At 39.9% G+C, this 266278-nt stretch overlaps 5 protein-coding genes across 5 annotated transcripts; 4 read left to right on the top strand and 1 right to left on the bottom strand.

Moving 5' to 3' along the window:
* The first annotated feature begins 4235 nt into the window (after positions 1-4235).
* LOC131503572 (testis-specific Y-encoded protein 1-like) lies at positions 4236-7033 on the top strand. The gene is made up of 5 exons (XM_058715022.1): positions 4236-4998; positions 6239-6316; positions 6473-6584; positions 6711-6856; positions 6962-7033. The coding sequence occupies exons 1-5, from the start codon at positions 4315-4317 to the stop codon at positions 7031-7033; spliced, it is 1092 nt and encodes a 363-aa protein (XP_058571005.1). The 5' UTR covers positions 4236-4314.
* A 28480-nt stretch (positions 7034-35513) lies between these two features.
* LOC131503562 (cullin-4B-like) lies at positions 35514-177960 on the top strand. The gene is made up of 21 exons (XM_058715011.1): positions 35514-35595; positions 37008-37229; positions 40900-41015; positions 44714-44817; positions 45077-45146; positions 48278-48351; positions 48994-49156; positions 49257-49346; positions 51027-51109; positions 51854-51921; positions 62454-62572; positions 87391-87583; positions 88599-88703; positions 89174-89284; positions 118994-119079; positions 119661-119768; positions 120882-120995; positions 142270-142375; positions 142448-142620; positions 175771-175923; positions 177449-177960. Exons 2-21 carry the CDS (start codon positions 37022-37024, stop codon positions 177542-177544), a joined length of 2340 nt encoding a protein of 779 aa, XP_058570994.1. The 5' UTR covers positions 35514-35595; positions 37008-37021; the 3' UTR covers positions 177545-177960.
* Positions 177961-214222: 36262 nt separating this feature from the next.
* Positions 214223-241700, bottom strand: LOC131503569 (cullin-4B-like). The gene is made up of 9 exons (XM_058715020.1): positions 241619-241700; positions 240041-240262; positions 236296-236411; positions 228448-228521; positions 227643-227805; positions 227453-227542; positions 225689-225771; positions 224877-224944; positions 214223-214355 (listed from the first exon to the last, which is right to left on the bottom strand). Exons 2-9 carry the CDS (start codon positions 240246-240248, stop codon positions 214225-214227), a joined length of 933 nt encoding a protein of 310 aa, XP_058571003.1. The 5' UTR covers positions 240249-240262; positions 241619-241700; the 3' UTR covers positions 214223-214224.
* A 10082-nt stretch (positions 241701-251782) lies between these two features.
* LOC131503581 (testis-specific Y-encoded protein 3-like) lies at positions 251783-256234 on the top strand. The gene is made up of 7 exons (XM_058715037.1): positions 251783-252174; positions 252628-252988; positions 253681-253758; positions 253903-254014; positions 254107-254252; positions 254346-254430; positions 256167-256234. The coding sequence occupies exons 1-7, from the start codon at positions 251783-251785 to the stop codon at positions 256232-256234; spliced, it is 1242 nt and encodes a 413-aa protein (XP_058571020.1).
* A 3551-nt stretch (positions 256235-259785) lies between these two features.
* LOC131503570 (testis-specific Y-encoded protein 1-like) lies at positions 259786-262565 on the top strand. Its single transcript, XM_058715021.1, has 5 exons — positions 259786-260548; positions 261771-261848; positions 262005-262116; positions 262243-262388; positions 262494-262565. The coding sequence occupies exons 1-5, from the start codon at positions 259865-259867 to the stop codon at positions 262563-262565; spliced, it is 1092 nt and encodes a 363-aa protein (XP_058571004.1). The 5' UTR covers positions 259786-259864.
* Positions 262566-266278: the final 3713 nt, after the last annotated feature.

Raw genomic sequence — 266278 nt, 5'->3', positions numbered from 1 at the left:
GGAATTCCCAGGGTTGATTACCCTCTGGTTTTCAGACGTCTCCCAATGCAGACTGTCTTGGGGACAAGGTCAGGATCTCAGGACCAGCCATATATATTTGAGGGATTGTGAACAGGTTGTAAGATTGGTGTCCAGGGGAAGGAACCGAGGGTCCAGAGAGAGAGTGGGTGTGTAAGACCGATGAAGTTCTGCTTCAGGCACGGTTGACAGGGACAACGTACACGCTGCAGAGAAAACAGCCCACTACAGTCTCACGCAACTCCAAAATCACAGCCAACTTTTCTGGTTCCACTTCCTGAAGCTGAGCCTCCCAAACACCGCTTCACTTATTCTCACACACAAACACACACACACACACACACACACACACACACACACACACACACACAAAGACTCCTGAAGGAGTCCTAGTACTGATGCCCTTGTGTGAACTTCGCTGTTTCTGAAATGACCTCAGGTTACAAATGGGTGGCCCAGATTGCAAGCCAACAGAGGGGAGGGTCGTGGGGAGGTGGGGCTCTTACAGGGCACGAACACCTCATCCTCTCCCGTGTGCCCTCTGCCCTCTCATCATCAGCCGTGATGAGTCGGGTGATGCTCTTCCTCTGTGTCCACAGGCTTAAGCCCTGTGTCCAACACGCCATGTGAGACTTGTGAGAAGACTCCCAAGTGCAAACACCAATAGGCGCTCAGGGAGGTCACCTCGTCCCAGGCAGCCTGTGTTCCTTTGCCTGAGTGCCAGGACAAAGGCTGCCGCAGCCACATAGGGAACGATGGAATTGTGAGGCCTTAGCATTCTGTGCAGAGGTGCCGGGCAGGCCTGGAGCTTAGAAAGGACTGGGACGAGCCTCACCTGCAAAGACGTGAGTGCTGGGGTACTCCTTACACAGCAGATGGCTGCTTGCCAGAGATGTCTGTGCTAGGGATGGGGTAAAAGCTCCACCTTGCTAGCAGTGCAGTAGACAGAGTTCAGCCTTGTCCATCTCAGGCTCTTCTGTATCCCCAAGTAACACGGCCCCCAGCCCTGTCAGTCTCAGCGTGCCTGAGACTGACATCCCGACACTAATATTCCTGTCTCCCAAGCTGCCCAAGCCCCCCAGGATCCCCACTGCACAGCTCTGCAGTACAAGAGCCTTCTCTGCAGTGGCTCTATTCCAGAGAAGGTGAGGGCAGTCCCAATGCATGGAGGCCTCTTGTCCCTCTCAGTATGCAGACAACATGGTCAGCAGCGTGTCAGCAGGCTGTGGAGTTGAGGATCTGTGCCACCAAGCCTCACCTCTTCCAGGGCGGAAGCTGTCGCACTCTCTAGAAGGGAAGGCAGGTCTTTCTCTCGCTGCTGTCTGCACACTGCCTGGAGAAGCACGTCTTCTCAGCTGCTTGATGTGTAAATGTCGGGGTACCCTGGAAAAGCTCCCTGTGCTGACCCGAGTCTTTGGGTGTGAACATCCAAAGAAAGTATGGCCCAGGATTCTGCAGTGGGAATACGGCCTCAGTGGTCATGAGGCTGGACCCTTTGGGGCATCTTTCCGCACAAGCAGGCCGTTACTTGATAGGTCTTGCCGAGCAGGAACACTATACGGGACAGGTGAACACAGGGTCCCCCACATGTTAATATCTCCAGCCAATACCTCCTCAGGGGCCAGGGTGATGTTTCCGCCCGGCCTGTCCCAAAGACAAGGTACGGACAAGGTGTGGGTGTGGAATGCACTCACGGCCCCCAGAGCCAAACCCTCAAGTGTGGACACTTGAGGTCCGTGGTTAGAGGCCTGGGTGCTCTGTGTCCGAGGGATTACAGCCCTCATGCTGCACACCCGGCAGCCCCGGGTGTCCTCCCGTATCCGCAGCACTCCCCGGGGAGCCCTAGGGTCCAGGAGCTGCTAAACCCCTGCACAACTGTATCTGCTGCCCAGCGGCCTCTTCCACCCCAACATCAGTGTGTGTGGGCTCCAGAGTGCTGTCCCTCGAGAGAGGACACCCTCAGCAATTCAAGAGCCTTCTGACTTCCATGTCTCTGAACCACACGTGTCTCTCATTGGTCTGTCGGGATCATCATGTTGGTCTCTGTGCACAGGAAATGTCTTGCATTGCCTGTGCTCCTCTGTCTCCCTGAGTGAGCCCTGGCGTGTCTGTGTCTTTTCCTGGCTTTGCCTGTGCTGACAGCTCTCTGGTGATGCCTCCTTGTCTGGCCTAAGTGGGCACAGCTGTACCTGTGTAACCGCCTTCGTGTCTGCACACCTGTGTCTTGTGTCAGCTGTGGCTCTGGTGGCCTGTCTTGTCTTTGGTGTATGCTTCTGCGCTTGAGTGTGTTTCCCTCTGAATTCAACCCCTTTCTTCCACTGACAGATCCAATTGCTGTCCTGCTGTCAGGTGGAGGGGCTTCTGTGCGTTCTGTTATGTGTTCCAGGAGCCAGAAATCCCTCCGTGCCTGAAGGACCTTCGTCAGAGGATTGGCCATGCACTCACCGCCAGCCAGTTAATGTCCCCAAATGCAGCTGCCTTGCTGTGAGCATGCAGTCACACCTCTATTTTCTGTCCCTCTGTTTTCAAACCCTTTGCACCTGAGGGGCTCAAACGTCACTGGCCTGCACATTTCAGATGGAGGCGTAAATTGTGAAAAGCGGTCCAGCAACGTTTTCCCACTTACTCTTTTGCCATGTGGCATGTTCCTGGCTGGAAGAGACTTTCCCCTGCCAGTGTGTGTCTCGCTTCCGTGTGCCTCCTGTGTGTTCTGGTCCCTAATTTGTCCATTACGTCCTACCTGGGAGTCTGATTCATGTTTGCGGGAACGAGGCTGACCCCTGTGACTGCTGGGTTCTGAGCTTATTTAGTCCACCAGGACTAGTGCGTGACTGAGGGACACAACAGGCAGTGACGGATGTGCTCGTATCCTTCACGTGCAAGCGCTCCGTCCAGCCACCTTCACTGGGACATTTCTCAGCGACCCCTCTTTGTTTGTGGTGAGAGCCCTTGCCTCTGAGGAATCTGACGAGGTGGTGAAGCATTGCTTACGGCTGCCCTGTGCAAGTTAGATCTCCAGAACTCATGCACACGGCAGGACTGCATCTTCACACCCGAGGCCCGACACCTCCTCATCGCACCCTCCCCTGATTAACACCACTCTGCTCTCTGTTGGACTGCATGCCTTTAACTCCTTTAGTCTCCTCAGGAATCCATCAGGCAGGGCTCACCATCACTGTGCTTCTGTCAGGGGCTGGCTTCTTTCAGTGAGCCCAGTGCTTTCTGCACGGATGCTCAATGCACCCGCGGAAGGGTGAGCCACACTAAGCCCGGCGGCGAACCCTGTGGCCCTACGTTTCCCACCTATGTGCTTGGTGGCAGAGGTGCACAAGGAGCCCGCCTGCATGCGTGTCCCAGGTCCTCCACAGGGTAGATATCCTCCAAGGTTAGATATCCGGACCGGAGCAAACTGCTAAATCCTTCTACCCATCTCCCTGGCACTCTGTACGGAGACCAGTAGGGCACCAGTGGCAGATGGGGCTCTGGGGGTTGTTCTTTGCTCTGAATTGCAGTGCAGTGAGTTCTACTGAGCTGCATTCTTGCAAGGACATGGCGGTGGGGTGGGTCTAGTGTGGGTGTCACTGGTTCTGGGTGGGCACCCACCTTACCGCTGACCTCATGCTGACGGCCGAGGAGGAGAAACCGTGCAGACGGCCATGTGGCTCCGGTAGGCGTGACACCTAAGGACTTCTCCAGGCTTTGCCCAGCTTCATGAAAAAGGGGCAAGGGACGGAGCATGCAGTGGCTCACGGCTTGGACGTTCCTGTGCTGAATGCTCTGGTGCCCGTAGTGAGGCCTCTGGGGAAAGGGTGTACAAGCGACCACAGACCGTGTGATACCGGGGACCTCGCAAGTCAGGCCTGGAAGTTGACAGCGCTGAAGAGGACATGCGGCAAAACGGGGGTCACGCTGGCGGCTGGGCACTTGCTCCAGAGCCCGGACCGGCCGCTGGCGCGCGCTTGCTGGCGACCAGCACCCTGTCTTGCTGTCTTGCAACTGATTGCTCTGTGAACCTGGCCAGCGGGCCTGACCTGCCCTGGAACCACTGCGCTCCCAGGCCGCATGCGCACACTCTTCACTGCCTCTGTCTCGGCCCCTCCTCCACAGCAGCCACAGCCAATGCGGAGTCCTCAAATCCCACAGCCTGTGCGCCTGCGCCCAACTTGGGCGGGCGGCAGCGAGAGGCAGCAGGGAGCTAACAGCCTTGAGGCCCAGGCTCCCTCCACCTGCTGCCACTTACTTCCCTGTCCTTGTCCTGAGGCTGCCCTAGCTACACTGGGGCCGTGGCCGAGTGTCATGGCCAGCGTGTCGCAGTCCGGAAAAAGCGGAGATTCCCGTCGACCCTGGGCCCTGATCGTCCCGGATGAGAAAGGTCGAGAGTCCCGGACCCGCGGGAATGCAGGGGCGCTGGAGGGCGTGGGCTGGCCGCAGTCCCCAGGTTCAGGGGCGGCAAGCGCCCATCGTGTGCAGGAAGCCCAGGCCGGGTGTGAGATACAAGTGGCAAGCCCAGCGGAGGAATTGGTGCTGATATTGGATGATGGAATGGTGGCCGCTGAGGTGGTGATTGGGGTGGAGGAAGAGGACGGGGAGGCGACTGAGGAAGAGGTGGCTGGAGAGGAGAATTCTGAGGAAGCCAAGCCAGAAGCAGAGGACATGCACGAGGAGGAGGAGGTGGAAGTTGAGAGACAGCAGCAGGAGGAGATTCAGGAGCAAGAGGAGAAGCGCGAGGCAGATGCAGAGGCGGAGGAGGGGCCCCAGCTCTCACAGGAGCTGCAGCAGCGAGAGCCAGCGCTGCGTCCTGCCTCAGCCCAGGACCCGCTGGCAGCACTGGAGCGTCTTCAGCTGGAGATCAGCGCTGGGAATGCCCAGGATTCCAGGGCCTTACGGCGGCTGAAGCGCAGGATTCTTCGGAGGCAGATTTCTCACCTGGATCACAGAAGGGCCGTCATCAAGCACATCCCTGGCTTCTGGGCCCAGGCGGTATCCTTCCTTGTGCTGGTGGGTGATGGCGGGGGCTGTTGTGCAGGAGGGCTGGGCACTGAGAGCAGGGTGCCTCAGGGCGATGGCCCCCAGGGAGGAGAGCTGGGGAATGGTCCCTGGCCCTGGGTTGGTGTGGTCTGGGATCCAGTGTAAGGCCTTGCACAGGGGCGGTTGTTGGGCACGGGGGGACCCGGGGACTTGGAGCTGCTTCCTCTTGGTCTCCGCCAACGTTGGCCTCCAGGCTGCTGTCAAACATTATTTGCGGACGCGAGTCATGTGTCCCCATGCTACCAGAGCTAGGGTAGCACAAAGCAGCCTTCACTCAGAGCAGATAAAGCAAAGCAATATTTCGCTGCAAAATGGGAGAGTTACACAGGCCGCACACCCACCTTCACATTCACAGGCTCTGCACGGTTTCTTAGCAGTTCCGTCGAAAGAGAGCATTTCAGAAACACACTCATGGCCTTTAGTGGAACCACGCCACGCCCCTTTGCCAGACAGTAGGACGACTCAGACCCACTCCGAACGGGGTACAAGCTGTCTCCACAGACCCTGACATACACACACACACACACACACACACACACACACACACACGCATACACACACACACACACACACAGGATTCTCTCCTGGTATCTCCACCCCTGCTTCCCTCTCTGTCCTCAGGCTCCGGCTGGGTCCCACCCATGTCTTTCTCTCTGGACAGGCTGTGTCACTGTGTCTATTTCTTTTCCTTCCTCGGCCCTCCTCGTCCGTGCTTCTCGATCTCTTTCTCCCTCCCACACCCTCTGCTTACATCGTAAGTGTGCAGTCGGGTTCCTGTAAGCCATGTTATTCCATCTGGACTCAGAAGGCTGGTGACAACATAGGTCTTCACGGGAATATGCCAAGAAACCCAGCCGTGAGGAGGGGTCAGAGCACAGGCCGACATCCCAAGCTATGATGGGCTGCTGGCAGCCCACACAGGTCAGATATAGGAAGGAACTGTGAGGAGTGCAGGCAGTGGAGTCTCTCCCTGCTGTGTGCAGACAGCGTGGGAGGTACAGGAAGCCAACGGACTGCCCAGTGTCGATGGGGTCTGATGCATTTGCAGAGGCTGAGGAGTGTGGGGACTAGTGTTTCCTGGTGTTTCTGCACATGCCATGATCCCGTCCCTTGCTCTTAGCCTGGGAGGGTTGGAGGGGGGCTGTGTCTGTTTCCACAGCATCTGAAGGCACAGCTCCTTGACACAGCACAGATTCTGAATCACCCCCAGTTGTCGGCCATGATCGGTGCCCAGGACAAAGACGTGCTCAGCTACGTGGTCGACTTGGAGGTCAGACCGGGGAGGCTGTGGTTGGGGGCCGTCCCGTCGGGTGTGGGATTTGGGCAGGAGAGGGTGAGGCAAAGGTGCTCACCCTCACAGCCAGGCAAGTAGCTCGGGACCCCGAGGGAGGACACTTGCCCCCTCCTGTCCCATTGCTCACGGCAGGTGGAAGAAGTGGGCCATCCCAAGTACCGCTGCAGAGTGATGTTTTTCTTTGGGGACAACCCGTACTTCTGGAACCCAGTGATTATTAAGGAGTATCAGCTTAGCTTTGCTGGTAGAGTGTGGGTCCCATGATGGTGCGGGGCAGGGGGATGATGAGCATGAATCAGGGGCAGGAGGGAGGGGGAGGTGGGTGGGGAGGAGGCCATCAGGTTGCTCCTCAAATCCTCTCTTCCTGCAGGCTACAGGGCATCGCGTTCCACTCCAGTCCAGTGGTTCTGGGATTATGAACGTGGAGCTCCCAGTCGCAGGCATGACCCCACCAGGCTTAACTTGTTGAACTGGCTGTGTGAGCACAGCTGCCCAGGGACGAACAGGATTGCCGAGGTGGGGCCCCTGAGGCCTTCGTCAGCAGTGGGGATGTGGGTGGCCCTGGGCCAGAGAGGTGAGTGGGCTATGCCCAATGTGGCGGCGGCCTGTGTCCCCTACCAGATCATCATCGAGGACCTGTGGCCCAATCCCCTGCAGCACTACCTGAGGGAGGAAGGGACCAGAAGACAGTGATCTGACATGCTCACGTATCGGTGAGAACCCCAGTATGCAGTGTGTTGACACGTGTGTTTCATGGGCAAGGGAACGTGGGCCAGACATTGGCTTGGAAATGGAAGGTCCGCCGAGACAGGGACACAGGTAGCATGGGGAGAGGGTGGGAGGATGACAGGGGACCTGCACAGACTCAGCTGCAAACACACAGAGGGTCGAAGCCTGCAAACCAAATGCAGTTGTGCTGTGGGCTGGGGCTTTGGAGAGCAACTCAGGACGAGCAATGCTTCTCCACCACAAATGCTCCCCGTGGATGTCCGCCCTCTCCCGGACTTCCCCCTGCTCCTTCAGTCTGGATTTGCCTGCCAGTCTTTGGGTCAGGAGCTGACGTGTCCCCAGACGCCACTGTGGTGAGAATCTCGCACTTCCTTCCATGTGCCCCACCACGCCATGTCCTCGCGCAACCTCACAGCCATTCTTAGAACTGGTCCAAGGCCATTGGGGGCTGGAAATGAATCCCTGGGTGAGAAAGCAAGGGAGATCGCAAAAGGGCGAGGCACAAGAGTGACACCAGCTGGGATGTATTTGCAAATATCCTGTGTCACTCTTGGTTTCTGTTGCGTGGCGTTGCGTGTGTGTGCGTGTACGCAAATGTGTCTCTGTGTGCCCACATGTGTCAGGGGCTCTGCATCTGTGTGGGCGTGAATGGCGCAGAGCTCCTATGTTTGCCCATGCAGCAACAGGGAGGACGCGACCAGCGGTGGAAGAGATGGGTGGATGAGTCTCCTGTCTTCTATGAGCCCTGGAGAGAACTAAGGAAGAAATCACATTTGGCAGCCTTGAAGAGTTTCCACGATGTTTATGTGGAGACATATAGGAAGCTAAAAACCCTTCTGTTTTTGTGTATGTGTTTGTGTGTGTTTATGGGGTACGCAAGGAGGCACGACGAGGACGGGACCTGAGTGTGACTGTCCTAGCCACTGCCCGGGTGATCCTGTGCATGCAGGAGAGGTGCAGTACTGGTGTGGGGCAGGTGTTGCCATGTGCACAGAGGCCTGCCTTCTTGGGCAGGCAGAGCCTGGAAGGAGGAGGAGGAAGAGACAGACCTGTTATTTGGAGACTTGTTGTATAGGCCAGAGCCGAAAGGCAGGGAAGGGGATTGCACAGTGGGACCAAATTGGTCCATTGGGTCCTGGTACAGTGTGGCCAGGACTTGGGGGCATTCAGCCAGGACCCTTGCTCCCAGAGGGGTGTCGTGTCCTTGGTGAGATAGAATTCAGTGAGCAAAGCCTCCAGTCAGGATCAGAGCTAAGGCCCCGTGTCCCCGGAGAACTCAGGAGTAGGCAGGCTTCTCACAGTTGATGCCAGTATACCTCACTGCTGCCTCCCACACCCGGGGCCCCTTTGACCCCGAGCCCTGTCCTCAGACAGTGGCTCAGGATGGGAGATGTGTGAGGGGAAGAGGCAGGTGTAGGTTGTGGGCAGCAGCGAGGCTTATGAGTGGGATTTCATGGAGAGAGGACGCGCGAGGGCGGAGATCCAGCATGAGTTCCTGCGAGTGTGTGCGGGTGTCTGTGGCAAACTGGGCCTGAGATCCGTGGTGGTGCCGGCAGTGTGAGCGTGCATATGTTCGTGCGATTGCGTAGCCGTGTGTCTCTGTGTGTGCGGGAGTGGGTGTGTAGGCCGCTGGAGAGACAAGGAGAGACACATGGGTCTCTGTGGATGAGGTGCTTAGGTGGGACAGTCAGGTGCCAGAATACAAGAGTGCAGTCCCTTCCCTCCTGAGTCCTGATGGTAATTGCTGGGATGGGTGCAATCATTGCTGTGCCAGGGGGCTCAAGTCAGGATGCAAAAGGGAAATTGGTGCAAGGTCAAGAGGGGGGCCGAGGGGAGGAAAGCCTGTGCCCGTGACCAGGCCAGTGGACCACTTGTGAGTGAGTGTGCTTGTGTGTGTGTTAGTGTGTGTCTATGTGGGAGTGAGTGTGTGTGTGTGCGTGTCTGTGTCTGTGTGTGTGTGTTGAGTTGCCCTGGTGGGCCTACAGTAGCAAATATGTAGGGGCTACATGGTTGTGCCCAGGCTTTGTGCACAGAGTAGCTAGGGAACCCAACCTGTCAGGCTACGTGGTGTGCAGAGGGCGTAGCTATTTCCCTGGAGGGAGCCGTCCAGCAAGAATGTCTGCTCTTGGCAGACGTGCCATGTTTTGTCACCACTCAGCTCTTCCTCAGGGCTCTCCTCTCTGCTTCCTGTGCACCAGGCCCAGGGAAAGGGAGGAGCTTGGACCCTAGACCTCAGGTGACTTGAGACCCCCAGGGGTGCCATACAGGATGGTGTGTGGGGATCCGTGTGTGGATGGGCAGGTGAGCAGCCTGCCAGCTGCTCTCTGAGGGGCCAGTTCCTTGCCAGCAACACCTCTCCCCGCAGCACAAGATCACCACTGTCGCTGCAGCTGGGCTGGGGACATGTCAAGGTGTGTCCCAGAACTCTGTTCCCCTTGCACGTAAGTGGTGCCGGCATGAGCCTCTCAGTCCCTGTGCGGGCGACCCTGATTAGCCTCAGGTTTGTCATCTCCTGGCCTCATGTAATTGGGGAACTGGGTTCCTTTCTCAGTGTCTCAGCGGTTGCATGTCGACGGAGGATCCTGTGGTCTTTGGGGTCAGGATTTTGACCAGGCTCCACCCGCCCCGCACCAAACCGCAGCGGGCAGCACGTGGCCCACTGTGTGTGCGCTCTGGGGAGTCTAAAGCCTTACAGCCCCTCCCGTATTCTTCTTAGGTGGTAGAGGGTCAAGGGGGCCTGGAACACTGGTCCCAGTCTACTGCCGGCTGTGCCCAAGGTGTGTGTGCCCAGCTCCTTGACGCTGAAGCTGCAAGGCTTCCACACTGCCCCCAAAGCCCCATCCCTAGGATTTGCGTGTGGGCCAGATGGAAGTGAAGTCCCAGTGACCCTGCGGGATCACAGCGGGTGGTCTCGTCTGCCTGGCTACCCGCCTACCTGCCTTCCCTACAGCCCGTTGCCCCCATACAGGGCTTTCGGTAAACACGCGGCCACCATCCAGCATGAGAGGGAAGGCTGGACGGTGTCCCAGTACCGCTGGTCATGTGTTGGCTGCTGCCAGCTGACAGCATGGAGACCCCATGGCCCGGTGGAGGACGTCCGACCTGTCCTACAAGGAATTGGGGACGACTGTAGGGATGCATCAGGTCCCATGCAGTAACCTAGCCCTGACCTTATCTGCCTAGGGGGTGATCGAAGCGCCTTGGGGTCCCAGGCATGGCATGTGTGTCGGTGAGCTTCCTCCTGGATGGCGCTGCCAACACAGGGCTGGCTGGTCAGGGGTCGCATGTGAGGCCCGTTGGGGCCCGGCCTCATGGTCCGATACTGCTGTAGGTGTTGTTGAAAACACAGAGCACGATATGATTGTCCCTTGGGTGTCGCTGCAGCGGGGATCCCGTCGCTGCTCCCAGGTTCCCACTACCGGGTCTCCCGGGAGGCCTGGAAAGTTGCCAGCCTCCTTTTGTGGGGACACAAAGGTTTCTGAGGGCCCATGCCCCAGGGTCCGTTGCTCATTGCGGATGAATTGGGGGCCGTGCGAGAGCTATTGCTCCCGTTCTTAGAAGAGATTGTGGTGGTCTTAAGGGACAAAGCTGTGCCTGGAGAAGAGAAGGATGACCAGAGGAAGCATTGGAGGAGGAGGAGGAGGAGGAGGAGGAGAAGGAGGATGAGGAGGGGTTGGAGGAAGAGGATTGGGAGGAGTTAGAGCAGGAGGAGAAGGAGTGAATGATTGGGTGCAGGAGAGGGAACAAGTGGAGGAGGAGGATGTCCAGGATGAGGAGGAGCACGAGCCAAAGGAGTAGGAGCGGCTGCGGGAGGATGTTGAGGAGGGCGAGATCAGAGGGAAGAGGATGAGGAGAAAAGATAGAGCCAAGGTTGGAAGAGCATGAGCAGAAGTGTAGGAGCAGAAGGAGGAAGAGCCCGAGGAGGAAGAGGTGGAGGGAGTGGAAGAGCGGGAAGAGTTGGAGGAAGAGGATTGGGTGGGGTTAGAAGAAGACGAGGAGGAGGAGAAGGAGTAGTGAATGACTGGGTGCAGGAGAAGGACAAATGGAAGAGGATGATGTCCAGCACCAGGAAGAGGAGGATCAGATGGAGGAAGAGGATTGGGAGGAGTTACAGGAGGAGGTGGAGGAGGAGGAAGAAGAAGAGTGAATGATTGGGTGCAGGCGAGGGACGAAGTGGAGGAGGAGGAAATCCAGGATGAGTAAGAGGAGGAGCATGAGCTGAAGAGCAGGAGAAGCTGGGGGAGGAAATTGAGGAGCACATGAGCAGAGGGAAGAGGAGGAGGAGAACAGGTAGAGCCAGGGCTGGAAGAGCAGTAACAGAAGAGGAGGAGCAGAAGGATGAAGAGGCCGAGGAGGAAGGGTTGGAGGAGGAGGAGGAGGAAGTTCAGGAGGAGGACGAGGAGGTGGAGTTGAAGGAAGAGGAGTAGGTGGAATTAGCAGAGGAGCATTAGGAGCAGGAAGGGGAGGAGTTAGAGGAAGAGGAAAGAAGAGGAGGAGGAGGAAGGGAGAGGAGGTGGAGGGGGGAAGAGGTGGAGGGGAGAGGAAAGGGGAGGAGGAGGAGGGGAGAAGCGGAGAAGAAGGAGTGAATGACTGGGTGTAGGAAAAAGAACTTGTGGAGGAGGAGGAAGTCCAGGACAAGGAGGAAGTGGACAGGAGCCAAAGGAGCAGGAGCATTGGGGGAAGATGTTGAGTAGGACGAGAGCAGAGGGAAGAGGACGAGGAGAAAAGATAGAGTCAGAGCTGGAAGGGCAGTAGCAGGCGAGGACCTGGAGAAGGAGGTAGTGGCCTAGGAGGAAGAGTTGGAGGAGGAGAAGGAAAAGGTGAAGGACGAGGACGAGGAGGATGAGATGGAGGAAGACGATTGGGAGGAGTTACAGGAGGAGGAGGCAGAGGAGGAGGAGGAGGAAGAAGAGTGAATGATTGGGTGCAGGAGAGGGAAGAAGTGGAGGAGGAGGAAGTCCAGGACGAGTCGAAGAGCAGGAGCAGCTGGGGGAGGAAATTGAGCAGAGGGAAGAAGAGGAGGAGGAGGAAAGGTAGAGCCAGGGCTGGAAGAGCAGTAGCTGAAGAGGGCGAGCAGGATGAAGAGGCCGAAGCTGAGACTTCCAATACTATGTTGAATAACAGTGCAGAGGGTGGACATTCCTGTCTCGTTCATGACTTTAGCGGAGAGCTTTTGCTCATTGAAGTGACATTAATGTTGGGTCATTCATACATGGTTTTATGATCACAATATGTGCTCCTATCCCTACTTTCCTGAGGGTTTTTACCAGGAAAGGATGCTGTATTTTGTCCAACACTCTGTCTGCATCGATCGGGAGGATCCTGTGGTTCTCGTCCTTTCTTTTATTGATGTGAGGAATCACGTTAATTGTTTTGTGGATGTTGAACCAGCCCTGCATCCCAGGTACAAATCCCACTGGGTCGTGGTGAATAACATTTTAATGTATTTTTGGATCCGAGTGTCTAGTATCTTGTTGATGAGTTTTGCATCCATGTGCATCAGGGAAATTGGTCTATAGTTCTTCTTTTTAGTGTGGTCTCTTTCTGGTTTTGGAATCAAGGAAACGCTGGCTTCATAGAAAGAGGTTGGAAGTTTTCCTTCCATTTCTATTTTGGGAACAGCTTCAAGAGAATGTGTTAACTCTTCCTTAAATGTTTGCTGGCACTCCCCTGGAAAGCCATCTGGCCCTGCAGCCTTCTTTCTTTGGCAGATTTTTGATTACTAATTCGATTTCTTTACTGGTGATGGGTCTGTTCAAATTTTTCTTTTCTTCCCCTTTCAGCTTTGGTAGTGTATATGTTTCTAGGAATTTGTCCATTTCTTCCAGATTGCCCATTTTATGGGGAAATAATTGCCCCTAATATTCTCTTATTATTGTTTGCCTCTCTGCTGTGTTGGTTGTGATCTCTCCTCTTTCATTCTTGAGTTTATTGATTTGGGCCCTTTCCTTTTTCTTTTTCATCAAACTGATGACTGGCTTATCAATTTTGTTAATTCCTTCAAAGAAGCAGCTTCTGGGTTCATTGATCTGTTCTCCTATTTTGGTTTGTTTGTTTGTTTGTTTGTTTGTTTATTTGAAGTTGTTTTTGTTCTTGTTTTGTTTGGTTTTTGGTTTCAAAATTTCCCACTATGATTTGCTCACATAACCCTTCTACCCCTATTTCTCTCTCTTCCTCTTCGGGACCCCTATAATTCTGAGGTTGTTCCTTCTGCATGAATCACTGATTTCTCCAATTCTTCAATCGTGCTCTTTTCCTTAATCTCCCTCGATTTTCCTGCTTCCATAGTCTCCATAAGTTTGTCCTCTATATCGCTGATTCTCTGTTCTGTCTCATCCATCCTTGACACCACTGGAGCCATCCGTCACTGCAGCTCAGTTATATCATTTTTAATTTCATTCTGGCCAGTTTTTACTTCACTTTTTCTCTGCACAAAGGGACTCTAATCTACATTGGACTGCAGCTAGTATTCTCATAATGGTGTTTCTAAATGCTGCTCAGACATCTTGCTTGTATCTGTGTTGGTTGAATCCCTGACTCTCGTTTCTTCATGCTCTTTCTTTCTAGGTGAATTCCTTCCTTTTGTCATTTTGAAGGGAGAAAAGGAATTCATGAGGTAGAAAATTCAAATGAAATATTCAAAGTATAAAATGCTAAAAGTAAAAAATTAAAAACACACACATAAATGATGGAATGAATGATGCTAGATTCTAGGCATGTTTTGTCTGAGTGTTGAAAGTGGTTTGACACAGGAGAGAAAAAAAGTGGGAGTGGAGAAAAATTTAGAAAATAATAATAAAAAATATTAAAAAGGGAAATGTTGTGAGAATTTGAAAACTCAATGCACTAAAGTAGACTAAAAGGAGAAGATGGGAGTAAAATAGAGTTTGTGAAGTTAGACACCAAAGGAAAGAATAATGTAGAAGAATATTAAAGAAAATTAGTAAAATTAAAAATACATATGAATCTGTTCTCTATCGTGTTCAAGAAAAAGAAATAAATGAAGCAGAGAAAAAGGATGTAAACAAAGGAAGGAAAGGAAATCGTTTGAAAATCTGAAAAAGTGAATACACTGTAATACCTTAAAATCCCATGATGGAAGTAAATAGAATTTGGAAAAAATATTACATAAAAGCAAAACATATACTAAAAAATGAAAGGAAAATATTTTAATAGAAATTGAAATGAAAATGAAGTTTTGCACTTTCTACAATCAAGGAGAAGAAAAAACGAAGAAGAGAAAACAAATGAAAAAGAAAGAGAGATGGAAATAATTTGAACCATTGAAAAAGTGAATAAACTGAAATAGAATAAAAAATTGATGGAGAAAATTAGAATTTGAAACCATTGATACAAAAGTAAAAAAAAAAGATGGTAATATAAATTAAAGAGAAACATTTTTATGATAATTGAAAATAAAAGTAAGTTTTTTTCTCTTCCAGTATTCAAGAAACTGTGTAAGAGAGAACAGAAAAGAAAAGGAAGGGATAGGAAAGGAAAGAAAGAATGACAGAAAGAAAGAAAGAAAGAAAGAAAGAAAGAAAGAAAGAAAGAAAGAAAGAAAGAAAGAAAGAAAGAAAGAAAGAAAGAAAGAAAGAAAGAAGGAAGGAGAGAGAGAGAGAGAGAGAGAGAGAGAGAGAGAGAGAGAGAGAAAGAAAGAAAGAAAGAAAGAAAGAAAGAAAGAAAGAAAGAAAGAAAGAAAGAAAGGGAGAAAGAGAGAGAAAGAGGGAGGGAGGGAGGGGAGGAGGGAGTGAGAGAGGGAGTGAAGGAAGGAAGGAAGGAAGGAAGGAAGGAAGGAAGGAAGGAAGGAAGGAAGGAAGAAGGAAGGAAGGAAGGAAGGAAGGAAGGAAGGAAGGAAGGAAGGAAGGAAGGAAGGGAGGGAGGAAGGGAGGAAGGAAAGGAAGGAGGAGGGAAGGGAGGGAGGAAGGAAGGGAGGGAGAGAGGAAAGATGGGAGGGAGGGAAGAAGGGAGGGAGGGAGGGAGGGAGGGAGGGAGGGAGGAAGGAAGGAAGGAAGGAAGGAAGGAAGGAAGGAAGGAAGGAAGGAAGGAAGGAATAAAGGAAATTGAATAGATGTGGACCTGCTAACTGATTGAAGTAGGACTGAAATTATTTCTCTTTCCCTAGAAGTCAGTCTATGTACCGCTTTATTGTCCATAAACTAAGCTGGCAGTGAGACTTGTGGTGTTGAGAGCAAACTTGGCCCAGTTGGGAGGGAACTAGTGTAACCGCTTTGTTCTCCACTAGATGGCACTGCCAGCCTACTGGGATGGATTGTTGAGGCTCTCCTTGGTGCACCTGCACATGCAAGAGAGTGGTGAAAATGGTGCTACCCAGCTACCTAGTCTGTTCTTCCGGGTCAGCTATCGTGCACTGTCCTGTGTCTTCATCTTCAGTCCACTGCCCGCTTTTGCACTCTCTGTGACCAGGCCCCAGGGAGTACCTCTCTCCTGAGTTTTGTCTCAGATGCGCTTGTTTTCCCTGCCCCTTACTTCTGAAGGACTGTGGCTTTGACCCGTTCCGCCCTGCTGCGGGAGGGTCTCACTGAGCAATGGCCGAATGAGCAATGGCTGAACGTCAGCTGCACCTAGCAACGCTTGCTGGACCCTGCTGCTGTCAGTTCCTGGAGGTTAAGGCCCAATGCCAGCCCACCCCAGAAAATGTTTGCGAGGTAGTGTAGCAGCAGCGTTTAAGGGATTATGGAAAGCCACAACACACAGGCTTCACTCTTAACGACCTGGTTGCAGCACCAGTGAATGTGGCCATTTTCTGGGGTCTGCTGGGTGCAGGTGGCTTCAACCGTCTCTACCAGATGTCCTTCCAGCAGTGGAACCACTTTTCCCTGGGTGGCCAGAGAGCCTCCTACACTGAAGCCTGTCCTGAGAATTTGCCCTTCCCACCACAGCACCGCCAGTTTTCGAACTGTGGATTGGCAGCTACTGCGCTCCCCATGTTGACAGTCTTAATGGAATTCAAACCCTCTCCTTTCTCCTTTCTGCATGTTTAGTTTAGTCACTGCTGCCATTTCGATTTTCCAAGTTCTCTCCACCTGCTTTTGGGACGGGTGGTTTCCCGTATTCTCTGCCCCCTTCCACCTGCCCAGGCTCCTTCACCTCTCTGAGCACAAAAGCACATCCCTTCCTGCACCTGCTCACTCTCCAAGTTCACTTCTCCATGCCATGTACCTGCTGAATTCTGTGGTTCAGGATATGCAGATTGCTGTGTTAATCCTCCAGTCAGTTTCCTGGGTGGGTAGGATGGTTTAGTGTTGGTCTGGCTGTATTTCATGAACGCGAGACACTTAAGAAACTTCCATGCTGTCTGCCATCTTGGCTCCTCCCCAAAGAGGTGAGATCTGTAGCACCGGTTTTCTGATATGAGATATCCCACAGGACAGACTTGCTCGGTGACAAAGCTGAAAAGGTGTGGGGGGCCGGGCCCCAGCGCCAGGCTGAGACCGGGTCGAGCAACGTTCCCTGTTGACTCAAGCCAACCCGGTGGTTCCCCCTCCCACTCCCCCACTCTCAAGGGCATACGAAAGCCTTGTCAAGGCCGAGAAAGTTAATTCCTGAAGCCTGTGGTCTGCAGGTGTTGGCAGTAATGCTACCTCCCATTTTCTACCCCGAGTCAGATAGAAACAAACATGGGAATTGTGTTTTGCTAGCAATCTTATCAACAAGTTCTTGTGACCTGTCTAGAAAATGCACAAGAAACACAGAACTAAATGTTTGGGTGGGCAGCAATTATGTGAAAACTGTTTATTCTTAGAATGACCTAATCCATAAGAGTCTGGTTATAAAAGATTGTGTACAGCAACAATAAAGCCGTCACTTGGGCCATCAGCCCAGGGGACCCTCCTGTTCCCAAACTTTCTCTTCTCTCTTTTTGTCTCGCATTCCCCTACCCTCAGGACTCTGACCTCGGTGTTTGTCGCGCTGGCTGTGACAAAAAGGATACATAGCAAACAGGGAGGCCACCCTGGAGGGGGAGGCAGAGAACTGGCTCCAGACCTGGGAGGGGAGGCAGGGACTCAATTGCTGGAGGCATGCTCACTTCCCTCATGCTGATTGTTCCTGAACAGCAGCCAACTGTCTGGGCCTGGCCCGGAGCTCCTTCACCCCAAGGACTCATGGTCAAAAAGTTCACTGCCTCTGCCGCGTCCACGGCAGCCACAGCCACAGCCATAGCCACTGCAGTGTCCAAAGGGCCACAGGACTGTGCACATGTTTCCCAAATGCTGGTGGGCTCCAGAAGCTGGCAGCAGGCATATAAAAGCCTTGGGCATCGACACTCCATCTGCTGGGCTTAGTCTGGAGCCTCAAGCCTCATGTTCCTACTCCTTGTGCTCTATGGCCCTTGACTGAGGATGGGCTAGGGCCCCAAAGCAAATGAGTCATGTTCTGGAAAACCCTGAGATTCCTGAGAATACCGGGCCTCCATTCTGCTGGAAGAGGGCGTTCGAGAGTCCAGGAATCGTGGCAACATCCCAGTCTCAGTCCCTGACTATTTCACTCAGTCATACACGCACACACACACACACGTGCACACACACGCGTGCACACACACACACACAAGCACAGGAACACACACACACTCCCCCTCTGTGGCTATGTCTAGTTGTGACTTACACTCCTTCCTCGGCCTCCTTCCATGTCCCTCTGGCCTCTGTCTGTCTCTGAGTCCCTGTGATCATTTTCTTCAGGGAACGCTTCCTCCCTCCCGCACCTCCATCTCTCTTTCTCTGTCTCTGTCCTGTCCTTGGACAGTATCAGTGCATCTGCGTTTCCGTGAGCTGTGCATGTCCATATGGACGTAGTAGGCTGCTGATGGCACAGGGCTGCAGGGGAACACACAAAGGAACGCACAAGTACCAGGGGTCAGAGCACATCCAGACCTCCTAAGCCGTGACTGCCTCCAGGCAGCCCACACAAGCTGGGTATGCATGTGAACTGAGAAAGGTCAGTCCCTTGGCCCTTGCCCTGTAGGTTGCAGCCAGCTGGGAGGTACTGAGACCCAAGGGACTCCCCAGTGTTGAGAGGGTCTGAAGAGAGGGCAGGAGCCGAGGAGGCAGGGAACCTAGTCGTAGCTGGTGTTTCTCCACATGCCATGTTCCAGTGCCATTGGTACTGGAAGGTTGGTATCAGGTGTGGCTCTCTTTCCTTGGCATCTCAATGCAAGCTTCCATGACCCAATGGAGGTCCTGAATCTGCCCTAGTTTTCAGCCAGGTTTGGGCCCCAGGACAAATGCATGTGCTGTGTGAGGGGGAAAAGCAAGTGTGAGTCGTGGGGAGGAGCTAGCCTCGTGAGTGGGATGCGGCAGAGGACATGAGTGAGTGCACAGGTCCACTAGAGTGTGTCTGTGAATGTATTGTGGCTGACGCCTGTGAGTACTTTTGCCTGAGACTTAGCGTTTGTGCTGGAAGCGTGCGCATGTCTGTGTCCACGTGCCGCGTGGCCGTGCATCTTTGTGCCTGAGTGAGTGTGCGTAGGCCGTTGGCTAGCGAAGGAAAGAGACTGGGGGCTTTCCTGACTTGGTGAGTAAGGGGGAGGCTCCAGTGCCAAAGTGCAGCGAGTGCAATCCCTTCGCTCCTGGGATCGACACGGAGCTAGCTGATCACCTTTCATGACGGAAGGAAAGCCTGGACTTTGCCTGGATTGGCGGGAGAAACAGGGAGGAGGAGCAAGATAAGAAGAGACAGAGGGGCACCTATTACAAGGAAGACAGGCTGAGAGAGGGGGAGGCATTAGTGATGGAGAGGAGGGAGACGAAGACAAAGAGAGCTGGAAGGAAAGTGGGAGGGAGGGACAGGAAGAAGACAAGGGAGGGGGAGGCAAGGAGAGGGTAGGAGGAAGGAGAGCAGGGGCAGCCGAGGCGGAGACAGGTGGGCTGACTCTGAAGACAGGGCAACTGCAGTGTGCAGTGTGCAGGTGAAATACACCTGTGCAATTTGCACAGAGACAAATGCTGTACAGTGGTCAGCCCTCAGCACAAAAGGCACCATTCCCACCTGGACCTTAAGGTTGCTGGACCGCTTTTCACAATTTACGCCTGCATCTGCAAGGTGCAGGCCAGTGACGTTTGAGCCCCTCGGGCGCAAAGGGTTTGAAAACAGAAGGACAGAAAATAGAGGTGTGACTCAATGCTCACAGTAAGGCAGCTGCATTTGGGGACATTAAGTGGCTGGCACTGAGTGCATGGCCAATCCTCTGACGAAGGTCCTACAGGCACGAAAGGATTTCTGGATCCTGGAACATACACCAGAGCATGCAGAAGCCCCTCCACTTGACAGCAGGACAGCAATTGGATATGTCAGTGGAAGAAAGGGGTTGAATTCAGAGGGAAACACACTCAAGAGCAGAAGCATACACCAAAGGCAAGACAGGCCACCAGAGCCACAGCTGACACAACACACAGGTGTGCAGAGACGAAGGCGGTTACACGCGTACAGCTGTGCCCACTTAGGCCAGACAAGGAGGCATCACCAGAGAGCTGTCAGCACAGGCAAAGCCAGGAAAAGACACAGACACGCCAGGGCTCACTCAGGGAGACAGAGGAGCACAGGCAATGCAAGACATTTCCTGTGCACAGAGAACAACATGACGATCCCGACAGACCAATGAGAGACACGTGTGGTTCAAGACATGGAAGTCAGAAGGCTCCTGAATTGCTGAGGGTGTCCTCTCTCGAGGGACAGCACTCTGGAGCCCACACACACTGATGTTGGGGTGGAAGAGGCCACTGGGCAGCAGATACAGTTGTGCAGGGGGTTTAGCAGCTCCTGGACCCTAGGGCTCCCCGGGGAGTGCTGCGGATACGGGAGGACACCCGGGGCTGCCGGGTGTGCAGCATGAGGGCTGTAATCCCTCGGACACAGAGCACCCAGGCCTCTAACCACGGACCTCAAGTGTCCACACTTGAGGGTTTGGCTCTGGGGGCCGTGAGTGCATTCCACACCCACACCTTGTCCGTACCTTGTCTTTGGGACAGGCCGGGCGGAAACGTCACCCTGGCCCCTGAGGAGGTATTGGCTGGAGATATTAACATGTGGGGGACCCTGTGTTCACCTGTCCCGTAAAGTGTTCCTGCTCGGCAAGACCTATCAAGTAACGGCCTGCTTGTGCGGAAAGATGCCCCAAAGGGTCCAGCCTCATGACCACTGAGGCCGTATTCCCACTGCAGAATCCTGGGCCATACTTTCTTTGGATGTTCACACCCAAAGACTCGGGTCACCACAGGGAGCTTTTCCAGGGTACCCCGACATTTACACATCAAGCAGCTGAGAAGACGTGCTTCTCCAGGCAGTGTGCAGACAGCAGCGAGAGAAAGACCTGCCTTCCCTTCTAGAGAGTGCGACAGCTTCCGCCCTGGAAGAGGTAAGGCTTGGTTGCACAGATCCTCAACTCCACAGCCTGCTGACACGCTGCTGACCATGTTGTCTGCATACTGAGAGGGACAAGAGGCCTCCATGCATTGGGACTGCCCTCGCCTTCTCTGGAATAGAGCCACTGCAGAGAAGGCTCTTGTACTGCAGAGCTGTGCAGTGGGGATCCTGGGGGGCTTGGGCAGCTTGGGAGACAGGAATATTAGTGTCGGGATGTCAGTCTCAGGCACGCTGAGACTGACAGGGCTGGGGGCCGTGTTACTTGGGGATACAGAAGAGCCTGAGATGGACAAGGCTGAACTCTGTCTACTGCACTGCTAGCACGGTGGAGCTTTTGCCCCATCCCTAGCACAGACATCTCTGGCAAGCAGCCATCTGCTGTGTAAGGAGTACCCCAGCACTCACGTCTTTGCAGGTGAGGCTCGTCCCAGTCCTTTCTAAGTTCCAGGCCTGCCTGGCACCTATGCACAGAATGCTAAGGCCTCACAAGTCCATCGTTCCCTATGTGGCTGCGGCAGCCTTTGCCCTGGCACTCAGGCAAAGGAACACAGGCTGCCTGGGACGAGGCGACCACCCTGAGCGCCTGCTGGTGTTTGCACTTGGGAGTCTTCTCACAAGTCTCACATGGCGTGTTGGACACAGGGCTTAAGCCTGTGGACACAGAGGAAGAGCATCACCCGACTCATCACGGCTGATGATGAGAGGGCAGAGGGCACACGGGAGAGGATGATGTGTTCGTGCCCTGTAAGAGCCCCACCTCCCCACGACCCTCCCCTCTGTTGGCTTGCAATCTGGGCCACCCATTTGTAACCTGAGGTCATTTCAGAAACAGCGAAGTTCACACAAGGGCATCAGTACTAGGACTCCTTCAGGAGTCTGTGTGTGTGTGTGTGTGTGTGTGTGTGTGTGTGTGTGTGTGTGAGTGTTTTTGTGTGTGAGAATAAGTGAAGCAGTGTTTGGGAGGCTCAGCTTCAGGAAGTGGAACCAGAAAAGTTGGCTGTGATTTTGGAGTTGTGTGAGACTGTAGTGGGCTGTTTTCTCTGCAGTGTGTACGTTGTCCCTGTCAACCGTGCCTGAAGCAGAACTTCATCAGTCTTACCCACCCACTCTCCCTCTGGTCCCTCAGTTCCCTCCCCTGGACACCAATCCTACAACCTGCTCACAATCCCTCAAATATGTATGGCTGGTCCTGAGATCCTGACCTTGTCCACAAGACAGTCTGCATTGGTAGACGTCTGAAAACCAGAGGGTAATCAACCCTGGGAATTCCTCCCTGTGTGGCGGTTCAGTCAACATGACTGAGGGTGTCCCCGTGCGGGATTCTGGGGGCACCCTCATGGACATGCCCAAACCCTGAATACTGGACCTTCCTGGCCTGTGATGGTGTCTCCATTTCCTTGAATTTCCTCATTTTCACAGGAAAGATATGAACCTGGGCACTGGCCTTTCTCTCAGGTTTGTGCCCTGGCCTTCCTCACTCAAGTCCCCATTGCTTCAATCTTACTGACCTCACATGCAATCCCAATGTGTGACCCATCCCTACGGACAATGTCCTACGTCCCGCCCTTCCTTGGAACTCCAATGTGCAGGCACAGAACACTTACACCTCTGGACAGCCGCATGTATACATGGACACGCCCCAGAGCGTACCTGAGAGGAAGACACACACAAACACTTCATGCTGTTTATCTCCCATTCTATATTTCTTCAAATGTATTGGACCCCCGCCCTGTGCCACGTGTCACCACCACCCTTGTCCTCATTTCGTGGGGAGGAGAATCTTGTGGACCATCGGTGAGCATCGGAAGGTTTTCCACTGGGGTCGATGAAGTACGATGCTCCTTCATACTCTTCTCAAGATCGTGCATATCCCTGGGATATATGGGTACACACACACACACACACACACACACACACACACACACACACACACACGACAGGTGAGAGTCTTATCTTGGCCCTGATTAAGGTTGCTTGAATGTTTCCAAATGGAAAGTAGAATGGGAGGGTGTGATAAGCTGTGCCAAAGCTGACAAGGGGCTCCCGAAGCCAGACAACATGTGGGATGGTGGCATGAGGCCTGACGGTGGGGTTCATGGTCCGGGAATGACAGTTGTCACCATGCTATCTGATGAGCCAGCTTTGGTTGTCCCGCTTTGCTCATTCTTGTTGTCTAGCCCCCTTCCCCCCGTCAGGCTCCCGAAAGGGGCAAAGCCTCTTTGAGACGTTACTTCTTAAGACTCCCTGTCTGAGGCCGATGCCCTTTTGACCTGGTGTCACCTCCTGTGCCACTGTGAGTCTCGGTGCCTCCATGCAGAAGAGAATTGTGCCACGGACCCCACGGCACATATTTCAGTGCCCACACCCTTGGCTGCTCACCTCTTTCCCTCTCAGTTCTCTCTCCTGGGGCCTCCTTCATCTTGAAATACGGCAGGGGATTGGGCCAAAGATCCTCTATGATTATCTGGTAGGGGAGACAGGCCAGGCCTCAGGTAGCTATCCCATGCAGTGCGGGAACCCATGAAAATCGCCTCCCTTCCTTGTTACAGGGCCCCACCTCAGCAATCCTGCTAGAGCCGGCAAAGCTGTGGTCAGAGAACCAGTTGAAGAAGTTGAGGCTGCTGTTGTCATGCCTGCGTCTGTAGGCCTCCTGTCTGTACCTTGGGTACCACTGGATGGGACTGGAATGAGACGCCCTATGCCCTGCAGGAAGACGAGTATGTGAGAAGGCGCCAGAGAACCAATCACATTCAACCCTCCACCCACTGCCGCCCACGCAGTCAGCGGACACTTACCAGCAAGGCCTAGGACATACTCCTTCGTAACGACTTCGTTCTGGAAGTAGGAGTTCTTGCCAAAAAACAGCAGGATCTTCCGGCATTCCCTGGGAAACTTGTGTTCCTCCACCTGCCGTGGTACAGTGGGGCAGAAATGTGAAATCTTGTTCCAGGAGACCCGCCCTCCCCTGAGGAAGGAACACATCACTTCTCCCCACCACCTCCCCTCCCCACACAGCCCGCCCCCCACACCACCTCCCACTCCCAGGCCGACCTTCAAATTGGTCATGTGGCGAAGCATGCTTGCATCGGGCTTACTAATCAGGGCTGACATCTGAGGGTGGTTCACAAACTGCTGCAGGTCAAAGAGCCTTCAGGTGCTGGGCATGAGAGAGCTCGAAGCAGAGAACACGTGTGGACAGCATCCAGGCGTCCTCCCCCCGGGACTGACGTCCTCCCCCAGGGTCTCAAGCCCTCCCCACAGGCTGCGTCCAGGCCCACGGGGTCTCAGGATCGCGCAGGGCTCTGCTAGACACGCACAGGAGGCTGTGCATGCCCAGACGCCCGCAACCACGCCTAGCCTTGTGTGCTCATGAGGACACTGAGGACGCTTACTTCCACACAGCCAGACAGCACACACCCGGTCTCGCGCCGACCAGTGGGCATTCACATCGCCTTCCCCGCAGCAAGATGCTGAGCGGGACCCAGAAACGTGCCCCCACGCGGCTTTGTGTGGGAAGAAGCCCTCGGTCATTTCCCCGTCCTGGCCTGGACCTCCACCGCCACTCCCCACTCTCCCAGCGCTGTTTCCGTGCCAGGTGCGACGTAAAGCACACATGCCTCCCCCACCCCGGCACTGCCCTCCTCCCACACTCATTGCAGAGCCAGGACCGCTGGATGGGATCACGTTTGCACGTTCCCGGCCACTGGAGCGCGGCTTAGCTCCAGTCCCTGTCCTGGGTTCCTCTAAATGTCACCTCCCTTTCCTTCCTCTTGCGCAAGCCCAGCCCCCTCTGGACCCTCCACCAGCAGCAGGAAGGATACAGCCTTGGCCCAGAAACCACGGATGCCCTGGATAAGGGCACTTCTCTGTTGCAGATGACGCTGCCGCCTCTGCCATATGCTGGGTTTGAGTTGAGAGTCCTCCCGGCTGGCATGTGTATTCAAGAGCTGCACCTCCGTCTGAAGAGCCTCGAGCAAGGACAGGAAAGGATGTAGGCTTGCACTCATCTGCGTCTCTTCCTCCTGCTTCACCTGCAGCTCCCGTGCGTTCGCCAGGCACCAGCCACCTTGCTCCTTCCACTTTGGTTCCTCCTTCTCCTGCTCCTCAGCTCCTGCTCTTCGTGCCCCAGCTCCATCTCTTCCTTCTCCTCCTTTCCCAGCTTTGCCTCTTCCTCCTGCAGCTCTTCTTGTAAATCCTGTTGCCCCTGCTCCCCCCCTTCCTGCTCCGCAACTTCCCTGAACTCTTCCCCATCCTCCTCCTAATCTCTCTGCTCCTGATCCTCCCCCTTCTCTTTCTGCTCCTTTTGTAAGGCCTCCTGCTGCTCCTGCTGCTGCTGCTGCTGCCCCTGCTCCTCCTCCCCCTGATCGTCGGCTTTTGACCTTCTTCCCCCTCCTTCTCCTCTTACTCCTAATCCTTCTGTTCCTGTTCCTCCTCCTACTTCTCCTCCTCCTACTTCTCTTATGATCCTGCTCCTCCTCGTCGTCCTCCTCCTCATGAAAATCATCTTCCACATCCTCATCCTCATCCTCATCGTCATCCTCCTCCCACTCCTCCTCCTCTTGAAAATCACCTTCCTCATCCTCATCCTCATCCCCGTCGTCCTCCTCCTCCCATTCCTCCTCGTCCTCCTCCCGCTCCTCCTCCTCCCCCTCTTCTTGGTCCTTATCCTCCACCTCCTCTTCCTCCTCCTGTTCCTCCTCTACATAATTATCCTGCTCCCCCGCCTGTCCCCCGTCTTCCTCATGCTTCCTCTCGTCATCCTTCTCGTCTGCAAGAACGTGTATTTCTGTGGCCGCCGCCTCAACTCCCTCCTCCACCAGGCCCAACAGCTCCGCCACCGATATTATGTTGTCCACCAGCAGCTTCAAATCCTCCCTTCGGCCGGACACCTCTGTCTCACGTCGGACCGGATGTTCTTGTGCACTTCGGGGCATTCTGGCCCCGACAGCGTCGTCGTGTGGCGCCTCAGTCGCGTCCAGGAATACTGTATGCCCTCGAGCCCCGGTCTCTTGACTACCGCCTTCCATGACGAACGCGACCGCAGTTTACGGGGCACTGCCACATTTTCCAGACACTACATCCTTCGCCATGTGGAGCTGGCCCAGGACCGCAGGTGGGGCAGATTCAAACGAAGCGGCAGGAGGTGAAAGCACGGGCCTCTCTCACCACACCCAGTCAGTGGAGCCCTGACGACAATGGCTGACAACGCCCTCCCGCCTTCTGCCGTGGACCAAGGGCCCAGGGGGCGCATGCGCACAGGCGCTGTACCCAGGAAGCCACGGCGGTGGCTGTCGCTGTGGTGATGCTGCTGCAGAGGCCTTTGCGGTGAGAGAAGTGCGCATGCGGCTTTGAAGCTGAGGGCGTTGCAAACCACGCCCAGACTCCCAGCCAGGCTCCAGGACCAATCATGAGGACGGCAGTGGGCGTGGCGTCGGCGGCCACACCTTTCAGGGCGGTGGGAATCTGCTGCGAGCGTGTCACGGCACACAGTGAGCCCCGGGCTTCGGCAGTGCGGCGCCTCCAGGGGCCTGCAACTTAGGCCTCTGTGTGCCCTGTTTGGCCTCTGTCAATGAGAAGGGGACTTTCACATTCCCCCCCTCGGCGTCCCGTACGGCCTGGGCACGAGGCTATCTACACACACGGGAAAAGGGGGACCTCCACGCTTTTCACGTTTACACCCCCACCTTTGGTCATCGTGCCCATAGTCTGGCAAATCCACTGAGCGGGTCAGCGTAGCTGTCCGTGAAACGCATTCCAGCTGTGCGCCCGCTGTCTGCACCCTGGTTTGCATCTGGTCTGCCTCCTTTGCATACGCCCTACGTCCATCCCTACTCCAAGAAGACACGTATGTCATGACAGCAGGCTAGCAGTGCACCCGCTACGGAACACTGTTCCCGCTAGGGAAAACTCTTGTCACTCGGTGACAAGAGGTGTGTGACATGGAGAGGACACCACCCTAGGGGAGGCTGCCTATCATGCGCGATCCCAGGAGCAAAGGGATGGCACTCTCTGAACTTTGGCACTTGAACCACCCCGGTACGCACCAAATCAGGAAAGCCCCCAGTCTCTTTCCTTTGCTCCCCAACGGCCTACACACACTCACTCAGGCACAAAGATGCACGGCCACGCGGCACGTGGACACAGACACGCACACGCTGCCAGCGCAAACGCCAGGTCTCACGCAAAAGTACTCAAAGGCGCCAGCCACGATACACTCACAGACACTCTAGTGGACCTCTGCACTCACACGTGCCCTCTGCCACATCCCGCTCGCGAGGCTAGCTCCTTCCCACGACTCACACTTGCTTTCCCCCCTCACACAGCACATGCCTTTGTCCTGGGGCCCAAAGCTGGCTGAAAACTAGGGCACATTCAGTATCTCCATTGGGTCAAGGAAGCTTGCATTGACATGCCAAGGAAAGAGAGCCACAACTGATACCAACCTTCCAGTACCAACAAAACTGGAACGTGGCAGGTGGAGAAACACCAGCCACGACTAGGTTCCCAGCCTATCGGCCCCTGCGCTCACCTCAGCCCCTCTCAACCCTGGGGAGTGTCTTGGGTTTCAGTATCTCCCAGCTGGCTGCAACCTACAGGGCAAGGGCCAAGGGACTGACCTTTCACGGTTCACATGTATACCCAGCCTGTGTGGGCTGCCTGGAGGCAGTCACGGCTTGGGAGGTCTGGATGTGCTCTGACCCCTGTTACTTGTGTGTTTCTTTGCGTGTTCCCCTGAAGCCCTGTGCCGTCAGCAGCCTACTATGTCCATATGGACATGCACGGCACACGGGAGCCCAGATGAACTCATACGGTACAAGGACTGGACAGAGAAAGAGAAAGAGAGACGGAGGTGGGGTGGGAGGAAGCGTTCCGAAAAGAAAATGATCACAGAGACAAAGAGACAGACAGAGACCAGAGGGATACCGAAGGAGGCAGAGGAAGGAGAGTAAGTCACAACTGGAGATAGCCACAGGGGGAAGTGTGTTTGTACGTGTGGTGTGTGTGTGTGTGTGTGTGTGTGTGTGTGTGTGTTCATTTATGAATGAGTGTCAGTATCTGGGACTGAGAGAAGGGGTGTGGCTGTGATTCCAGGACCCTTGAATGCCCTCTTTCCCCACTGAAGATGATATTAGCTGTGGGATTTTAATAAATGGCTTTTATGATGTTTAAGTATGTTCCTTCTATGCCGACTTTTCTGAGGGCTTTTATTAAGAAAGGATGCTGTATTTTGTCAAATGCTTTTTTCTGCATCGATTGACAGGACCATATGGTTCTTATCTTTTCTTTTATTAATGTGATGTATCACATTGATTGATTTGCGAATGTTGCACCAGCTCTGCAGCCCAGGAATGAACCCCACGTGATCACGGTGAATAATTCTTTTTCGATGCTGTCAAATTTGAGTTGCTAGTATCTTGTTGACAATTTTTGCATCCGTATTCATCGGGGATATTGGCCTGTAGTTCTCTCTTTTTTGCTTGGTCTCTGTCTGGTTTAGGAATCAAAGTAACGCTGGCTTCAGAGAATGAGTCTGGAAGGTTTCCTTCCCTTTCTATTTTTTGGAAAAGCTTGAGAAGGATAGGTATTATCCCTGCTTTCAATGTCTGGTAGAATCCCCCGGGGAAGCCATCTGGTCCTGGACTCTTATTGGTTGGGAGACTTTTGATCACTGATTCCACTTCTTTGCTGGCTATGGGTCCTTTCAATTTCTTCCTGTTTGAGTTTGGCAAGTGTGTGGGTGCTTAGGAAAACGTCCATTTCTTCCAGGTTGTCCAGTTTGTTGGCATAGAATTTTTCATAGTATTCCCTGATAATGGCTTGTATTTCTGAGGGATTGGTTGTAATAATTCCATTTTCATTCATGATTGTATCTATTTGAGTCATCTCCCTTTTCTCTTTGAGAAGCCTGGCTAGAGCCTTATCAATTTGTTTATTTTTTTCAAAAACCAACTCTTGGTTGCATTGATGTGCCCTACAGTTTTTTGAGATTCTATACTGTTTATTTCTGCTCTGGTCTTTATTATTTCTCTTCTCCTGCTGGGTTTGGGGTGTCTTTGCTGTGCTGCTTCTAGTTCCTTTAGGCGTGCTGTTAGCTTTTTGTATTCGGGATTTTGTCTTGTTTCTTCAGATAGGTCTCGGTAGCCATGTTTTTTTCTTCTCAGCACTGCCTTTGTTTGCTGCATCCAAAGGGTTTGGATTGTTGTATTTTCATTTTCATTTATTTCCATATATTTTTTAATTCCTTCTCTAATTGCCTGGTTGACCGATTCATTCTTTAGTTGGGTGTTCTTTAACCTCCATGCTTTGGGCGGTTCTCCAGACCTTTTCCTGTGGTTGATGTCAAGTTTCACAGCCTTGTGGTCTGAAAGTGTGCTTGGTATGATCTCAAGTCTTTTATACTTATTAAGGGCTGTTTTGTGACCCAGTATGGGATCTATCTGGGAGAATGTTCCATGTGCGCTCGAGAAGAGACTATATTCTGTTGCTTTGGAAGGCAGAGTTCTAAATATATCTGTCAAGTCCATCTGATCCAATGTATCATTCAGGGCTCTTGTTTCCTTATTGATCCTGTGTATAGATGATCTATCCATTGTTGTAAGTGGAGTATTAAAGTCCCCTGCAATTACCACATTCTTATCACTAAGATTGCTTAGGTTTGTGATTCATTGTTTTATATCTTTGATGGCTCCGGTATTCGGCACATAGACATTTGTAATTGTTAGCTCTTCCTGATGGATAGACCCTGTAATTATTATAGAACGCCCTTCTTCATCTCTTGGTACAGCCATTGATTTAAAGTCTAGTTTGTCTGATATAAGTGTGGCTACTCCAGCTTTCTTTTGACTTCCAGTAGCATGATAGACAGTTCTCCATACCCTCACTTTCAGTCTGAGGGTGTCCTCAGGCCTCAAATGAGTCTTTTGTAGACAGCAAATAGATGTTTGTTTGTTTGTTTGTTTGTTTGTTTGTTTTTAATCCATTCTGATACTCTATGTCTTTTGGTCAGAGGATTTAGTCCTATTACATTCAGTGTTTATTATAGAAAGATATGGGTTTGGAGTCATTGTGATGTCTGTAGGTTTCATGCCTGTAGTGCTGTGTCTGGTACTTTGTGGTCCTTGCAACATTTCTCTCACAGAATCCCCCTTAGGCTCTCTTGTAGGGCTGGTTTAGTGGTGATGAACTCCTTCAGCTTTTGTTTGTTTGGGAAGTCTTTTATCTCTCCTTCTATTCTGAATGACAGGCTTGCTGGATAAAGGATTCTCAGGGGCAATTTTTTTTCTGTTCATTACATTGAAGATTTCCTGTCATTCCTTCCTGGCCTGCCAAGTTTCAGTACATAAGTCTACCACCAGTTTTATGGGTCTCCCTTTGTAAGTCACAGCCTGTGTAACCCTAGCTGATTTCAGAATTTTCTCTTTATACTCGTATTTTGCCAGTTTCATTATGATACGTCATGCAGAAGATTGATTCAAGTTTCGTCTGAAGGGAGTTCTCTGTGCCTCTTGGATTTCAATGCCTTTTTTCTTCCCCAGATCAGGGAAGTTCTCAGCTATGATTTGCTCAAGTACACCTTCAGCCCCTTTTCTCTCTCTTCGTCTTCTGGAATTCCTATTACACGGATATTGTTCTGTTTGATTGCATCACTTAGTTCTCTAATTCTCCCCTCATACTCCTGGATTTTTTTCTCTCTCTTTTTCAGAGTTTCCTCTTTTTCCATAATTTTATCTTCTACTTCACCTATTCTCTCCTCTGCCCCTTCAATCCGTGCTATGGCCGCCTCCATTTTATTTTACACCTCATTTATCGCATTTTTAGCTCCTCATGACTATTTATTTCTTAGTCCCTTGATCTCTGTAGCAGTAGATTCTCTGCTATCCTCTATGCTTTTTTCAAGCCCCGTGATTAATTGTATGACTATTATTCTAAATTCACTGTCCGATATATTGCTTAAATCGTTTTTGATCAATTCGTTAGCTGTCACTACTTCCTGGAATTTCTTTTGAGGAGAGTTGTTCCATTTTGTCATTTTGGGCAGTCCCTGCGGTGGCTCCCAACTGCAGTGCACTTCCCCTGTGCTGTCGGGAGTAACTTGTGTTGGTGGGCGGGGCCACAGTCAGACCCGCTGTCTATCCCCAGCTCACTTCTGGGGCCACAGTCAGACTGGTGTGTACCTTTTCTTCCCCTCTCCCAGGGGCAGGACTCACTGTGGAGTGGGGTGCCCCTGTCTGGGCTACTTGCACATTGCCAGGCTTCAGGGGGATCTGGCGTCTTAACTGGGGTGGATCCACGAGGTGCACAGGGGCAGGCGGGGCAGGCTTAGCGCACTTTGCTGTCAGTGGTTCCCTGTGGGACGGGCCCTGCAGCACCAGAAGAGAGGCAGGCCAGTCAGAGAGATGGATCCACAGAAGCACAACATTGGGCATTTGTGGGTGCAAGCAAGTTCGGTGATGGAAACTGGTTCCCTTTGGAATTTCGGCTGGGGGATGGGAGAGGGACATGGTGCTTGCCAGTGCCTTTGTTCCCCACTGAGCTGAGCCCTGTCTTCCTGGACTCAGCAACTCTCCTTCCTGGTGCCCTCTCACCCTCCCCGCTCTCTGAGAGCAGAGCTGTTGACTTTTAACCTTCCAGATGTTAAGTCCTCCTGGCTGTCAGAATGCACACAGTCCAGCCCCTCCACTCTTGCAAACCAGACTCAGGGGCTCTGCCTTGCCAGGCAGGCTGCCCTCCACTGCCCGGGCTCCCTCCCACCAGTCCGTGTAGCACACACCGCCTCTCCACCCTTCCTACCTTCTTCCTTGGGCCTCTTGTCCATGCTTGGATCCAGAGAGTCCATTCTGCTAGTCTTCTGGCGGTTTTGTGGGTTATTTAGGCCGATGTGAGTGGAATGTAAGTGATCAGCAGGATGAGGTGAGCCGAGTGTCCTCCTACGCTGCCATCTTCCCTATTCCTCCTAAGGCTGGCTTCTTAAGATTGTATGCCTTTTCTTGATCCTACCACCAACCAGACTTTGGGCTTAAAAAACTTCATTTTTGTTTTCCGAAAGGCATGATGCTTAATTCCACTTAGTGGTTTGGTTCATTGAAGTCTGTAGAATCAGAGCTCTGTTCTGCACATACTCAGTTGTTGTCTGCAACGTATGGTGCTCTTATCGGGAGCATACACAAGAAGCCGGCCACTAGTGGTGGGTGGGTGTGGGTGAGGTATGCAGAGGCTTGGTGGTTCCTTTGGGCCAGTTGAGGATTTGTGGGTGAATCATCACCCATGAGCATTGTTTCTTTTTTTTTTTTTTAATGTTTATTTATTTTTGAGAGAGACAGAGACAGAATGTGAGTGGGTTAGGGGCAGAGAGAGAGGGAGACACAGAAGCAGAAGCAGGCTCCAGGCTCTGGGCTGTCAGCACAGAGCCCGACGCGGGGCTCGAACTCACGAGCTGTGAGATCATGACCTGAGCCGAAGTCGGACGGTCAACCGACTGAGCCACCCAGGCGCCCCGAGCATTGTTTCTTGATAGAGTCTACGGTGTGGTCAATCGAATCCACGTCACTTTAATACCTTCAGTGTTCTGTCATCCTGCCAACGTTTTTCCAAACAGCTCACCAAAAAGCTCGTGAATCAGTACGCTGGATCAGATGAAAGAGAAATGAGGCTCTTTGGCAGTATCCCACAAAGTTGGGGAAACTGAGTATATACTCCCATGGTTTCATTCTTTTCTTGGTCTTACACTGAGTTCGTTGGGGGAGAAGAGATATAATCTGTTCCTCTTACCCTCTCTAATATATCCAAACCTGTGTTTCATTTGTTTAAGTATGTGGTACAACGTTTTCTCTGGCCTTCCATAAATGTTTCTTTCCTGTGATCACTTATCTAAGACAGTGTTTTTCAGGGTCCTGAACTTTAGCTAAAGCAGTTCACGGGACACGGACTATAGCCAGGTCTGAGGTCTGTCTGCATATTGCCTGACACTTGGTTAATTAAGACCCTCCTGGGTCCCTTGATATATGGTGGGGGATCCAATGTCTCTTACAGAAGCACTTTTGTGTATGGATAGATGCCAGTTTTTTTTGTGAATGAGGGAAGAGAACAAAACCAAAAGATGACTTATTCAGCCATGATATTGATGTCAGTCCTAACCATTTTTAAATGTACAATTCTGTAGCATCAAGTACATTTAAAATGTTGAACAACAGTAACCGCTATGCATTCACAGAGTTATTTCATCATTCCAAACAAAGCCTACGTACCCATTCAAAATAATTCTACAAACTGATAAAAAGTAAAATATATATATATATACAATTTGAAGTTACCCTTGATACAGATACCCAATGACCATTCACAAGGGAACATTTATAAAGACTATGAAGTTCACTTATTCTGGAATCTTTTACACGAGGTAAGTGGCTGATAGTCCAAACTATGTCTTTTCCCACCTTGGATAAGTCAAACTGAGAACCAGTATTAGTACTGTTTTGTCAGATTCTTTTGTGGCCAAAGAGTGTAAGACTAGAGTGTGGTGGAAAGATTAATGAATGGGTGTTTGTGTTGGTCTACTAAAAAAGGTTGGATCAAAATATCCTATTACTTAGGTGGCAGATAATTCGATTATAGTAAATCTGACAGAGCATGGAGGTAAGATACTCTGATAATATCAGCAAGCCAAAGAGGTTATGTAATTGTGGCAGTATATAACAGATAAAAGAACCTGATAAGATTCCCAAAGGATTAAAAACTTGGGGGACGCCTGGGTGGCGCAGTCGGTTAAGCGTCCGACTTCAGCCAGGTCACGATCTCGCGGTCCGTGAGTTCGAGCCCCGCGTCGGGCTCTGGGCTGATGGCTCGGAGCCTGGAGCCTGTTTCCGATTCTGTGTCTCCCTCTCTCTCTGCCCCTCTCCCGTTCATGCTCTGCCTCTCTCTGTCCCAAAAATTAAAAAATTAAAAAAACAAAAAAACAAAAAAACAAACTTGGTTGTAGGATTTCTGGAGAGTATGGGCATATATACGATGCATAGAAAGAAAAATCAAGTTTCTACCTAACTATATAATTAGTACAAGGTAGTATAGTTGTTTCTTGCTCAAAATCATGTTGCAGCTTACCAACATCTGTTAAAATTGGAAGCGGAAAATATACATATTTTAGATTTCGTTAAGAGGAAGCGAGAGTTTTACCATTTATTAATTATACAAAGAAGAGGAAGATGGTGGTGTCTTTCTTTTGTTTGGATTCTGAGGAAAGAGACAGTTTAAGTGGCATTTTATTCTCTCTTTGACCTGGTCAGAGAAGAAATGAAGCTCACTATTTAGAGCGATACATTGCTTTACTGAAAGTAAGTTAAGGTAAATTGTTGAAAATATGAGAATAATTGTCCAAGGATAGAAACATGTCTATCCCTGACTGGAGAATACTGTTGACTCACTGTAACCTTTATTTAAATCTTGCAAATTCATCCTTCTGGAGAACACTCATTTACGGAACTCTCCAATATCTACCTCTATCATCTAAACATAAAGAAGATCAACAGGTCATTGTTAAGGGACATTAATATTAATGCTTTAAGATAGTAGCCAAACATTTCTAGTAGATTTAAAGCAAAATCAGTTGTTTTACAATCTGCCCCTTTTTTACTTTTTGTGAATCATGGGGATCAGTATTTCAATCCGTCTTTCTTAAGGCTGAATGATTCACTTCATTTAGCAAATATTGATTGTAGTAAGTAGTATTCTATGGAATGAGTATGTACATGGTAATAGAAGACACAAAAGTGCTTATGAATCTCATATTTCGTACTGCCCTTGCTGTCATAATTTTTCATCACTACATGTAAAAAAATCAAGGTTTTTCTACAGTATTGTAAGAACAGGTAAATGTTCTTCCATCACACTATAAACAAAAGTAACCTATTTAACTTTCTTGCACTTCTCTCAAGTTCTAGTGAAGAACTGAAATAATTAGTGTTTCTACACCTCATAGGATTGGCAACAACATTAAACGAACTAACTTCAAGGAAGCACTTAATGTAGTACTTGGCACTGTGTTATTGTTTATTATACTAATTCCTCTGCAGCTACAAAGGAGAGTGGGCCTGAAGGCATTTAAATAATTGATAGAATTGTTAAGCTTAGTAAAATACACACACACACACACACAAATGAGTTAGGTGAAAAAAGGTAGTCAAAAATATTTTTTTACAAATTTATTTAGATTCCAGTTAGTTAATATAATGTATAATATTAGTCTGGTGTACCTCACAGTAATTGAAATATGTTTGATAAGTAGATGTCCGTAGTGGACATATGTCTAGTTAAGGCTTGTTTAAATGTATTAACTTTCATTAATTTGGAGGATTTAGCAACACAATGTAGCAATATAAAAGGTGAAAGTACCAGTTACCAAAAGCCATTCACAGATGTGCAAGGGGGAATGGAATAACTCAGAATATGAGCTAAGCCTTACAGCAAAATAGAATTAAGAAGAGAAATTCATTTTCATCTATGCATCTACACCAAAATTAATAATGTTCACTTTATGCATTCTACATAGAGGTTAATTTAAAGAAAAGTACCAGGACTTACAGCATAAAAAAAAAAAAAAAAAAAAAACCACCACAAAAAACAACAACAAAAAAACTAATCAGAAAAAAATAATTCCTTCCGTAAGAACTTTATAGCTTTAATAAAGCTGGTTAATGGTTATTTTTCCCTACATCGTCATTGACAGCTTCTGACAGCTTTTATACATTGCTTTAAAGGCCGTGGATGGAACGGCTTGACGACTTGGCCTCCCAAGGAAAGGATATACAAGATTGATACATTTATGCTCCACATTCAGATTATTTAAATAACGGCATACATTTGAGGGCTAAGCGATCTACCGCAATCTCCTAAAAAAAAAAATGTTTTTTTCCACGCAGTGTTAATTGATCTTGTATTTCTCTACAATATCTTTCTCCGGACATGGCTCTAGCTCCTTTTCTCTTTTGCCTGGCAGCGCAGAGGGTAGTTGTGCTACGCAAGCGAACGTCATAATCAGAATTTTGGACTCCGTCATTTCCGGTGGAGACATCTTGAGGTGTCGCATCGCGAGACGGCGAGGCTGTGGGTGACGTCAACCGTCGTTTCTGAGTACTTTCTCCGGTTTCAGAGAGGCAAGTACTTTGCACCAAACAACCAGAAAATGTGTAAATTATTACTGGTTTCTTATGCCTTGATCGTAAGGGTGCCGTGTTGCTGTTTTAGTTCTAGCAGTCAGGAGGCTTGTAGCGTCGACTTTGTAACCGGAATTATGTGTGAATATATGTTGCCTATTTCTACCGTTGCGTCTCTCTCTCTCTCTCTCTCTCTCTCTCTCTCTCTCTCTCTCTCTCTCTCTCTCTGTCTCTCTCTCTCTCTGTCTCTCTCTCTCTCTCTCTCTCTCTCTCTCTCTCTCTCTCTCTGTCTCTCTCTCTCTCCCCCCCCCCCCCTCCCTAAACTTCTCTCATGTTTTTCCGTGATTTCGGAGGGATATCCAAAATATCCATGATTTTTTAAAATCCCTGTTTATTTGTGCCTAATTCATTATGTAGCTAATTTGCCTTGCTTTTTATTTTCTTTTACAGGCTTTCCCCTTCATTTTCTTACATACCTCTTTTTGACTTTCTTCTTACCTTTAATCCTTCATTAAACTTAACTCTTTCCACCCATGTGTGTGTTTTTATTTATTTTATCATTTAGCACCTTGGGTATCATACTTGCTAGATTTTCTGGACCTTTATAGTGAATGTTCCATGAGAGTGCAGAGCTTTGTCTCTTATTTGCTGTATATTACAAACGTCTGTATAGCTAACCGTGATGTAAAGTGGTACAGAGTAAACAAATGTATTATATTCTGGCTTTTCTGACTTTCTGTACTTCACTTCTTGTCTCATTGATTTCTCTCTTAGCTGTTTCTGTGGTTTGTGTTTGTGTTTGTGTTTCTTTTCCCCCCCTCGGGTAAGCTCTGTGTTGCAGGAGGTTGTGAAATATTCTGATACAGGTGCCTTGTACGTTTTTTTTTTCTTTTGCAGTTTGTATTTACATTGTGTTCTCTTTCTGTCTCTCTCTTTTTCATTTTTTCCCCTCTGTTTCCCAGTTTCCTCTTGTTTTCTAATCTCTTGTGTTTCCTTCCCATGTTTGCCCTTGCATATTCCAAAACACTTTTACAACCATTTTGTCATTTGCCACTATGCTGTACTGAAACTCACTTCTTATTTCAGCAGTTGTGCTTGGTTATTTTCCTCTTTTTCTTTTGACGATTATTCATTTTTTCATTCTCTTCATTTTCACAATATTTCATCTCCTCATCTGGTCATTAGTGTTTTGACTATTTCTCAAGAGGTTGTGACTACCTGCTGATGGTCTCCCTGCATCTGCCTCCATGTAGTGTTAAGAAAAACAATGAGTAAAATATAGGAACAAGGGTCAGGAATATTACTAAATGCTCTTCGTGTTTATCTCCTTTTGCTTCTTTTTCCTGTCACCAAAACTTCTTAAGTCTTCTACTAGATAAAATTATAAACTTGAATTTTCTTGGATTTCATAGGACTTAATGTGAAAATGCCTCAGGAAGACTCATCATCATCTGCAGCTGCTGCTGCCTCTCAGAAACAAGAACAACTTAAAAACGGAAAGTTGCTGGTTTTCTCTGTGGCTGCAGACCATCACAACAATGACTTGACTAAAGCCCCAACAACTCTGTCTAGTTTTGCCAGTAACATGCTTGGCACTGGCTCTGTCAAGAAGTTGGCAATCAAAAACTTTAAAGGTAACTTAATGATAATTTTTTTAAGATTTCAGTTTTAGCTTTTCATACCCTGTTGCTGCTTTCTTACTTTAAATTCAGAGAGATACAGTTAATATTTTTCGAGGTAGTTAATTTTTAGAAGATTAGGAACATTGATTTTACACTCTGAAGACCTGAATCCTGGCCCCAGTTTAACCATGGAGTAACTCGAGACCTTGGGAAAATTACTCCACTCTTCAGTACTTTGTTTCTCTCTAAAATACATTTATGCCCTCCCTTACTGTTTGAAATACTCTAGGTTGCCACACCGTTGTAGAATACATTCTCTTCCATCTTTTTAGTGAGTGGATCTATAATATTACTGAGAAAAGCTCTTACATGGGGAGTCCAAAGGCAACAATTTAAATTTTTAGTAAGTTACAGAACAGGTGGTAAAAAATTGTGCATTTGGACATAAACAGTGAAACCATAGTAAGATCCTTTATTAGGAGTAGATTTTACATTTTGAAGAAATATTAATATAAAAATTAAAAACTCATGATAATCATTGGTTTTTCATACCATTTTTATAGAGTTAGCGTAATTTTTCATATAATATTTTCATATAGAATTCATAAAACAGAATCCTCACATGGTATTTTGGCATTTTATAAACCAATGTTTTTGATATCCTGTCAAGATTCTCATTTTTTAGGTTACAGGTTTTAAGGGCATATTCCAACCCTGTTGCCATCTTTAGTTGTCAAGAAAAAAGTTAACTTTTTAAAATTTTAATTAATATTATTTAAAAACTTTTGAATTCAGTTATTTTCTGGTCAAAAAACTAGTTTTGTAAGTAAATATCAAACAATCCAAAATTTATGAATAAGACCTCAAATTTTCTAGAACTTTTCAAAAGTAAATGTTTGTAACATTTTGCCCCTTGGTGGTTTGCTTTTTACCTTTTCGCCTTATCCAGAACCTAGTGCATGCTAGATTTATTATGCAGAAGTTTGACTTTAGATTGTTGAAGTTTCAAAAAGCAATCTTATTTTAGTGGCCAAGTAAGATTTCAAATAGCATGAATTATTTGAATTCATGTTATACTCATGCATTGTTGCATAGATTGAAAAATTTACTTTTTCCAATCTTTTTTGGTATATTTCAGCATTAGGGTGAATTTAAGGAACTGAAATGCTTTGGTCTGTGCATATGTTTTTCATTGTTTTAGTCAATATTACTAATTTGATCTGGGTTCTCATACTCAGGGCAGAGCTATATCAAGTATCTCTTAAAGTTATTTAAATAATTTTGACTGTTTTTTAAGTTTATTTATTTTAAGACAGAGAGCACAAGCAGGGAAAAGGGGCAGAAAGAGAGGGAGAGGGAGAATCCCAAGCAGACTTCCCACTCTCAGCACAGAACCTGACACAGGACTCGAATTCATGAACCATGAAATCCTGACCTGGGCCAAAATCAAGAGTTGGAAGCGTAACCAAGTGGCCCACCCAGGTGCCTCTACAAATTTAATACTCCTACATAAAGGATATCCAACATTTGCTGTTCTGTCTCATGTATTAAAATACTACAAATAAACTTAGAAAATATTCTGTTTTAGTGGGATGGAATATTGAAATAGTTCTGTAGATCATCATCATCCGATATCTGACTTTCAGGTGTTCTTGCTAACTTTTTTATATAAACTGGATTTGAAGCAACACTCATATTCCTTTTTCCGTGACATAATTAATAATGCTTTTCAGATTTTTAAAATAACTCATTTATTTCAGGGTAAAGTTTGTATTAAATTCTGCGTAGAGGAAGGAATGGTTACCATTCTTGGATAATAGTAAATTTTTTTGAGAGTGAGAGAGTGAATGTGGTACAAAGAAAAATAAACTTAATTATATATATATATATATATATATATATATATATATATATATGTAATTATAATTATATAATATATATTATATATAACATAACTTTGTGTATTTTATATATAAACCCTAATATATATGTTAATATATATTATATATAATGATTAATATAATCGTATTAATGATGTTAATTATATTATATTAAATATAGTGTAAATTTAGTTATATATAATTATTAACGGATATTAATAACTAATATATAATATATATTATATATAATGTAATTTTATATATACTATATATTAGCTTATATAGTTTCCCTTCCGAAGGCCCCACATCTTGGTTTTGATTGTTTTCTACCTCAGCTAATTTGTGCTTAATTTTGTATTATTTTTCTTCTTATTTTAGATTCACTTTATCTTTGCCAGCTTCTTAAGTATAACCTTATCATTTATTTGCAAGATTAGTTTTGTTTAGTAATTTAAACATAAAAGTTTCTTGTTTTTTGTTGAGACTTTCTTTTACAAATTTTGTGCTGATATTTTTACTGAGGAGAAATTCACAAAGAATAAATTGGACGTTAACTTTTAAAGTATACAGTTGTACACTTAGCACTTGACGGTATTATGTAACTACCGCCTCAGTTTAATTGTGAAATATTTTAATAGGTAGAAAATGAAAACCTATGTTCACAAGCATTATGATTTCTCTGCCCCATTCCTTTTCCTGTCATTTCTGTCCTCTCTCTACAAGGCAGTCAGCTCTCCGATTTCTGTCTTTATAGATTTGCCTCTTCTGGATGTTTCATTGTATAATCTTTTTTGTGCCTGGCTGAGTTCAGTTAGCATAGTGTTTTTGAAGTTCATTCAGGTTGTGGTATGTGTGAATGCTTCATTTTTATGGCTTAAATAAAATCCTATCATATGGATGTACATAGTGCCATGAACATTTATATACACTATTTTGTATGAATACCTGTTTTTAATTCTTTTGGATATACACTAGGAAGGGAATTGTGGGGTCATATGGTAATTTTATGGTTAATGGAAGAACTGCTAAATTTTCCACATTCTCCGTACAATTTTATGTTCCTACCAGAGAAGTATAAGGGTTCTAGTTTTTCCACATCCTCTAAAAAACTTGTTACATCCTTCCTATTAAGCATAAAGTCGTATGTCATGATTTTGACTTGTATAAATCTATTACTATGTTGGGCAGCCTTTCATGGGTTACTTGGCCGTTTGTATATGTTCTTGAAAGTATCTATTCAAATCCGCTGCCTAGTTATTAATTGGTTGATATTCTTTTTTGTGGATGAATTGCAACAGTTTTTTTATTCTGGATGCGTCATGGTTACCAGTTATTAGAAAATATTTTATTGTATCCTGATGGTTGTGTTTTGCTTTCTTTATTCCTTACCTTTGATCCACAAAAATTTTACATTTTAACTTAATGAACCCCAATACATTATCTTCTGTCACTTATGTTTTGGTGTCATGTGTGAATTTAGTGCAAGGTCCAAGGTCACGAAGATTTATCCCTTTGTTTCCTACTAAAAGTTTTATAGATTTTGCTTTCATATTTAGATTTATGGCTTTGATCCATTTTGAATTATGTTTTGATTATGACACTGACTTCATTCTTTCATATGTGGGTATCTTGTCGTAGTACCATTTGCTGAAGTGACTATTCTTAACCCACTGAATGGCCTCAACAAGCTTTGTTTAAAGTAAATTCATTATATTGTAAGTGTGTGAGGATATGTTACATATTCTAGTATTTTGACATTGTCTCCCAAACAGTTATTCTCTAAACTTTCATTTATTTATTAGATAAACCCCTGCCACTGGAAAACTACACTGAAGAAACATGGCAAAAGTTAAAAGAAGCTGTACGGGCTATCCAGAATAGTATCTCTGTTAAATACAGCTTGGAAGAACTCTATCAGGTGTGTGTCACTTTTGGATACAGGTATTCACTAATCATAATGGAATCAGGGTTTATAGTAATAATTGAATTATAATTCCTTGGATAATTTTTATCATCATGCATCGTAATCATGGGATCCACCAAGATTACAATCATGCAGTACACTTTCTGTATTTATGTTTGATTGATTTACTTAGTTACAATTATGGTGTGTATAATTATGTACTTTTATGTATATATTCTTATTGTTCAGGGTATTTTATTTTATTTTATTAATTTTTAAATTTTAAATATAATTTATGATTAAGTTGGCTAACCCACAGTGGATGCAGTGTGCTCTTGGTTTTGGGGGTAGGTTCCTGTGATTCATTGCTTACGTACAGCACCCAGTGCTCATCCCAAAAAGTGCCCTCCTCAGTGCCCAATAACCCATTTCCCCCTCTCCCCTAGTGCCCCAATAAACCCTAGGTTTGTTCTCTGTATTTAAGAGAGTGTGTAACTATTTTTTCCCCTACCCTTACCCCATGGTCTTCTGTTTACTTTCTCAAGATCCACACATGAGTGAAAACATATATGTCTCTTTCTCTTACTGACTTGCTTCACTTGGCATAATACCCTCCAGTTTGACTTGCTGCACTTTGCATAGTACCCTCCAGCCCCATCCACATTGCTGCAAATGGAAGGATTTCATTCTTTCTCATTGCCAACAAATATATGTGTGTGTGTGTGTGTGCGTGTGTGCGCGCGCGTGCGTGTGTTGTGCATATTATATATGTTATTAATATATTAATAATACTAATTGTATTATTATATTGTATATTATTATATTATTATATTACTATATAATATAATCTTTTATATACAATTTGTATTATATTATATTATCCATTTATCAGTTGATGGACGTTTAGGCCCTTTCCATAGTTTGGCTATTGTTGAAAGTGGTGCTACAAACATTGGGGTACATGGGCCCCTGTGAATCAGCACTCCTGTATCCTTTGAATAAACTCCTAATCATGCTATTGGTGGGTCATAGTGTAGTTGTATTTTTAATTCTTTGAGAAACCACCACATTGTTTTCCAGAGCAGCTGCACCGGTTTGCATTCCCACCAACAGTGCAAGAGGGTTCTTGTTTCTCCACATCCTCGCCAGCATCTGTAGTTTCCTGAGTTGCTGATTTTAGCCTCTGTGACTCGTATGAGGTGGTATCTCACTGTGGTTTTGATTTGTATCTAGCTGATGATGAGTGATGTTGAGCATCTCTTCATGTGTCTGTTGGCCATCTGGATGTCTTCTTTGGAAAAGTGTCTATTCATTCATTCTACTCAATTCTCCAGATTACTTATTTTTCACATGTTGAGTTTGCTAAGTTCTTTATAGGTTTTGGTTACTAACCCTTTATCCAGTATGTCGTTTGCAAATATCTTTTCCCTTTCTGTTGGTTGCCTTTTAGTTTTGTTGTTTCCTTTGCAGTGCAGAAACTTTTTATCTTGATGAGGTCTCGATAGTTCAATTTTGCTTTTAATTCCCTTGCCAAGAGATACAGGAGTCCTGAGACATAGGGGCACTTGTACCCCAATGTTTATAGCAGCACTTTCAACAATAGCCAAATTATGGAAAGAGCCTAAATGTCCATCAATTGATGACCGGATAAAGAAATTGTGGTTTATATACACAATGCAATACTACGTGGCAATGAGAAAGAATGAAATATGGCCTTTTGTAGCAACGTGGATGCAACTGGAGAGTGTTGCTCCTCTTGGCTTGTTGTTCCTCCCTTGGCTTTGGAGACCTGTGGAGCATCTGAGGTCAACGAGGTTGTTGCCTGTTTTCTCCTCTAGGATTTTGATGGTTTCCTGTCTCACAGTTAGGTTTTTCATCCATTCTGAGTAGTTGTTGTTGTTGTTGTTGTTGTTTTTAATGTATGGTGTAAGAAAGTGGTCCAGTTTCATTCTTCTGCATGTTGCTGGCCAGTTCTTCCACCACCATTTGCTAAAGAGACTGTCTTTTTTCCAATGGATACCCTTTCGTGTTTTGTCATAAGTTAGTTGGCTATACATCTGGGTCCAATTCTGGGTTCTCTGTTCTATTCCAGTGGTCTGTGTGTGTGTGTTTTTGTGCCAGTACCATACTGTCTTGATGTAGTAAATGCTGAAGTCTAGGATTGTGATGCCTCCTGCTTTGGTTTTCTTTTTCAACATTACTCTGGCTGTTTGGGGTCTTTTGTGGTTCCATACACATGTTGGGATTGGCTGTCCTAGCTTTGAGAAGAATGCCAGTGCGATTTTGGATGAGATTACATTAAACGTGTAGATTGATTAGGGTAGTGTTGACATTTTGACAGTATTTATTCTTCCAGTCCATAAGCGTGAAATGTTTTTCCACTTCTTTGTGTCTTCTTCGCTTTCCTTCACAAGTCTTCTGTAGTTTTCAGCATACACATCTTTTACATCTTTGGTTAGGTTTATTCCTGGGTATTTTATGATTCTTGGTGCAATTGTACATGGGATTGATTTCTTGATTTCTCTTTCTTTTGCTTCACGATTGGTGTATAGAAATGCAACTGATTTCTGTACATTGATTTTGTGTCCTGCGACTTTGCTGGATTAATGTATCAGTTCAAGCAACTTTTTGGTGGAGACTTCCAGGTTTTCCCTGTTAGAGTATTATGCCATCTGTGAAAAGTGAGTTTGACTTCCTCTTTGACAATTTTTATGCCTTTCGTTTCATTTTGTTGTCTGATTGCTGATGCTAGCACTTTCAGCACAATGTTAAACAACAGTGGTGAGAGTGGACATCCCTGTCATGTTCCTGATCTCAGGGGGAAAGCTATGTTTTTCCCCACTGAGGATGGTACTGGCTGTGAGGTTTTCTTATATGGCTTTTATGATGTTCCATTGTCCAAGTTGTTTTAGTTAAATGTAATTTAGCCTGCTCCTGTACGTGTTTTTTCTTAGTTTAAAAAGAACCGAGGCATACTTATGTAGCTCTGACAATTAAGCCTCCGAAAGGCTCTATTACTGAGATGTAGCATACTTTTTCTTTATTAAATGTGCCTTTGGTCATAAAGTTTCGGTTAGACTCTAGAACTCTTATAATGTTGATTCCGAACATTCTTGCCAGATGAATTCTTTGTTTAATGAGGAGTGAGAGCTTTGCACTATTTTTGGTGACTTCACTGCAGTGCTCAGTAGGGTGTATTTTAATATAAACAAATGGTTTGTTTTATTGTTTGTTATAGGAATTGTAAGTCACACTTAATAAAATTGTGTTTCATTGTATTGTACACATTTTTAAAATGTATTTTCTAATTTTAAAATTTTAAAGAAAGATTGTAATCTTTTAAAAATTCTGAAAATTAAGACGTGGTTTAACGTATGGTTTGAACAGCTAATTTCAGAGAATTATTTTTAAATTAAAGAAAGCTGATTACTATGAATGTCTTGGTGCTTAGAATTACTCATAAAGAATGGGTTTGTACGTACTGATTGAGATGGAAGACTTTAAATTCATTTTCTTAGGGTTCAGATACTGCAAATTTTGAAATAGCTTTTCATCATTTAATAGTCATGAATATATTCATGACATTCCTATTCACTTATTAATTCATATAAAATAAGTTCACAATCAGTGGTCCGTATATAATCAACAGTTGTAGACAAAGTAACTTTGTTTTGCATTTTTTCAACTTAAGCACAAAAATTTCATTTTTTCAGAGTGTTGAAAACCTTTGCTCCTACAATTTATCTGCAAACTTGTATAAACAGTTGAAGCAGCTTTGTGAACAGCACCTCAAAGCACAAATTCATCAATTCAGAGAGTATCCTTTTTTTTCCTCTTTGAGTTGTTTCCTGTCTTTTGTCAAATTTTCCATGTCAGTATCTATCGAGTGGAATAATTGACTTGGTATATGGGATTAATGTTATTTTTGTTCTCTTTGTGTTCTGTTTAAGACAGACATCCTTGGACCTAAGGTTATCATTAGGCAGTTTTAAATACTGTCTTTTAGAAGTCATATCTTCCGTTTGCAGAATGTGTGTTAATGTTAGAATATAAAGTTTTTCTTAACATTACCTCATGGATTCTGTGGATAATGGCCCTTTTCTAAAGAAAATGGATATATGCTGGCAAAATCATAGCAGACAAATGGTAGAGTATAGAAATTATATTTTTAGTTCAGAGAATTATCATGGAATATGTTAAATGGTTCTGTAAATGAAAAACTTCAAACTGTAGTTAGCCCATACTTTATTTAAAAGCTTCTGGAAGTACTTTTATGGTAGACCAAAATTTTCAGTTCTTTAACGTTTTAATTTTAATTTATTTATTCGCTGACAATTAGGTGTTTTTTTCCAAACAGATAATTATACTTTAGATGTAATTGAGTTTAACGTTAATAGGAGCTTAAACAAGAGGCACGAAATATATGTCAGATTTAGTCTTACTAAATAGTGTGTGAAATTAGTAATTTATCATCTGAGTTTTGAATATACGGAGGAATGTATAGTAGAGCTATAACAAAGCTATACTAAATAAGATAGATAAACTTGTAAATACTTCAACACAAAATATGTCTATATTTTTTATTTATTTATTTTTTTTATTTTTGGGACAGAGAGAGACAGAGCATGAACGGGGGAGGGGCAGAGAGAGAGGGAGACACAGAATCGGAAACAGGCTCCAGGCTCCGAGCCATCAGCCCAGAGCCTGACGCGGGGCTCGAACTCACGGACCGTGAGATCGTGACCTGGCTGAAGTCGGACGCTTAACCGACTGCGCCACCCAGGCGCCCCAAAATATGTCTATATTTTGAAAATGAAAATATGTAAATTGTGTTTGCTTTTCTATTTGGCAGAATAAAGCATAAGGTAATATGATATGTTGATACTATTATTAGATTTAAAAGTTTATTTACGGTATAAAAAGAAAACTGCTGTGAGTTTAAATCTTCACTAATGGAAAACATTTCTCTCAGTTTCATATGTAAAGAATAAAAACTAGAATAGACTAAACAGTTCAATAAAATAGTGACACTGAAGAGTTTATATTTTTAAAATATAAAAGGAGGTCCCCACATGAATTATGACATGAAAGTATTTATCTAATTGGTTTTAATGAATTGCCAAGCATATTGGCCGATCTAGTTCTTTGTATTTGGAGTTGTTATTCTCACTCATTAGGACAATAAGATGTGTCCTAAGTCATTGATGGCTCCCACATCCCATCTTTCTAGTTTTCTTTGTTTAAAAAAGTAATTGTGGGTCTTGGTTAAAAATGAGGGCTGTAATCCATACAAATACCCATTTCTTTTAACCTCCCCAAAAGTGTTAACATGGCAAAATTCTCTCAGCAGCATAATAACCCCTTCCCACAACATTTCCAGATGTCCTCTGTAGTGTTAAAAGAGGAACCAGCAAAAGAGGTGCCATAAATGTTTTAAGTTAGAAGCAAAAAAAGTAGACATTTTCTAAAAACAGTGTATTTATGGCTACAGTTGTTGCTGATGTTAATTGTACAAGCATATTTTAAATCCTACACAGTTGATTACATCATTTATAATGATGGTGAACTTGCCACAAAATTAAGTGTGTGTGAAATAATATGCCATGCATGTTGATTATTCCATGCAATATGTAAAAATCATTCTGAAAAATATTTCCTGGAAAATTCTTATTCTTTTAAGATGTAGTTCAAAGGTTATCATTTCTTTCATGCTTTCTAGGCTATTCCACTCTGGTTTTTATTCCACCCTAGTTTTCTTTTGCTTCTCATTTGCTTTCTCCCATCTCTTTGTATTATAGCACTTAAAAGCATGTTTGTAATATAGCACTTAAAAGGTGTGTTTAAAGCATTAATGCTCTATTTCCTTTTGTAGATTATGAATTCTTTACCAAGTTTTTTGCTTTAATAGGGTCATCACATTGTGCAAGTTTAAGATGGACAATGTGATGATTTGGTAACGTTTGTATACTGCAAAATGATTACTATGGTAGGATTAGCTAATACCTCAATTACCACTTTTCATCATTACCATTAACTTTTTGTGGTGATAACAGTTAAGTATCTTTGCTATTAGCAACTGCCAAGTATCTTCCCAGCACATATGGTGATTAACTTCATCACCATGCTTTACATTAGCTCTCCAAAATTTATTCATATTACAAGTGAAAGTTCATGCCCTTTGGTAATTTATTTTAAAATTTAAATGATTAAAACCTTATTTCTTTACAGATTAATTACATTTTCATTACTATATTAGTATAACTTGAATTTAATACCTAAAGTTTTGTCAGTTTAATTTTTTAGTACGGTAAGTATTAGCAGATACTTACACTGGTGATAATTCTTTGGTTTCATCAGTACTTTTTAAAAATATGAAGGGGACTTGAGACAATAATGTGTGAGAACTACTCTTCTTATATATGCTCACATCACAGTTAATTTTTACATAGCCAGTATATTCATAATAAAGAAGTTTGTACATAACCAGTATATTCATTATAAAGAATTCTCTTCCTGCTGTGTGTGTTTTTATTTTTTATTATTTTTTTTAATTTTTTTTAATTTTTTTTAATTTTTAAATTTTTTTTTCAACGTTTTTAATTTATTTTTGGGACAGAGAGAGACAGAGCATGAACGGGGGAGGGGCAGAGAGAGAGGGAGACACAGAATCGGAAACAGGCTCCAGGCTCCGAGCCATCAGCCCAGAGCCTGACGCGGGGCTCGAACTCACGGACCGCGAGATCGTGACCTGGCTGAAGTCGGACGCTTAACCGACTGCGCCACCCAGGCGCCCCCTGCTGTGTGTGTTTTTAAATAAAAGCGGAGAAATGTTATATTTGTACACGGCCTTGGTCTTCTTAAGTATTGCTGTTAATTTTTCATATTTCCTCTTCTTTTGCGGTACAGCTCTGTCTTATATTTTCAGTCTGCTGAAAATATATATGTAGGTGTTTTTCAAAGATTTGTTGAGCAAACTATACTTACCACTAATATTCATATATCGGCAGTTTTTACATAAAATAACCCATTAATAAATTTTCTTTATATATTTCTATTAATCTTTATTATTTAAGAACTAGCAGCGTAGAAAAGAGTGAAAAATTTGAAAGGTTATCTTTACAAGAGAAATAAATACATTATTGCCCATGTTTGATTGATAAGAATGTTATAAATTATGTGCTTTTCTTAAGAGTTAAGTTTTTATTTGATGGGATGATAATTTAACAAAAAAATCTTTGAGACGTAGTGTTTTACCTTTATTTTTTTATTTCTAACAGAGCATGATTAGGAACATTTTTCTGTTCCTAGATAGAACTTATGCGTTTCAAATTTTGATGTTGTCTTCAATTTGGTAAGATACAAATAATTACTTAAAACACTGTTACGTGTGATTTATAATCACCTCCTTTATCTTCTGAGAGAAAACACAATAAGAGAAAAATCATTTTCAAAATGTGTATTTCTTTGTATCATAAAACTTTGACTTTTTAAAAATGATATTTGAGTACATGGTAACACAGTTTTAAGTGTTAATTTATAATTTACCTCAATTTAAAAACCTGTCTTAATTAGGAAACATACTAGTTCTAGAATCTAATCTAGGACACTGAATCCCATTTGAAATACTTCGTTATAAAAAACTAGAAGGTCACTAAGTTGATATTAATGTCGATATTATTCATACCATTGTGCTTATTATGAAGGCTAAAAATCTAAGGCCAGTTTAGAAGCTTTAGCGTCCTAAATTTTGCTTAATTTTTAAGAAATTACTGAATTATACATGTCATCCACTGTGCCTTATTTACACTGAATCTTATTTATTGATTTCAGACCATCAAGAAACAAAATAGAAATATTTATCCAACTGTAGATACAGTGAATTTAACATCAAGTTATATTTTGTTTTGACTAGGAAATGCATTATATACACAGAAGTGTAACTGATGGGGAAAATATAAGCCAAAATTTAGGCAGATTTTTTTGTTTGTTTTAGGGATATGGGCCTTGAATTATTTAAATCATATATAATTTGTGATCAGAATGTTCGTAGCAGGACCATAGATGGAATTCTTGTGTTGATTGCGAAAGAAAGAAATGGCGAAATGGTTGATCGATGTCTGATTCAAAGGCTTGTAACTATGCTTTCTGATTTGCGGGTAAGTAATTTCTTAACTTTCATTAAATTGAAACTGATTTCTAATGTGATATCTTACAGATAACTTTTAACTAAGTTTCTTTTATATATTCCATTATTAGATTTACCAGGAATCTTTTGAGAGTAAATTCTTAGAAGAAACAAGCAGGTTCTATGCAGCAGAGGGAAGGAAGCTAGCGCAAAAAAAAGAGGTATTTGAGATCAAGATGATAATTATAAATTCTTTCAATATCCATAGAAAAGATTATTAAAATGTAAAGAACCATGTTTCTTTATAATTCCTATAAATTTTGACAAACCTTTCTTCTTGACAATTTTTTTTCTTTGTTTGTTTTTTTTTTTTTTTTGGTCAGTTATGCTAAAGATTTGTCTACTTTGTTGATCTTTTCAAAGAAGCAACTCTCGGTATGGTTAATTTTTTTCTATTGTTTTTTTTTCATTTCTCTCTCATTAAATTCTATGCTAAATATTGTTTCTTCATTTGCTTTCGGTTTACTTTGATCTTTTTCCAGTGTCTTTAGGTAGAAAGTAGGTTTTTTTTTTAAAGCTTATTTTGTTTTGAGGTCTTTGTTTTTCTGATGTAATTATTTATAACCATAAATTTTCTTCTAAGGAATGTGTTAGCTGCCATATTAAATTTAGGTATGTTCTAGCCTCGTTTTCACCTATTATAAGGTACTTTGTAGTTTCTCTTTGATTTCTTCATTGACACCTTGATTATTGAGAAATGTGTTGTCTAATTTCCACATATTTGTGACTTTCTCAAATTTTCTTATTTTCCTATGTTTCACTCCATTTTGATGAATGAGCACAGTTTTTATAATTTCATTCATTTAAAATTTATTTGCTTGTTTTGTGACTTGATGAGGTCTGTCTTGCAGAATATTCTGTGTGTACTTTGAGCAGAAGTGTATTCTGTTGTTGAGTGGAGTGTTCTATAAATACTTTTTCGTGTTTAGTGTTGTTAAAGTATTATGTTAACTTGCTGGTTTCTGTCTGAGTACTCTATCCATTATTTTGGATATAATATATGTTCTTTTATATACCATGTACGTTCTGTATGTACTGTACATCATAGATCTGTGTGTAGTCAAGTCATCAGCTTTTGTTGAATTTTCAGTGTTTCTCTTCATTTATAACAGCCCTTTGCTTCATGTATTTTATATTTTTGTTTGGTTATATTAAATTTTCATTTCCCGATTGTGGTTTATATACACAATGGAATACTACTTGGCAATGAGAAAGAATGAAATAGGGCCTTTTGTAGCAACGTGGATGGAACTGGAGAGTGTGAGGCTAAGTGAAATAAGCTACACAGAGAAAGACAGATACCATATGGTTTCCCTCTTATGTGGATCCTGAGAAACTTAACAGAAACCCATGGGGGAGGGGAAGGAATAAAAAAAAAAAAAGAGGATAGAGTGGGAGAGAGCCAAAGCATAAGAGACTGTTAAAAACTGAGAACAAACTGAGGGTTGATGGGGGGTGGGAGGGAGGGGAGGGTGGGTGATGGGTATTGAGGAGGGCACCTTTTGGAATGGGCACTGGGTGTTGTATGGACACCAATTTGACAATAAATATCATATATTAAAAAAATAAATAAAATAAAATAATACAAAAAAATTTCAAAAGCATGGATTCCAGTTACAAGCTGTAACCAGTTTAATAATTCTTGACATTCTGACTTGATAGAAACAAACTGACCATATAGCTGTGCCTTTCAAGGATATGATAGCTGTGTCTTTCAAGGTTATGACACTAAGTTGATTTAAAAGACGAATGTTTTTGTTTGCTTGCTACAAAAACTTTGTAACTTTCATTCTTTAAGTCCCATGATTCTTAAAATAGGAAGGTAAAAATTTTATTTTCAGATTCCTGGGTGTCTTTACCACATCAAGAAGCTCCTAGAAGGAGAAGTAGACAGAGTTAGAACCTACCTATGCCTTAACACACAGTAAGAATTACATATTTTGTATTTGTATATGTAATTTCTATATACCATATTTATATACACTTTGATTTTGCTTTCCTTAGATCAGAAATTATCCGGGACACCTGGGTGGCTTAGTCAGTTAAGCGTCTGACTTCACCTCGCCTCAGGTCATGTCTGTGCTGATAACTCAGAGCATGGAGCCTGCTTTGGATTCTGTGTCTCCCTCTTTCTCTGCCCCTACCCTGATCGTGTGCATGCTTTCTCTCTCTCACTGTATCTCAAAAATAAATGTTAAAAATCTTTTAAATTGTCATATGATAGGATTAAATAATATAGTTCTTCACCTTTTTTGCTTAGTTCCTGCCTTTCTCCTTTCTTCATTTGTATCAAAAAGATGGGAAAGCCTGACAAATAAAACTTTCTTCATAAGTTTATTTTTTAGTTTTTTGGATGAGTGGGAAACTTCAGAAAATTTGTTGTTGGTCTTGTTTAATTAGAGATAAAAACTAGATGTTTATTATTATCACATAATTTCCTGTAGTTATGTAATGATATTTATAACTCTGAAATCAGAAGTTCATGCAATGAAATTCAGTCTCCTGAAGACCAAACTACAAATCTTATGGCACTCATACATGCATAACAATGTAAAACAGAAATCAGGACAGATGACAATAATATATGCAGCAGGGTTTTGGAAAACCATTTTAACTCTCCATTAGGAGAATCTTGCAGTGATTCTAAATTCGTTTTTTTTTTAAACAGGAAACAACTGATCACTCTGCTAGAAAAGCAGCTTCTAGGTGAACACTTATCAGCAGTTCTTCAGAAAGGTAAATGAGAATATGTATGTTTTGAGAAGGCATTATTAAAGAATATAATTTTATTTTTTTACATTTTTAAATAATTGTAATTATTAATGCGTTTTGTGTGTAAGTCTTCCTTTAAAATGATTGATAAAACCAGATACAATTTTTTTCTCATTCTCTCATTTGCCAAAGCAGTTTGTGTCATGTAGTATATTCAGGGTTTTTTTATAAGAATACTAAATGAGAGTTACACATATACCTTGAGATAGTAATGTGCTCAAGCTTTATTTTTGGCTGATGTTTTAAAAATAGTCTGTATTGTTACCTTTTTTTCTGGTGTTTTAAAATTTTAGATTGTAGGTTAGGGCTCTTGAGCACATGTTTTGCTTCTGGTATTTTCCCTTTTCTTCACGTAAGGGCAACATTTGTTCAACAAATTGTGATGAGCTTTTGCTTCTTGATGCAAAATAAATGGATTCAATACAGGACATACTTTTTTAGAAAACCTTATTAAATGAGTGCATGTAAACTAAAACCTGACGTTGAAAAGAAGTACATTATTGAAAGGAGAGTCTGTGTCTAGTGACCTCCCACAAGGAAAAGATTTAGGCATGATCATAAACGGAATCCTGGTGTTGCTGAAGTATACTTAACAAGGCTTCAGGGAATCGTGAATGTTAGTTGAAACTGGAGAGAGTAAGTGTAGTTGATCACATTGGCCTTTTGAAAAATTGGATTATATTCTAGATATGATTAAAAACTTCCTGAGCACAAAGAGCATGTAGGAGAATATTGTAGTAACTGGAGCCTTGATTTTATGGTTGAAGAAGGGAGAATGTCATATTAATTCAGGTAATTTTATTCTTGGGAAAGGACTTTTTCGTATGTTAATCCAGAGTATTCTATAATTTTAAGTTTTATTCCTGTCCACAGTATACATTTGGTTATTATTTTTCCTTATCACGTGAAGTGCCTTGTAAATAAATTAAATACATAAAGGGGCGCCTGGGTGGCGCAGTCGGTTAAGCGTCCGACTTCAGCCAGGTCACGATCTCGCGGTCCGTGAGTTCGAGCCCCGCGTCAGGCTCTGGGCTGATGGCTCGGAGCCTGGAGCCTGTTTCAGATTCTGTGTCTCTCTCTCTCTCTGCCCCTCCCCCGTTCATGCTCTGTCTCTCTCTGTCCCAAAAATAAATAAAAAACGTTGAAAAAAAAATTTAAAAAAAAATTAAATACATAAAATTTAACTATATTTTAATTTATCTTATTTCATCTCTTTCCATCTCATTTCATTCCATGTCATTTAATCTCATTTCATTTCACTTGAAGAGAGAGTGACCCTGATGAGAGGGCCAAAGGGAGAGAGAGAGAATCCTAAGAAGGCTCTACACTTATTGTTGAACCTGACACCGGCTCAGTCTCATGACCCTGGGATCATGACCTGAGCCACTGAAACCCAGAGTTGGATGCTCAGCTGACTGACCCAACCAGGCACCCCTAACTATTTATTTCACAACAGAAATATAGAGTGGGGAGAGCACCAGTACTGTGAATTTTTCTATTAGAAGGAAATTCATATCATCAGAAAGGTATTTCAGATCTTTGAAATTAAAATGAAATAGAGTCAGAAGAACTCATAATTTAAAATTTTTCTATCATATTATTTTTTTTTGGAATATGAATGCAGCTGGGTGAGGTGTCCAGGATCACCCTCAAGTTCAGCAATTTGCTAAAAAGTACTCCCAAGTTTTCAGAAAAGATAATGATGAAAATATAAGTTGAAATCATCAAAGAGAAGAGGATCATAGAACAAACTCCAGGCATGAACTTTCAGTGGTCTTCTCCCACTAGGGTTGTACGGACAGAGCTTAGCTCTCCCAGAAATTGTGATTGACAGCATGCATTTAGTGTTGCCAAGTAGGGAAACTCACATCACATGGATGACTTTCAGCATGACTGATCTTAGTGTCCAGTCCCTTCAGAGATCAGGCTGGTATTTCCTGGCCCAAACCCCCCCACCATGAGTCACATTTTACCATGAACTGTGTAGCATGGCCCATTGCCCCCCAGTAAATAAAATGTTATCCTGTGTGGTATTCAGAGAGTTTACTGATTACCTTCCAGAAGCTGTATAAAGGCCAGACTTTTCTTTAAGCAAGAGATATCCTTTACTGCACAGTAATAGAATGGAATTAGATAAAATTAAAATAATTGTGTTTCTAATCTTGGTCTTAGAATAGAGTGATACTGGAAGCCCCCCATATGACTTACGGACATTTTCACTCTTCTAGGAAACATCTTTGGGATGGGTTTCTACAGGTATAACAGGTGTTTGTCCTTGAAAACCAGTGGGTTTTGTTTGTTTGTTTGTTTGTTTGTTTGACTTACTAAATAGATTATTGTTTCTGTGGTAACAGAAAAATGTGCATATCTACAAGGCTTTCCACATAGTTTGTGAAGCACCAGAATTAAGGAGAGGATTCTCCGTAAGAATGAGGAAATGTTTTAGGTTTTTCACTGCTGAATGGACAGATGGACATATATTGGATTGGAGAAAATTTGTGAACTCTTGCTTATTAGTGGAAAGAAAAATTTTTATTAGGGTTCCAAATAGTAGTAAACTTCATGGATGCCTATTTATGGGTTAACCATCGTGTACATTATCTGTATCCTTTCATACCTACATCTCTTCTGGGCTTGCAGTCCTCGCAATAATTAAGCTGATGGTCAGGGAACAAAGACTGATTCTAACATGGATGTTAGGCAGACATTTCAGAAGACAAATCACCCATTAGAACATTAGGTATCCCCGAGAAGTTATGAACTAGGGGTGATTTCTGGATCATCTTAATACAAATATTCTTACAAATCTTGGCTTATTTATAGGATTTCCTTATTTAAAATTAAATTTCTCCTTAGAAATGTTAAGGGTGCATTGTATCTCAGGGTTTCAGTTGAAGCATTTGTAATTATGTGCAGTCTTATGTAGATCCTCACATTTATATTAAATAAATGCATTTTAGTAACTTTTTCTAGCTAAAATGAAGTCCCATATCTTCCCCTACCTTCAGTATTCACTAAATACTGACTGAAGATATTTAGAGTACAATTTACTGCAAAGTGAAGGTTCAGAGAAATGGTTGGATCCAGAGAAAACAAAACAAAACAAAACCCATCCCGTGAGTTCATCTACACAGAGGTCATAATAATGGCAAAAATTAAAAGATAAAAGTCTTTCAAGATTCTAGGATATATGCTGCTGAAATGAGCACAGTCTTTCAACATTCTGAAGAAAATTGTTTTCCAAACCAGAAAGTCTACAAGATGCAGCCGTGTTTTATTAATCTAAAATTATGTCTGAGAGGTAGAGGAAGTATACATTTATAAGCCAACAGTGAAATACCGTTACTTCTGATTGTAAATTTCCTCTTGTGATAAATATACATAACTTAAACTTCACCGTTTTAACTATTTTTAAGCATACATTTCAGTGGCAGTGATTTCATTCACAATATTTGGAGCCATCAGTACCATCCACCTGCGGAACCTTTTAGGAATAGGAATCCTGTATGAGCTAAACAGTGCACTCTAAATATTTTGATGCTTGCATTTTAACTTAACTATTTTCAATATAAATGTAGTTACAGTGCAGAAGATATGGCAAGCGTCTCTGAAAATGCCTTATTGAGTTATTTGGTGTATTAACTACCTGAACTGCAGGAACAGCCAGCTGCCACTCCAGTGGGCTGCTTGCTGCGTCTTGGAAGCATCTTTATCCCTGCACACTGTGGGAAGTGCTTGCATATGCCTTTTGCAACCTCCTTGGTACTGCGTTATCCTTAGCGGGCAGGCTGCCTAGAGATGGGGCAGCTGGATGTGGCTGGAGTGTTTCTTGGCCTGGGAAAGAGTACACACTGCTTTGCGCCACAGACTTAATCCCACCAAGATCCCAGAAGCTGTGATGTTGGGCAGCTCCATGCCCAGGCCTAGAACCAGAGGGGCTGCTGATAACTGTAGCACATGACAATCCAAGAGGACCAGAAGAACATCAACCAAGAGAAGGTGGTGCCTGCTCAATAAACTTGGGAAGGCGTGGCTGTACTGAAGGCCAGGAACCATGCTTTGCGGTGTCACAGCAAAGGCCCAAGACACAACAGATTGCGCCTCTTAAGGATCTTCCTATGCATGATGAACATGCTGCTGTACCTCCCTGGGAAGCAAACAGTAAGCATCCTCCATTTACCAGGCGGATAAAACACAAGAATAGACTGAAAAAGGCCAGATGAATCTAAAAAAAAAAAAAAAAAATCATGAAAATGTGCTGGCTTTCAATTTAGCTTTTACTTTACCTAGACCAAGAGAACCACTGGTATCTCTTGATTATCCAATGGATAGTAGTTTTGAGTCACCACGCATTACGGACATATCAATTGTACTAGAAGATGGAAACCCAATGAATGTTAAAGAAGTCCTGGATTATCATGAGGATATTGACACATACCTTAGGGGAATGGAGATTAAATGTAAACCTAAAGGGGCACCTGGGTGGCTCTGTCAGTGAAGCGTTAAGTGTCCAATTTGGGCTCAGGTCATAATCTTGCAGTTCATTAGTTCGAGACCCGATTAGGTCTCTGTCCTGACAGAGCAGAGCCTGGAGCCTGCTTCGGAGTCTGTGTCTCCCTCTCTCTCTGCCCCTCCTGCACCTGTGCTCTGTCTCTCTGTATCTCAAAAATGAATTCAGTGTTAACATTTTTTTTAAATGTAGGCCTCAAGTGGGTTACATGGAGAAATCTGTAAGAGCTCACAAACAGTTTGACAGCTGTGCTTGTGGACTGGTTTAAATAGGAGAATAGTACAAAGCACAGAATGAGACCCTGCATTTGGCTGTGAACTATATTGATAGATTTCTTTCGTCAGTGTCTTTGTGCAGGAAATCTTCACCTTCTGGGCACACTTCTATGCTGTTAGCCTCAAAGTTAGAAGAAATCTACCTACTTGCACCAACAGTAAATCAGTTCTCCACCATAACTTGTCCACCAGCAGTCTGCAGACTGCAAAGTTGAAAGTTTAGCAATGTTTCTGTGGGAATTAAGTTTGATAGATGCCATACCTAAAGTATTTGCCATTACTGGAGCAGCCTTTCATTTCACACTCCACACAGCCACAGGACAAAGCTGCCCTGGATAATGAGTTCAAAAGACTGGAACTAATATCCCGGAGTTGGTGATACGTCTGTGGGTCCATGTCTGGGTTCTCTCTTCTGTTCTGTTGATCTGAGTGTCTGTTCTTGTGCCAGTGCCATACTGTCTTGATGATTAGAGCTTTGTAGTATAGCCTGAAGTCTGGGATTGTGAGACCTCCTGCTTTGGTTTTCTTTTTCAAGATTGCTTTGGCCATTCAGGGTATTTTCTGGTTCCATACAAATTTTAGGATTGTTTGTTCTAGCTCCGTGAAGAATGCTGGTGTTATTTTGATAGAGATTGCATTGAATATGTAGATTGCTTTAGGTAGTATTGACATTTTAACAATATTTGTTCTTCCTATGGAGCATGGAATCTTTTTCCATTTTTTTGTGTCTTCTGCAATTTGTCTCATAAGCTTTCTATTGTTTTCAGTGTATAGATTTCCTACGTCTTTGGTTAGATGTATTTCTAGGTATTTTATGGGTTTTTGGTGCAACTGAAGAGGGGATCAATTCCTTGATTTCTATTTCTGTCGCTTCACTGTTGGTGTATAGGAATGCAGTTGATTTCTGTGCGTTGATTTTATATCCTGCAACTTTGTTGAATTCATGAATTAATTCTTGTAGTTTTTGGTGGAATCTTTTGGGTGTTCCATGTAGAGTATCATGTCATCTGTGAAGAGTGAATGTTTGACCTCCTCCTGGCTGATTTGGAAGCCTTTTATTTCTTTGTGTTGTCTGATGGCAGAGGCTAAGACTTCCAATACTATGTCGAGTAACAGTGGCGAGAGAGGACATCCCTGTCTTGTTCCTGACCTTAGGGTCAGGAATTTTTCCCCATTCTCTCAATTTTTCCCCATTGAGGATGATATTAGCATTGGGTCATTCATATATGGCTTTTATGATTTCGAGGTATGCTCCTTCTATCCCTACTTTCTTGAGGGTTTTTATCAAGAAAGGATGCTGTATTTTGTCAAATGCTTTCTCTGCATTTATTGAGAGGATCGTATTATTCTTGTCCTTCCTTTTATTGATATGGTGAATCATGTTGTGTTGCGGATATTGAACCAGCCCTGTAATCCCCAGTATAAACCCCACTTGGTCGTGGTAAATAACTTTCTTAATGTATTGTTGAATCCAGTTGCCTACTATCTTGTTGAGGATTTTGCATCCATGTTCACCATTTTTTAAATGTATTGATTTAGTGTATTTAATGTATTTTTTCATGTATTGTTGGTTAATACCTTGTTGAGGATTTTGACATCCATGTTCATCAGGGAAATTGGTCTATAGTTCTCCTTTTTAGTGGGGTCTCTGGTTTTGGAATCAAGGTAATGCTGACTTCATAGAAAGAGTTTGGAAGTTTTCCTTCCATTTCTATGTTTTGGAACAGCTTCAAGAGAATAGGTGTTCAACTCTTCCTTAAATGTTTGGTAGAATTCCCCTGGAAAGCCATCTGGCCCTGGACTCTAGTGTTTTGGCAGATTTTTGATTACTAATTCGATTTCCTTACTGGTAATGGGTGTGTTCAAATTTTCTATTTCTTCCTGTTTCAGTTTTGGTAGTGTATGTGTTTCTAGGAATTTGTCCACTTCTTCCAGATTGCCCATTTTATTGGCATATAGTTGCTCGTAATGTTTGCTTATTATGGTTTTTATTTCTGCTGTGTTGGTTGTGATCTCTCCTCTTTCATTCTTGATTTTATTTACTTGGGTCCTTTCCTTTTTCTTTTTGATCAAACTGGCTAGTGGTTTATCAATTGTGTTAATTCTTTCAAAGAAGAAGCTTCTGGTTTCATTGTTCTGTTCTACTGTTTGGTTGGTTGGTTGGTTGGTTGGTTGGTTGGTTGTTTTCGATAACATTAATTTCTGCTCTAATCTTTATTATTTCCTGTCTTCTGCTGGTTTTAGGTTTTATTTGCTGTTCTTTTTCCAGCTCCATAAGGTGTAAGGTTAGGTTGTGTCTCTGCGATCTTTCTTCCTTCTTTAGGAAGGCCTGGATTGCTGTGTACTTTCCTCTTATGACCTCCTTTGTTGCATCTCAGAGGTTTTGGGATGTGGTATTATCATTTTCATTGACTTCGATACGCTTTTTAACTTCCTTCTTAACTGCTGGGTTAGCCCATTCATTCTTTAGTAGGATGTTCTTTAGTCTCCAAGTATTTGTTACCTTTCCAATGTTTTTTTTTTCTCGTGGTTGATTTTGAGTTTCATAGTGTTGTGGTCTGAAAATATGCACGGTGTGATCTCTATACTTTTGTACTTACTTAGGGCTGATTTGTGTCCCAGTATATGGTCAATTCTGGAGAACGTTCCATGTGCACCTGTGAAGAATGTATATTCTATTGCTGTAGGATGAAATGTTCTGAATATATCTGTGAGGTCCATCTGGTCCAGTGTGTCATTCAAAGCCATTGTGTCCTTCTTGATATTTTGATTAGGCGATCTGTCCATTGCTGTGATTGGGGTGTTGAAGTCTCCTACTATAACGGTATTACTATCAATGAGTTTCTTTATGTTTGTGATTAATTGAATTAAATATTTGGGTGCTGCCTCATTTGGCCCATCAATGTTTACAATTGTTAGGTCGTCCTGGTGGGTAGACCCCTCGGTTATGACATAATGCCTTTTCTGCATCTCTTGATACATTATTTATTTTAAAGTCTAGATTGCCTGATAGAAGTGTGGCTACTCTGGCTTTCTTTTCTTGACCATTAGCACGATAGATGGTTCCCCATCCCCTTGCTTTCAATCTAAAGGTGTCTTTAGGTCTCAAGTGTGTCTCTTGTAAACAGCATATAGATGGTAATTGTTTTCTTACCCATTCTGTTACCGTATGTCTTTTGATTGGAGCATTGAGTACATTGACATTTAGAGTGAGTACTGACAGATACTAATTTATTGCCATTATAATGCTTGTAGAATTGGAGTTTCTGGTGATCTTCTCTGGTCCTTTCTTTCTTGATTTTGGTATGTATGTATGTACGTACGTACGTATGTATGTATGCATGTGTGTGTGTGTGCATATATATGTGTGTGTGTATGTATATATGTATGTGTGTGTGTATACATACATTTTTTTTTCATCTTTTCTCCCCTCGGAGAGTCCCCCTTAAAATTTTTTGCAGGGCTGGTTTAGTGGACACAAACTCCTTTAATTTTTGTTTGTCTGGGAATGTTTATCTTTCCTTTTATTTTGAATGACCATCTTGCTGGATAAAGAATTCTGGGCTGTCTATTTTTCTGATTCAGCACATTAAAATATCCTGCCACTCCTTTCTGGCCTGCCAAGTTTCTGTGGATAGGTCTGCTGCAAACCTGTTCTGTCTTCCCTTATAGTTTAGGGACTTTTTTCCCTTGCTGCTTTGATGAGTCTCTCCTTGCATGACTGTTTTGTGAATTTGACTATGATATGCCTTGTTGAGGGTCAGTTTTTATTGAATCTAATGGGGGTCCTCTGTGCTTCCTGGATTTTGATGTCTGGGTCTTTCCCCAGGTTAGCAAAGTTTTCTGCTGTGATTTGCTCACTTAACCCTTCTACCCCTATTTCTCTCTCTTCCTCCTCTGGGACCCCTATGATTCTGATGTCGTTACTTTTTAATGAGTCACTGATTTCTCGAATTCTTAAATCGTGCTTTTTTGCCTTAATCTCCCTCTTTTTCTCTGCTTTCTTATTCTCTGTAAATTTGTCGTCTATATCGCTGATTCTCTTTTCTGCCTCATCCATGCTTGCTGCCCCTGCATCCATCCGTGATCACAGCTCAGTTATAGCATTTTTAATTTAACTCTGGGTATTTTTTTACTTCTTTTATCTCTGCACAAAGGGACTGTAGTCTATTTTGGACTCCAGCCCGTATTCATATTATCGTGATTCTAAATTCTGGTTCAGACGTCTTGCTTGTATCTGTGTTGGTTAAATCCCTGGCTGTCGTTTCTTCGTGCTCTTTCTTTTGGGGTGAATTCCTGATGAATTCTGTGGTTCAGGTTGTGCAGAGTCTTGTGTTAATCCTCCAATCAGTTTTGTAGGTGTGTAGGATGGTTCAGTGTTCACCTCAACAATAATATTTTATAATGTAAATTGAAAATAGAGATTTGTAAATAACGAGGCCCCAGATGTAGAAAACTAAGATATTTTTCTATTCAAGTCCTATCTTTGGATTTAAGAAATATTTCACTACCCAAAGTCCTACTTCTCTTTAAAACATTGATATATAATTTACATGTCATAAAATCAGTCTGTTTTAACACACATATTTGATTGGTTTTTGGTATATTAATGACAATGTGCAGTCATTGCCCCTGTGCAGTTTAGAACAACTTTTTAATGATTGACAGTTTTCAGTTTACCGTGACAGTTTTAATGCTTAGAAATGCCAGTAAAAAATCTACATCCGAATATGTCATCTGTTATAGCCTTTTTTCATCTTCTGTTTTTATAACGAATTTAAATTTGAACAGAAAACGATTTATACTTCACATAAACCATAATAATAAATGGCAAACTGGTAGTATGGATTGATTAAAAAGGTAGGAATTTATCAACACAGTTACTGGGAAGTGAGAGGTGAACTAAAATAGCATAGTGTTTAGATCTCCGAAGTTGAGGAATGCTGAAAAGTTATTAATTTATAAATTGGCAGATACTAGTAAATTATGATATTTTATTAACCTTAGTTTTTTTATTTTATATGTTCAGTATGGTATATATATTTCTAGAATAGAGTTGGCAGAAAGTTTCTTTGGACGGTGAGGGTTCTTCAGGTAATGTTGAATAGAGAAAAGCAACATGTCGATAGTGATGTATTCTGATGCTGAACACGTGGCTTTTTAGAAGCAAATATACTGCTATATGTCCTTTGCATTCTGGGGTTTTTATGCTTGTTTATTTATTTATAGAATGATTATATTTGTCCATATATTTGGGTATATTGTATACCTTCCTGTTCTTATGTAAAAATCAGTATCTGGCACTTAATCAGATATTTAATGCGTCTAATTAAAGTTCTATTTAAAATCTGTAATTTTCTAATTCATGCACAGTAATATCTATATTACAAACTTATTTACTATAAATTTATGTGATGTATGTTTTGCGGCAGTAATACGAAATACACAGTGGTTTACAAGACAGCATTTATGACAGTGGAAAAACAAACAGTCCAGAGGAATAAATTACACTCTTTTTTCTGCCATCCATCTAATTATTTCTTAATAAACACTTACTGATACGACACTTACTTGCAAAGTTGAGGACTGTAGCATTTTTAATCCAGAGTAAATGTCTTGAATGTAACAATCTCAAATTAATGTATCATTTAACGTATATCTGAGGTGGGTATTTGTATTGCTAATTTTGCCTTCATGTTTCTAATATTCAGGCTTAAGCTTTCTTCTTGATGAAAATAGAATTGAGGATTTGTCTTTAGTCTACCAAGTATTCAGTAGGATAGAATGTGGCTTTCAAGTTCTTCTCCAGCATTGGATTGAGTATATCAAGGTATTTATTTAAAGAAGATGCTGCATTAAGTAATTTAGATTATTTATGGCTAATTTTTCCCCCTTTAATAATGTATTGTTTTTAATTTAGAACTTTCTATCTTTAAGAAATGTTTAACTTGAAATTGATGAAGAATCTATGCTCTAAGCCTTCTTGAAACTCTTACTTCTCTGTATATGTAAAGTCTTGCTCCCCCAAATAATACTTGCTTTTTGAAGGGGAAGAGTGGGGACATTATGTACTGGTGTAACATTTTCTTTTAGTGCCTCACATTTCTTTTACCACCTTAAATTTCTACTCTTCTGTTTAATAACAAGAATTTGTTATTGAAAAAGTCTGTAAGCATAAATTGTCTCAGAGAAACAGCGGGGAGAGAGTCCTCACCAGCCGAGTGTCCTCGTAAGTTCAATGTTTTTCAGTGAGTAATTAACTAATGTTTTGTGAGTGGTAGACTAACATGAAATTTATTATTTTAACCATTTAGAGATAGGAAATTGGGTGAAATTTAGTTAATTCATAGATACAAACAATAGACGTAGAGACGGACAGAAAGTAGCTTAATAGATGCCAGAGGCTAAGAGGGGAAATGAAAGGAGCAGCTGCGTAAGTGTTGCTGGTTTCCACAAGCATCCTCCCTATTTAGCTCTGGAATATGTTCATGACTTTTTACAGAATCCTAGTACACATTGAGCAGTCACTTTACTTACCTTCTCCCTGGAGGCTTTGGCAATTACTAATCAACTTTCTGTGGATACTGACTTTTCTGTTTTGGTTATTGCCTAGCAATTAAATCGTATGATATGTGGGTTTTTGTTTCTGCATTCCTTTACACAGGATGATCTGTCATCAATGTTATAGGAGTCTTTTATCGTTTTTGGTGTCAAAATAATATTCCACTGTATATCTGTACTATATTTTGTTCATCAGTTTGTAACTGGATGCACACTTGGATTGTTTCCACCTTTTGATTCCCACCTTTACTATGGTGGGGGGGGGGCAGGTATTGGGAATTGTTCTTAATTTAAAGTTTTATATAACTTCCAGTTAGTTAGCATACACTATAATTTTAGTGTCAGGTGTACAGTATAGAGATTCAGTCCTTCTGTACAATACATGTGCTCATCACAAGTACCTTTCTAATGCCCACCACCTATTTAAGCCATAACTGCCTCCCTTACCACCTCTCTTCTATTCTCTAGAGTTAGAAATCCATTTCCAGTCTGTTTCTCTTTCATTTCTGCCTTTGCTCATTTGTTTAGTTTGTTAAGTTCTACATATGGTTGAAATCATATGGTATTTCCCTTTCTCTGACTAACTTATTTTGCTTCTAGCTCCAAACATGTCATCACAAATGGCAAGATTTTATTCTTTTTTATGGCTTATATTCCATTTTGTATGTAGATCACTACATTCTTTTAATTTTTTAAGTTCTTTTTAAATTTAAATTTTAAATTTAAATTTTTTAAAAAATTAAATTCTTTTAATTTTTTAATGTTTATTTTTGAGAGAGAGAACACAAGTGGGGGAGGGGCAGAGAGAGGGGGAGACAGAATCTGAAGCAGGCTCCAGCCTCTGAGCTGTCAGCACAGAGCCTGATGCAGGGCTTGAACTCACAAATTGCGAAATCATGACCTGAGACAAAGTCAGATGTGTAACCGACTGAGCCACCCATGCGTCCCTACATATATAACTACTTTTTCACTCAAAGTTGGTGAACATATGGACAGTTTCCATATTTTGCCTGTTATAAATAATATTAATAATAATAATAATAATAATAAATAGTAATAATAAATGCTGTAAACATTGGGGTGCATGCATCACTTTGAATTAGTGTTTTTGTATTGTTTGGGTAAGTACCCAGTAGTGCAGTTGCCGGATTATATAGTCTTATTTTTACCTTTTTGAGAATCTGCATACTGTTTCCTAGAGTGCCTTCACCAGTTTTTTCTCTTTCTCTCTTTCTCTCTCTTTCTCTCTCTTTTTTTCTCTCTCTTTCTCTCTTTCTCTCTCTCTCTCTTTCCCTCCCTCCCTCCCTCCCTCCCTCCCTCCCTCCCTCCCTCCCTTCCTTTTCTTTATTTCTTTCCTTCTTTTTCTTTCTCTTTCTTTTCTGCTTTTTCTTTCATTTTGATTGCTGAGGGTATGACTTTTACTACTGTGCTGAATGACATTAGTGGAGAGTGGACATCCCTGTCTTGTAAAGGGAAACCTATCAGTTTTTCTTCATTGAGGATGATTCTAGCTATGTGTTTTTCATAATTGTCCTTTTTTATGTTGAAGTATATTCCCTGTAAATATTCTTTATTAAGGATTTTTATCATGAGTGGATGGTTTTTTTTTTTTTTTTTTTGGTTAATGCTTTTCTGTATCTGTTGAGATGATTATATGGTTCTTATCCTTTTCTTTATTAATGTGGAGTGTCATGTAGATTTGTGAATATTGAGCCAACCTTGAAACCCAGGAATAATCTGGTGCATGATTATTTTAATAAATTGTTGGATTATATTTGCTAGTATTTTATTGCGAAGTTTTGCATCCATGTCCATCAGGGATGTGGCCTGTAGTTCTCTTTCTCAGTGTAGTCTTCCTCTTATTTGGAATCAAGATAAAGCTGGTCTCATAGTATGAGTTTGAAGTTATCCTTCCTTTTCTTTGTTTTGGAATAGTTTGAGAAGAATAGGTATTAACTCTTTTATTTTTTTTATTTTTTTAATATGAAATTTGTTGTCAGATTGGTTTCCATACAACACCCAGGACTCATACTCAATACCCATCACCCACCCTTCCCTCCCTCCCACCACCCCCTCCTTCCCATCCCCCATCAACTCTCAGTTTGTTCGCAGTTTTTAAGAGCCTCTCACGTTTTGGCTCCCTCCCTCTCTAACGTCTTTTTTATTTCGTCCCCTCCCCCGTGGTCTTTTGTTAAGTTTCTCAGGATCCACATAAGAGTGAAAACATATGGTATCTGTCTTTCTCTGTATGACTTATTTCACTTAGCATAACACTCTCCACTTCCATCCACGTTGCTACAAAAGGCCATATTTCTTTCTTTCTCATTGCCACGTAGTATTCCATTGTGTATACAAACCACAATTTCTTTATCCATTCGTCAGTTGATGGACATTTGTGCTCTTTCCATAATTTGGCTATTGTTGAAAGTGCTACTATAAACATTGGGGTAAAAGTGCCCCTATGCATCAGCACTCCTGTATCCCTTGGTATTAACTCTTTTAAATGTTTAGTATAATTCATCTGTGAAACCGTCTGTCCCTAGACTTACTTTATTTGGAAAGTTTTTGATGACGGTTTCAGTTTCTTTTTGGTTATTGACCTGCTCAAGTTTTCACTTTGTTTTTGTTTTTCATTTTCGCAGCTTATGTTTCAAGGAATTTATCTATTTCTTCTAGTTTGTCCAATTTTTTGGCCTATAGTTTTTCTAATATTCTTTTTTTTTTAAATAATTTTGTGGTGTTGGTTGTTATTTCTCTACTTTTATTTGTGATTTTATTTATTTGGGTCCATTCTTTTTTCATTTTGATAAGCTTGGCTGGCGGTGTATCTTCTTTTTTTTTTTCAAAGAACTAACGCCTGGTTTCATGGAGTTGTCTGATTTTTTTCTATATCATTTATTTCTGCTCTGGTCTTTGTTATTTGCTTCCTTCTGCTGGCTTTAAAACTGCTTTTGTAGTATCCCAAAGGTTTTGTACTGTTGTGTTTTCATTTTCATTTGTTTCCATGTATTTTTTTTTATTTCTTCCTTAATTTCTTTTTATCGGAGAATTTAGTCAACTTTACATCCAAAGTAATTATTGATAAATATGTACTTAGTAACATTTTGTTGCTTTTTTTGTTTCTGGACGTTGTGTCTCTGTCACTTTTGATATCTCCTTTGCTCTCAAGGAGTCCCCTTTAATATTTCTTTCAGGGCTGGTTTAGTTTTATTTGTCTGGGAAACTAATTTGTCAAATTCCTTTAGTTTTATTTGGGAAGCTCTTTATCTGTCCCTCTCTTCTGAATGATACCTTCCTGGATAGACTATTCTTGCCTGTAGGTTTTTCCCATTCAGTATATTGTATATATCATCATTCCACGGCCTTCTGGCTTGCTAACTTTCTGTTGAGAGATCTGCAGCTAGCCTTCTGGGTCTTTCCTTGTATAGTAGGGACTTTGTTGTCTTGCTGCTTTCAGGATTTTTTGATGCTATATTTTGCCAGTTTAATTGCAGCATACCTTGGCATTGTCCTGATCTTGTTGATTTTGATGGGGATTCTCTGTGTTTCCTGAATCCTGGATTTGCATGTCTGTTTCCTTCCCCACATTAGGGAAGTTTTGAGCTATTATTATTCCTCAAATAAATTTTCTTCCCCCTTTTCTCTCTCTCCTTTTTCTGGAGCTGCTATAATATGGGTGTTATTACGTTTGATGGAGTCACTGAGTTCTTGAAGTCTATTCTCATGTTCCGTAATTATTCTTTCTTTTGTTCAGCTTTATTATTTTCCATTTTTCTTCTCTAGGTCACTAAGTTATTTATCTCCTCATTCCAGTGCACTGTTCATTACATGAAGTGGGTTTTTAATCTCATCTGTTGCATCTTTCATTTTTGATGGATTCATTTTTAACACTTTTATCTCTGTGGTAAGGATGTCCCTGAGGTCTTCTGTTGTTTTGAATCCCAGCTTGTTTCCTTACGGTTGTTCTAAATTCTCCATCAAGTATGTCATTTATATCTGTTTCACTTAGATCTCTACTTGCCTTATCTTGTTCTTTCATTTGGAATAAATTCTTCCATGTTCACATTTTGTCTTCATTTCTGCCTCCTTCTCTGTGTTATAAAACACACTTATGGCTCCCTATCCTGAGAGTCGTGGCTTTATGAAGAAGAGGTCATGTAGTACCCAGGGCCTGCCACTTCAGGGAGTGTCTCCACTGTGCTGTGCGTACTTTGCCATTGTGTAGTACTTCTCTGTCTTTCTGATGTATCTCCAGAGGCTGCTTTTGGTCTTTGGAAAGAATGCGGTGTGTGCTCTGGTATGCTTGTGACATGAGGGCCGACACCACTTTTACCAGAACTGAAGCCTTGCAGGACTCTCTGGTTGGGAGATGTGGTGTGGGCAGGGGTTTATGCTGATTTTCTGTGGGAGGGACCTGGCATGCCACACTGGGACTGAGGCATGCTTGACTGAGAAAGGTGGTCTTGTCAGAGTGTAGGGGTGTGCAACTTGGTGTAGCAAGTTAGGCAGTCATTGTAGGTTCCAGTTGGTTCTGGGTTTATGGTGAGGACTGGAGAAAGGAAATGAGGCTAGCCAGATCCTTTGTTCCTAGAGAGGTATCTGTGTGAATGCTGAATGCTGCCTCTCAGGGATAAACTCCAATAAGAGTGACTGAATAATGCCTGCGCCCCTCCCTCCCCATGCCTCAGGTGACCTTCTAATCATTGTTTCCATGCCATCTACCTGCAAGTTGTTTGCCTGCATTTTCTCCAGGAGCAGTGCATGGGTACCCCTGGGCCCCATCTCAGCCAGCTGCTCCGACCTTTAATGCCCGCGCCCCTCCCTCCCCATGCCTCAGGTGACCTTCTAATCATTGTTTCCATGCCATCTACCTGCAAGTTGTTTGCCTGCATTTTCTCCAGGAGCAGTGCATGGGTACCCCTGGGCCCCATCTCAGCCAGCTGCTCCGACCTTTAATATTTGAGCCCCATTGGTTGGTTGCAAGAACTCAGAAAATTCAGACCCTCATTTTCCCACACAGTGGTTTTGGGAGTCTTCCTCTGTAGCTCCATTCTCTCATTCTTCTCTGGGACCAGGACCTCTGTAGCACCCTCTTTCCATTTCTGCCCTAAACCACATCTCTGCACTTTCCTCCTTACTCAGTGTGGCCTCTTCTCTCCCCCTAGTTGTGGAGTTTGTTCTGTGAGTTTTCAGGTCAATGTCTGGGATATTTAGGATTATTTGATAATTATCTAGTTGTGTTCCTGTGTTGATGGGAGCCTGAGGTCCTCCTGCTCTGCTTCTGTCTTCCTCCAAGATTGGGAATAGGTTCTTAGGAACTTTTGTATTTACATGAGATATACAAATATCTCTTGATAGTGTTTGAATAAATGGTGTTTTCAGTGCATACCTGGAAATGGAATTGTTCTGTCATATTCTAAAAAGTGGAATTGCTATGTTACATTGTAATTGAATAATCATTAGACTGTTTTCCACGGAGGTGTAACATATTTTATAGCCATGGTGCTGTTTTCCCTTTTCTTCCATTTGTTGAAAAGGTTGAAGATGTACTGGAATTCATTTTTTTAATGTCTTTTTTGTATTTGGAGGAAAAAGGCATCTGCATCCTGTGCTTTCCTTTGATTACAGTTTTTTTTTTTTTTAACTGACTAATCTCTTACTTTAGGTCTGTTTAGCTTATTTCTTTTTTCCACTTTGGTAGATTTTGTGCTTCTCAAAATGAGTCCCTGTCCATCTAGGTTATCTAATTTGTTGTTGTGAATTTGTTTACTCTTTGACCAACATCTCTACATTTCCTCCAACTCCAACTTCTGGAAATCACCGTTCTACTCTGTATTTCTTTGAGCTCTGTTTTTTAGTTAGGTTCCACATATACATGATACCGTAAAGTATTTTTCTTTATGTCTCTGTCTTATTTAACTTAGCATATATCTTCCAGGTTCATCCGTTTTTTGCAAATGGCAGGATTTTCTTCTTTTGTTTAAGTTATTTATTCATTTTTAAGTTATTTATTTAATTTATTATTTATATTTAATTATTAAATATATTTATATTTATTTAAATATTTATTTAAATATTTATTTATTTATTTATTTATTTATTTATTTATTTACTTACTTACTTACTTATTTCAGGCTCCCATCAACACAGGAACACAATTAAATAATTATCAAATAATCCTAAATATCCCAGACATTGACCAGAAAACTCCCAGAACAAACCCCTCCCAAACAGAGGGGCCATCTGGATGGCCTCTTGGGGAAAGTGTCTTTTGTCATGTCTTTTGCCCATTTCTTCACTGGATTATTTGTTTTTTTGGTGTTGAGTTTGATGTTGTTTATACATTTTAGATATTACCCTTTATGTCCTTTGCAAATACCTTCTTCCATTCCACTGTGTTCCTTACAAGTTTTGTTGATTGTTTCCTTTGCTGTGGAGAAGATTTTTATCTTTGTGAGGTCCAGTAGTTCGGTTTTGTTTTTGTTTCCCTTGCCTCTGGAAAAATATCTAAGAAGTTGGTGCAGCCAAGGTCAAAATGGTTGTTGCCTGTGTTTCCTTCTAGGATTTGATGGCTTCCTGTCTTACATTTGGGTCTTTCATCCACTTGAGTTCATTTTCATGTATGTTGTAAGAGAGAGGTCCAGGTTCATTCTTCTGAATGTTGCTGCTGTCCAGTTTTCCCAACACCACTTTCTGAAAAGACTGTCTTTTTTCCACTGGATACAATTTCCTGTTTGTAAAAGATTAGTTAGCCATACATTTATGGGTCCGCTTATGGGTTTTCTTTTCTATTCCATTGATCCATGTGTCTGTGTTTGTGCAGTACCATACTGTATTGATGATTACAGCTTGGCAGTATACCTTGAAGTCCAGAGTCGTGATACCTCTAGTTTTGGTTTTCTTTTTTCTTTTAACATTACTTTGATTATTTGGGGTCTTTTCTAGTCCTGTAAACATTTTAGAATTGTCTGTTCTAGCTCTCTGAATGTTTCTGGGGTTAGTTTGATAGGGATTGAATTGACTGTGTGGATTGCTTTGGGTAGAATCGACATTTTAACAATATTTGTTTTCTCAGTTCAGGAGCATGGAATATTTTTCCATTTCTTTGTGTTTTCTATTTCTTTTCATAAACTTCCTCTACTTTTCAGCATATTGGATATTTTACCTATTTGGTTTGGTTTATTCCTAGGTATTTTATGGGTTTTGGTGCAATTGTATACGGGACTGATTCCTTGATTTCTCTTCTGCTTTATTATTGGTGTATAGAAATACAGCCAGTTTCTTTGCATTGACTTATATCTGGCATCTATGCTTAATTCCAGTCAGTTTTAACAGTTTTTGGTGGAGATTTTCAAGAGTCCCACATAGAGTATCATGTAATCTGTGAAAGTGAATTTTGACTTTGTTCTTGCCAGTTTGTATGCCGTCTATTCTTTTTTGTTGTCTAATTGCTGAGGCATGCACTTCCAACACTATATTGAACAACAGTGGTGAGAGCGGACATCCCTGTCATGTTCCTGACTATAGGGGGAATACCCTAAGTTCTTCCCCATTGAGGATGATAATAGGTGTGGATATTTTGTTTATGGCCTTTATATTGTTGAGGAATGTTAATTCTATCTCTACTTTCTTTTGAGTTTTCATTAATAAAAGATGTTGTATTTTGTCAGACGCTTTTTCTGCATCTGTTGAGAGGATCATATAGTTCTTATCCTTTCTCTTTTTGATGGAGTGTATCACATTGAGATAATTGCAGATAGTGAGCCAGTCTTGCAGTCCAGGAATAAATTCCACTTGATCATGGTGAATAATTCTTTTAATATATTATTGCATTTGTTTTTCTAGTGTCTTGTTGAGAGTTTTCGCATCCGTGTTCGTCAGGGAAATTGGTCTGTAGCTTTCCTTTTTAGTGTTTTTTTTTGTTTTTTAGGGTTTTAAAATCTAGGTGATGCTGGATTCATAGAATGAATATGGACGTTTTCCTTATTAACTCTCCTTGAAATGTTGGTAGAATGCCCTTGGGAAGCCATCTGTCTTTGGACTTTTGGTTTTTTGGGAAATTTTTTATTACTTACTCAGTGTCTTTACTGGCTATGATTTTGTTCAAATTTTCTATTGCTCTTTCAGTGTTGTTAGTTTGTGTCTTTATTGGAATTTGTCCATTTTTTTCCACATTGCCCAGTTTGTTGGCATATAATTTCTTATAATAGTCACTAATTATTATTTGTGTGTCTGTGGTGTTGGTTGTGATACCTCCTCTTTCATTTGTGATTTTGATCTCCCCTCTTTTATTTGTGACTTTATGTATTTGGGTCCTTTCTGTTTTCTTTTTGACCAGTCTGGGCTTTATCAATCGTGTTAATTCTTTCAAAGAACCAGTTCCTGGTTTTGTTGATCTGTTGTACTTTTGTTGTTATTTCAGTACCATGGATTTCTGCTCTAATCTTTATTATGTCTCTTCCTCTGCTGGAATTTGAGCATTATTTCTTTTATCCAACTCCTTTAGGTATAAGGTGTTTTTGAGATGTTTCTTCCTTCTTTCGGAATGTTTGAATTGCTATGTGCTTCCTGCATCCCAGAATTTTGAACTGTTGTGTTTTCGTATACTTAGGCTTCCATATACTTCTTAATTTGTTTTTTAATTTGGTCGTTAATTTCTAGGTTAACCCTTTGATTCTCTCCCTCTCTTTCAAGTTATATATATAACTTGAATTCTATTTATAAAAATATAATTTATGAATTCTCTTTATATTTTATGTATTTGTATTTATATGTTTATATATAAAATAAATATATATTTTTACACATTTATATTTATTTATACATACGTATATAATTGTATTTATATACATATACATACATATATATGTATGTACATCATTTATTTATACATATGTATACAATGTATTTTTTTTTTTTTTTCAACGTTTTTTATTTATTTTTGGGACAGAGAGAGACAGAGCATGAACGGGGGAGGGGCAGAGAGAGAGGGAGACACAGAATCGGAAACAGGCTCCAGGCTCCGAGCCATCAGCCCAGAGCCTGACGCGGGGCTCGAACTCACGGACCGCGAGATCGTGACCTGGCTGAAGTCGGACGCTTAACCGACTGCGCCACCCAGGCGCCCCTACAATGTATTTTTAAATGGATATCTGTACAATACCAGTGCTCATCCCAACAGGTGCCCTCGTCAATGCTCATGACCCACTTTCCCCTCTCCCCCACCCCCAATCAACCCTCAGATTGTTCTCAGTATTTAAGAGTCTCATGGTTTACCTACTTCCCTCCCTGTAGCTTTTTCTGCCCCTTCTCATCACCCATGGTCTTCTGTTAAGTTTCTCAGGATCCACATGTGAGTGAAACATAATGGTATTTGTCTTTCTCTGCCTGACTTTATTTCACTTAGCATAATACTCTCCAGCTGCATCCACCTTGCCACAAATGGCCAGATTTCATTCTTTCTCATTGCCAAGTAATATCCCATTGTATATATAAACCACATCTTCTTTATCCATTTGTCAGTTGATGGACACTTAGGCTCTTTCCATAATGCGGCTATTGTTGAAAGTGCTGCTATAAACATTGGGGTCCAAGTGCCCATATGCATCATTACTCCTGCAACGCTTGGGTAAATTCCTAGCAGTGCCATTGTTGGGTCATAGGGTAGTTCTAGTTTTAATTTTTTGAGGAACCTCCACACTGTTTTCCAGAGCAGCTACACCAGTTTGCATTCCCACCGACAGTGCAAGAGATTCCCATTTCTCCACATCCTCTCCAGCATCTGTAGTCTCCTGATTTGCTCATTTTAGCCACTCTGACTGGAGAGAGGTGGTATCTGAGCGTGGTTTTGATTTGTATTTCCCTGATGAGGAGTCATGTGGAGCATCTTTTCATGTGCCTGTTGGCCATATGGATGTCTTCTTTAGAAAAGTGTCTATTCATGTCTTCTGCTCATTTCTTCACTGGATTATTTGTTTTCCAGGTATGGAGTCTGGTGAGTTCATTATAGATTTTGGGTACTAGCCCTTTGTCCCATACGTCATTATAAATATCTTTTCCCATTCCGTTGGTTGCCTTCTATTTTTGTTGATTGTTTCCTTTGAAGTGCAGAAGCTCTTTGTCTACACGAGGTCCCAATAGTTCATTTTTGCTTTTAATTCCCTTCCTTTTGAGATGCGTTGAGTAAGAAATTGTTGCAGCTGAGGGCAGAGAGGTTTTTTTCCTGCTTTCTCCTCTAAGGTTTTGATGGTTTCCTGTCTCACAGTCAGGTCCTCCACCCATTTTGAGTTTATTTTTGTGAATGGTGTAAGAAAATGGTCTAGTTTAATTCTGCATGTTTCTGTCCAGTTCTCCCAGCACGATTTGTTAAAGAGACCGTCTGTTTTTCATTGGATATTCTTTCCTGCTTTGTCAAAGATTAGTTGAGCATGCATTTGTAGGTCCAGTTCTGGGATTTCTATTCTATTTCCTTGGTCTATGTGTCTGTTTTTGTGCCAATACCATACTGTCTTGTTGACTACAGCTTTGTAGAGGCTAAAGTCTGGGATTGTGATGCCTCCCGCTTCAGTCTTCTTCAATATTACTTTGGCTGTTCGGGGTCTTTTATGGTTCCATAGAAATTTTAGGATTCCTTATTCTAGCTTTGAGAAGAATTTTGATTGGGATTGGGATTGCATTGAATGCGTAGATTGCTTTGGGTAGTATTGCTTTGGGTAGTATCGACATTCCAACAATATTTATTCTGCGAATCCATGAGCTCGGAATGGTTTCCATTTCTTTGTATCTTCTTCAGTTTCCTTCATCAGCTTTCAATAGTTTTCAGCATACACGTCTTTTACATCTTTGGTTAGGTTTATTCCTAGATATTTTATGATTCTGGGTGCAATTGTGAATGGGTTCAGTTTCTTTATTTCTCTTTATGTTGGTTAATTATTGGTGTATAAAAATGCACTTGATGTCTGTACATCGATTTTGTGTCCCGCGACTTGGCTGAATTCACGTATCCATTCTAGCTAGCAGCCTTTGGTAGAGTCTCTTGGGTTTTCCATGTAGAGTATCATGTCATCTGCAAAAGTGAAAGCTTGACTTTAACTTTGCCACTTTTGTTGCCTTTGGCTTCCTTTTGTTGTGTGATTGCTGATGCTACAACTTCCAACACTACGTTAAATAGCAGCGGTGAGAGTGAACATCCCTGTCCTGTTTCTGATCTCAGGGGGAAACCTCTCAGTGTTTCCCCATTGAGGATGATATTAGCTGTTGGCTTTTCATAAAAGGCTTTTATGATGTTTAAGTATGTTCCTTCTATCCTGACATTTCCGAGGGTTTTTATTTAGAAAGGATGCTGAATTTTGTCAAATGCTTTTTCTGCATCGATTGACAGGATCATATGGTTCTTTTCTTTTCTTTTGTTAATGTGATGTATCACATTGATTCATATGCGAATGTCAACCAGCCCTGCAGCCCAGAAATGAATTCCACTTGTTCATGGTGAATAATTATTTTTATATACTGTAGAATTTGATTTGCTAGTATCTTGTTGAGAATTTGTGCATCCGTATTCATCAGGGATATTAGCCTGTAGTTTCGTTTTGTTTTGTTTTTGCTGGATCTCTGTCTCATTTGGGAATCAAAGTAATGCTGGCTTCATGGAATGAGTCTGGACGTTTTCCTTCCCTTTCTATTTTTTTGAACAGCTTGAGAAGGGTATGTATTATCTCTGCTTTAAGTGTCTTGTAGATTTCCCCTGGGAAGCCATCTGGTCCTGGACTCTTATTTGCTGGGAGATTTTTGATAACTGATTCAATTTCCTTGCTGGTTATGGGTCTGTTCAAGTTTTCTATTTCTTCCTGTTTCAGTTTTGGAAGTGTGTGGGTGCTTAGGAATATGTCCATTTCTTCCAGGGTATCCAGTTGTTGGCATATCATTTTTCATAGTATTCCCTGATAATTTCGTGTGTTTCTGAGGGACTGGTTTTAATAATTCCATTTTCATTCATGATTTTATCTATTTGGGTCATCTCCCTTTTCTTTTTGAGAAGCCTGGCTAGAGGTTTATCAATTTTGTTTATTTTTCCAAAAAAACCCACAACTCTTGTTTGCATTGATCTGCCCTACAGTTTTTTAGATTCTATATTGTTTATTTCTGCTCTGATATTTATTATGTCTCCTGTTCTGCGGGGTTTGGAGTGCCTTTGCTGTTCTGCTTCTTGTTTCTTTAGGTATGATGTTAGATTTTGTATTTGGGATTTTTCCTGTTTCTTGAGATAGGCCTGGATTGCAATGTATTTTCCTCTCAGGACTGCCTTCACTGCATCCCAAAGCATTTTGATTGTTGTATTTTCATTTTCATTTGTTTCCGTATATTTTTCAGTTCCTTCTCTAATTGCCTGGTTGACCCATTCATTCTTTAGTAGGGTGTTCTTTAACCTCCATGCTTTTGCAGGTTTTCCAGACTTTTTCTTATGGTTGATTTCAAGTTGCCTAGCATTATGATCTGAAAGTGTGCATGGTATGATCTTTATACTTACGAAGGACTGTGTTGTGACCCAGTATGTGACGTATCTTGGAGAAAGTTCCATGTGCACTCGAGAAAAAATTATATTCTGTTGCTTTGGAATGCAGAGTTCTAAATATATCTGTCAAGTCCATCTGATCCAATGTATCATTCAGGGCCCTTTTTTCTTTTTGATCCTGTGTAGATGATCAATCCATTGTTGTATGTGGGGTATTAAACTCTCCCTGCCATTATCACATTCTTATCAATAAGCTTGCTTATGTTTGTGATTCATTGTTTTAGATATTTGGGGGCTCCAGAATTTGGTGCATAGACATTTATAATTGTTAGCTCTTCCTTATGTATAGACCCTGTAATTATTATATAATGCCCTTCTTCATCTCTTCTTGCAGGTTTTAATTTAATGTCTAGTTTTTCTGATATAAGTATGGCTACTCAAGCTTTCTTTTGACTTCCAGTAGCATGATAGTTCTCCATCTTTCAGTGTCACTTCAATCTGAAGGTGTCCTCAGGCCTAAAATGAGTCTCTTGTAGATAGCAAATAGATGGGTCTTGTTGGTTGTTTTTTTTTTTATCCATTCTGATACCCTGTGTTTTTCCATACGTTCAGTGTTATTTTTGAAAGATACGGGTTTAGAGTCATTGTGTTATTGGTAGGTTTCATGCTTGTGGTGGTGTCTCTGGTCCTTTGTGGTCCTTGCCACATTTCACTTACCGACTCCCCCTTAGGATCTCTCGTAGGGCTGGTTTAGTGGTGATGCATTCCTTCATTTTTTGTTTGTTTGTTTGGGAAAACCTTTATATCTCCTTCTATTCTGAGTGACAGACTTCCTGGATAAAGGATTCTTGGCTGCATATTTTTTTTCTGTTCATCACATTGAAGATTTCCTGCCATTCCTTTCTGGCCTGCCAAGTTTCAGTAGACAGATCAGTCACGAGTTTTATCGGTCTCTCTTTATATGTTAGAGCATGTTTATTCCCAGCTGCTTTCAGAATTTTCTCTTTATCCTTGTATTTTGCCAGTTTTACTGTGATATGTTGCGCAAAAGATCAATTTAAGTTATGTCTGAAGTGGGTTCTCTGTGCCTGTTGGATTTCAATGCCTGTTTCCTTCCCCCGATCAAGGAAGTCTCAGCTATGATTTGTTCAAGGACACCTTCAGCCCCTTTCTCTCTCTTCTTCTTCTTCTGGAATTCCTATGGTATGGATATTGTTCCATTTGATTGCATCACTTAGTTCTCTAATTCTCCCCTCATAATCCTGGATTTTTTCTCTCTTTTTCTCAACTTCCTCCTTTTCCATAATTTTATCTTCTTCTTCCCCTTTTCTCCCCTCTGTCTTCAGTCTGCTCTGTGGCTGCCTCCCTTGTGTTTTACACTTCATTTAGAGCATTTTTAATTCCTCATGACTATATTTTAGTCCCTTGATCTCTGTAACAATAGATTCTCTGCTGTCTTCTCTGCTTTTCTCAAGCTAGCGATATTTATGACTATTATTCTAAATTCTTGTTCAGTTATGTTGCTTAAGTCGGTTTTGATCAATTCATTAGCCGTCTCTACCTCCAGGAATATCTTTTTAGGAGAATTCTTCTGCTTCCTCATTTTGGGTATTTTACTGTCCCTTATGCATTTTAAAAGCTTGTTGTGTGCTCTGCACCTGCGAGCACTGCTATATTAAAGGAGGGTCATACACTGTCCAGGGTCTGGCCCTTCAGGAGGTGTTTTCTGGAGATTGTTACTCGCTCTGTGTTGTTGTGACTTTGGTTATTTTATTACCCTACTGATTGTGATATTTTAAACCCTACACCAGGTGTGCTTTGATTTGTTCCTTTGAGTAACCTATAAAGGAAAACAGACAAACAGGAGACAAAACCACTCAAGCACAGAAGAAACAAACAAACAGCACAAAGAAACAAATAAAAACAAAAAACTAAAGACTGAAAAAACAAACTGAAAATGACCCACTAGAATTAAATTAGAGGGTGGAGGCGTTGATGATGGAAGAGCACATACAAGAAGAGAAATGATAGGAGTGTGGGAAGAAGAAAAACTAAACGTTGACTAGTCAGAGAGACTAAAAGGCTTAATCCATAGAGAGAAAGCAAAATAAAGAAGGAGGCAGGGAAACGAAACGAAGATAGTTACCCAGACAGAGAAACTATATGGCTTGATTATTCCAGAGAGAGAGAAAGGAATGTAAAGAAGGAGGTGTAGAACATGTATCAAGACAATGGATTAAATATGTCTGTTTAGACATATTTGTCGGTGGGAGTTTTCCACAGGGTCTGTGCTGCTCTGGTGGTTACCCAGTGCTGAGGAGTGTGGTTTGGTATAATCGGGACCCAGCTCCCTCCACTATGGGCCCCAGGGGTGATCCTTGAGGCCCTGCCTTGATGGTGGTGGTGGTGGTGGTGGTGGTGGTGGCGGTGGCGGTGGCGGTGGCGGTGGCGGTGGCGGTGGCGGCGGCGGGGGGAATGGCAATCCCCCAGTCTCTTCTCCAGGGACCAGACTCAGTGGACTTTGTTTGAGTCCTCCTTACTGTGCCGCTGGCATAGATGGGGCGGTCCTTCTGGCTCCACTAACTCCCCCGACCCTGTGCTTGGCTAGGATTCAAAGTCCTGCTTCCCTGCGCTCTGGCACTGGGGAAGCGCCTCTCAGTGTGGTCCAATATGTGGCTCCAGCTGGCTTTGTGCCGCCACGCTTCAGGGAGGACTGCCTTTTCCTACTGCGGACTGAGCCACCGCCCTTGCAGACTCAGGCAGACACAGGCAGGCTTTATCTTTACCACAGCACTCCAGGGAGACAGCTGCCTTTTCCTACTGCAGACTGTGTCCTCAGCCTAGCCACTGAGCCTGGGGGTGGCAGCTGCAGGCAGGCTTTGTACTATCGCTCAGCCCTCCAGGGAGGGAACCACTTGGTCCCAGCTGGGGACTGAGCCCCTGATTAACCACCACACCCAGGCCTTGGCTGCCCTCCTCCCCCTGTCCGGGAACAGGGAGCCAGCCCCAGTCCGAAGAAAACCCCACATTTAGAGATCAGATCCCTCTCCGTCTCAATCTGAGGTCTTTCTCCTGTCCAGATATGGTCCTACACTTCCCTAGCTGCTCTTTCCTTTCCCTTTGTCTCTCCGCAGAAGGGGGTCCCTCCCCTCCATGCCCACGTGGGCTTTTTTTTTATCTCCCTCAGTTCACAGTCCCCCACCTATGTTTTTCTCCCAACTTTTCCATTTTCTTCCTGGTAGATTCAGCCGCTTTTCCTCCAGGCTTTGGTGTTCAAAGTCCCTCGGCTTGTGCACTTCTTTGTTTGAGAGTCGCAGGAAGTATGGATCTGCCTACTTCTCCACCATGTTGTCCCCTCCTCCCCTAAGCCATTGATTCTTTAGGATGTTCCTTAATCTCCAAGTTTTGTGGTCGCACCAGATTTTCCTTGTGGTGGATTTTGTGTTTCATACTGTTGGGATCTGAAAAATATGCATGGTCTTAACTCGGTATTTGTTTTTTTTTTTTTTGTATCTCATGAAGGCTGATTTGTAACCCATTATGTAATCTGTTCTACAGAATGTTCCATGTGCACTTGAAAAGAATGTGTACTTTGCTCCTTTAGGATGAAACATTCTGAATGCATCTGTTAAGTCCATCTAGCCCAGTGTGTTATTCAAAGCCATTGTTTCCTTCATTTTCTGCTTAGATCATCTGTCCATTGATGTAGGTTGAGTGTTAAAATCCCCTCCAACTAGGGTGCTTTTCTCAACGAGTTTCTTATATTTGTAATTAAAATTTACATATTTGGGTGCTGTCACACTGGTGGCATAAATATTTACAATTGTTAGGTCTTCTTGTGAATGGTACCTTAATTATAATTCACTTCATCTCTTTTTATAGTTTTTGTTTTAAGATCTAGTTTGACATAAGTACACCTACTCCAGCTTTCTTTTAATGACCATTAGCTTGATACATGGTTCTCCAGCCCCCTTCTTTCAGTGTGTAGGTGTCTTCAGGAGCAAAATGAGTCTCTTGTAGGCAGTATACAGATGGGTCTTGTTTTTTTATCCATTCTGATAGCATACGTCTTTTTATTGGAGCATTTTGGTCCATTTACATCTAGAATAATTATTGAAAGGTATCAATTTAGTGTCATTGTGTTCCTCATAGAAGTGGTATTTTTGTGATGATCTCTGTTCCTTTGTAGTCTTTGTTGGTTTGGTCTTTTTATTTTGTTTTGATTTGTTTTTTCTCCATTCAGAGTCCCCCTTAAAATTTCTTGCAGGGCTGATTTAGTGGTTCACAAACTCATTTAAGTTTTTGTTTTTATGGGAAACTCTGTATCTCTCCTATTCTGAATGACAGTTTTGCTGTATAAAGAATATCTGGTATTCAGCACATTTAATGTATCCTTTTACTCGTTTCTCGTCTTCCATGTTTCTGTGACATACCTGCTGGGAACCTGATATGTCTTCCCATGTAGGTTAAACACTTTTCCCCTTGCTGCTTTCAAATTGTTGTCTTATATTTTGTGATTTTGACTATGATAGGCATTTTTAATGGTCAGTTTTCCTTGAATGTAATGGGAGTTCTCGGTGCTTCTTGGATTTTTATGTCTGTCCTCCAGATTAGGGAAGTGTTCAGATACAATTTGCTCCTATAAGCCTTCTGCCCATTTTCCTGTCTCTTCCTCTTCTGGGACTCCTATGATTCAGATGTCATTCCTTTCTTAATAAGTTATTGGTTTCTCCAAGTCTTTGTAGTGATCTTTTGGTTTTGTTTACCTTTTTTCCCTGCTTAATTATTTTCCATAATTTTATCTTCTGTATGCTGTTTTGCTTCAACCATTCTCGGCTGTCACGGCATTCATTTGAGATTGCATCTTGGTTAGCGAATTTTTAGTTTTGGGCTGCCTAGGTTTTAGTTCTTTTATTTCTGCATTAAGGGATTGTCCTGTGTTCTATGCGTTTGTTTTTTTTTTTTTTTTCCACTCAGCTCGTATTCATATAATCATGATTTTAAATTCTAGTTCAGACATTTTACTTATACGTGTATTGATTAAATCCCTGCCACCATTTTTTTCCTGTTCTTTTTTGGGGGTGAATTCCTCCGTCTTGTCATTTTAGAGGAAGAAAAACTTTAATAAAATAAAAAATTTAAATTAAAAATTTAAAAACGAAATAAATAAAGGAATCTAGATCCTAGGTGTGTTTTGGTCTTCTTGTTGAGACAAGCTTAATAGATAGAGTAAAAAAAGAAAGGGAAAAAGTTAAAAAATTTTAAACTAAAAAAAAATTAAATAATAGAGTAGAATAAAAATTTTAAAAATAAAAAATAACTTGTTTCTGATATAGAAATAGAAAAAGAACACAAACAAAACCAGAAGGAAAGAAAATCAACAAATAAACGAAACAGCAAACAGCAAGAAACCTGAATGAAGTTACGTCTAGTTTCCCTGGTGCAGAACACTATAGTCCGTAGTCTAATAAGAAGGTAGAAGGAATTTGTGCTGGTCTTCTTGAGGATGTATATGGAGAGCAGTTAGCAGGGCTTGGTATAACAGCTCTGTTCTCCACTTGATGGCACTGCTTAGCCTCCTGGGCTTGATCTGTGTGTGAGTTTTCACATGCTCTAGAGGAGAAAAATGGCTTTATTCAGTTGCCTAGTCTCTGGAAGGCAAACTTCACGCTCTCACATCCCACAGTCAAGCATCCTTCCTCTGTCTGGTGCTTTTGTCCACTCCCCACCTCTACTCTGGGTCCAAGATACCTGCCTGCCAGGTGGTGTCTCCTTCCAGACTTCTATCTCAGATGGGGCTGTGTTGAAAACCCCACAGTTCAGAGACCCTGGTGGCTTTGGGGTCTGTTTGTACTGATTCTCTGGGGCAGTTCCCTTCGAGCAATGGCCAGTACCCTGGCTCAACGACAAGACATTCATGTGATTGTGCAGCAGTGTATATTTAGAGTTAATGGCATATTCACAACATACAGCTGGTGCCCGTTTTCACCGCACTCTGGTATCTTTGTTCCAATACCAGCAAATGTGGCTGCTCTCCAGGGTCTGCTGGGACTTTTGCTTGTGGGGAGGCTGTATGGCTTCTACCAAATGTCCTCCAAGCAGGGGTGCCACTTTTCCCCGTGTGGCACGTGGACCCATCAGACCCCTCTGTCTACTCATGGACGTTCTCACCAGAGCACTGCCAGGTACTTTCTCACCAGAGCACTGCCAGGTATTAAGCTTCAAACCTCAGACACTGTGCTCCACTCTTTATAGAATCCTGTGGTATTGAAACCCTCTCATTTCTCTCCATCAGTGGTTTTGGGAAACAGAATTTTTGTCCAGTCCTCTCTGAGTTTTTTCACTCATTTTTTTCTCTTCAGCTACTTTCGGGCGGGGGTGGGGGGGGGTGGGGGTGGTTTTCTTGCATGATCCTGATATGCTACACTGTCCCCTTTTCTCTTTTCTCCCTTCCTTCCACATAGGAGACTCTGTGGCATCTCTCTGCTGGTTAATCTCTCCATACAATGTCCCTGCTAAGTTCTCTGTCTCAAATTATGCAGACTATTGCATTAATCCTCAGATCAATGTCGTAGGTGTTCAAAATGGTTTGATGCTCATCTAGCTGCATTTCATGGATGAGACAGGGTGTGTTGGTGTAGGAGCTGCTTTGGAGGAATGCCTGCTACGTGAGGAAGGTTGGATGGAGTGGATCTACAGTGGAACTTGGAAGCAGGGGAACCTGGAGGCAGGGGAACTCTTTCTGATAGAAAGATAGGTGCAGAGTGTTCACACTAGTTCCTATAAACGTCTGTGTATCTCGACCGGGGAATGGGAAAGAAATGGCATCTGTTAACACTTACGTTCCTGGCATAGCGTCCTAAAATTTCTGCTCCACTCCCAGGACGTATTCTGAGGTTGGTAAATAAATCTCCTTCCCATATACCTCAGGCTCTTTCAGAAGTCCTGCTTCTGTGCTATATCTTATCCAGGTTATTGTTTATACTTGCTCTTCAAGATAGAGACTCAGTTTCTTTCCTTCTTAGAGAAAAAGAGAGCATGAGTGAGGTGAGAAGCAGAGGAAGAGAGAGAATTTAAGCAGGCTCCACAGTTAGTGCTGAGCCTGACACAGGACTCACAGGACTCTGACACAGGACCTCAGAGATCATGGCCTGAGCCAAAATCAAGAGTCAGATGCCCAACCAACTGAGTCACAAAGGCACAGCAGGCTCAATCTATTGCTACTTTCTGGCTCTCCTGTAACTGAGACGACTGATTTTTAAAAATACCTGGAGTTAAGCCCATGTACATAGTAGCTAAAAGTTGAGACCCAGTGGTTTTCAAAGCTACAAGTTATAGTGAGTTATCTTCTAGTGCAGGTCTCCTGTGCTGTGGGTGCCTGGTATGTGCCTGCTCTTCTTCCTTCTCCATGCTTATGGTGTTCTTCCATTTTTTGGTTAGTCTCACCAGAGGTTTGGTCCTAATGACGTCTTCATTCTCCTATGTTTTCTGCTTTGGCCTCGTCTGTGATAAACTGTGGAAAATATTTACGCCAGTCTTTGTGTAATTTTCAGATTAGTTCCACTGATGTGGCTGTTTTCTTGGTGTGTCTTTGGGATGAGGTGAGCTGGGGATCCTCCTACTCCACCATCTTCCCAGGACTCTCACAGATTGTTTCTTATGCTTGATTGAATATGTTGTTTAAACTCTCTGCTGAATTTTTCAAAGCAGTAATTGCATTCCTTAGCTCTAGGTGTTCTAGTTTGGTTTTAAAATCATTTCTCTATTTGTGTTGATTCTCCCATTTATGTAATTTTTCCTGTTTTTATTCAACTTCATTAAAAACTTCTGTGGTGTTGTCACATGCCCCTTGTTCCTTGTTCTTCTATTGTCGTGTGTGAGACCTGCATATTTGAAAGTGATGAGCTCATACAAGGTTAACAAGTGAACTTTGGTGGGAAGATTTTTACCAGTCCATCTATATGAGGTTTCTGAACAGGCCAGCGTAGAACATCGATGGGTGGTTAGGGCTACTTCTGGTGTCTCTGCTCAGGCAGGATTACCACCAACACTGAGGACAGGCTGGACTTGCATCAGGGCACATCCATTGACTATTCCGAGGGCTGCTGAGATGCCTCTGTGGTTAGGCGAAAGACAGGATGTGCTCCTTTGCCAGGACTGGATTTACTGTGTGGCTAGATAGCGTTGTATGGGCTTCATGATCAGGAGAGGCCACCAAGTGGGAATCCATTGTCAGGCAAGACCATTGGCTGGGCTCTCTACCTTTGCCACTGGTTGAGTGGGACCACCAGCTCTTTCACCTGGCTGAAGTGGTGTTTCAGATTGTGCACTGCATTAGGTGAGAGGAGTATTAGACCAGAGCCACTGTGTGTTGTTTTTCAGCAGAGTGGCTGACCAGTCTCCCAGATAAGATAGTTAGATTTAGGTTGGTGGCTAGCTTCGTGATTGGGCGGAGTCAAAGCCTGTGCCGCATGGTCAAGTTTCCGGGATGACTGGGGCTTCAAGTTATAGTCTGTGGTTCAGTGGGCAGCTTGCCTAGTTTTCTGCCCAGAAGGGTCACAGACCCAGCTGCAAGCCAAACCAAATCACTGGTTGGTGACCTCAGCTGTACTCCTTAGTCAGTTGCATTTGCTTGTCTGGGTGCTGTCTGGGATGCAATGCCTCTGCCATAATCTGACCTTTGATTACTGTGAGCTCTGTGTCCTTCTTTGGGACTAGCTTACACATGGTCCAGCCTTTACCATAGGTGGTCTGTCAGTGTTCCCTAGGGAATGATAGAGAGTAGTTGTCTTCCTGGGGCCACCCATGAATACTGGCAAACCTAAGTGTCAGCCTTAAACTATCTTTTTACCACTGGAAAAACTAGGTCCAGAGTACATCTCTCAGTGTGGTACTATTCCGGCCTGGGGGAGGACAGTATGTATAGTCAGTGTGAAATTGCTGACATTACTGTTTGATGCAGCTTTTCCCAGTTTTTGTGCAGAAAGGAGCACTTCAGACTCACCCAGGAGGTTCTAGGGTTTTCAAAAGTGTGTTCTTGTGTTGCCAAGTTTTCTTCTCAAATTTCTCTACAGAATAGACTAGACTGTTGCTTGTTAATCCATGTTTTTATGTGGAGAGACTGGGGTCCGGGACCACCTATTCCAGAGTGTTGCTGATTTCATTATCATTTATCAGTTTTGTTTATATTTGCTGTGAAGCATTTGGTTTTATGATCCTGATTTTTCATTTCAGTTTTCATTTCCTTTCATTTTCTTGATTTTATCTTTTGATTTGTTTCTTCTCTACTTCCCATGCTAGTTTTGTTTAGTTTTCTCTCCTTTTTCTGGTTCCTTGAACCATAAAGCTAGTGATTTGATTTGAGGTCTTTCTCATGTAAGCATATATGGATATAAATTTCTCTCTCTTGCATCGTTTTATAAATTTTGGTATATGGTGTTGTAATTTTCATTTGTGTCTGTTTTCTAATTTCCTACGTGACTTGTTTGGCTGTTAAAGAATGTGTTTAATTTGCACATAATGGTAATTTTCCACTTTTTCTTTCTGAAAATCATTTCTGGTTTTGTCCCATTGTGGTGAGATAATATACTTTGTGTGATTTTAGTCTTTTACATTTTATTGCAGATAGTTGTGTGGCCTAAAATCCTGAGAGTGTTCTGGGTGAATTTAAGAAAAATGTACATTCTGATGTTCTGTGGATTATTAATATATGTGTTAGGTCTAGTTTAAATGTTGTTTTGTTGTCTATTTTTTCTTTATGTTTGTCCACTTGTTATATCAGTTTATTAAGGTGGGCCAGTAAAGTATCCCACTATTGTACAACTTCCTCCCCCATTTGTGTGAATTTTTGCTTCAGCAGGTTTAAAGCTCTATCTTAGAAATTGTTCTGTTTCTTGACAAATTGACTCTTTTTTAAAGGTAATCTCTATACTCATTGTGGGGCTTGAACTAAAAGCCTGAGGTCAAGAGTCAGGTATTCTACAGACTAAGCCAGCCAAGCACCTCTAAACCGACCCTTTTTAAAATATAATATTTTTCTTTTTCTACTGTAACAAAGGCAAGTTTGTCTAATAGTGGTATAGCCACTGCAGCTCTCTTTTATTACGACTTGTGTGATGTTACGACTCGTTCCTTCCTTTTTCTTTGAATATTATTTGTGTCTTTGGATCAGAAGGGAGTCCAAGTAGTAGATTAGGTTTTCAAAATTTGTTTTGCCAGTATCTACCTTTCAACTGGGGGGTTTATTCCATGTACACTTAATGATTGACAAGAAAGGCCTTCTGCCATTATAATGTTTGCTTTTCGTGTGTCTTATGTGTATATGTAAGTTCTTTCATTACAGCCTGATTTTACTGCTGACTTTTTCTAGTGCACTCCTTAGATTCATGTCTGATTTAATTGTCTGTGTATTTTAAAATTCTTTTGTTATTGATTGATTTGGGGATTGCAAGGAGAATCTTTTTTATTAAATACAGTTTGAAATAATAACGACTTAGGTTCAGTAGTATGCAAAAACCCTGCTGTATACAGTTCCATTCCTTCACGTTTACGCTTTTGTCTCACATTGAATCTCTGCACATCCATGTTTATGAAAATAGGTTTACGTTTATTGCTTAATACATTTGTCTCCTAAATCATATATAGTAAAAAGGAATTATAATCTATACTTAGAAGAAACTGGCCTTTATATTTATGTGTGCTAATATATTTACAAATGTTTTTGTTCATTTTTAATATGTCTTCAAACTATTACCTGTTGTTCTTTTATTTCAACACTAAGAAATCCCGTTAGTTTTTCTTACAGGGCAGGTCTACTAGCAAAGAACTATCTCAGCATTTGTTTATCTTCTTATTTCCTAATTTTTCTTCACTATTAAAGAATGGTTTTTCTGGATATAGAATTTTTGGTGACAGTTTTTCCGCCCAGCACTTTAAAGAGGTTGTGCTGTTGCCTTTTGACTTTCACACATATAATGGGGTTTATTACTATTGAGGATCCGTTGAATTGCTTCTCTTAACTGCTTCTAAGAACATTTAGATGTTGAAGGTGAGATGTCAAGAAGTTGTGTTATTTCATAGTTTCTTTCTTCATTAAGTGTTTTCCCTAGTTTTAAGTTCCTGATTTTATTCTAGAATTTGGAAAATTTGATACTGACAAGTTTTGATAGCTTTATGATTCTTTTAATGCAATCCATTTTTGGTGATCCCTTTCACTTTCCTTTCTTCCTCTTTCTTTTTCTTGTTTTGTGTATTTTCAGATACTTTTCTTCTGCTATATGTCCCTGTTACTCTATATACTCACCCTCCTTTTTGATTTATTAGGCGCCATAGACTTGCATTTCTGATATGTTTCTAAATAATTCTCCACTCAGATGAACTTTTGATTTACATGTATTTATGTTGGCTTCGTTTCCAGATTATCTTGTCTTTATCTAGGAATGAATTTTTCTTTTGAAATTTACTGCATATTTGCATTTCTGAGATTTCCTTGTAAATGATGTAAAATTTTCTATTAAACTTAAAGGTGTTTTACTTGCTATGTAAATATAATAACCTGACTTACTTTTATTTTCCAGAAATTTGGTAGCAGCATAGTTATTAACCCTACGAAAGATAAGACAATGGTGCAAGAGCTTCTGGATTTTAAAGATAAGATAGATTTTATTATTGAAGCGTCTTTTCTGAAAAATGAGAAAATTATTGTTGCTATGAAAGATGCTTTTGAAACATTTATTAATAAAAGACCTAACAAACCAGCTGAGCTTCTAGGTATGGTTTTCAATTTTACGCAATATGTATTTTATTTTTTATTTTGTTGTTTTAAATTATGTAACAAGAGTTCAGTTTGACCTCCTGATTTGTCATAATATTGCCAGATTGACTACCAATGTTTGTAATAAACTATTTCTCTCAACTTTAGTGTTCACAAGACTTTGTTCCTTTGTTTAATAGTAACCCAGCCCTTTGGAAGCTCATGTGTCTTTAGCGTCCTATAAAATTATCAGTTTCTCTTATCAGTAGATAAGACTCATTTTAAAATAAATGAAAGCTTTCCTTACTCTCATGAAACCTAATGATTTTTTTTTTTTTTTAATTTTTTTTTTCAACGTTTTTTTATTTACTTTTGGGACAGAGAGAGACAGAGCATGAACGGGGGAGGGGCAGAGAGAGAGGGAGACACAGAATCGGAAGCAGGCTCCAGGCTCTGAGCCATCAGCCCAGAGCCTGACGCGGGGCTCGAACTCACGGACCGCGAGATCGTGACCTGGCTGAAGTCGGACGCTTAACCGACTGCGCCACCCAGGCGCCCCGAAACCTAATGATTTTATATTGCAAGGGATATCTTTCTGCTGACATAAAAACTTGAAACACAGTATCAATTTGATTGTTCCAGAAACCTGAAACAAATTATCAATTTGATTTTTCAAGAACAATAAATATTTTAGATGAGTATTGGGATTCATATAATCTCAGTTTCATGCCATATCTCGCAATATTTTGTTTTTAAAAATAGATTAGGGGCATGGTAGTGAGGAAATGACTATATTGTAATATTTGATCATTGAGGTTATAGAAATATAAAAATATCAGTGTAGAACTTACAGGAAGTAATTTATCTTTTTCTGCCACTCATCTGTCCGTTAACTCATTTATTCATTTTTTGTTTCATGAAAATTAATGCACCTCACTCTGGGGTAAAGTATTTGCTTGAATAAATGGTTTTTGTTCATATACCTATTTGAAAATATAGCATTACTTAGAAAATTATTTTTTTACATTTTAGCAAAGTATGTGGATTCAAAGCTCCGTACAGGTAACAAAGAAGCTACGGATGAAGAACTTGAAGATTTATTAGCTAAAGTGGTAATTTTATTTAGGTTTATTCATGGTGAGTAATTTGGTTTAAATGTCTATTTAAAAGTTTTAAAAAATGGTAACCTTGGGGAAGTATAAAGCACTAAGTGCAAATCCCAACCTAAATTGAATTCAAATAATGTTTTCTGGTGGTAAAACTGATAACACTAAAAAGCTAACAATTCAGTGGCAATAAGTACGTTCACATGATTGTGCAGCCATCACAATTACTTAATCTCACAAATTTCAGTATAAACTCCATACACATTACGCAGTCATTTGTCATTTCCTTCTTGCCTTCAGCTTCTGGAAACCAAAAATTTCACTGCTCTCTATATGAACTTAAGCGTTCGGAGATACTTTATATAAGTGCATTCAGATAATACGTAACCATCTATTTCACTTGCTATTTTCAGATGTATTGAATATGGTGTCTCATTTAATTTTCTGCCATTTTGCATTTTCCATCTTTGGCATTAAGGTGTTTTTCCTTAAATGTCACAGAGAAAGATGTTTTTGAAGCCTTCTACAAAAAAGATTTAGCAAAACGTCTCTTACTTGATAAGAGTGCTTCAGTTGATGCAGAAAAGTCATTGCTGTGCAAACTTGAACAAGGTGTGTGTCTTGACAGGTATATTGTTTGTTTCAGTCATATGTTGGGGGCGGGGGGTTGTGCTTCATGAATCTGGGTGGAGAACTATGATTTCATTTCAGTGTTTACCTCTCGTTTGGTCAAGAGCTTGTTCTACACATCATTTTACAAACTACTAATTTAATGTGGTTATCCAAAAGTGTATGCACTCATTTGGCAGCTCTGTCATCATCCTTATGTGTTCCCACAGGCAGGTTATTTTAAGATTTGTATTTATAAATTTAGGATATTGGCTAAACTCTGGATAAGGTGGGATCATCCCACAAACAAAAGTAAAAAGTAAGAGAAGCATGAAGATGTATAAAAAGGCAATTTAACCTAGTCAGAAACTTGAGGACAGTTTCTTTAAGGAAGCATGATTGAAATACAATGTGGAGATACAGAAATGTTGACGATGATAGCAGAAGTTAGTCCGTGCTAGAAAGAGTTTAGCAATTTGAAACGCTGGGGAATCAGAATAATGAGAGAAGAACACACAAGAGCTGTCATAAAGGCTAAACTGAAAAGTTAATAGGTGTAAGATTTTGCGTGACCTTGGAGACCTTGTCTGTGATACTGTTTTGTACCCTGGAAGCAGGATTATTTAAAGAATTTGAAATAAGTTGTAGAAGTACTAATTTCTTTCTTTTTTTCTTTGTGTTTTTTTCAGGTTTTTATTTAAATTTCAGTTACTTCAAATACAGTGTAATAATAGTTTCAGGTGTACAATTTAGTGAGTCATAATTTCCATACAACACCCACGGCTCATCAAAATAAGTGTCCTTTTTAATCCCCATTACCCATTTAAGCCATCTCGCACCCACCTCCCCCTCCGGTAACCATCATTGTGTTCTCTATAGTGAAGAGTCTGATTTGCCATCCATCTTTTTTTTCGTCTTCTATGTTTATCTGTTGTGTTTCTTAAATTCCACACACTAGGGAAATTGTACAGTATTTGTCATTCTCTGACTTCATAATCCACTCTAGCTCCATACATGTTGCTGCAAATGGCAAAATTTCATTCATTTTGATTGCAGACCCCCCCCACACACACACACACACGTGAAGGGGGTGGGGAGAGAGAGAGAGAGAGAGAGAGAGAGAGAGAGAGAGAGAGAGGGAGAGAGAGAGAGATCTTCTTTATCCATTTATCTGTCAGTGGACATTTGGATGCTTTCCATAATTTGGCTATTGTTGATAGTGATGCCATAAATATAGGGGTTCAGGTATCCATTCAAATCAGTAGTTTTGTATCCTTTGGGTAAAACCTATTAGTACACCTGCTGGATCAAGACAGTTCAGTTTTGAAGTTTTTGAGAACTTCTACACTAGTCTCCAGATAGGCTGCACAAGTTTGCATTCCCATGAGCAGTGCGAGAGGGTTCCCTTTTCTCTGCATCCTCACCGATACCTGCTGGGTTTTGTTTTGTTTTTAGTTGTTAGTTTTAGCTATTATGACTGGTGTGAGGTGGTATCTCATTGTGGTCTTGCTTTGTATTTACCTGATGATGAGTGATGTTGAGCACCTTTTCCTGTGTATGTTAGACATAAGGATGTCATCTTTGGAAAAATGGAGATTCCTATCTTTTACCTGTTTTTTAACTGAGCTGTTTTTCTGGTGTTGGGTTGTATAAGTTCTTTATGTATTTTGAATACTGTTTAGCATGCATGTATTTTTGCTAACATTTTTTCCCGTTCCATAGAATGGAAATGGGAAATTCTGATTTCCCATGGGAAATGCTGATTATTCCCTTCACTGCTCAGAATGTTTTTTTCTGTATGAAGGTCCAATAATTTATTTTGCTTTTGTTTCCTTTATTTCTGGAGACATATCTAGTAAGAAGTTGCTATGGCTGAAGTCAAAGGGTTTGATGCTTGTGTTTTTTTTTTCTAGGATTTTGATGGTTTCATGTCTCATGTAGATCTTTCATCCATTTTGAACTTATTTTTGTGCATGGTGTAATAAAGTAGTCCAGTCTCATTCATTTACTTGATGCTGTCCAGTTTTAACAACACTATTTGTGGAAGAGATTGTTTTTTCCCCATTGGATAGTGTTTCCTGCTGTGTCAAAGACAGTTGACCATGTACTTGTGGGGTATATTTCTGGGTTTTCTGTGGTGTTTCATTAATACATGTGTCGGGGTTTTTTTGTTGTTATTGTTGTTTTGTTTTGTTTTGTTTTGTTTTGTTTTGTTTTGTTGCCAGCACCATGCTGTCTTGATTACTGCAGGCTTTGCAATACAATTTGAAGCCAGAATTGTGATGCCTCCAGCTTTGCTTTTCTTTGTCAGGATTTCTTTGGCTTTGGGGATCTTTGTGATTACATATAAATTTTGGTATTGTTTGTTTAGGCTCTGAAAAATGCTGGTGGTATTTTGATTGGGATTGCATTAAATATGTATATTGCTTTGGGTAGTATACACATTATAACAATGTTTGTTCTTCTAATCCATGAGCATGGTATGCCTTTCCATACGTTTGTGTCTTTTTCAATTTCTTCTATCAGAGCTGTATAGTTTTCAGAGTACAGATCTTTTATGTCTTTGGTTACCTGTACTCCTAGGTATGTGGTGCAGTTATAAATGGGATCAATTCCTTTGTCTCTCTTTTTGCAGCTTCGTTATTCGTGTATAGAAACGCAAGAGATTTCTGTACTTTGATTTTGTGTCCTATGACATTACTGAATTCATTTATCAGTTCTAACAATTGTTTTGGTAGATAGAGTCTTTGCGTTTTTCTGCGTAGGGAATCAGGTCATGTGCAAATAGTGAGTGTTTGACTTCTTCCTTGCCAATTAGGATTTATTTTGTTTCTGTGAATTGTCTGACTGCTGACGCTAGGGTTTCCAGTACTATGTTAAATAAATATGGTGACAGTGGACATGCCTCGTTCCTGATTATAGAGGAAAAGCTCTCAGTTTTTCCCCATTGAGATGATATTAGCTGTGGGTCTTTCTGGTATGACCTTTATTATATTGAGGCATGTTCCATGTATCCCTACTTTGTTGAGGGTTTTTAACATGAAAGGTATTGTATTTTGTCAAATGCTTTTTATGCATTTCTGGGAAGCTCATATACTTCTCTTACTTTCTTTTATTAATGTGGTGTATCACATTGATTGATTTGTGAATAATGAGCTTACCGTTGCAGCCCATGAATAAATCCTCCTTGATCAAGGTGAATGGTTTTTTAAATATATTGTGATACTCCATTTGCTAGTATTTTATTGAGATTTTTTGCATTATATTCATCAGGACACTGGCCTATAGGTCTCTTTTTAGTGGAGTTTTTATCTGGTTTTTGAGTAAGGTAACACTGGCTTCATACAATGAGTTTAGGAGTTTTCTTCCATTTCTATTTTTTTTAATAGTTTGAGCAAAATAGTTACTAACTCCTCTTTCTGTGTTTGGTAAAATTCCCTTACAAAGCCATGTGCCTCTGGACTTTTATGTTTTGGAAGTTTTTTTTATTACCCAGTTTCTTCACTGGCTGTTGGTCTCTTCAGGTTTTTTTTTTTTCACTTATGTTTCAGTTTTGATAGTTTTTATGTTTCTAGGACTGTATCCATTTCTTCCAGATTGTCCAACTGGTTGGAATTTAATTTTTCATAATACTCTTTTTTATAATTGCATTTCCGTGTTATTTGTGATCTTTCCTCTCTCACTGATTATTTCGTTTGTTTGTGTCCTTTCTCTTTTCTTTTCTTTTTAAAAAAATTTTTTTTAACGTTTATTTATTTTTGAGACAGAGAGAGACAGAGCATGAACGGGGAAGGGGCAGAGAGAGAGGGAGACACAGAATCGGAAGCAGGCTCCAGGCTCCGAGCCATCAGCCCAGAGCCCGACGCGGAGCTCGAACTCACGGACCGCGAGATCGTGAGCTGAGCTGAAGTCGGACACTTAACCGACTGAGCCACCCAGGCGCCCCTCTCTTTTCTTTTTGAAGTCTGGCTAGGGGTTTATCAATATTGTTTTTTAGAAGAACCAGATCCTGGTTTCATTGATCGGTTTGTTCTACTGTTTTTATTGTTTTTTTTTTTCATTTGCATATAAGTTATTTCTGCTTTAATCTTTGTTATTTCCTTCATTCTTCAACCTTTATTTGCTGTTCCTTTTCTTGCTCCTTTAGGTGTAAACTTAGGTTTTATATTTGAGACTTCTTTTGCTGTTTGACATAGGCCTGTATTGCAGTATTGTTCTGTTAGGACTGCTTTTGCTCCTTTTAAGGTTCTAAACTGTCCTAGTTTCATTTTCATTTGCTTCCATGTATTTTTTTATTCCTTACTTTGCCTATTTAATCCATTCATTCTTTAGTAGGATGTTCTTTAGCCTCCATGTATTTGTTGTCTCTCCAAATATTGTTTTATGTTTGACTTCATGTGTCATAGCATTACGGTCAGAAAATATATATGCATTATATGATGTCATTCTTTTTGTATGTGTTGAGACCTGACTTGTGACCCAGTATGGAATCTTTTCTGGAGAATGGTCCATATGCACTCAAAAGGAACGTGTGTTCTGCTGTTTTAGGATGAAATGTTGTGAATATATCTGTTAAGTTCCTCTGGTTCAGTGTGTCATTTAAAACCATTGTTTCCTTGTTGATTTTCTGGATCGATGATCTGTCCATTGCTGTAAAAGTGGGATGTTAAAGTCCCTTGGTACTATTGTATTTTTGTCAGTGAGTTCCTGTATGTTTGCTGTTAGGTGGAGTATATATTTGGGGGAGCCAGTTTAGGGCGTAAACATTGACAGTTGTTAGATCGTATTGTTGAATAGGCCCGTCTATATGATACTGTGTTTTCATTGCTTGTTAACAATCTTTGGTTTAAAATCTAGTTTTTCAGGGGCACCTGGGTGGCTCAGTTGGTTGTGCGTCCAACTCTTGATTTCAGCTCAGGTCATGATCTCATGCAGAACCTGTTTTGGATCTTCTGTCTCCCTCTCTCTGCCCCTCCCTTGCTTGTTCTCTCTCTCTCTCTCTGTCTCTCTCTCTCTCTCTCTCTCTCTCTCTCAAAAACAAATAAACATGAAAAAATTAAAAAAAAATACCTAGTTTTTCTGACATAAGTATTGCTGCTCCAACTTTCTTTTGATATCCATTTCCATGAGAAACTTTCCTCCATTCCTTCATTTTCAGTCTGCCGGTGTCTTTATGTCTGAAATGAGTGATTCTTTTTCATGAGCGAGTATTATACCATTGTATTTATATACCATTGTGCCTTTATTGATTCATCAGTGAATGGACATTTGGGCTCTTTGTATAACTTGACTACTGTTGACAGTGCTGCTGCAAAGATAGGAGTGCATGTATCCCTTCTATCAGTATTTTTGCTTCCTTTGGGTCAGTACCTAGTACTACGATTGTTGGATCATAGGGTAGTTCTGTTTTTAATTTTTTCGAGGAACCTCTATTTTGGTCTCTGTAGTGGCTGCCCAAGTTTGTATTACCACCAACAATGGGAGAGGGTTTCCCTTTCTCCACATCCTTGCCAATACCTGCTGTATCTTGTATTGTTGATTTTAGCCATTGTGACAGATGTGAGGTGGTATCTCATTGTGGTTTTGATTTTTATTGCTCTGATGATGAGTGATGTTGAGCATCTTTACTTCTGTCTGTTGGCCATTTATATGTCTGCTTTGGGAAAATGTCTTTTCATGTTTTCTGATTTTTTAATTGGTTTGTTAATTTTGGTTTTGAGTTTTATAAATTCTTCGCAGATTTTGAAAATTAACCCTTGAGCAGATATGTCATTTGCAAGTATCTTCTTCTAATCCATAAATTGCCTTTTCATTTTGCTGATTATTCCCTTTGCTGTGCAGAGCCTTTTGTCTTCATGAAGTCCAGATAGTTTCTTTTTCCTTTTGTTTCTCTTGTCTCAGAGATATATTTAGTTAGAAGTTGCTATGGCCAAGGTCAGAGAGGCTACAGTCTGTGTTATCTTCTTGGATTTGCATGGCTTCCAGTCTCATGTTCAGACCTTTCATCCATTTTGAATTTATTTTTATGGATGGTGTAAGAAAGTGGTCTAATTTCATTTTTGACAACACTAGTTATTGAAGAGACAGGTATTTTTCCCCATTGGGTAGTATTTCCTGCCTTGTCAAAGATTAGTTGACCTTATAGTTGTGGGTTCATCTATGAGTTTTCTCTTCCCTTGATCTTAGTGTATGTTTTTGTGCCATCACCATACAGTCTTTATTGCCACACCTTGGTAATATGACTGTAAATCAGGAATTTCAGTTCTTCCAGCTTTGCTTTTCTTTTTCAAGACTGCTTTTACTGTTTGCGGTCTTATGTGGTTCCATACATATTTTGGGATTGTTTAGTGTAGCCCTGTGAATAATGCTGTTGGTATTTTGATAAGAATTGCATTAAGTATAGATTACTGTGGTGGTATAGACATTTTAACAGTATTCGTTTTCCAGTCCGTGGGCATGTAATGTGTCATTTCTTTGTGTCATTTTTAGTTTCTTTCAACAGAGTTTTACAGTTTTCAGGGTACAGGTCTTTCACCCCCTTGGTTCGGTTTATTCCTGGGTATCTTACGACTTTGGATGTAATTGTAATGAGAGTTATTTCTTAATTTCCCTCTGTGTTGCTTTCATTATTGGTGTTTTGAAGAGCAACTGATTTCTGTGTGTTGATTTTGTATCCTGCAGTGTTACTGTATTTGTAAATCAGGTCTGGAGCATTTTGGGTTTATTTATTTTTTCAACTAGTGTATCATGTTATCTGTAAATGGTGAAAGTTTTACTTATTACTTACTTATGGAATAACTTTATTTCTTTTTTTTTTATTTGATTGGTCTCACTAGAACTTTCAGTACTATGCTGAATAAAAATGGATAGAGTAGATATCCTTGTCCTGTTCCTGAAGTTATGGGAAAAGCTGTCATATTTTCCCAGTTGAGATAGATAGCAGCTGTGGGTTTTTCATATTGGTCTTTATTATGTTGGGGTATGTCTCCTCTAAATCTACTTTGTTGAGGGTTTTTATCACTAGTGAATGCTGTAGTTTTTGAAAGGAGTCAGTCATATGGTTCTTATCCATTCTCTTATTGATGTGATGTAGCACATTGTTTTGCAAATATTGAATCACGCTTGCAGTGCCAGGAATAAATCCCCCTTGACTGTGGTAAATGATTTTTTTTAGATGTGTTGTTGTATTTGGTTACCTAGTATTTTAATGAAGATTTTTGCATCTGTGTCCGTAAGGGATATTGGTCTGTAGTTCTCTTTTTCAGTGGCGTCTTTATCTGGTTTTGTTTTCAGGAAAATACTGGCCTCATAGAATGGATTTGGAAGTTTTCCTTTCTTCTATGTTTTTTGGCATAGTTTGAGAATAGGTTTGTACTCTTCATTCAGTTTTTGCTAGAATTTGCCAGTGAAGCCATTTGGTCCTGCACTTTTATTTGTTGGGAGATCTTTTATTGCTGATTCAGTTTCCTTGCAAGTTTTCTATGTCTTACCGTTCAACTTTTCTTACTATAGAAGTGTGGGTAGTTTATGTCTGTAGGAATTTATCCATATTATCTAGGTGGTACAATTTGTTGGCCTTTAGTTTTTCAGAATAATTCTTGCATAATTGCGTGCGATTTCTGTGGTGGTGTTTCTTGTTTCTCGTTTCTAATTTTTTTTATTTTCTTTGTGGGAGTTCTTGCTTTCTCTGTTTGGTAAAGTCTGGCTAAAGGTTTGCTAGTTTTTTCAGAGAACCAACAACTCATTTAATTGATCTGATGTACGTTTTTTTTTCATTTCTGAATACTTTAATCGTCTCATGTTTATTATTTTAGCTGGCTTCAGGCTTTACATTTCCCCCCCTCATCCCTTTAGTTGTAAGGTTAATTTGTGTATTTGAGCTTTTTATTTCTTCTTGAGGTAGATCTGTTGTATAATATAATTCCCTCTTAGGACTGCCTTTTCTACATCCCAGAGGTTTTGAACTGTCATGTTTTCATTTTCATTTGTTCCCATGTATTTTTTAAAATGTCTTCTTTGATTTCATGGCTGACTAATTCATTGTTTAGTAGAGGGCCCTTTAATCTCCATGTATTTGTGGTCTTCCTGGAGTTTTGTTTTGTGGTTGACTTTAAGTTTCATGAAAAGATGCATAGAATCATTTAACCTTTTTGTGTTTATTGAGACTTGATTTGTGTCCTAATATGCAATTTATTCTGGGGAGTGTTTCACGGGCACTTGAAAAGAATGTGCATTGTGCTGTTTTAGATTGAAATGTTCTAAAAATATACATGTTAAGTCCATCTGGTCCAGTGTGTCATTCAAAGCCATTGTTTCTTTGTTAATTATCTGCTTAGATGATCTGTCCATTGATGTGGGCTGCTAAAGTCTCTTACTTTTGTTGTCTTGTTATCAGTGTATTCAGTTATGTTATTATTTTTTCACATTTGGGTTCTCGCAACTTGGCTTTAGTAAACTCCTGGAATGACACTGCTAGCGGATTAGGTGACAAGTATCTGTGGATCCCTGCCTCCTGTCTCTGTGCCTGTGCTGGAGAGCATGGAAGAAAAATGGGGCCTACCAGGTCCTTTGTGTTCAGTATTCCCCAGCATGTTCCAAAATCACTATCAACAGATCTTTCTGCTTCCCTAGTATTGTATAAACTTCCATTTTATGTTACCTCTCCAAGGGCATTGTCCTTAAGGGCATTGACCAGCTATCACTCATCCTCTCAGTTCACCCAGTGCTGAGTCATCTGACCTCTATAGCTCCAGGCTCTAAGTCCCACTTGTATAAATTGACAGAATTCAGCCTGTCTGGTGTTTAAAGCCAAATGTTATGGGGTAAGTCCTCCCCATGTCAGCTCCCTGGTGTGAAGGCCTATTTCTCTACCCTCAGCACATGCAGCACCATCCTACCTGCAGGCAGCCTCCTTCCATCTTTCTGACCTTCCTGTCCTTTCAGATGCAGTTTTGTGTCTATATTTAGCTGTGGAGTTTGTTGTCCAGTCTTCAGGTCACTGTCTGCTTTATCGACTTGGATGTGGATGGCATCTAGTTGTAAATGTGGGATGAAGTGACTTATGAGTCCTCCTATAGGGTCCTCCTACTCTGCCATCTTTAATGCTCCTCCCTAGAACAGTTTTTTGCTGAAGTGTTTGGGATTTTCTGTATGTAAGATCACATCATATACTTAAAATGACAGTTTTGCTTCCTTCTTCCTATTTTGATGCCTTTCTAAAATTTCTCTTAACTAATTGCTCTGGCTAGGTCTTCCAGTACTGTATTGAAAGAGTGCTGAGTGTGGGCACCATTTTCTTGCTCCTGAACACAGAGAAAGAAACTTGGAGGAATTTTAAAGTTGAATGTGAGCTCTGGTTTCTTCTAGATGGCCTTAATGAGATTGAGGCATATTCTTTCTACACTCAATTTGTTGAGGGTTCTTATCACGATAAACTGTGCTTAATACGTCAGATGCTTTCTCCGCATCTGCTGAAATGATCACACATGATTTTAATTTGTCATTCTATTTGTCTGTCACATTTATTGTTTCCTTATTTGGGACTGTCTTCACATTCCAAGGATAAATCTCACTGGTCATGGTGACTGATCCCTTAAATGTGTTGGTGAATTCAATTTGCCAGGATTTTGTTGACAAATTTTGCAATATATGGAAATTGGCTTAAACTTTAATTATTATATACATGTTGGTATACATGTAAATACATATTTTTATATTTTTATTTTACTTACAATTATTTATTATATACATGTAAGTATACATGTAGATGTATATTTTTATATTTTTCTTTTATTTAAAATTATTTCCTTTCTTTGACTTTAGATTCCGTTATGACATACATAAAACTGTTTATGTTATTTATATTAGTATACTGTATAATTAATTGGTTGACATCATTTTGGATTAAAATCATGGGGTTGCGTATCAGCTTCATTAACTGGATATTCAGATGTCTCCGAAAGTTTGGGAAGTTCTCGGCCATTGCTTCTTTATGCTTTGCACCCTCTCTGCGTCTCTTCTTCTTCTGGAACTCCATTGCATTGATGAGCAGATTGTTTCTCTTAATGCTGTTCAATTTGTAAGGTCCAGGCTCTGAGCTGTCAGCACAGAGACTGATGCAGGGCTTGAACTTAACAGACTGCGAGATCCTGACGTGAGCACAGTCAGATGCTTAACCAATGAGCCACCCAGGAATTTTTCAATTCAGTTACGGAATAATTTTAATGGGAGTTTATTCTTAGTTCATTTTTAGCTTTTCTATCTCTGTGGTGATGGTCTTCTTTTCTTCATGCATTCCTTTTTTTTTTTGTTTTTGTTTAGTTTTTACATTTTTAACTCATTGATAATGCTCATCTCACTTATTTTAAATTCTTTGCTAAGTAGGTTTTATTCCTTTCAGTTTTGTTTTGGGGGATTGCTTATTTTTTAGTTTTTTTTTTCAGATGATTACTTCTTTTTTTCCCAAATTATTATTTAAATTCCAGGTAGTTAACATACAGTGCATTATTGGTTTCAGGAATACAATTGAGTGATTCACCACAACATGGTGCTCATCACAGTGAGTGCTCCTCACAGCAAGTGTCCTTCTCAATACCCATCACCCATCTAACCCATTCCCCCCACCACCTCCCTCCATCAAATTGCAGTCTGTACTATTTTTAAGAGTCTTTCATTGTTCTTTCCCTCCTTTTGTTTTCTTTCTTCCGCTTCGGTAGGGTCATCTGTTTTCTTTCTTAAATTTCATATATGAATGCAATTATGTGGTTTTAATATTTCTGTCTTTCATTTAACATAGTATGATCTACCTCCATCCATGTCACTTGCAAATGACAAGACTTAATTATTTTTTATCACTGAGTAGTATTTCATTGTATATATATCCCACATCTTCTATATTCTTCATTCATGGACATAGCTCGAGAGCTATTTCCATTGTTTGGGTCCTGGTGATGCTACTGCTATAAAAATTGTGGTGCATGTACCCCTTTGAATCAGAATTTTTGGATCCTTTGCATTGTTAGATGGTGGTATAGTTCTATTTTTAATTTTTTTAGTGTTTGTTTATTTTTGAGAGAAAGACAGAAGGTGAGTGGGGGAGGGGCAGGGAAAGAGGGAGACACAGAATCCCAGGCAGGCTCCTGGGACAGCTCTGAGCTGTCATCACAGAACCCAGTGTGGGGATTGAACCCATGAGCAGTGAGATCATGACCTGAGCTGAAGCCAGATGTACCAGCTGAGCTACACAGGTGTCCCTAATTTTAATTTTTTGAAGAGCTTCCATATTGCTTCCAGAGTGGCTGCACCAGGTTGCATATCCACCTTCAGTGCAAGAGGGTTCCCCTTTGTCCACATCATCAACAGTATCTGTTTCCCGAATTGTTCATCTTAGCCATTCTGAGAGGTGTTAGAAGGTGTCTCATTTTGGGGTTTGATTTGTATTTCCCTTGTGATGAGTGCCATTGAGCATCTTTTCATGTGTCGGTTAGCCATCTCTATCCAAAAAAGATAACCAGATATCTTCTTCCAAAGAAGACATTTAGTCTTCTTGTCCTCTACCCATTTCTTAATAGATTATATTCTTTTTGGATGTTGAGCTCGATAAGTTCTTTATAGATAACCCTTTATCTGATATGTCGTTTGCAAATATCCTCCCATTCTGTAGGCTGCGTTTTAGTTTTGTTGATTGTTTCCTACACTATGCAGTTTTCTATCTTGATGAAGTCCCGGTGGTTCCGTATTGCTTTTGTCTCCCTTGCCTCCAGAAATGTGCCTAGAAACAAGTTGCTACAGCTGAGGTCAAAGAGGTGGCTGCCTATGTTCTCCTCTAGAATTTTTATGGTTTCATGTTTCACGTTTAGCCTTTTTATCCATTTGAAATTATATTTGTGTACAGTGTAAGAAAGTGGTACACTCTCATTCTTCTGCATCTTGCTTTCCCATTTGCCAACACCGTGTGATAAAGGGACTTTTTCCTTTGGATATCTTTCCTGCTTTGTCAAAAATTAGTTAACCATACTATGGTTGTGGGTCTGTTTCTCGGTTTTCTATCGTGTTTCATTTATCTGTGTGTGTGTTTGTGCCCGGACCTTAACTGTTTTGATGACGAAAGGTTTGTAATACAAGTTGAAGTCTAGTTGTGATGCCTCCACCACTTCTTTTCTTTTCTTTTCTTATTCCGGATCTATGACTGTTTGGGGTCTTCTTTGGTACTGTACACATTTTAGGAATATTTGCTCTAGCTCTTTGAAAAGTCCTGGTTATTTATATCTATAGATATAGATATAGATATAGATATCTATAGATATAAATATATATGTCTATATCTATAGATTTATATATATGTAAATATAGATATATTTGTATATATAAATAAATATATATATTTATTTTAAATATATCTATATTTAACATCTTAACAGTATTTTTGGTTCTCTTTCCTTTTCTTTTTATTTTTTAAATTTTCATCCAAATTCGTTAGTGTATAGTGCAACAATGATTTCAGGAGTAGATTCCTTAGTTCCCCTTACCTATTTAGCCCATCCCTCCTCCCCAAGCCCCTCCCATAACCCTCAGTTTGTTCTCCTTATTTATGAATCCCTTATGTTTACTCCCGCTCCCTGTTTTTATATTATTTTTGTTCCCCTTTCCTTATGTTCATCTGTTTTATGTCTTAACAGCCCTCATACGAGTGAAGGCATATGATTTTTGTCTTTCTCTGACTGCCTAATTTCACTTAGCAGAATATCCTCCAGTTCTAGCCACATGGTTGCAAATGGCAAGATTTCATTCTTTTTGATGGCCGAGTCATACCCCGTTGTATGTATATACCACATCTTCTTTATCCATCCATCCATCGATGGGCATTTGGGCTCTTTCCATACTTTGGCTGTTGCTTACAGTGCGGCTATAATCATGGGGGTGCATGTGTCCCTTCGAAACAGCACACCTGTATCCCTTGGATAAATGCTTATCAGTGCAATTGCTGGGTCATACAGTAGTTCTATTTTTAGTCTTTTGAGGAACCTCCATACTGTTTTCCAAGGTGGCTGCACCAGCTTGCATTCCTACCAACAATGCAAAAGTGATTCTCTTTCTCTGCTACCTCACCAACATCGGTTTTTGCCTGAGTTGGTAACTGACAGGTGTAAGGTGGTATCTCATTGTGGTTTTGATTTGTATTTCCCTGATGATGAGTGAGGTTGAGCATTTTTTCATGTGTTGGTTGGCCATCTGGATGTCTTCTTTGGAGAAGTGTCTACTCATGTCTTTTGCCCATTTCTTCAGTGGATTATTTGATTTTTGGGTGTTGAGTTTGATAAGGTCTTTGTAGATTTTGGATACTAACCCTTTATCTGATATGTCATTTGCAGATATCTTCTCCCATTCTGTGGGTTGCTTTTAGTTTTGCTGATGGTATCCTTCGCTTTGCAGAAGCTTTTTATTTTGATGAGGTGCCCGTGGTTCATTTTTCCTTTTGTTTCCCTTGCCTCTGGAGATACGTTGAGTAAGAAGTTGCTGCGGGCAAGATCAAAGAGGTTTTTTCCTGCTTTCTCCTCGAGGGTTTTGATGGCTTCCTTTCTTCCATTGAGGTCTTTTATCCATTTTGAGTTTATTTTTGTGTATGGGGTAACAAAATGGTCCAGGTTCATTCTGCTGCATGTCGCTGTCCCATCTTCCCAGCACCACTTGCTGAAGAGACGCTCTTTATTCCATTGGATATTCTTTCCTGCTTTGTCAAAGATTAGTTGGCCATTCATTTGTGGGTCCATTTCTGGGTTCTCTTTTCTGTTCCATTGATCTGAGTGTCTGTTCTTGTGCCAGTACCATACTGTCTTTTTTTTTTTTTCAACGTTTTTTTTATTTTTTATTTATTTATTTATTTTGTTTTATTTTTGGGACAGAGAGAGACAGAGCATGAACGGGGGAGGGGCAGAGAGAGAGGGAGACATAGAATCGGAAACAGGCTCCAGGCTCCGAGCCATCAGCCCAGAGCCATCAGCCCAGAGCCATCAGCGCAGAGCCATCAGCCCAGAGCCTGACGCGGGGCTCGAACTCACGGACCGCGAGATCGTGACCTGGCTGAAGTCGGACGCTTAACCGACTGCGCCACCCAGGCGCCCCTGTACCATACTGTCTTGATGATTAGAGCTTTATAGTGTAGCCTGAAGTCTGGGATTGTGAGGCCTCCTGCTTTGGTTTTCTTTTTCAAGATTGCTTTGGCCATTTGGGGTATTTTCTGGTTCCATAAAATTTTTAGGATTGTTTGTTCTGGCTCCGTGAAGAATGTTGGTGTTATTTTGATAGAGATTGCATTGATTATATAGATTGCTTTGGGTAGTCTTGACATTTTAACAATATTTGTTCTTCCTATGGAGCATGGAATCTTTTCCATTTGTGTGTGTGTGTGTGTGTGTGTGTGTGTGTGTGTGTGTCTTTTCAATTTCTTTCATAAGCTTTCTATTGTTTTTCAGTGTATAGATTTTCTACCTCTTTGGTTAGATTTATTCCTAGGTATTTTATGGGTTTTTGCGCAACTGTCAATGGGATCGATTCCTTCATGCCTCTTCCTGTCGCTTCATGCTTGGTGGATAGGAATGCAACCGATTTCTGTACATTGACTTTTTACCCTGAAACTTTGCCGAATTTATGAATCAATTCTAGCAGGTTTTTGGTGGAATCTTCTGGGTTTTCCATATAGAGTAACATGTCGTCTGTGAAGAGTGAATTTTTGACCGCCTCCTGGCTGATTTGGAAGCCTTTTATTTCTTTGTGTTGTCTGATGGCAGAGGCTAAGACTTCCAATACTATGTTGAGTAACAGTGGTGAGAGTGGGCATCCCTGTCTTGTTCCTGACCTTAGGGGGAAAGCTCTCAGTTTTTCCCCATTGAGGATGATATTAGCGCTGGGTCATTTATCCATGTTTTTTTTCGATCTCGACGTATGCTCCTTCTATCCCTACTTTCTTGAGGGTTTCTATCAAGAAAAGATGCTGTATTTTGTCAGATGTTTTTTCTGAGTCTATTGAGAGGATCGTGTGGTTCTTGTCCTTTCTTTTATTGATGTGATGATTCACATTATTTGTTTTGTGGATATTGAACCAGCTCTGCATCCCAGGTATAAATCCCACTTGGTTGTGGTGAATAATTTTTTTAATGTATTGTTGAATCCAGTTGCCTACTAGCTTGTTGAGGATTTTTGCATCCATGTTCATACTTTTAAATGTATTCTTTTAATGTATTTAATGTATTTTTAATGTATGGTTGGCTAATATCTCGGTGAGGTATTTTGCGTCCATGTTCATCAGAGAAATTGGTCTATAGTTCTCCTTTTTAGTGGGGTCTCTGGTGTTGGAATTAAGGTAATGATGACTTCATAGGAAGAGTTTGGAAGTTTTCCTTCCATTTCTATGTTTTGGAACAGCTTCAAGAGAATAGGTGTTCACTCTTCGTTAAATGTTTGGTTGAATTCCCCTGGAAAGCCCTCTGGCCCTGGACTCTTGGTTTTGACAGGTTTTTTATTACTGATTCAATTTCCTTACTGGTAATGGGTGTGTTCAAATTTCTGTTTCTTCCTGTTTCAGTTTTGGTAGTGCATATGTTTCTAGGAATATGTCCACTTCTTCCAGATTGCCCATTTTATCGGCATATAATTGCTCGTAATGTTCGCTTATTATGGTTTTTATTTCTGCTGTGTTTGTTGTGATGACTCTTCTTTCATTCTTGATTTTATTTATTTGGGTCCTTTTCTTTTTCTTCTTGATCAATCACTCTAGTTGTTTATCAATTTTGTTAATTATGTCATAGAAATAGCTTCTGGTTTCATTGATCTGTTCTACCGGGTGTTTTTTTTTTCTGTTTTGTTTTGTTTCTTTTTTGTTTGTTTGTTTGTTTGTATTTTTTGGTTTCGATAGCATTGATTTCTTTTTTTTTATTTCTTTTTTTTTTATTTCTTTTTTTTTTTAATTTTTTTATTTCAACGTTTTTTATTTATTTTTGGGACAGAGAGAGACAGAGCATGAACGGGGGAGGGGCAGAGAGAGAGGGAGACACAGAATCGGAAACAGGCTCCAGGCTCCGAGCCATCAGCCCAGAGCCTGACGCGGGGCTCGAACTCACGGACCGCGAGATCGTGACCTGGCTGAAGTCGGACGCTTAACCGACTGCGCCACCCAGGCGCCCCCGATAGCATTGATTTCTGCTCTGATCTTTATTATTTCCTGTCTTCTGCTGGTTTTGGGTTTTATTTGCTGTTCTTTTTCCAGCTCCTTAAGGCGTAAGGTTAGGTTGTGTCTCTGAGATCTTTCTTCCTTCTTTAGGGAGGCCTGGATTGCTGCATACTTTCTCCTGATGACAGCCTTTGCTGCATCCCAGAGGTTTTGGGTTGTGGTATTATCATTTTCATTGACTTCCATATACTTTTTAATTGCCTCTTTAACCGCTGGGTTAGCCCATTCATTCTTTAGTAGGATGTTCTTCAGTCTCCAAGTATTTGTTACCTTTCCAATTGTTTTCTTGTGGCTGATTTAGAGTTTCATAGCATTGTGGTCTGAAAATATGCATGGCATGATCTCGATCTTTTTGTACTTACTTAGGGTTGATTTTTGTCCCAGTATATGCTCTATCCTGGAGAACGTTCCAAGTGCACTGGAGAAGAATGTATATTCTGTTCTTTAGGATGAAATGTTCTGAAGTCCATCTGGTCCAGTGTGTCATTCAAAGCCATTGTTTCCTCGTTGATGTTTTGATTCGATGATTTGTCCATTCCTCTGATTGCAGTATTGAAGTCTCCTCCTGTTTTGGTATTATTATGATGAGTGTCTTTATGTTTGTGATCAATTAATTTATGTACTTGTGTGTTGCCACATTTGGTGCATAAATGTTTAGAATTGCTAGGCCTTCTTGGTGGATAGGCCCCTTGATTATGCTATAATGCCCTTCTGCATCTCTTGATACAGGATTTATTTTAAAGTCTAGATTGTCTGAGAAGTGTGGCTACTCCGGCTTTCTTTTGTTGAACATTAGCATGATAGATGGTTCTCCATCCCCTTATTTTCATTCTGAAGGTGTCTTTAGGTCTAAAGTGGGTCTCTTGTAAACAGCACATAGATGGATCTTTTTTCTTATCCATTCTTTTACCCCGTGTCTTTTGATTGGAGCATTGAGTGCATTGATGTTCAGAGTGACTACTGAAAGATACGAAATCATTGTCATTGTGTTTCTTGTAGAGTTGGAGTTTCTGGTGGTGTTCTCTGGTCCATTCTAGTCTTTGTTGGTTTTGGTCTTTTTTTTTTTTTTTTCATCTTTTCTCCCCTCAGAGAGTCCCCCTTAAAATTTATTGCAGGGATGTCTTAGTGGTCACAGACTGTAATTTTTGTTTGCCTGGGAAACTTTTTCTCTCTCCTTCTATTTTGAAGGACAGCCTTGCTGGATAAAGAATTCTTGGCTGCATATTTTTCTGATTCAGCACATTGAATATATCCTGCCACTCCTTTCTGGCCTGCCCAGTTTCTGTGGATAGGTTTGCTGCAAACCTGATCTGTCTTCCCTTGTAGTTTAGGGACTTTTTTTTTCCCTTGCTGCTTTCATGAGTCTCTCCTTGCCTGAGAGAGAATGTCCTCCTTTGTCTCTCCTTGTGAATTTGACTATGATATGCCTTGTTGAGGGTCATTTTTTGTTGAATCTAATGGGGGTCCTCTGTGCTTTCTGGATTTTGATGTCTGTGCCTTTCCCCAGGTTAGGAAAGTTTTCTGCTATGATTTGCTCACCTAACCCTTCTACCCCTATTTCTCTGTCTTCCTCTTCTGGGACGCCTGTGGTTCTGTTGTTCCTTTTTAATGAGTCACCAATTTCCCTAATTCTTCAATCGTGCTCTTTTGCCCTGAACCCCCCTTTTTTCTGCTTCATTATTCTCCATAAGTTTGTCATCTATATCCGTGATTCTGTGTTTTGCGTTGTCCATCCTTGACACCACAGCATCCATCTGTGATTGCAGCTCCGTTATAGCATTTTTAATTTCATTCTATTTTTTTGCTTCTTTTATCTCTTCAGAAAGGATTTCTAATCTATTTTTGACTCCAGCCAGTATTCTTATTACCGTGATTCTAAATTCTGGTTCAGGCATCTTGCTTGTATCTGTTGGTTAAATCCCTGGCTGTCGTTTCTTCGTGCTCTTTCTTTTGGGGTGAATTCCTGCTGAATTCTGTGGTTCAGGTTTTTCAGATTGATGTGTTAATCCTCCAATCCGTTTTCTAGGTGTGCAGAATGGTTTAGTGTTGGTCTGATTGTATTTCATGGACTCGAGATACACAAAAAACTTCCATGCTGTCCCCATTCCTGGTTATATTTTAGTAGGGGTTACATTAACTGTATAGATTGCTTTGAAATTTTAACCATGTTTGTTCTCCAGTTCATGAGCATGGAATGTTTTTCAAATTCTTTGTGTCATCCTCAATTTTTTTCACCAGAGCTGTATAGTTTTCAGAGTACTGGTCTTTTACCTCCTTAGGTACAATTATTCTTAGGTGTGTTATGTATGGTTTTGGTGCATTGACATGCGATCCATTCTTGGATTTCTTTTTCAGCTCCTTCATTGATGGTATGGAGGAATGCAACAGACTTCTGCATGTTTATTTTATATCCTGTGACTTTGCTGAATCATATATTAGCTCTGCCATTTGGTAGAGACCTTTGGGTTTTCAACATAAAGTATCATGTTGTCTTCATATAGTGAAAATTTGAATTCTTCCTTGCCAATTTGGATGCCTTTTATTGCCTTCTGTTGTCTTGTTGCCGAAGCTAAGATTTCTGTACTATGTGAAATAGTAATGATGGGAGGGATATCGTTGTCTTTTTCCTAACTATACAGCAAAAGTTGGCCGTTTTTCCCCATTGAGGATGATATTAACTGTGGGTCCTTTGTATACAGCCTTTATGATGTTGAAGTATGTTCCTCCTGTCACTACTTTGTTGAGGGTTTTTGTCACAAAAGAATGCTGTATTTTGTCTAATGGTTTTTCTGCTTCTGTTGACAGGATGATAAGGTTCTTCTCCTTTCTTCTGTTAATGTGGTGTATCACGTTCATTGATTTGCAGATATTGAACCAGCCCAATAATTCGTGTTAAATAACTCTTCTAATGTGCTGTTGGATTTTATTTGCCAACATCCTGTTGAGAATTGTTGCATCCATGTTCATCAGGGGTACTGGCCTGTAATTCTCCTTGATGGTGGGGTCTTTGTCATTTTTGGAACCAAGGGAATGCTGGCTTCAGAGAATGAGTTTAAAAGTTTCCCTTCCATTTCTGTTTTTGCTTTTGGTTTTTGGTTTTCTGGAACAGTTTGAGAAGAGTTGGTATTAACTCTTCTTTAAATGTCTGGTTAGAGTTTCCCTGGGACGGCATTTGGCCCAGGACTCTTGTTTATTGAGAGATTTTTGATCACTAATTCATTTTATTTGTTGATTTTGCGTCTGTTAAAAGTTTCTGTCTCTTCCTGTTTCGGTTTTGATAGTTCATATGTTTCTAGGAATTGTTCCATGTGTTCTAGATTGCCCAGTGCAATGGCATATAATGTTTCATAATATTCTCTTGTAATTGTAGTTTTGTGGTGTTGGTTGCGATTTCTCTCTTTCCATTCATGATTTTATTTATTTGGGTCCTATCTCTTTTCTATTTAAGTGGCTAGGGACTTATGGATTCCGTTAATTCTTTCAGAAAACCAGCTCTTAGTGTCCTTCATCTGTTCTGTGATTCTTTTCGTTTGTTTCTATATTGTTTATATCTGCTCAGATATTTATTATTTCCCACCTTCTGTTGGCTCTAGGCTTTATTTCCTGCTCCTTTTCTAGCAACTTTAGAAAAGGTTACGTTGTATACATGGGACCTTTCTTGCTTCTTGGGATAGACCTGAATGAATTGCAGTGTGCTTCCCTGTTACAACTGCCTTGGCTGCATCCCAAATTTTGGATTGTTTTTTTTTTTTCATTTTCACTTCTGTTTCCTTTTTAATTTCCTCTTCAATTTCCTGGTTAGCCGAGTCATTCCTTAGTAGGAAGATAACTTAAGGTCCAGATAGTTGAGGACTTTTCCAAAGTTTTTATTTTGGTTGATTTTGAGTTTTATAATGTTGTGGTTTGAAAATATGATATTGCATCTAAGATCTTAATGTTTTGGTACTTGTTGGGGGCTGATTTGTGACCCAACATGTGATCCGTTCAGGAGAATGTTCGTATGTGCCTTAAAAAATGTGTGTTTTGATACTTTAGGAAGAAATGTTCTGAATATATTTGTTAAGTCCATTTGGTCCAGTGTGTCATTCAGCGCTGATGTTTCCTAGTTGATTTTCTGCTTGGAAGACTGTGATTTCCTGTTACCCCCAGAGTATGCCTGCAGCATACTAATACATAAGCTGTGGTGTTTGCCTCTTTTTAGTACCTTCCAAACTGTACTTCCACACTGACAGTCTTTTTGGTACTCTAATTCAGATGAAACTTCACCACTCCCTCATGTACCCTCCAGACAGCCACAATACTAGATGTATGGCTTACACTTTTGTTTTTATCCCACAGAAGGAGCTCTGTTCCCACAGAAGTTGCATCATGGTATGCTGGCTAGTAGCAGAGGAATTTGCAAAATGCCATGCGTTTTCCTACCCGTTTTTCTGGTCTGTTTATTCTCCACTAACTCATGTGTTGTATCTTCTGTACTGTATAGGTCTTACAAAGGTATCTTGTTTTGAATGTTGTTATGTCCATGTGTCTAATTGGTGGTCTGAATATCCCTAGTCTGTCATCTTTCTGATGTATCTTTAATATTTCAAGTTGTATTTAGATTTAATTTTTGACCTACTGTGTGCTCTGTGCTGGAAAATATTCCAGTGCCATTGGAAAGAATCTGTCATCTACTCCTTGATGACTCTTCTCTGCATCTTTTGGGTTTGTTGATATATTGCATTCTTTTGTTGTTGTTGTTGTGTATGTGTGTGTGTGTTCTACTTCTTTAGTAGTCTTTTATCTAATTGTTCTATATATTATTGAAAGCAGAATATTGATGGCTTCCTTTGTAATTTTAGGATTATGTATTTTGTGGCTCTTGGTTATGTGTGTATTTTCATTTTTATATAGTTTTAATGGCTTTGCCTGTTATTAATATATAATGTTCTCTGTTGCTGGTTATAATTTTTTATGTAAACGCCGTTCTGTAGGATGTAGTGTAGTCAGTCACCCAAGTTTGCCTATATTATCAGCATGAAATACATTTTTCCATTATTTCCTTCAACCTACACTTCTTTAAAATGGGTGTTTTATATACATCATGGATGGATGATTTCTTAAATGCATCTGTCAGTCTCTGCTGTCTGTTGAAGAGTTTATTATACTTACATATACATTATTTATAGCATGGTTTTGAAAATATATATTGTTGTCAAGTTGGCTAACATACAGTGTGTAGAGTGTGCTCTTGGTTTTGGGGGATAGATTCCCTTGGTTCATCACTTGCATATAACAGCCAGTACTCATCCCAACAAGTGCCCTCCTCAGTGCCCATCACCCATTCCCCCCTGCCCATTAACTCTTAGTTTCTTCTCTGTATTTGCCTCCCTCCCTTTCTGTTTATAACTATTTTTGCTCTTCCCTTCCCCCCTTGCCCGCCTTCCCCCTTTCAAGTTCCACATATGAGTGAAAACATCTGATATCTGTCTTTCTCTGACTGACACATTACACTTAGCATAATACCCTTCAGTTCCATCCTTGTTGCTGCAAAAGGCAGGATTTCATTCTTTGTCATTGCCAAGTAGTGTGCCATTGTATATATAAACCAAATCTTCTTTATCCATTCATCAGTTGATGGACATTTAGGCCCTTTCCATAATTTGGCTATTGTTGAAAGAACTGCTGTAAACATTGGAGTACATGTGCCCCTATGAATCAACACGTCTGTATCCTCTGGATTAATTCCTAGTAGTGCTATTGTTGGGTCGTGTTAGTTCTATTTTTAATTATTTGAGGAACCTCCACGCTGTTTTCCAGAGCAGCTGCACCAATTTGCATTACCACCAACAGTGCAAGAGGGTTCCTGTTTCTCCACATCCTCACCAGCATTTAGAGTTTCCTAATTTGTTCATTTTAGCCACTCTGACCGGCGTGAGGTGGTATCTCTGTGTGGGTTTGATTTGCATTTCCTGATGATGGGGGGACACTAAGCATCTTTTCATGCTTCTGTTGGCCATCTTGGTGTCTTCTTTGAAAAAGTGTCTGTTCATGTCTACTGCCAGCTTCTGCACTGGATTATTTGTTTTTCATGTGTTGAGTTTGGTAAAGTTCTTCATAGATTTTGGATACTAATCATTTATCCTGTACATCATTTGCAAGTATCTTTTCCCATTCCGTTAGTTGCCTTTTGGTTTTGTTAATTGTTTCCTTTTTGGTGCAGAAACTTTTTATCTTGATGATATCCCGGTAGTCCTTTTTGCTTTTAATTCCCTTGCCTTTGGAAATGTATGGAGCAAAAAATGGCTGTCTGTGGCTGAGGTCAAAGAGCTTGTTGTCTCTAAGGCAAACTCTAAGGTTTTGATGGTTTTATTTCTCATATTTAGGTCTTTCAACCATTTTGAGTTTATTTTTGTGTATGATGTAAGAATGTGGTCCAGTTTCATTCTTCTGCATATTGGTGTCTAGTTCTCCGAGCACCGTTTGCTAAAGAACTGTCTTTTTTCCATTGGATACTCTTCCCTGCTTTGTCAAAGGATAGTTGGTCCTACATTTGTAGGTCCAATCCTGGAGTCTCTATTCTACTCCACTGATCGATGTGTCTGTTTTTGTGCCAATACCGTACTATGTTGATGATTACAGCTTTGTAATAGAGGCTAAAGTTTGGGAGTTTTGTGCCTCCCACTTTGGTTTTCTTTTTTAACATTACTTTGGGTATTTGGAGTTTTTGTGGTTCCGTAAAAGTTTTAGGATTGTTTGTCCTAGCTTTGATAAGAATGCCAGTGTAATTTTGATTGAGATTTCATTGAGTGTGTAGATTGCTATGGGCAGTATTAAAATTTTAACAATATTGTTTTCTTCCAATCCACGAGCATGGAATATTTTTCCATCTCTTTGTGTCTTTTTCAGTTTCCTTTATAGGTTTTCAATAGTTTTCAGCATACATATTTTTTACATCTTTGGTTAGGCTTATTTTTATGTGTCTTATGGATCTTGGTACAATTGTAAATGGGATCATTTTTTTAAATTTTTTCTGTCGCTTCATTACTGGCATTGTATAGAAGTGCAAATGATTTCTGTACATTTTGATACCCTGCGATTTTTCTGAATTCATGTATCAGTTCTAGCAGCTTTTTGGTAGTGTCTTCCAGGTTTTCCATGTCGAGTAATCATGTCATCTGCAAAAGTGAAACTTTGACTCCTTTTTCTCCAATTTTGATGCCTTTTATTTCATTTTGTTGTCTGATTGCTGATGCTAGGACTTCCAAAACTATGTTAAACAACAGTAGTGAGAGTGTACATCCATGTACTCCTGAGCTCAGGGGGGAAGCTGTCAGTTTTTCCCCACTGTGAGGATGATACTAGTTATGGGGTTTCATATATGGCTTTTATGATGTTAAGGTATGTTCTTTCTATCCCGACGTTCTTGGGGGGTTTTGTTAAGAAAGTATGCTGCATTTGGTCAAATGCTTTTTTGCATCTATTGATAAGAGCATATGGTTAGTATCGTTTCTTTTATTAATGTCATGTGTCACATTGATTGATTGTCAAATGTTGAACGAGTCCTGTGGCCCAGGAATGAATTCCACTTGATCATGGTAAATGATTCTTTTTATATGCTGTTGAATTTGATTTGCTGGTATCTTGTTGAGAATTTTTGCATCTGTGTTCATCAGGGATATTAGCCTGTAGTTTTCCTTTTTTTGTAGGGTCTCTGTCGGGTTGGGGAATAAGGTAATGCTGGCTTCAGAGAATGAGTCCAGAAATTTTCCTTCTGTTTCTGTTTTTTGGATAGCTTGAGAAGAATACGTGTTAAATGTGCTTTAAATATCTGCTAGATTTCTCCAGGGAAACCATCTGGTCCAGGATTTGTATTTGTTGGGAGATTTTTGATAACTGATTCAATTTCTTCACTGTTCACATTTTCTACTTCTTCCCATTTGAGTTTTTGTAGTATGTGGGTGTCTAGGAATTTGTCCATTTCTTCCAGAGTGTCCAGTTTTTTTGGCATATAATTTTTTATAGTATTCTCTGATAATTGCTTGTATTTCTGACGGGTTGGTTGGGATAAATCCATTTTCTTTCATGATTTTATCTATTTGGATCCTCTCTCTTTTTGAGAGGTCTGGCTAGCGGTTTATCAATTTTGTTTTGTTTTGTTTTTAATCTGCTCTTAATTTGATGAAGAAATTAAGATGATCTGTTTTTTTGTTTTTGTTTTTGTTTTTGAGTTCTGTATTGTTTACTTCTGCTCTGATCTTTATTATTTCTCTTCTTCTGTTGGATTTAGGGTTTCTTTGTTGTTCTGCTTCCAGTTCCTGTATGTGTGCTGTTAGATTTTGTATTTGGGTTTTTATTATTTCTTGAAATAGGTCTGGATTGCAGTGTATTTTCCTCTTAGGACTGCATTGCTACATCCCAAAGCATTTGAACTGTTACTTTTCATTTTCATTTGTTTCCATATTTAAAAATATTTCTTCTTTCAATGTCCATTTGACCCATTCATTCTTTAGTAGGATGTTCTTTCATCTCCATGCATTTGGGGGGTTTTCCAAACTTCATCCTGTGGTTGATTCCACGTTTCATAGCAGTGTGATCTGAAATGTGCTGGTATGATATCAATTCTCTTATATTTATTGTGGGCTGTTTGTGACGCATTATGTGAACTATCTTGGAGAATGTTCCCTGTGCACTTGAGAAGAACGTATATTCTGCTGCTTTGGGATGAAAAGTTCTGACTATATCTGTGAAGTACCTCTGGTCCAGTGAATCCTTCAGGGCCACTGTTTCTTTATTGATTGTCTGCCTAGATGATCTGTCCCTTGTTGTAAGTGGAGGGTTAAAATCCCCTGCAGTTACCACATTGTTACCAATACGATTGCTTAAGTTTGTGATTAGTTGTTTTATATATTCGTGTGCTTCTGAATTCAGTGCTTAAACATTTATAATTGTCAGTTCTCGACCCCTTAATTGTAATATAATGTGTTCCCTCATTTCTTGTTACAATCTTTAGTTAAAATCTAGTTTTTCTGATATAAGTATGATTACTCCAGCTTTCTTTTGACTTCCAGTAGCATGACAGATGGTTCTCCATCCCCCACTTTCAATCTGAAGGTGTCCTCAGGTTTAAAATGGGTCTCTTGTAGACCGCAAATAGATGGGTCTTCTTTTTTTATCCATTCTGATACTTTATGTCTTCTGTTTGGAGCATTTAGTCCATTTACATGAAGTGTTGTTTTTGAAAGATACGGATTTAAAGTCACTGTAATTTGTAGGTGTCATGCTTGTAGTGATGTCTCTATTCCTTTGTGGTCTTTGCACCTTTGCACTCACAGTCCTCTTGTAGGGCTGGTTAATTGGTGATGAACTCCTTCAGTTTTTGTTGTCTGGGAAAACCTTTATATCTCCCTCTATTCTGAAAGACAGGTTTGCTGGATAAAAGATTTTTGGCTGCATAGTTTTCTTGTTCATCACATTGACTGTTTTGTGCCACTCCCTTCTGGGCTAGAAAGTTTTAATAGATAGGTCTGTTGCTACCTTGTGTTTATCCTTGTAGGTTAAGGCCCATTTGTTCCTAGCTGCTTTCAGTTTTCTCTCTTTGTATTGAATTTTGACAGTTTCACTATAATGTGTCATACAGAAAATTGACTCCTATTCTATCCGAGGGGAGTTTTCTGCGCCTCCTGCATTTCAATGTGTGTCTCCTTCCCCGTATTGGGGAGTGTCTCAGTAATGATTTGTTCAAGCACACCTTCTTCGGCCCCTTTCTCTCTCTCTTCTTCTGGAACTCCTGTGATGCGGATATCATTATGTTTCATTGAATCACTTAGTTCTCTTAATTCTTCCCTGGTGGTTGAGAATTTTTTTTTATCTCTGTATTTCTCAGTTTCATCTTTTTCCATAATTTTATCTTCCATTTCACTTATTCTCCCTTTGTCTCTTAGTCACTACCTCTAGATTATTTTGCACCTTGTTTACAGCATTTTTAATTCATTATGTCTATTTTTTAGTGCCTTCATCTCTGCAGCAGTGGATGTCTAATGTCTTCTATGCACTTTTGAAGCCCGTCGATTAACCTTACAATTGTTACTGTAAATTCTTGTTCAGTTATATTGTTTCTATCTGTTTGGATAAAGTGTTTAGCTATCACTTCTTCTTGGAATTTATTTTGAGGAGAATTCTTCCGTTTCATCATTCGGCTAGTTTTCTGTCTCTTATGTGGTTGAAAAACTTGTTACGTGCTCTGCACTTGTGAGCGCTACGATATTATAGAAGGATTATACCGTGTCGAGAGCCTGGCCCTACATGACATGTTTTTGGAGAGTGTTACTTGCTGTCTGTTGTGGTGACTTTAGTTGCTTTGTCTCCCTTCTCATAGTGATGTTTTGGACCTCCCACCAGGTTTTCTTTGATTTGTTCCTTGAAGTAGCCCTGGAAAGGAAAACAAACAAAAAGAAACATAAAGCAATAACAAACAAAGAAAAACAAAAAAGAAACAAAGCAAAAGCATGAAAACAAAACATAAACAAAAACAAAAAACTATAAACACTAGCTACAACGAAATAACACTAGCTAAACTAAATGGGCAGTGTTGATGGCGTAGGCCTTATCCCATACAAAGAGAGAAGTGACAGGGGCGGGAGAAAAGAAAAAAATAAATAAAATTGACCACACAGAGAAATTTAATTATTGCTTGTTAAGGAATCTTGCCAATTTGATGTTTACTTTCTGTGCGTTTTGTGTCTTCTGTTTCACAGTTTCTCCCTTATTGTTTCATTTTGTGTTTAACTGAATTCATTTTGTGCTTTGAATTCTTTCTCACACAACGTTTTATCTACATCTTTTATTTTCCTAAGTGTTCCTTTGGAAATAGAAATGAGTATCTTAGGGGCACCTGGGTGGCTCGGTCAGCTAAGTGTACAAGTCTTTTTTGCGCCTAAAGTCATGAACTCTCAACAGTTCACACATTGAGTCCTGTGTGGCTGTCTGTGGAGCCTGCCAGAGATTCTGTCTCTCCCTTTCTTTCTGTCTGTCCCCTCTCTTGCATGGTCCCTGTCTTAAAATAAATAAATAAACTTTATAAGAAATTAATATCTTAAACTTACAAAGTGCAGTAGTTCAAATTAACAGGAACTGAGATCTGATATTACCCCAAAATTTTAGTCCTGTATTTTAGTCCTGTATTTATGTTATTACAAAAGTTATCTTCATATATTGCGTGGCCAATATCATATATAGAATATGTATGTATATACATAATATATAAATATAAATGTAGTATTTGTAATATGTACTTTTATGATATATTTATATATTTTATGATATATTTATAAGACTCTGTCTAAGTATGTAAATTTAATAAATATATAGTATGAAAATTACTGCAAAAAGCATATATAATGTACCATGTAATATATAATAATATAGAAATGTATATGTAATGTATGTGAAATATGTGTATATGTAATAAATGTAACTCTGTGTGTATGTTATGCATGTGTTTATGCTATATATAGTACATTATGTACAGTTGTGGATATACTTGTAATGTATATTATGATAAATATTGCTTTCTTCAATGAATCATGTAGGAAATAGAGGAGTTCCAAACCAAAAATATAATACTGCTGGGTTTATATTTACCTATGTAGCCTCCTTTATCAGCGTTCCTTATTTCTTCTTAGACCTTTGATATACCATCTGTTAAGCTTGAAAAGTCTTCCTTTATCATTTCTTGTAGGACACAGCTAACTGAATCCAGCCCCTCACCATTTTTGGTCTTACTGTCTCTTTCATTCTTGAATTACTTTTTGTGAATATAGATTTTGTATTTGAGGTTTTTCCCTTTTATTAGTTATATTGTCCCACTGTCCCTGTTTTTTGGAGATACCAGTCCTATTATTGAGTGTTCTTTTATGAACAAATCATGTTTATCTAGGTGTTTTGAAAATTGTCTTCAGACATTTTTATTATAATGTGGTGCAGTGTAGAACTGCTTGAATTTAACCTATTTGGAGTTAATTCAGCTTCTTGCATGTGTAGGTTATTGTCTGCCATTTAATATATCAAGTATTATTTCTTCCCATTTGTCACTATTTTATCTCTGAGCTTCGCTAATTATACATTGGCACACTTAACCCATGTCCGGAGGTATTACAGTTTCTGCTTATTTTTCTTCATTGTTTTTCTTTGTGACTGTCACATTGGATGCTTTTATTTGATTGTTTTTCATGATTATGTATAAGATAGTGGATTTATAGTCATTTTTGTAAGTCTAACGTCTACACTCCCTCCCAAAGAGTTTCTGTTAAGTTCTTTTTCTTATAAATTGCCCTATTTCCGTACTTTCTGTATGTCTTACAGCTTTTGTTAAAAATGGCAATTTTCCATCTAAATAAAAATAGTATTCCTTTTTTGGGATATCTCTGAAGTATCTATTACTGTAGTTTAGACCAGTGCTAGTTATTTTATATTTTACTAATAAATGGTAGCTCTAGAAAGAAGATATTCTCCCTGTCCAGCCTTTGTTGTTGCCTCTTGTGAGCTGAAGTTGTCCACTTGTTTTGTGATTTTCCTACCATTTTTTCAGAGTATATTTTCTCCGGTGTGTGGTAATGAAGGCTCCTTTGAATTATCTCAGTAGGTACTGGTAACTGACAGATTTTCTGAAACCCTTGAAAAGAGAAAAAATACACACACATACAGACACAGATAGTATGATAAGGAAAAAGAAGAAAAGAAGGAAAAAGAAAAGCTTATATTGGTCTTTTAAAATTGGTTCTGTGTTAGGTAATTTTTTTTTTTACTCTCAGTTATGAAAATGTTTTCTTAGTAGCTTTTCTGTTTTGCTTTCACTGAGCCTGAATTTAAAGAGGTAATAATGTAAAGTTTTGACACAATTTTTTCTTAACATGCTTTCTGACTTGGGCTTATGAGTGGCCTTACTAGGCCATACAGGTGAGCCTACTAGATTTCCTTAACTTGCCTGTGCTTTTCATATTTATTATTCCTGAATATTCCACTTTCTGGCTTTACCTCCTAGTCTGTCGGCATGTATAATTTTTGCCCCAACGGTTATTTGTGTTTCAGAGAGGAAAAGTGTACTTATTTGTCTGTGAATGTTTTTGGCAAGCTTTCTTTGTATGGATGCTCACACAGATAAGAGTCGAGTCAGTTACTCTAGGTTACCTAAATCCAGTCCAAACATGATTCCTTGGGAACCAGGAACTCACAGTAGAAGCACAAACAGTCATGTACAGGATTTTTTTTTGAACAGGAAAATGGGGAGAAAATGACTGAGGTAAAATACCACATGTACTATATTCTGGTTACATATTCACTTGGTTGATAAGAACCTTTGGCTATCTCTTAGAACTTTGATGAGGGATATTCTTGACACTTTCCCAAGATTTATCCGTGTTTATTTCAGGGAAAAGGACTCTTGTAGTTCCCTGCTTGGTGCTGTTCTCCAATGCCACCTATAATTGGTTGTTTTAAATATTTTACAGAATGTGGAACTGCTTTCACTAATAAACTTCAAGGAATGTTTAAAGATATGGAGCTTTCCAAAGATATCATGATTCAGTTAAAACAGGTATTCCTAGCCTAAGAGATTTTTTAATGTAGTATAAAGTTCTTGAATGGTTTGGTTCCCTTAAGATTTCTACTTACATTAGAGACATATGAAAGGAAGTTTAAATAAGACTCCACTTTTTGTGTTTTTTGAAAGAAAGTTCATACTTTTATAACCTTCCCACCGCATATTTAAAGAACTATATACAACATATTTTGCGTAACCATTTTTATTTTATTTTTTTTACTCTTACTTGGCTTTCCATTGCTTTGCTATGTACATTTTAGTTTCAGTATTTTTGACTCTGTGTGTATCTTTTTCATAATTTTCTTCAGATCATTTGAGGTAAGATGGATTTTTTAGAAAATACAGTGCAAGCTTAATTCTATGTTTAATTAACTGAGGCAACCAGACAGCACGTTCTTGGTTGTTTTCAAGCATTTTCTTAAAATGAAAATGTCTGTTTCATTTAAATGCAGGTTGTATTTTCAATGAGTAATTTATTACTCAGATTAATTTTAGTAATGCATTTCTAATATAGAGTTATAGCTACGTAAGAGTTTTAAAATTCTTACATTCATTACATCACTACGTTTTTGCAGTATACGAAGAACCAAAATATACCAGGAAACATTGATTTAACTGTGAATATTCTGACGATGAGTTTTTGGCCAACCTATATCCCTAAGGAGATCCAGTTACCCCCAGATGTAAGAAATTCACTGTTTACATTATTATATTATATAGTAGATTAATTTTCAAGTAGCTTTTAATCTTTTTTAATTTTTTTGTAAAAATTTTTAATGTTTATTATTTTTGAGAGAGAGACAGAGACAGAGACAGAGCATGAGTAGGGGAGGGGCAGAGAGAGAGACACAGAATCCGAAGCAGGCTCCAGGCTCTGAGCTGTCAGCACAGAGCCCAATGCTTGGCTCGACCTCACGAACCAAGAGATCAGGACCCTGGCCAAAGTCAACACTTAACTGACTCAGACACCCAGACACCCAGGCACCCCGGCCTTTACTCTTTAATAAGTCTTTAGGCCATACTTTACGTTCATATAAATGTCTCCTTAATGTTCTCTGTTTTGAAATGTAGTCATACAGTTTTTAGGGGGGCACACAGGTAAAATAGTTCAGTGTTAAATAATTCAGTAGTTCATAGTTTAAATAGTCTGTCTTTTTCATGTAGTCAGTTGTAGATTTTGAATCGACCAGCCTGGCTTCCTTTTGCTTTTATGCTTTGCATTTACTGGCATTGACTTCTGTTTCTCTTACTGTGTATCAGTAAAAATATTTACTCATGTACCACATAAACATATGATAGAAAAAGTCATCAACAAATCACTCAGTATCTATTGATTGCTCCACTTAGTAATCATGGAAACCCCTCTCCAACTGCTACCGGTTTTTAGCTTTCTTACCATACAGCTTTGGTTTTAGCTTTCTCTTCTCCATAAATCAGTTACCCATCCTGTTGGTTGTTCCTCTTACCAGGACCTGGTGGCAACTCAGTTGCTATTATCTTTACTTTCTTTCTCCATGGATTTATTTAATTTGTATAATTGTATTGCCATATTGGTGGATTTCCTGTAAGTTACTGAATGCACTACGTTGGACTAGAAGAATCAACAGAGGTTGTTTCCTTGTTTCAGAAGTCTCTTTGGCCCCCACCCAGTCTTTTCTCCACAGAAATGTGTTACATACCCTTGGGGAAACCATGCATGGCCATGACATATGTTTTTAAATATAATATTTTAGGGCTGCAAGTAGGACTTTAATTGGTATACAGTGTATCAATTTTTCTTTATTTCTTTCCTCCAGATGGAAAGACTTCAGAAAAATTTCAAGAGTTTCTACTTAAGCAGACACAGTGGCCGGAAACTTCGGTGGCAGTCAACTCTTGGACGTTGTGTTCTTAGAGCTGAATTTAAAAAGGCAAGCAAATGATCTTTAAGATAGCATTTTACTTAGACTTCTAAGTTATAACAATTTCACCTTGATAAAGAATATTTACTTTAAATTTTATTTATTTTGAGAGAGAGAGACACAGAGAGAGAGACAGAGACAGAGACAGAGAGAGACAGAGAGCACGAATGGGAAGAGGGGCAGAGGATAAGAGGAGGAGAGGGAATCCCAAGCAGGCTCTTTGCTTTCAATGCAGAGCTAGATGTGGGTCTCTGTCCTCAAAACAGTGAGACCAGGAGTCAGATGACACTTAACCAACCGAACCACCCATGGTCCCTGATAAAATATATTTTTAATACATACTTTATGGAGAAAGCTCATTTGTTGAATAATGGTGTGTTTATGTATTATGAGTATGCTGACAGATCAATCATTTGTGTATAAGTGAATTTTTAAAACATAGTACTTGCCATTTTTATCTCTGTGATACCAGTGCACATTGTTTGATCTCTGATGTCTCAGAATCCCAATCAGTCATCATTAGAGCCCTGGGATGTTAACCACCCGGGACTCACATAGCTAATGGAAGCATGCACTGAGTTTGAGGCAATGGTGTGATGTAGTTATGACATAGTTGAGTGAACTGTTTTATTAAAACTATTTCTCAAGATTGAAAAAGAAAAAAAGACCAGTACAAAAGCTCCTGGATTGTGTGGAATAGAGAAACACAGTAACGTTCTGATGCGATGGCATAAATGAAGCACAGAAGAAAAATGTAGACTGATATCCCAGAGATCATTTCTTGATGTCTAGTGTGTAAGGAGCTGTTGGGATATAATAGGCAATGAACTCCCTTTGTGTCTAGTGGCATCCATTGTTGGAACTTCTGAAATAATGACACAGGAATTGGCTGGATGTCTCCTCGTATCCAGCGGCTCTGACTCTTACCCTGTGTTGTAGGTTGAAAATTGGGCCCCAAAGATAAGTCCGTAAACTTGCTATGCTTTGGAACTAACGTTTCTATATTTTGAAGAAGGTTTTTGCAGATGTGATGAAAGACCTTGAGATGAGGAACTCATCCTGGACTATATGATGGGCCCTAAAATCCATATCAACTTTCCTTATGAGAGAGAGGCTTGGCAAGCTTATACACAGAAATCCACATACAGGGTGCCCGCCCCTTTGCCCCCCCACCCCAGAGACAGAGAGACAGAGAAAAGAAAGAGAAAGAGAAGGGTGATGTAAAGATAGAACCTGAGACTAGAAGATATTCTGAACCCTCTGAAGAGACTAAAGTCCTGCTACACCTTGATTCTTACCCAAGGATGCTGATGTGAATTTCTGGCCTTCAGGCTTGGAGAAAATACATATTTGTGTCTTTTTAAACCACGATGTGTGTGGTAAGTTGTTACAGCAGCCACAAGAAGTTATACATCCTCATATGCACTTTACTGTGTGACTCAGTTTTTTCATAGATGGCCCAGGCACTGACAGTCTATACATAAGTATGTCCAACATGTTTTAGTCAGCATTCAAAGAAGAGACTGAACCTGTTCCTTAGTGTCGAACTTCAGTATGGCGCCTCCGTGATCAAAGTATTAATGGATGAGAAAAGAGGTTTTGTTTTTAATTCTGCCTCTGCCAGTTTGGGGGTGGCCTTGCTGAAAGGTAATAACTAAAGTTTGATACAAGCAGAGGGAAAGAAAAACATGTTTATGTTTATGTTCCCGAAGCAATGACAATTAGATGCTTATGGTTCTCTACAATAACGTGAGATTCACTTGATTCCCCCAAGGTAAAGTTGGGCCGAAATGATTTAAATCCTCAGGCTACACCTGAGTATTTAATGTTACTGGAGGAATTGAAGCAAGATAATAACTAATCATAACTAATTTTTCATGTATATGTGTGAATTCTTTATTACTTTTGGCCCTTAACACACGTGGAAAACTCAGTATATGCCAGTAGAACAAGTGAAATAGTACAGAGCTGTAGTTAAAAATAAAAAAAAAAATAATCTCAGTCCTTTCACTTCAGAATCCTGAAATGAATAAACAAGTTTATATACAACCATGTTGTTTTATGTGATGATGCAAACATGTAACACTTAGTTTTGTCTCATTTTACTGATTATTTACTGAGATTACTAGTGTACATGTCACACTGCTACTTCTTTTTATCCCTCTAATGGATTCATCATGAGCATCTATGCTAATTAAACTATGAAGATACCGTTTTTAATTGTTCTCTCTTATAATTCTTCTTAATATTTCAAATGATCTTCAGGGGCCAAAATCCCCAATTAGAGAATGGTAAGCATTGTTTGTAATACAATTGAAAAGGGAATCATGAAAAACTGTATTTTCCTGAGTAGTGAAATGCTGATGATACCACACAGAAACAGTTTTCTTGTGATTAGGCGTGTATGTTTGGCTTTGATTTTTGAGAGTGCATATTTTCTATTTGGTTTTAAGTTGACTTATTTTGAGAGAGATAGAGGAGCGAACAAGCAGGGAACGGGTAGAGGGAGAGGGCGAGGGAGAGGGAGAGGGGGGAAGGGGATCGAAAGTGAAGTGGGTTCTGTGGTGACAGCAGAGAGCCCAGTGCTGGGCTCACACTGATGTGCCACGGTGATGACTTCAGCATAAATCCGATGCCTAACTGTCTGAGCTACCCGGGCCATCCTGAGAAAGCATATTTTCAAAACAGCTCCTCGTTTCATAAGAAAGATTCTTTTTTAGAGAGACAGAGAGAGAGAGAGACAAAGACAGAGACAGAGGCAGAGAGAGAAAGAGCAAGAAGGAGAAGGGCAGACAGAGAAGGAGGGAAAGAATCTTAAGCAGGCTCCATGCCCAGCAAAGAGCCTTATGTGGAGATTCATCTCCTAACCAACCTTGTGATCATGACCTGAGCCAAAATCAATAGTCGGATTCCTAATTGACTAAGCTACCCAGGTGCACCTCACCCCCTATTAAAAAAGATACTAGTGTAGACAACACATACATTCTCTTTAATTGAACAGGGTTAGAATCATAGCAAAATTGAACAGAAGGTACAGGGTCCCTCATTATGAACAACTCCAACCAGAGCAGTACATTTATTACAGTTGTTAGTATTCCATTGATGCATAATTATTTCTGAAATCCCATAGATTATTTTAGTGTTCAAGGTTGGCATTTTATGGGTTTGGACCAGGTCTTGTGACATGTATTATGTAGACTAGTTTCAGGTCCCTAAAATTCCTCAGTGTTCCACTTGAATTCCACATGTATTTTTACTTTATAATTTTGTGAATACATTATTTTTTTCAGAAGAGTTACATTTTCCCAGTAAAAAATGTAAATGATGGTTTTGTTCTCTGTTTGTTTTTGTCTTATATAGAAAATTACACACATTTGACTCTTTACTAGGAAAATACCTTTCATCATTGTAGAGCATTTGACACAATATTCTAACGATGTAAAAGAATCAGCTCTTCTTAATTGCTTTGGAAGTTCATGTAATCTTAACCAAATCTGTGAACTATATTGGTATCAATAAAACCTTAACATTTTTTTTAAGTTCATCTGAAAGAATATGTATGAGTAGTAAACACCGAAATTCTAAGAGCAATAGGAAAGTAGATCTAGAGCCTATTTTTCATTACCATGATATAAATAATGCCCCTTGGAATATAGTAAATAATAACTCATTTTTTCTAGAAATTTCCTATAGAAATATTCATTGCACCATATCACTGTTGGCTCCAAGTACCTTTTTTTTTTTTTTCCAAAAATTTCTGAGGATGCCTTTCTCTAACATTTTGATTTGGGTTCCTAAGATTAAATCAAGTTATGATTGAGCTTTTTTTTTTCTTTTAAAACAATGAGAAATTAGAAGCTCTCAATAGGAAGCCATATTTGATAGGAGAAAAGAAGAATAGAGAAAATGAAGTATTTGAAATAAAGATTAATCAAAGAAGCAGTTGAATAAAAATGTTGAGAATTGAATATGATTTATACATTGCAAAAGATTTACTCTGGTATTTTAATTTAAAAAAAGATAAACTAGACCCCATCAAAGTATATTGTCATGAAATCTTAGATAAGAGACAAAGAAAATTTGTGAAGCCTTGAGAGAGTGAGAAACTAAAACTCATAGAATGTATGACTGGAGGCTACAAGGCATCTGATTGTTCAGTAGCAGGAACTTGAATATGATTACATTGTCTTCAGTCCTCTTAGGAAAATGATGTCCAGGTGCAATTTATGTGCTTAAGAAAATAATTATTCAGATATATGCACGAAATTGTCCTATATCAGGCACAAAAAGTCATAAAAATATAATTTCCATCTATTCTGTCTCTGGGAACTTTAGGAAATGTACTGCATCAAAATGACTGATTATAAGACAGATGTCATAATACGGGAATGGACATCCATCTGTGGAAACACAAAGGGAATCCATAGGGAGCCGGTGTTCAGAGGGTGTTGGAAAGATTGCCTTCTAAAAGATTAAATAAACTCAGTTATGGCACTGTAGATAAAATGTAAATAACTTTCTGCATGGTTAGAGCTTTTTAAACACATTTTGCTTAGACTAGATCAAAGAATAAGTCTTAAGACTTAAATGATGTCTGTATACCTGGAGTATTACCTGTGTGGAATTAGTTACCTTTTATATTTCAGAAGCAAGGATTTAGACTATGATTATGGAGATGTTCCAGAATTTTAAGATTTCTGACTCTTATTGTTCTCCTGGAGACTGTTATCAAGGAGAAATAATTTTCATTGGAAACTATTTGCTTCTCTCCCTGTCTTGGTGTAGGGCAGAGGTTGTTGCATATATAAGTCGTCACATTACCTTCTTCTCTTCCTGTCTTGGTGTAGGGCAGAGGTTGTTGCATATATAAGTCGTCACATTACCTTCTTCAAAGTTTCATCCCAAGATAAGCAAGGGTTGGGACGAAAGGGAACTAGTGCAGTTTTTGATGGAACTCATAATTAGTATATCCATATCTATGGAAATCTGCATTCAGTATAACCTGAATAATACATGATATTATTAATATATAATAATATGAATGTAGGTATTAAAAATTGTTTCTACATTCTGGTTTGTTTGAATACACTTGAAAGGAAATAGTACCTTTCTTGAAAGCTTGATGATGTATTGATATATGGAAAAGAAAAACAATATAAAAAAGTTTAGTCAGTATTTAGCAGTAAATGCAAATTATAGTTATAATCAGCTACAATCATGATCCTGATACATAATCACCATATGTTATTTTTTCAGCCATAAATATAATTTACCTGTTTCAATATATATTTACTTAGCTGTATAACTTTGAAATTTCATCATTTTCTTTGAGAGTGGTTTCTAAATTGTGTAAGATTCACATGCCACAAAAGCTGGATCTATTCCTGTTTTGGACCAAAGTCTGAAGAGCATGGAAAAACATTAGAGCGAAAGACATAACTGGAGAATGGGGGATAAAAGGGAATGGAGAAGACTGGGGTAACAAAAAGTAAAGGCCTTTGGGGCTTCTGGGCGGCTCAGTTGGTTAAACGCCTGACTTTGGCTCAGGTCCTGATCTCACAGTTTGTGAGTTCAAACCCCACGTTGGGCTCTGTGGTGACAGCTCAGAGCCTGGAGCCTGCTTCAGATTCTCTGTCTCTGTCTGTGCCCCTCCCCCTCTTGCGCATGCACTTGCTGTCTCTCAAAAATTATAAAACATAAAAAATTGTTTAACATAGAGGGCTTAAAGTTGGAGGAATGGAAATATCTGAATTTGAAGCAGGAAGAAAAGAAAATTGGTGGGGGAAAATGGAGGGAATCAAGATATAATAAATAAGCTGGCCGTTGAAACCAGTTAAAGTTTATAGTCTGACACCTAACTGTAGAGTTAAATGTTGACTATGGGCTTCTCCTTTGTGGCTTTTATTATGTTGAGGTATGTTACCCCTCAGCCCACTTTGTTAAAAGTTCTATCAGGAATGGATGTTAACTATTTTCAAGTGCTTTTTTTTTTTTTTCCAACTGTTAGAGATGATCATGTGATTTGCATCTTTGATTCTGTTAATGTGATGTGTGACACTGATGGATTTCCATATGTTGCCTCCTCTTTGCAATCCAGGGATGAATCCCATTTTATCATGGTAAATCTTTTTAAGAAGCTGTTAAAAATTCAGTTACCTGGTATGTAGCTGAGACATTTTGCACACATATTCAAGGGCTATTGGCCTGTAACTTTCTTGTTATTATAAAGGTAAGAACGTTGGCCTAGTGAGATGAGTTTGGTAATGTTTCCTCATCTTCAGTTCTTTTGAGAAGATGAGAGTTTGAGTTTGAGAAGTTTGAGAATAATTGGCACTAATTCTTTGGATAGTTTTCCTCTTGTGAAGTCGTTAGGTTTTGGATTTTCTTTGTAGATAGGTTTTTGGTTAGCTATTCAGTGTCCTTACCACTAGTTCGGTCTGTTCAAGTTTTTGTTGCTTTATGTTTCTTTGGTGGTAAGCTGTATATTTCTAGAAATTCAGTTAATTCTTACAGGTCGTCCAATGTCTTGGTGTATGATTGTTCATAGATGTCTCTGTGACTCTTTGTATTTCTGTGGTATCTGTTGCAATGTCTTCTCTATAATTTTGTGTTCTCTCTCTTTCTTTGTTAGTGTATAAGCGGTTTGTCAGTTTTATTTTTTCAAAGGACCAGCTTTTTGTTTTGCTAATGTTACTTAATTTTTTTTCATTCTCTTTCATGTATTTCTGCTCTGATATCCATTATATCCTGCTAACTTGGTCTTAGTTTTGGTTTTTCTGCTTTCTTCCAGTGTAATATTAGGTTAACTCGAGATACTACTTTTTCTTAATGTAGACATTTATTGCCATTAAGTTCCCTCTAACTTCTGTTTTAGGTACAGCCCTTTTAGTTTTGTTACATTTGTTTCCACTATCATTTGTCTGGAGTAATTTAAAAATGTCTCTCTCCTTTTTAGTTTTTAATCCATTAGTTAGTCAGGGTTGTGTCATTCAATTCCCATGTATTTGTGAATTTTTCTTTTGCCACTGATTTCTTATTTGATACCATTGTGGTCAGAAAAGAGACTTGGTATAATTTGTGTCTTTTTGCAGTTTTAGAATTATTTTTATGGCATGCATGATCTGTCCTAGAAAAGATTCTTTGTATGCTTAACTCAGTAGTTTCGTTTGTCTTGTCTTGTTTTGTTTTGTTTTGTTTTGTTTTGTTTTGTTTTTCAAATCTGTCTCCTAATTGATTTTCTGTCTGGATGAACTCTCTGTTTTGAAAACAGTGTATGAAAAGAACGTTCTTAACTATTACTGTGTTGTACTTACTTCTCCTTTTAGTTCTGTCACTGTTTGCTTAATAGACTTAGATGCTCCAATGTTGACTGCATATATATTTTAAACTGTTACGTTCTTGATTGATTGGCCCATCGTTGTATAACATTTTGTCTCTCTGTCCATTTTTGGCCTAAGGTGTATTTTGTCTAAAATAAATAGAGCTACCCTGCTTTCTTTTGGTCACCATTTGCTTGAAATATCTTTTTATGTCTTTTATCTCTCATTCTGTATATGCTGTGAAAGCTAAAGTGTATTTTGGTATCCAGCATATCATTGGATCTTATTTTTTCGCCTCTCTGTTATTATTGATTATACATTATATTGATTAGATTGCTTATATATTGATTATAATTATCGCTTGTTTGGAGACTTGGTTTTTTAAGTAAGTGTAAAGTAATTAGTGATTGATAAGGACTTCGTATTGCCATTTTATTGTTTTCCAAATATTTTACAGATCTTTCATTTTTTTTAAATTTTGTTTAACATTTATTTATTTTGAGACAGAGAGAGAGACAGAGCATGAACAGGGGAGGGGCAGAGAGAGAGGGAGACACAGAATCGGAAGCAGGCTCCAGGCTCTGAGCCATCAGCCCAGAGCCCGACGTGGGGCTCGAACTCATGGACCGCGAGATCGTGACCTGAGCTGAAGTCGGATGCTCAACTGACTGAGCATCCGACTCAGTCAGGCGCCCCCAGATCTTTCATTCTTTACTTTCCTTCTTGCGTGCCCTTTGTGTTTGACAAAGTCTTTTAGTGGTGCTTTCATTCCTTATCCTAATGCCTTATCTATCTGCTACATGTTTTTCCTTGGTGGTCACCATGTGGTGTTTACCATTGTGTATTAAACTGATAACATATTGGTAGCATACAGTAATTTTATACTTTTAGGTCTCTCCCCTCACATTTGGATTATTAATAGTTACAATTTACATGTGTATTCAATAACAAATTAATACATATTGATTATTTTTAATACTCATGTTTGTGAACTTTATTTTAGAATGCTAAATTAAGCACTGTCATTACAATATTAGAGGATTTTCTTTGGTAAAGTATTTTCAGTTACCAGGACATATCATAAATTCGTATGTTTTTCTGATATTAATTGGCATGATTTTATTTGGGATTGAAGAACACCATTTAGAATTTCATATAACGTAGATCCAGTGGTGATGAACCACTTCTGCTTTTGTTCAGGAAGATCTTTATGTCCTCCTTATTAAAAGGAATAACTTTGCTACTAATAGCATTTTGGTTGAAAGTTTATTTCACTACTTTGTGTATATCATGCCACGCTCTCCTGGCTTGCCAAATCTTGGTGAGAATTCTCGTATTCTTTTTTGGGCTCATTTAGATATTATGAGTTATTTTTCTCTTGTTGGTTTCAAAACTCTCTTTATTTTTGAAATTTGATAATGTAACTACAGTGAATCTTACTATAGCCCTTAAAAGGTTCAACCTATTTGGGATTCTTTGGGTCTGGATGTACATATCTCTTGCACAGTGTAGGAAGTTTTCAGCTCATATTACGTAAATATACTTTCTGTCCCAGTGTCTCTCTCCTCTCTTTCTGGGATTCCTATAATCCTGGATCATTGATTCTTTATTCTGTGTGATGAGATGGCTGTTGAAGCTCTAATCTGAATAATTCAATCAGTCATTGTGTTATTCCACTGGAGAATTTGTTTTTTCTCTTTAATGGTTTCTGTATTTTTGTTGAACATATGTGTTTCATGTATTGTTTTCTTAATTTTCTTTTGTTGTCTTTCAGGATGTTTTTGTAGTTCAGTGAACTCCTCTAATAGTTCAGGATTATTCTGAATTCTTTGTCTTAGAGTTCATTTCTTTCACATCAGTTATTGGAGCTTTGTTTAGTAGCTTTTCATGGTGTAATGTTCACTGTATTATTCATAATTCTTGATTCCTTGAATTACTACCTACACATTTGACTAAGCAGTTTCCTCTTACAGACTCCACTGGTTTGTTTTGGCATGGGGAGACCCTCACCAGGCAGCTCAGCTAGGTGTACTGAAAACTTCAGCTGTTAGCATATATGGGCAAAAAGGCTCAGTGTTGGGAAATTAGTAGGACACGGGCCGTGCTCTGAGAATGGTGTGTACCATGGAAAACATTACGAGATCATAGAGTATTTTTTCTTTTTTTAATTAAAAATTTTTAATTATTTTTTTTTTAATTTTTAAATTTTACTTAAATCTAAGTAAGTTAACCTATAATGTAATAATGATTTCAGGAGTAGAATTTAGTGATCCATCGATTAATATTAATGTAAGTGCTCATCCCAACAAGTGTGCTCCTCATTTCCCATCACCCATTTAGATAATTCCCCCAAACAACACCCTTCCAGCAACCGTCAGTTTTGTTCTCTGTATCTGAGAGTCTCTTATGGCTTTCCTCCGTATTTTTATCTTATTTTTCTTTTTCCTTCTCTATGTTTCCTTGTTTTGTTTCACATATAAGTGAAATCATACAATATTTACCTTTCTCTGACTTATTTAGCTTAACATAATACACGCCAGTTGCATCCCAGTTGTGGCAAATGGCAAGACTTCATTCTTTTTTCTGCATCACAGAGGAGTGTTCCATTGTGTGTGTGTGTGCGCGCATGCGTGTGTGTGTGTGCGTATACATATGTATACATATATACAACGTCTGTTTTAATGTTAATGTCACTTGATGGACATTTGGGCTCCTTCCATAATTTGGCTATTGTTGATAGCACTTGTCATAAACATTGTGGCTCACATGCTCCTTGAGATCAGCATTTTTGTATCCTTTGGATAAATACCCAGTAGTGAAGTTGTGGGTTGTAATTCTATTTTTATTTATTTGAGGAACCTTCATACTGTTTTACAGAGTGGCTACATCAGTTTGTATTTCCACCATCAGTGCAAAAAGGTTCCCCTTTCTCTGCATCCTCACCTACATCTGTTGTTTCCTGAGTTGTTCATTTTAGCCATTCTGATAGGTGAGATGGTATCTCAGTGTGGTTTTTATTTGTATTTCCCTGATGATGCGTATTGTGGAATGTTTTTTCATGTGTGTTATCCATCTGGGTGTTTTCTTTAAAAAAGTGTCCATTCATGTCTTTTGTCCATTTCTTTATTGGATTATGTGTTTTTTGGGTGTTGAGTTTGATAATTTCTTTATAGATTTTGGATACTGTCTCTTTATCTGATATGTCATCTGCAACTATCCCCCCATTCTGTTGGTTGCCTGTTTTAAAACTGATTATTTATGTATCTTGAGAGAGGGTGCAGAGAGAAAGAGCAGAGAAGGGGCAGAGAAAGAGAGGAGAGGGTCCCAAGCCGGCTCCATGCTGTCAGCACAGAGCCCAATTTGGAGCTTGATCTCAGAAACCAATTGCAAGGTCATGACCTGTGCTGAAACCAGGAGGAGGATGCTTAACCATCTGAGCTACCCAGATGTTCACCCTGCCATTAGTTGCCTTTTAATTTTGTTGGTTGTTTACTTTGCTGCGCAGAAGGCTTTTATCTTGATGAGGTCCCAGTAGTACATTTTTGCTTTTATTTCCCTTGCCTCTGGCGATGACCAGTAAGAAGTTTCTGCAGCCAAACAAAAAGGGGTTGTTTCCTGTTTTCTCCTCTAGGATTTTGATGGTTTCCTGTCTTACATTTAGGTGTCTCATCCAGGTTGAAATCATTTTTGTGTGTGGTATGAGAACATGGTGTAGGCTCATTGTTCTACATGTCACTGTCCAGTTTTCCAGTCACCATTTGCTTAAGGCACTGTCTTTTTACTTCGGATATTCTCTCCTGCTGTTCCAAGGATCAGTTGGCCCTAACATTTGTAGGTTGATTTATGGGTTCTCTATTTTTTTTTTAAGTATGAAATGTATTGTCAAATTGGTTTCCATACGACACCCAGTGTTCATCCCAACAGGTGTACTCCTCAATACCCATCACCTACCCTTCCCTCCCTCCCACCCCCCATCAACCATCAGTTTGTTCGCAGTTTTGATTTAAGAGTCTCTTATGGTTTGGCTCCCTTCTCTACTTTTTTTTTCCTTCCCTCCCCCATGGTCTTCTGTAAGTTTCTCAGGATCCACATAAGAGTGGAAACATACGGTATCTGTCTTTCTCCGAATGGCGTATTTCACTTACCATGACACTCTTCACTTCCATCCATGTTGGTACAAAAGGCCATATTTCATTCTTTCTCATTGCCATGTAGTATTCCATTGTGTATATAAACCACATCTTCTTTATCCATTCATAAGTTGATGGACGTTTAGGCTCTTTCCATAATTTGACTATTGTTGAAAGTGCTACTATAAACATTGGGGTACAGTTGCCCCTATGCATCAGCACTCCTGTATCCCTTGGGTAAATTCCTAGCAGTGCTATTGCTGGGTCATGGGGTAGGTCTATTTTTCATTTTGTGAGGAACCTCCACACTGTTTTCCAGAGTGGCTGCCACCAGTTTGTAGCCAGCAGCGCAAGAGGGTTCCCGTTTTTCCACATCCTCTCCAGCATCTATAGTATCCTGATGTGTTCATTTTGGCCAGTCTGACTGGCATGAGGTGGTATCTCAGTGTAGTTTTGATTTGTATTTCCTTGATGAGGAGCAACATTGAGCATCTTTTCATGTGCCTGTTGGCCATCTGGATGTCTTCTTTAGAGAGGTGTCTTATTGATGTTTTCTTCCCATTTCTTCGCTGTATTATTTGTTTTTCGGGTGTGGAGTTTGGGGAGTTCTTTATAGATTTTGGATACTGACCCTTTGTCCGATATATCATTTGCCAATAATCTTTTCCCATTCCGTTGGTTGCCTTTTAGTTTTGTTGATTGTTTCCTTTGCTGTGCAGAAGCTTTTTATCTTCATGAGGTCCCAGTAGTTCATTTTTGCTTTTAATTCCCTTGCCTTTGGGGGTGTGTCAAGTAAGAGATTGCTGCGGCTGAGGTCAGAGAGGTTTTTTTTTTTCCTGCTTTCTTCTCCAGGATTTTGATGGTTTCCTGGCTCACATTCAGGTCCTTTATCCATTTTGAGTTTATTTTGGTGAGTGGAGTAAGAAACAGGTCTAGTTTCATTCTTCTGCATGTTGCTGTCCAGTTCTCCCAGCAGCATTTGTTAAAGAGACTGTCTTTTTTCCATTGGATCTTCTTTCCTGCTTCGTCAAAGATTAGTTGGCCATACTTTTGTGAGTCCAATTCTGAAATCTACATCCTATTCCATTAGTCCATGTGTCTGCTTTTGTGCCACTACCATACTGTCTTGATGATTGTAGCCTTGTAGTAGAGGCTAAAGTCTGGGATTGTGATGCCTCCCACTTTGGTCTTCTTATTCAGTATTACTTTGGCTATTTGGGGTCATCTGTGGTTCCATACATTTTTAGGATCCTTTGTTCTAGCTTTGAGAAGAATGCTGGGGCAATTTTGATTGGGATTGCATTGAATGTGTAGATTGCTTTGGGTAGTATTGACATTTTGACAATATTTATTATTCCAATCCATGAGCAGGGAATGTCTTTCCATTTCTTTGTATCTTCTTCAATTTCCTTCATAAGCTTTCTATAGTTTTCAGCATACAGATCTTTTACATCTTTGGTTAGGTTTATTCCTAGGTATTTTATGCTTCTTGGTGCAATTGTGAATGGGATCAGTTTATTTGTCTTTCTGTTGCTTCATTGTTCGTGTATAAGAATGCAACTGATTTCTGTACATTGATTTTCTATCCTGCAACTTTGCTGAATTCATGTATCAGTTCTAGCAGACTTTTGGTGGAGTCTATCGGATTGTCCATGTATAATATCATGTCATTTGCAAAAAGTGAAGCTTGACTTCATCTTTGCCAATTTTGATGCCTTTGATTTCCTTTTGTTGTCTGATTGCTGATGCTACAGCTTCCAACACTATGTTGAACAACAGCGGTGAGAGTGAACATCTGCTGTGTTCCCGTTCCCAGGGGGAGAGCTCTCAGTGTTTCCCCACTGAGAATGATATTAGCTGAGGGCTTTTCATAAATGGCTTTTATGAACTTTATGTATGTTCCTTCTATCCCAATTTTCCGATGGTTTGTATTAAGAAAGGATGCTGAATTTTGTCAAATGCTTTTTCTGCATCGATTGACAGGATCATACGGTTCTCCCCTCCCCTCCCCTCCCCTCGCCTCCCCTCCCCTTCTTTTCTTTTCTTTTCTTTTCTTTTCTTTTCTTTTCTTTTCTTTTCTTTTCTTTTCTTTTCTTTTCTTTTTCTTTTTCTTTTTCTTTTCCTTCCCCCCTCCCCCTTTCCCCTTTCCCCTTTCCCCTTTCCCCATTCCATTCCATTTCATTCCATTTCATTTCATTTCATTTCATTTCATTTCATTTCATTTCATTTCATTTCATTTCATTTCATTTCATTTCATTTCATTTCATTTCATTATTTCATTATTAATGTGATGTCTCACATTGATTGACTTGAGAATGTTGAACCAGCCCTGCAGCCCAGGAATGAATCTCACTTGATCATGGTGAATAATCCTTTTAAATCCTGTTGAATTCGATTTGCTGGTATCTTGTTGAATAATCCCTTTAAGTGCTGTTGAACTCGACAGCATATAAAAAGAATTATTCACTATGATCAAGTGGTATTCATTCCTGGGATGCAGGGCTGGTTCAACATTCGCAAATCAATCAATGTGATACATCACATTAACAACAAAAAAGAGAAGAACCATATGATCCTGTCAATCGATGCAGAAAAGGCCTTGGACAAAATCCAGCACCCTTTCTTAGTAAAAACCATTGAGACAGTTGGGATAGAAGGAACATACTTAAAGATCATAAAGCCATTTATGAAAAGCCCACAGCTAACATCATCCTCAACGGGGAAAAACTAAGAGCTTTTTCCCTGAGATCAGGAACACGACAGGGATGCCCACTCTCACCGCTGTTGTTGAACATAGTGCTGGAAGTTCTAGCATCAGCAATCAGACAACAAAAGGAAATCAAAGGCATCAAAATTGGCAAAGATGAAGTCAAGCTTTCACTTTTTGCAGATGACATGATATTATACATGGACAATCCGATAGACTCCACCAAAAGTCTGCTAGAACTGATACATGAATTCAGCAAAGTTGCAGGATAGAAAATCAATGTACAGAAATCAGTTGCATTCTTATACACGAACAATGAAGCAACAGAAAGACAAATAAACTGATCCCATTCACAATTGCACCAAGAAGCATAAAATACCTAGGAATAAACCTAACCAAAGATGTAAAAGATCTGTATGCTGAAAACTATAGAAAGCTTATGAAGGTAATTGAAGAAGATATAAAGAAATGGAAAGACATTCCCTGCTCATGGATTGGAAGAATAAATAATTGTCAAAATGTCAACACTACCCAAAGCAATCTACACATTCAATGCAATCCCAATCAAAATTGCACCAGCATTCTTCTCAAAACTAGAACACGCAATCCTAAAATTCATATGGAACCACAAAAGGCCCCGAATAGCCAATGTAATTTTGAAGAAGAAGACCAAAGCAGGAGGCATCACAATCCCAGACTTTAGCCTTTACTACAAAGCTGTCACCATCAAGACAGCATGGTATTGGCATAAAAACAGACACATAGACCAATGGAATAGAATAGAAACCCCAGAACTAGACCCACAAACGTATGGCCAACTCATCTTTGACAAAGCAGGAAAGAACATCCAATGGAAAAAAGACAGTCTCTTTAACAAATGGTGCTGGGAGAACTGGACAGCAACATGCAGAAGGTTGAAACTAGACCACTTCCTCACACCATTCACAAAAATAAACTCAAAATGGATAAAGGACCTGAATGTGAGACAGGAAACCATCAAAACCTTAGAGGAGAAAGCAGGAAAAGACCTCTCTGACCTCAGCCGTAGCAATCTCTTACTCGGCACATCCCCAAAGGCAAGGGAATTAAAAGCAAAAGTGAACTACTGGGACCTTATGAAGATAAAAAGCTTCTGCACAGCAAAGGAAACAACCAACAAAACTAAAAGGCAACCAACGGAATGGGAAAAGATATTTGCAAATGACATATCGGACAGAGGGCTAGTATCCAAAATCTATAAAGAGCTCACCAAACTCCACACCCGAAAAACAAATAACCCAGTGAAGAAATGGGCAGAAAACATGAATAGACACTTCTCTAAAGAAGACATCCGGATGGCCAACAGGCACATGAAAAGATGCTCAACGTCGCTCCATATTAAGGAAATACAAATCTAAACCACACTCAGATATCACCTCACGCCAGTCAGAGTGGCCAAAATGAAGAAATCAGGAGACTAGAGATGCTGGAGAGGATGTGGAGAAACAGGAACCCTCTTGCACTGCTGGTGGGAATGCAAATTGGTGCAGCCGCTCTGGAAAGCAGTGTGGAGGTTCCTCAGAAAATTAAAAATAGACCTACCCTATGACCCAGCAATAGCACTGCTAGGAATTTATCCAAGGGATACAGGAGTACTGATGCATAGGGGCACTTGTACCCCAATGTTTATAGCAGCACTCTCAACAATAGCCAAATTATGGAAAGAGCCTAAATGTCCATCAACTGATGAATGGATAAAGAAATTGTGGTTTAGGGGCGCCTGGGTGGCTCAGTCGGTTAAGCGGCCGACTTCGGCTCAGGTCACGATCTCGCGGTCCGTGAGTTCGAGCCCCACGTCAGGCTCTGGGCTGATGGCTCAGAGCCTGGAGCCTGCTTCCGATTCTGTGTCTCCCTCTCTCTCTGACCCTCCCCCGTTCATGCTCTGTCTATGTCTCAAAAATAAACTTACAACAAAAAGAAAAAAAAAAGAAATTGTGGTTTACATACACAATGGAATACTATGTGGCAATGAGAAAAAATGAAATATGGCCTTTTGTAGCAACGTGGATGGAACTGGAGAGTGTGATGCTAAGTGAAACAAGCCATACAGAGAAAGACAGATACCATATGGTTTCACTCTTATGTGGATCCTGAGAAACATAACAGAAACCCATGGGGGAGGGGAAGGAAAAAAAAAAGAAGAGGTTAGAGTGGGAGAGAGCCAAAGCATAAGAGACTCTTAAAAACTGAGAACAAACTGAGAGTTGATGGGGGTGGGAGGGAGGGGAGGGTGGGTGATGGGTATTGAGGAGGGCACCTTTTGGGATGAGCACTGGGTGTTGTATGGAAACCAATTTGACAGTAAATTTCATATATTAAAAAAATAAATTAATTAAAAAATAAAAATAAATAAATAAATAAATGCTGTTGAATTCGAATTGCTGGGTATCCATAGTCATCAGGGATATTGGCCTAGTGTTCTCTTTTTTTGCTTGGTCTCTGTCTGGTTTAGGAAACAAAGTAATGCTGGCTTCCTAGAATAAGTCTGGAAGTTTTCCTTCCCTTTCTATTTTTTGGAAAAGCTTGAGAGGGATAGGTATTTTCTCTGCCTTAAATGTCTGGTAGAGTTCCCCAGGGAAGCCATCTGGTCCAGGACCCTTACGTGTTGGGAGATTTTTGATGACTGATTCAATTTCTTCACTGTTTATGGGTCTGTTTCTGTTTCTTCCTGTTTGAGTTTTGGAAGTGTATGGTTGCTTAGGAATTTGTCCATTTCTTCCAGGTTGTCCAGTTTGTTGGCATATAATTTGTCATAGTATTCCCTGATAATTGCTTGTATTTCTGAGGGATTGGTTGTAATAATTCCATTGTCATGCATGATTTTATCTATTTGGGTCATCTCCCTTTTCTTTTTGAGAAGCCTGGCTAGAGGCTTATCAATTTTATTTTTTCAAAAACCAACTCTTGGTTGCCTTGATCTGCTCTACAGTGTTTTGAGATTCTATATTATTTATTTCTGCTCTGGTCTTTATTATTTCTCTTCTCCTGCTGGGTTTGGGGTGACTTTGCTGTCTGCTTCTAGTTCCTTTAGGTGTGCTGTTAGATTTTGTATTTGGGATTTTCTTGTTTCTTGACCTAGGCCTGGATTGCAATGTATTTTCCTCTCAGGACTGCCTTTGCTGCATCCCAAAGCGCTTGGATTGTTGTATTTTCATTTTCACTTGTTTCCATATATTTTTCAGTTCCTTCTCTAATTGCCTGGTTGACCCATTCATTCTTTACTAGGGTGTTCCTTAACCTCCATGCTTTTGGTGGTTTTCCAGACTTTTTCCTGCGATTGATGTCAAGTTTCATAGCCTGTGGTCTGAAAGTGTGCTTGGTATGATCTCAATTCTTTTATACTTATTAAGAGCTGTTTTGTGACCCAGTATGTGCTCTATCTTGGAGAATGTTCCATGTGCACTCGAGAAGAAAGTATATTCTGTTGGTTTGGAATGCAGAGTTCTAACTATATCTGTCAAGTCCATCTGATCCAGTGTATCATTCAGGACCCTTCTTTCTTTATTGATCCTGTGTCTAGGTGATCTATCCATTGTTGTAAGTGGAGTATTAAAGTCCCCTGCCATTACCGCATTCTTATCAATAAGGTTGCTTATGTTTGTGATTCATTGTTTTAGATATTTGGGGGCTCCAGATTTGGTGCATAGACATTTATAATTGTTAGCTCTTCCTGATGGATAGACCCTATAATTATTATATAATGCCCTTCTTCATCTCTTGTTACAACCTTTCATTTAAAGTCTAGTTTGTCTGATATAAGTGTGGCTACTCCACCTTTCTTTTGACTTCTGGTACTAGGATAGTTCTCCATCTTTCAGTCTCATTTCAATCTGAAGGTGTCCCCAGGCCTAAAATGAGTCGCTTGTAGACAGCAAATAGATGGTTTTTTTTTTTTTTTTTTTTTTTTTTTTTTTTTTTTTTTTTTATCCATTCTGATACCCTATGACTTTTGTTTGGAGCATTTAGGCCATTTACATTCAGTGTTATTATAGAAAGATAGGGGTTTAGAGTCATTGTGATGTCTATAGTCTCATGCTTGTAGTGATGTCTCTGGTACTTTGTGGTCGTTGCAACATTTCACTTACAGAATCCCCTTTAGGCTCTCTTGTAGGGCTGGTTTAGTGGTGATGAATTCGTTCAGTTTTTGTTTGTTTGGGAAAGCCTTTCTCTCTCCTTCTATTCAGAGTGACAGACTTGCTGGATAACAGATTCTCGAGGGCATATTTTGTCTCTGCATCACATTGCAGATTTCCTGTCATTCCTTTCTGACCTTCCAAGTTTCAGTAGCTAAGTCTGCTACTAGTCTTATGGGTCTCCCTTTATATGTTAGAGAGTGTTTATCCCTAGCTGCACTCAGAAATTTCTCTTTACCCTTGCATTTGCCAGTTTCGCTATGGTATGTTGTGCAAAAGATCGATTCAAGCTACATCTGGAGAGAGTTCTCTGTGCCTCTTGGATTTCAGTGCCTTTTTCTTTCCCCAGATAAGGGAAGTTCTCAGCTGTGATTTGTGCAAGTACATCTTCAGCCTCTTTTCTCTCTCTTCCTCTTCTGGATTTCCTATTATATGGATATTGGTACGTTTGATAGCATCACTTAGTTCTCTACGTCTCCCCCTCATACTCCTGGATCTTTTTCTCTCTCTTTTTCTCAGCTTCCTCTTTTTCCATAATTTTATTTCTAATGCACCTATTCTCCCCTCTGCCTCTTCAATCCGAGCTGTGGTCACCTCCATTGTATTTTGCACCTCATTTAGAGCATTTTTTAGCTCCTCCTGACTATTTCTTAGTCCCTTGATCTCTGTAGCAATAGATTCTCTGCTGTCGTCTATGCTGTTTTCAAGCCCAGTGATTAATTTTATGACTATTCCTCTACATTCTTGTTCACTTATATAGCTTAAATTGGTTTTGATAAATTCGTTAGCTGTCGTTACTTCCTGGAGTCCTTTGAAGAGAGTTCTTCCCTTTTGTCATTTTGGATAGTCCTGGGAGTGGCACAGAACTGCAGGGCACTTCCAGAGTGAAGGTTTGAGTTCTTCCTTGCTGATTTTGATGCTTTTTATTTCTTTCTGTTGTCTGATTGATGAGGCTAGGACTTCCAACCCAGTGTTGAACAGCAGTAGTGAGACTGGACATTCTTGTCATGGTCTAGACTGTAGGGGGAAAGGTCTCGTTTTCCCCATTGAGGATATTAGTCTTTTATGATGTTGATATGTGTTCCTTTTATTTTTACTTTCTTAAGGGTTTTTTTTTTGTCAACAAAGGGTGCTGTATTTTGTCAGATGCTTTTTCTGCACCTAAAGGATCATGTTGTTCCTGTCATTCCTTTTATTAGTATGTTTTATCACGTTGCTTGATTTGTGAGCATTGAACCAATCCTGCAGCCCAGGAATAAATCCACTTGCTAGTGGTGAATAATTTTTTAAATCTGTTGTTGGATTTGGTTTTCTAGTATCTTGGGAATTTTTGCATTTATATTTACCAGGGAAATTGGTCTGTAGTCTCCCTTTCCATGGGATGGTGTTTGTTTTTCTGTATCTTATTTCACTTACAGTTATGCTGTCAAGATCCATCTTTGTTGTCAGAAATGGCATAATTCTCTCTTTTTTATTGATAAATAATATTCCATTGTTTCTGTGTTATTATTTTTTTAAACTCTATTTATATCTCTCTATACTGATCTTACCTGTGTGTCTGTCATACCTAACAACTTACCTGTCTGTGTAAGCTAATCTGTCACATTTTCTCTGTACATTTTTCTGTTCATTGACACTTAAGTTGTTTCCATGTCGTGGCTACTGTAAACAGTCCTGCAAAACAGCAGGTGCACGTATTTCTCTGAGGTAGTGATTTTATTTTTTTCTTTCAACTATATCCTTAGAAGTAAAATTGCTGAATTGTATGTTAGTTCCATTTTTAATTTTATGAGGAACTTCGCTTTTGGATTTTCTATTTCCCTAACTAATGATGTTTTATACAGTTTTCATGTAGTTGGTCATTCACATATCTTCTTTGGAAGAATGACTATCCAGGCCCTATGCCTATTTTCATTTGGATTTATTTTGGATTTTTTTTTCCTGTTGAGTAGTTATGAGTACTGTATGTATTTGTATATTACTCCTTATTAGATAGATGGGTTTGCAAGTATTTCCTGCCATTCTATAGGTTACCTTTTATTTTCTTGAAACGAAGAATGAATGAATTTATTTACTTTCCTGCACAAAAACTTCCATTATGATCTGGTCTATGATATGTTTGTTTTTTGTTTATTTATTTCTGAAATTTATTTTAATTCAAGTTAGTTAGAATAGCATGGTATTGGTTTCAGGAGTAGAATTCCGTGAATGATCACTTACGTATAACACCCATAGCTCACCCTGACAGTTGCCACCTTTAATGCCCATCATCTAGTTAGCCCATGCCCCCACCCTACTGCCCCCAACAAACAAACCCTCAGTTTGTTCTCTGTATTTAAGAGAACTGTATTTACGGTTTGTCTCCCTGTCTGTTTTGATCTTATTTTTCCTTCCCTTCCTCTGTGTTCATCCTTTGGGTTCGTAAACGCCAAATCATATATTTTGGTATCATATCCAAAATGTTGTTGTCAAGACCAGTGTCATGGAGTTTTCCCCTTATGCTTGAAACTTCAGATTTCACCTTTAATATTTAATTAATTTAAAGTTAATATTTGGAATGGTCTCAAATAGGAGAACAATTTTGTAATCTTTATTGTTACTATCAGTGAATAGTGACTGAAAGAAGCAGCTGGGAAATTGTTTACCCACTTTTAGTACCTTGATTATGAGTGGTGATAACACAAATATTTTTTTCTGGTTTTTAAATATCTAATGTATTGTTAGTTCTAAAGTGGAAAGTATGTTTATTTATTGTGGAAACAGCCAATGCTGTTTTTTTCTGTTAATGTCTGCCACTTTTAGCTCTATTTTGACCTCAACAGGACTCAAGTTTCAATTACTATTAATATTTTAATATAATAAATAGCGAGGATTTTAAGTAGCTAAAATCATACCTACATCATCATTAAATTGGTATTTTTCTATAAGAAATTAATAGAATGTTGCTTTTAACAGGGCAAAAAAGAACTTCAGGTAACCCTTTTCCAAACATTGGTGCTGTTGATGTTTAATGAAGGAAATCGGTTCAGCTTAGAAGAAATTAAGGTGGCTACTGGAGTAGGTAAGTATTGATTGTAATTGTTTAACTCTGTGCTGTAATAAAAATGCTAAACATTTTTTTTTTCTCATTCAGAGGATAGAGAACTTAGAAGAACTCTACAATCATTAGCTTGTGGCAGAGCTAGAGTTCTTATCAAAAGTCCCAAGGGCAGAGATGTGGAAGATGGTGATGTATTTTTTTGTAATGAGGAATTCAAACACAAACTCTTCAAGATAAAGATCAATGAAATCCAGATGAAAGAAACGGTACTTTTTTCTCACTTTAATGTCACTTTAATTTTCTGATGCCTTTTAAGAAGTCTTTTTTTTTTTCTTTTGGTTCAGTAGTAATTAGAATAATATGTTTTTTGTGTTTTGGTAAAAAACATAAAATTTTACCATCATGAGCATTTTGAAGTGTATGTTTCAGTAATGTTAAATATATCTACACTGTGTGCAACAGATATGCAGAACTTTTTCATTTTAAAAAATAGCAAATTTGTTTTAACAAGACTCTGTTTTCTTCATACCCCAGCCTTGGTAAATAACATTTTTATTTTATTTTAGTTGAATATGACTAATTTTGGTACTTTATATAAGAAGAGCCATAAGTATTTCAAGTATGTGTCTTTTTGTGACTGGCGTTAATTCACTTAGCATAATGTCCTCAAATTTCATTAAATACATAGCTACAGAGCAAGTAAAAGGATTTTTTTTCATTTACAGCTGAATATTCCATTACATGAATATGTCACATTTTGTTTATCCATTCATTCACTGATGATCATTGGGTTGCTTCCACCTCTTGGCTGTTGTGAATAATGATGCTGTGAATATGAGTGTACATGCCTGTACAGAGATACAAGTATCTCTGAGGCTCCGCTCTTAATTGTTTGGACATTTGGCCAGAAGTGGGTGTGCTGGATCATAGAGTCATTTTATTTTAATTTTCTTTTGAGGAACCAGTATACTGTATTCCATAGAATTTTCTAAGTTTTACAGTCCACCACCAGTGCAGAAGAATACCAGTTTCTCCGCGTATTTGGCAAAACTTATTTTCTCTCTTGATATTATTATTATTGTTCGTAGTAGTAGCAGTCGTCGTCTTAGTATTAGTATTAGTATTTATATTTTTATAGTAGATATTCTGCTAGGACAGAAAAGTGATATTATCATTTTGATTTGCATTCTATGAGAATTTATAAGTTTGAACAACTATTTATGTGCATTATGGCCGTTCGTATATCAATACTGAAAAAAATGTGTATTCAAGCACTTTGCCTTTTTTTTAAATTTGAGTTATTTAATATATTTGTTGTTTAATTTTGGGAATTATTTATACCTCTGAGATATTAATGACTTATATGTATATGATTTACAAATATTTTCTCATTCTGTAGCATGCTTTTCAACTCTTGATATTATCCCGTGATGCACAAACAAGTTTAATGTAGTAACATTTGTCTGTTTTGCTCTTACCCGTGCTTTTTGTCAAATCCAGTCTCTTGAAGCTTTTTTCCTGTTTCCTTTGAAGAGTTTTTGTTTGTGTATTTGTCTTCTTTGTTTTGTTTTGTTTTGTATTCTGGTTTTAATTAAATTTAATTTTTGTGTGAGTTAAATGTCCACTTTCATTCTTTTGCATGTGAATATCTATTGAACCATTTTTTATTAAATTTTAACTTTTAATCCCATTATAGCTGACATACGTTAGAATATTTGTTTCACGTAGACGATATAGTAAGTCAGCCCTTCCAGACAACACCCAGTGCTCTTCCAGATGCCCTCCTTAATTCCCAACACCTATATATCCGATTCCCACAGGCACCCACCCGTCCTCTGGAAACCATCAGTGTGTTCTCTAGAGTTAAGGGTCTGTTTCTTGCTTTTTTTCTTTAACTTGTTTGTTTTATTTCTCAAATTTCACAAATGAGTGAAATCATACAGGATTTGTCTAGCTCCATCCATGTTGCAAATGGCAAGATTCTATTCTTTTTTAAGATTTCTGGTTGTGTCGTGTATCACATCTTCTTTATCCTTCCCTGGACACTTGGGTGACTTCCTTAATTTGGCTTTTGCAAATAATGCTTCAAAAAATAGGGATGCATGTATCCCTTTGAGCTAGTGTTTTGGCATTTTGGGGTAAGTACCAAATTGGTGCATTATAGGGTAGTTCTACTTTTGACTTTCTGAGGTATCTCCTTACTGTGTTCCAGAGTAGCTACACCAGTGTAAGAGAATTCCCCTTTCTCTGCATCTTTACCAGCACCTGCTTTTTCTTCTGTTTTTTTTGTTGTTTTTTTTTTTATTTTAGCCATCGACTGTTTTGAGGTGATATATCATTGTAGTTTCGATTTGTATTTCCCTTGATGATCTATGATACTGAGCATCTTTTCACGTGTCTGTTGGCCATATGGATGTCCTCTTAGGAGAAATATCTGTCCAAGGTTTCTGCCTATTTTTAAATTGGATTCTTTTCTGGATGCTGAGTTGTATCAGTTCTTTACATGTTGTGAATACTAACGCATTATCAGTTATGTCATCTGCAGAGATGTTATTGTGCCATTCAGTACATTGTCTTGTAATTTGTTAATTGTTTTCTTTGGTATGCAGAAGGTTTTTATTTTGATGTAGTCCCTATAGTTTGTTTGTTTGTTTGTTTGTTTGTTTGTTTGTTTGTTTGTTTTCCCTTGACCTAGGAGACATCTCTGGAAAGCCCATGCTCTCTCTATGATTTTTATGGTTTCAAGTCTCATTTTTAGATCTTTAATTCATTTTGAATGTATTTTTGTGTCTTGGGTAAGAAAGTGGTTCATTTTAATTCTTTTTCATGTCCCTGGCCAGTTTTTCCATCAGTATGTATTGAAGAGACTTTACATATTCTTGCTTCCTTTGTTGAATATTAATGTATGTATGGTTTTATTTCTGGGTTTTCTGTTCTTTTTGCTGATTCGTGTGTCTACTTTTATGTAATTTCCTTGCTGTATTGATTATTACACCTTTATAATATAACTTAAAATCTGGAATTGTGATACCTCCAACTTCGTTCTTCTTTTTCAAGATTGCTTCACATATTTGGGGTCTTTTGTGCTCCATATAGATTTTAGGATCATTGGTTTCAGTCCTATGAAAAATGCTCTTGGTATTTTGATAAGGGTTGCATTAAATGTAATGCATTTACATTGTTTAGGTTTTGGTTTTGGTTGTTTAGGATTTGAACAATATTTCTTCTTGCAATCTATGAGTATGGGATGTTTTCCCATTTCTTTGTGTCATCTTCCAGTTTCTTTCATAAGTGTTTTGTGTTTTCAGAGTACAGGTCCTTCACCTCTTTGGTCAGGTTCATTCCTAGGGACTTAGTTATTTTTCCTGCAATTGTAAGTGGGAGTATTTTCTTAAATTTCTCTTTCTGTGACTTCGTTTTTAATGTATTTAAATGCAGCCTTTTCTGTAGGTTGATTTTGTATCCTGCAACTTTACTGACTTCATTTATCAGTTTTAGTAGTTTTTTTCATGGAGATTTTAGGGTTTTCTGTATACAGTACCTCATGTCATATGCAAATAGTGAAAGTTTTCCTTCTTTACCAATTTGTATGCCTTTTATTTTTGTTGTTGTTGTTGTCTGACTGATGTGGCTAGGACTTCTAAGTACTAATTTGAATAAAAGTGGTAAGAGTGGGTTATCCCTGTCTTGTTCCTCAACTCTCAGTTTTTCCCCATTGAGTATGAAGTTTGTTACAGGTTTCATAGGTGACCTTTATATGTTCTCTCTAAAGCTATGTTGTTGAGGGTTTCTATCATGAATGAATGTTGTACTTTGAGAATGCTTTTTCTCCATCTGTTGAAATGATCGTATGGTTTTATATTTTCTCTTGTTAGTGTAACATATTCCCTTGATTGATATGGGAATTTCAAACTATCCTTCATCCTGGGAATATATTTAACTTGATCATAGTGAATGATTTGTAATGTATTATTGAATTTTGTTTGCTGTTATTTGGTTGAGAATTGTTGCATCCATGTCCACCAGGGATATTGGCCTGTAGTTCTCTTTGTGTTGTCTTTCTTTGGTTTTGGATTCAGGGTAATGCTGGCCTTAATAGAGTGAATTGGGAAAGTTTCCTTCCATTTCTATTTTATGGAATAGTTTAAGAAGAAGTGGTATTATCCTTCTGTTTTGATAGAAGTCACTTATGAAACCATCTTGTTCTGGAATTTTGTTTGTTGAGAGTTTTTAGATTATTGAGTAATTTCATTGATAGTAATCAGTTTGATCAAATTTTCTATTTCATCCTATTTTCAGTTTTGGCATTTTACGTTTCTCGTAATTAGTTATTTCTACAGTGTCTAATTTGTTGGCATATGATTTTTCATAATATGGTCTTCCAGTTGTTTCTGTGGTGTTGGTTATTATTTCTCCTTTGTTGTTTGTCGTTTTGTTAATTTGAGTGCTTTTTTTATGGGTCTGGTTAGATATTGATCCATTTTGTTTATCTTCTCAGAGAATAAGATCCTGGTTTCACTGAACGGTTTGTTTTTTTTCTTGTTGAACACACTTGTATCCTTTATACATTGAGGGGTGTTCAATATTGTTCAAGATCATTTGACTAATATGCAAGTATGTTTTCTTTCATCTTCTGTTTCTATTTCATTGTCTATATTTCTCTGCCCTTTTACCATACTATTTGTATTACTATAGCTTTTGTAACATTGCGTAAAATCACAATGGGGGTCATCCATTGTTTTCTTCCTTGTTCTTTTCTTCTTTGTTCTTTTTTCATTATTCATTTTACTTTTAAAGTCACATGATTTTAAAATCGTTTCTTATTTCTGCATCTGCAAAAATTTGATTTAGAATTTTGATAGGCATTACAAAGTATCTGGAGATGGATTAGGTATTATTGATACCTTAACAATATTCATCTAGTTGATGAATATGGGATGGATTTCCATTTATGTCTGTCATATGTATTTCTTTTAGCAATATTTTGTAGTTCAGTGGGTGTCTTTTACCAATACTCCACCAGTTTAACTCATAACTGTTGTTTTTAATTTTGATGCTTATGAAAGTGGTACATTTCTTTATTTCTTGTTTGTGGTACATTTCTTTATTTCTTGTTTCTCCATTTTTACTAAGGTACAGTTGACAGTTAAAACTTGTATGATTCGTGCTGTACACTTGATGTTTTGACATAAATAGACATTGTGGAATAATTGCCATAATAAGGCTAATTTGACATATCCTTAAATCTCTCTCAAATGTTAACTTTTTTGTGTGTGTGATTTTAGTGGTAAGAATATTAAATTACACTCTCAGTAAATCTCAAGCATGTCATACAACAGTTGTTAAGTATATTTAACATTGCTCTATATTTAATATGTAGGACTCATTCATCTTGCATAACTAAAACCTTTTTTTTTTTTTTTTACCTTTTGGTCAACACCTCGTTTCTCCCTCTCATCTCGCTATATTCTGTTCTCATCTTCTATGTGATTGAGTCTTATAGATTCCAAATACAAGAGCGGTTACTCAGTATTTGTCTAGCTTCTTTTACTTAGCGTAACGTTTGTTATTTCGTTGTATGCATATACCACATTTTAATCCATTTACTTATCGATGGACATTTAGGTTTTTCTATATCTTGGCTATAATACTGTGATAAAGTAGAAGTTCAGGCATGTCTTTTTGAGGTCCAGATTTCAATTTTCCCTAGTGGCAGTACCAATTTACATCCCCAAAAACTGCTCAGGAGTTCACTTTATCCACATCATCACCAATATTTGTCCTTTGGTTTTTGATTATCCTAACAGGTTGATGTTTTTAGTTTTATTTTCCTGATAGTAATTATTATGAGCACCTTGTTAGACTTTCAACCATTTGTAGCTTTTTCAGAAAAATATCTGTTAAGGTCCTTGTGCCCGTATTTAAATTGGGTAAAATTTTTCTTGAGTTATGAAAATTACTTATATATTTTGTATAGGAACCATTATCAGATCTGTTGCCTACAAATATTTTATATAATCCCATAGGTTACTCTTTGTTTTGTTATTTCCTTTCCGTGCAGAACATTTTTTGTTAATTTTGCTGTTGTCTGTTCTTCAGTATCAGATCCAGAATATCACTGCTCAGTCCACTGTCTACAAGATTCTCCCCTGTGTTTTCTTTTCCTTTTTCTTATTTTGGAGAGAAGTGGGAGAGAGACAGAGAGACAGAGAGAGCACATGTGTCAGGGAGAGAGCAGAGGGAAAGAGATAGAATCTTAAGGAGGCTCCATCCATGTTCAGCATAGAGCCTATTGCAGGACTTGATTCCTTGTCCATGGCAACATGACCTGAGCTGAAGTCGAGTCAGACTTTCAACCAACTGTACTACCCAGGTATCCCCACCCCATCTGTCCTTATCAACATTTTATTGTTTTGTGTGTCACATCTTTAATTTTAGTTCATTTTGTGTGTGACTTGAGCTAAGGGTCCAATTTTATTCTGTTATAGATGGATGTCCCGTATTCCCAACAGTTATGGAAGAGATCCCTTTTCCCCGCTGTGTTTTCTTGGCCTCCTGGCATAGTCTTGTGTTTTAGGGTATTTAATGGTCTGTCAGTTTTATTCCGTTGGCATATATCTGTTTTTATTCCAGTGTTGTAGACTCGTAAGTCTTAAGTTCTCTCTTAGCCAGCAGTAGAGCAGATTCAGGATGAAAAGTAGAGATGGCTAATGTCCAGGAAATGACAAGATCCCCGAATAAGGGTCCTTGCCCCATATTTATTATTATCAGAAAGCTTACAAAAGTGATGGACACGCAGAAAGAGAGAGTGAATCTGTGAACATAAACTCATGGCATGAGGAGAAGGGGTTTTTGAAGATATCGGTGTTTGGGTTTGGGTCAGTATAAAACAAAATCATGGCGCCAGGCACATGGATGTTAATGGCAGGCAGGAGGTACCATGTCTGTTTATCTTAGCTAGCCTAGGGGATAAGACAGATAGAGCATGCAACCTCAGGGTTAACAAGGCACCTTTTCTTTTGCTAACCAGCTCCACTTTGGGCAGCTTAACCAGCATAGCAGGAATCTGTAGCCCCATATACCTGTTTACCCAATTTGGTCCTTCTTTCCTATGAAAGCAGCTCTCTGCTGTAGTACTAAATTGGGGGACACTTTTGCCCTGATGCTTAATCTTGTTTAACTCATATAACTTTGTATTGGGAGCCTTTGCCCCCTCTCTATTCTGGGGGCCTTTACCCACCCCTGCTCTATCCTCAGGTCCTAATCTTGTTTACCCAAGGTTGGGTGTGATCATGTTATGGCTTTGTAATTCTTTATGCCTTGTTAACCCATGATGCAAGCCCAGGGAATTCCTAAGTTTATTCCTCAAATTCCAGTATCATACTATTTTGATTAGAGTAGTTTTTAGTATGTTTTGATCAGGGAGAATCATAGTGTTATCTCGGTGTTCTTTTTATTTTTTAAAATTTTTATGTTTATTCATTTTTGAAAGACAGAGAGAGACAGAGCAGGGGTGGGGCAGAGAGAGAGGGGGACACAGAATCTGAAGCAGGCTTCTGGCTCTGAGCTGTCAGCACAGAGGCCAGTACAGGGCTAGAACCCACAAACTGCAAGATCATGACCTCAGCTGAAGTCCAGCATCCAACCAGCTGAGCCACCCAGGAGCCCCTAGGTGTTCTTAATATTTCTTAAATATTCTGGGTCTTTGTGGTTTCAAATACCTTTTAATAGGCTTTTTTTTCTCTTTCTGTAAAACGTGACATTTTGATTTTGCTAGAGATTGCTTTGAATCTGAAGGTTGCTGTGGGTATTGTGGACATCTTAATAGTAAGTAACTTTTCAGAGACGCAGGATTTCTGTTTTTTATAAATGTCTTTTGTGAGTTTTTCTAGTGCTTAGTATACAAGTCTTTCATCTCCCATTTAATCGTAAGTATTTAATTCTTTAATTACTTTTAAATTTGAATATAATTGACACAGTATTACTTTAGTTTCAGAATTACAACTCAGTAATTCTGCAACTCCGTATATTATGCTGTGTTCACCACAAGTATAGGTGTATTATTTGACATCATACAATGCCATTACAGTGGCTTCGACTGTGTTACTTTTGCTGTGTCTTTTATTCTTATCAATTATTCATTCCACAGCTGGACACCTGTGTGGCCTGCTCCCTTTCACCCAGTTTGCCCATCCTACCCATTCTCCACCCTCTTGCAACCTTGAATTCTCTGCGGAATTTATAGGTTTGATTCTGGATTTTTTGCTTTTTAAATTCATTTGATTTTTAGATTTCACCTGTGAGTAAAATCATGTGACATTTGCCTTTCTCAGTGTGACTTATGATACTTAGCATAATATCCTCTAGTGCCACCCCTGTTGATAATGGCAAGAACTCATCCTTTTATATGGCTGAATATATGTTTATATACATACACACACCACATATTTCTTATTCATTCATCTATCAGTGGACACTTAGGTTACCTCCATATCTTGGCTATTGTAAATCATGCTGCAGTAAACATAGGAATGCACGTATCTTTTTGAATTAGTGTTTTTTTCTCCTCCTTTGGATAAATACCCTGTAGTAGAAATACTAAATCATACGGAATTAATATTTTAACCTGTAAAGGCACATCCATGCTTTTTTTTTACAGTGGCTGTACCAAATCACATTCCAACCAACAGTGTACAGAATTTCCTTTTTCTACATAATCTCACTGATAACTTATTTTTGGTCTTTGTTTCTGTCTTTTCTGATAGGTGTAATGTATTTTATGGTGGTTTTGGCTTGCATTTCCCAGATGATCAGTGATTTGGGCATGTTTTCATGAGTCTTGGGCTTCTGTAGGTCGTCTTTGGAAAAACACCTATTCATTTCCTTTGACCATTTTTTTTTAAAATTTTTTTCAACGTTTTTTATTTATTTTTGGGACAGAGAGAGACAGAGCATGAACGGGGGAGGGGCAGAGAGAGAGGGAGACACAGAATCGGAAACAGGCTCCAGGCTCCGAGCCATCAGCCCAGAGCCTGACGCGGGGCTCGAACTCACGGACCGCGAGATCGTGACCTGGCTGAAGTCGGACGCTTAACCGACTGCGCCACCCAGGCGCCCCCCTTTGACCATTTTTTAATTGCGTTTCTTTTTTACTGTTTTCATCATATATTTTGGATACTAAAACCTTATCAGATATATCATAACTCTTTTCCTGTTCAGTACATTGCCTTTTCATTGTGTTGATGGTTTCCTTCAGTGTGCAAAAATTTTAATTTTTCATGTAGTCCCAATAGTTTGTTTTGCTTTATAACAATATTACTCTTGCTAGAGGAGATAAATCTAGCAAAATGTTGCTTTGGCCAATGTCAAGGGAAGTTACCACCTATGCTCTATCCTAGGATGCTTATGCTTTCAGGTCTCATGTTTAGCTCTTTAATTCATTTTGAGTGTATTTTTGTGTATAGTGTAAGAAAGCGGTCCAGTTTCTTTATTTTACATGCAGTTACCCCGTTTTTTGAGCACGTTTTATTGGAGAGACTTGTCTTTTCCCTATTCGCATGTTCATGCCTCTTTTAGAGGCATATGTTAATTGGCCAAATAATTTTAGGTTTATTTTTGGGGTTTATTGTGTTCTCTTGATCTGTATTTCTGTTTTTGTCCCAGTATGGTACTCTTTTGATTACTACATATTTGTTACATATCTTAAAACCTGGGATTGTGATAGCTTTGTTTTGTTTCCTTTTTTGCTAAAGATTGCTTTAGCTATATGAGGTCTTTTGTGGTTTGAAGACATTTTAGGATATTTTTTTCTACCTCTGTGAAAATATATTTTGATTTCATTATATTTCATTAAATCTGTAGATTGCTTTGGGTAGTGAAGGTATTTTAACCATATTTATTCTTCCAGTCCTATGAGTATGGAATGTTTTTCCATTTCTTTGTCTCCTCTTCAACTTTTTTAGGGTTCTCTGTTTAGTGTTTTTTGTTCTGTGTTTTTCAGAATTCAGGACTTTCAGGCTAACTTTTTTCTTAGGTGTTGTATAGGTTTGGGTTCCAATTGTAAATTGAATTATTTTCATAATTTATCTTCTACTTTGTTATTAGTTACAAACAGTGCAATTTTATGGGTATTGATTTTGTGTCTTGGCACTTACCTAATTCACTAATTACTTCTAATCGTTTTTGGTGAAGGCTTTAGGATTTTCTTTCTTCGTTAGCAATTTGGGTGCTTCTTATTTTCTTTTCTTTCGTGATTGCTGCAGCTAGAATTTCTTTTTTTTTTTAATTTTTTTTAATGTTTACTTATTTTTGAGACAGAGAGAGAGAGAGAGAGAGAGAGAGAGAGAGAGAGAGAGAGAGCATGAACAGGGGAGGGTCAGAGAAAGAGGGAGACACAGAATCCGAAACAGGCTCCAGGCTCTGAGCTGTCAGCAGAGAGCCCAATGCGGGGCTCGAACTCACGAATCTTGAGATCATGACCTGAGCTGAAGTTGGATGCTTAACCAGCTGAGCCACCCAGGCGCCCCTGCAGCTAGTGCTAACTAAAAGTGTTGAGCTCCTAGCTGCCTAGAAGAAAAGCTTTGTTTTTCCCTATTCAGTGTGTTCATAGCTGTGTTTTTTCATAGATGATGTTTTATATTGAAGTATGTTCTCTTTAAACTGACTTTGTTGGGAGTTTTTTTCATAAATACATATTGAATTTTGTCAGAATTTTATGCATCTATTGAGGCAATCATACGATTTTTTTCGATCAATTTTTGATGTGTTGTGTATGACATTGACTGATTGCAAATATTGAACTATACTTGCATCTCTGGAGTTAATCCTTCCTAATTGTAGTAAATGATGTTTTTAAAGTTTTATTGAAGGTAGTTTGCTAATGTTTTGTTGATGGTTTTTGCCTCTGTTTATCAGGTATATTGGCCTATAGTTTTCTCTTTTTGGAGTGTGGAGTGTCTTTGGTTTGCATGTCAGGGTAAACCTGGCCTCATAGGATGAATTTGGAAGCATTTCTTCCTCGTATGTGGTTTTTGTTTTTTTTTCGGGGGGGCATAGTTTGAGAGTAGATATTAACTATTATTTAAATGTCTGGTAGAATTCCCCTGTGAATCCATCTGATCCTGGGATTTTAATTTTTGGTAACTTTTAATTAACAGTTCAATTTCATTACGACTACTTGGGCTGTTAAGATTTTCTGTTTCTTCCTGATTCAGTCTTGGAAGATTATATGTTTTTAGGAATGTATCCATTTGCTCTAGGTTGTTCATTTTGTTGGGATTTTTTCATAACATTCTCTTATGATTCTTTATATTTGTGTCGTATAAGTTCTGTTTTGTTTCTCATGTTATATATTGGGTCCATTTTCTCTCCCCTATGCTCTCTTTCCCTTTTTGGTGAGCCTGGGTAAGGGTTTATCAATTTTGTTTATATTTTGAAGGATCCAGGCGTGGATTTACTTATTTAAACTTTCTGCTGTTTTCATAGTCTTTATTTTACTGATTCTGGTCTGTTTTATTTGTTTATTTGAGCTTTTTCTTATTTATGGAGGTAGTCTTGTGTTCCTATATATTTCCCTCTTAATACAGCTTTTGCTGTGTTCAAAAGATTTTGGATCATTTTGGTTTCATTTTCATTTGTTGTCACATATGTTTGTATATCTTCTTTGATTACTCTGTTGACACATTTAGTATCCTATTGTTTAACTTTTGTGTGTTTGTGCTTGTGCCAGTTTTTTTTCTTGTGATTGCTTTCTGGTTTTATCTTGTGGTTGGAAAAGTGGCATGATGTAATTTCAGTCATTTTAAATTTATCGAGATGTGTTTTGTGGCCTAACATCTGTGTATTCTGGAGAATGTTCAATGTGCCCTTGAAAATAAGGTGTGCTCTGTTATTTGGGGGTGGAATGTGCTTAATATTTCTTTTGAAGTCCATCTGATTCAGTCTGACATTATTTCCTTACTGATTTTCTTCTTGGATGATCTTTCTATTGATGTAAGTGGGTGTTGAAGTCACCTGCTATATTGAATTGCCATCAATTTGTCTTTATGTCTGTTAATATTTGCTTTTTGTATTCAAGTGCTTCATTGTTGCGTGCATAGATATTTTCAATTGTTACGTGCTCTTATTAGGTTGATCCCTTTATCATTATGCGATGCACTTTTTTTTCTTTCGCTGTAGTGTTTGTTTAAAGTCTGTTTGGTCTAGGGCACCCCAGATGGCTCAGTCAGTTAATCTTTCAACCTAGGCTCAGTTCATGATCTCACTGTTCAGGGGTTCAAGACCCGCATTGGGCTCTGTATTGACAGCTCAGAGCCTGCAGCTGGCTTCGGATTCTGTGTCCTGCCCCCGACCCTCTCTGTCTCTGCCCCTCCCCCACTTGTGCTCTGTCTCTCTTTGTCTCTTAAAAATAAATAAACATTAAAAAACTATAAAAACGTTAAAAAAAATAAAGTCTATTTCATCTGATATTAGTATTTCTACCCAGGCTTATTTTTGCTTCTATTTGTATAATTATTTTTTCCCAGCACTTCACTTACAGTCTGTATGTATCTTTAGGATTGAAATGACTCTTTTCTAGACAGCATGTGGACTAACCTCTTTAAATTCATTTTGCTACCCTTTGTCTTTTGATTGGAGTGCTTACACTGTTTACATTTAAAGTAATTATTGACAGAGATACCTGGGTGGCTTAATCATTTAAATATCTGATTCTTGATCTCCTCTCAGGTTTTGGACATAGTCATGAGTTCAAACCCTGCATTGGTCTCTGAGCTTGGCATGAAGCCTATTTTACTTACTAGCTAACTAACTAAGTTACTGATATCTTTGTATCTGTTCCTGTTTTTATTAGTTTCTTGATTTTTTTTTTAGTTTTTCTCTGTTTCTGTTTTCTTGTCTTGTGCTCTTGTGATTGGCGAATTTTTGTAGTGATATATTTGCCTTTCTTTTCTCTTTATTTTTTGTGTATCTCTCATAGGTTTGTAGTTTGTGGTTACAAAGAGGTGTACTATAAGGTCCTATGTAAGTAGAAGTCTGTATTAATTTTATAGTCATTTAAGTTGAAACACATTAATTTTTTTTTATTTTTACCTGTCTCTTACCATTGTCCATTCATTCTCCAACATTGCCATATGTTATGTGTTTTAATTCAGTGTCTACTTATAGCTGTTTTTTTTTTTTCACTGAAAGAAGCCTGCTTAACGTTTCTCTTATGGCTGGCTTTGTGGTGATAAACTCATTTGTTTGGCAAATTCTGTCTCTCCTTCAAATCCAAATTATAATCTTGCTGGGGAAAGTATTCTTGATCGTAGTTGTTTTGTTTTGATTTCCCTTCAGCACTTTGAATATATCATGCCACTACTTTATGGCCTGAAAAACCTATTGAAAAATCTGCTGGTTAGCCTTGTTAGTTTTCCCTATATTATAGGTAACTTTTCATTTCTATATTGCTGCTTTTGACATTTTCGCTTTATCTTTAATTTTTGATATTTCAATTATTATGTGTGTGGTATAGAGCTTCTTTGGCTCGTCTTTGTGTGAGCTTTTTGGATTTGGAACCTGTTTAATTCCTTACGTTAGAAAATGTTTCTGGTATTATTTTGTTCAAGTAAGGATTAATACACCTCTCTCTCACATTCTTCTCTGAAACCCCAATAATGTAAATGTTTGTTCCCTTGATATTGTCCATCCAAGATACATCTTAATCTATACTCATTTTTAAAATCTTCTATCTTTTTGCTGTTCAGCCTGAATGTTTTCCATTACTTTCTTAGATCACTGATACATTCTCCTAACTCCTCTGATCTACTGTTGATTCCCTGTCATGTTTTTGTTTTTTAGTTTCATTTATTGTATTCTTCATTTTTGATTGCCTCTCTTTAATATTTTCTGTCTCCTTACCGAGTCTCACTGAAATCTTTCACTCTTCTTTTGCAGCACCATGAGAATCTTTATGATCATTACTTTAAATTCTTTATCAGGCATATTGCTTTTCTCCATTTCATTTGGTGGTTCTTCTGAAATTTTGTTGTTCATTCTGTTGGATAACGTTTCTCTGTCTTCGCATTCTGCTTGACTTTCTGTGTTTGTTTTTTGTATTTGGTGGAACAACCACTTCTTTTATTTTTTTTTCTTTTGAATAGTTCCTTCTAATCTTGAAGAAATGGTCTTCCGTATAGTTGTCCCTCATGTAGACTGTGTAGTTGTTGACTTTTGCTGGCTGGCTAGAGCTATAATTTGCATGATTTGTAGTGGCACCCCAAAAGAAGTACCATAGCTGATTTGGTCACAGATCCGTGTGGCCTCTAGGCTCTCCACACACTGGGTGTCCTCACAGAACAGCAAAAACTAAAGTGTGTCAAAGCCAGGTGTCCTATGGCTCTACAACCAGAGGGCTCCTTAGCATGATAGCTGAATATGAAGTAGGTGTTATTTGGAATGTAGCAGGACCCTGTGTATTAAATACACCCTCACAAGACAGCTGAATTTGAGATTCGTCCTCGGGAACTCTGTGCAGGGGATGCCTTTGCAGTTCTGCTGTAGCTAAAGCATTGTACGGGCAGGCCATGATGTTCTTGAGCTCTCAGCACAGAGGGTGCCCTAGTTAGATTGCTGAAACTAAATTGGGGTGGGGGATATTCTACACACAGAAAGTACTTTGGCAGGATCACTGAAGTGGATGTAGACTTGAGTATGCCAGGACTTTTCCACACAGACGGTGTACTCTTATGGTGACTGGAACTGATGCTGGCACAGGCTGAGGTTCTGGGGCACTTTGTGCTTAATGGGACAGCTGGACCTGTAGCAGACATTAGCTGAGAGGTCCCAGAGTGCCCCCGCCACCAGTAATTCCCTTGAAATCCACTTGAAGTGTAAGTGGTGCATGTCCTGGAGTATTCAGTGGTGCTTTGCTACAGTTTCACGTTTTCACGAAGTCTAGAAGTGTAGTAAGAATTAACCAGGAATATTCCAATATTCCTTTTGTAGGATGGCTGGGACTGGTATGGGTTGTTTCCTTGGGGCTCACTCAGGCAACAGACTAGTTAGGGTGCCCTGGCAGCACTGTTATGTGCTCTCAAGATGGAGGGGGAGTATAGAGCATATCTGTCAACCTCTCCTACCCGGAGAAAATTCTAGTAGGTCCACTTGCTATTTGGAGGAGTTCTAAGGGTGGTTCTCTAGTGCTAGTTGCTCTTTTAAACCACTGGACTTTAATTTTGTTTCTGTTTTTGTGTTTTAATATACCCAAGTGTGACTATGTCTGGAAATAGACTAGTTTAGACCTGGAGTTTGCTAAAGCAGTAAGCTTGTTATGGCATCCCTACTCATCTCTGGTTTGCACTTTCAAAGTGGGATGTAAACCATGTTTCTGTCCAGTTTCTCTGACCCAGAAGGAGTTTTAGCAAGTCCTCTGCCATTTGGCAGGGTTCTAGGGCTGTCTCTGTTATAAACTAGTTGTTGTTTAAAACTGCAGCTGTGTTCTGTGCCCAAAGAGGTTCTGTTTAATTTTCCCTTTCCCCAACAAGGGATGATGGGGAAGAAACCCCATGCCTCTCTTTGAGAGTCCTTTCTCTGTTTGGTGTTACAAGGCCAAAAAACAATATCAAAGCCTACTATTCAGGAGAACAAGCCTTATTTGTAATGGCCACAGCATGGAAAAGTGAGAACTGAGTTCACAAGTCAACTTCTCTTTTATGGTGAATTTGGGGTAGGATTTTATAGCTGCGTTTCTTGGAAACATTTTTCTAGATGTGTCTTTTGAGGCAGGGGGAACAAAAGCAAAAATAAACTATTGGGACGTCATCAAATTAACAAGATTTTGCAAAGCTACTGAGTGGGAGAAGTAATTTATAAACCTTCATATGTTTATTAATGATATGTACAGTAAGGGGTTAATATCTAAAGTATGTAAAATAGGGGCGCCTGGGTGGCGCAGTCGGTTAAGCGTCTGACTTCAGCCAGGTCACGATCTCGCAGTCCGTGAGTTCGAGCCCCGCGTCAGGCTCTGGGCTGATGGCTCGGAGCCTGGAGCCTGTTTCCGATTCTGTGTCTCCCTCTCTCTCTCTGCCCCTGCCCCGTTCATGCTCTTGTCTCTCTCTGTCCCAAAAATAAATAAAAAACGTTGAAAAAAAAATTTAAGTATGTAAAATAAAAGTATGTAAGGAATTATACAACTCAAACTCTACAACTCAACACCAAAAAAGCAAAGAATACAAATAAAATACGAGCAGAAGAACATTTTTCCAAAGGAGACATACAGATGATTAACAAACACATGAAAAAAGTCTGAACATCAGTCATCATCAGGGAAGTGCAAATCAAAACCAAAAATCAATTAGAGATCACCTCTTACCTGTCAGAATGGGTAAAATCAAACACACAAGAAACAACAAATATTGACAACGATGTGGGAAAAAGAGAACGCTCAGGCAGTGTTGGTAGAAATGCAAACATACATCCATTACGGAATTTCCTCAAAAAATTAAAAATAAAATTACTCAAGGAGGCATGGAAGATGGTGTAGGAGGATGGTGGGCTCACCTCATCTTGCTGATCATTTAGATTCCACCCATTTCTGCCTAAATAACCCAGAAAACCACCAGAAGACCAGCAGAATGGACTCGCCAGAGCCAAGCATAGACCAGAGGCCCACAGAAGAGGGTAGGAAGGGCAGAGAGGCAGTGCGCGTTACAGGGCCTGGCGGGAAAGAGCTGAGGTGGTAGAGGGGCAGCTCGCCCAGCGAGGTAGAGCCCCCGAAGTCTGCCAAGTCTGAAAGCTCAGAGTCTGTGATTTCTGACAGCCAGTGGAGCTTAACATCTGGAATGTTAAAACTCAACAGCTCTGCTCTCGGAGAGCAGGGAGGACAAGAGGACGCTGGGAGGGAGAGTTGTTGAGGCCCAGAAGACAGAGCTGAGCTCGGCCTGAGAACAGAGGTGGTGGCCAGCACCATTTCCCTATTCCCATCCCCCAGATGAAATTCCAGAGGAAACCAGCTCGTGTCACCAAACTTGATTGCACCACGCAAAAAGCCCAACGCTGTGCTTCTGTGGATCCATCCCTCCAGTGAGCCTGCCTCCATTCCAGTGCTGCAGGGCCCCTCCCTCCTGGGACCACCAGTGGCAAAACTAGCTTAGCCTGTCCCTCCTGCTGTTGTGAACCTTGCAGATCCACCCCCGCTAATGCATCCTTGGCCAGATTCCATGGAACCAGCACCACAAGCCTGGCAGTGTGCAAGTAGCTCAGACAGGAGCTGGACAGCTCACTGGACAAGTAGCCCAGACAATAGCAAGACACACCACTGCACACTGAATACTACCCCTGGGACAGAGGAAGATAAAGAACACACCAGTCTGACCGTGGCCCAAGTGGTGGGCTGGGGGCCGACTTCAGGTCTGACTGTGGCCCCACCCACCAAAAGTTACTCCGGACAGCACAGGGTAAGTTCCATGAAACTTTGAAGTACCAGGGGAACTACCCCAAATGACAAAACGGAAGTAGTCTCTTCAAAAGAAACTCAGGAAGTAGCGACAGCGAACAAGTTGATCAGAAACTGATTTAAGCAATATAACTGAACAAGAACTTAGAATAATAGTCATAAAATTAATCACTGGGCTTGAAAAAAGCATAGAGTACATCCGAGAATCTATGGCTACAGAGATCAAGGGACTAAGAAATAGTCGTGAGGAACTAAAAAATGCTATAAATGAGGTGCAAAATAAAATGGAGGCGGCCATAGCATGGATTCAAGCCAGAGAGGAGACAATAGGTGAATTAGAAGATAAAAATATGGAAAAAGAGGAAGCTGAGAAAAAAAAATCCAGGAGTATGAGGGGAGAATTAGAGAACTAAGAGATGCAATCAAGTGGAACCATATCCCTTCGTAGGAATTCCAGAAGAAGAGGTGGGGGGCGGGGCTGAAGGTGTACTTGAACAAATCATAACTGAGAACTTCCCTGATCTGAGGAAGGAAAAAGGCACTGAAATCCAAGAGGCACAGAGAACTCCCTTCAGAGGTAACTTGAATTGATCTTCTGCATGACATATCATAGTGAAACTGGCAAAACACAAGGATAAAGAGAAAATTCTGAGAGCACCTAGGGATAAACGGGCCTTAAACATACAAAGGTAGACACAAAAGAGTAGTAGTAGACCTGTCTACTGAAACTTGGCCGGCCAGAAAGCAATGACAGGAAATCTTCAATGTGGTGAGCAGAAAAAATACGCCCTCAAGAATCCGTTATCCAGCAAGTCTGTCATTCAGAATAGAAGGAGAGAGAAAGGCTTTCTCAAACAAACAAAAACTGAAGGAACTCATCTTCACTAAACCAGCCCTGCAAGAGATCCTAAGGGGGACTCTGTGAATGAAATGTTGCAAAGACCACAAAGTTCCAGAGACATCACTACAAGCATGAAACCTACAGACATAAGAGTGACCCTACACCCGTATCTTTCAAGATTAACACTGAATGTAAATGGACTAAATGCTCCGACAAAAAGACATAGAGTATCAGAATGGATAAAGAAACAAGACTCATCTATTTGCTGTCTACAAGAGACTCATTTTAGACCTGAGGACACCTCCAGATTGAAAGTGAGGGGATGCAGAACTATCTATCATGCTACTGGAAGACAAAATAAAGCTGGAGTAGCCATACGTATATCAGACAAACGAGACTTTAAATTAAAGGCTGTAACAAGAGATGAAGAAGGCCATTATATAACAATTACAGGGTCTACTCATCAGGAAGAGCTAACAATTAGAAGTGTCTACGGACTGAATTTGGAAGCCCCCAAATACATAAAACAGTGAATCACAAACATAAGCAAACTTATTGATAAGAAAGTGGTAATTTCAGGGGACCTTAATACCCCACTTACAACAATGGATAGATCATCTAGACACAGGATCGATAAAGAAACAAGGGTCCTGAATGATACACTGGATCAGATATACTTGACAGAAATATTTAGATCTCTGCATTCCAAACCAACAGAATATACGTTCTTCTCAAGTGCACATGGAACATTCTCCAAGTTAGATCACTTACTGGGTCACAAAACAGCCCTTCATAAGTATAAAAGAATTGGGATCATACCATGCATACTGTCAGACCACAAGGCTATGCAACCTGACATCAACCACAGTTAAAAGTCTGGAAAACTGCCAAAGGCATGGAGGTTAAAGAACACCCTACAAAAGAATGAATGTGTCAACTAGGCAATTGGAGAAGGAATTGAAAAATATATGGAAACAAATGAAATAAAAATACAACAGTCCAACGCTCTGGGATGCAGCGAAGGCAGTCCTGAGAGGAAAATACATTGCAATCCAGGCCTATCTCAAGAAACAAGAAAAATCCGCAATACAAAGTCTAATAGCACACCTAAAGGAAATAGAAGCAGAATAGCAAAGACACCCCAAACCCAGAAGCAGAAGCGAAAGTATAAAGATCAGAGTAGATATAAACAATATAGAATCTCAAAAAACTGTAGAGCAGATCAATGCAAACAAGAGTTGGTTTTTGAAAAAATAAACAAAATTGATAATTCTCTAGCCAGGCTTCTCAAAAAGAAAAGGGAGATGACCCAAATAGATACAATCATGAATGAAAGTGGAATCATTACAACCAACCCTTCAAATACAAGCAGTTATCTGGGAATACTATGAAAAATTATATGGCAACAAACTGGATAACCTGGAAGAAACAGACAAACTCCTAAGCACCCACACACTTCCAAAACTCAAACAGGAAGAAATAGAAAACTTGAACAGACCCATAACCGGTGAAGAAATTCGATCAGTTATCAAAAATCTCCCAACAAAGAAGAATCCAGGACCAGATGGCTTCCCTGGGGAATTAAACCAGACATTTAAAGCAGAGATAATACCTACCCTTCTCAAGCTTTTCCAAAAAATAAGGAAGGAAAACTTCCAGACTCATCCTATAAAGCCAGCAGTACGTTGATTCCCAAACCAGAGACCCAGCAAAAAAAGACAACAACAAACCAGTATCCCTGATGAATATGGATACAAAAATTCTCAATAAGATACCACCAAGTTGAATTCAACAGCATATAAAAAGAATTATTTACCATGATTAAGTGGGATTCATTACTGGGCCGCAGGGCTGGTTCAACATTTGCAAGTCAATCAATGTGATACATCACATTAACAAAAGAAAAAAAAAGAAAAAAGAAAGAAGAGGAGAGGAGAGGAGAGGAGAGGAGAGGAGAGGAGAGGAGAGGAGAGGAGAGGAGAGAAAAGAGAAGAGAAGAGAAGAGAAGAGAAGAGAAGAGAAGAGAAAAGAGAAGAGAAAAGAAAGAGAAGGGAAGGGAAGGGAAGGGAAGGGAAGGGAAGGGAAGGGAAGGGAAGGGAAGGGAAGGGAAGGAAAAAAGAAAAAAGAAAAGAAAAGAAGCATATGATCCTGTCAATCGATGCAGAAAAAGCATTTGACAAAATTCAGCATCCTTTCTTAATACAAACCCTCAAGAATGTCGGGATACAAGGAACATACTTAAACTTCATAAAAGCCACTTATGAAAAGCCCCAAGCTACTGTCATCCTCAGTGGGGAAACACTGAGAACTTTTCCCCCTGAGATCAGGAACACAACACGGATGTTCAGTCTCACCGCTGTTGTTTAACATAATGTTGGAAATGCTAGCATCAGCAATCAGACAACAAAAGGAATTCAAAGGCATCAAAATTGGCAAAGATGAAGTCAAGCTTTCACTTTCCGCAGATGACATATTATACATGGAAAACCTGATAGACTCCACCAAAAGTCTCCTGGAACTGATAAATGAATTCAGCAAAGTCGAAGGAAACAAAATTAATGTACAGAAATCAGTTGCATTTTTATACAGTAATAATGAAGCAACAGAAAGACAAATAAAGAAACTATCCCATTCACGATTGCAGCAAGAAGCATAAAATATCTAGGAATAAACCTAACCAAAGATGTAAAAGATGTGTATGTTGAAAACTGTAGAAAGCTTATGAAGGAAATTGAAGACGATACAAAGAAATGGAAAAACATTCCATGCTCATGGGTTGGAATAATAAATATTATTAAAATGTCAATACTACCCAAAGCGATCTACACATTCAGTGCAGTCCCAATCAAAATTGCACCAGCATTCTTCTCAAAGCTAGAACCAAGTATCCTAAAAATGCATGGAACTGCACATTACCCCAAATATTATAGTAATATTAAAGAAAATAACCAAAGTGGGAGCCATCACAATCCCAGACTTTAGCCTCTATTACAAAGCTGTAATCATCAAGAGAGTATGGTATTGGCACAAAAACATACATAGACCAATGGAATACAATAGAGACTCCAGAATTAGACCCAAAAAAGTATGGCCAACTAATCTTTGACAAAGCAGGAAAGAATATCCAATGGAAAAAAGACAGTTTTTTTAACAAATGTTGCTGGGAGAACTCGACAGCAGCATGCAGAAGTATGAAACTAGGACAGTTTCTTACACCATTCACAAAAATAAACTCAAATTGGAGGAAGGACCTGAATGTGAGAGAGGACACCATCATAACCCTGGAGGAAAAAGCAGGCAACAACTTCTTTGACCTCAGCTGCAGCAATTTCTTACTCTACATGTCTCTAAAGACAAGGGAATTAAAAGCAAAAATGAACTATTGGGACTTCATCAAAGTAACAAGGTTCTGCAATGCAAAGAAAACAATCAACAAAACTAAAAGGCAACCGAGAGAATGGGGAAAATATTTGCAAATGGTGTATTGGATAAAGGGTTAGTATCCAAGTCTGTAAAGAACTTACCAAACTCCACACCCCCCCCCAAAAAAAAATCCAGTGAAGAAATGGGCAGAAAACGTGAATAGACACTTTTCCAATGAAGAAATCCAGATGGCCAACAAGCACATGAAAAGATGCTTAACATCACTCCTCATCAGGGAAATACAAATCCAAACCACACTGAGATATCACCTCACACCAGAGTGGCTAAAATGAACAAATCAAGAGACTATAGATGCTGGACAGGATGTGGAGAAACGGGAACCCACTTGCACTGTGGGTGGGAATGCAAACTGGTGCAGCCACTCTGGAAACAGTGTGGAGGTTCCTCATAAAATCAAACATAGATCTACGCTATGATCCAGCAATAGCACTGCTAGGAATTTACCAAAGGGATATAGGAGTGCTGATGCATAGGGGCACTTGCACCCCAATGTATATAACAGCACTTTCAACAATAGCCAGATTTTTGAAAGAGCCTAAATGTCCATCAACTGATGAATGGATAAAGAATATGTGGCTTATATATACAATGCAATACTACATGGCAATGAGAAGGAATGAAAATATGGCCTTTTGTAGCAGCATAGATAGAACTGGAGAGTGTTATGCTAAGTGAATGCTAAGTCATACAGGAAAGACAGATACTATATGTTTTCACTCTTATGTGGATCCAGAGAAAGTTAGCAGAAGACCATGGGGGAGGGGAAGGAAAAATAAAGTTAGAGAGGGAGGGAGCCAAACCATAAGACACTCTTAAAAACTGAGAATAAACTGAGGGTTGATCGGGGTGAAAGGGAGAGGAATGTGGGTGATGGGCATTGGGGAGGGCACCTGTTGTGATGAACAGTGGGTGTTGTATGGAAATCAATTTGACAATAAATTTCATATTAAAAATAACAAAATAAAATTACTATATGAACTAGGAATTCCAGTGTTGTCTTTACCCTACAAATTCGGAAAGATTTATGCACCTCTGTGTTTATTTATGTTTATTTCTGCATTATTTACAACAGTCAAGATACAGAAGCAACTGGAGGGTCCATCAATAGATGAATGGGTAATGATGTGACACACATAAACACCTACACGTGAATGTTATTCTGCCATAAAAAAGAACGAAATCTTGCCATTGCAACCATATAAACGGAGCTAGAGTGTAAAATGTTAACGTGAAATAAGAGAAACGTGAAATAAGAGAAAGACAAATACCATATGATTTCCACAAGTTATATGAGGAATTTAGGATACAAAGCAAATGAACAAAGAAAAAAAGAGATTCTTCATCAGAGAGAATATTCTGATGGTTACCAGTGAACAGTTCAGTGGAAGAATGGGTGAAATCGGTGAAGGGGATAAAGGAGTACACTTAATGTGATTAGCACTGAATAGTGTATAGAATTGTTGAATCATTATGCAATACACCTGAGACTAATTTAACACTGTGTTAGTTATACTGGAATTTTAAAGAATTACAGATAACATTAAAAAAAAAATTCCCCTTGATTTCTTCTTTAGTCCATAGTTTGTTTGTTTGTTTCCTTGAGGAATGTGTAGCTAATTCCCATCTATTTGTAAGTTTGCAAGCTTTGCAGTTGTTGATATATTGTTAATAATCATTGTGATCAAATAAGTACTTGATATGTCAGTCTTACTAAATTTGCTAAAATGTGTTTGTGGTCTATCATATCGTCCTGAAAAATATTCTATATGTATTTGAAAGAAATGTGTAATATACTACTATGGATGGAATGTATTTTTCAAGGTCAGTGTTTTCCTCTCAGTGTTCTGTTTGTATGATTTATTCACTGCTGGAAGTGGTTTTGAAGTGCACACTATTATTATTTATTGTATCTTATTCTCTGTTTTCCTTTATTATCTATTTTTTCCTTCAGATCTCTATTTACCTAATATATGTAAATGATCTGATCAATCTTGAATGTGTATATTTACCAATGTTGTATCTTCTTAATGACTTGTCTACTTTATCATTATCTGACAGTGATTGGTTTCTTGTTACCATATTGGCTTATTCTGTGTGTGTTGCTTGATATTAATATAGCTACTTTGTCTTTCTTTTGGATTCCTGTGTATGGAATAACTCCACTTAATATTGTATCTAAGTCTTTAAATGGAATGGAATCTCTTGAAGGCAGAAAATAATTGGGTCTTATTTTCAATCTCTTCCACTTTGTAGATTCGAAAATTCAATCCATCTATATGCTGTTTATTGATACATACTAACTAATGCCATCTTGTTAATTGTTTCTGGTAGTGCTATAGTACCATTGGTCCGTTTTTCATCTGTTACTGTCTTACCTTTGAGAATGGGTGATTTTTTACAGTTACATTGTCTGATTTTCTCTCTTTGTGAAACTAGTGTGGGTTTTTGATTAGTAGTTAATGGGCTAATATAAAACGTCTTGTAGATGTAGCAGTAAATAATTCTATTGACAGTAACTTAAATTAGCATAAAACACTACCTGTTTAATCTGTCTTACTTTACTGTCATCGTCTGCCACAGATTACTCATTTGATTGGTAATTATTACAGAATTACAGTCAGTGAAGTTATTTTTTAATTTAAATTTTAGTTAACTTGCAGTGCAATATTGGTTTCAGGAGTAAAATTCAGTGATTTATAAACAACACCCAGTGCTCATCACAACTTCCATTTTAATACCCATCACCCATCTAGCCCATCTCCCACCCACAGCCCTCCATCAACCCTCAGTTTGTTCTCTAGGATTACATTTCTCGTGATTTGTGTGCCTCTCTTCTCTTTCTCCCCACCTTCCCATCTGGTCTTCTTTTCTATCTTAAAATCTACATATGAGTGAAATCATATGGTCTGTCTTTCTCAGAATTATTTCACTTAGCATAATACCTTCTAAGTAATATTCCATTGTATATACATACTACATCTGTTTTTTTTTTTAATTTAAATGTTTATTTTTCAGAGAGAGAGAGAGAGAGAGAGAGAGAGAGGGAGGGAGCACAAGCAGGTGAAGGCCAGAGACAGAACGAGACACAGAATCTTCAGGCTGCAAGCTGTCAGCACAGAGCCTGACATGGGGCTTGAACTCACGAGTTGTGAGATCATGACCTGAGCCAAAGTCTGACGCTTAACCAACTGAGCCATCCAGGCACATCTGTACCACATTTTCTTTATCCTTTCTTTCATCAGTCAGTGAAACTGACTTGGGCTTTCTCCCTAGTTTGGCTTTATAATAAGCTTGGCTATAAACATAAGGTTTCATGGACCCCTTTGAATTTTTATTTTTGTATCCTTTGTATCCTTTGGGTAGTTCTATTTGTAGGTTTCTGAGGAGTTTCCATACTGTTCTCCAGAATGGCTACACAAGTTTGCTCTCCTACCAAGTGCAGGAGGGTAGTCCTTTCTCTACATCTTCACCAACCCCTGTTGTTTCTTGTGTTAATTGTAGCCATTCTGACAGGTGTGAGGTGGTATCTCATTGTGGTTTTGAATTGTACTTCCCTGGTGATGAGAGATGTAGAACACCTTTTCATGAGTCTGTTCACCTTCTGGATGTGATCTTTGAATAGTTTGTATTGATGTCTTCTTCCCTTTTCTTAATTGAGTTGTTTGTTTTTTGGATGTTGAGTTTGATGATTTCCTTATAGAGTTTGGATACTAACCCTCATCAGATACATTGTTTGCAAATATCCTCTCCTATTCCATTGTTGTAGACTCTGGGTCTGGAGCTCTTTCTCGTCTAGCAAGAAAGCGGGATGCAGGATTAAAATATGAGAGATGGCTAATGTCAGGGAGAAGACAAGAGCCCTGATTAAGAGTCCTTGCTCTGTTTTTTTAGGATCTGAAGGCTTACAAACATTGTAATGGGCATACACAAAGAGACAAGGAGACTGTTAACATTAACTCATGGACATGAGGAAAAGGGGGTTTTGAAGATCTGTGGGGTTAGGGGTTTGGGCTAATACAAAACAAAACCCTGGCGCCCAGTGGCCAGGCAGAAGGTTGTTTACAGCAAACATGAGACATGGCCTCTGTTTACCTAAACTGATTGAGGGAACAAGAAAGAGCATGCTACCTCAGGGTCAACAAGGCACCTTTGTTTTGCTAATTAGCTCTGGTCTGGGCAGCTTCACCTCACAGTGATTTATCTCCCTATTTACCTGTTTACCTAGTTTACCTAATGTGGTCCTTCCTTCCTGAGAAAACAACTTTGTGCTATAGTACTAAATTGGGGGGCGTTTCTGCCCTGTATACCTAATCTTGTTTACCTCATATACCTTTGTTCTATATGTGGCCTTTGCCTCACCCTCTCTGTACTGGGGGCTTAGCCCCACCCTCCCTATGCTAATTACCTAATCTTATTTACCCAGACTTGGGTGTCAGCATCCTGTAGCTTTATAGTCCTTTATGCCTTGTTAATTCATCAGTGCAAGCCCAGGGAATTCCTAAGCTTATTCCCCAGGTTCCATAAGCTTCCTTTTAGTTTTGTTGATTGTTCCCTTTTGCTCTGCACAACCTTTTTATCTTGATGAACTCCCATTAATTAGTTCCGGTTTGCTTTTGTTTCCCTTTCCTTTCCTTTCCTTCCCTTCCCTTCCCTTCCCTTCCCTTCCCTTCCCTTCCCTTCCCTTCCCTTCCCTTCCCTTCCCTTCCCTTCCCTTCCCTTCCCTTCCCTTTACTTTCCTGTTGTCCCAACCCCATTTGTTGAAGGGACTGTCTTTTTTCCATTGGATATTCTTTCCTGTTTTGTCAAAGACGAGTTAATCATATAATTGTGGGTCTCTTTCTGGGTTTTCTGTTCGATTTTGTTGATACACATGTCTGTGTTTTGCACCAGTACCATACTCTCTTGATGACAAAAACTTTGTAATCTTGAAATCTGGAATTGTGATACCTCCAGTTTTGTTTTCCTTTTTCAAGATTGCTTTGGCTATCTGGGGACTTTTCTAGTTTCATTTCTGGTGGTTTTGATAATAGCAATTCTGACAGGTGTGAGGAGATACGTCATTGTGGTTCTGATTTTCATTTCCCTGATGATGATTGATGTTGAGCCTTTTTTCCTGTGTCTCTTAACCATCTGAATTTCTTCTTTGAAGAGATATCTGTTCATGCCCTCTACCCTGTTTTTAGTTGGATTGATTGTTTGCACGTTTGTGGATACTGAGTTGTGTGAGTTCTTTATGTATTTTAACTATTAATCCCTTACAGTTGTATCACTTGCAAATATATAAATTCCCTGAATCAGTACAATGTCTTTTTATTTTGTTGGTGGGGTTTTGGTTGTTGTTTGTGTTTTTAGGGTTTTTTTGTCTTTTTTTTTTTTTTGCCATGGAAAAGACTTTTAGTTTGATTTAGTTTCTTTTGTTTATTTTTGCTTTTGTTCACTTTTCTGAGGAGACAGATCAAAGATATGTATATACACACACACTGCTAAGACCGATGTCAGGGATTTCTTCTAGTGGTTTTCTTCTAGTAGTTTCCAGTCTTATACTTAACTCATTAATCCCCTTTTAGTTTATCTTGTATATGATGTAAGCAAGGAGTCCAGTTTCAAGTTTATTTGCAAGTAGCTGTTGAGTTTTCCCAACGACATTTGTTGAAGAGCCGGTCTTTCCCCAGTATTTATTCTTGGGTCCTTTGCCAAAGACTAATTTACCTGTGTTAACATGGGTTTATCTCTGGACTGTGTATTCCATGTATCTGTTTTTGTGCTAGTACCACCCTACTTTGATAACATATCCTTATAGTATAGTTGGAAATAAGAAAGCCTGATATCTCCAGCTTGTACTTCTTTCTCAAGATTTCTTTGATCATTCAAGGTCCTTTGTGGTTCCGTATACATTTTAGGATTTTTCCCCCTAGTTTTCTAGAAGATGCCATTGTTTTCAATAGAGATTGTATTGAATCTTTAGACTGCTTTGGGTGGCCAGGGTATTTTAATAATATTTTTTTTTTGGTCCAAGTGCATGGTGTATCTTTCAGTATATTTGTGTCATCATCAGTTTCATTTACCAATCTTACAGTTCCGTTCCTCTGCTCCCTTTTTAGTTGGATTGCTTTTTTTTAGTGCTTACATTTGTTTTATTTGTGTTTTGTGTGCAATTGTCAGTGGATTGTTTTCTATTTTTTATAGTTAACTAATATTGTATAGAACATAACACATAACCTGCTTGTAAATTGACTGAACTCATAACTTAGTTTTAATCGTATTTTGCTGGAGTCCTTAGGGTTTTCTCCATATAGTATCATGTTGGTTTATGTAAATAGTGATAGTTTACTTCTCTTATAATTTGATTGCCTGTGTTTCTTTTTCTTATCTTATTGCTATGGCTAGGACTTCCAGTACTGTGTTAAGTAATAGTGGTGAGAAGGCGTTCTTGTCTTATTCCTGATCTTACAGGAATAAGTTTCACCATTCAATGTGATGTTAGCTGTGTGTTTGTCATTCATGGTCTTTATTATGTTAAGGTACATTTCTCTCTATCCACCTTGTTGAGAGTTTTGGGCACAAATAAGTTTTGGATTATATCAGATGCTTTTCCAGCCTCTGTTGATATGATCATGATTTTTGCCACTCCTTTTTTTCTTTGTCATCCATTTTAAAAATATTTTTCATCGCATTTATTTGAGAGAGAGAGAGAGAGAGAGAGAGAGAGGAGACGATATAAGAAGAGAGAGAGAATCTTAACCTCAACCAACTGAGACACCCACATGCCCCATCATGCATTTTCAGTGTGTTTTGTTACAGTGATTGATATGCAGATGTTGAACCACCCACCCTGAATCTCTTAAATAAATCACACTTGATCTTTTTCTATGATTCTTTTAATGTATTGTTGCATTTGATTTGATAATGTATTGTTGAGGATTTTTATATCTGTATTCATCAGGAATATTGGCCTATAATCCCTCTAACTTTACAGCACAAAACAAGTGGATAGTCTTCAAAATATAACTTTTATTGAGTTGAGCTAAATCTAAAGAGAGGCAAAACACAAGTACAGACTCACGTTAGCCTAAAAGGAAGTAACCTCTATACCTGTGGGTATGATATTTTAACATACTGCTAAAGGCGTGATAAAATTACTATGAGATATAAAATACATGGAAATGAAGACATAGTGGGAGTTCACATTTATCCTACAGATCTCAATAAGTGAGAACTCAGAGGAAAGGTTACACAGAAACCAGAGAGAGCTCTCCCCTACAGAACAGCCTTAAAGAGACATGCAAATTTCACTGCAAGAAATGCCTGGACTCTTCTTTTACAAATAAAACCCTAAACCACCAGGGGGAAACAGTAAACATTTAACTTTTGACATAGTAAAGGGAAAATGTAAGAGAAAACTTCTCTTAACTATAAAGAAGTAGAAAAGTATTGTACCCTTAAGCCTTTTGAAGACATTTAGCAATTGCAGTGGGATAAAATGGAATAAAAGGGGCCACCTTCAAGACACAGGCACAAAAGGCTAACTTAAGTTTGACGGTGAGTCAGAAAAACAGAATGATCCCTTCCTTCTCCATCGCTGTGCTTTAGCAAGTAAAGAGTAAGACAAATGACAGTGTTACTGCTGGGGGGAAAACAAAAGAATTTTGAGAGAGACCCAGGAATGGAAGAGTGTTGGTAGAAGTCAAGGATTAACAGGAGACATTAATTCCACCTCTATGGTAGAGCAAAACAAAGATAAAGTAAGTTCGGACGCAGTGAAATGGCTAAGACAGGTAGCATTACCTCTTCACTCAAGATGAGAGGCAGAAAAAGCTGAAAAGCTCTACCATGGTAGAAAGGAAGCCAGATGAGACGGTGCCCAGCTTCCCTAGTTGTGCAAGACTTTGGTAAAGAAATCCATCTCTTTTCCTAGTAAAAGTAAGTTTTACCTATTTTGCAAGTATTTTCAAAGAACCAGCTTGTTTCACTGATTGTCTGTTTTATTCTTTATTGTGTTTGCGTCTGATCTTATTATTTCTTTCCTTCCACTGGCTTGAGTTTACTTTTCTTTTTCTGGTTTCTTACGTTACCAATTTGAGATCCCCCTCTCTCTGTTAGGTGTGCATTTATGGCTTTAAATTTCCCTCTGAGCACTGCTATGCAGCATTCCATGGTTTTATTTTTGACTTTCTATTCTTTCTGATTCTTTTCTAAATATCTTCTATTTCCCCTGATGATTTAGTTTTTAGTCTATTGGATATTTAAGCGTCTGCTATTTATATCCTTGTCATTTTCTTGATTGATTGATTGATTGATTGTAGAAAATATTTTTAATGATTTTGCTCTCCTAAAACTTATTTTATGTGACATTTTTTGTCCTAACATATGGTTTGTTCTGGAAAACATCCCAAGTGACCTCACAAAACTGTATTACTGCTTTGTTACCTGGTGTACTTCTTTCCTTTTTTTTTCTAAATTTTTTAACGTTTATTTATTTTTTGAGACCGAGAGAGACAGAGCATGAACGGGGGAGGGTCAGAGAGAGGGAGACACAGAATCTGAAACAGGCTCCAGGCTCTGGGCTGTCAGCAGAGAGCCCAACGCAGGGTTCGAACTCACGGACCGCGAGATCATGACCTGAGCCAAAGTCCGCCACTTAACCGACTGAGCCACCCAGGCGCCCCTCTTTTTTTTTTATTTTAAAGAGAGAGCACAAGCACCAGGAAGGGGCAAGGTAGACAGAAAGAGAAAGAGACAATTTTAAGCAGGTTCCACATCCAGCATGGAACTAAAAGCAAATGTCAGTCTCGGGGTGAAAGGCAAGATCATGACCTGAATTGAAATCAAGTGTCAAGTGGCTAACCAACTGAGCCACCTAGGTGGCCTCAACTTTGTTCCCTTTTTTATACATGAGTAATTTCACAGCAATCCACTGACGGACATTTGTGTTATTTTGTTGCTTAGGGTGTTTTATATATGCCTGTTAAATCTATTTGCTTATAGTGTTGTTTACATCTCCTATATCTATATTAATCTTTTATCTAGATGTTCTGTGTATTATTGAAAGTGTGGTATTAAGTCTCGAATAATTATTTTCAAACATTTTCTCACATAATTCTGTCAGCATTTGTTTCATTTTATTTTGTGGCCCTTTGGTGTGGATAGATAGATAGATAGATAGATAGATATAGATATATATAGATATGTTTAGGATTATTGTATTTTCCTGATGAATTGAGCATTTCATCAATGTAAATATCCTTTGGTGTCTTGTAAGTTTTTTACTTACAATTGAATATATATGTGTGTATGCATATATATGTGTGTATGTACTATATTTGTGTATCTATGTATTTATATATATCTAGACATTATATATGCATATGTATGTGTATGTATATAACTGTATATATATTCCAGCTCACAGACTCTTAACAATATAAAAAAATAAAAAATACAAAAAATAAAAAGTAATCTAGATAACAAATAACTTGATGGGGCGCCTGGGTGGCTCAGTCGGTTAAGCGTCCGACTTCAGCTCAGGTCATGATCTCATGGTCCGTGAGTTCAAGCCCCACCTGGGGCTCTGTGCTGACAGCTCAGAGCCTGGAGCCTGTTTCACATTCTGTGTCTCCCTCTCTCTCTGCCCCTCCCCTGTTCATGCTCTGTCTCTCTCTGTCTCAAAAATAAATAAACGTTAAGAAAAAGAACTTGAGTAGATATTTCTTGAGAGAAGTTATTCAAATGGTCCACAGACACATGAGAGAATGCTCATCATCATTGGTCTTCACATATACCTAAGTCAAAATTACAGTGAGATTCCACATTACTCCCAGATGGCTTGAATCGACAAATCAGATACAAAGAGGTTTTTAAAAGAAATATGAATCCTGTGCATTTCTGGTGTGAATATGTAGTATTGCAGCATCTGTGCAAAATAGTTTGAGATTTCTCAGTTAAACTCAGAGTGACCATTTGACTCAGCTATTCTCATTAACCATTAAAGAGAAAAAAATATATGTCCACTGAAGCTTGTCACAAGAATTTCTTGCAGAATTATCTATAGTAGCCAAAATGGAAATAACCCAGATGTCCATCATTGGATAAATGGATAAGTAAATTGTATTGTACTCATACTAATGAAATATTACTCATATATACAAAAGAAACAAAGTACCAATACATCCTTCAGTAAGAATTACCCTTCGTTATGTATAAAAAGCATTATTTATGTGTATAGAAGTATTTTGTGTATAAAACTTTATGCTAAGTAACAGAAGGCAGGCATAACAGGTCAGTTATAGTATAGTTCTTTCCATTATATTTGAAAAGTCATAAAATCCATATTTAAGAAGAGTAGTGGTAACCACATCATGAGTGAATGGGAAATGATGAAGGATTCCTTAATGTGCACAGGGTGTTTTCTTGAGTGGCAAAAATGTTTTGAAACTAGAGAGAGATAGTTGTTGCACAACATTTTGAGTATGCTTAAATGCTTCCAACTGTATATTTAAAATTTTTAAACCATTTTAAAATTGTTAATTTTGTATTTTGTGATTCCACTTCAATAAAAAATGTATGTCTGAATGGTAGAAGATAAAGTAAGATAGTTTTATTAGACATAGTGTATTTAAAGCTTTACTGGTAAAACAGGAGTTGAGATCATCTTAAAAATGAGAAGTATAAAATGAGCATTTAAGAAAACGTAATGATGAAAGCACACACAGAAAATGAAGTAGTAAAAATGAAGAAAATACTGACAAATTAAAAGTAAGCAACTCTTGCTTTGAGAATTTGGAAGGCTTTATTTGGAATTTGGAACCCAGAAGGCAATTCAAAGGTTCTATATTCCTGGAAACTCAGATGATTTGGAGGATCACTGTTGAAGGTTTAGGATATGAATGAAAAAATATTTGCAGTTAGAAGTTCAAATTTTTTTTTTTTTTTTAGAATATACATATGGGGTGCCTGAGTGGCTCTGTCCGTTAAGTGTCTGACTTCAGCTCAGGTCATGAGCTCATGGTTCCTGAGTTCAAACTCCCCGTAGGGCTCTGTGCTGACAGCTCAGAGCCTGGAGCCTGCTTAAGATTCTGTGTGTCTCCCTCTGTCCACCCCTCCACTGCTTGCATTCTGTCTCTTGCATTGTCTCAAAAATAAATAAGCATTTTAAAAAATTCAAAAAAATAATATACATATGAAAATTAAAAAAAAACTTTGTTACACATATCTTTTTCTAATTTCCAGAAGTTAAAATAAGGAAAGTCTCTGAAATATATGATTTAATGTAAAGTAAAATAGAAAATAAAGCTTTAGCTTGAATAAATAGAATAATTATTAATGGAGTAATTTTATATGTACAAGATAAGTTTTACTTTGTATCTATGACATGACATTTAAATATGGTAGAGTGTTTATTACCACCGAAGTCATACAACTAACTTGTTTCAAAGAACTGCTCAAATCATAGCACGATGCTTTCCTATTAATAGCTTTTCTGGTTAAAAGGACTCTAAAATTGAGGATGACTTAATACAAACTTAAATCCAAAAAGTGTAGTATATAAAAGGTTTCCGATAGAAGCAAAAGTGAATTATATATCGTTTCTGTTACTGTTTGTACAAAAAGTGATCTTTTGAAACCTTTAATTTTCATAACAGTTTAATTATTACTGAAATTTTACGTATTGTCATTTTATCTTTTAATTATTTTCATTAGATAGAGGAACGTACCATCACCACACAGAGAGTTTTCCAAGATCGACGATATCAGATTGATGCTGCAATTGTTCGCATTATGAAGATAAGGAAAACACTTACCCACAGTGTACTTCTCTCAGAATTGTATACCCAGCTAAAATTTACACTACAGGTAAACAAATCTACCAAAAATCCAGTGGCATTGAGTAGTTTTGAATAAAACCATAGGTTTATACGGTAATTTCAAGTAAAAATTTATCTATGATATGGAGTAAAACTTGTGAGTGTGATTATCACAGGACTTAGGTCCCTTTTTGTGTTATGGTTTACTGGATTAGGTTATTAAATTTTATCAGTTTTATAAATAAAAAGTTGTAACATTTTGAAAGGTAACACAAAAAAATAGAAAAAGAAATTAGTGTCATGATCTATTTTAAGTATTTTCACTGTACCTCCATGGTTTAGATTCACTTCCTTGATGTATCTCCTTGATGAAATACAGTTAGAAGTTGCCTTTATTTGCACTGCTTATAAGCAAATACTTCACAATTCCTAGCAGAGTGGCCTTTGGTCTTACTATGATAGTCCTTTGTCTATTTTTACATCTTATAACGGTTGATCTTTGTGACATTATTAAATACTACAACCTAACAAATTGTTAACAATATTTGGCAAATTACCGCCTACTTAACCATTTTCAAAAAGTCTTTTTAAAGACAATATGTAGCTAATTGTCTGATTCTTATAGGTTAGACATTTTAATAACTTTTTTCTGCCATAATTATTAAAAATGTCAAGCTATTGGTTCGTATGTCGTCATAAAATAAAATGAAAATTGTACTTTTGTGTATCCTAAGTAATCAAAATAGAATTGCTACAAACACTTCGATTTCTAGTCTAGTGTTTATGGCTTGGTTCACAAAGCCTGTCAGCTATGATTTTTTTCAATCCTGCTTTGTCTCATATCTTTCTCATTTTCTGACTCTTGCCAACTTTACATAACGTGTGTATCTCCACTTCCTCACGGAGGGTGATAATAACAACTTACTCAAATGTTACTAAGACAAAAGAGTTTCCTGAAGCATATAGTAAGTGCTAAGGAATTATTAGCTGTAGCTGCTACTTTATCAATGTTGTACTCTTGATCTTTAAAATTTAAAAGCTGTTTTTTCCTTTGAGAAAAAAAAAACTCTTCGAGTTCTCTGCAGTGCTCTCTACACATGGCTCAACTGGGGTGCTTATTATTTAGTAAATTATAGAATTACTTTCTTTAATGTGATTTCTGGTGAGTGCAATCCGTACACCAAAACTAACCATGTGCCTAATAGAAACATCAGTGCCTAGGGTATTGGCTGTCTTCTATATTTTAGAGCCCTCCTTATGGGGAATAGTTAATGAGTATAACTTCTTTTTATTAAAGAAATTGAAAGTATGATTTTTTTACCAAAATGCATCCCAGATGCATTTTATACTATTCCTTATGTATTAGTTGTACTTTATTCCTAGTTAGCACCTTTCTAATGTATTTCGGATTTGATTATAGTAATTTTTTAGTTAAGAAATTTATTGTTTCCTGAAAATTATGAATAATAAAAATATGAGATACAAAATGTGATATATTTGAGATGAGAGTAAAATGAAATGAAAATAAAATGCTGTGATTCCATTTTTATTAACATTAATAATTTATTTTGTAGCCTTCTGATCTGAAGACGAGAATAGAATCTTTAATTGACAGAGACTACATGGAAAGAGATAAAGAAAATCCAAACGAGTACAAGTATATTGCATGAACTTCTGGCCTTACTATTTCTGCTTATAGTAGTTGACTCATAGTCCTGTTAATTGATTAAAATATTCCACTGACACATGAATAAAAGCGGTGCATTAAAATACAAATGCAGAATTAAATTTTCATCAGCATTCTCAGAGTATACAGTTTTCTGAATGACATGTATTTTTAATGTTGCTATTAAACTATACATAATGATCTAAAACTCCCTGGAAAATTTCGTAATGTTTACTGTCTGTCCTTCATTTCAGTATATATTGATTAGATGTAGTATGCATTAGCTTAATAAAGAATAAGTTTCATAAAAAGCAACATATATCCATAAATATTTAAGTGTAAAATCGCACTGTGAATTATACATCTGGATGATGTAAACTCTGTTTCAAATTAAGTATTAAAGCCATTTATTTGTCCTTATATTGGTTTTTCTGTGTATTTGTCCTTATATTGGTTTTTCGGTGTGAAATTAATCATATAACAGTTTACTATTAACATATGTAAACCATGTTAAAATTTAACCTATAATAGAACAATCATTTTAGACAGCTCTAAAACATTTAGTTCAGCTTTTATATATATATATATTTTTTTTAATATATATATCATATATATATAAATATATATATTATATATATATAAATATATATATGATATATATATTTTATATATATATGATATATATATTTCATATATATATTTCATATATATATGATATATATATTTCATATATATATTTCATATATATATTTATATATTTATTTAGTTCAGCTTATATATATATTATATCTAAATATATTCAGCTTATATATATGTATGTATGTATATATATATATGTATAAATATAAATTTTTGTAGTGTTTATTTTTGAGAGAGAGAGAGAGAGACAGAAACAGAGCGTGAGTGGGGATGGGCAGAGAGAGGGAGACACAGAATCAGAAGCAAGCTCCAGGCTCTGAGCTATCAGCACAACCATGATGAGGAGCTTAAACCCATGAACCCTGAGATCATGACCTGAGGTGAAGTCTGACACTTAACCACCTGAGCCACTGAGATGCCCCAATGTCAGCTATGTATTTAAACTTGTACTAAATTATATTTGTACTAAATATATATATATACTAAATATATATATATATAGTAAATATATATATATATACTAAATAAATATATACTAAATATATATATATATTTATTTATGTATATATATACACATATACACACACATTATATATATATACATATATATATAATGTGTGTGTATATATATATTTTATATATATATACATGTGTGTGTATTTGTACTAAAATATAATATTAAATTTGTCGTTTTAATGACATTGTCTTTCATTTACAGTTTTTGGCTTGTAGTCTGTTTTGTCTGACAGTGGTATTAGTGTCCCTGCCAGTTTTTAGTACATGTTTGCATGTAATATGTGTTGTATCCTTTTATTTTAGCTTGTGTGTGTCCTAAGGTAAAACATGAGTTTCTTATGGATAATATATAGTTGGAGACTTTTATTTAGGGAAATTTAAGTAATATACATTTAATTAATTAGAGGTGTAAAATTGCTATTGCTATTTTCTTAATTATTTTCTGTCTTGCAGCTTGTTGTCCTTTCGCACCTTTTTTGCCTTCCCTCATGTTTCACGTATATTTTTGTAGTTACGTGATTTCATTCCCTTCTCGTTTCTTTTTCATATCCTTTAGAGGTTTCCTTTTTGGTTAGCGTTGCAATTATATGAAGAATCTTAAAATTAGTTTATTTTAACTGATATAAGTTTACCTTCAAACACATGTAAAATATACTCTTTCACATTTCTGACTTATATACTTTTTATTACTTCTGTATTCACTATGTATTTTACATGGATCCATTAGAGTCACCTGGGTGGCTCCATCAGTTAAGCATCCAACTGTTGATTTTGGCTCAAGTCATAACCTCATGGTTCATGATTTTGAGTCCCCCATCTGGCGCTATGCTGACAGTATGGAGTCTGCTTGGGATTCTGTCTCTTTCCCTCTCTCTCTCTGCACTTCCCCCACTTACTTTCTCTGTCTCTCTCAAAACTAAATTAAAAAAATTATAAATACAGATCCATGAATCTAAATTTTTAATTGCATTATGCTTTTGTTTTTTTAAAGTTCTGTATTACACTAACATGGTTTACCCTTACATTGTAATATTCCAGAGTTCTGTATTTTCTGTAAGTTTAACTTAACCTGGAAGAAATTTGAAGAACTACCATCATCATTTTGTAGTTCATGTCAGGCGGTGAATGATGTCAGCTTTTTATCTGGAAATGTATTAACTTCTCCTGAATTTCAGAGAATTATTTTGCCAGATATAAAGTTCTTAGTTGTTAGCATTTTTCTTTCAACACCATAATATATCATCCCACACCCTCTAAACTACATGGTCTCTGTTGAACATTCTATGAATACTTTAACAGTAGTACACCTGTGGGGCGCCTGGGTGACTCAGTTCATTGAGAATCCAAATTCAGCTCCGGTCATGATTTCCTGATTCTTGAATGCGAGCCTCACGTTGGGCTCTGTGATGACAGTTTGGAGTCTGGATGTGCTTCAGATTCTGTGTTTCCCTCTCTCTGCCCCTTCCCTGCTCATGCTCTGTCTCTCTTCTCTGTACGCATTAAAACAAAAAAAAGGAGTACACTTGTATATGACAAGTTGCCTTTCTCTTCAGCCTTGGAGATACGATCTTTCTTTTTTCTTGTGTCTTTTGACAGTTGACTTATGATAAATATTTGTATAGATAGGTGTTAGGGATTTATCCTGGTTGGAGTTCAGGTGAAATTTTTAATTTTATGTTAATTTTTCTAATGTTTGGGGATTTCTTGGCTTTTCTTCAAACCTTCCAACACCCACATTCTTCTTTGTGACTTTCGTAATACATATTTTGTTCTGTTTGATTGTGTCCCATTAGTCCTTTGGATATACTTCCCTTTTCTTTCTTTTTTTTTAAAGTTTGTTCATTTATTTTGATAGAGGGGGAGCAGAGAGAGCCCAGAGGGGAGAGAAAGTCTCAAGCAGCCTCTGCACTCTCAGCACAGATCCCAGTGCAGGGCTCAAACTCACAAATTGCAAGATCATGATAAGACGCTTAACCATCTGAGCCACCTAGGTGCCCTCACTTTTCTTCATTCCTTTTTTCTTTTTTGTATCTCTGCCTAAGTTATTAGAAAAGTTTTTACTTTGAGCTTATTTTTGTTTCTCAGTATACGTATGTGTTAGAAATCACCACAGTATGTAGGTGACATTCACCATCGAGCACTTTTTATCTTATGGTAAGAACTGTTGGGGCGCCTGGGTGGCGCAGTCGGTTAAGCGTCCGGCTTCAGCCAGGTCACGATCTCGCGGTCCGTGAGTTCGAGCCCCGCGTCAGGCTCTGGGCTGATGGCTCGGAGCCTGGAGCCTGTTTCCGATTCTGTGTCTCCCTCTCTCTCTGCCCCTCCCCCGTTCATGCTCTGTCTCTCTCTGTCCCAAAAATAAATAAAAAACGTTGAAAAAAAAATTAAAAAAAAAAAAAAGAACTGTTAATATTTATTCCATTAGCAACTTTCAAATATACAATATGTTATAATTAACTGTAGTCACCATAGTGTGCATTATATCCAAAGGACTTATTTATGTTATAACTGGAAGTTTTCACCTTTTCACCACCTCCACCTATTTCATCCCCCACCCCAAATACTTTATTTGGCAACCACTAATGTCTTCTGTATGAGTTTGTGGGGGTTTTCCCCCCTTTCTTCATCTTTTTAAGAGTTTAGATATAAAATAAAACAAAAATATTAAAAAAATGGCATTTTGTTTTCACTTAACATGGTTATGTCTACTGATCCATTCTGTCACAGAAAGCAGGATTTCCTTCCTTTTTTATGGCTCAGTAAAATATAATGTACATTTATATGCACATTTATTTTTATACATGCATGTGTTTATGTCTGTACTTATATCAAATTTCCCTGTCTCTTTGTCTGTCGATGGGTTGGTTCTAGGTTGTTTCCATAGTTTGCCTAGTATAAACAATGCTGCAGTGAATATATGGTGCAGATAGAGAATAAAATAAAATACAGCTTTTATTTCCTCAGATACAGAGCCAGAAGGGGAATTGCTGCATCTTGGGGGAGTTAGATTTTTGATTCTGGGAAATTCTGTATTGATTCCCAAAGACTGTAGAGTCCACATTCACAGTGACCGCTCACAGCGTTTACTTTTCTCCACATTCTAACCAACACATGTTACTTTTGACTTTTGGTAGTAGTTTATCTAATAGGCTTGAGGTGTTATCTCCTTGTGGCTTTAATTTGCATTTCCCTCATGATGAGTAACGTTGAGCATCTTTTCATGAACCTCTTGGCCATCCATGTGTCTTCTTGGAAAAAATGTCTACTAAGATCCTATGCTCATTTGTTAATAGTTTTTGTTTTCAGTATTGAGCTGCATGCATATGATGTGTATAATATATCCTAAAATACATATGTAAATTATATGTATATAATTTGGGGGAGATATTAACCCCTCATCTGATACCTGACTTGCAAATATTTTCTGCCATTCACTAATTTGCCTTTTATAGTTGATGGTTTTGTTTCCTGTTAGTTTAGTACCACTTGTTTAGAATTATCTTTTTTTTTTGCCTCTGCTTTGGTTCACATCTAAATATTCATTACCAAGAGTGACATCAAGGTGCGTACTGCCTGTTTTTTTCTAGATGTATGGTTTCAGGTCTTATGCTCAAGTCCTAATCCATTTTGAATTGATATTTATGTGTGATGTTTAGGCAGTGGTCCGGTTTCATCATTTTGCAAGTGACTGTTTCATTTTTTTAGTACCATTTATTGAAGAGATTATTTTGTTCCCATTGCACATTATTGATTCCTTGTTGTAAATCAGTTGATGATAATGTGTGTGGGTATTTTTGCAGACTTTCTATTCTATCATACTTACTTGATTACTGTAACCTTGTCATATTATTTGAAATCAGAAAGGGTGATGCCTCCAACTTTGTTTTCCTCAGTATTGCTTTGGCAACTCAGAAATGTTTATTTTATATATTTTACAATATTTCTAGCTCAGTGAAAAATGACACTGACATTTTAATAGGAATTGAGCTGAATTCATAGATTTCTTTGGGTAGTGTAAACAACTTTACAATACTTATTCCTCCAGGCTACGAGATGGTATACCATTCTGCTTGTAGTGGCTTCAGTTTTATTCATTAGTGTCTTACAGTTTTAAGAGTATATAGGTCTTTGACCTCAGATAAGTTTATTTGTAGGTATTTTTCTGGATGCAGTTGTAAATGGGGTTATTTTCTTAATTTTCCTTCCTGATAGTTTGTTTTTAGTGTATAGAAACAAAGAGGTTTCTGCATATTAATTTTTGCAACTTAACTGAATTCATTTTTTGTCTGTTAGTTTTTTGTTTGACTCTTCAGGGCTTTCTACACATAGTATCATGTCATCTGAAAGTGGTGGTAGTTCACTTCAGTCTGGACATGGTTATTTCTTTCTTTTGTATGTTTGCTGTAGCTAGAATTTCCAAGAAGAAAGATGGTGAAATTGGGCATTCTTGTCTTGTTCCTGTTTTTAAGGAAATATTTTCGGTATTTCATCAGTGAATATGATCTTAGCTGTTGGCTTTGGCATCATTATGGCTCTTTCTTCTGTGCCATTTTTTGAGAGTGTTTATCATGAATCATCACTGAATTTTTTTAAATCATTTTTTTCTGGAACTAGACAACATTATGTAACTTGTATGGTTCATTTTCTTAAGTTGTGTGTCATGTTATGTGATTCACAGATGTTGAACAATTTTTGTATCACTAAAATAAATCCCACATTATGATCTTTTTCATTGCTGTTGAATTTATTTTGTGAATGTTTTGTTCAGGATATTTGCATCCATATTCATTAGGGATGTTGTCCTTCAGTTTTCTTATCTTGTGGAAACCATGTATAGTTCTGGTTTTAGGGCAATGGTGACCTTATAAAATGTTTTAAAAATACTCTCTTCCTTTGTATTTTTTGGAAAAGTTTGAGAAGCAGTCATGTTAATTCTTTCAATGTTTGGTAGACTTGAGCAGTGATACTATTTGGTTCTGGATTTTTCTTTTCAGGGAGTTTTTGATTACTCATCGGTGTTCATATTTTATGCTTTATCATGATACTGTTCATATATTGTATAATTTAGGTATTTATCCTTTCTTTTCTGTCCACAACATTGTTATGTGTAATTGTTCAGAGTAGACTTTTATGATTCTTTGTGTGATGTCAGTTATAGTGTCTCCTTTTTCATTTACGATTTATTTTGTGTTTTTTATTTGTTTGATTTTGTGAATCAAACTTAAGATTTGGCTTTAAAATAGCAGAGCTCAGTTTATTATATTGATTCTTTCTGTGACTAAGAGTGGGATGAGAAAGGAAGGAAGCATTGGTTCTTTTTTTAAAATCTTTTTTTAAACCTTTATTTATTTTGGAGACAGAGGGAGACAGAGTATGAACGGGGGGAGGGTCTGAAAGAGAGGGAGACACAGAATCTGAAACAGGCTCCAGGCTCCAGCCCTGACACAGGGCTGAAACTCACAAACGGTGAGATCATGACCTCAGCCGAAGTTGGACGCTCAACTGACCGAGCCACCCAGGCACCCCAAGAAGCATTGGTTCTTAATTGCTGCCACAGTCGGGAATTATAGGACACCAAAATGCAAGTAAAGCAGAGCAAAGTTTTATTATAATACACTTCAGGGTAGGAGCACACTAGTCAAAAGAGACAGGCCCAGAGAACTCCAGGGTTTGGGCTTATGTCAATTTTGAGGTGGGGGCGGGGTGGTCATAGGTTTGTAACATTTGACTGACAGGCCTGGATTATATAATAATTAGCCAGGTAAGCATGCCCTTTAGGGGGCTGTATTTGAAATGCCTGCATGGGTAGGAAACTGCAAATTTTCTCTAATTTAGAAAAAGTGATACAAGAACAAGTCAAATAAGAACAAGTGGACTGCTTTTGTGCACAAGTACAACAAACATAACAAATTTAACTCTTCCTCTGTGGGGATGTTGGATCCAAAGGCCCACTGCCAGATGGGTGGAATGGGTGACTTCTGGGCTGTCCTTGCTTGGTCCTGTTACCAAAACATCTAAGGTCCATCCTTCTGCCACTCATGTCTGGTTTCCTGCCTGTTGTATGTGAGTATTTATAGCATTCATTTCTATTCTGGTCTCTTATTTCCGGACTTCTAATAACTTGGGACTTATTTTGTCCTTTTTCTAACTATTTGAGCTTTAGGTTGAGTTAGACTGGTTATTTGAGATTTTTCTTGTGCCTTAATGTAGGCCTTTATCACTTTCCTCTTAGAACTGCTTTTGCTTCATCCCATAATTTGTGGTATTTTGTATTTACACTTCCATTTGCCTGAACAAGTTATTGTTTTTTCTTCTTTGACCCACTAGATACTCAGTTGCATAGTGTTCAGTCATCACATTTCAGAATTTTTCAACTTTCTTTTTGTAATTGATTTCTAATTGCATACCACTATTGTCAGGGTATATGCTTGATGTAATGTCAGTATTATTAAATTTGTAAGAATTCTTTAGTGGCCTTACTTCACTTCATCCTGGGAAATGATCTGTTGGACTTGAGAAGAATGCATAATATGTAGAATGCTTTTGGGTGTAGTGTTCCGTATATATCTGTTAAGTCCATTTTGTTAATGTGTTGTTTAATTTTTTTTATTTTATATTTTCTTTTTATTGATTTCCTGTCAGAATGGTTTATGTCTTGATGAAAATAAGGCATTACGTCATATGCTATTAGTGTAGTTCTACCAGTCTATATCTGGTTTTGTGTCAAATCTGCATTTGGTGTCAAATCCAAGAAATCATTGCCAACAATAATTTGTCAGACGCTTTCCCAATTTTCCTCTTATGAATTCCACAGTTGTAAGTGTTACTTCACAATTTAATATACTTGCAGTTTATTTTTATGTTTGATGTATGGCATGGGGCCAAATTTATTATTTTGTAGGCTCACATCCACTTCTCAACACCATGTGTTGAAGAGACTGTCCTTTCACCAATGTGTATTCTTACCTCCTTTGTAGAACCCATTGTTTTGGTGTGTGTGTGGATTCTCAATTGTGTTCTCAACTCTCTTCTATTCCATATTGTTTAGATTATTATAGCTTTGTGATATGTTTTTTGTGCTGACATATGAATTTTAGGGTTTTTCTTTTCTTTAAAAACCGGCCCAGTGATGCCAGCCATGGCAGGTTTCTCAAGCCTGTCTGTGGGGAGGGTGTTGGAGTAACACATATTGTAATTAGCATTTCCTGGTGAATTGCTCTTTCAATTATTTAACCGTGTCCTTTGTCTCTCAAAAAAATTATCTGATGTCTTTTTGTCTATATAAACATAGCTGCTCGTGCCCTCTTTGGCTTATTTTTTTTTTTTTAATATTTTTTCATCTGTTCACACCCAACCCATGTGTCTCCTTAAGTGAAAGTTAGTGCCTTATTTGGCAAAGTTCGCAGACATAAATTCTTCTTGATCATGTTTATGATGTTTTAATATCCTGGGGATTTTTGTGAATAAAGTTGACATATAACACTCTTTAAGGTATATACAATGTGTTTGTTTCACTTCTATATTGCAAAATTATTAACAGTATAGCATTTGCTAAAGCTGCGACTCATCACATAATTCTTTTTTTTTCTTTCTTTTTTTTTCTGGTGAAAATGTACCTACACTTAGCAAACTTTAGATATAATAATATAATATATAATATAATACAATATAATATATACATTATAATACATATAATATAATATGATTATTATCATACATTATTATCAGCTATAATCACAGTACTCTTCTTGTATCACCCATATCTTAGTCATCATATAAACAGGAATTTTGCAAACATTTACCAACACTCTCAATTCCTCAATTCTTGAGCACCCAATAAGTAGCAAAATGGTTTCTACTCTGTGAGTTCTTAGAAGCTATATATAAGTGATATCATACAGTCTTTAAGTTATTCACTTACCAGCACACACTTATGTTTTATCCACATTTTTGTAAATATCAGATTTCCTTCCTTGTCATGGATGAATAATATTCCCATATATGTACCCAATATCTATATAATTAATACATTATATAATTAATAAACTTTCTAAAAATAAATATTTTATTTAATGAATTGGCAGTGCTTAGGTTGTATCAATTTCTTGACTATTGTGAATAATGCATAATTTTTGATATTGATATCACTTAATTTTTTCCCATGTTGGAGGGATACAGACAATTCTTAAAGTTTTTGTTTAAATACCAGTTGGGTAACATACACTATAATATTAGTTTCAGGTGTACAATATAGTGATTCAACACTTCCATACACCTGGTGCTCATTACAAGTGCACTCCTTAATCCCCATCACCTATTTACCCACCCCCTACCCACCTCCCCTCTAACCATCAGTGTGTTCTCTATAGTTAAGAGTCACTTTCTTGGTTTGCCTCAATCTTTTTTTTTTCCTTTTCCTAATTGGTTTCTTTCTTAAATTACACGAATGAGTGAAATCACGTGGTATTTGTCATTCGCTGACTGACTTATTTCACTTAGAATTGTGTCTAGCTCCACCTGTGTCATTGCAAATGACAACATTTATTTTTCATGCCTAAGTAGTATTCCATTGTCTCTATATGTGTTTGTGCATCAGTGTGTGTTTTTTGTGTGTGTGTGTGTGTGTGTGTGTGTGTGTGTGCACGCGTGCATATATCCACTTCAGTCAGTGGATGCTTGGTCTCTTTCTATAATTTAGCTATGTTGATAATGCTGCTATAAACATCCAGAATGTATGTGTCCCTTAAATTGGTATTTCTGTATTCTTCAGGTAAATACATAGGACGTAGTAAATGCGTAGTAAGTTAGTGACATTGCTGAATCATAAGACAGTTCTATTTTTAACTTGAGAAATCTTCATACTATTTTTCCAGAGTGACTACCCCAGTTGCATTTTCACCAACAGTATAGGAATGTTCCTCTCTCCCCACATTCTTTCCAAAACCTGTTGTTTTCTGTGTTGTTAATTTTAGCCATTCTGACAGGTGTAAGGTTGTATACCATTGTCCTTTTGATTTGCATTTCCCTGATGATGAGTGATGTTGAGCATCTTGTCATGTGTCTTTGACCATCTGGATGTCTTTCTGGGAGAAATGTGTGCCCAAACTTATGTCCCTTTTTAAATGGATAATAGGTTTTTCGATGTTTAGTTTTAGAAGTTTTTATACATTTTGGATGCAAATCCCTTACTGGATTTGTCATTTACAAGTATTTTCTCCTATTGTGTACGTTGCCGTTTAGTTTAGTTGATTATTTAATATGCTCTGGAGTTTTTACTTCGATGTAATCCTAAAATTTATTTTTCCTTTGTTTCCGTTCCCCCAAGAGACATACTTAGAAAAAAGTTGCTGTAACCTGCATTAAGTGATTATTGCTTGTGTTCTCCTGTAGGATTTTTATGGTTTTAGGCTTCACATTTGGGCCTTTTAATCCATTTTGAATTTATTTTGTGTGTGTCATAATAAAGTGGTCCAGTTTCATTCTTCTGATGTTGCTGTCCAGTTTTCCAAACACCATTTGTTGAAGAGACTTTTTCCTATTGTATATTCTTCACTGGTTTGTGGAAGATTAATTGGCAATATAGTTCTAGGTTCATTTCTGGGATTTTTGTCCTCTTCCACTGATCTATGTGTCTATTTTTGTGCCAGCATGATTCTGTCTTGATCAAGATACTTCTAACATAACTTCAAGTCTGGAATTATGATGCTTCCAGCCTGCTTTGGCTATTCAGGGTCTTTTAGAGTTCTATACAAATTTTATGGTCGATTGTTCGACTATATACATATATATATATATATACATGTATATATGTATATATGTATATATATATATATGTATATATGTATATATATGTGTATATGTGTGCGTGTGTGTGTGTATATACATATATATATATATATATATATATATATATATATATATATATATATATATATATATATATATGCGTGTGTGTGTGTATGTATATATATATACAATGTATGTATATACAATATATATGTATATATATACAATGCCTTATTTTACAAAATGCTTTTTCTACATCTGTTGACAGGGTCATATGTTTCTTGTCCTTTCTCTTATTAATGGGGTGTATCGCATTGATTGATTTGCAAATATTGAAAGAGCCCTGCTGCCCAGGAATAAATCCCACTTGATCATGATGAATTATTATTTTAATGTATTGTTGAACTTTATTTGCAAGTATCTTGCTGAACATTTTTGCATCCAGTTTCATCAGGGACATTGGTCTGTAATATCTCTTTTTTAATGAGGCCTTTGGTTTAGGAATCGAGTTCTGGAATGAGTTTGGAAGCTTTCCTTCCACTTCTATTTTTTGGAACGCTTTAAGAAGAATACTTATTATTCTTTAAATGTCTAGTAGAATTCCACTTGGAAGCCATCTGACCCAGGACTACTCTTTGTTGGGAGATTTTTGATAACGGATTCATTTCTTTGCTGGTTTTATGGGCCTGTTCAAATTTTCCATTTCTTCCGGTTTCAATTTTGGTAGAGTGTGAGTTTCTAGTAATTTCTACATTTCTTCCAGATTGTCCCGTTTGGTAGCATATAATTTTTCATAGTATTCTTTTATAATTTCTTGTATTTCTGTAGTGTTTTTTGTGATGTGTCTTTCATTTGTGATTTTATCATGTTGGGTCCTCCCTTTTTTCTTTTTGAGAAGTCTGTCAAAGGAGTTATAACTTTTGTTTATTCTTTCAAAAAACCAGCTTTAAATGTCAATGACCTGTTCTACTGACTCTTTGTGTGTTGTATCTGTATCACTTATTTCTTGTCATAGATTGTGGGTCTAAAGTTCTCTTTTGACCAACAAAAGAAATGGATGCAGGATGAAAAATGAGAGATGGCTAATGTCCAGGAAAAAACAGTTGCCCCAAATAAGGGTCCTTGCCCATATTAATTAAGATCAAAATGCTTACAAACATGATGGGAGTGCACAGAAAGACAATGAATCTGTGAACATGAACTCATGGGCTTGAGGGCAAAATGGTGTTTGTGGTTTGGGTCAATAAGAAACAAAATCCTGGCACCAGGCAGATGGGCAGATGGATGTTAACGGCAGACAGGAAGCACAATGTCGTTTATCTTAGCTAGCCTAGGGGGTAACATAGAGGACACAAGCTCAGGGTTAACAAGCCACCTTTTCTTTTGCTAGTCAGCTCCACTCTGGTCAGCTTAACCCACAGTGCAGCAGTCTGTACCCCCATTTACCTGTTTACCTAACTTGGTCCTTCCCTCCTGCGAAATCATCTTTATGCAATAGTATTAATTGGGGGGCCCTTCCACCCTGAATACCCAATCTTGTTTATTTCATATACCTATGCACTGGGTGCCTTTCCACCTCTCTATTCCTTCTGCCTTTGCACCTCCCTATTCTGGGGTCCTAGTTTTGTTTACCCAAACTCCAGTGTGAGCATCCTATGGCTTTGTACTTCTTTATGCCTTGTTAACCCATTGGTGTAAGTCCAGGGGATTCCTAAGCTTTCCCCCTACAATTTCTGCTCTAACCTTTATTATTTTCCTTTTTCTGCTGGCCTTGGTCCTCATTTACTTTGGGTGTAAGGTTATGTGTTTAGTACCTTTCTTGATCTTGATATAGGACTAAATTGCAACATATTTCTCTCTTAGGAGTGATGTCGCCAGATCCAAAGAGTTTGGACTGTTGTGTTTTCATTTTCATTTGCTTTTGTGTGTGTGTGTGTGTGTGTGTGTGTGTGTGTGTGTGTGTCTGTTTAATTTCTTCTTTAATTTCCTGGTAGACCCATTCATTTTTAGTAGAATGTTCTTTAATCTACATGTTTTTGAGGGATTTCCAAAATTTGCCTGTGTTCTCCTATAGGCTTCTTATGGTTTCAAGCCTCACATTTCGGCCTTTTAACCCATTTGAGTTTATTTTTATGTGTGATATAAGAAACTGGTCCAGTTTCATTCTCCTGCATGTTGCTGTGTAGTTTTCCAACACCATTTGTTGAAGAGACTTTTTCCTATTGGATATTCTTTGTGGAAGATTAATTGACAACGACATAGTTGTAGATTCATTTCTGGGATTTTGGTTCTCTTCTACTAATCTGTGTGTCTATTTTTGCACCAGCATCATTCTGTCTTGATCAAGACAGCTTTCTAACATAACTTGAAGTCTGGAAATCTATATGTATAGAGACAGTATATATTCCACATATATATAGACATTTGGGCTCTGTCTATATTTTGGACAGTGTTGCTGTAAACATTGGGGCACAATATATCGATTCAAATCAACATTTTTTTTAAATTTTTTTTTTCAACGTTTATTTTATTTTTTGGGACAGAGAGAGACAGAGCATGAATGGGGGAGGGACAGAGAGAGAGGGAGACACAGAATCGGAAACAGGCTCCAGGCTCTGAGCCATCAGCCCAGAGCCTGACGCGGGGCTCGAACTCACAGACCATGAGATCGTGACCTGGCTGAAGTCGGACGCTTAACCGACTGCGCCACCCAGGCGCCCCTCAAACAACATTTTTGATCCCTCAGATAAATACCTAGAAGTGCAATGGCTGTATTGTAGGGTGGTTATATTTTCAAAATTGTTAACGTTTTATTCATTTTTGAGAGACAGAGCACAAGCAGGGGAGGGGCAGAAGGAGAGGAAGGCATAGATTATAAAGCAGGTTTCAGGGTCTGAGCTGCCAGCACCGAGCCCGACATAGGGTTCAAACTTACAAATTGTGAGCGAGAACATGATCTGAATCAAAAGAGAAGCTCAAACGACTGAGCCACCCAGGTGCCCCTGTTTAAAAATTTTTGAGTAACCTACCTACTTTGTTCTTCACAGTGGATGCACCAGTGTATGTTCATACCAATTTCACATCTTCACCAGCATTTGTTGCGTCCTCAGTTGTTATTTTAGCCATTCTGACTGGTGGGACATTGTATCTCAGTGTGGTTTTGATTTGTATTTCCTTGATGATGAGTGATATTGAGCATCATTGCATGTGTCCGTTAACCATCTGGATGTCTTCTTTGGATAAATATCTATTCATGTTTTCTGCCCATTTATTCATTAGGTTTTTGTTCTTTGAATGTTGAGTTTGATAAGTTCCTTACAGATTTTGGATACTAACCCATTTTCTGATATCTCATTTGCAAATATCGTCTCCCATTCCATCAGTTGCCTTTTAGTTTTGTTGATTGTTTCCTTTGCTGTGCCAAAGCATTTTTATCTGATGAGATCTCACTAGTACATTTTTGCTTCTATTTGCTTTTCCTTTGAAAACACATCTAATAAAAATTTGCTGTGGCCAAGGTAAAAGAGGTCACTTGCTGATTTCTCCTCTAGAATTTTGATAAACGTATAATTTTTCCTGTGGTTGATTTCAAGTTTCATAGCATAGTTTTTATAAATGTGCATGGTATGATATAGATCTTTTTATACTTGTTGAGGGATGATTTATGACCCAGCATGTGATCTATTCTGGAAAATGTTCTATGTGCACTTGAGAAGAATGTGTATTCTGCTACTTTAGGATAAAATATTCTGAATGTGTCAGTCAAGCCCATCCAGTCCAGTTTGTCATTTATATCTGTTATTAATTGATTTATATATTTTTCTGCTTCTACTTTGGGAGTATAGTTACAATGCTTAGCTCTTCTTGATGGATCGATTCCTTTATTATGATGTATTGCCCTTCTTCATCTCTTATTACAGTGTTTGTTTTAAAATCTAGCATGTCTAATATAAGTATGGCTACTCTGGCTTTCTCTTGATCTCCATTGGCATGAAAGATGGTTCTCCATCCTCTCACTTTGAATCTGAACGTTTTAAGATCTAAATAGAGTCTTCTGTAGGTAGCATATAGATGAATATTTTTTAATGCATTCTGATATATTGTGTCTTTTGATTGGAGCATTTAGTCCATTTACATTGAGTGATTTCAAAAGGTAGAATTCAGTGCCATTGCATTACCTGTAGCTGTGGTGTATCGGGTGCTGTTTTCTGTCCTTCGTAGCCTTTGTTCCTTTGGTCTATTTTCTTCATGCAGAGAGCCCCCCTTAAAATTTCTTGCAGGGCTGCTTTAGTGGTCATTAACTTCTTTCGTTTGTCTGGGAAAGTCCTTACCTCTCCTATTCTGAATGACAGCTTTGCTGGATAAAGGATTCTTGGTTTCATATTTTTTTTCCTATTCAGCACATTGAATACTTCCTGCCACTCCCTTCTGGCCTGCCAAGCTTCAGTGGACAGGTCTTCTGTTAACCTTCTTTTGTCCCTAGCTGCTTTCAAATTTTTCTATTTTTGTATTTTGTAAACCTCGCTATATGTCATTGTGCTGACCTGTTTTTATTGATTGTGAAGGGAATTGTCTGTGTCACTGTGCCTCTTTGACTTCAATCCCTTTTCCTTCACAGATTAGTGAAGATCTCAGCTACTATTTCCTCAAAAAAGCCTTCTGCCCCCATTTCTTGCTGCTGCTGCTGCTGCTGCTGCTGCTGCTGCTGCTGCTGCTGCTTCTGGGATTAGTATGGTATGGAAATTGTTTTTTGTCATGGAATCACTAAGTTACCTAAGTCTTCCCTTACATCTAATGGATTTCTTTTTAGCTTCATTACTTTCTATAATTTTATCTTCTAGTTCACCTATTCTCTGCTTCTTCAATCCTCATTGTGACTGATGCAGTTGTTTTTTCATCTCCATCCTACTATTTTTTCATTCATCCTGACTAGTTTTTAGATCGTTGCTCTCTGCAGCAAGGGTTTCTCTGGTGTCTTCTATGCTTTTTCAAGTCCAGCTAGTAGTCTTATGATTGTTGTTGTAAATTCTTGTTCAGATATATTGTTTACATATGTTTGCAGCAAGTCTCTTCTGTGATTTCTTCCTGGCATTTCTTTTGGAGAGAATTCTTCCATGTTGCCATTTTGACTAAATTTCTGTCTTTTGCATGTTTTGAAAGCTTGTTATGTTTCCTTCATCTAAGAGTACTGCTATATTGGAAGGTGACATACACTGTCCAGATCCTGGCACTTCAGGAAGTGTTTCTGGTGTTTGCTGTGTGCACTGTGCTGTAGTGTGTTGTCTGCTCTTTGCCACTTGTCAGTGCTCTGAAGAGCTCCTTGATTGCAGTGGGGAGTATTTCGACATTCAACTAGGTGTGCTTTGATGTGTTCATTGAAGTGAAAATAACCCTGAAAACAAAGGGTGGGGAAGCCTGATTCCATAAAAACAGAAAAGGAAAGGGAACAGAACAAGCAAACAAACATAGAATCAAAAAAACTTTGGGGAAATGCTCTCCCTGTGTGTCCTACTCTTTCACTCTCTTCTCAGTGACCACAACTTCCTCCGTTCCACAGAACCTGGGCCCTGTTTCTCCCCTACACCATGTCTCCACAAGTCCTGCTTTCTGAAGTTTGACTTCTGCTCTCGCTTACACCTGGAATTTTTTCTGTCGTTCTTCAGGATGATTTCTGAAATACTTAGGATGAATTCAATGATCTAGCTGTGTTCATAGAACGAGGTGGGCCTAGGGTGCCATCATCTAACCCCCTAACTAAAGACTGGGGTTTTAAAATCCAGTTTGCTTGGCTGTGGTAGAGCCCCCAAGGAAATTGGGATGCTCTTGGAAAAAGGCAAGGTAATAGCCTGGGAATATACAGCAGGGAAGCAGTGATCTGAAGAGCACATGAAGCACACAGTGGGGAGATTAGGTGCTCGTATTAGAGAGTGCCCCAGAAAAGGGGTGCTCACAGAGTGGCCCACCTGCAAACAAAAGGACTAACAGGTATCATTTCCCTTCACTACCCTTCAGCATAAGCAAAGGGCCACTTGCAGTAACTAGTGCAGCATCAATATATGCTAGCTAACTTCCTTACACTAGCGCCCCCCCCCACCATACTCCAGGGGAACAACACCTTCCCAATCATTCTTCATTGAATCCTAGTGGGTTGAGCCTGATTAAACCTCATTGTGACTGATGTCTCAAACCCCTGCCAACAACTGACTCATGGTGCAAGAGTCTTGTAAGCCCTCATTTTATCATTTATCAGGTATCATTGTATAAGTGGACCAGAGCAGAACTATTTAGAATGTGTCACATTCAGGCCGTGGACCAGATGTTGAAGCAAAGACAGCCTCTAAATATGACTTATATAAAGGATGGACTGGCTAGAGAACAATACAACACATATAGCACACATTGGAGAACCTTCTGAATGTGCTAGGCCCTAGCGAATAGGGAGAACTACACAACAATGCACTATAAGATATGTTCTTCATTTGGTTAAAACCCTCCGGAAATAGAGACATAGCTTACTAACTTTCATCAATATGAACAAAAGAGAAAAAAAAATATGCAGAATTAGAATAGACTTGGGGAACTCAGTGACTCCACAAAATATTATAATATTCATTAATATTCACATTATAGGAGTCCCAGAAGAAGAGATAGACAAGGTGGAACAAAATTTATTTGAAGGAATCAAAAGCTTAAGACTTCCTTATTCTGGGTAAGGAAATATATCCATATCCAACAGGCACAAGAATGCCCAACAAAATTCAGCAAAGCAGACCTGCATCAAGGAATAGTGCAACTAAGTTGGCAAAATATATTGATAAAGAAAAATTTTAAATCAGAAAATCCAAAGAAGTAGAAGTGAATTCCAGCAAGGCTATTGGGGTTTTTCAATAGAAATATGGCAAAACATAAGGGAGTGGCATGTTATATTCTAAATGCTCAATGGAAAAAAATCTACAGTCAACAGCATTCCATCCACAAGGCTAACTTTTAGAATAGGTGAGAGAGAGTTTCACAGACAAAAGTAAAGGAATTTATGACCACTAAGCCAGACCTTCAGGAAATATTAAAGGGGACTCTGAGGAGAACAGGAATGACCAGAAGTGACAGTCTCAAGGTAGGAAACACAGAATTAGAAAAACTGAATATTTCTGTTAAAAAGCCATCAAGGAACTCACAAGATAAAACATGCAAAACATAACATGTATCTAAAATGTAAGGAATGCAGGAATAAAGAATGAATTTAATTTAAATTACCGCCAACTTAGGCAGATGGAAGCCTAAGACAAAGAAAGGGTGATTGAGCGCATATCTGTGAGGGAACAAATTTCCTGTACCAGAAACTATAGAGAGCAGGATGAAGCCATCTTCACATCTAGCACACCCACACTGATTTACCCCAGGGAGCTAAGCGTCACCACCAAGTGAAGAATGGAACTTTTACACCCACCAGCGCCCTCCATGCACATCCCCCAGAAGACAAGCACATTTCTCTTTCACTTACTTAGTATATGGACCATAGAGAGTGTGCTGCAAAGTTTTAGTCCTCAGTACTGGATCTAGCTTCCTATGGATTTAATTGTGTTTGCTTATCCATTTGTTCATTTTATTTACTTCTGTTTTTCTGTATATTTCTTTTTTTTTTATTCCTGGGATACAGAAAGAACAAATATTTTTATTCTATTTGATTTTCTTCATTTTAGATTCCATTGTTTTAATTTTTTAATTTTTATTTTCTAAATTTCTCTTTTCTCTCTTTTCACTCTTTTCTGTCAAGCTTCTCTCAACAAAGTAAGGAGACCAAAACAAATTGAGAATCCAGTATCCTTTGTTTGATTTTTATTATTTATTTGATTGTTTGTTTGTTTGTTTGTTTGTTTGCTTGCTTTTAATGTGTAGAGTTTATTTCTTCCTCCAAAATGATAACATGGAAGAATTCATCCCAAATGAAATAAGAGGAAGAAATGACAGCCAAGGATTTAATCAACACAGATGTAAGTAAGATGTCTGAACTGGAATTTAAAACGACGATTAAAAAATAACTAGCTTGGGTTGAAAAAAAAAACCTAGAACACTAGAGAATCCCTAGGGATAAAAAGTAAAATCTAGTCAGGCCAAAATTAAAAATAATACCAAAATACAATCTGGAATATATGCCATGACAGCGAGGATAGATGAAGCAAGGCAGTGAATCAGTGATAAGAAGATAAAATCATGGGAAACACTGAAGCAAAAAAAAAAAAAAAAAAAAAAAAAAAAGGAGAAAAAAAAGGCAAAATATATGCAAGACTTAGAGCATTCAGTGACATATTAGAGAGGAATAAATTTGTACCAAAGAGGTCTAGAAGATGGAGAGACAAGGGGTCAGATGGTTTGTGTGAGAAAATAATAGCAAATACTTCGGTAATCTGGGGGAAGAAACACACACCAAAATCCAAGAAGCACAGAGAACTCCCATTAAATTTAACAAAAACCAACCATCTCCAAGGCATGCTATAGTCAAAATCCCAAAATACACAGATGGGGAATGAATTATGAAAGCAAGGGTGAGATGTGTGTTTAACCTACAAGGGAAATCAGATCAGGTTACCAGCAGGTCTATCCACAGAAACGTGGCAAGCCAAAAAAGAGTATCAGTAAATATTCAATGTGCTGAATGGAGAAACTCTGCAACCAAGAATTTTTTATCCAACAAGGCTCTCCTTAGGAATACAAGAAGAGATGGGGCGCTTGGGTGGCTCAGTTAGTTAAGCGTCTGAATTGCCTCAGGGCATGATCTCATGTCCTGCATTGGGCTCTGTGCTGACAGGTTGGAGACTAAAGCCAATTTCGGATTATGTGTCTCCCTCTCTCTCTGACCCACCCTGTTCATGTTCTGTCTCTCTCTGTCTCAAAAATAAATAAACGATAAAAATTTTCTTAAAAGGAATACAAGAAAAGATAAATACCCAGACAGAAACTAAAGAGATCCATGACCATTAAACCAATCCTGCAAGAAATATGAAGGGGGATTATTTAGAGAAACAAAGCAAAACAAAATGTACAAAAGCAACAAAGACTAGAAAAGACCAGAGAACATTAAAAAAAAAAAAAAATCAAGTCTACACACAACTCAATGACACTAAATTCATACTGTCCAATAACTGGCCATAGCAAAAATTAGAAATAGCACAAATAATTGGAGAATACAGAACATTGTACTAAAGAACGAATGGGTTAACCAAGGAGTTGAAAAGAAATTAAAAAAAAAAAAAGATGACAATGAATATGAAAACACACCAGTCCAAACCTTTTGTGCTGCAGCAAAGGAAGGCTAAGAGGAAAATATGTTGCGATGCAAGCTTCCCAAGAAGCAAGAAAGTTCCCAAATATATATAACTTAATCTAAAGGAACTAGAAAAGGAACAATAAAGCCCTAAATCAGCAGAAGAAAAGAAATAATAAAGACTAGAGCAAAGATAAATAATTTTGAAATTTAATTTAAAAATCAGTAGAATACATCAATGAAACAAACTGGTTCTTAGATTCACAAAATTGATAACCACTAGCCAGATTTATAAAAAAGAAAAAGGAAAGGACCCAAATTATAACAAAACGATGGAGAGATCACAACCAACACCCCAGAAAGATAAATGATAATAGAATATTATGAGCAATTATGTGCCAACAAAATGAGCAATGTTGAAGAAATAATTCCTAGATGCATATAAACTACCAAAAAGAAAATAGGAAGAAACAGAAATTTTGAACCTACCTATACCAGTAAAGAAATTGAATCAGTAACCAAAAATTTCCCAACAAGGGGCCCCTGGGTGACTCAGTCAGTTGCCTGTCTGACTTCAAATCAGGTTATGAGCTCATAGCTCATGGATTCATGCCCCATGTTGGGCTCTGTGCTGAAAGTTAAGAGCCTGTAGTCTGCTTCAGGTTCTGTGCCTCCCTCTCTCTTTGTGCCTCCTCTATAGCCCTCTCCCTCTCCCTTCCCTCCCTCCCTCTCTCTCCCTCTCTCTCTCTCTCTCTCTGAAAAGTAAACATTAAAAAATGTCCCCAACAAAAAAGTCCAGAGCCAGATGGCTTCCCAGAAAAATTCTACCAAACATCTAAAGAAGACTTAATGCCTATTCTTTTCAAGATGTTCTACAAAAATAAAAATGGAAGTATACCTTCCAAATTCATTCTATGATACCAGCATTACTTACCTTGAATTCAAAATCAAAGTCCCAACCACAAAGTACAATTAAGTCCAATTTCCCTGATGAACCTGGGTGCAAAAATTCCCAACAAGGTACTAGCAAGTCAAATGAAACAATACATTAAAAAGTTATTTACCAAGATCAAGTGGGATTTATTCACGGCCTGCAGCGTGGTCCAACATCTATAAATCAATCAACATAATGCACCACATTAGTAAAAGAAAGGATAAGAAACACATGTTCCTATCAATAAATGCATAAAAAGCATTTGACAAAAACAACATCCTTTCTTGACAAAAACCCTAAAGAGAGTATAGATAGTATGTATCTCAAATTATAAAGACCGTATATGAAAAAAAAAAAAACACAGCTAATATCATCCTCAATGGAGGAAAACTGAGAGATTTCCTCCTAAAATCAGGAACATGAAAGGAATGTCCACTCTCACCACTGGTATTCAACACAGAGCTGGAATCCTGGCCTCAGCAGTCACAAATCAAAAAGAAATAAAAGGCATCCAAATTGGCAAGGAAGAAGTACAGGTTTCAGTCTACAGAGATGAAAAGATACTCTGAATGGAAACCCAAAGGACTCATCCGAAAAACTGGTTAGAACTCATACATTCAGGAAAGTTTCAGGATATAAAATCAACATACAGAATTTGGCTGCATTTCTATATACCAATAATGAAGAAGCAGGAAGAGAAATCAAGGAATGGAACCCATTTAGAGTTACACCAAAAAAACCGTAAGATACCTAGAAATAAACCTACCAAAGAGTCTTGTAAAATATCTGTACGCTGAACATTATAGAAAGCTTATTAAATAAATTGAAAAGGTCAGAGGGGAAGATGGCGGCATAGGGGGACGCTGAGCTCACCTCATCCTGCTGATCGCTTAGATTCCACCCACATCTGCCTAAATAACCCAGAAAACTGCTAGAAGCCTAGCAGAATGGACTCTCCAGAGCTGAGCATACACAAGAAGGTATGAAGGGCGGAGAGGTGCTACACAGACTGGCAGGAGGGAGCCAGTGCGGTGGAAGGGCAGCCAACCTAACAAGGCAGAGCCCCCCGAGTCTGGCTTGCAAAAGCAGAGGGGGTGGACTCTGTGAGTTCTGACAGCCAGCGGGACTTACATCTGGAATGTTAAAAGGCAACAGCTCTGCTCTTGGAGAGCGGGGAGGGCGAGAGGACACTGGGAGGGAGAGTTGTTGAGCCCCAGAAGACAGAGCTCAGCTCGACATGGAAACAAAGGCACTGGCCAGCGCCCTTTCCCTCTCCCATTCCCCAGCCGAAATTCCCATTCCCCAGCTGAAATTCCAAAGGAAACCAGTTCCCATCACTGAACTTTCTTGCACCGTGCAGAGAGCCCAACACTGTGCTTCTGTGGATCCATCTCTCCAACAGGCCTGCCTCCTTCCCAGTGCTTCAGGGCCCCTCCCTCAGGGCACCACCAATGGCAAAGCGATCTAAGGCTACTCCTCCCCCCCTGTGCATCTTGTTGATCCAGCCCCGCTAATACGCCCTTGGCCAGATCCCATGGAACCAGCACCACAAGCCTGGCAGTGTGCAAGTAGGCCATACAGAGGCCACACCACTGCACAGTGAGCATTACCCCTGGCACAGGGGAAGATAAGGAACACAGCAGTCTGGCCATGGCCCAAGCGGTGGGCTGGGGGCAGACTTCGGGTCTGACTGTGGCCCCGCCCACCAAAAGTTACTCCAGACAGCACAGGGTAAGTTTCATGAAGTTTTGAGCTACCGCAGGAACTACACAAAAGGACAAAATGGAAGAACTCTCTTCAAAAGAAACTCCAGGAAGTAGCGACAGCTAAAAATTGATCAAAACTGATTTAGAATTAACTAAACAAGAATTCACTAAACAAATAACTGAACAAGAATTTAGAATAATAGTCATAAAATGAATCACTGGACTAGAAAAAAGTATAGAGGGAAGCAGAGAATCTATTGCTACAGAGATAAAGGGACTAAGAGATAGTCATGTGGAACTAAAAAATGTTATAACTGAGGTGCAAAATAAATTGGATGCGGCCATAGAACGGATTCAAGAGACAGAGGAGAGAAGAGGTGAGTTAGAAGATAAAATTATGGAAAAAGCGGAAGCTGAGAAAAAGAGATAAAAAAAATCCAGGGATATGAGGGCAGAATTAGAGAACTAAGTGATGCAATCAACTGGAACAATATCCCTTTCATAGGAATTTCAGAAGAAGACAGAGAGAAAGGGGCTAAAGGTATACTTGAACAAATCATAACTGAGAACTTCCCTGATCTGGGGAAAGAAAAATGCATTGAAACCCAAGAGGCACAAGAGAACTCCCTTCAGACATGACGAATTGATCTTGTGCATGACATATCATAGTGAAACTGGCAAAACACAAGGATAAAGAGGAAATTCTGAGAGCAGCTAGGGATACACATGCTTTAACATATAATCGAAGACCCATAATAGTAGTGGCAGACCTAGCTACTGAAACTTGGCTGGCCAGAAAGGAATGACAGGAAGTCTTCAATGTGATGAACAGAAAAAAATATGTTCCCGAGAATCCTTTATCCAGCAAGTCTGTCCTTCAGAATAGAAGGGAAGATAAAAGTCTTCCCAAACAAACAAAAACTGAAGGAATTCATCACCACTAAACCAGCCCAACAAGAGTTCATAAGGGGGATTCTGTGAGTGAAATGTTGCAAGGACCACAAAGTACCAGAGACATCACTACAAGCATGAAACCTACAGACTTCACAATGTCTCTAAACCGATATCTTTCAATAATAACACTGAATTTAAATGGACTAAATGCTCCAACCAAAAGTCATAGGGTACCAGAATGGATTAAAAAAAAAAAAAAAAAAAAAGGACCCATCTACTTGCTGTCTACAAGAGACCCATTTTAGGCCTGAGGACACCTTCAGATTGAAAGTGAGGCGATGAAGAACTATGTATCATGCTACTGTATCATTTTTAAGATGAAAAATCGTTTGAGAATTTGAAAAAAAAAATACACTGAAGTAGACTAAAATGAGATGATGGGAGTAAAACAGATTTAGTGAAATATACACAAAATTACAGAATAAAGTAGAAAAAGTTAAAGAAAATTAGTAAAAATTAAAAAAATACGAATCTTTTCTCTTTCTGTATTCAAGAAAAAGAAAAGAAACGAAGTAGAGAAAAAAGATTTACTAAGGTAAAAAAGGAAATAGTTTGAAAATTTGAAAAAGGGAATACACTGTAGTACACTAAAATACATTATGGAAGTAAATAGAATTTGGAAAAAACTATAAGCCAAAACTTATAGCAATAAGTGGGAAAAAAATATTTTAAAGGAAATTGGAAGTGAAAATGAAAATTTTCACCTACTGCAATCAAGAAAAAGAAAAATGAAGAAGAGAAAAAAACAAAAACAAAGAAAAATGGAAATCGTTTGAAACATTGAAAAGGTGAATAAACTGAAGTACACTAAAATACAATATTGGGAGTAAAATAGAATTTGTAAAAAAAGTACACAAAAGTACAAAACAGTAATATAAATTAAAGAAAACATATTTAGTGAGAATTGAAAATAAAAATGAGTTTTCTCTCTTGCTGTATTCAAGAAACAGCGTAAAAGAGAAAAGGAAAAAAGGAATGAAAGAAAGAAAGGAAATTGAATAGATGGACCTGCTAACAGATTGAAGTAGGACTGAAATTATTTCTCTTTCTCCTAGAAGTCAGTCTATGTACCGCTTTATAGTCCATAAACTAAGCCGGGTGTGAGACTTGTGCTGCTGAGAGCAAAGGTGGCCCAGTTAGGCGGGGGTCCGTGTAACCGCTCTGTTGTCCACTAGATGGTACTGCCAGCCCACTGGGGTGGATTGTTGCCACTCTCCTTGGTGCATATGCACATGCCCAAGAGAGGTGAAAATGGCGCCACCCAGCTACCCAGTCTGTTCTCCTGGATCAGCAATCACACACCCGTCCTCTGTCTTCAGCTTCTGTCCACTGCCCGCTTTTGCATTCTCCGTGACCAGGCCCCAGGGAGTACCTCTCTCCTGAGTTGTGTCTCAGATGCGCTTGTTTTCCCTGGCCCCTTACTTCTGAAGGACTGTGGCTTTGACCCGTCCCGTCCCTCTGCAGAAGGGTCTCACCAAGCAATGGCCGAATGAGCAATGGCTGAACGTAGGCTGCACCTAGGAACGCTTGCTGGGCCCTGCTGCTGCCAGTGCTCTGACACTATGGACCAATGCCAGCCCGCCCACAAAAAGTTTGCAAGTCAGTGTAACCGCAGCGTTTCAGGGATTATGGAAAACCACAACACACATCTGGCACCAGACTTCACGACACTTAACGACCTTGTTCCAGCACCAGGTGTGGGTGTGCATGGACCAGGTGGCTTCAACAGTCCCTACCAAATGTCCTTCCAGCAGTGGAACCACCTTTTTCTGGGTGGCCTGAGAACCTCCTACCCCGACCCTGTTCCTGAGAATTAGCCTTTCCCGCCACAGCACTGCCAGGCATAGAACTGCGGATTTGCAGACTTTGCGCACGCTGTTTACAGTCTGAATGGATTTTAAACCCTCCTGTTTCTCCTTTCTCCCATTTTAGTTTAGTCCGTGTGGCCATGTCCAATTTTCCACATTCTCTCCACCTGCTTTGGGGATGGGTGGGTGCCCTGTATTCTCTGCCCCCCCCCTTCCACCTGCCCAGTCTCCTTCGCCTCTCTGCTCTGGACAGAAACATGCAGAATTAAACTAGACCATTTTCTTACACCATTCACAAAAATAAACTCAAAATGGGTGGAGGACCTGACTGTGAGACAGGAAACCATCAAAACCTTAGAGGAGAAAGCAGGAAAAAAACCTCTCTGACCTCAGCTGCAACAATTTCTTACTCAACGCATCTCAAAAGGAAGGGAATTAAAAGCAAAAATGAACTATTGGGACCTCGTGTAGACAAAGAGCTTCTGCACTTCAAAGGAAACAATCAACAAAAATAGAAGGCAACCAACGGAATGGGAAAAGATATTTATAATGACGTATGGGACAAAGGGCTAGTACCCAAAATCTATAATGAACTCACCAGACTCCATACCTGGAAAACAAATAATCCAGTGAAGAAATGAGCAGAAGACATGAATAGACACTTTTCTAAAGAAGACATCCATATGGCCAACAGGCACATGAAAAGATGCTCCACATGACTCCTCATCAGGGAAATACAAATCAAAACCACGCTCAGATACCACCTCTCTCCAGTCAGAGTGGCTAAAATGAGCAAATCAGGAGACTACAGATGCTGGAGAGGATGTGGAGAAATGGGAATCTCTTGCACTGTCGGTGGGAATGCAAACTGGTGTAGCTGCTCTGGAAAACAGTGTGGAGGTTCCTCAAAAAATTAAAACTAGAACTACCCTATGACCCAACAATGGCACTGCTAGGAATTTACCCAAGCGTTGCAGGAGTAATGATGCATATGGGCACTTGGACCCCAATGTTTATAGCAGCACTTTCAACAATAGCCGCATTATGGAAAGAGCCTAAGTGTCCATCAACTGACAAATGGATAAAGAAGATGTGGTTTATATATACAATGGGATATTACTTGGCAATGAGAAAGAATGAAATCTGGCCATTTGTGGCAAGGTGGATGCAGCTGGAGAGTATTATGCTAAGTGAAATAAAGTCAGGCAGAGAAAGACAAATACCATTATGTTTCACTCACATGTGGATCCTGAGAAACTTAACAGAAGACCATGGGTGATGAGAAGGGGCAGAAAAAGCTACAGGGAGGGAAGTAGGTAAACCATGAGACTCTTAAATACTGAGAACAATCTGAGGGTTGATTGGGGGTGGGGGAGAGGGGAAAGTGGGTCATGGGCATTGACGAGGGCACCTGTTGGGATGAGCACTGGTATTGTACAGATATCCATTTAAAAATACATTGTATACATATGTATAAATAAATGATGTACATACATATATATGTATGTATATGTATATAAATACAATTATATACGTATGTATAAATAAATATAAATGTGTAAAAATATATATTTATTTTATATATAAACATATAAATACAAATACATAAAATATAAAGAGAATTCATAAATTATATTTTTATAAATAGAATTCAAGTTATATATATAACTTGAAAGAGAGGGAGAGAATCAAAGGGTTAACCTAGAAATTAACGACCAAATTAAAAAACAAATTAAGAAGTATATGGAAGCCTAAGTATACGAAAACACAACAGTTCAAAATTCTGGGATGCAGGAAGCACATAGCAATTCAAACATTCCGAAAGAAGGAAGAAACATCTCAAAAACACCTTATACCTAAAGGAGTTGGATAAAAGAAATAATGCTCAAATTCCAGCAGAGGAAGAGACATAATAAAGATTAGAGCAGAAATCCATGGTACTGAAATAACAAAAAAAGTACAACAGATCAACAAAACCAGGAACTGGTTCTTTGAAAGAATTAACACGATTGATAAAGCCCAGACTGGTCAAAAAGAAAACAGAAAGGACCCAAATACATAAAGTCACAAATAAAAGAGGGGAGATCAAAATCACAAATGAAAGAGGAGGTATCACAACCAACACCACAGACACACAAATAATAATTAGTGACTATTATAAGAAATTATATGCCAACAAACTGGGCAATGTGGAAAAAAATGGACAAATTCCAATAAAGACACAAACTAACAACACTGAAAGAGCAATAGAAAATTTGAACAAAATCATAGCCAGTAAAGACACTGAGTAAGTAATAAAAAATTTCCCAAAAAACCAAAAGTCCAAAGACAGATGGCTTCCCAAGGGCATTCTACCAACATTTCAAGGAGAGTTAATAAGGAAAACGTCCATATTCATTCTATGAATCCAGCATCACCTAGATTTTAAAACCCTAAAAAACAAAAAAAAACACTAAAAAGGAAAGCTACAGACCAATTTCCCTGACGAACACGGATGCGAAAACTCTCAACAAGACACTAGAAAAACAAATGCAATAATATATTAAAAGAATTATTCACCATGATCAAGTGGAATTTATTCCTGGACTGCAAGACTGGCTCACTATCTGCAATTATCTCAATGTGATACACTCCATCAAAAAGAGAAAGGATAAGAACTATATGATCCTCTCAACAGATGCAGAAAAAGCGTCTGACAAAATACAACATCTTTTATTAATGAAAACTCAAAAGAAAGTAGAGATAGAATTAACATTCCTCAACAATATAAAGGCCATAAACAAAATATCCACACCTATTATCATCCTCAATGGGGAAGAACTTAGGGTATTCCCCCTATAGTCAGGAACATGACAGGGATGTCCGCTCTCACCACTGTTGTTCAATATAGTGTTGGAAGTGCATGCCTCAGCAATTAGACAACAAAAAAGAATAGACGGCATACAAACTGGCAAGAACAAAGTCAAAATTCACTTTCACAGATTACATGATACTCTATGTGGGACTCTTGAAAATCTCCACCAAAAACTGTTAAAACTGACTGGAATTAAGCATAGATGCCAGATATAAGTCAATGCAAAGAAACTGGCTGTATTTCTATACACCAATAATAAAGCAGAAGAGAAATCAAGGAATCAGTCCCGTATACAATTGCACCAAAACCCATAAAATACCTAGGAATAAACCAAACCAAATAGGTAAAATATCCAATATGCTGAAAAGTAGAGGAAGTTTATGAAAAGAAATAGAAAACACAAAGAAATGGAAAAATATTCCATGCTCCTGAACTGAGAAAACAAATATTGTTAAAATGTCGATTCTACCCAAAGCAATCCACACAGTCAATTCAATCCCTATCAAACTAACCCCAGAAACATTCAGAGAGCTAGAACAGACAATTCTAAAATGTTTACAGGACTAGAAAAGACCCCAAATAATCAAAGTAATGTTAAAAGAAAAAAGAAAACCAAAACTAGAGGTATCACGACTCTGGACTTCAAGGTATACTGCCAAGCTGTAATCATCAATACAGTATGGTACTGCACAAACACAGACACATGGATCAATGGAATAGAAAAGAAAACCCATAAGCGGACCCATAAATGTATGGCTAACTAATCTTTTACAAACAGGAAATTGTATCCAGTGGAAAAAAGACAGTCTTTTCAGAAAGTGGTGTTGGGAAAACTGGACAGCAGCAACATTCAGAAGAATGAACCTGGACCTCTCTCTTACAACATACATGAAAATGAACTCAAGTGGATGAAAGACCCAAATGTAAGACAGGAAGCCATCAAATCCTAGAAGGAAACACAGGCAACAACCATTTTGACCTTGGCTGCACCAACTTCTTAGATATTTTTCCAGAGGCAAGGGAAACAAAAACAAAACCGAACTACTGGACCTCACAAAGATAAAAATCTTCTCCACAGCAAAGGAAACAATCAACAAAACTTGTAAGGAACACAGTGGAATGGAAGAAGGTATTTGCAAAGGACATAAAGGGTAATATCTAAAATGTATAAACAACATCAAACTCAACACCAAAAAAACAAATAATCCAGTGAAGAAATGGGCAAAAGACATGACAAAAGACACTTTCCCCAAGAGGCCATCCAGATGGCCCCTCTGTTTGGGAGGGGTTTGTTCTGGGAGTTTTCTGGTCAATGTCTGGGATATTTAGGATTATTTGATAATTATTTAATTGTGTTCCTGTGTTGATGGGAGCCTGAAATAAGTAAGTAAGTAAGTAAGTAAATAAATAAATAAATAAATAAATAAATAAATAAATAAATAAATATTTAAATAAATATAAATATATTTAATAATTAAATATAAATAATAAATTAAATAAATAACTTAAAAATGAATAAATAACTTAAACAAAAGAAGAAAATCCTGCCATTTGCAAAAAACGGATGAACCTGGAAGATATATGCTAAGTTAAATAAGACAGAGACATAAAGAAAAATACTTTACGGTATCATGTATATGTGGAACCTAACTAAAAAACAGAGCTCAAAGAAATACAGAGTAGAACGGTGATTTCCAGAAGTTGGAGTTGGAGGAAATGTAGAGATGTTGGTCAAAGAGTAAACAAATTCACAACAACAAATTAGATAACCTAGATGGACAGGGACTCATTTTGAGAAGCACAAAATCTACCAAAGTGGAAAAAAGAAATAAGCTAAACAGACCTAAAGTAAGAGATTAGTCAGTTAAAAAAAAAAAAACTGTAATCAAAGGAAAGCACAGGATGCAGATGCCTTTTTCCTCCAAATACAAAAAAGACATTAAAAAAATGAATTCCAGTACATCTTCAACCTTTTCAACAAATGGAAGAAAAGGGAAAACAGCACCATGGCTATAAAATATGTTACACCTCCGTGGAAAACAGTCTAATGATTATTCAATTACAATGTAACATAGCAATTCCACTTTTTAGAATATGACAGAACAATTCCATTTCCAGGTATGCACTGAAAACACCATTTATTCAAACACTATCAAGAGATATTTGTATATCTCATGTAAATACAAAAGTTCCTAAGAACCTATTCCCAATCTTGGAGGAAGACAGAAGCAGAGCAGGAGGACCTCAGGCTCCCATCAACACAGGAACACAACTAGATAATTATCAAATAATCCTAAATATCCCAGACATTGACCTGAAAACTCACAGAACAAACTCCACAACTAGGGGGAGAGAAGAGGCCACACTGAGTAAGGAGGAAAGTGCAGAGATGTGGTTTAGGGCAGAAATGGAAAGAGGGTTCTACAGAGGTCCTGGTCCCAGAGAAGAATGAGAGAATGGAGCTACAGAGGAAGACTCCCAAAACCACTGTGTGGGAAAATGAGGGTCTGAATTTTCTGAGTTCTTGCAACCAATGGGGCTCAAATATTAAAGGTCGGAGCAGCTGGCTGAGATGGGGCCCAGGGGTACCCATGCACTGCTCCTGGAGAAAATGCAGGCAAACAACTTGCAGGTAGATGGCATGGAAACAATGATTAGAAGGTCACCTGAGGCATGGGGAGGGAGGGGCGCGGGCATTAAAGGTCGGAGCAGCTGGCTGAGATGGGGCCCAGGGGTACCCATGCACTGCTCCTGGAGAAAATGCAGGCAAACAACTTGCAGGTAGATGGCATGGAAACAATGATTAGAAGGTCACCTGAGGCATGGGGAGGGAGGGGCGCAGGCATTATTCAGTCACTCTTATTGGAGTTTATCCCTGAGAGGCAGCATTCAGCATTCACACAGATACCTCTCTAGGAACAAAGGATCTGGCTAGCCTCATTTCCTTTCTCCAGTCCTCACCATAAACCCAGAACCAACTGGAACCTACAATGACTGCCTAACTTGCTACACCAAGTTGCACACCCCTACACTCTGACAAGACCACCTTTCTCAGTCAAGCATGCCTCAGTCCCAGTGTGGCATGCCAGGTCCCTCCCACAGAAAATCAGCATAAACCCCTGCCCACACCACATCTCCCAACCAGAGAGTCCTGCAAGGCTTCAGTTCTGGTAAAAGTGGTGTCGGCCCTCATGTCACAAGCATACCAGAGCACACACCGCATTCTTTCCAAAGACCAAAAGCAGCCTCTGGAGATACATCAGAAAGACAGAGAAGTACTACACAATGGCAAAGTACGCACAGCACAGTGGAGACACTCCCTGAAGTGGCAGGCCCTGGGTACTACATGACCTCTTCTTCATAAAGCCACGACTCTCAGGATAGGGAGCCATAAGTGTGTTTTATAACACAGAGAAGGAGGCAGAAATGAAGACAAAATGTGAACATGGAAGAATTTATTCCAAATGAAAGAACAAGATAAGGCAAGTAGAGATCTAAGTGAAACAGATATAAATGACATACTTGATGGAGAATTTAGAACAACCGTAAGGAAACAAGCTGGGATTCAAAACAACAGAAGACCTCAGGGACATCCTTACCACAGAGATAAAAGTGTTAAAAATGAATCCATCAAAAATGAAAGATGCAACAGATGAGATTAAAAACCCACTTCATGTAATGAACAGTGCACTGGAATGAGGAGATAAATAACTTAGTGACCTAGAGAAGAAAAATGGAAAATAATAAAGCTGAACAAAAGAAAGAATAATTACGGAACATGAGAATAGACTTCAAGAACTCAGTGACTCCATCAAACGTAATAACACCCATATTATAGCAGCTCCAGAAAAAGGAGAGAGAGAAAAGGGGGAAGAAAATTTATTTGAGGAATAATAATAGCTCAAAACTTCCCTAATGTGGGGAAGGAAACAGACATGCAAATCCAGGATTCAGGAAACACAGAGAATCCCCATCAAAATCAACAAGATCAGGACAATGCCAAGGTATGCTGCAATTAAACTGGCAAAATATAGCATCAAAAAATCCTGAAAGCAGCAAGACAACAAAGTCCCTACTATACAAGGAAAGACCCAGAAGGCTAGCTGCAGATCTCTCAACAGAAAGTTAGCAAGCCAGAAGGCCGTGGAATGATGATATATACAATATACTGAATGGGAAAAACCTACAGGCAAGAATAGTCTATCCAGGAAGGTATCATTCAGAAGAGAGGGACAGATAAAGAGCTTCCCAAATAAAACTAAAGGAATTTGACAAATTAGTTTCCCAGACAAATAAAACTAAACCAGCCCTGAAAGAAATATTAAAGGGGACTCCTTGAGAGCAAAGGAGATATCAAAAGTGACAGAGACACAACGTCCAGAAACAAAAAAAGCAACAAAATGTTACTAAGTACATATTTATCAATAATTACTTTGGATGTAAAGTTGACTAAATTCTCCGATAAAAAGAAATTAAGGAAGAAATAAAAAAAAATACATGGAAACAAATGAAAATGAAAACACAACAGTACAAAACCTTTGGGATACTACAAAAGCAGTTTTAAAGCCAGCAGAAGGAAGCAAATAACAAAGACCAGAGCAGAAATAAATGATATAGAAAAAAATCAGACAACTCCATGAAACCAGGCGTTAGTTCTTTGAAAAAAAAAAAGAAGATACACCGCCAGCCAAGCTTATCAAAATGAAAAAAGAATGGACCCAAATAAATAAAATCACAAATAAAAGTAGAGAAATAACAACCAACACCACAAAATTATTTAAAAAAAAAAGAATATTAGAAAAACTATAGGCCAAAAAATTGGACAAACTAGAAGAAATAGATAAATTCCTTGAAACATAAGCTGCGAAAATGAAAAACAAAAACAAAGTGAAAACTTGAGCAGGTCAATAACCAAAAAGAAACTGAAACCGTCATCAAAAACTTTCCAAATAAAGTAAGTCTAGGGACAGACGGTTTCACAGATGAATTATACTAAACATTTAAAAGAGTTAATACCAAGGGATACAGGAGTGCTGATGCATAGGGGCACTTTTACCCCAATGTTTATAGTAGCACTTTCAACAATAGCCAAATTATGGAAAGAGCACAAATGTCCATCAACTGACGAATGGATAAAGAAATTGTGGTTTGTATACACAATGGAATACTACGTGGCAATGAGAAAGAAAGAAATATGGCCTTTTGTAGCAACGTGGATGGAAGTGGAGAGTGTTATGCTAAGTGAAATAAGTCATACAGAGAAAGACAGATACCATATGTTTTCACTCTTATGTGGATCCTGAGAAACTTAACAAAAGACCACGGGGGAGGGGACGAAATAAAAAAGACGTTAGAGAGGGAGGGAGCCAAAACGTGAGAGGCTCTTAAAAACTGCGAACAAACTGAGAGTTGATGGGGGATGGGAAGGAGGGGGTGGTGGGAGGGAGGGAAGGGTGGGTGATGGGTATTGAGTATGAGTCCTGGGTGTTGTATGGAAACCAATCTGACAACAAATTTCATATTAAAAAAATAAAAAAAATAAAAGAGTTAATACCTATTCTTCTCAAACTATTCCAAAACAAAGAAAAGGAAGGATAACTTCAAACTCATACTATGAGACCAGCTTTATCTTGATTCCAAATAAGAGGAAGACTACACTGAGAAAGAGAACTACAGGCCACATCCCTGATGGACATGGATGCAAAACTTCGCAATAAAATACTAGCAAATATAATCCAACAATTTATTAAAATAATCATGCACCAGATTATTCCTGGGTTTCAAGGTTGGCTCAATATTCACAAATCTACATGACACTCCACATTAATAAAGAAAAGGATAAGAACCATATAATCATCTCAACAGATACAGAAAAGCATTAACCAAAAAAAAAAAAAAAAAACCATCCACTCATGATAAAAATCCTTAATAAAGAATATTTACAGGGAATATACTTCAACATAAAAAAGGACAATTATGAAAAACACATAGCTAGAATCATCCTCAATGAAGAAAAACTGATAGGTTTCCCTTTACAAGACAGGGATGTCCACTCTCCACTAATGTCATTCAGCACAGTAGTAAAAGTCATACCCTCAGCAATCAAAATGAAAGAAAAAGCAGAAAAGAAAGAGAAAGAAAAAGAAGGAAAGAAATAAAGAAAAGGAAGGGAGGGAGGGAGGGAGGGAGGGAGGGAGGGAGGGAGGGAGGGAGGGAGGGAAAGAGAGAGAGAGAGAAAGAGAGAAAGAGAGAGAAAAAAAGAGAGAGAAAGAGAGAGAAAGAGAGAAAGAGAAAAAACTGGTGAAGGCACTCTAGGAAACAGTATGCAGATTCTCAAAAAGGTAAAAATAAGACTATATAATCCGGCAACTGCACTACTGGGTACTTACCCAAACAATACAAAAACACTAATTCAAAGTGATGCATGCACCCCAATGTTTACAGCATTTATTATTACTATTTATTATTATTATTATTATTATTAATATTATTTATAACAGGCAAAATATGGAAACTGTCCATATGTTCACCAACTTTGAGTGAAAAAGTAGTTATATATGTAGGGACGCATGGGTGGCTCAGTCGGTTACACATCTGACTTTGTCTCAGGTCATGATTTCGCAATTTGTGAGTTCAAGCCCTGCATCAGGCTCTGTGCTGACAGCTCAGAGGCTGGAGCCTGCTTCAGATTCTGTCTCCCCCTCTCTCTGCCCCTCCCCCACTTGTGTTCTCTCTCTCAAAAATAAACATTAAAAAATTAAAAGAATTTAATTTTTTAAAAAATTTAAATTTAAAATTTAAATTTAAAAAGAACTTAAAAAATTAAAAGAATGTAGTGATCTACATACAAAATGGAATATAAGCCATAAAAAAGAATAAAATCTTGCCATTTGTGATGACATGTTTGGAGCTAGAAGCAAAATAAGTTAGTCAGAGAAAGGGAAATACCATATGATTTCAACCATATGTAGAACTTAACAAACTAAACAAATGAGCAAAGGCAGAAATGAAAGAGAAACAGACTGGAAATGGATTTCTAACTCTAGAGAATAGAAGAGAGGTGGTAAGGGAGGTAGTTATGGCTTAAATAGGTGGTGGGCATTAGAAAGGTACTTGTGATGAGCACATGTATTGTACAGAAGGACTGAATCTCTATACTGTACACCTGACACTAAAATTATAGTGTATGCTAACTAACTGGAAGTTATATAAAACTTTAAATTAAGAACAATTCCCAATACCTGCCCCCCCCCACCATAGTAAAGGTGGGAATCAAAAGGTGGAAACAATCCAAGTGTGCATCCAGTTACAAACTGATGAACAAAATATAGTACAGATATACAGTGGAATATTATTTTGACACCAAAAACGATAAAAGACTCCTATAACATTGATGACAGATCATCCTGTGTAAAGGAATGCAGAAACAAAAACCCACATATCATACGATTTAATTGCTAGGCAATAACCAAAACAGAAAAGTCAGTATCCACAGAAAGTTGATTAGTAATTGCCAAAGCCTCCAGGGAGAAGGTAAGTAAAGTGACTGCTCAATGTGTACTAGGATTCTGTAAAAAGTCATGAACATATTCCAGAGCTAAATAGGGAGGATGCTTGTGGAAACCAGCAACACTTATGCAGCTGCTCCTTTCATTTCCCCTCTTAGCCTCTGGCATCTATTAAGCTACTTTCTGTCCGTCTCTACGTCTATTGTTTGTATCTATGAATTAACTAAATTTCACCCAATTTCCTATCTCTAAATGGTTAAAATAATAAATTTCATGTTAGTCTACCACTCACAAAACATTAGTTAATTACTCACTGAAAAACATTGAACTTACGAGGACACTCGGCTGGTGAGGACTCTCTCCCCGCTGTTTCTCTGAGACAATTTATGCTTACAGACTTTTTCAATAACAAATTCTTGTTATTAAACAGAAGAGTAGAAATTTAAGGTGGTAAAAGAAATGTGAGGCACTAAAAGAAAATGTTACACCAGTACATAATGTCCCCACTCTTCCCCTTCAAAAAGCAAGTATTATTTGGGGGAGCAAGACTTTACATATACAGAGAAGTAAGAGTTTCAAGAAGGCTTAGAGCATAGATTCTTCATCAATTTCAAGTTAAACATTTCTTAAAGATAGAAAGTTCTAAATTAAAAACAATACATTATTAAAGGGGGAAAAATTACCCATAAATAATCTAAATTACTTAATGCAGCATCTTCTTTAAATAAATACCTTGATATACTCAATCCAATGCTGGAGAAGAACTTGAAAGCCACATTCTATCCTACTGAATACTTGGTAGACTAAAGACAAATCCTCAATTCTATTTTCATCAAGAAGAAAGCTTAAGCCTGAATATTAGAAACATGAAGGCAAAATTAGCAATACAAATACCCACCTCAGATATACGTTAAATGATACATTAATTTGAGATTGTTACATTCAAGACATTTACTCTGGATTAAAAATGCTACAGTCCTCAACTTTGCAAGTAAGTGTCGTATCAGTAAGTGTTTATTAAGAAATAATTAGATGGATGGCAGAAAAAAGAGTGTAATTTATTCCTCTGGACTGTTTGTTTTTCCACTGTCATAAATGCTGTCTTGTAAACCACTGTGTATTTCGTATTACTGCCGCAAAACATACATCACATAAATTTATAGTAAATAAGTTTGTAATATAGATATTACTGTGCATGAATTAGAAAATTACAGATTTTAAATAGAACTTTAATTAGACGCATTAAATATCTGATTAAGTGCCAGATACTGATTTTTACATAAGAACAGGAAGGTATACAATATACCCAAATATATGGACAAATATAATCATTCTATAAATAAATAAACAAGCATAAAAACCCCAGAATGCAAAGGACATATAGCAGTATATTTGCTTCTAAAAAGCCACGTGTTCAGCATCAGAATACATCACTATCGACATGTTGCTTTTCTCTATTCAACATTACCTGAAGAACCCTCACCGTCCAAAGAAACTTTCTGCCAACTCTATTCTAGAAATATATATACCATACTGAACATATAAAATAAAAAAACTAAGGTTAATAAAATATCATAATTTACTAGTATCTGCCAATTTATAAATTAATAACTTTTCAGCATTCCTCAACTTCGGAGATCTAAACACTATGCTATTTTAGTTCACCTCTCACTTCCCAGTAACTGTGTTGATAAATTCCTACCTTTTTAATCAATCCATACTACCAGTTTGCCATTTATTATTATGGTTTATGTGAAGTATAAATCGTTTTCTGTTCAAATTTAAATTCGTTATAAAAACAGAAGATGAAAAAAGGCTATAACAGATGACATATTCGGATGTAGATTTTTTACTGGCATTTCTAAGCATTAAAACTGTCACGGTAAACTGAAAACTGTCAATCATTAAAAAGTTGTTCTAAACTGCACAGGGGCAATGACTGCACATTGTCATTAATATACCAAAAACCAATCAAATATGTGTGTTAAAACAGACTGATTTTATGACATGTAAATTATATATCAATGTTTTAAAGAGAAGTAGGACTTTGGGTAGTGAAATATTTCTTAAATCCAAAGATAGGACTTGAATAGAAAAATATCTTAGTTTTCTACATCTGGGGCCTCGTTATTTACAAATCTCTATTTTCAATTTACATTATAAAATATTATTGTTGAGGTGAACACTGAACCATCCTACACACCTACAAAACTGATTGGAGGATTAACACAAGACTCTGCACAACCTGAACCACAGAATTCATCAGGAATTCACCCCAAAAGAAAGAGCACGAAGAAACGACAGCCAGGGATTTAACCAACACAGATACAAGCAAGACGTCTGAACCAGAATTTAGAATCACGATAATATGAATACGGGCTGGAGTCCAAAATAGACTACAGTCCCTTTGTGCAGAGATAAAAGAAGTAAAAAAATACCCAGAGTTAAATTAAAAATGCTATAACTGAGCTGTGATCACGGATGGATGCAGGGGCAGCAAGCATGGATGAGGCAGAAAAGAGAATCAGCGATATAGACGACAAATTTACAGAGAATAAGAAAGCAGAGAAAAAGAGGGAGATTAAGGCAAAAAAGCACGATTTAAGAATTCGAGAAATCAGTGACTCATTAAAAAGTAACGACATCAGAATCATAGGGGTCCCAGAGGAGGAAGAGAGAGAAATAGGGGTAGAAGGGTTAAGTGAGCAAATCACAGCAGAAAACTTTGCTAACCTGGGGAAAGACCCAGACATCAAAATCCAGGAAGCACAGAGGACCCCCATTAGATTCAATAAAAACTGACCCTCAACAAGGCATATCATAGTCAAATTCACAAAACAGTCATGCAAGGAAGGAGAGACTCATCAAAGCAGCAAGGGAAAAAAGTCCCTAAACTATAAGGGAAGACAGAACAGGTTTGCAGCAGACCTATCCACAGAAACTTGGCAGGCCAGAAAGGAGTGGCAGGATATTTTAATGTGCTGAATCAGAAAAATAGACAGCCCAGAATTCTTTATCCAGCAAGATGGTCATTCAAAATAAAAGGAAAGATAAACATTCCCAGACAAACAAAAATTAAAGGAGTTTGTGTCCACTAAACCAGCCCTGCAAAAAATTTTAAGGGGGACTCTCCGAGGGGAGAAAAGATGAAAAAAAAATGTATGTATACACACACACATACATATATACATACACACACACATATATATGCACACACACACACATGCATACATACATACGTACGTACGTACATACATACATACCAAAATCAAGAAAGAAAGGACCAGAGAAGATCACCAGAAACTCCAATTCTACAAGCATTATAATGGCAATAAATTAGTATCTGTCAGTACTCACTCTAAATGTCAATGTACTCAATGCTCCAATCAAAAGACATACGGTAACAGAATGGGTAAGAAAACAATTACCATCTATATGCTGTTTACAAGAGACACACTTGAGACCTAAAGACACCTTTAGATTGAAAGCAAGGGGATGGGGAACCATCTATCGTGCTAATGGTCAAGAAAAGAAAGCCAGAGTAGCCACACTTCTATCAGGCAATCTAGACTTTAAAATAAATAATGTATCAAGAGATGCAGAAAAGGCATTATGTCATAACCGAGGGGTCTACCCACCAGGACGACCTAACAATTGTAAACATTGATGGGCCAAATGAGGCAGCACCCAAATATTTAATTCAATTAATCACAAACATAAAGAAACTCATTGATAGTAATACCGTTATAGTAGGAGACTTCAACACCCCAATCACAGCAATGGACAGATCGCCTAATCAAAATATCAAGAAGGACACAATGGCTTTGAATGACACACTGGACCAGATGGACCTCACAGATATATTCAGAACATTTCATCCTACAGCAATAGAATATACATTCTTCACAGGTGCACATGGAACGTTCTCCAGAATTGACCATATACTGGGACACAAATCAGCCCTAAGTAAGTACAAAAGTATAGAGATCACACCGTGCATATTTTCAGACCACAACACTATGAAACTCAAAATCAACCACGAGAAAAAAAAAACATTGGAAAGGTAACAAATACTTGGAGACTAAAGAACATCCTACTAAAGAATGAATGGGCTAACCCAGCAGTTAAGAAGGAAGTTAAAAAGCGTATCGAAGTCAATGAAAATGATAATACCACATCCCAAAACCTCTGAGATGCAACAAAGGAGGTCATAAGAGGAAAGTACACAGCAATCCAGGCCTTCCTAAAGAAGGAAGAAAGATCGCAGAGACACAACCTAACCTTACACCTTATGGAGCTGGAAAAAGAACAGCAAATAAAACCTAAAACCAGCAGAAGACAGGAAATAATAAAGATTAGAGCAGAAATTAATGTTATCGAAAACAACCAACCAACCAACCAAGCAACCAAACAGTAGAACAGAACAATGAAACCAGAAGCTTCTTCTTTGAAAGAATTAACACAATTGATAAACCACTAGCCAGTTTGATCAAAAAGAAAAAGGAAAGGACCCAAGTAAATAAAATCAAGAATGAAAGAGGAGAGATCACAACCAACACAGCAGAAATAAAAACCATAATAAGCAAACATTACGAGCAACTATATGCCAATAAAATGGGCAATCTGGAAGAAGTGGACAAATTCCTAGAAACATATACACTACCAAAACTGAAACAGGAAGAAATAGAAAATTTGAACACACCCATTACCAGTAAGGAAATCGAATTAGTAATCAAAAATCTGCCAAAACACTAGAGTCCAGGGCCAGATGGCTTTCCAGGGGAATTCTACCAAACATTTAAGGAAGAGTTGAACACCTATTCTCTTGAAGCTGTTCCAAAACATAGAAATGGAAGGAAAACTTCCAAACTCTTTCTATGAAGTCAGCATTACCTTGATTCCAAAACCAGAGACCCCACTAAAAAGGAGAACTATAGACCAATTTCCCTGATGAACATGGATGTCAAAATCCTCAACAAGGTATTAACCAACAATACATGAAAAAATACATTAAATACACTAAATCAATACATTTAAAAAATGGTGAACATGGATGCAAAATCCTCAACAAGATAGTAGGCAACTGGATTCAACAATACATTAAGAAAGTTATTTACCACGACCAAGTGGGGTTTATACTGGGGATTACAGGGCTGGTTCAATATCCGCAACACAACATGATTCACCATATCAATAAAAGGAAGGACAAGAATAATACGATCCTCTCAATAAATGCAGAGAAAGCATTTGACAAAATACAGCATCCTTTCTTGATAAAAACCCTCAAGAAAGTAGGGATAGAAGGAGCATACCTCGAAATCATAAAAGCCATATATGAATGACCCAATGCTAATATCATCCTCAATGGGGAAAAATTGAGAGAATGGGGAAAAATTCCTGACCCTAAGGTCAGGAACAAGACAGGGATGTCCTCTCTCGCCACTGTTACTCGACATAGTATTGGAAGTCTTAGCCTCTGCCATCAGACAACACAAAGAAATAAAAGGCTTCCAAATCAGCCAGGAGGAGGTCAAACATTCACTCTTCACAGATGACATGATACTCTACATGGAACACCCAAAAGATTCCACCAAAAACTACAAGAATTAATTCATGAATTCAACAAAGTTGCAGGATATAAAATCAACGCACAGAAATCAACTGCATTCCTATACACCAACAGTGAAGCGACAGAAATAGAAATCAAGGAATTGATCCCCTCTTCAGTTGCACCAAAAACCCATAAAATACCTAGAAATACATCTAACCAAAGACGTAGGAAATCTATACACTGAAAACAATAGAAAGCTTATGAGACAAATTGCAGAAGACACAAAAAAATGGAAAAAGATTCCATGCTCCATAGGAAGAACAAATATTGTTAAAATGTCAATACTACCTAAAGCAATCTACATATTCAATGCAATCTCTATCAAAATAACACCAGCATTCTTCACGGAGCTAGAACAAACAATCCTAAAATTTGTATGGAACCAGAAAATACCCTGAATGGCCAAAGCAATCTTGAAAAAGAAAACCAAAGCAGGAGGTCTCACAATCCCAGACTTCAGGCTATACTACAAAGCTCTAATCATCAAGACAGTATGGCACTGGCACAAGAACAGACACTCAGATCAACAGAACAGAAGAGAGAACCCAGACATGGACCCACAGACGTATCACCAACTCCGGGATATTAGTTCCAGTCTTTTGAACTCATTATCCAGGGCAGCTTTGTCCTGTGGCTGTGTGGAGTGTGAAATGAAAGGCTGCTCCAGTAATGGCAAATACTTTAGGTATGGCATCTATCAAACTTAATTCCCACAGAAACATTGCTAAACTTTCAACTTTGCAGTCTGCAGACTGCTGGTGGACAAGTTATGGTGGAGAACTGATTTACTGTTGGTGCAAGTAGGTAGATTTCTTCTAACTTTGAGGCTAACAGCATAGAAGTGTGCCCAGAAGGTGAAGATTTCCTGCACAAAGACACTGACGAAAGAAATCTATCAATATAGTTCACAGCCAAATGCAGGGTCTCATTCTGTGCTTTGTACTATTCTCCTATTTAAACCAGTCCACAAGCACAGCTGTCAAACTGTTTGTGAGCTCTTACAGATTTCTCCATGTAACCCACTTGAGGCCTACATTTAAAAAAAATGTTAACACTGAATTCATTTTTGAGATACAGAGAGACAGAGCACAGGTGCAGGAGGGGCAGAGAGAGAGGGAGACACAGACTCCGAACAAGGCTCCAGGCTCTGCTCTGTCAGGACAGAGACCTAATCGGGTCTCGAACTAATGAACTGCAAGATTATGACCTGAGCCCAAATTGGACACTTAACGCTTCACCGACAGAGCCACCCAGGTGCCCCTTTAGGTTTACATTTAATCTCCATTCCCCTAAGGTATGTGTCAATATCCTCATGATAATCCAGGACTTCTTTAACATTCATTGGGTTTCCATCTTCTAGTACAATTGATATGTCCGTAATGCGTGGTGACTCAAAACTACTATCCATTGGATAATCAAGAGATACCAGTGGTTCTCTTGGTCTAGGTAAAGTAAAAGCTAAATTGAAAGCCAGCACATTTTCATGATTTTTTTTTTTAGATTCATCTGGCCTTTTTCAGTCTATTCTTGTGTTTTATCCGCCTGGTAAATGGAGGATGCTTACTGTTTGCTTCCCAGGGAGGTACAGCAGCATGTTCATCATGCATAGGAAGATCCTTAAGAGGCGCAATCTGTTGTGTCTTGGGCCTTTGCTGTGACACCGCAAAGCATGGTTCCTGGCCTTCAGTACAGCCACGCCTTCCCAAGTTTATTGAGCAGGCACCACCTTCTCTTGGTTGATGTTCTTCTGGTCCTCTTGGATTGTCATGTGCTACAGTTATCAGCAGCCCCTCTGGTTCTAGGCCTGGGCATGGAGCTGCCCAACATCACAGCTTCTGGGATCTTGGTGGGATTAAGTCTGTGGCGCAAAGCAGTGTGTACTCTTTCCCAGGCCAAGAAACACTAGAGCCACATCCAGCTGCCCCATCTCTAGGCAGCCTGCCCGCTAAGGATAACGCAGTACCAAGGAGGTTGCAAAAGGCATATGCAAGCACTTCCCACAGTGTGCAGGGATAAAGATGCTTCCAAGACGCAGCAAGCAGCCCACTGGAGTGGCAGCTGGCTGTTCCTGCAGTTCAGGTAGTTAATACACCAAATAACTCAATAAGGCATTTTCAGAGATGCTTGCCATATCTTCTGCACTGTAACTACATTTATATTGAAAATAGTTAAGTTAAAATGCAAGCATCAAAATATTTAGAGTGCACTGTTTAGCTCATACAGGATTCCTATTCCTAAAAGGTTCCGCAGGTGGATGGTACTGATGGCTCCAAATATTGTGAATGAAATCACTGCCACTGAAATGTATGCTTAAAAATAGTTAAAACGGTGAAGTTTAAGTTATGTATATTTATCACAAGAGGAAATTTACAATCAGAAGTAACGGTATTTCACTGTTGGCTTATAAATGTATACTTCCTCTACCTCTCAGACATAATTTTAGATTAATAAAACACGGCTGCATCTTGTAGACTTTCTGGTTTGGAAAACAATTTTCTTCAGAATGTTGAAAGACTGTGCTCATTTCAGCAGCATATATCCTAGAATCTTGAAAGACTTTTATCTTTTAATTTTTGCCATTATTATGACCTCTGTGTAGATGAACTCACGGGATGGGTTTTGTTTTGTTTTGTTTTCTCTGGATCCAACCATTTCTCTGAACCTTCACTTTGCAGTAAATTGTACTCTAAATATCTTCAGTCAGTATTTAGTGAATACTGAAGGTAGGGGAAGATATGGGACTTCATTTTAGCTAGAAAAAGTTACTAAAATGCATTTATTTAATATAAATGTGAGGATCTACATAAGACTGCACATAATTACAAATGCTTCAACTGAAACCCTGAGATACAATGGACCCTTAACATTTCTAAGGAGAAATTTAATTTTAAATAAGGAAATCCTATAAATAAGCCAAGATTTGTAAGAATATTTGTATTAAGATGATCCAGAAATCACCCCTAGTTCATAACTTCTCGGGGATACCTAATGTTCTAATGGGTGATTTGTCTTCTGAAATGTCTGCCTAACATCCATGTTAGAATCAGTCTTTGTTCCCTGACCATCAGCTTAATTATTGCGAGGACTGCAAGCCCAGAAGAGATGTAGGTATGAAAGGATACAGATAATGTACACGATGGTTAACCCATAAATAGGCATCCATGAAGTTTACTACTATTTGGAACCCTAATAAAAATTTTTCTTTCCACTAATAAGCAAGAGTTCACAAATTTTCTCCAATCCAATATATGTCCATCTGTCCATTCAGCAGTGAAAAACCTAAAACATTTCCTCATTCTTACGGAGAATCCTCTCCTTAATTCTGGTGCTTCACAAACTATGTGGAAAGCCTTGTAGATATGCACATTTTTCTGTTACCACAGAAACAATAATCTATTTAGTAAGTCAAACAAACAAACAAACAAACAAACAAAACCCACTGGTTTTCAAGGACAAACACCTGTTATACCTGTAGAAACCCATCCCAAAGATGTTTCCTAGAAGAGTGAAAATGTCCGTAAGTCATATGGGGGGCTTCCAGTATCACTCTATTCTAAGACCAAGATTAGAAACACAATTATTTTAATTTTATCTAATTCCATTCTATTACTGTGCAGTAAAGGATATCTCTTGCTTAAAGAAAAGTCTGGCCTTTATACAGCTTCTGGAAGGTAATCAGTAAACTCTCTGAATACCACACAGGATAACATTTTATTTACTGGGGGGCAATGGGCCATGCTACACAGTTCATGGTAAAATGTGACTCATGGTGGGGGGGTTTGGGCCAGGAAATACCAGCCTGATCTCTGAAGGGACTGGACACTAAGATCAGTCATGCTGAAAGTCATCCATGTGATGTGAGTTTCCCTACTTGGCAACACTAAATGCATGCTGTCAATCACAATTTCTGGGAGAGCTAAGCTCTGTCCGTACAACCCTAGTGGGAGAAGACCACTGAAAGTTCATGCCTGGAGTTTGTTCTATGATCCTCTTCTCTTTGATGATTTCAACTTATATTTTCATCATTATCTTTTCTGAAAACTTGGGAGTACTTTTTAGCAAATTGCTGAACTTGAGGGTGATCCTGGACACCTCACCCAGCTGCATTCATATTCCAAAAAAAAATAATATGATAGAAAAATTTTAAATTATGAGTTCTTCTGACTCTATTTCATTTTAATTTCAAAGATCTGAAATACCTTTCTGATGATATGAATTTCCTTCTAATAGAAAAATTCACAGTACTGGTGCTCTCCCCACTCTATATTTCTGTTGTGAAATAAATAGTTAGGGGTGCCTGGTTGGGTCAGTCAGCTGAGCATCCAACTCTGGGTTTCAGTGGCTCAGGTCATGATCCCAGGGTCATGAGACTGAGCCGGTGTCAGGTTCAACAATAAGTGTAGAGCCTTCTTAGGATTCTCTCTCTCTCCCTTTGGCCCTCTCATCAGGGTCACTCTCTCTTCAAGTGAAATGAAATGAGATTAAATGACATGGAATGAAATGAGATGGAAAGAGATGAAATAAGATAAATTAAAATATAGTTAAATTTTATGTATTTAATTTTTTTTTAAATTTTTTTTTCAACGTTTTTTATTTATTTTTGGGACAGAGAGAGACAGAGCATGAACGGGGGAGGGGCAGAGAGAGAGAGAGACACAGAATCTGAAACAGGCTCCAGGCTCCGAGCCATCAGCCCAGAGCCTGACGCGGGGCTCGAACTCACGGACCGCGAGATCGTGACCTGGCTGAAGTCGGACGCTTAACCGACTGCGCCACCCAGGCGCCCCTTTATGTATTTAATTTATTTACAAGGCACTTCACGTGATAAGGAAAAATAATAACCAAATGTATACTGTGGACAGGAATAAAACTTAAAATTATAGAATACTCTGGATTAACATACGAAAAAGTCCTTTCCCAAGAATAAAATTACCTGAATTAATATGACATTCTCCCTTCTTCAACCATAAAATCAAGGCTCCAGTTACTACAATATTCTCCTACATGCTCTTTGTGCTCAGGAAGTTTTTAATCATATCTAGAATATAATCCAATTTTTCAAAAGGCCAATGTGATCAACTACACTTACTCTCTCCAGTTTCAACTAACATTCACGATTCCCTGAAGCCTTGTTAAGTATACTTCAGCAACACCAGGATTCTGTTTATGATCATGCCTAAATCTTTTCCTTGTGGGAGGTCACTAGACACAGACTCTCCTTTCAATAATGTACTTCTTTTCAACGTCAGGTTTTAGTTTACATGCACTCATTTAATAAGGTTTTCTAAAAAAGTATGTCCTGTATTGAATCCATTTATTTTGCATCAAGAAGCAAAAGCTCATCACAATTTGTTGAACAAATGTTGCCCTTACGTGAAGAAAAGGGAAAATACCAGAAGCAAAACATGTGCTCAAGAGCCCTAACCTACAATCTAAAATTTTAAAACACCAGAAAAAAAGGTAACAATACGGACTATTTTTAAAACATCAGCCAAAAATAAAGCTTGAGCACATTACTATCTCAAGGTATATGTGTAACTCTCATTTAGTATTCTTATAAAAAAACCCTGAATATACTACATGACACAAACTGCTTTGGCAAATGAGAGAATGAGAAAAAAATTGTATCTGGTTTTATCAATCATTTTAAAGGAAGACTTACACACAGAACGCATTAATAATTACAATTATTTAAAAATGTAAAAAAATAAAATTATTTTCTTTAATAATGCCTTCTCAAAACATACATATTCTCATTTACCTTTCTGAAGAACTGCTGATAAGTGTTCACCTAGAAGCTGCTTTTCTAGCAGAGTGATCAGTTGTTTCCTGTTTAAAAAAAAAACGAATTTAGAATCACTGCAAGATTCTCCTAATGGAGAGTTAAAATGGTTTTCCAAAACCCTGCTGCATATATTATTGTCATCTGTCCTGATTTCTGTTTTACATTGTTATGCATGTATGAGTGCCATAAGATTTGTAGTTTGGTCTTCAGGAGACTGAATTTCATTGCATGAACTTCTGATTTCAGAGTTATAAATATCATTACATAACTACAGGAAATTATGTGATAATAATAAACATCTAGTTTTTATCTCTAATTAAACAAGACCAACAACAAATTTTCTGAAGTTTCCCACTCATCCAAAAAACTAAAAAATAAACTTATGAAGAAAGTTTTATTTGTCAGGCTTTCCCATCTTTTTGATACAAATGAAGAAAGGAGAAAGGCAGGAACTAAGCAAAAAAGGTGAAGAACTATATTATTTAATCCTATCATATGACAATTTAAAAGATTTTTAACATTTATTTTTGAGATACAGTGAGAGAGAGAAAGCATGCACACGATCAGGGTAGGGGCAGAGAAAGAGGGAGACACAGAATCCAAAGCAGGCTCCATGCTCTGAGTTATCAGCACAGACATGACCTGAGGCGAGGTGAAGTCAGACGCTTAACTGACTAAGCCACCCAGGTGTCCCGGATAATTTCTGATCTAAGGAAAGCAAAATCAAAGTGTATATAAATATGGTATATAGAAATTACATATACAAATACAAAATATGTAATTCTTACTGTGTGTTAAGGCATAGGTAGGTTCTAACTCTGTCTACTTCTCCTTCTAGGAGCTTCTTGATGTGGTAAAGACACCCAGGAATCTGAAAATAAAATTTTTACCTTCCTATTTTAAGAATCATGGGACTTAAAGAACGAAAGTTACAAAGTTTTTGTAGCAAGCAAACAAAAACATTCGTCTTTTAAATCAACTTAGTGTCATAACCTTGAAAGACACAGCTATCATATCCTTGAAAGGCACAGCTATATGGTCAGTTTGTTTCTATCAAGTCAGAATGTCAAGAATTATTAAACTGGTTACAGCTTGTAACTGGAATCCATGCTTTTGAAATTTTTTTGTATTATTTTATTTTATTTATTTTTTTAATATATGATATTTATTGTCAAATTGGTGTCCATACAACACCCAGTGCCCATTCCAAAAGGTGCCCTCCTCAATACCCATCACCCACCCTCCCCTCCCTCCCACCCCCCATCAACCCTCAGTTTGTTCTCAGTTTTTAACAGTCTCTTATGCTTTGGCTCTCTCCCACTCTATCCTCTTTTTTTTTTTTTATTCCTTCCCCTCCCCCATGGGTTTCTGTTAAGTTTCTCAGGATCCACATAAGAGGGAAACCATATGGTATCTGTCTTTCTCTGTGTAGCTTATTTCACTTAGCCTCACACTCTCCAGTTCCATCCACATTGCTACAAAAGGCCCTATTTCATTCTTTCTCATTGCCAAGTAGTATTCCATTGTGTATATAAACCACAATCGGGAAATGAAAATTTAATATAACCAAACAAAAATATAAAATACATGAAGCAAAGGGCTGTTATAAATGAAGAGAAACACTGAAAATTCAACAAAAGCTGATGACTTGACTACACACAGATCTATGATGTACAGTACATACAGAACGTACATGGTATATAAAAGAACATATATTATATCCAAAATAATGGATAGAGTACTCAGACAGAAACCAGCAAGTTAACATAATACTTTAACAACACTAAACACGAAAAAGTATTTATAGAACACTCCACTCAACAACAGAATACACTTCTGCTCAAAGTACACACAGAATATTCTGCAAGACAGACCTCATCAAGTCACAAAACAAGCAAATAAATTTTAAATGAATGAAATTATAAAAACTGTGCTCATTCATCAAAATGGAGTGAAACATAGGAAAATAAGAAAATTTGAGAAAGTCACAAATATGTGGAAATTAGACAACACATTTCTCAATAATCAAGGTGTCAATGAAGAAATCAAAGAGAAACTACAAAGTACCTTATAATAGGTGAAAACGAGGCTAGAACATACCTAAATTTAATATGGCAGCTAACGCATTCCTTAGAAGAAAATTTATGGTTATAAATAATTACATCAGAAAAACAAAGACCTCAAAACAAAATAAGCTTTAAAAAAAAAAACCTACTTTCTACCTAAAAACACTGGAAAAAGATCAAAGTAAACCGAAAGCAAATGAAGAAACAATATTTAGCACAGAATTTAATGAGAGAGAAATGAAAAAAAAAACAATAGAAAAAAATTAACCATACCGAGAGTTGCTTCTTTGAAAAGATCAACAAAGTAGACAAATCTTTAGCATAACTGACCAAAAAAAAAAAAAAAGAAACAAAGAAAAAAAATTGTCAAGAAGAAAGGTTTGTCAAAATTTATAGGAATTATAAAGAAACATGGTTCTTTACATTTTAATAATCTTTTCTATGGATATTGAAATAATTTATAATTATCATCTTGATCTCAAATACCTCTTTTTTTTGCGCTAGCTTCCTTCCCTCTGCTGCATAGAACCTGCTTGTTTCTTCTAAGAATTTACTCTCAAAAGATTCTTGGTAAATCTAATAATGGAATATATAAAAGAAACTTAGTTAAAAGTTATCTGTAAGATATCACATTAGAAATCAGTTTCAATTTAATGAAAGTTAAGAAATTACTTACCCGCAAATCAGAAAGCATAGTTACAAGCCTTTGAATCAGACATCGATCAACCATTTCGCCATTTCTTTCTTTCGCAATCAACACAAGAATTCCATCTATGGTCCTGCTACGAACATTCTGATCACAAATTATATATGATTTAAATAATTCAAGGCCCATATCCCTAAAACAAACAAAAAAATCTGCCTAAATTTTGGCTTATATTTTCCCCATCAGTTACACTTCTGTGTATATAATGCATTTCCTAGTCAAAACAAAATATAACTTGATGTTAAATTCACTGTATCTACAGTTGGATAAATATTTCTATTTTGTTTCTTGATGGTCTGAAATCAATAAATAAGATTCAGTGTAAATAAGGCACAGTGGATGACATGTATAATTCAGTAATTTCTTAAAAATTAAGCAAAATTTAGGACGCTAAAGCTTCTAAACTGGCCTTAGATTTTTAGCCTTCATAATAAGCACAATGGTATGAATAATATCGACATTAATATCAACTTAGTGACCTTCTAGTTTTTTATAACGAAGTATTTCAAATGGGATTCAGTGTCCTAGATTAGATTCTAGAACTAGTATGTTTCCTAATTAAGACAGGTTTTTAAATTGAGGTAAATTATAAATTAACACTTAAAACTGTGTTACCATGTACTCAAATATCATTTTAAAAAAGTCAAAGTTTTATGATACAAAGAAATACACATTTTGAAAATGATTTTTCTCTTATTGTGTTTTCTCTCAGAAGATAAAGGAGGTGATTATAAATCACACGTAACAGTGTTTTAAGTAATTATTTGTATCTTACCAAATTGAAGACAACATCAAAATTTGAAACGCATAAGTTCTATCTAGGAACAGAAAAATGTTCCTAATCATGCTCTGTTAGAAATAAAAAAATAAAGGTAAAACACTACGTCTCAAAGATTTTTTTGTTAAATTATCATCCCATCAAATAAAAACTTAACTCTTAAGAAAAGCACATAATTTATAACATTCTTATCAATCAAACATGGGCAATAATGTATTTATTTCTCTTGTAAAGATAACCTTTCAAATTTTTCACTCTTTTCTACGCTGCTAGTTCTTAAATAATAAAGATTAATAGAAATATATAAAGAAAATTTATTAATGGGTTATTTTATGTAAAAACTGCCGATATATGAATATTAGTGGTAAGTATAGTTTGCTCAACAAATCTTTGAAAAACACCTACATATATATTTTCAGCAGACTGAAAATATAAGACAGAGCTGTACCGCAAAAGAAGAGGAAATATGAAAAATTAACAGCAATACTTAAGAAGACCAAGGCCGTGTACAAATATAACATTTCTCCGCTTTTATTTAAAAACACACACAGCAGGGGGCGCCTGGGTGGCGCAGTCGGTTAAGCGTCCGACTTCAGCCAGGTCACGATCTCGCGGTCCGTGAGTTCGAGCCCCGCGTCAGGCTCTGGGCTGATGGCTCGGAGCCTGGAGCCTGTTTCCGATTCTGTGTCTCCCTCTCTCTCTGCCCCTCCCCCGTTCATGCTCTGTCTCTCTCTGTCCCAAAAATAAATTAAAAACGTTGAAAAAAAAATTTAAAAATTAAAAAAAATTAAAAAAAATTAAAAAAAATAATAAAAAATAAAAACACACACAGCAGGAAGAGAATTCTTTATAATGAATATACTGGTTATGTACAAACTTCTTTATTATGAATATACTGGCTATGTAAAAATTAACTGTGATGTGAGCATATATAAGAAGAGTAGTTCTCACACATTATTGTCTCAAGTCCCCTTCATATTTTTAAAAAGTACTGATGAAACCAAAGAATTATCACCAGTGTAAGTATCTGCTAATACTTACCGTACTAAAAAATTAAACTGACAAAACTTTAGGTATTAAATTCAAGTTATACTAATATAGTAATGAAAATGTAATTAATCTGTAAAGAAATAAGGTTTTAATCATTTAAATTTTAAAATAAATTACCAAAGGGCATGAACTTTCACTTGTAATATGAATAAATTTTGGAGAGCTAATGTAAAGCATGGTGATGAAGTTAATCACCATATGTGCTGGGAAGATACTTGGCAGTTGCTAATAGCAAAGATACTTAACTGTTATCACCACAAAAAGTTAATGGTAATGATGAAAAGTGGTAATTGAGGTATTAGCTAATCCTACCATAGTAATCATTTTGCAGTATACAAACGTTACCAAATCATCACATTGTCCATCTTAAACTTGCACAATGTGATGACCCTATTAAAGCAAAAAACTTGGTAAAGAATTCATAATCTACAAAAGGAAATAGAGCATTAATGCTTTAAACACACCTTTTAAGTGCTATATTACAAACATGCTTTTAAGTGCTATAATACAAAGAGATGGGAGAAAGCAAATGAGAAGCAAAAGAAAACTAGGGTGGAATAAAAACCAGAGTGGAATAGCCTAGAAAGCATGAAAGAAATGATAACCTTTGAACTACATCTTAAAAGAATAAGAATTTTCCAGGAAATATTTTTCAGAATGATTTTTACATATTGCATGGAATAATCAACATGCATGGCATATTATTTCACACACACTTAATTTTGTGGCAAGTTCACCATCATTATAAATGATGTAATCAACTGTGTAGGATTTAAAATATGCTTGTACAGGGGCGCCTGGATGGCGCAGTCGGTTAAGCGTCCGACTTCAGCCAGGTCACGATCTCGCAGTCCATGAGTTCGAGCCCCGCGTCAGGCTCTGGGCTGATGGCTCGGAGCCTGGAGCCTGTTTCCGATGCTGTGTCTCCCTCTCTCTCTGCCCCTCCCCCGTTCATGCTCTGTCTCTCTCTGTCCCAAAAATAAATTAAAAACGTTGAAAAAAAAAATTAAAAAAAAAATAAAAAATAAAAAAAAAAAATAAATAAAATATGCTTGTACAATTAACATCAGCAACAACTGTAGCCATAAATACACTGTTTTTAGAAAATGTCTACTTTTTTTGCTTCTAACTTAAAACATTTATGGCACCTCTTTTGCTGGTTCCTCTTTTAACACTACAGAGGACATCTGGAAATGTTGTGGGAAGGGGTTATTATGCTGCTGAGAGAATTTTGCCATGTTAACACTTTTGGGGAGGTTAAAAGAAATGGGTATTTGTATGGATTACAGCCCTCATTTTTAACCAAGACCCACAATTACTTTTTTAAACAAAGAAAACTAGAAAGATGGGATGTGGGAGCCATCAATGACTTAGGACACATCTTATTGTCCTAATGAGTGAGAATAACAACTCCAAATACAAAGAACTAGATCGGCCAATATGCTTGGCAATTCATTAAAACCAATTAGATAAATACTTTCATGTCATAATTCATGTGGGGACCTCCTTTTATATTTTAAAAATATAAACTCTTCAGTGTCACTATTTTATTGAACTGTTTAGTCTATTCTAGTTTTTATTCTTTACATATGAAACTGAGAGAAATGTTTTCCATTAGTGAAGATTTAAACTCACAGCAGTTTTCTTTTTATACCGTAAATAAACTTTTAAATCTAATAATAGTATCAACATATCATATTACCTTATGCTTTATTCTGCCAAATAGAAAAGCAAACACAATTTACATATTTTCATTTTCAAAATATAGACATATTTTGGGGCGCCTGGGTGGCGCAGTCGGTTAAGCGTCCGACTTCAGCCAGGTCACGATCTCACGGTCCGTGAGTTCGAGCCCCGCGTCAGGCTCTGGGCTGATGGCTCGGAGCCTGGAGCCTGTTTCCGATTCTGTGTCTCCCTCTCTCTCTGCCCCTCCCCCGTTCATGCTCTGTCTCTCTCTGTCCCAAAAATAAAAAAAATAAATAAATAAAAAATATAGACATATTTTGTGTTGAAGTATTTACAAGTTTATCTATCTTATTTAGTATAGCTTTGTTATAGCTCTACTATACATTCCTCCGTATATTCAAAACTCAGATGATAAATTACTAATTTCACACACTATTTAGTAAGACTAAATCTGACATATATTTCGTGCCTCTTGTTTAAGCTCCTATTAACGTTAAACTCAATTACATCTAAAGTATAATTATCTGTTTGGAAAAAAACACCTAATTGTCAGCGAATAAATAAATTAAAATTAAAACGTTAAAGAACTGAAAATTTTGGTCTACCATAAAAGTACTTCCAGAAGCTTTTAAATAAAGTATGGGCTAACTACAGTTTGAAGTTTTTCATTTACAGAACCATTTAACATATTCCATGATAATTCTCTGAACTAAAAATATAATTTCTATACTCTACCATTTGTCTGCTATGATTTTGCCAGCATATATCCATTTTCTTTAGAAAAGGGCCATAGGGGCGCCTGGGTGGCGCAGTCGGTTAAGCGGCCGACTTCAGCCAGGTCACGATCTCGCGGTCCGTGAGTTTGAGCCCCGCGTCGGGCTCTGGGCTGATGGCTCGGAGCCTGGAGCCTGTTTCCGATTCTGTGTCTCCCTCTCTCTCTGCCCCTCCCCCGTTCATGCTCTGTCTCTCTCTGTCCCAAAAATAAATAAAAAACGTTGAAAAAAAAAAAAAAAAAAAAAAAAAAAGAAAAGGGCCATTATCCACAGAATCCATGAGGTAATGTTAAGAAAAACTTTATATTCTAACATTAACACACATTCTGCAAACGGAAGATATGACTTCTAAAAGACAGTATTTAAAACTGCTTAATGATAACCTTAGGTCCAAGGATGTCTGTCTTAAACAGAACACAAAGAGAACAAAAATAACATTAATCCCATATACCAAGTCAATTATTCCACTCGATAGATACTGACATGGAAAATTTGACAAAAGACAGGAAACAACTCAAAGAGGAAAAAAAAGGATACTCTCTGAATTGATGAATTTGTGCTTTGAGGTGCTGTTCACAAAGCTGCTTCAACTGTTTATACAAGTTTGCAGATAAATTGTAGGAGCAAAGGTTTTCAACACTCTGAAAAAATGAAATTTTTGTGCTTAAGTTGAAAAAATGCAAAACAAAGTTACTTTGTCTACAACTGTTGATTATATACGGACCACTGATTGTGAACTTATTTTATATGAATTAATAAGTGAATAGGAATGTCATGAATATATTCATGACTATTAAATGATGAAAAGCTATTTCAAAATTTGCAGTATCTGAACCCTAAGAAAATGAATTTAAAGTCTTCCATCTCAATCAGTACGTACAAACCCATTCTTTATGAGTAATTCTAAGCACCAAGATATTCATAGTAATCAGCTTTCTTTAATTTAAAAATAATTCTCTGAAATTAGCTGTTCAAACCATACGTTAAACCACGTCTTAATTTTCAGAATTTTTAAAAGATTACAATCTTTCTTTAAAATTTTAAAATTAGAAAATACATTTTAAAAATGTGTACAATACAATGAAACACAATTTTATTAAGTGTGACTTACAATTCCTATAACAAACAATAAAACAAACCATTTGTTTATATTAAAATACACCCTACTGAGCACTGCAGTGAAGTCACCAAAAATAGTGCAAAGCTCTCACTCCTCATTAAACAAAGAATTCATCTGGCAAGAATGTTCGGAATCAACATTATAAGAGTTCTAGAGTCTAACCGAAACTTTATGACCAAAGGCACATTTAATAAAGAAAAAGTATGCTACATCTCAGTAATAGAGCCTTTCGGAGGCTTAATTGTCAGAGCTACATAAGTATGCCTCGGTTCTTTTTAAACTAAGAAAAAACACGTACAGGAGCAGGCTAAATTACATTTAACTAAAACAACTTGGACAATGGAACATCATAAAAGCCATATAAGAAAACCTCACAGCCAGTACCATCCTCAGTGGGGAAAAACATAGCTTTCCCCCTGAGATCAGGAACATGACAGGGATGTCCACTCTCACCACTGTTGTTTAACATTGTGCTGAAAGTGCTAGCATCAGCAATCAGACAACAAAATGAAACGAAAGGCATAAAAATTGTCAAAGAGGAAGTCAAACTCACTTTTCACAGATGGCATAATACTCTAACAGGGAAAACCTGGAAGTCTCCACCAAAAAGTTGCTTGAACTGATACATTAATCCAGCAAAGTCGCAGGACACAAAATCAATGTACAGAAATCAGTTGCATTTCTATACACCAATCGTGAAGCAAAAGAAAGAGAAATCAAGAAATCAATCCCATGTACAATTGCACCAAGAATCATAAAATACCCAGGAATAAACCTAACCAAAGATGTAAAAGATGTGTATGCTGAAAACTACAGAAGACTTGTGAAGGAAAGCGAAGAAGACACAAAGAAGTGGAAAAACATTTCACGCTTATGGACTGGAAGAATAAATACTGTCAAAATGTCAACACTACCCTAATCAATCTACACATTTAATGTAATCTCATCCAAAATCGCACTGGCATTCTTCTCAAAGCTAGGACAGCCAATCCCAACATGTGTATGGAACCACAAAAGACCCCAAACAGCCAGAGTAATGTTGAAAAAGAAAACCAAAGCAGGAGGCATCACAATCCTAGACTTCAGCATTTACTACATCAAGACAGTATGGTACTGGCACAAAAACACACACACACAGACCACTGGAATAGAACAGAGAACCCAGAATTGGACCCAGATGTATAGCCAACTAACTTATGACAAAACACGAAAGGGTATCCATTGGAAAAAAGACAGTCTCTTTAGCAAATGGTGGTGGAAGAACTGGCCAGCAACATGCAGAAGAATGAAACTGGACCACTTTCTTACACCATACATTAAAAACAACAACAACAACAACAACTACTCAGAATGGATGAAAAACCTAACTGTGAGACAGGAAACCATCAAAATCCTAGAGGAGAAAACAGGCAACAACCTCGTTGACCTCAGATGCTCCACAGGTCTCCAAAGCCAAGGGAGGAACAACAAGCCAAGAGGAGCAACACTCTCCAGTTGCATCCACGTTGCTACAAAAGGCCATATTTCATTCTTTCTCATTGCCACGTAGTATTGCATTGTGTATATAAACCACAATTTCTTTATCCGGTCATCAATTGATGGACATTTAGGCTCTTTCCATAATTTGGCTATTGTTGAAAGTGCTGCTATAAACATTGGGGTACAAGTGCCCCTATGTCTCAGGACTCCTGTATCTCTTGGCAAGGGAATTAAAAGCAAAATTGAACTATCGAGACCTCATCAAGATAAAAAGTTTCTGCACTGCAAAGGAAACAACAAAACTAAAAGGCAACCAACAGAAAGGGAAAAGATATTTGCAAACGACATACTGGATAAAGGGTTAGTAACCAAAACCTATAAAGAACTTAGCAAACTCAACATGTGAAAAATAAGTAATCTGGAGAATTGAGTAGAATGAATGAATAGACACTTTTCCAAAGAAGACATCCAGATGGCCAACAGACACATGAAGAGATGCTCAACATCACTCATCATCAGCTAGATACAAATCAAAACCACAGTGAGATACCACCTCATACGAGTCACAGAGGCTAAAATCAGCAACTCAGGAAACTACAGATGCTGGCGAGGATGTGGAGAAACAAGAACCCTCTTGCACTGTTGGTGGGAATGCAAACCGGTGCAGCTGCTCTGGAAAACAATGTGGTGGTTTCTCAAAGAATTAAAAATACAACTACACTATGACCCACCAATAGCATGATTAGGAGTTTATTCAAAGGATACAGGAGTGCTGATTCACAGGGGCCCATGTACCCCAATGTTTGTAGCACCACTTTCAACAATAGCCAAACTATGGAAAGGGCCTAAACGTCCATCAACTGATAAATGGATAATATAATATAATACAAATTGTATATAAAAGATTATATTATATAGTAATATAATAATATAATAATATACAATATAATAATACAATTAGTATTATTAATATATTAATAACATATATAATATGCACAACACACGCACGCGCACGCACACACGCACACACACACACACACATATATTTGTTGGCAATGAGAAAGAATGAAATCCTTCCATTTGCAGCAATGTGGATGGGGCTGGAGGGTACTATGCAAAGTGCAGCAAGTCAAACTGGAGGGTATTATGCCAAGTGAAGCAAGTCAGTAAGAGAAAGAGACATATATGTTTTCACTCATGTGTGGATCTTGAGAAAGTAAACAGAAGACCATGGGGTAAGGGTAGGGGAAAAAATAGTTACACACTCTCTTAAATACAGAGAACAAACCTAGGGTTTATTGGGGCACTAGGGGAGAGGGGGAAATGGGTTATTGGGCACTGAGGAGGGCACTTTTTGGGATGAGCACTGGGTGCTGTACGTAAGCAATGAATCACAGGAACCTACCCCCAAAACCAAGAGCACACTGCATCCACTGTGGGTTAGCCAACTTAATCATAAATTATATTTAAAATTTAAAAATTAATAAAATAAAATAAAATACCCTGAACAATAAGAATATATACATAAAAGTACATAATTATACACACCATAATTGTAACTAAGTAAATCAATCAAACATAAATACAGAAAGTGTACTGCATGATTGTAATCTTGGTGGATCCCATGATTACGATGCATGATGATAAAAATTATCCAAGGAATTATAATTCAATTATTACTATAAACCCTGATTCCATTATGATTAGTGAATACCTGTATCCAAAAGTGACACACACCTGATAGAGTTCTTCCAAGCTGTATTTAACAGAGATACTATTCTGGATAGCCTGTACAGCTTCTTTTAACTTTTGCCATGTTTCTTCAGTGTAGTTTTCCAGTGGCAGGGGTTTATCTAATAAATAAATGAAAGTTTAGAGAATAACTGTTTGGGAGACAATGTCAAAATACTAGAATATGTAACATATCCTCACACACTTACAATATAATGAATTTACTTTAAACAAAGCTTGTTGAGGCCATTCAGTGGGTTAAGAATAGTCACTTCAGCAAATGGTACTACGACAAGATACCCACATATGAAAGAATGAAGTCAGTGTCATAATCAAAACATAATTCAAAATGGATCAAAGCCATAAATCTAAATATGAAAGCAAAATCTATAAAACTTTTAGTAGGAAACAAAGGGATAAATCTTCGTGACCTTGGACCTTGCACTAAATTCACACATGACACCAAAACATAAGTGACAGAAGATAATGTATTGGGGTTCATTAAGTTAAAATGTAAAATTTTTGTGGATCAAAGGTAAGGAATAAAGAAAGCAAAACACAACCATCAGGATACAATAAAATATTTTCTAATAACTGGTAACCATGACGCATCCAGAATAAAAAAACTGTTGCAATTCATCCACAAAAAAGAATATCAACCAATTAATAACTAGGCAGCGGATTTGAATAGATACTTTCAAGAACATATACAAACGGCCAAGTAACCCATGAAAGGCTGCCCAACATAGTAATAGATTTATACAAGTCAAAATCATGACATACGACTTTATGCTTAATAGGAAGGATGTAACAAGTTTTTTAGAGGATGTGGAAAAACTAGAACCCTTATACTTCTCTGGTAGGAACATAAAATTGTACGGAGAATGTGGAAAATTTAGCAGTTCTTCCATTAACCATAAAATTACCATATGACCCCACAATTCCCTTCCTAGTGTATATCCAAAAGAATTAAAAACAGGTATTCATACAAAATAGTGTATATAAATGTTCATGGCACTATGTACATCCATATGATAGGATTTTATTTAAGCCATAAAAATGAAGCATTCACACATACCACAACCTGAATGAACTTCAAAAACACTATGCTAACTGAACTCAGCCAGGCACAAAAAAGATTATACAATGAAACATCCAGAAGAGGCAAATCTATAAAGACAGAAATCGGAGAGCTGACTGCCTTGTAGAGAGAGGACAGAAATGACAGGAAAAGGAATGGGGCAGAGAAATCATAATGCTTGTGAACATAGGTTTTCATTTTCTACCTATTAAAATATTTCACAATTAAACTGAGGCGGTAGTTACATAATACCGTCAAGTGCTAAGTGTACAACTGTATACTTTAAAAGTTAACGTCCAATTTATTCTTTGTGAATTTCTCCTCAGTAAAAATATCAGCACAAAATTTGTAAAAGAAAGTCTCAACAAAAAACAAGAAACTTTTATGTTTAAATTACTAAACAAAACTAATCTTGCAAATAAATGATAAGGTTATACTTAAGAAGCTGGCAAAGATAAAGTGAATCTAAAATAAGAAGAAAAATAATACAAAATTAAGCACAAATTAGCTGAGGTAGAAAACAATCAAAACCAAGATGTGGGGCCTTCGGAAGGGAAACTATATAAGCTAATATATAGTATATATAAAATTACATTATATATAATATATATTATATATTAGTTATTAATATCCGTTAATAATTATATATAACTAAATTTACACTATATTTAATATAATATAATTAACATCATTAATACGATTATATTAATCATTATATATAATATATATTAACATATATATTAGGGTTTATATATAAAATACACAAAGTTATGTTATATATAATATATATTATATAATTATAATTACATAAGTTTATTTTTCTTTGTACCACATTCACTCTCTCACTCTCAAAAAAATTTACTATTATCCAAGAATGGTAACCATTCCTTCCTCTACGCAGAATTTAATACAAACTTTACCCTGAAATAAATGAGTTATTTTAAAAATCTGAAAAGCATTATTAATTATGTCACGGAAAAAGGAATATGAGTGTTGCTTCAAATCCAGTTTATATAAAAAAGTTAGCAAGAACACCTGAAAGTCAGATATCGGATGATGATGATCTACAGAACTATTTCAATATTCCATCCCACTAAAACAGAATATTTTCTAAGTTTATTTGTAGTATTTTAATACATGAGACAGAACAGCAAATGTTGGATATCCTTTATGTAGGAGTATTAAATTTGTAGAGGCACCTGGGTGGGCCACTTGGTTACGCTTCCAACTCTTGATTTTGGCCCAGGTCAGGATTTCATGGTTCATGAATTCGAGTCCTGTGTCAGGTTCTGTGCTGAGAGTGGGAAGTCTGCTTGGGATTCTCCCTCTCCCTCTCTTTCTGCCCCTTTTCCCTGCTTGTGCTCTCTGTCTTAAAATAAATAAACTTAAAAAACAGTCAAAATTATTTAAATAACTTTAAGAGATACTTGATATAGCTCTGCCCTGAGTATGAGAACCCAGATCAAATTAGTAATATTGACTAAAACAATGAAAAACATATGCACAGACCAAAGCATTTCAGTTCCTTAAATTCACCCTAATGCTGAAATATACCAAAAAAGATTGGAAAAAGTAAATTTTTCAATCTATGCAACAATGCATGAGTATAACATGAATTCAAATAATTCATGCTATTTGAAATCTTACTTGGCCACTAAAATAAGATTGCTTTTTGAAACTTCAACAATCTAAAGTCAAACTTCTGCATAATAAATCTAGCATGCACTAGGTTCTGGATAAGGCGAAAAGGTAAAAAGCAAACCACCAAGGGGCAAAATGTTACAAACATTTACTTTTGAAAAGTTCTAGAAAATTTGAGGTCTTATTCATAAATTTTGGATTGTTTGATATTTACTTACAAAACTAGTTTTTTGACCAGAAAATAACTGAATTCAAAAGTTTTTAAATAATATTAATTAAAATTTTAAAAAGTTAACTTTTTTCTTGACAACTAAAGATGGCAACAGGGTTGGAATATGCCCTTTAAAACCTGTAACCTAAAAAATGAGAATCTTGACAGGATATCAAAAACATTGGTTTATAAAATGCCAAAATACCATGTGAGGATTCTGTTTTATGAATTCTATATGAAAATATTATATGAAAAATTACGCTAACTCTATAAAAATGGTATGAAAAACCAATGATTATCATGAGTTTTTAATTTTTATATTAATATTTCTTCAAAATGTAAAATCTACTCCTAATAAAGGATCTTACTATGGTTTCACTGTTTATGTCCAAATGCACAATTTTTTACCACCTGTTCTGTAACTTATTAAAAATTTAAATTGTTGCCTTTGGACTCCCCATGTAAGAGCTTTTCTCAGTAATATTATAGATCCACTCACTAAAAAGATGGAAGAGAATGTATTCTACAACGGTGTGGCAACCTAGAGTATTTCAAACAGTAAGGGAGGGCATAAATGTATTTTAGAGAGAAACAAAGTACTGAAGAGTGGAGTAATTTTCCCAAGGTCTCGAGTTACTCCATGGTTAAACTGGGGCCAGGATTCAGGTCTTCAGAGTGTAAAATCAATGTTCCTAATCTTCTAAAAATTAACTACCTCGAAAAATATTAACTGTATCTCTCTGAATTTAAAGTAAGAAAGCAGCAACAGGGTATGAAAAGCTAAAACTGAAATCTTAAAAAAATTATCATTAAGTTACCTTTAAAGTTTTTGATTGCCAACTTCTTGACAGAGCCAGTGCCAAGCATGTTACTGGCAAAACTAGACAGAGTTGTTGGGGCTTTAGTCAAGTCATTGTTGTGATGGTCTGCAGCCACAGAGAAAACCAGCAACTTTCCGTTTTTAAGTTGTTCTTGTTTCTGAGAGGCAGCAGCAGCTGCAGATGATGATGAGTCTTCCTGAGGCATTTTCACATTAAGTCCTATGAAATCCAAGAAAATTCAAGTTTATAATTTTATCTAGTAGAAGACTTAAGAAGTTTTGGTGACAGGAAAAAGAAGCAAAAGGAGATAAACACGAAGAGCATTTAGTAATATTCCTGACCCTTGTTCCTATATTTTACTCATTGTTTTTCTTAACACTACATGGAGGCAGATGCAGGGAGACCATCAGCAGGTAGTCACAACCTCTTGAGAAATAGTCAAAACACTAATGACCAGATGAGGAGATGAAATATTGTGAAAATGAAGAGAATGAAAAAATGAATAATCGTCAAAAGAAAAAGAGGAAAATAACCAAGCACAACTGCTGAAATAAGAAGTGAGTTTCAGTACAGCATAGTGGCAAATGACAAAATGGTTGTAAAAGTGTTTTGGAATATGCAAGGGCAAACATGGGAAGGAAACACAAGAGATTAGAAAACAAGAGGAAACTGGGAAACAGAGGGGAAAAAATGAAAAAGAGAGAGACAGAAAGAGAACACAATGTAAATACAAACTGCAAAAGAAAAAAAAAAACGTACAAGGCACCTGTATCAGAATATTTCACAACCTCCTGCAACACAGAGCTTACCCGAGGGGGGGAAAAGAAACACAAACACAAACACAAACCACAGAAACAGCTAAGAGAGAAATCAATGAGACAAGAAGTGAAGTACAGAAAGTCAGAAAAGCCAGAATATAATACATTTGTTTACTCTGTACCACTTTACATCACGGTTAGCTATACAGACGTTTGTAATATACAGCAAATAAGAGACAAAGCTCTGCACTCTCATGGAACATTCACTATAAAGGTCCAGAAAATCTAGCAAGTATGATACCCAAGGTGCTAAATGATAAAATAAATAAAAACACACACATGGGTGGAAAGAGTTAAGTTTAATGAAGGATTAAAGGTAAGAAGAAAGTCAAAAAGAGGTATGTAAGAAAATGAAGGGGAAAGCCTGTAAAAGAAAATAAAAAGCAAGGCAAATTAGCTACATAATGAATTAGGCACAAATAAACAGGGATTTTAAAAAATCATGGATATTTTGGATATCCCTCCGAAATCACGGAAAAACATGAGAGAAGTTTAGGGAGAGAGGCGGGGGAGAGAGAGAGAGAGAGAGAGAGAGAGAGAGAGAGAGAGAGAGAGAGAGAGAGAGAGAGAGAGAGAGAGAGAGACGCAACGGTAGAAATAGGCAACATATATTCACACATAATTCCGGTTACAAAGTCGACGCTAGAAGCCTCCTGACTGCTAGAACTAAAACAGCAACACGGCACCCTTACGATCAAGGCATAAGAAACCAGTAATAATTTACACATTTTCTGGTTGTTTGGTGCAAAGTACTTGCCTCTCTGAAACCGGAGAAAGTACTCAGAAACGACGGTTGACGTCACCCACAGCCTCGCCGTCTCGCGATGCGACACCTCAAGATGTCTCCACCGGAAATGACGGAGTCCAAAATTCTGATTATGACGTTCGCTTGCGTAGCACAACTACCCTCTGCGCTGCCAGGCAAAAGAGAAAAGGAGCTAGAGCCATGTCCGGAGAAAGATATTGTAGAGAAATACAAGATCAATTAACACTGCGTGGAAAAAAACATTTTTTTTTTTAGGAGATTGCGGTAGATCGCTTAGCCCTCAAATGTATGCCGTTATTTAAATAATCTGAATGTGGAGCATAAATGTATCAATCTTGTATATCCTTTCCTTGGGAGGCCAAGTCGTCAAGCCGTTCCATCCACGGCCTTTAAAGCAATGTATAAAAGCTGTCAGAAGCTGTCAATGACGATGTAGGGAAAAATAACCATTAACCAGCTTTATTAAAGCTATAAAGTTCTTACGGAAGGAATTATTTTTTTCTGATTAGTTTTTTTGTTGTTGTTTTGTGTGTGTGTGTGTGTGTGTGTGTGTGTGTGTGTGTGTGTGTGTGTGTTTTTTTGTTTTTTTTTTTATGCTGTAAGTCCTGGTACTTTTCTTTAAATTAACCTCTATGTAGAATGCATAAAGTGAACATTATTAATTTTGGTGTAGATGCATAGATGAAAATGAATTTCTCTTCTTAATTCTATTTTGCTGTAAGGCTTAGCTCATATTCTGAGTTATTCCATTCCCCCTTGCACATCTGTGAATGGCTTTTGGTAACTGGTACTTTCACCTTTTATATTGCTACATTGTGTTGCTAAATCCTCCAAATTAATGAAAGTTAATACATTTAAACAAGCCTTAACTAGACATATGTCCACTACGGACATCTACTTATCAAACATATTTCAATTACTGTGAGGTACACCAGACTAATATTATACATTATATTAACTAACTGGAATCTAAATAAATTTGTAAAAAAATATTTTTGACTACCTTTTTTCACCTAACTCATTTGTGTGTGTGTGTGTGTGTGTATTTTACTAAGCTTAACAATTCTATCAATTATTTAAATGCCTTCAGGCCCACTCTCCTTTGTAGCTGCAGAGGAATTAGTATAATAAACAATAACACAGTGCCAAGTACTACATTAAGTGCTTCCTTGAAGTTAGTTCGTTTAATGTTGTTGCCAATCCTATGAGGTGTAGAAACACTAATTATTTCAGTTCTTCACTAGAACTTGAGAGAAGTGCAAGAAAGTTAAATAGGTTACTTTTGTTTATAGTGTGATGGAAGAAAATTTACCTGTTCTTACAATACTGTAGAAAAACCTTGATTTTTTTACATGTAGTGATGAAAAATTATGACAGCAAGGGCAGTACGAAATATGAGATTCATAAGCACTTTTGTGTCTTCTATTACCATGTACATACTCATTCCATAGAATACTACTTACTACAATCAATATTTGCTAAATGAAGTGAATCATTCAGCCTTAAGAAAGACGGATTGAAATACTGATCCCCATGATTCACAAAAAGTAAAAAAGGGGCAGATTGTAAAACAACTGATTTTGCTTTAAATCTACTAGAAATGTTTGGCTACTATCTTAAAGCATTAATATTAATGTCCCTTAACAATGACCTGTTGATCTTCTTTATGTTTAGATGATAGAGGTAGATATTGGAGAGTTCCGTAAATGAGTGTTCTCCAGAAGGATGAATTTGCAAGATTTAAATAAAGGTTACAGTGAGTCAACAGTATTCTCCAGTCAGGGATAGACATGTTTCTATCCTTGGACAATTATTCTCATATTTTCAACAATTTACCTTAACTTACTTTCAGTAAAGCAATGTATCGCTCTAAATAGTGAGCTTCATTTCTTCTCTGACCAGGTCAAAGAGAGAATAAAATGCCACTTAAACTGTCTCTTTCCTCAGAATCCAAACAAAAGAAAGACACCACCATCTTCCTCTTCTTTGTATAATTAATAAATGGTAAAACTCTCGCTTCCTCTTAACGAAATCTAAAATATGTATATTTTCCGCTTCCAATTTTAACAGATGTTGGTAAGCTGCAACATGATTTTGAGCAAGAAACAACTATACTACCTTGTACTAATTATATAGTTAGGTAGAAACTTGATTTTTCTTTCTATGCATCGTATATATGCCCATACTCTCCAGAAATCCTACAACCAAGTTTGTTTTTTTGTTTTTTTGTTTTTTTAATTTTTTAATTTTTGGGACAGAGAGAGGCAGAGCATGAACGGGAGAGGGGCAGAGAGAGAGGGAGACACAGAATCGGAAACAGGCTCCAGGCTCCGAGCCATCAGCCCAGAGCCCGACGCGGGGCTCGAACTCACGGACCGCGAGATCGTGACCTGGCTGAAGTCGGACGCTTAACCGACTGCGCCACCCAGGCGTCCCCCAAGTTTTTAATCCTTTGGGAATCTTATCAGGTTCTTTTATCTGTTATATACTGCCACAATTACATAACCTCTTTGGCTTGCTGATATTATCAGAGTATCTTACCTCCATGCTCTGTCAGATTTACTATAATCGAATTATCTGCCACCTAAGTAATAGGATATTTTGATCCAACCTTTTTTAGTAGACCAACACAAACACCCATTCATTAATCTTTCCACCACACTCTAGTCTTACACTCGTTGGCCACAAAAGAATCTGACAAAACAGTACTAATACTGGTTCTCAGTTTGACTTATCCAAGGTGGGAAAAGACATAGTTTGGACTATCAGCCACTTACCTCGTGTAAAAGATTCCAGAATAAGTGAACTTCATAGTCTTTATAAATGTTCCCTTGTGAATGGTCATTGGGTATCTGTATCAAGGGTAACTTCAAATTATATATATATATATATATATATTTTACTTTTTATCAGTTTGTAGAATTATTTTGAATGGGTACGTAGGCTTTGTTTGGAATGATGAAATAACTCTGTGAATGCATAGCGGTTACTGTTGTTCAACATTTTAAATGTACTTGATGCTACAGAATTGTACATTTAAAAATGGTTAGGACTGACATCAATATCATGGCTGAATAAGTCATCTTTTGGTTTTGTTCTCTTCCCTCATTCACAAAAAAAACTGGCATCTATCCATACACAAAAGTGCTTCTGTAAGAGACATTGGATCCCCCACCATATATCAAGGGACCCAGGAGGGTCTTAATTAACCAAGTGTCAGGCAATATGCAGACAGACCTCAGACCTGGCTATAGTCCGTGTCCTGTGAACTGCTTTAGCTAAAGTTCAGGACCCTGAAAAACACTGTCTTAGATAAGTGATCACAGGAAAGAAACATTTATGGAAGGCCAGAGAAAACGTTGTACCACATACTTAAACAAATGAAACACAGGTTTGGATATATTAGAGAGGGTAAGAGGAACAGATTATATCTCTTCTCCCCCAACGAACTCAGTGTAAGACCAAGAAAAGAATGAAACCATGGGAGTATATACTCAGTTTCCCCAACTTTGTGGGATACTGCCAAAGAGCCTCATTTCTCTTTCATCTGATCCAGCGTACTGATTCACGAGCTGTTTGGTGAGCTGTTTGGAAAAACGTTGGCAGGATGACAGAACACTGAAGGTATTAAAGTGACGTGGATTCGATTGACCACACCGTAGACTCTATCAAGAAACAATGCTCGGGGCGCCTGGGTGGCTCAGTCGGTTGACCGTCCGACTTCGGCTCAGGTCATGATCTCACAGCTCGTGAGTTCGAGCCCCGCGTCGGGCTCTGTGCTGACAGCCCAGAGCCTGGAGCCTGCTTCTGCTTCTGTGTCTCCCTCTCTCTCTGCCCCTAACCCACTCACATTCTGTCTCTGTCTCTCTCAAAAATAAATAAACATTAAAAAAAAAAAAAGAAACAATGCTCATGGGTGATGATTCACCCACAAATCCTCAACTGGCCCAAAGGAACCACCAAGCCTCTGCATACCTCACCCACACCCACCCACCACTAGTGGCCGGCTTCTTGTGTATGCTCCCGATAAGAGCACCATACGTTGCAGACAACAATTGAGTATGTGCAGAACAGAGCTCTGATTCTACAGACTTCAATGAACCAAACCACTAAGTGGAATTAAGCATCATGCCTTTCGGAAAACAAAAATGAAGTTTTTTAAGCCCAAAGTCTGGTTGGTGGTAGGATCAAGAAAAGGCATACAATCTTAAGAAGCCAGCCTTAGGAGGAATAGGGAAGATGGCAGCGTAGGAGGACACTCGGCTCACCTCATCCTGCTGATCACTTACATTCCACTCACATCGGCCTAAATAACCCACAAAACCGCCAGAAGACTAGCAGAATGGACTCTCTGGATCCAAGCATGGACAAGAGGCCCAAGGAAGAAGGTAGGAAGGGTGGAGAGGCGGTGTGTGCTACACGGACTGGTGGGAGGGAGCCCGGGCAGTGGAGGGCAGCCTGCCTGGCAAGGCAGAGCCCCTGAGTCTGGTTTGCAAGAGTGGAGGGGCTGGACTGTGTGCATTCTGACAGCCAGGAGGACTTAACATCTGGAAGGTTAAAAGTCAACAGCTCTGCTCTCAGAGAGCGGGGAGGGTGAGAGGGCACCAGGAAGGAGAGTTGCTGAGTCCAGGAAGACAGGGCTCAGCTCAGTGGGGAACAAAGGCACTGGCAAGCACCATGTCCCTCTCCCATCCCCCAGCCGAAATTCCAAAGGGAACCAGTTTCCATCACCGAACTTGCTTGCACCCACAAATGCCCAATGTTGTGCTTCTGTGGATCCATCTCTCTGACTGGCCTGCCTCTCTTCTGGTGCTGCAGGGCCCGTCCCACAGGGAACCACTGACAGCAAAGTGCGCTAAGCCTGCCCCGCCTGCCCCTGTGCACCTCGTGGATCCACCCCAGTTAAGACGCCAGATCCCCCTGAAGCCTGGCAATGTGCAAGTAGCCCAGACAGGGGCACCCCACTCCACAGTGAGTCCTGCCCCTGGGAGAGGGGAAGAAAAGGTACACACCAGTCTGACTGTGGCCCCAGAAGTGAGCTGGGGATAGACAGCGGGTCTGACTGTGGCCCCGCCCACCAACACAAGTTACTCCCGACAGCACAGGGGAAGTGCACTGCAGTTGGGAGCCACCGCAGGGACTGCCCAAAATGACAAAATGGAACAACTCTCCTCAAAAGAAATTCCAGGAAGTAGTGACAGCTAACGAATTGATCAAAAACGATTTAAGCAATATATCGGACAGTGAATTTAGAATAATAGTCATACAATTAATCACGGGGCTTGAAAAAAGCATAGAGGATAGCAGAGAATCTACTGCTACAGAGATCAAGGGACTAAGAAATAAATAGTCATGAGGAGCTAAAAATGCGATAAATGAGGTGTAAAATAAAATGGAGGCGGCCATAGCATGGATTGAAGGGGCAGAGGAGAGAATAGGTGAAGTAGAAGATAAAATTATGGAAAAAGAGGAAACTGTGAAAAAGAGAGAGAAAAAAATCCAGGAGTATGAGGGGAGAATTAGAGAACTAAGTGATGCAATCAAACAGAACAATATCCGTATAATAGGAATTCCAGAAGACGAAGAGAGAGAAAAGGGGCTGAAGGTGTACTTGAGCAAATCATAGCTGAGAACTTCCCTGATCTGGGGAAGAAAAAAGGCATTGAAATCCAAGAGGCACAGAGAACTCCCTTCAGACGTAACTTGAATCAATCTTCTGCATGACGTATCATAATGAAACTGGCAAAATACGAGTATAAAGAGAAAATTCTGAAATCAGCTAGGGTTACACAGGCTGTGACTTACAAAGGGAGACCCATAAAACTGGTGGTAGACTTATGTACTGAAACTTGGCAGGCCAGGAAGGAATGACAGGAAATCTTCAATGTAATGAACAGAAAAAAAATTGCCCCTGAGAATCCTTTATCCAGCAAGCCTGTCATTCAGAATAGAAGGAGAGATAAAAGACTTCCCAAACAAACAAAAGCTGAAGGAGTTCATCACCACTAAACCAGCCCTACAAGAGAGCCTAAGGGGGATTCTGTGAGAGAAATGTTGCAAGGACCACAAAGTACCAGACACAGCACTACAGGCATGAAACCTACAGACATCACAATGACTCCAAACCCATATCTTTCTATAATAAACACTGAATGTAATAGGACTAAATCCTCTGACCAAAAGACATAGAGTATCAGAATGGATTAAAAACAAACAAACAAACAAACAAACAAACAAACAAACAAACATCTATTTGCTGTCTACAAAAGACTCATTTGAGGCCTGAGGACACCCTCAGACTGAAAGTGAGGGTATGGAGAACTGTCTATCATGCTACTGGAAGTCAAAAGAAAGCTGGAGTAGCCACACTTATATCAGACAAACTAGACTTTAAATCAATGGCTGTACCAAGAGATGAAGAAGGGCATTATATAATAATTACAGCGTGTATCCATCAGGAAGAGCTAACAATTACAAATGTCTATGTGCCGAATACCGGAGCCATCAAAGATATAAAACAATGAATCACAAACATAAGCAATCTTAGTGATAAGAATGTGGTAATTGCAGGGGACTTTAATACTCCACTTACAACAATGGATAGATCATCTAGACACAGGATCAATAAGGAAACAAGGGCCCTGAATGATACATTGGATCAGATGGACTTGACAGATATATTTAGAACTCTGCCTTCCAAAGCAACAGAATATAGTCTCTTCTCGAGCGCACATGGAACATTCTCCCAGATAGATCCCATACTGGGTCACAAAACAGCCCTTAATAAGTATAAAAGACTTGAGATCATACCAAGCACACTTTCAGACCACAAGGCTATGAAACTTGACATCAACCACAGGAAAAAGTCTGGAAAACCGCCCAAAGCATGGAGGTTAAAGAACACCCAACTAAAGAATGAATCGGTCAACCAGGCAATTAGAGAAGGAATTAAAAAATATATGGAAATAAATGAAAATGAAAAACAACAATCCAAACCCTTTGGATGCAGCAAACAAAGGCAGTCCTGAGAAGAAAAAAACATGGCTACCGAGGCCTATCTGAAGAAACAAGACAAAATCCCGAATACAAAAAGCTAACAGCACGCCTAAAGGAACTAGAAGCAGCACAGCAAAGACACCCCAAACCCAGCAGGAGAAGAGAAATAATAAAGACCAGAGCAGAAATAAACAGTATAGAATCTCAAAAAACTGTAGGGCACATCAATGCAACCAAGAGTTGGTTTTTGAAAAAAATAAACAAATTGATAAGGCTCTAGCCAGGCTTCTCAAAGAGAAAAGGGAGATGACTCAAATAGATACAATCATGAATGAAAATGGAATTATTACAACCAATCCCTCAGAAATACAAGCCATTATCAGGGAATACTATGAAAAATTCTATGCCAACAAACTGGACAACCTGGAAGAAATGGACGTTTTCCTAAGCACCCACACACTTGCCAAACTCAAACAGGAAGAAATTGAAAGGACCCATAGCCAGCAAAGAAGTGGAATCAGTGATCAAAAGTCTCCCAACCAATAAGAGTCCAGGACCAGATGGCTTCCCCGGGGGATTCTACCAGACATTGAAAGCAGGGATAATACCTATCCTTCTCAAGCTTTTCCAAAAAATAGAAAGGGAAGGAAACCTTCCAGACTCATTCTCTGAAGCCAGCGTTACTTTGATTCCTAAACCAGACAGAGACCAAGCAAAAAAGAGAGAACTACAGGCCAATATCCCCGATGAATACGGATGCAAAAATTGTCAACAAGATACTAGCAACTCAAATTTGACAGCATCGAAAAAGAATTATTCACCGTGATCACGTGGGGTTCATTCCTGGGCTGCAGAGCTGGTGCAACATTCGCAAATCAATCAATGTGATACATCACATTAATAAAAGAAAAGATAAGAACCATATGGTCCTGTCAATCGATGCAGAAAAAAGCATTTGACAAAATACAGCATCCTTTCTTAATAAAAGCCCTCAGAAAAGTCGGCATAGAAGGAACATACTTAAACATCATAAAAGCCATTTATTAAAATCCCACAGCTAATATCATCTTCAGTGGGGAAAGAGGGCATTCAAGGGTCCTGGAATCACAGCCACACCCCTTCTCTCAGTCCCAGATACTGACACTCATTCATAAATGAACACACACACACACACACACACACACACACACCACACGTACAAACACACTTCCCCCTGTGGCTATCTCCAGTTGTGACTTACTCTCCTTCCTCTGCCTCCTTCGGTATCCCTCTGGTCTCTGTCTGTCTCTTTGTCTCTGTGATCATTTTCTTTTCGGAACGCTTCCTCCCACCCCACCTCCGTCTCTCTTTCTCTTTCTCTGTCCAGTCCTTGTACCGTATGAGTTCATCTGGGCTCCCGTGTGCCGTGCATGTCCATATGGACATAGTAGGCTGCTGACGGCACAGGGCTTCAGGGGAACACGCAAAGAAACACACAAGTAACAGGGGTCAGAGCACATCCAGACCTCCCAAGCCGTGACTGCCTCCAGGCAGCCCACACAAGCTGGGTATACATGTGAACCGTGAAAGGTCAGTCCCTTGGCCCTTGCCCTGTAGGTTGCAGCCAGCTGGGAGATACTGAAACCCAAGACACTCCCCAGGGTTGAGAGGGGCTGAGGTGAGCGCAGGGGCCGATAGGCTGGGAACCTAGTCGTGGCTGGTGTTTCTCCACCTGCCACGTTCCAGTTTTGTTGGTACTGGAAGGTTGGTATCAGTTGTGGCTCTCTTTCCTTGGCATGTCAATGCAAGCTTCCTTGACCCAATGGAGATACTGAATGTGCCCTAGTTTTCAGCCAGCTTTGGGCCCCAGGACAAAGGCATGTGCTGTGTGAGGGGGGAAAGCAAGTGTGAGTCGTGGGAAGGAGCTAGCCTCGCGAGCGGGATGTGGCAGAGGGCACGTGTGAGTGCAGAGGTCCACTAGAGTGTCTGTGAGTGTATCGTGGCTGGCGCCTTTGAGTACTTTTGCGTGAGACCTGGCGTTTGCGCTGGCAGCGTGTGCGTGTCTGTGTCCACGTGCCGCGTGGCCGTGCATCTTTGTGCCTGAGTGAGTGTGTGTAGGCCGTTGGGGAGCAAAGGAAAGAGACTGGGGGCTTTCCTGATTTGGTGCGTACCGGGGTGGTTCAAGTGCCAAAGTTCAGAGAGTGCCATCCCTTTGCTCCTGGGATCGCGCATGATAGGCAGCCTCCCCTAGGGTGGTGTCCTCTCCATGTCACACACCTCTTGTCACCGAGTGACAAGAGTTTTCCCTAGCGGGAACAGTGTTCCCTAGCGGGTGCACTGCTAGCCTGCTGTCATGACATACGTGTCTTCTTGGAGTAGGGATGGACGTAGGGCGTATGCAAAGGAGGCAGACCAGATGCAAACCAGGGTGCAGACAGCGGGCGCACAGCTGGAATGCGTTTCACGGACAGCTACGCTGACCCGCTCAGTGGATTTGCCAGACTATGGGCACGATGACCAAAGGTGGGGGTGTAAACGTGAAAAGCGTGGAGGTCCCCCTTTTCCCGTGTGTGTAGATAGCCTCGTGCCCAGGCCGTACGGGACGCCGAGGGGGGGAACGTGAAAGTCCCCTTCTCATTGACAGAGGCCAAACAGGGCACACAGAGGCCTAAGTTGCAGGCCCCTGGAGGCGCCGCACTGCCGAAGCCCGGGGCTCACTGTGTGCCGTGACACGCTGGCAGCAGATTCCCACCGCCCTGAAAGGTGGGGCCGCCGACGCCACGCCCACTGCCGTCCTCATGATTGGTCCTGGAGCCTGGCTGGGAGTCTGGGCGTGGTTTGCAACGCCCTCAGCTTCAAAGCCGCATGCGCACTTCTCTCACCGCAAAGGCCTCTGCAGCAGCATCACCACAGCGACAGCCACCGCCGTGGCTTCCTGGGTACAGCGCCTGTGCGCATGCGCCCCCTGGGCCCTTGGTCCACGGCAGAAGGCGGGAGGGCGTTGTCAGCCGTTGTCGTCAGGGCTCCACTGACTGGGTGTGGTGAGAGAGGCCCGTGCTTTCACCTCCTGCCGCTTCGTTTGAATCTGCCCCACCTGCGGTCCTGGGCCAGCTCCACATGGCGAAGGATGTAGTGTCTGGAAAATGTGGCAGTGCCCCGTAAACTGCGGTCGCGTTCGTCATGGAAGGCGGTAGTCAAGAGACCGGGGCTCGAGGGCATACAGTATTCCTGGACGCGACTGAGGCGCCACACGACGACGCTGTCGGGGCCAGAATGCCCCGAAGTGCACAAGAACATCCGGTCCGACGTGAGACAGAGGTGTCCGGCCGAAGGGAGGATTTGAAGCTGCTGGTGGACAACATAATATCGGTGGCGGAGCTGTTGGGCCTGGTGGAGGAGGGAGTTGAGGCGGCGGCCACAGAAATACACGTTCTTGCAGACGAGAAGGATGACGAGAGGAAGCATGAGGAAGACGGGGGACAGGCGGGGGAGCAGGATAATTATGTAGAGGAGGAACAGGAGGAGGAAGAGGAGGTGGAGGATAAGGACCAAGAAGAGGGGGAGGAGGAGGAGCGGGAGGAGGACGAGGAGGAATGGGAGGAGGAGGACGACGGGGATGAGGATGAGGATGAGGAAGGTGATTTTCAAGAGGAGGAGGAGTGGGAGGAGGATGACGATGAGGATGAGGATGAGGATGTGGAAGATGATTTTCATGAGGAGGAGGACGACGAGGAGGAGCAGGATCATAAGAGAAGTAGGAGGAGGAGAAGTAGGAGGAGGAACAGGAACAGAAGGATTAGGAGTAAGAGGAGAAGGAGGGGGAAGAAGGTCAAAAGCCGACGATCAGGGGGAGGAGGAGCAGGGGCAGCAGCAGCAGCAGCAGGAGCAGCAGGAGGCCTTACAAAAGGAGCAGAAAGAGAAGGGGGAGGATCAGGAGCAGAGAGATTAGGAGGAGGATGGGGAAGAGTTAAGGGAAGTTGCGGAGCAGGAAGGGGGGGAGCAGGGGCAACAGGATTTACAAGAAGAGCTGCAGGAGGAAGACGCAAAGCTGGGAAAGGAGGAGAAGGAAGAGATGGAGCTGGGGCACGAAGAGCAGGAGCTGAGGAGCAGGAGAAGGAGGAACCAAAGTGGAAGGAGCAAGGTGGCTGGTGCCTGGCGAACGCACGGGAGCTGCAGGTGAAGCAGGAGGAAGAGACGCAGATGAGTGCAAGCCTACATCCTTTCCTGTCCTTGCTCGAGGCTCTTCAGACGGAGGTGCAGCCCTTGAATACACATGCCAGCCGGGAGGACTCTCAACTCAAACCCAGCATATGGCAGAGGCGGCAGCGTCATCTGCAACAGAGAAGTGCCCTTATCCAGGGCATCCGTGGTTTCTGGGCCAAGGCTGTATCCTTCCTGCTGCTGGTGGAGGGTCCAGAGGGGGCTGGGCTTGCGCAAGAGGAAGGAAAGGGAGGTGACATTTAGAGGAACCCAGGACAGGGACTGGAGCTAAGCCGCGCTCCAGTGGCCGGGAACGTGCAAACGTGATCCCATCCGGCGGTCCTGGCTCTGCAATGAGTGTGGGAGGAGGGCAGTGCCGGGGTGGGGGAGGCATGTGTGCTTTACGTCGCACCTGGCACGGAAACAGCGCTGGGAGAGTGGGGAGTGGCGGTGGAGGTCCAGGCCAGGACGGGGAAATGACCGAGGGCTTCTTCCCACACAAAGCCGCGTGGGGGCACGTTTCTGGGTCCCGCTAAGCATCTTGCTGCGGGGAAGGCGATGTGAATGCCCACTGGTCGGCGCGAGACCGGGTGTGTGCTGTCTGGCTGTGTGGAAGTAAGCGTCCTCAGTGTCCTCATGAGCACACAAGGCTAGGCGTGGTTGCGGGCATCTGGGCATGCACAGCCTCCTGTGCGTGTCTAGCAGAGCCCTGCGCGATCCTGAGACCCCGTGGGCCTGGACGCAGCCTGTGGGGAGGGCTTGAGACCCTGGGGGAGGACGTCAGTCCCGGGGGGAGGACGCCTGGATGCTGTCCACACGTGTTCTCTGCTTCGAGCTCTCTCATGCCCAGCACCTGAAGGCTCTTTGACCTGCAGCAGTTTCTGAACCACCCTCAGATGTCAGCCCTGATTAGTAAGCCCGATGCAAGCATGCTTCGCCACATGACCAATTTGAAGGTCGGCCTGGGAGTGGGAGGTGGTGTGGGGGGCGGGCTGTGTGGGGAGGGGAGGTGGTGGGGAGAAGTGATGTGTTCCTTCCTCAGGGGAGGGCGGGTCTCCTGGAACAAGATTTCACATTTCTGCCCCACTGTACCACGGCAGGTGGAGGAACACAAGTTTCCCAGGGAATGCCGGAAGATCCTGCTGTTTTTTGGCAAGAACTCGTACTTCCAGAATGAAGTCGTTACGAAGGATTATGTCCTAGGCCTTGATGGTAAGTGTCCGCTGACTGCGTGGGCGGCAGTGGGTGGAGGGTTGAATGTGACTGGTTCTCTGGCGCCGTCTCACATACTCGTCTTCCTGCAGGGTATAGGGCGTCTCATTCCAGTCCCATCCAGTGGCACCCAAGGTACAGACAGGAGGCCTACAGACGCAGGCATGACAACAGCAGCCTCAACTTCTTCAACTGGTTCTCTGACCACAGCTTTGCTGGCTCTAGCAGGATTGCTGAGGTGGGGCCCTGTAACAAGGAAGGGAGGTGATTTTCATGGGTTCCCGCACTGCGTGGGATAGCTACCTGAGGCCTGGCCTGTCTCCCCTACCAGATAATCATAGAGGATCTTTGGCCCAATCCCCTGCTGTATTTCAAGATGAAGGAGGCCCCAGGAGAGAGAACTGAGAGGGAAAGAGGTGAGCAGCCAAGGGTGTGGGCACTGAAACATGTGCCGTGGGGTCCGTGGCACAATTCTCTTCTGCATGGAGGCACCGAGACTCACAGTGGCACAGGAGGTGACACCAGGTCAAAAGGGCATCGGCCTCAGACAGGGAGTCTTAAGAAGTAACGTCTCAAAGAGGCTTTGCCCCTTTCGGGAGCCTGACGGGGGGAAGGGGGCTAGACAACAAGAGTGAGCAAAGCGGGACAACCAAAGCTGGCTCATCAGATAGCATGGTGACAACTGTCATTCCCGGACCATGAACCCCACCGTCAGGCCTCATACCACCATCCCACATGTTGTCTGGCTTCGGGAGCCCCTTGTCAGCTTTGGCACAGCTTATCACACCCTCCCATTCTACTTTCCGTTTGGAAACATTCAAGCAACCTTAATCAGGGCCAAGATAAGACTCTCACCTGTACTGTGTGTGTGTGTGTGTGTGTGTGTGTGTGTGTGTGTGTGTGTGTGTGTGTACCCATATATCCCAGGGATATGCACGATCTTGAGAAGAGTATGAAGGAGCATCGCACTTCATCGACCCCAGTGGAAACCCTTCGGATGCTCACCGATGGTCCACAAGATTCTCCTGTCCACGAAATGAGGACAAGGGTGGTGGTGACACGTGGCGCAGGGCAGGGGTCCAATACATTTGAAGAAATATAGAATGGGAGATAAACACATTGAAGTGTTTGTGTGTGTCTTCCTCTCAGGTACGCTCTGGGGCGTGTCCATGTATACATGCGGCTGTCCAGGGGTGTAAGTGTTCTGTGCCTGCACATTGGAGTTCCAAGGAAGGGCGGGACGTAGGACATTGTCCGTAGGGTTGGGTCACACATTGGGATTGCATGTGAGGTCAGTAAGATTGAAGCAATGGGGACTTGAGTGAGGGAGGCCAGGGCACAAACCTGAGAGAAAGGCCAGTGCCCAGGTTCATACCTTTCCTGTGAAAATGAGGAAATTCAAGGAAATGGAGATGCCAGCACAGGCCAGGGAGGTCCAATATTCAGGGTTTGGGCATGTCCATGATGGTGCCCCCAGAATCCCGCACGGGGACACCCTCAGTCATGTTGACTGAACCGCCACACAGGGAGGAATTCCCAGGGTTGATTACCCTCTGGTTTTCAGACGTCTCCCAATGCAGACTGTCTTGGGGACAAGGTCAGGATCTCAGGACCAGCCATATATATTTGAGGGATTGTGAACAGGTTGTAAGATTGGTGTCCAGGGGAAGGAACCGAGGGACCAGAGAGAGAGTGGGTGTGTAAGACCGATGAAGTTCTGCTTCAGGCACGGTTGACAGGGACAACGTACACGCTGCAGAGAAAACAGCCCACTACAGTCTCACGCAACTCCAAAATCACAGCCAACTTTTCTGGTTCCACTTCCTGAAGCTGAGCCTCCCAAACACCGCTTCACTTATTCTCACACACAAACACACACACACACACACACACACACACACACACACACACACACACACACACAAAGACTCCTGAAGGAGTCCTAGTACTGATGCCCTTGTGTGAACTTCGCTGTTTCTGAAATGACCTCAGGTTACAAATGGGTGGCCCAGATTGCAAGCCAACAGAGGGGAAGTTCGTGGGGAGGTGGAGCTCTTACAGGGCACGAACACCTCATCCTCTCCCGTGTGCCCTCTGCCCTCTCATCATCAGCCGTGATGAGTCGGGTGATGCTCTTCCTCTGTGTCCACAGGCTTAAGCCCTGTGTCCAACACGCCATGTGAGACTTGTGAGAAGACTCCCAAGTGCAAACACCAATAGGCGCTCAGGGAGGTCACCTCGTCCCAGGCAGCCTGTGTTCCTTTGCCTGAGTGCCAGGACAAAGGCTGCCGCAGCCACATAGGGAACGATGGACTTGTGAGGCCTTAGCGTTCTGTGCAGAGGTGCCGGGCAGGCCTGGAGCTTAGAAATGACTGGGACGAGCCTCACCTGCAAAGACGTGAGTGCTGGGGTACTCCTTACACGGCAGATGGCTGCTTGCCAGAGATGTCTGTGCTAGGGATGGGGTAAAAGCTCCACCTTGCTAGCAGTGCAGTAGACAGAGTTCAGCCTTGTCCATCTTAGGCTCTTCTGTATCCCCAAGTAACACGGCCCCCAGCCCTGTCAGTCTCAGCGTGCCTGAGACTGACATCCCGACACTAATATTCCTGTCTCCCAAGCTGCCCAAGCCCCCCAGGATCCCCACTGCACAGCTCTGCAGTACAAGAGCCTTCTCTGCAGTGGCTCTATTCCAGAGAAGGTGAGGGCAGTCCCAATGCATGGAGGCCTCTTGTCCCTCTCAGTATGCAGACAACATGGTCAGCAGCGTGTCAGCAGGCTGTGGAGTTGAGGATCTGTGCAACCAAGCCTCACCTCTTCCAGGGCGGAAGCTGTCGCACTCTCTAGAAGGGAAGGCAGGTCTTTCTCTCGCTGCTGTCTGCACACTGCCTGGAGAAGCACGTCTTCTCAGCTGCTTGATGTGTAAATGTCGGGGTACCCTGGAAAAGCTCCCTGTGCTGACCCGAGTCTTCGGGTGTGATCATCCAAAGAAAGTATGGCCCAGGATTCTGCAGTGGGAATACGGCCTCAGTGGTCATGAGGCTGGACCCTTTGGGGCATCTTTCCGCACAAGCAGGCCGTTACTTGATAGGTCTTGCCGAGCAGGAACACTATACGGGACAGGTGAACACAGGGTCCCCCACATGTTAATATCTCCAGCCAATACCTCCTCAGGGGCCAGGGTGATGTTTCCGCCCGGCCTGTCCCAAAGACAAGGTACGGACAAGGTGTGGGTGTGGAATGCACTCACGGCCCCCAGAGCCAAACCCTCAAGTGTGGACACTTGAGGTCCGTGGTTAGAGGCCTGGGTGCTCTGTGTCCGAGGGATTACAGCCCTCATGCTGCACACCCGGCAGCCCCGGGTGTCCTCCCGTATCCGCAGCACTCCCCGGGGAGCCCTAGGGTCCAGGAGCTGCTAAACCCCTGCACAACTGTATCTGCTGCCCAGCGGCCTCTTCCACCCCAACATCAGCGTGTGTGGGCTCCAGAGTGCTGTCCCTCGAGAGAGGACACCCTCAGCAATTCAAGAGCCTTCTGACTTCCATGTCTCTGAACCACACGTGTCTCTCATTGGTCTGTCGGGATCGTCATGTTGTTCTCTGTGCACAGGAAATGTCTTGCATTGCCTGTGCTCCTCTGTCTCCCTGAGTGAGCCCTGGCGTGTCTGTGTCTTTTCCTGGCTTTGCCTGTGCTGACAGCTCTCTGGTGATGCCTCCTTGTCTGGCCTAAGTGGGCACAGCTGTACCTGTGTAACCGCCTTCGTGTCTGCACACCTGTGTCTTGTGTCAGCTGTGGCTCTGGTGGCCTGTCTTGTCTTTGGTGTATGCTTCTGCGCTTGAGTGTGTTTCCCTCTGAATTCAACCCCTTTCTTCCACTGACAGATCCAATTGCTGTCCTGCTGTCAGGTGGAGGGGCTTCTGTGCATTCTGTTATGTGTTCCAGGAGCCAGAAATCCCTCCGTGCCTGAAGGACCTTCGTCAGAGGATTGGCCATGCACTCACCGCCAGCCAGTTAATGTCCCCAAATGCAGCTGCCTTGCTGTGAGCATGCAGTCACACCTCTATTTTCTGTCCCTCTGTTTTCAAACCCTTTGCACCTGAGGGGCTCCAACGTCACTGGCCTGCACATTTCAGATGGAGGCGTAAATTGTGAAAAGCGGTCCAGCAACGTTTTCCCACTTACTCTTTTGCCATGTGGCATGTTCCTGGCTGGAAGAGACTTTCCCCTGCCAGTGTGTGTCTCGCTTCCGTGTGCCTCCTGTGTGTTCTGGTCCCTAATTTGTCCATTACGTCCTACCTGGGAGTCTGATTCATGTTTGCGGGAACGAGGCTGACCCCTGTGACTGCTGGGTTCTGAGCTTATTTAGTCCACCAGGACTAGTGCGTGACTGAGGGACATAACGGGCAGTGACGGATGTGCTCGTATCCTTCACGTGCAAGTGCTCCGTCCAGCCACCTTCACTGGGACATTTCTCAGCGACCCCTCTTTGTTTGTGGTGAGAGCCCTTGCCTCTGAGGAATCTGACGAGGTGGTGAAGCATTGCTTACGGCTGCCCTGTGCAAGTTAGATCTCCAGAACTCATGCACACGGCAGGACTGCATCTTCACACCCGAGGCCCGACACCTCCTCATCGCACCCTCCCCTGATTAACACCACTCTGCTCTCTGGTGGACTGCATGCCTTTAACTCCTTTAGTCTCCTCAGGAATCCATCAGGCAGGGCTCACCACCACTGTGCTTCTGTCAGGGGCTGGCTTCTTTCAGTGAGCCCAGTGCTTTCTGCACGGATGCTCAATGCACCCGCGGAAGGGTGAGCCACACTAAGCCCGGCGGCGAACCCTGTGGCCCTACGTTTCCCACCTATGTGCTTGGTGGCAGAGGTGCACAAGGAGCCCGCCTGCATGCGTGTCCCAGGTCCTCCACAGGGTAGATATCCTCCAAGGTTAGATATCCGGACCGGAGCAAACTGCTAAATCCTTCTACCCATCTCCCTGGCACTCTGTACGGAGACCAGTAGGGCACCAGTGGCAGATGGGGCTCTGGGGGTTGTTCTTTGCTCTGAATTGCAGTGCAGTGAGTTCTACTGAGCTGCATTCTTGCAAGGACATGGCGGTGGGGTGGGTCTAGTGTGGGTGTCACTGGTTCTGGGTGGGCACCCACCTTACCGCTGACCTCATGCTGACGGCCGAGGAGGAGAAACCGTGCAGACGGCCATGTGGCTCCGGTAGGCGTGACACCTAAGGACTTCTCCAGGCTTTGCCCAGCTTCATGAAAAAGGGGCAAGGGACGGAGCATGCAGTGGCTCACGGCGTGGACGTTCCTGTGCTGAATGCTCTGGTGCCCGTAGTGAGGCCTCTGGGGAAAGGGTGTACAAGCGACCACAGACCGTGTGATACCGGGGCACCAGGCAAGTCAGGCCTGGAAGTTGACAGCGCTGAAGAGGACATGCGGCAAAACGGGGGTCACGCTGGCGGCTGGGCACTTGCTCCAGAGCCCGGACCGGCCGCTGGCGCGCGCTTGCTGGCGACCAGCACCCTGTCTTGCTGTCTTGCAACTGATTGCTCTGTGAACCTGGCCAGCGGGCCTGACCTGCCCTGGAACCACTGCGCTCCCAGGCCGCATGCGCACACTCTTCACTGCCTCTGTCTCGGCCCCTCCTCCACAGCAGCCACAGCCAATGCGGAGTCCTCAAATCCCACAGCCTGTGCGCCTGCGCCCAACTTGGGCGGGCGGCAGCGAGAGGCAGCAGGGAGCTAACAGCCTTGAGGCCCAGGCTCCCTCCACCTGCTGCCACTTACTTCCCTGTCCTTGTCCTGAGGCTGCCCTAGCTACACTGGGGCCGTGGCCGAGTGTCATGGCCAGCGTGTCGCAGTCCGGAAAAAGCGGAGATTCCCGTCGACCCTGGGCCCTGATCGTCCCGGATGAGAAAGGTCGAGAGTCCCGGACCCGCGGGAATGCAGGGGCGCTGGAGGGCGTGGGCTGGCCGCAGTCCCCAGGTTCAGGGGCGGCAAGCGCCCATCGTGTGCAGGAAGCCCAGGCCGGGTGTGAGATACAAGTGGCAAGCCCAGCGGAGGAATTGGTGCTGATATTGGATGATGGAATGGTGGCCGCTGAGGTGGTGATTGGGGTGGAGGAAGAGGACGGGGAGGCGACTGAGGAAGAGGTGGCTGGAGAGGAGAATTCTGAGGAAGCCAAGCCAGAAGCAGAGGACATGCACGAGGAGGAGGAGGTGGAAGTTGAGAGACAGCAGCAGGAGGAGATTCAGGAGCAAGAGGAGAAGCGCGAGGCAGATGCAGAGGCGGAGGAGGGGCCCCAGCTCTCACAGGAGCTGCAGCAGCGAGAGCCAGCGCTGCGTCCTGCCTCAGCCCAGGACCCGCTGGCAGCACTGGAGCGTCTTCAGCTGGAGATCAGCGCTGGGAATGCCCAGGATTCCAGGGCCTTACGGCGGCTGAAGCGCAGGATTCTTCGGAGGCAGATTTCTCACCTGGATCACAGAAGGGCCGTCATCAAGCACATCCCTGGCTTCTGGGCCCAGGCGGTATCCTTCCTTGTGCTGGTGGGTGATGGCGGGGGCTGTTGTGCAGGAGGGCTGGGCACTGAGAGCAGGGTGCCTCAGGGCGATGGCCCCCAGGGAGGAGAGCTGGGGAATGGTCCCTGGCCCTGGGTTGGTGTGGTCTGGGATCCAGTGTAAGGCCTTGCACAGGGGCGGTTGTTGGGCACGGGGGGACCCGGGGACTTGGAGCTGCTTCCTCTTGGTCTCCGCCAACATTGGCCTGCAGGCTGCTCTCAAACATTATTTGCGGACGCGAGTCATGTGTCCCCATGCTACCAGAGCTAGGGTAGCACAAAGCAGCCTTCACTCAGAGCAGATAAAGCAAGGAAATATTTCGCTGCAAAATGGGAGAGTTACACAGGCCGCACACCCACCTTCACATTCACAGGCTCTGCACGGTTTCTTAGCAGTTCCGTCGAAAGAGAGCATTTCAGAAACACACTCATGGCCTTTAGTGGAACCACGCCACGCCCCTTTGCCAGACAGTAGGACGACTCAGACCCACTCCGAACGGGGTACAAGCTGCCTGCACAGACCCTGACATACACACACACACACACACACACACACACACACACACACACACACAGGATTCTCTCCTGGTATCTCCACCCCTGCTTCCCTCTCTGTCCTCAGGCTCCGGCTGGGTCCCACCCATGTCTTTCTCTCCGGACAGGCTGTGTCACTGTGTCTATTTCTTTTCCTTCCTCGGCCCTCCTCGTCCGTGCTTCTCGATCTCTTTCTCCCTCCCACACCCTCTGCTTACATCGTAAGTGTGCAGTCAGGTTCCTGTAAGCCATGTTATTCCATCTGGACTCAGAAGGCTGGTGACAACATAGGTCTTCACGGGAATATGCCAAGAAACCCAGCCGTGAGGAGGGGTCAGAGCACAGGCCGACATCCCAAGCTATGATGGGCTGCTGGCAGCCCACACAGGTCAGATATAGGAAGGAACTGTGAGGAGTGCAGGCAGTGGAGTCTCTCCCTGCTGTGTGCAGACAGCGTGGGAGGTACAGGAAGCCAACGGACTGCCCAGTGTCGATGGGGTCTGATGCATTTGCAGAGGCTGAGGAGTGTGGGGACTAGTGTTTCCTGGTGTTTCTGCACATGCCATGATCCCGTCCCTTGCTCTTAGCCTGGGAGGGTTGGAGGGGGGCTGTGTCTGTTTCCACAGCATCTGAAGGCACAGCTCCTTGACACAGCACAGATTCTGAATCACCCCCAGTTGTCGGCCATGATCGGTGCCCAGGACAAAGACGTGCTCAGCTACGTGGTCGACTTGGAGGTCAGACCGGGGAGGCTGTGGTTGGGGGCCGTCCTGTCGGGTGTGGGATTTGGGCAGGAGAGGGTGAGGCAAAGGTGCTCACCCTCACAGCCAGGCAAGTAGCTCGGGAGCCCGAGGGAGGACACTTGCCCCCTCCTGTCCCATTGCTCACGGCAGGTGGAAGAAGTGGGCCATCCCAAGTACCGCTGCAGAGTGATGTTTTTCTTTGGGGACAACCCGTACTTCTGGAACCCAGTGATTATTAAGGAGTATCAGCTTAGCTTTGCTGGTAGAGTGTGGGTCCCATGATGGTGCGGGGCAGGGGGATGATGAGCATGAATCAGGGGCAGGAGGGAGGGGGAGGTGGGTGGGGAGGAGGCCATCAGGTTGCTCCTCAAATCCTCTCTTCCTGCAGGCTACAGGGCATCGCGTTCCACTCCAGTCCAGTGGTTCTGGGATTATGAACGTGGAGCTCCCAGTCGCAGGCATGACCCCACCAGGCTTAACTTGTTGAACTGGCTGTGTGAGCACAGCTGCCCAGGGACGAACAGGATTGCCGAGGTGGGGCCCCTGAGGCCTTCGTCAGCAGTGGGGATGTGGGTGGCCCTGGGCCAGAGAGGTGAGTGGGCTATGCCCAATGTGGCGGCGGCCTGTGTCCCCTACCAGATCATCATCGAGGACCTGTGGCCCAATCCCCTGCAGTACTACCTGAGGGAGGAAGGGACCAGAAGACAGTGATCTGACGTGTGCACGTGTCGGTGAGAACCCCAGTATGCGGTGTGTTGACCTGTGTGTTGTATGGGCAAGGGAACGTGGGCCAGACATTGGCTTGGAAATGGAAGGTCCGCCGAGACAGGGACACAGGTAGCATGGGGAGAGGGTGGGAGGATGACAGGGGACCTGCACAGACTCAGCTGCAAACACACAGAGGGTCGAAGCCTGCAAACCAAATGCAGTTGTGCTGTGGGCTGGGGCTTTGGAGAGCAACTCAGGACGAGCAATGCTTCTCCACCACAAATGCTCCCCGTGGATGTCCGCCCTCTCCCGGACTTCCCCCTGCTCCTTCAGTCTGGATTTGCCTGCCAGTCTTTGGGTCAGGAGCTGACGTGTCCCCAGACGCCACTGTGGTGAGAATCTCGCACTTCCTTCCATGTGCCCCACCACGCCATGTCCTCGCGCAACCTCACAGCCATTCTTAGAACTGGTCCAAGGCCATTGGGGGCTGGAAATGAATCCCTTGGTGAGAAAGCAAGGGGGATCGCAAAAGGGCGAGGCACAAGAGTGACACCAGCTGGGATGTATTTGCAAATATCCTGTATCACTCTTGGTTTCTGTTGCGTGGCGTTGCGTGTGTGTGCGTGTACGCAAATGTGTCTCTGTGTGCCCACATGTGTCAGGGGCTCTGCATCTGTGTGGGCGTGAATGGCGCAGAGCTCCTATGTTTGCCCATGCAGCAACAGGGAGGACGCGACCAGCGGTGGAAGAGATGGGTGGATGAGTCTCCTGTCTTCTATGAGCCCTGGAGAGAACTAAGGAAGAAATCACGTTTGGCAGCCTTGAAGAGTTTCCACGATGTTTATGTGGAGACATATAGGAAGCTAAAAACCCTTCTGTTTTTGTGTATGTGTTTGTGTGTGTTTATGGGGTACGCAAGGAGGCGCGACGAGGACGGGACCTGAGTGTGACTGTCCTAGCCACTGCCCGGGTGATCCTGTGCATGCAGGAGAGGTGCAGTACTGGTGTGGGGCAGGTGTTGCCATGTGCACAGAGGCCTGCCTTCTTGGGCAGGCAGAGCCTGGAAGGAGGAGGAGGAAGAGACAGACCTGTTATTTGGAGACTTGTTGTATAGGCCAGAGCCGAAAGGCAGGGAAGGGGATTGCACAGTGGGACCAAATTGGTCCATTGGGTCCTGGTACAGTGTGGCCAGGACTTGGGGGCATTCAGCCAGGACCCTTGCTCCCAGAGGGGTGTCGTGTCCTTGGTGAGATAGAATCCAGGGAGCAAAGCCTCCAGTCAGGATCAGAGCTAAGGCCCCGTGTCCCCGGAGAACTCAGGAGTAGGCAAGCTTCTCACAGTCGATGCCAGTATACCTTGCTGCTGCCTCCCACACCCGGGGCCCCTTTGACCCCGAGCCCTGTCCTCAGACAGTGGCTCAGGATGGGAGATGTGTGAGGGGAAGAGGCAGGTGTAGGTTGTGGGCAGCAGCGAGGCTTATGAGTTGGATTTCATGGAGAGAGGACGCGCGAGGGCGGAGATCCAGCGTGAGTTCCTGCGAGTGTGTGTGGGTGTCTGTGGCAAACTGGGCCTGAGATCCGTGGTGGTGCCGGCAGTGTGAGCGTGTATATGTTCGTGCGATTGCGTAGCCTTGTGTCTCTGTGTGTGCGGGAGTGGGTGTGTAGGCCGCTGGAGAGACAAGGAGAGACACATGGGTCTCTGTGGATGAGGTGCTTAGGTGGGACAGTCAGGTGCCAGAATACAAGAGTGCAGTCCCTTCCCTCCTGAGTCCTGATGGTAATTGCTGGGATGGGTGCAATCATTGCTGTGCCAGGGGGCTCAAGTCAGGATGCAAAAGGGAAATTGGTGCAAGGTCAAGAGGGGGGCCGAGGGGAGGAAAGCCTGTGCCCAGTGGCCAGTGGACCACTTGTGAGTGAGTGTGCTTGTGTGTGTGTGTTAGTGTGTGTCTATGTGGGAGTGAGTGTGTGTGTGTGTGTCTGTGTCTGTGTGTGTGTGTTGAGTTGCCCTGGTGGGCCTACAGTAGCAAATACGTAGGGGCTACATGGTTGTGCCCAGGCTTTGTGCACAGAGTAGCTAGGGAACCCAACCTGTCAGGCTACGTGGTGTGCAGAGGGCGTAGCTATTTCCCTGGAGGGAGCCGTCCAGCAAGAATGTCTCCTCTTGGCAGACGTGCCATGTTTTGTCACCACTCAGCTCTTCCTCGGGGCTCTCCTCTCTGCTTCCTGTGCACCAGGCCCAGGGAAAGGGAGGAGCTTGGACCCTAGACCTCAGGTGACTTGAGACCCCCAGGGGTGCCATACAGGATGGTGTGTGGGGATCCGTGTGTGGATGGGCAGGTGAGCAGCCTGCCAGCTGCTCTCTGAGGGGCCAGTTCCTTGCCAGCAACACCTCTCCCCGCAGCACAAGATCACCACTGTCACTGTAGCTGGGCTGGGGACATGTCAAGGTGTGTCCCAGAACTCTGTTCCCCTTGCACGTAAGTGGTGCCGGCATGAGCCTCTCAGTCCCTGTGCGGGCGACCCTGATTAGCCTCAGGTTTGTCATCTCCTGGTCTCATGTAATTGGGGAACTGGGTTCCTTTCTCAGTGTCTCAGCGGTTGCATGTCGACGGAGGATCCTGTGGTCTTTGGGGTCAGGATTCTGACCAGGCTCCACCCGCCCCGCACCAAACCGCAGCGGGCAGCACGTGGCCCACTGTGTGTGCGCTCTGGGGAGTCTAAAGCCTTACAGCCCCTCCCGTATTCTTCTCAGGTGGTAGAGGGTCAAGGGGGCCTGGAACACTGGTCCCAGTCTGCTGCCGGCTGTGCCCAAGGTATGTGTGCCCAGCTCCTTGACGCTGAAGCTGCAAGGCTTCCGCACTGCCCCCAAAGCCCCATCCCTAGGATTTGCGTGTGGGCCAGATGGAAGTGAAGTCCCAGTGACCCTGCGGGATCACAGCGGGTGGTCTCGTCTGCCTGGCTACCCGCCTACCTGCCTTCCCTACAGCCCGTTGCCCCCATACAGGGCTTTCGGTAAACATGCGGCCACCATCCAGCATGAGAGGGAAGGCTGGACGGTGTCCCAGTACCGCTGGTCATGTGTTGGCTGCTGCCAGCTGACAGCATGGAGACCCCATGGCCCGGTGGAGGACGTCTGACCTGTCCTACAAGGAATTGGGGACGACTGTAGGGATGCATCAGGTCCCATGCAGTAACCTAGCCCTGACCTTATCTGCCTAGGGGGTGATCGAAGCGCCTTGGGGTCCCAGGCATGGCATGTGTGTCGGTGAGCTTCCTCCTGGATGGCGCTGCCAACACAGGGCTGGCTGGTCAGGGGTCGCATGTGAGGCCCGTTGGGGCCCGGCCTCATGGTCCGATACTGCTGTAGGTGTTGTTGAAAACACAGAGCACGATATGATTGTCCCTTGGGTGTCGCTGCAGCGGGGATCCCGTCGCTGCTCCCAGGTTCCCACTACCGGGTCTCCCGGGAGGCCTGGAAAGTTGCCAGCCTCCTTTTGTGGGGACACAAAGGTTTCTGAGGGCCCATGCCCCAGGGTCCGTTGCTCATTGCGGATGAATTGGGGGCCGTGCGAGAGCTATTGCTCCCGTTCTTAGAAGAGATTGTGGTGGTCTTAAGGGACAAAGCTGTGCCTGGAGAAGAGAAGGATGACCAGAGGAAGCATTGGAGGAGGAGTAGGAGGAGGAGGAGAAGGAGGATGAGGAGGGGTTGGAGGAAGA

The sequence above is a fragment of the Neofelis nebulosa genome, assembly GCF_028018385.1.
Source record: "Neofelis nebulosa isolate mNeoNeb1 chromosome Y unlocalized genomic scaffold, mNeoNeb1.pri SUPER_Y_unloc_1, whole genome shotgun sequence".
NCBI classification, from domain to species: Eukaryota; Metazoa; Chordata; class Mammalia; order Carnivora; family Felidae; genus Neofelis; species Neofelis nebulosa.
This window is presented reverse-complemented; position numbering and strand designations above follow the sequence as displayed.

Excerpts from the sequence above, each read along its gene's own strand:
- LOC131503572 (XM_058715022.1), top strand. The coding sequence starts at position 4,315 with ATGGCCAGCGTGTCGCAGTCCGGAAAAAGCGGAGATTCCCGTCGACCC. Across the intron at positions 6,585-6,710 it reads GTATCAGCTTAGCTTTGCTG|GCTACAGGGCATCGCGTTCC; the intron begins GTAGAGTGTGGG and ends CTCTTCCTGCAG. Across the intron at positions 6,857-6,961 it reads GGACGAACAGGATTGCCGAG|ATCATCATCGAGGACCTGTG; the intron begins GTGGGGCCCCTG and ends GTCCCCTACCAG.
- LOC131503562 (XM_058715011.1), top strand. The coding sequence starts at position 37,022 with ATGCCTCAGGAAGACTCATCATCATCTGCAGCTGCTGCTGCCTCTCAG. Across the intron at positions 51,922-62,453 it reads ATCAGCAGTTCTTCAGAAAG|GCTTAAGCTTTCTTCTTGAT; the intron begins GTAAATGAGAAT and ends TCTAATATTCAG. Across the intron at positions 142,376-142,447 it reads TAAGGTGGCTACTGGAGTAG|AGGATAGAGAACTTAGAAGA; the intron begins GTAAGTATTGAT and ends TTTCTCATTCAG.
- LOC131503569 (XM_058715020.1), bottom strand. The coding sequence starts at position 240,248 with ATGCCTCAGGAAGACTCATCATCATCTGCAGCTGCTGCTGCCTCTCAG. Across the intron at positions 236,412-240,040 it reads GGCAATCAAAAACTTTAAAG|ATAAACCCCTGCCACTGGAA; the intron begins GTAACTTAATGA and ends TTTATTTATTAG. Across the intron at positions 227,806-228,447 it reads TTGATGTTGTCTTCAATTTG|GGATATGGGCCTTGAATTAT; the intron begins GTAAGATACAAA and ends TGTTTGTTTTAG.
- LOC131503581 (XM_058715037.1), top strand. The coding sequence starts at position 251,783 with ATGGAAGGCGGTAGTCAAGAGACCGGGGCTCGAGGGCATACAGTATTC. Across the intron at positions 252,989-253,680 it reads GTGGTTTCTGGGCCAAGGCT|TTTCTGAACCACCCTCAGAT; the intron begins GTATCCTTCCTG and ends GACCTGCAGCAG. Across the intron at positions 254,015-254,106 it reads TTATGTCCTAGGCCTTGATG|GGTATAGGGCGTCTCATTCC; the intron begins GTAAGTGTCCGC and ends GTCTTCCTGCAG.
- LOC131503570 (XM_058715021.1), top strand. The coding sequence starts at position 259,865 with ATGGCCAGCGTGTCGCAGTCCGGAAAAAGCGGAGATTCCCGTCGACCC. Across the intron at positions 260,549-261,770 it reads CTGGCTTCTGGGCCCAGGCG|ATTCTGAATCACCCCCAGTT; the intron begins GTATCCTTCCTT and ends GACACAGCACAG. Across the intron at positions 261,849-262,004 it reads GCTACGTGGTCGACTTGGAG|GTGGAAGAAGTGGGCCATCC; the intron begins GTCAGACCGGGG and ends TGCTCACGGCAG.